Below are 288358 nucleotides of genomic sequence, written 5' to 3' on the forward strand. Positions count from 1 at the left end.
AGATCTTTTACGTTTTAGAAGTAGAAATCTCGGGGACGAAAGTTTGAGGTTTTTTGGCCGTACGTGTAGTCTGTAGATGAATGCAATCGAAATTCCAATCCCTGGCTTCGTTGAGAGCAAGCATATGTTCATGCATGACGTTAGTAAATGATTTTTACTCTCTAGAACAAAGTAGCTTCCTGGCTAAGGTACCGGTACCGGGCCCGCTCGTTGCCGGTGTACCGGCGGATCCTGCGCCTGGCAGATACTGTTCTAGGCACAAAATCCGCCGGCGGATCGTGTTCTACTCCGGCGGATTCAGTACCAAGAAAGGCCACTCTCTTCGGAAGATATCGTTCTTGCGCTATCGCGATATCCTTCATTCACATACGTCACGTGGTACGAGAAAACTAGTCAAAAAGCGGTAGATTTCATCAATTAAGCTTGTAGAAAAAGATATTTATGATATCTCTATGTGATAGAAGTGAAGAAATAAAATGCGTAATCTGAAAGGGGAAAATAACCCATTTTCTTGTTACAACTCTACGGGAATTACACCACTTCTAACACTACATGACGTCACAGTCTCGGTGCGAGGCCGGTGAAAGCATATTTACAAGAAAGTATATTTTCGAAACCCGATAATTGAAGTTATTCTTAAGCAAAATATTCAGCTGTAAGCGATGACTGCATAAAACTTGCATTTCTGTTTTTAGTTTGAATTAATAGCTTTCGATTTGACTGATTTGTCAACTTTTGGGGTCTGGTCTGGGTCTTTAAATAGTCCACATTTAGTCTCCATTCAACTTTGTCTACTGCACTACTAGTATACAAAGAATTTACCCCATGATATGATAATGCTTGTAGTCTAATAACATGCATTTGTTAATTTATTTTATACCTATTAATTTATTGCAGTATGAAAAGTCCTTCTTATCACAATTTTGGGGATAAATTGGGCGCAATATGCATCAATTATGATTAATACAGAGTATTAAATAAAGACAAACAATGGCAGTTTCGATGATTAAAATCAGTATTTGTATAAATTTGTATAAATAATGATCACTGCAAATGAAATTCTTGAATTACGAAATTCCAATGTATTACTATTATTTTCTCCACATTTTCTCGTATATTTTTTCTATTTTTCTCTCCCTCCCCTTCCTCTTTCTATTTCTCCTTTTTGGTGCTATATTACCCACGCGTATACGCCCCAGATATATTCATAATTTATTTATTTATTTATTTATTTCTGATATTTTGACAGGGTAGCCCATTCACCAATAAGTAGTGGTCTTCCATGGGGCCCTGAATAACAATAAACATATTTACAAAATGCATAACGTATGTACAGAATGTTACAGCATTAAGATTTACATTAGGATTTGAATGTAAAACGAAACATTAACAAACTTTGCGGTAAACAAAACGAAGACGGGCACTCGTTTGACGTATAATAAAATATCAATAAATCAAATTAATTAAGAAGGACATCTTCTTGAAAATACTGATAATATACACCAAATCATCAAGGTCATGCTAACACAAAATAAGCACAACAGTGGATGTTCCGCAAGTTATTCATAAATTACAAGTTCTTTTAAACATTCTCTTAAATGAAATGACAGAAGGAGCTGTTCTAATTGAATTATCAAGCTTATTCCATTCAAATATTGAAGATACGATTGGACTACACTTATAACAATCAGTGCGAAACTTGGGCACGCGTAAATATCCACTGTCTCTCTGTCTGGTATGATGTTCATGTACATCATTTGGATTGGTTAAGTTTACCTGAAGGTAAGAAGGTGCTAAATTATGAACACATTTAAATATCATCAAAACGCGACTGAGCTCAAATCGTTTGTCTAGTGTCATCCATTTAAGACTTGTGAACAAATCAGCCGACGGTGTGTCGTATGTCTTGTTCAATATAATTCTTGCAGCCCTCTTCTGAATTTTTTGCAGCTTAATTGTATGGGATTGAAATCTATTCGACCATACAGCAGAACAGTAATCAAATCTTGGCAACACTAAACTGTTATAAAGCAACTTTAAGGACTGCACAGGCAAAAAACTTTTCGCTCTCTTTATTATGCCAATGCTTTTCTGAGTAAGTTTACATACATTTTCAATTTGTTTTGACCATTTCAGTTCTTCATCTATCAAAACTCCTAAGCATTTGGTGAATTGAACTCTATTTATCAAATCACCGTTTAACGAAATCGTGAAAGAATCTATTTTCCTGAGATTAGCACGAGAACCTATTATCATGACACAAGTTTTTTCAGTGTTGAGGACGAGCTGATTATCTTTAATCCATGCCATGACCTTGTTTAATGCAACAGTTAATTTTTCTTCCAAACCTGTCGCATCATTCGCACTGACGGTAAGTGTCGTGTCGTCAGTGTACATATCTATAATACCTTCATGAATACATTTATTCAGGTAAACTATTAACATATATTGAAAATAAAAGGGGACCTAGAATTGACCCTTGTGGCACGCCTAATTTGACGATTGAAGGGTGCGATTTGGCTCCTTTGAATTGTGTCACTTGTTGTCGATCAAATAAATATGATTTGAACCAAGTGATAGTCCTCTTACTACAACCAATGCAAGTTAATTTCTTTAAAAGCAGCTCATGGTCCACGGTATCAAAGGCCTTCCGAAGATCTATGAACGCAACTCCAGAAATTAAATTGTTATCAATGTTTAACGACCACTGATTTACAAGTTTTGCAAGGGCAGTAGTTGTTGAATGCATAGGCCGAAAACCAGATTGATTTGGGTGTAATAAATCATTCACGTCCAAGAATTCACTTAGCTGTTGGTGAACAGCCCTTTCTAAAATTTTACTAACGATTGGTAATATAGAAATTGGGCGGTAATTATTCAACGAAGACATATCACCAGATTTAAATATTGGTACTACCCGAGCCTTTTTCCATTCACGAGGAACAACTCCAGTAGTAAGGGATTTGTTAATAATATCACAAAGGGACTCTGCGATAATATTTTTTGTCATCTTTAAAAGTTTGCAGCTGACATGATCTTCCCCAGTTGATTTATCTATACTCAGATTATCAATCTGTTTCAAAACAAAATCTCTAGTAATCAACTCTAGCTCAAATTGAGAGTGAATTGAACCAACATTTGTATCATCTTCTACTTGAACTCTCGTTTGAGACGTATCCCTTTGCAGGTCCTTAGTAATATTAGTAGCATTTGAAATGAAAAATTCATTAAATGCTTCAGCAATATTTGCATTGCCCGACACATCTGTTCCATCTACGTTTATGGTGTTGGGAGAAATAGGTAATGACTTGGGCACAAGTTCTCTCAAACATCTCCACATTTTCTTACTATTGTTTTGATTTTGTGAAATCTGGTTAGCATTATATTCTTTTTTACTTTTTCTCATGAGATGAATAACTTTATTTTTCAGAAATTTGTACGTGTCCCAAATATCATTATTTTTGTTAACTTTAGCTGTTTTTAGAACCTTATCACGTTCCTTCATTAGCTTGACGACCTCGTCAGATATCCAAGGACAAGCTTTTTTTCTTATCCGCTTTTTACAAAAGGGAATGTGCCTGTTGATTAATGTGCAAGAACGATATAGGAAACTGGAAAAGAGTCAAAAGGGGCGAAATGAGCAGGGACAGAAAGAAAGGCAAAACAAAATAAAGAGATGAAAACCAGGAGGGGGTAAAGTAAAAGAAACAAAAGATATAAAGGAGAAATTATATTTCACTAAAGATCCCATATTGATCTTAAAATTAGATGACTGAGAGGTAAATTAGGGAGCACCAAACAGTACGTGGCGTATCTAACTTTTGTCAGGGTGATCTTCCGGTCCCCTTCAATCATCATCATCATCATATCACCGTCACCCTCACCTTTATCATCTTCATCTTCATACTAAAAATATTGCATGAATTGATGTTTCGTATTTAAAAATATATATGCCCATTCTGCTTTATAAATGCATAAATTAATTTAATTAGTTTTAGTTTGGGATTGTCATTTTTCTTCAAGCAATCTGCTTATGATGACAATCCTTCTCCTGCAAATTGTGAATATCATATAATAATTTGGTAGTTAATCATTTTTGTCTGGAATAATTTTTTTAGTACACTTTATTTATGATTCATGCCAAAAATGCTAACATAATATTATGTTTATTATGTTATGGAAAATGTATTATACGAATGTTCCATGGATGCAGAAAAAACAATAAATCAAATCAAATCAAATAAATTAATTCAGATTCCTTAACATTGAAAAAAAAAAAGAATAAAAAAAAACAAATTTAAAAAAATACATGAAAATTCAAAAATAGGCCTTCAATAAACTACATAAGAAATTAATCATGTTCTGACATTCCTTTTTTATGTTTGTTAGAAATAAAAAATTTATGTTTTCACCAAAAATTAGCATTCTACAAGCAATAATATGAGTTAACAGCAAAAAAAATATTTTCATACACTAATTTGAATCATTTATTTGAAATATGAACATTTTAACTTGTTGAAATCTAAAAATGTGTAGTTTCAAAAACCTATATGCCTATATGGGGGTGCAAATTTTCGCCAAACAGTCTGGCAAACTGACACTAAACATGGTGTGAAAAAGCACAGTTAAAGAGATCGATGCATACTGCGGACTGAAAATAGTAAGCTTGTAACCGATTTTGCAATCGGCAACCGATTCCATTCGATTTCACCACAATCGGCAAACACCTTCCGATCTTCGATCATGCCCCTTGAAGGAAAAAATCGAAAATAAAAAATCGACGTAGATCTGGTTACAGTGCGCGATCGCTCAGAACATATTTCAAGATTGTTTTTGAGGTGCTAGCTATTTAGAGGTCGCATTTTTCAGGGAGAAAGACGCGGTATTATCTATGGCGATGTTTAAGAGGATAGATATCTTCTCTTCCAACTCATGGTGATAGCGGATGCCGCCGTGAACTTTGAAAGGTCGTATTACCGACGGAGCTCACTGCGTTACTCTCTTACATCGTTTATGATTATATACATTTTATTTTAAACCTCGTGGTGATAGCGGATGCCGCCGTGAACTTTGAAAGGTCGTATTACCGACGGAGCTCATTGTGTTACTCTCTTACATCGTTTATGATATAAATCTTCTCTTCAACCTCGTGGTGATAGCGGACCCCGCCATAAACTTTTAAAGACTGTACTATTGACGGAGCTTATTGCGTTACTCTCTTACATCGTTTATGATGATATACATTTTATTTTCAACCTCGTGGTGATAGCGGACCCCGCCGTGAACTTTTAAAGATCGTGCTACTGACGGAGCTCATTGCGTTACTCTCTTACATCGTTTATAATGATATAAATCTTCTCTTCAACCTCGTGGTGATAGCGGACCCCGCCATAAACTTTTAAAGACTGTACTTTTGACGGAGCTTATTGCGTTACTCTCTTACATCGTTTATGATGATATTCATTTTATTTTCAACCTCGTGGTGATAGCGGAAGCCGCCGTGAACTTTGAAAGGTCGTATTACCGACGGAGCTCACTGCGCTACTCTCTTACCTCCCTTATAGATATAAATCTTCTCTTCAACCTCGTGGTGATAGCGGACCCCGCCATAAACTTTTAAAGACTGTACTATTGACGGAGCTTATTGCGTTACTCTCTTACATCGTTTATGATGATATACATTTTATTTTCAATCTCGTGGTGATAGCGGATGCCGCCGTGAACTTTGAAAGGTCGTATTACCGACGGAGATCACTGCGCTACTCTCTTAACCCCTTTATGATGATAGACATCTTCTCTTCAACCTCGTGGTGATAGCGGACCCCGCCGTGAACTTCAAATTGATTTGAAAATGCTAGCTACCCAAAACATTTTAATAACATATTTCAAATCATCGTGCGTGCTTGCGTCTTCAACTTCATTTTAATTGCACTTGCGACTTTAAGATGATGCGTCGTAAGAGATCATTCCAATAATTCTAAATCGCTAGCACCTAAAAATACTTCTAAAAGATGTCCCGCCGATCGTTCATTAACCTGTGATCTATGAGAAATATTTTCATTTTATTTTCCTTTGCGCCTAATTTGCTCGGAAGATGCGTCTTTGGTTTATCTTTCTAATAAAAATCACTCGGTTTATTTTAAAGCAATAACACCTCAAAACCCCTGGCTTTAGAACATGTTCCAAACGATCGCGCATGTTGGCGACTTCCATTCCAATGCATTCGTCTTTGTGACTTTGTCAGGAAGATGCGCGCGACCGCGAACAACATTTTGATGTATTCCTTTGTTTTTAAACATCGCCGATTCGATTTTCGATTCGATTTCGATTTTAGAAGCTTAACTGCCGATCCGATTTTCGATCTGATTTTTGATCCGATTTACAACATTAGAAAATAGTATAAAAATTCATAAAACAAAATGATGAAAATTTCATCAAAATCTTATAATAATAAATAGCATAGTTTTGCGTATGTGTCAGCTAGGTCTACGTAATACATATCGTCTTATCGAGACATTATTTCTCCTATTAATCCTCACCCCCATCGAGCCCTTTGTCAAAAGCTGTATGGATCCGCCCCTGAATAAAAATTCACTAAAGGCGGACGAAAATCCCCCCCCCCCCATGCATTGCGATCGACATTGCCGAGCCGCGCATGCGCGCGCTGCCGAGGTTGTCTGTCCAAATCAATATTACACGTATAATCAATAGAACCAAATCCGCCGAGGAACCAAATCTGCAAACATCAAGCCGCGTCAACGTTCTCGCCAGGTTCATTCTGACGCTTGGCGGCGCGAAGCGACACAAGCCGCGCAGCGGCCTCGGTGCGTGCGAAGCACGCACGGGGGGAGGGTTCAGGAGGGGGGTGTCCCCCCTCCCTCGCGGAGCGCGGTAGCTATCGAAAACATCAATATCGACGAGCTTAGATTGCTGCTAAATGCACCACTTTTATGTCTATTTAATGCTCCGGCGCGGCCACACAGCCGTAACGGTTGCGTGAATTGCGATTGAAGCAGAAAGGCAAGTACTGATGAAAAAGGTCAAAGAAATGATTTAAATGATCTCATTTTATACTTACAGTTTAAAGATTTATTCACATCGATAACATCGATAAATGTACTCCATACTTTCCAATGTCTAGATCGCTACGTCCTCAGAAAGTGCGATTAATTTTGTGAATGTGTGTCAATGACCGACTTCATCTACGGATCGCATGCGTAGCCCTTTGAGCTTGCGCCGCGCCGCACCACGCCCTTGCTAAATCCAAAGATTGTTCCGACTTTATTTGGAAGCCTCGGAAGAAAACTTCCGAGTCTTCCAAATAATGGACATCGTTATTCATGAGACGGGGTCTCCAACTTATATAATTTGCATGTTTGTTTTATTTTCAGATACTCAATGAAACTATAACCCTCATAAGACTTCTGTTGATGATGTTTATACTAATAATATCCAATCAAGATTTGTTTATCACTGTCAATTATTGCTATGTTCATTTGTATCGTTCTATACTCACCTATAAAATAATGAATGTGCCCATCACTGCCCATCACTAGTGGGAGAAATATTTTTAGTCATTAATAATACATTGATATTACGATTTTGTTCTTATTATAATTAATTGCGATTTAAAATGTTTTGAAAGTAAAGTTTAATTGACAGGAAAGCAGATTTCTATTTTTAAATGATGTACTATGTAGGCCTACAAATACAGCGTGTTTGAAAGAGAGGAAGGGTGAGGGGTTGTAGCTAGGATGGTCGAAGGGAGAGAGCGAAAGGGGAGGGGTCGTGGCGTGCATGCACAATGACAAGGGGATGTTAATCGTACGTGTGCGGGGTTGCATGGTGAAGAAGTCAATATTCAAAGCGAATGCATATTTATAGACATGTCTATACTACTACTGATGATGACGGCTGAATAACCTTTCTTTAAATGTATATTTTGGCGATTTTGAATTTCAAAAATATTTTCTTGCGTCATGAGTGGGAAGATCGAGGTACGTGATTCAATAAATTGCATCAGTTTTTAAGTTACAGAAATTCACGAACAGATTATTAATAATGACAAAAAAGTCAGAAAGATCTTCTTAATTTTAAAGCCCCCATCCAGCGTAAACAACATGAAGAATATTTGAGGTCACGAAACCAGCTGATTCGCATTCAAACAACAGGTAAACAGGTCACGCACATGGCATACGTACATTCCAAGGGCGGGAATTTGGGGAACCCGTTTTCAAGCACAATGATTGGCTCAACCCAGAAAGTGAATACTAATTAGATCACGTGGCATCGGCTTTGGGGCGTCTCGTTCACATTCCAATTCTTTTCATAAATATCCACTCGCAGTAGGCCTAATTAGGCTAACGACGTTGTAAAGATAACCCAGATAACTCAATATGAAACACTATTCCGATATAAAACATATAAAGACATAAGTGAAATTGAAAAATTCATCCAACGATATTCAAATTGTACTAGCAACTCATGTGGGCGTGAACAAACGAAATACATAATCCTCTATTAAAAACGTTCACACATATCAACTTCAATAATTCGTACTTGAAATGCAGGGGCCGCGGAAAGGTCTTGAAAGGGGGGGGGGGCTGTCCATGCAAAAAACACAATCAGGTGGTCCACTTTATGTTTTTGTACACGGTTTTGGGAAAAAAAGTGGGGGGAGGGGGAAGGGGCTGAAACCCACCCAGCCCCCCCCCTGTTTCCGCGGCCCCTGAAATGAATATCTGTGAATGAATTGTCAATTCCACTTTATAAAGATTATGCAGCCACAATCACAGAAGACACATCCTTAAATGAATATTAATTTCATTCGCTCCGAACATTGACTTCTTTTCGCCAATCCCCTCCCCCACAAAGTCACAAACATCCCATCGTTTTCATTTACATTGCCCACGACCACCTCCCATTATTCTCTTTATCATTTACACAAATTAATTTCAAATAATATTTTATTTTAAATCGTAGTTGCTACCGGGAGTTGTTAAGCAATTGTACACAACAAATTCATGAAGCATTCACTGCAGTGGCGTACCTAGGATTTTCCACACGGGGGGGGGGGGGGGGGGGGGGGCAAATTCGTCCGCCAAAAAAATTGACAAGCAAAAAAAAGGTTTTCAACCACAAATAAAGGATTTCGTACCAGAAAAAACAAAGGAGCGGCCAGGGATCAGTTATGACTCGTCAGGGGGCGGGGGGGGGGGGGGGGGGGGGCAGTCTGCCGCCCCCCGTAGGTACGCTAGTGATTCACTGTGATGACTAAAAACATTTCTCAGGACCGTTCATTATTTAATTGGCAGGCAAAGAGTAATAAAGAACAATACAAATGAAAATACACTACGTATAACTCACATTCAAAAACGAGTCGTAATATGATAAAAAGTGTGAATAATATTAATAAGGATTATTACTTATGAAAATTATAACAGATTCAATGAATATCTGAAAATAAAAAAAAACATTCAAATTAAATCAGTTTTGGATCCCATCTAATTTTGGAAGACGCGGATCAAGGATTTTGATGCCATGTGCGATTTGTATTTATGTGGCCGTGGCGAGCGCGAGTACTGCAGTGACACAGAACTTGGTAGACACACCGTCGCGAAATTAATCAACACTTTCAAAAGATCGATGTAGAGATCAAGACTTTGGAAATTATGGAGTAAAATCGGAATATAAATGTGAATAAATAATTTTGCTGTGAGTAAATGAGTTGGACATTATTAACGTGATCTTTTAATAATTTTCTCAATTCGCTCTACGGCAGTGTCATCAGAAATGCATTCAATGAATTCATGTAGATGTAGCTATACAAGGCTGGGGCCTGGGACGAGATGAAACTAAGTTTCGATCGAATTTTTATGTTATTTTTGAGACACTTTACTTTTGACAAAATAAGTGACAATATCAACTGAAATTCGTAGCATCTAAATTACATTGCCCAACCCAGTAACCCACGGTACCCCTCTCCCCTCACTTTATTTTTGAGCGTACCGGTATTTACTACCATTCTAAACTTCTAAAGACGTACCGGTACCGTAAATAATGTGAGCAATGCAATACGCAAATCGAGGTAAACATCTTCGCGCTTCCTACGGGCCTCGAGTCGAGGTCGTATTGTATTACAGATTAGTAGCGAGTCAAAGAAATCCTGGGAAGAAATCGTGGACGAAATAATCGACAAGTTTATTTTAGGATCTGAAAAGCAGATTGTTTTTTTAAAATATATTATTCAGTTTTTTGTGTAGATCTAGGCCTGCTTTACAGTTGTCGGCCACGGTTGTCGGGGAAGTTCACGGTTGGCGGATTTGCTCTGAAAATTTTCAGGGTTGGTGGCGCCCGCCAACCGTGACGCGTGGTAGCGAGAACGTTGAGCCGCGTCAAACCCGGCGGATATGGTTCCGATTAAAAACGATATCGGCCATTTAGAACGATATCTGCCGGCGGATACGGTATCCGCCGGTGGAACCAAATCCGCCGCTACACCGGCCGGCTCAGCCGGTGTAGCGGCGGATTCGGTTCCACCGGCGGATACCGTATCCGCCGGCAGATATCGTTCTTAATGGCCGATATCGTTTTTAATCGGAACCATATCCGCCGGGTTTGACGCGGCTTGATGTTTGCAGATTTGGTTCCTCGGCGGATTTGGTTCTATTGACGATACGTGTAATATTTATTTGGACAGACGTCCAACCTCGGCAGCGCGCGCATGCGCGGCTCTGGCAATGTCGTTACCAATGGGGGGAGGGGATTTTCGTCCGCCTTTAGACTTTTAGTGAATTTTTATTCAGGGGCGGATCCATACAGCTTTTGACAAAGGGCTCGATGGGGGTGAGGGAATAGGAGAAACAATGACTCGATATATCATGTATACATAGACCTGGCACATGCGCCAAAACTTTGCTATTTATTATTATTAGATTTTGATGAAATTTTCAGTCCGCAGTATGCATCGATATCTTTAACTGTGCTTTTTCACACCATGATTAGTGTAAGTTTGCCAGACTGGCGAAAATTTGTACCCCCATATAGGCCTATGGTTTTTATAAAACTACAGATTTTCAACGAGTTAAAACTTCATAATTTCAAAATAAATGAGGCAAATTAGTTTATGAATATATATTGCTGTTAACTCATATTATTGCTTGTAGAGTGCTAATTTTTTGTGAAAACATTTTTCAAACAAACATTTAAAGAAAGAATTTCAAAACATGATTAATATCTTATGTAGTTTATTGTAGGCCTATTTTTAATTTGTCATGTATTTTTTTTTTTTTTTTTAAATTCCTTTTTTTTCAATATTTTTCTTAAGGAATCTGAATTAAAGGGATGGTCCGGGCTGAAAATATTTATATCTTAATACATAGAGTAGAATTCACTGAGCAAAATGCAGAAAATTTCATCAAAATCGGATAACAAATAATAAAGTTATTGAAGTTTAAAGTTAAGCAATATTTTGTGAAAACAGTCATAATGAATATTCATTAGTTGGGCTGATGATGTCACATCCCCATTTATCGTTTTCTTATGTTATCACACAAAACCATATTTTTTTCATTTATTTCATACTTGTGTGAATAATATGTCTCCCTTATAATGAAATAAGTTGCAGCAATAAATATCTAATGCACTAAATCAGTTGTCAATCCAAATTTTCTAGTTCTTGGAGGAAAAAATTTGAATAAACCTAATTTCATATAATAAATTACAAAAGAACAAGTGGAGATGTGACATCATCAGTCCACCTAATGGATATTCATGACGTAACAGGCGGGGGGGGGGGGGGGGGAGTTGCCCCCTGGCGGATTTAACCAGGAATAAAAGAAAAACGGGAAAGGAAAAAAAAAGGAGGGAGAAAGAAAGGGAAAGGGGAATGAGGGGAAAAGGAAAGGAAAAAGAGAAAAAGAAAACGAAGAAAAAAACCCTTTTTAATGGAAAAGGAAGGAAATCGGGAAAATGAACGAAAGAAGAACATTTGAGAAAGAACAAATCATTCCAAAACAGGCATATGTAATGTAATAGCACGGTGGGAAATAAATTAAAAGATGACAAAATGGCAAACAATAGCGCGAAACGAAGGTAAAATGCAATTAGTCAAAAGCTAATTTTTGGAAAACAAAGAAAAGGGTAGGCTGCCTTCCTCTTCAATGCCTTAATTGGAAATTATGTAATTAGAGTCCAAAAGGTAGCTCTCAATGAGAGCTACCTCTTCTTCGAACTTCATGATAACGTAATTATATCGCGCGGTCTCATACCACGTGACCAGGAAGACCACCTTACGGGGCCAACGTTGTGATAAGCTGGCGTCTCCACTAGAACTTAGTTCCAACCTAATGCAAACTTAATCTCTGATTAACGTCAGTCTGAGTCTGTCCCTAATCATCAGAATAAAGGCAAAATGTTGAGGCTTTCCTCTTCAAGGCCTAATGTAACTAGAATCCGAAAGGTAGCTGGCTCTCAATTAGACTAAGGCTAACCCACCTCTTCTTCGAACTTCATTTCGCAACGTTATTCACGCGCGGTGCGCGTGCATGCATGACGTGTGAACGTGATGAATGAAGGATATCGCGATAGCGCAAGAACGATATCTTCCGAATCTTCCGAAGGGAGTGGCCTTTTTTGGTACTGAATCCGCCGGAGGAGAACCATATCCGCCGGCGGATTTGGTGCCTAGAAGTAGAACGGTATCTGCCAGGCGCAGGATCCGCCGGTACACCGGCAGCCTTTAGCTTTGCCATGTGAATCGCATCACCAAGTCATGGGCTGCGCCGGAGCTCCGGGGAGGAGCCAACCCTCACCACCATCACCCACACAAACTGGCACTCGGCCGGTCCACAGACACAACTATAAAATGGTCAAAATACTGGAAATACAGATTCATATATCGATGCATCAAATGGGAGGATATTAGTTATATAGTTCAGTGTTATATGTTTCCCTTTACCTCTTAATGATGAGTATTTTGTCCACGAAATCGCTCGGAGAGCGCCTAAAGATCTCACAGAAGCCATGGCCAAATCCCTCAAGGTGCTCTTGTCAAATTTTCTTCGGAAACTGTTATTGCCAATCTAAGAAACTCCTAACTAGTAAATTACTGAAGTTAATATTTTAGGTTTTTAAAATTATTTTTAGTCTAAAAATTATAAAATAATTTTTATATTAAGTATCATGTATGTTTCTATTGATTTATATTCTTTTTTTATTGTAATTATTTTTATGAATATATAAAATAGCTTCCAAATTGGTTACAATTTTACATCACTTTTTCCTTAGTCTTTTTGTCAATCTTAATTTAGAATTTCTGCTTTGATTTTTCTTTTTAAAGAATATGTGATTCAAAAATAATTTTGTTTTATCCATTAAATTATTAAGAAATATTTTTTAAAATTAATATATTTCAATTATTATGAGCCTTGAAATATGAATAAAAGGAATATTTGTTATTCCATATAACAACAGACCTGATAAAGCCTATCTTATTGACTACTTTTGACGTAATAATATACCGGTATGATATACATGTGTACTGTACTGTGTAGGGATATTCGTGTGTACTGCGTCGACCAACAACAAGATCTCGAGTACGAATATCGAGTCATCATTACAAAATACAATTGTGAATTTGGGATAGCATAACTTATCAAAGCATGGCGTCCTTTATGCTGAATTCTGCTCGAGTTACAGGCTTCTTATCCAATGCTGGAAATCATTTTACTTTCAGTAAGTTCAAGCTCAGCTTTTGTCTTTAGTTTAAGCAGTTCAGTTTGTTTTTTGTCGTGAATCAGTCTCAGTGTAGTCTCAGTCATGTTAAAAACCAGGGGCAGGGCAGGGCCAGGGTGACCATTTCACAAAATGAAATACGGGACAATCGACAAAAAAAATCGGACAAACAAACATCAACGAAGAAGGCTTCATAGTCAGTGTTAGACTTGTGAAAAAATATAACGAATTGGAAAGGAGGGAGGGAGATCGATCGGAGAGAAATAAAAGACGGAATAAAGAGATGAATTGACATGATTGATGAGAAAGAAAGAAAAAATGAAAAAAATTAGAATAAAAGAAGGATGAAAGAAAGAATAAAAGAGAAAAAAAACATGTTTTTCCATTATTCTATTTCTTTTAAAGAATAGAGAAAGAAAGGAAGGGAAGATAGTAGAAGATAGTACTAGAAGATAGTACTACAGTAGACACCTTCAAAATCAGGCTAGACCGACACTGGAAAGATAAGCATTATGATTCCCACTATTAACTGGATATGAGAAGTCAATTTTCACCAACTTGCCCCACTGCCTCCTTAAACTTATTGAAACTTATTGAAGCATGAAGGAAGCTGACAAAATTAGAAGATAGACCTGGAAGCTCGACTGCTAATTCAGCATTCTTCCAGTATTTGCGGTAAGGTAAGGTAAGGTAAGAATTAAGATGAAAAAATGTGTTAAAGACAAAATAAAGGAGAGAAAGGAAAAAAGAAAGTAAGAAAGAAAGAGGAGGAATTAGGAAAGAAAGAATGAAGGAAAGGAAAATGTTTCCTTCATTCTTTGAAAGAAAGAAACAAAGAAGAAAAACAGGAAGGAGGGGAAAGAAAGAATAAGGGAAAAATAGAAGGAAAAAATAAAATAATGAATGAAAGAAAGAAGAAAAGAGTAGCCTGGAGGCTTCTGGGCCGGGGAGTAAAATGATTTCTACTATACCGTATACGTAGGCTTACTCCCCATGAAGCCTGGGACAGCATAGGCATAGGCCCACACACAGACGAGTATTTTGGAGACAACAAAATGCTCCAAAATACTTGATTTGTTTAACTTATCACACAATTTTGTAAATGGAAAAGTAGTTCATTTCCCCCCATTAGGCACTTATAACCTTATTTTTACACGAAAAATAATACAAAATTAAGATAAATCATGTAAGAAGATGAGCAGATACAGATGATCTTGTCGCCATATTTCCGTCTTTGTTCGTAGCCTAGTTACAAGACGCGTATAAGAGAGGGCAACGATATCATGAGCAGTGCCAATTTAAATTAAAAAATACTTCCATTGGCCGATGAATATCGTGAATTGTAAAATACTTTCATTAGCCAATAAATATCATAATATTTCATAATATTTATTGGCTAATCAAAGTCATTTAACACTATTTTTCAGGTCATTAAAGCCTCTGAAATGTCCCATACAAATAAAAATAAGGTTATAAGTGCCTAATGGGGGGAAATGAACTTCTTTTCCATTTACACAATTGTGTGATAAGTAAGTTAAACGAATCAAGTATTTTGGAGTATTTTGTTGTCTCCAAAATACTTGCCTGTGTGTTGGCCTATGCTATGCCGTCCAAAGCTTCATGGGGAGTAAACCTACGTATAGTAGAAATAATTTTACTCCCCAGTAGCCTCCAGGCTACTCTTTCCTTCTTTCTTTCATTCATTATTTTATTTTTTTCCTTCTATTTTTCCCTTATTCTTTCTTTCTTTGTGATTATTTTGGTGGAAAAACTATTTATCATTTGAGATGTTTGAACCATTGAGAATCTGCTCCGTTCCTTCATGCCTAGCTAGTAGTGTGCCACACACACAGGCAGGAGGCAGTTCGTTTGCAACATAATTGGGTTAGCAAGAAAATCACAGCAGAACTTGCAAAAGTTTACCGGATATCGATTTTATTGTTGTCTCTGCTTCGTCATCTGTTGGTTATTTGATGAAAATTTGTATTATTACATTTTGTTCAATATTCTGAAATACGGGACAAATAGGCGTCCCGGGAAGGGTTTGTCGGGATGCCGGGACAAAGGAGCAAAATTCGGGACAATGCTGGGAAATATGGGACGTTTGGTCACCCTGATAAAAACTTTAAAAAAAGTCAGATTAGTCTTCGTTCAGTTTCAAATTCAACTTATGAATTGCTGACTAGCTGATTAGTTATTACCTAGATTCTAACTTTTACATATAACTAAAAAAGTAACCCTGAATCATCTTCATCCCTCCCATCATCCTTGTCCCTTTCATCATCGCCATTCCTCTCATCATCGGCATTCATCATCGCCATCCCTCTCATCATCCTCACCCCTCCCGTCATCGCCATCCCTCTCATCATCACCATCCCTCGCATCATCGCCATCCCCCCTCGACATTTTCCGCAACCGTTCTGCTGTGCGAAATTTATCGACTGCGCCGCTCGCTGACCTTTTTACTTTGAAGTCTTGTGTATCTTTTGTGACCAAATTTACGATGCCCGGGTATGCGATTCGAAAATTGAAAGATATGATTATTTTTAAGACCATCAGCTGAAATTTTTTTATTTTAGCATGATTATGCTTCAATATGATTCCTGGGAAATTTGGCGAAGAAAAACAAAGAAATTCATAAAGCGATAAAATACACAAGACATTCATTTTCAAACCAGAATTTTTTTCATTTGTAATTGTTAGCAATGGTATAAAGAATAAAGACAAAGAAATTCATAAAGCGATAAAATACACAAGACATTCATTTTCAAACCAGAATTTTTTTCATTTGTAATTGTTAGCAATGGTATAAAGAATATTTACACGAAAAATTAGCATACTAACAGCTTTTTATAGTGAATTAGAGCAAAAAGTATGATTTACGCATAAATTAGCATAATATTTAAAATTCATATTTAAAAAATCTGATGATTTCGGAAAAAAATTAACCATGCAACCTTGTAGATTACATCCCACAATATTATCTCACCAATTTTCCCGCAATTGGCGGCCGAGATCTCAAGGGGGGTACGTGATTCAACCCCACCCCCCCTTTCCTCTGGCATATAACTCCCAAATAAGCCCGGTCTGGTAAGGGTCAAGGTGCGAATTTAAATCCGCCAATTTGAAGGAATTATCACTGGTGTTGTCAGTAAAGGTGTTGTCTGTTATTGTTTTGGGATCAATGGGTGTATTCAGACTGCCTCCAAGTTTGTTTACATTCCAGATATTCTTTGATCTTGAAATATACAATGATCCAACCCAATCAGAAAACACTAGGGTCCCGTTTCATAAACCTTGTTATAATAACAAAGTTGCAAGAACAATTTAAAGCTACTGAAATCCTGCAATTTGATTGGTTGATTCAAAATTTGTCATAGAAATTTTGCACTTGTTACCTTAATAAGTCTTTATGAAACGGGACCCAGGTATTTCTGCCTTTAGATGAAACCAAATTACTTGTAATATTTCCTAAAGAAAATACCCGCTTGATAGTACTTGCCAAAATTACAATAATTGCAGGGATTTTTCCAAGTATTGTGGCAGTATGCAGATATGAAATCAAATTTTGAGAACTTTAATACTCACCCGAGCAAGCAGTAGGGTGTGAATGCCCCCATGGCCTCACCAGCTAATTAGACCATACTGTGCATGTAAATAACTTTGAGTACTTATCCTGAAAGGGTCAGAATTCGGTCGGTGTGAATGTGAATATGATTATCTGGTATTTTGAGCCCTGAATAATAAAGTTCTTGTAAGTTAATGGATATTCTGGTGATCAAGGCGGTCTGAATACAACTGCATTATAAAAACAATGCATCCTGGTTGAGGTTTAGTCTACTAATGTAGACCCACATCTGCAGTGTGTGTACCACAGCTGATTCAACGAGTCTGCATTGCAGACTAGGTCTACTGTGGCTGCAGGTTCTGAAATGGCTCGCTTCGCGCGCTGAGATCCCAGACTAGTCGAGGATCCAGGGTCAACATTTAAACCTTGAGTTGGTGCTGTTCAGCATACTGTGTATTGGCCTTAAAACTCGTCTAGTCATCATCAGACAAATTGGGGGAAAATCAAAGGGCTGTCAAGTGTCAAGACAGAGCTACATGTATTGTCTCCCACCTCTACCAGACCATTTTATACATGTGCCTGATTTTCAGTCTTGAAAGCAACATGGCAAAGTTCAATCCTGGGAGTTCAATGAGATTCTAATTTAGTACAATATCTTTTCAATTATTACAAAGGTCAAGTCTTTGTAATTTTTTGAGTAATGATACATGTATATAAGTCTGTACACTATGTAAACAAGGAGCACTGATGTACATACTATATATAGGTGTATGTATACTAAGTACGTACTGTAGGCACATGGTTAAAGCACATCAATCAAATGATCAATTGTCATCTTCAGAATATATTCCTCAAGGTGATTCATAATGCTCTTTTTTCATAGTTGAGCGAGTATTGTACAACGCCTACTTAGCTTGTTGTACGCGAGCAAATGGGAGGCTGAATGTCGAACATTCGTACCGTTGCACAAAAGACGTACCATCCAAAATGTACCGTTCAAAATGTACCGTTGCACGGCTTAGGAGGTGACGTCACAATACGATTCAATTCATTGCGCTCAGTAAAAATGCAGGTGCAATACGCGTATAGCTAGCCTGCTGGCTAAATGCGCAATGCAAATGCTGCCCGAGGTTGAGGAGTTCGCTTTATGTGGGATTTTGCTTTTCGCTTTCCATATTTTTGCTCCCTTTTCATAGATTACTGCAGGAAAAACTCTTTGTTTTTACATATTTTCGCTAATTTCCGAGGCGTTGTACAACACAAATAGCGAATATTCTTATTCGTGCAATGGTGCGAGATTTCGCATTCGGTGAAAGAAAGAAACACTCTATTCAACTCGGCTAACGCCTCGTTGAATAGAGCATCTTTCTTTCACTTCATGCGAAATCTCGCACCATCGCACTCATGCCTATTCGCTATTTGTATACTGTTTACATGTATGTACATTGTATTAGGCTCATAGTCATAATCATCTTTATTTCCATCAGCCAAACTCTTAATCTGGTTGAGTTTTCTGCAGTTCTTAACACTGTACATCTGCCACACATACATTTACACACATGCCAAAAATGTGTACATGTAGAAGTGTTTAAAGGGGAAGTTAACCCTGAAAAAGTGTGTTGTAAAAATAGCAGAAAAAAAATATTGGTGAAGGTTTGAGGAAAATCCATTAAAGATAAAAAAGAAAGTTTAAGAAAGATTAAAAACAGCTGCCTCATATGTTATGTAATATAAAATGCATGAATTCACTTTTTGAATTATGGTTCCTGATTTTCTGATTTTTTTACTTATTTTTATTTTCTTTTCATGATCAGGTGGAAATTATTTGTCTATTCTAATTTTTCAATTCTTTGATGGATTTTTCTTAAACCTTCACTCAGCAATATTTTTCATTATTTTTTCCTGCTATTTTTACATTCAACTTTTTGTCAGGGTGAACTTCCCCTTTAAAATTATGGAGCAAGTTGTGATGCAATACCAGGAATGTTATACCCTGCCCTTGTTGACACCAGTCAGGGTACATTGGTAAATTGCCAGTTCGTCTACTGCCAACTCGTCCACTCACCACATGGTCTACTTTCATTTAGTCTAATGCCATTCCGTCTAACAACCATTTGGTCCAATAATCATTTGGTCCAATCATCACATCGTCTAATCATCATTTCGTCTATGACCAATTTGTCTCATTACCTGTAGGTCTAATATCCGTTTAATTTTCATTCATTTTGCACAATTAGCACAGACTATTGAGTCCAATTAGACCATATGCCATATGGACTAAATGGCTATTGGGCTAACTGGTTATTAGATGAAATGGTGAGTGGACGAATTGGCAATTAGACCATGTGGATACTGGACGAACTGATGGTAGACCAACGGTAGACGAGTTGGCAAGTGACAAATTAACATTAGACGAATTGGAAATAAACCCATGTACAGGTGTACATTTATGTACTAACAATAGTCGTGCAAGGTAATCTTAAAATAAGAACAAATGGTACTCAACCAATCGGCTACGTACATGCATGCAATTGATTGATCCATGTACTGTATGTAGGCCTACATGTACATGTACATGTAGCTGCTCACTTAGGGAGGGCTTTAAAATCTTCTACTTGTCACTAGAATAGGAATTAGAAAATATGATCTGTACTGCGCTCTGTAGCCTACAATACATGTTTGCTAAGTTCTATTCTTGCAATGGAGGATCTACTGCATTTTCCAAATTTTTTCCCAATTGTTATGCATGCAAATTCAACATTTAACGTGTGGTCAGTAGACATCCAACACAGACTTACAGACAAGCACGTTCATCAGTCTCTTCCTCAAGGTCACTTTCAGAGTACCTGTATTCCTTTAACATTTAGTTAACGACTTTAATGAGTACCAGTAATGACAGGAACTCAGGAAGTGCCCCTATTACTCTTCTGCATTGTGCGATGTGTCATACATGTACATGTACATGTAGCAGAAGGGGGCAAGTGTTTCTCTTGACTCCCCTCAATGTACAGGTCAGGTACAGGGTACATGCACATGTTTATATTACGGTATCTTGCTTGGAAAAAAGGGAGTTGGTCATATGACAGATTTTGCATGTGACTAGAGGGGGAATGTGGTTTTGATGATAAATGTTTCATGATAAAGATATTTTGTATGCCCAAAAGTGTATAAAACAGGGGAAAATTTTTTATATTGCGGGCTACAATTGTAAATTTTATTTGTTTTTTCATGCATGTAGGCCTATATCAACTGTGGTTTTCATATACATAACTTTCCTTTTCCTATCGATGTTTTAGAACATTTTTCAGAAAATTTGTTTGGGGGTGGGAGCTTCATGTACTTTTCAACGAACAGTTGTAGTGGGGCTGTTTTTTTTTCTTGTAAAGTGGAAATTTGCCTTTGGGCTAGTGTTGATTTTCTGAGGCAACATTAATAGTTAACCAGCGAATTATTGATCAGGCGCTTTGTTTTTAGTTTTCTAGAAAGCTTTGGGGTATTTTAACCCTTAACGTGCCATGAACACATACATGTATCTGTGCATCCACTGGAGTGCCACGAACATATTTTCGTACAATGGTCATACAGCTATTGTTATGCCTATTGCATTTTGAGGAGTGCATTGCATGCATGAGTGATTCCATTGTTCAGTTCAGCTTATGGTCAAGAGGTTTAACATTATTGTCTCAGGAGTGATTCCCTTTTTCTTTATAAATAAAACAATTAAATATAGACTCTCTAAAAAATTGGCACAGTGAACCCCCCCCCCCCCCCCAGGAACATCCCCTGTACACTCGTGAGTATGATGCACAGGCATGCTGTAATGAAAATCAATCGCATGAAAAAATTGCCCATCACTTTCGAATATCACTATCATAACAACGCTTTGTATCATTCTCTGTCTCTCTTCTTGTGCAGATGGTGTCCGAGCTCTCAGTACAAGCTGCAGACATGAAGCCGCCAAAACCAAGAAATCCCTTGCCAAACAGAATGTTAAAAACATTGTTCTGGTCGAGGGAGTTAGAACACCATTTCTTATGTCCGGGACTGAGTAAGTTTTCCTCGATTCCTTCAAAATGAAAATGTACATGTACAGCCTGAGCTACACTCCCTTCATGTAGTGTACACTGTAAAACAGTAATAAGGAGTATTAAGAAGAAAAAGACCTGGGGCGGTATTCTGAGGTCATTTTATCTTTAAAATATTTTATTTTATCTCTCAGATTAAATTTACAATTTTATCTTGCGTATAAATTTTATCTTGCGTATCTATGATGATACGCAACAGAGCAGTGGCTGCGTAGACATACCCATCGCGTATCTGGCCATTGCATGCAACGCGGGTGATGTGCTTGCGCCCAAGTTACTTTGAAGAAAAAATGAAATAAACTTAAAAGAGGGTAGGGGCTATTTTATCTCCGCGACGTTGATTTCGTTAATATTTTTAAGTGAATTAACTCCAAATGTTGGCATGAAAATTAAGAAAAATTATATATTCATTGAGAACAACACCTTAAAGTTATTCCTGTACAATCAGGAAGCATTTCATAAGACTTTTCTTGACTAATATTGTCTCTGAAATGATGCTTGAAAAGATGCGATATAGACTTCGAAAAAAAGATGAGAGTATTGCCATTTTTGTTAAAAAGAAATCTCTGTAAAGACGCGCAAGCGTATAGTGCAAGCGTATTGAAGTCAATAAATTGACGCAATCTCACCTCTTCGCCACACCTCCTAGCGGAATGGATTTCCATTGGTTGAGTGATATGAGAGAGCTTTAAAAGCGTGTTTCTTATTGGATATTGATTACAAAAAAGGTGTGTCTTACAGAGATAAAATGAAGATAAAATTGTTCTCAGAATACCAATTCGGAGAGATTTTAAGGGTATTTTATCTCACTGATTTTAACGGAGATAAAATATTTTATTTTATCTGAGATAAAATGGATCTCAGAATACCACCCCTGATTCTGTTTTTTCTTTAAAGGCGGGGGGTATTTTTATTTTTTATTTTTTTGTAAAAATCAAAAGGCCTGAAATCAATAGAAAGGGATATAGGGATTTAGACATTGAAATGAATTGTAATGAAAAAAGAAAGGTACTGGGGTATTTGAAAATACAGTCTATGAAACTTTGAAATCCTTATACATGTAGGTCAACTGTCAGTCCACCCCAGAAAATGTTGATTTGAATCAATAGAGAAAAATCCAATAAAGCATAATGCTGAAAATTTCATCAAAATCGGATGTAAAATAAAAACAATTATGACATTCTAAAGTTTCACTTATTTTTCACAAAAGAGTTATATATATGCACAACTAGAAAGCTCAATATTCTTTCTGTATGAATCCAATTTTAATATGTACTTCTCTTCTTTTTTTTCACTTGCAGATACAAAGATCTTATGCCACATGATTTACAAAGAGAAGCTATGAAGTAAGTTAATGAAATAAATACATGGTAAATTTTTATAATTTTGGTATAAGTTTATACTAGTAAATTCCTGTTAGGAATTACTTGTAATTGTATAGTTTGTTTTCTCTCTCTCTCTATTTCTCTTTGTGTGTAAACTTCAAAGTACTTTCAGAATTCAGATATTTCATGTACAGCCATACTTGGATTTGTCTGAATAAACTTTATCTCGCAATGTCAATTCTACAAACTTTTTTTTAATGATTAATTTTATGATTTTGAGATTATTTTCTACAAAGCTTTCTCTATAGCTGTACTGTACATTTAGCTAAATATTACAAATGCTGTGATATGTACATGTAGACATACTAGATGATCCTTTGAAATGTCATATTTCTTTTTTATCTGATTAAGATGTATATATTATTCTTTCTTTTTGTTTTAATTACAGAGGCCTTATAGAAAGAACTTCAATTCCAAAAGGTAAGATTTTTTTCCCAAAGAAGGACAAACATTACAAAGGCATATATTGAACATCTATGCATTTATTTTTTTTGTGTATATGTATCCATGATTTCACTTTCGAATTTTTTAGCTGATGACCAGATTTAAATTTTAAAAAAATCACTAATACTTATAATTATATCATTTTCTTCAACAGATTCTGTTGATCACATTGTAGTTGGTACAGTCATTCAAGAAGTCAAAACCAGTAACGTTGCTCGAGAGGTAATGTAACTTTGAAATCTGTATAGATTTATACGTTGTGATGGCATATTTACTTTAGAAGTTTACATATTTTAAAATTTTATTGACCAATTTTCTGAACAATAAAACATTCTTTTTTAATTCATATGTCCATATTGTGTAAATGTTTGCTGTCTGTTATTCATAAACACATGCACACACTTTGTAATGTAAGCCTAAATACTGCTCTGTTTTTTTTAGTATTCCAGAGAAATTTGGGGAGGGGGGCAGGGTGGTTTAGATCTCCTTCCTATGATCTTTGCATAATACATCTTACTCAGTCTATAATTTCTTTTGTTAGATGTTTTTTATTTCATTAATGGTAATGTATAAAATCAACATTTGAGCTACACATTATATTAATGATAATTTTGTTGTATTAGTTTGATTTTGTAGTGTTATATGCAAATCTTGAAAGTCACTTTTTAAAATTACAAATCAGGATTAAAATTGTTGGTGAACTTCCCCAACACCCCTCCATGTGTGTGTACAGTAGTAACATTTGTGTGTGTATACATTAAAGATAAATTTTATTTTTAGCATGCCAATTTTGAAATGTTTTTTTTTTTACACTTGACAGTATGCATTTTGGTATGCAGATAATGTTACTTATTGATTGTGCGATCTGTTCCTTCCTCTTCTTTATTCCTTTTATAACACATAGGCTGCTCTAGAAGCAGGGTTTTCAGATCGCGTCCCGGCCCACACGGTAACCATGGCATGCATCTCATCCAACCAAGCCATCACATCAGGTAGGCAATAGAAGGATGGTGATTGTAGTGATGATGATGATGATGATGATGAAATAGGTATGTAGCAGTGGTGATGTTGATGAATGATGGTAATGGTGATGAACATGATGATGGTGATGAGTTAAAGGGTTTTAATGATGATGATGATAATGATCGTGGTAGTGATTATGAAGAGGATGGCTATTGGGGTATATGATGATTGGATGAGATGGTGGTGGTGGCGGTGTTGGGGTGGTAATGATGGTGATGATGATAATGGTGATGATGGTGATGATGATTGATGATGATGGTGATGATGGTGTTGATGATGATGATGATAGTGATGATGATGATGATTAAAAAAGATACATGTAGCAGTGATTATGTTGGTGAATGATGGTAATGATGATGAACATGATGATGGTGGTGATGGCAATGATGATGGTGATGAGCTAAATGGTTTTAATGTTGATGATGATAATGATTGTGATAATGATTATGAAGAGGATGGCAATTGGGGTATATGATGATTGGATGAGATGGTGGTGGTGGCGGTGTTGGGGTGGTAATGATGGTGATGATTATGATGATGGTGGTTGTGATGATGATGATGATGATGGTGGTAATGTTGAATTATTTGGTCTAATGGTGGTGGTGGTGATTGTGGGTGACTGAATGATGATCATTTTATTGATCGTCTAAGTGATGTTTATGATAAAGATTGAAATATTAACTACGGTAACCGTACAATAATTATGATAACAGTGATATTAAGATACTTTGATTATTCATTATGAAAAAAGAGGAGGTAAAACAAAACTTTCAAAAGTGCAAACCCAACTAGGAGTTGCCATTGCATAAAACTTAATTTCTAGATTGAATTATCCATTATGATGTCAGCAGAGCCACATTTTAAATGCATCATATGCTTGCCTCCCACAGGTATGGGTATGTTAGCGTCAGGCCAAGCAGACACCATCATCGCTGGGGGCGTGGACTTCATGTCAGACGCACCAATCAGACACAGCCGTCAAATGAGGAAGTTCATGTTGAACCTTGGCAAGGTGAGGGTTCTGTTTGGTAAACTGCCACCCTGGGCCCCGTCGTACCAAGAGTTGCGATTGATCAGATCAACCACAACTATGGAAAGCCAGCAACATCAATTTGTTACAAATATTTTTTATGATGTACATGTATACTCAAACATTCATTGTTTTCTTGAAACTTCAGTGTGCATCTCTTCGTTTTCAAAGGACATTGTGTAAATTTCCTGTCGAAAAAGTTATGTTTTTTATGGATTTTCATAGAGTTGAGGTTGATTGGATCAATCGTAATTCTTTGTAAGACAGGACCCTGACTTTAACTAGTGGTATTTAAGGTTCATCATCATCATCATCATCATCATCATATCAGCCATGTTCAGCCCACTGCAAGGCGAAGGCCTCCTCAAGTTGGTGCCAAAGGTGCTTGTCTTGTGCTGAAGCAATCCAATTTATGCCAATGAATTTTGTGAGCTCGTCACTCCATCTCAATTTTTGTCTACCCCGATTTCGTGATCCTAGCCATGGTCTCCATTCTGTGATGCGTTTGGTCCACCTATTATCATGTGATCTTGCAAGGTGGCCAGCCCATCTCCATTTCGTTGATTTGATTGCTTTGATTATGTCTATTACTCTAGTCTGGCTCCTAATCCATTGTATGGTTCAATGATTATTAAAGATGAGAAAACATTTGCAATGGTGTGGGTATTTTTATTTTTTTGTTTATAAATAATCTCAAATTTAGAATTGCAGTTAGAAATTATTTTTCAAAATCGTATATTATGCTTGATTGAGAAAGCAGAAGTTGTTGTATGTGGTATTAAAGTTTTACATACACCTGTACATGTAATTACAAGGGGAATAGTCTGTAAGTAAATTATTATTATTTTTTTTCCTCAGGCAAAGACAGCTGGAGCCAAGATGAGCCTTGCTTCCAGACATCTCAGTATGGCTGCCCTGGCCCCAGAAGTAAGTAACTAAAGTACTCTATTTAACCCTTTTTTTTTGTTAATGGTGGAAAGTGAACTCCAATAAGCCATCTTTTTATACTATACGGTCACACATGTACATATATGCATTTAGGATAATCTTGGCACATCTACATGTACTTTTTTTCACAATGCAATATATTGTGAGTCTTGCTTTAAATTTCATGATGTTAATTTGATCTTTAGGAGGGAACAATTTTGCTTACCATATTGGGTTAGCATTTTAGGATATAAGATAAAAGCTCTTCTCTCCACTTACCTATGTAAAATGTGCTACAGTACATGAACGATTTTTGTGTTAACTCTGTTACAAATATGGAGCAAGATTGCAATGCGACATCAGGAAAATTATTCCATTTGGTGAAATTCAAGGAAGATTGGAAGCTTACTGTTAATATTTTCTGTTCATGGCAAATATTGCGATTAATGCTGAAACTACCGGCAAAAAAAAAAATTTCATTCTACTACTTGTAGGTACATGTATGAAACTACAGTAAAATATTGTCACAGTCTTCTATAAATTGCATTTAAAGCAGCACTGTCAAACCATTTATTATTTTCTGGCCACAAATTACAAACAAAATCAATTACAGGCGTTAATATTTACATCTGAATGGTACTCGCCTTAAAACACAAATAAACAACAACAACAACAACATGCTGGGAATGTATTTAGAAACTACAATGTATAAATAGGTCTGGGTCCATTAATCTTATACAATATTTTGTTGTGAATACAGAGCCCCACATGTACATATTATATATTTTCTTGAGCTATTGTCAAAATAACTGCTAACTGTATCACATTATTTGCACAGCTCCCTGCGGTAGCTGAATTCTCTTCCAACGAGTCTATGGGTCATTCCGCCGACCGACTGGCTGCTGCTTTTGGAGTCAGTCGTCAAGAACAGGTAACGTTCATGCAATTTGTAGATGTTTGCTTTTTTAGTCTTGCACCATTTTGTGGCATGCCACTCTGAAACCCACCAAGAAGCGTACAAATTATAAGTGGAAACTTGAAAGCTAAGGAGTGAAGCGACCAAGCTTTTCTGCATTTTGAAAAGTGAAATGAAAGGATTTGATGTATACTTTTGGTGAATTTTATGAAACAATTTAAGTAAAGAAAAGAAAATGTAGGTTTTCAAAGTTTTTTTTTTTTTTTGGGGGGGGGGGAATGCTGACCCCCTGCTGCGTACGGCCATGAAACCCACAATGATTTTTCATAAAATTTTATTGAGCTTGAAATAGCCAATCCTAAGCTTTATAATGATATACTTGTCATAATTGCTGACAATAAACCACTAGAGTACTTGCTTGAATGTGACCCCCCCCCCCCCAAAAAAAAAAAAAAAAATCACAGAGAGCCACAAAGAATAAGGAGAAAACAGTGTTTCATGTTCGGAGTTGACTCGGCCATGAGATGTGCCCACTGTGCAATCTCAGTAGAAATTTCCAGTAGTCCTGAAGCCTGGTGTCATTGAAACTCCTGAATCACGTCTTTTATTTGACTTTACAACTTATAATTTTGACAGTCTAAAGAAGAATTACTCTTTCAGATAAGCTAATTTCCTATTTATTGTTTTTTTAAAGACCATATGTGACCTATCACCCCAAAACCACCGATAACTTGCTAGGTAAGGTTCTGTGTCAATAGCCAACCTAGTAATTTAGTCTCCAAAATAAAAAAAATTAAAAAAATAGCTTATCTGAAAGAGCAATTCTTCTTCATACTGTGAAAATTTGAAGTCGTGAAGTTGAATAAAAGAAAAGATACAAGAGTTTCTTGGACACTGCTTTTTCGGACTGCTTGGAAGTTTCACTTAGATTACACAGTATGCACATTTCATGCTTGAGTGAACCCCAAATTTCAAACCTAGTTTTCTCCTTATTTTTCTTGCTGAATATCCTCTGCATTCAATCAAGTACTTGTAATGGTTATTGTTGGTAAATTTTAACATATTATATATCATTTTAAAGCTTAGGAAATTCATTTTCAAGCTCAATAAAAATCTCGATATTGATTTTGGTTGACTTATTGTTGGTCTCGGGGTGGCAGGTAACCTATTATTGTTTTAGATATTCACAGTGAACCTTTACTGGCAACTTAATGTTGGTTTTGGGTGGCTGGTCACATAAGGTGATAATATTGAAATGTCATGAAATTGTAACGTCAATGAACAGACAATATTGTGTCCATGATATATTGCTCATCACAATATTGTGAACAATTTAGATTTCAATGTGTTCTAAGCCAGAAAGCTACATGAACTGCTGTATAAAATAGATGCTCTTCCCAGTCCCCTAATCCGACTTAGGAGGGTGCCAGGGAAATGGTAAAGAAATTGCCATCTACAACCACTTTATTCCCAAAACTCCATTTTGGTTAATGGTCTTAGCTGAAAAAATATATATATTTAGATATTACTTGACAATGTTAGGCTTATATTTTAGATGACATTGCAGTGTGAATAAGTGGATAATTCAAGATTTATGATTCAAGATATCTTAAAACAAATGATTGCAGCTTGCAATTGCTGAATTGGCAAATGTTTTACAAAACAGATAAAAGAATACACATGAAATCAACATATAAGCAACATTACAAAAGAATCAAGAAATTACAAAAACAATTATATAAATTTGAAATATTATGGTATTATCACGATGATAATGCAAATTTGAATTACTCTTTGGAATACTAATACTTTCATTCCTGTAGGACGACTACAGCATCCGTTCCCACACCCTGGCAGACAAGGCAACCAAGGAAGGTCTCTTGACCGACCGACTGACCTACATCGTTCCCAAGACCGGCAAGGCCGTCGAGGCCGACAATGGCATCAGGCCGTCCAGTGAGGCCCAGATGGCAAGGCTAAAACCAGCGTTTATCAAACCTCATGGGACCATCACTGCAGCAAACGCTTCCTTCTTGGTAAGGGTTTCCCATTCACTTGGTCTACATGCAGTTGTTTTACTTTGTGGAAGCGCCATGGTGTAGCAGTTCTGACTCTCGCCTTGTAATCAGAGGGTCGTGTGTTCGTATCCCACCATGGCCTAGCGCCCTTTGGCAAGGCGTTAATCCACACTTTGCCACTCTCACCCAGGTGCTGATTGGGTACTGGTAGGAAACAACCGTCATTGTGGTTGGTTTAGCAAGTGTGCGCCTAACAGGCAGCTTGAAATGCTATGAATCCAGTAACCGGATAATAATAATTGTGAAGCGCTTTGAGCAGTCGTAGATTGATAAAGTGCTATATAAATGTCAATCATTATTATTATTATTACTTCTCAGATAGTCATCATAGTCCTATACCATATGGGCTAAACCCATTTGGTCTACTGCCAATTGGTTTAATTAGTGCGCACACAAAGTCTGATTTTCAAAGAAATTATGATAGCCTTTGATATAAACATTTCAACCTATAAAATCTTAACAATCAAAGTTCCGAAAAGTGGGATGAATGTCAAAATCGAAATACCAGTCTATTCCAAGCCTCCCTGTAGGAATAAAAGCAAATTCAGTTCCAAATCGTATTGGCGTCAACATCGGTTGCGACTTGAAGCTGATTTGGATTTTACTCCGACCACAAGACTTGCAGCAAAACAGAATTTGGATTTAGTATTCCTGGCATTATGCTGAACTTCAAATAAATGGTTTTACTTCCGTGGACTTTCAACTTAAATACAAAGTGTGATTTGTTTGAAAATAGCGTCAGAGTCGGATCGTTTAGTATTCCTGGTAATATGCCAAACTTCAAATAAATGATTTTACTTCATGGAAATTTGAAATTTAATACAAAGTAATATGTTCGAAAATTGTGTCGTAGTCGGATCGTTTAGTATTCCTGGCATTACGCTGAACTTTAAATAAATGATTTTACTTCTTCTAATTTGTAATTTAATACAAAGTACGATTTGTTCGAAAATTGTGTTGGAGTCGGATTGTTTATAATTTGCGATGGGCTTAACACGACAGTTGGCTCATGAAAATTTCATCTGATCATACATACATAATCAAGTAATGTATGCAAATTACTTTGTGAAAAATGTACATGTAGCTTACAAACATTATTTTCCTCTTTCTCCATAAGACTCTTGAACCACAAGTTTTCTCTTTTTTTTCTATCAGAGTGATGGGGCCTCCGCATGCTTGATTATGACCGAAGAGAAGGCTCTAGCCATGGGTTACAAACCAAAGGCTTACCTGAGGGACTATGTGTACGTGGCACAGGACCCCACAGATCAACTCTTACTGGGGTAGGTATCTGGACCGGTATTCAAATCAGATTATTTCTACTTGGCTGAACAAAATGCCTATACTCGTATTCAGATCACTTCTAACTATTTTACTTTATCAAGCTTACGTTGAGCAATATACTTTAAAATGACCATCGTGACATCGTAAAGTCTAAGCCATAATATGTAATATATGTATCCATCTGTGCGCAACATAGATGAATGCACTTAATGTACATGTGTAAGCTGCACAATTAAGCCAGGTATGGGACTGACTTAGATTTAGCAAAATATTTCGCAAAAATGGGCAATTAAATAGCAAAGATTGTTTAAAGAAAATGTTTTACGATGATTGCACAGCTTTTTGTTACGGGCCCCTGATATCAATATCAAACATTACATGTTTTCATATTGGTCTAAAAATGTCAATAAATAACAAACTGGAACCATTTGTTAAATGTAAATTGTATGAAAAATATTTGTTGCATGTGTGGGAGTGACCCTAACAGATATTTGCCCTCCCCCCCCCTCCCAAAGAAAAGAGAGATTTGTGTAGGAAAATGGGGATAAATTAAATTTGCCATTAAATGACCTCATGATTTGGAACTTGGCCTTCTGTTTCTCCTGTAGACCTGCCTACTCTATCCCCAAGGTCCTGGCCCGCTCTGGGCTGACCCTCGATGACATCGATGTGTTTGAGATTCACGAGGCCTTCGCTGGTCAGATCCTTGCAAACCTGAACGCTCTCGGCTCCGACTACTGGTGCCAGAATTTCCTAGGAGCCAAATCTAAGGTGAGGATGATCAAAAATCTCAATTTTTCCCATTCCATTTTTTTGTTTTTTAAATCTGTATGTCTCAGTATCGTGTTTCCTCACATTATCACGTCAAGGATGTATTCCAGGGCCCCGTCTTACAAAGAGTTACGATTGATCCAATCAATCGTAACTCTATGAAAATCCATCAGTGTCATAATTTTCTCTACGGGAAATTTGCAAAGTGTCCTTTGAAAACAAAGGAGATCACACCAAATTGTCAAGAAATCAATGAATTTATGGATATACATTCATATCTTGAAATCTTTTAAAAATAAACATTGCTGGCTTTCCATAGTTGGAATTGATTGGATCAATCGCAACTATTTGTAAGATGGGGCCCAGATCTTGTATATGCAGATGAGAAAACAGATACTGTAATACAGTTGAGTTTGCATTTAGCGAATCTCAAATATTCGCCCTAGTCAAAGTAATTCTTCAGACCAGATTTATATATTCATTTATTTATTATTTATTCAGCACTTCAAAATACAATATCAGATAAAGTAAAATATGTGATAATCACCTTTTTCAATTAACATTTTCCAAGTCAAACAGATTTCTCTGATTCTCGGCCGAGTCACTTGTGTTTTAAAAAACCAAAAAGAAAAAAGCCTTATTCTGATGATAATGATAATATGCCAAATTTATCTACCTGTATTTAGCATATATATTTATGTAAAGCACTTAGATCATTTTTGATAGGTGCTTTGTAGATACTGAATTATCATTATTATGAAGAGCTTCATACGTTTCTAAGCACTGCATATGACTACCCAGACTTGTGTAAGGTTTCCCTGACCACGTTCATGAGCATTCACGGAGTTCCTTCCCATTGGGTAGGTCATTTTCTACACCTGGGTCCCGTTGCATAATAGTTAACATTTTGGTAACTTTGCCATGCAATGGCAACTTGCATGGAATCCTTGATTCTGATTTGGCTATTGATCATAGTTACCATGGAAGTTACCATTTGATTGTAAAGTTACCATAATAGTAACTTTTATACAATGGGGCCCAGGGCGGAAAGAGATAAATGTAGAGGAATGTCCTTCGAAAGAACACCAGCGCTGCGCTGGGATTTGAACCCCAGACCTTCTGAAACATTTCCCCTTTTTTTAATACCCCACAGCTTGGAGCGATCCCGATGGACAAGATGAACCTCTGGGGCGGATCTCTTTCCATCGGTCATCCTTTTGGAGCCACGGGGGTCAGGCTGGCCACCACGTCGGCCAATCGTCTGGAGAAGGAGGATGGACAGTTTGCTGTGCTTGCTGCTTGTGCTGCTGGTGGACATGTGAGTTCAAACTGACCATACAATATGTATTACAGGGGAAGTTCACCCAGAGGAAAAGGTTGTAAAAATAGCAGAAAAATAATATATATTGGTGAAGGTTTGAAGAAAATCCATTAAAGATTGAGAAAGTAATAAGAATTTCAATTTGTGGATTTGTGACGTCATAAACGAGCAGCTGCCCCATATGTAATGTAATATAGAATGCATGAATTCATTTTTTAATGGTTCCTGATGACTTATTTTTGTTCTCTTTTCATGATTGGATGTGAAATGATTTGTCTGTTGACATACAAAATGTACAGTACCATTTTCAATTTTTGGAGAAATGACATTTCATTGATATTTTACCATTCGCTGTGTTGGAATGCTTCTCGACTATGACATCACAAATCAAATAATTAAAATTCTAATAACTGTTTAATTCTTTGATGGATTTTTCTCAAACCTTTGGCAATATTTTTTTTTTTCTGCTATTTTACAATAAACCTTTTGTCAGGGTGAACTTCCCCTTTAACCTTAGACTTATTGCCCTGTATTCTGAACTAGGGTTGAATTTAAACTCTGGTGCCAAGTTGTGGTTTAACTTTGGAAAGCCAGTAGTGACAGGTCTATCTAGCAGTACAAATTCAATTTTTTCAGCTCATCTGACATTCATATTACTGACTGGGAATAATTAATGACATGGTTCTCTTCATCATTAAAACATGAGGATAGAGCCAAGTTAAGATAGGAAATATGTGATGTAGATCAAAATGCAATTTTGGAATTTTGGGCTTCCCATAATTTTATCAATAAACTGCCAATTCGTCTACTGCCAACTTATCCACTCACCACATGGTCTACTTTCATTTAGCCCAATGCCATTCCATCCATCATTTCGTCTAACAACCATTTGGTACAATCATCACTTCATCTATTCACCATTTCATCTATGACCATTTCGGCTCATAACCAGTTGGTCTAATATCCATTTCATTTGCATTCATTTTGAAAAATGTAATACTTAGTCCAATTTAATAGACCAAGTGGTATATGGCCTAAATGGCTATTGGACCAACCTTTTTTTTAGACTAGATGAAAGTAGATCATGTGGCGAGTGGACCAGTTGGCAGTAGACGAATTGGCAATGAAAGAATCCAGATGGCATTGGTGCCAATAATCCTACATGAGTTAGTAAACATATTTGCAAACCCCATTTCAATGAAATTTACTTGAAAATTGATACTAAAAAGTGTTTATTAAACAATTATTATGTCAATTTATTGAAAAGGTGTTTTGAAATAGATGTTAATGCAACCGTTGGAGGATAATGACATCATGGACATCTGGATTCATTTATTGCAGGCATGCCTTACTTTGGCGCAAATCAAAATTTACCTCACTGCAAAATATACCTCCTGATTATATGAGGATGAAGACATACCACATAATATGGTATCAAATTATGTGGGAGAACATAACTTTTTCTGGCCATATATGATAATTATGTGTTCATGACATAATTTGTCCTTATATTGGGGATTTGTGTCAATTTTTTTCTTACTCACACGGTAGAATAAGACCCTGGGACCAAACTGAAGGTATACAAAACGGGGGTAGACCATGTGGCAAGTTACCAAATAAAGGCTGCTTTATTTCCAAAATCCATTTGTGTTTTCTTCATGTTCATTAATGTGTGAAAGAATCTAGGCGTCCTGATAATAAAATTATTATTATTTTTTCTTTTTTTCTTTTTTTTTCCTTTGACAGGGACACGCAATGGTAGTGGAGAGGTACCCATCTTCATAATGACAAAGAGACATCATTCTATGTTGTACATATCGATTATAAAACTAAATTACTTCACAGGAAACATTTAACTGAAAAGCAAACTGCTATGTGCCACAGAGCAATATGTATATTGTATAGAATTTGATGGAACGTCGGGTTTACATACAGAAGAGAGAAAGGAAAAATAAAAGGCATTCACTGCTGTTAAATTACATTGATGAAATCTTCTGTGCAGTAAAGTATTTTTCCTGTGGGTCATACAGGCCATCCATTTCCTATTCCTATTCCAGAATGAATGAAACAAAGTGAAAAAACTTTTAGAATGAACAGCTAACATGCAATTGTGCTCCATAATTTGAAGAAAAACTTTTTGTATGAGTTGTTACGGTGGGAGGTGAAAATGCGTGTTTATATCTTTCTAAGGATTGTTTTCACCAGGGTAGTATTTCATGAAACAAATATTTATAAAAAATGTTTTAACTATTTGTTACAAGCTACTGAAATCTTTGCATCTGATTGGCTCACAGCATATTTGTTACTGAAAATGAGTGAAAAGATGAGTGAAAAGTACATGAAACACTCCCAAGGCTCATATAATGTATTACAGTATTAAACATATCTTTTATGTGTGTTCCCGTTTTACAAATGCCTCACAGGTTTGATATATGTATTTTTGCTGGATAGCATAGTCTTATATTGCATTGAAAATAAATGTAGGTACATCCATTCCAAGGTGAATATCAAAACATCGGTTTTAGAAGTATGATAACGGAGCCAATATTTAGTTATTTATTTCAATGGTTTGTAGCCAGGCAGTGTTATACATTTTGGTCTAATACCAAAATCAACTTTTTCTCTTGTACCATGGTTGGTACCATTGGCTCTCAACTAATTATTGCAGTGGCACCAGGAATTTGTGAGTATTGGGGTAAAGGGAGGGCAAAAGAGAACATTTTTGTTTTTTATTGGGGGGGGGGGAAGCAGGGAGAAAACATTTTGCGTTTAATGATGCAAAAATTGTATTTAAAGATTTTTGGTGTTAGGGGGGGGGGGTGGAAGGGACAATTTCCCCCATGGTTCCCCCCTCCTGTTGGTGATGCAAGAAGTTAAGATGTGATATTTTGTCTAAAAGGTCCCTGGGGGAGCTTCGCAAACATTTAAGTGTGACTTATAGTTGTTGCATGCTGATGTACACATGATATCTACCATGCTTTCTTATTTGTACACAGTAATGCAGGGGCCCGTTGCAGAAAGAGTTGCGTTTAAACGCAAGCCAAAAAAATCAATCGCAAGTCCCAAATGCGCGCTGTTGATTGGTTGAAAATCAAGTTGCGCATGAGTTTTAGAGTTGCGATTGATTGCAACTCTTTCTGCAACTGGCCCCTGATCCTCTTGGCATGATTTGACCAATGCAGTGATGGCTTTTAAATCAGGGGCCCGTCTTACAAAGAGTTGCGATTGACCCAATCACTCGATGGACGGCCAACAACATCAACATCTATTATGCATCTTTTTTCAAAATATTTTTTGACTATGATTTATATTCATGCATTGTTTTCTTGAAAATTCACTGTGCTTCTCTTTGTTTACCAAGGACATTGTGCAAATTTCCTGTATAAAAAATTATGACCCTGGTGGATTTCCATAGAGTTACGATTGATTGGATCAGTCGTAGCTTTTTGTAAGACAGGGCCCTGGTCATTTTAAGGCCTTTGGGTTTTGAAGGGAAATCCTCAGGTCACATTTTGAAAGGTGAAGCCTTGCAGAATCTGTTTATTTGTATTGCTGGCCCTATTAAGATGAAGAAATTTGTGACATATATATGTTGTGTAGTATAATAAAGCTTTGTGAAAGCATGTTTGAATTGTACATGTCATGAAATTTAATAAATTCTCTAATAATAATCGCATCGCTGCATCTGTGTTTGTGTGTGTCAGAAATTATACAAATTGTGAGATATGATTATGAGAAAAATGGAGAGTGGTTTTAAAACTGGTTTCAGATTTATATTAAGAAAGTAGTGTTGATTGTCCTGAATTCTAATTAATAACAAACATCCTCTATTTCTGTCTCTCTTCTTTCTCTTACGTTTCACAAGTTCTTTTCTCCTTGTCTACAAATTCCTTCCTGGCTACATTTGCCGGTCTCTTTTTGCTTTCAAACATTGTAATTTTCTCCTCAGGAGTCTTCAATTCTCTTATCCTCTCATTTGGTCTCTTCCACTAATTTAAAGATAATTGCCAGTTGTAACAATTTTAAAATGAGTTTGTACAGAAACAAATAAAATGATCATCCAAGTAAGTGTCTGTATTTATGAATACAAAATATCTGCCAAAGGAATCTACAAGATATTGTTATTGCCAAGAAATTAGCAAAATAAGCATGACACCGGTGTGTTGGCTCAGTTGGTAGTGTCCGTCTCACAACCGGGAGGTCGGGGGTTCAAACCCCGGCCGCATCGGACCAAAAGACGTTAAAAGATGGGAGTTGCTGCAATCCCTGTTTGGTGTTCAACGACGAGGGATAGAGCCTCATCCATCTGGCGCTGCACGGGCCCACGATCAATTGGGCAAAGCAAATTTTCGGAGTATTTCCTTTCATGTCTATTTCGAACAATAAAATATGGATGGATATGGAAATAAGCATGACATTCTAGCCATTTGTTTGGTCTTTTTCCTGTTAATAATATTACACCCTCCCACATGTCTTTGTGATCTTTCAGCTTAGATTTCGTGATTTCACAAAGTTCTGTTTATGTATAAACTCTACCAGATCTCGATCTACAGTGATATAGTGACAGTTAACCTTGGTTTTACAGACTTTCTCATGAAATCAGTGTTTTACTGCAACTTCTTTCATTTATCTTTAATTTTCTCCTTCTCTCATCCCTCAACCTCTTTATCTTTCTCCTTTCTTTCATTATTTTCCTTTCACAGATTTTGCTCTGCCTCGTTTATGATCCCCCTCTCCATATCTCCATTAACTTCTCACACACTCAAAGCCCTGAATTCCCAAAAGAGGTTTCAGTGGTACCATGGACTATGCAGATTTTTGTGCATAATTATTAAGAAAAGTCCAATTATAAATGTGTTCTTTGGGATAGGGGCGCCTAATTGAGGTGCGATAACAAAACAATCTGCATACTGTAGTCCATGGTTTTGTACCATGCTAAAATTGAAACCTTTTTCGAGAATACAAGCCAAACAGTTCTCAAATATAATGACGCTGCGATGGAACCAGAAATACTTCTCACTTTTCCTATTTGATAAAAATATCAAGACATAATAAAGGCTCTTTCACACAAGGAAAGAACACAGCTCTGCATAATTTCTGTGTACAATCTAGTGGGATATGGAGGCTTGTTCAGACATGGCATGCCAGTGGGATAGGAGATGTTGAAGCTGGAAATGAGTGCGTTCAAAATGAACATTCTGGGGAGCGTTTCATGAAAGAACTTAATCCATCGGACAAAATCTGTTTTATCCGACAATTACCATAGAAACAGTATTTCTCAGTCGATGCAAATCAAGGAAAGTTGTCGGGTCTGACAATTTGTCTCACAAAAATGTAAACGGAATGCTCCCCTGTTGGGACTTCATCCAAAGATGATCCAAATTGCAAACACAAAACGATTCCTTGATCAAGAATACAAAGGTTCTCCAAATCATTCACTTAACTCTTTGACTTCTGCACATAGTTCACTCTTACTTCTGAATGCATTGCCCTTAGGCCTTGTACAGGGTACGTCTCCATCCAGTAAGCAACAGAGGAGTGTTTCATAAAACATAAAGTCAGTGATTTTCAATGACCAGTTTGCTCTGAGCCAATCGGATGCTAGGATATCGGTAGCTTATAACATAGGACAGTGAAAAGCATTGACTGTTTGGTTCATGAAACCCTCACCTGATCCTGATTAACTTCCATGAGGCTCAATTTCACCATAACGACCATTCTCCTTCCATTGGCTAACACAGAAAAAGCACACTGCGTTCAAAAAGCAGCTTCCACAGTTGCGTTTGAGAATGCTGAATGATGGCGGTAATACAGAAAGATGTTTCTCGAAGAAAGTTTCTCACCATTGCTATCATTCTGCTTCCAGTGGCTAGAACAGACAGCACACCTGTGTCTTGTAAGAAGTAGCTTCTGCAATAGCATTCAATCTTGCGGAACAATGGTGGTGATGCACGGTGTTTCTAAGAAGTTCTTAAATAAATAGAGTCTCTTGGCAGCCCTGGCTCGAGTGATGTTGGCTCCTCTTGTCAGAACTTTGGTTCCTGCCTGTTAATGACAAAATTAAGAATAAAATATTCAAGAATAAAAAGAAAAATACATAGCAAAGGAAAGACCTTTGTGTTGGCTCAGTTGGTAAAACGTCCGTCTCACAACCGGGAGGTCTTGGGTTCAAACCCCGTCAGACCAAAAGATGGGAGTTGCTGCTACTCTGTTTGGCATTCAACAATTAAAGGGATAGAGCCTCGTCGATCTGGCACTGCACAGCGGCTGTCGGGCCCACGATCAATTGGGCAAAACAAATTTTCGGAGTATTTTGTTTTTGGTGTCTATTTCGAACAATAAAATATGGATTTTCATTTTCCAAATGTGGAAACAGATGAGAGGACACTATATTTTGTCTTGTCTGCCAGAAAAACTTTCAGAGATTTGTGTGCCCCACCCATACCCCCCCTCCATCATGACTTCGTGGATCTGGTTGTTGTCTTATTTCAGGGTCCAGTATCGCAAAGGTTAGTAACCGATTGCATGGCAAGTTCCCCCAAGTCTGCGCAGTCCCCCTTGTCTGCGCACACGCGTATCTGCGCGATTCTAGTAAAAGAAGATACGCAAGAACACAAACTTTACACATGGAACACATAGACAGATATTCATTAAAAAATCCGACTCAAAATGGTGGAAAAATAATGAAATTTGGGCATTTCATGTGACGGCCTCAAAATGCAGCCTTTCTCATCAAAATACCCGAATCGTGTGCAAAGTGAATGGGTGCGCAGACATGGGGTACCAATTTTTTTTTCAATCTGAAAATGACTGCCCGAGGTTTTTTCAAAGAAAATCCTATATTTCTTTCAAATTTTAAGGAGATATTTGGTACACTTACTCATGATAATATAAGGAACATTATTAACAGAAAGATTTTGTGAAATAAAAAGAAGTTCATGTTAAATTTTAACTCAAATCGTTAGGTGCGCAGACTTGGGGACCACCATCGTACATTCCATTTTCAAGACTGATTGTACATTGTGGCCAATGCAATGAGTCACAAAAGTTTGATTTATGATTGATTCATAAGCTTTGGGTAACAAAGCCCATAAATACAGTGCAAAACTACAGGTGAGACAACTTACGGTAGCCATAACCTCGGAAAACTGTCCCGTTCTTCCTGCGTGTATTCTGTGAGAGCTTTGGGGAGTTCTCTGCTAGGTTTGATTTGCTCACTGATATTGGCAATAATGTCCTCTGGTACGTCCTGGAAGGGCAGATTGAGAGGTGAGAGAAACATCTGTAATAAGCACCTTGAAAATATTATATATTCATTATCACCATCAAGTAAGCTACCTGATTACAAAACTTATAAGTGACGTCGCCTTGGTGAATATAATGCCACAGTTACGTTTATTGATAAAAAACATCATTGTGACAAAGCCCAATTGCAATGAGTTTACAGAGGTACAGAGGCATTACATAAACATCATAATACAAAAAAGGATATTGAAATAATAGTTCACAATATATCACATTATCATATATTTGTAATTTCATAAAAAGGCAAAAGCGATTTTGTGTCTCGCCCACTTATGAAAATAACCAGAAATATCGTGATTTGCGAAGGCACGCAACAGAATGGTATCAAAACTTCATTGTAAAATGACTGGGATAATCATACGCTTGATTTTCACGATTGATTGAACATTGTAATAAATGGAATCAATCGTAGAAAAATGTTCTATGATCATTGGTAAGCTTTGTGTTATAAGCCCCAGGGGACTGTGTCATGAAAGGAATTGTCAGACGTTTTTTCTGACAAGTCCAATTTTATCTGACAGTTGCCATAGTAAGAGTGCCTCTCAGCCAATGAAAATCAAGTAAGTTGTCAGATCTGACTTGTCAGACAAAGATGTTTATGAAACGCTCCCCTGGTGGCGATATACCAAGACCAAGGCCAGCAAGCCATCGCCTGGAGTCTGTCGTCTAGTCATCCCTGCCAACACGCACAACAAAAAATCCTCATCGACAACCTCCTATGAATTCATTTGAAACCTTGACAAATCAACTTACATCATCAGCATACAGATGTAGCCTTCTCATCATCTCTCGTCTTCTTAGATCTTTGGGAAGCATGCCGTATACAGCTTTCTTTATAACCTGAAAATCATACAAAAGTGAAAAGATAATTTGTAGTATAATTCATGAATCTTTTATGCACTTTACATGTAGTAGATAGTTTTACTTAAATTTTTTAAAATCTTCTCGCTACAGCTATTTCTGAAAACTAAGTACACAGCAAAGGGCGAAGTCATCCATACCCCTTGTCATCGTCTTACCATATTGTTAATTCCTTATTCAAAAAACTTTGGTGATCTAAATTTTCAAACGGTCATGAATTTTGCATTCTTTGTCTGTTTTATTCAATCTTTGACCATTCTGTTTCCTTGTCTTTCTCTTTGTTTTAAAACCAAGATTAGATCTTCTTTTAATATGAACTAACACTGGACGGGTAGGCTAACAGACAGGAGGGGCCTACTGAAAAACAATATTAATAAACCAAGATAAAATAAAATCAAAAAGCAAATTTACTCTATAACACATTCACCTTTTACAATATCATAAAAACATGGTGTTTTTCACAGAGGTTCTAGTCTGACTAAAGTTATCATGCTAAATTCCTAGAAGAGACCATCCCATGAGTTTACAAGGTCTGACCAATTTGGAAATGTGTCATGCATGACATGCAACTGGGATTAAAAGTGCAAAATTTAGTCAGACTTGAATATTTGTGAATGCCCCCCCCCCCCATGCAGGAAAAAAATTGCACAGGGGCTTGGGACAATTTCACCTCCAAAACGCTCAGCAGCCCTGGAAAATTATGAAAGAGCCCCTGAAAAGTCCCATGTACTGCAATGTTAAAAGCTTATTTTAGTTGTGGGCTGTAAAAGGTAGCCCCGAAAGTTAAAAATTCATCTTTTTCCTGTTGACTCGGATGTAGTGAAAATGTAGAGTTAATTCCTCCCGGGAACTCCTGAGGGCGCTGTTTGATTATTTTCCTTTGTGTCCACGGCGCCCTCCTGAGTCCCGAGAGGGATTATGTCAACGTCCTTTACCTTGGTCGGATCCTTTTTATGCAGTTCATGGGCAGGCGTAGCACTGAAGCCCTTGGGATATCTGAAACAGGTGAGGAAACAAAGAGAAAGCATTCATGACAATTATCTGGAGAAAATGTTCCTTAAGCTTTTACTTGAAAATATCCAGGCCTTTTTCGCAATCGTTACATGTTTTTCTTCTTATAAATTTCCATTCCAGAGCATCATCACTTTAGAAAGCCATAGAAATTCCTATTTTCCCCTGTTCTGAAGATCCTCAAATTTGTGGTTTCTTGATCCAGTGCCCACCATTCCTCATTGCAGCACAGCGGCAAATTGCCATTCAACTCTGTTCAACGGGAGCTAAAGCTCTGCGCAGTGATTCGGAGGACGCTGATTCGCCTGATTGGTTCATCGGTCAGAAACGTCATGTGACCAATTTCATGCATATTCATGCAAAGCTCCGAAACACAAGAGTTTACGCCGTTCCAGAGCATTGTATTTTTTGCAATCGTTACTCAAAGAGCAGTTCTAGAGACCCCAATTTTAAGACCAAAGTTTAGTTCTAGAGCCCCCTATTTTCATTTTGGTGTGGCACATCACATTATAATTCGAGTAACCACCCCCCCCCCCCCCCCCCCCGGCTACTACTACTAATACTGCTACTACTACTATTACTACTACTACTATTACTACTACTACTACTACTACTACTACTACTACTACTACTACTACCACTACTACTACTGCCACTACTACTACTGCTACTACTACTACTACTACTACATCTACTACTACATCTACTACTACTACTACTACTAAAACTTCTACTACTAAACGCTACAGAATAAAATAATAGAAAAATCAAATACTTGCCCTGTATGATGATAGTAAATTTTTTCCTCCCATTTATCCTTGGAATATGCCACTTGACTTGTATTTATCACCACTACATGATCTCCAACATCACCTGTGTTTCAAAGAGCAACAAAAAATTTTACTATGTGATCTCAATTGTAAAGTTACAAGTATTAGTTTTTGTCAAAGGGCAGACTAGAACAGGCTGCCAAGTGCAATAGTCGAAGCTGAACAGGTAGATAGATTTTAATATGCTATATTGCAAAAGTACGGGGGGGGGGGGTAAACCACCAGACAAATTATCAATAGCTGAAGTGACGACTGAAAAACCTACAGGAGAAATAGTCCAATTCTGTGTGGCCCGTTCCACAAAGTGTTAGAACTGTTGTAACTTTGCCATTATGACAACTACCATGGTAACCTTGATTTTGAATTCTGGGGCATTTCCCCAAAACACCTCTTAATTTTGCAGCCGGAATAGGAAGGGATCCTAAAGCTACATGTAGGCACTTGAATTATCATGCACAGAAATTGTAATTCCTATGCCTCAATTTCTTAAATGTGTTTATAACATTGTAGGACTAGGAATATATGAAAATATCTACAGTGAATTTTAAATCTTCAATACTGCAAAGAATTGCATTTTTTTCTGCATTTTTTGATAATTTATGATTTATACACAGCCTCTGTAAAAAAATCTGAATTGGAATACTTCACTGCAGTCACAGTACCATACATAACACTGTAGAGTGCACATTTTGCCAATGAAATTAATGCCCAACGAGTGGTGCATAAAACCCCTTACCACATAGCTCTTGCTCCCACCCCACCTCTTTGGGTAAATTACCAATTCGTCTACTGCCAACTTGTCCACTCACCACATGGTCTACCTTCATTTATTCTAATGCCATTCTGTCCATCAACAATTCGTCTAACAACCACTTGGTCCAATAACCATTTGGTCCAATTATCACTTTGTCTAATCACCAGTTCGTCTCATAACCACTTGGTCTAATATTCATTTTATTTTCATTCATTTAGCTCAATCAACACACTGTCATATTAGACCAAATGGCATATGAACTAAATGGCTATTGGACCAACTGGTAATTAGACAAATGGTCAAAGGACGAAGTGGCAAGTAGTGGACGAACTGATGGTAAACCAAATGATAGTAGTTGGTAATTGGACGCATTGGCATTAGACCAATTGAAAATAAACCCCTCTTTGTCGGAACTTACTAAGCGGATGGTATATTGGCTTGTGTTTGCCCTGAAGAACTTTAGAGATGGCCACTGCTACCCTTCCAGGAGGCTGTCGATACGCATCAATGAGGTACCACAAGCGAGAAAAGGTCGCCCATTGCTAGAGGAGGGGAGGGGGAAAAATGAAAGATCATGTAAATTAAAGAAAAGAAGGCCAAGGAGCGTACTTAAAGAGAAATTCCAGTAGTTGCAGTAAACACTGATTTCATGAGAAAGTCTGTAAAACCAGGCTTAATTGTCAGTATATCATCGAGGATCTAGATCTGGTACAGTTACATAAACTGAACTTTGTGAAATCTTGAAATCTACGCTGAAAAATGTTCAGACTGAACTTCCCCAACACAGATAAGCGCACGTGGGACAGTGTATAATTATTGCTTTGAGCGTCGGGCCCGACGCTCTACCCGAATCCTGTGCTTATTTGCTGATTTCTCAGCAATTACACAATTTCTTCCAGAATCCTTTGGCACATGCGTTTTATTTATACAAACAGACACTTTGGTGGTCATTTCATTGGATTCTGTACGAACTCATTTTGATATCGTTACCAAAACTAGCATTTACCTTTAAGCTAAATGTAATAACATCATTCAATCACTGGGCTGATTTTTCATGATTTATAAAACTTAAAGGTCAAGTCCACCCCAGAAAAATGTTGACTTGAATAAATATAGTAAAATCAAACAAGCATAACACTGAAAATTTCATCAAAATCGGATGTCATGGATGTAAAATAAGAAAGTTATGACATTTCAAAGTTTCGCATATTTTCACAAAACAGTTATACATGTATATGCACAACTCAGTGACATGCAAATGAGAGTCGATTATGTCCATTACTCAATATTTCTTTTGGTTTTTATTGACGCGCGCGTCACCCGGGGGGGGGGGGGGCAGTCAAATATATTGCTGTACACACGCATGACCAAGTAATTACCCCCTAAACGAGTTTTTCTCTGTGTGCAAAATAACCCCCTAAACAAGTTTTTTGTGGGATTTATTTACACATTTTGGCCCCTAAACAAGTTGTCGCAAAAATATGACCTCAGGGAAAAAAAACATACCCTAAATACGTCAGACCTGGCGATTAACCATTGACCAGCCTTTCAAAACCACCCTTTTTCTTGAAAATCAGTGTTTTTGATACCCTTAACGAGTCCACGCGCGGACTGCGTCCAAAACTGACAAAATACCCCCCCCCCCCCCCCGGGGGCGCGTCAGTAACATTGGGGAAAAAACAATAGGAAACAAGATGGCGACGTAAACATCGGGCGAGTCTCCCCCGTATTTTCATAATATTTTTCTCATTTTTAAAATAAATTCTTGTTTAAAAATGAAATCGATAGCATAGAAATTTCGGAAATGGAGTTGTATCCCATTTAAATGGGATACAACTTCATCTAGATCTTTTAGAAGGAAAGTAGAAATCTCGGGGCGAAAGTTTGAGACTTTTTGGCGGTATGTGTAGATGAATGCAATAGAATCCCTGGCTCCTTGGAGAGTAGCATACGTTAGTAAATGATTTTTACTCTTGAGCATGGACCTATTACAAATGGATATTCAACGAGAGCATTTTATGGTCACTACCTGTTTTCAGCTGTCAAAATTGCTTTCACACAGTTAACTTTCTCTTTGCGCTTTTTTTACGACGAGCGCCCGGGGCGATTGTTTACTCAATCCCTTCTCGGACAATGACAGTCACTGCTCGATTTCTGGCCCTCTTTCGACCAGATGCGATATGTGGTCATGTAAGCTCGATAGCTGCGATCAGGGAAAGTCCCTGCATTACCTATAATGCAATGCGCAATTTATTTTTGGTTTTCTATACATTATTTCACGCTGTCAATACTGTGCAACTGTCGTCTGATCATCAGAAAAAATCCTATTAAATTTCGTCAATCCTCTGAAATTTTACGCCCAAATGAAATTCAACTTCTGACCGAAGGTAAGCGCGACTATCAACACCAATACTGTCTGAAAAAAATGCATTTTTAAAGTTTTTCTGCACATTTCTCCGTCGAATTATAACTGCTTTTTTGCTGTAGATAAACTGATCTGCACAAGATCGGTTTGACCTGCGATCGCATGCGATGTTTTTAAATCGGCCGTGAATAATACGTGTGAAGAAAAAGATACTGGCCCAGAATCACCAATTTTGAGGATAACCGGAGGATGGAAACGGAGTGAAATACGGGTGTCGAGTAAGATATTAAGTCAATCATCTTTTTCGTTATATTTTTTTTGTTTAATTTTTACAATTATCATGATTGCCATCCCACCTTTGTGACTCGGTATATCCGAAATGGTTCACGGTCCCGATGTTCGGGTAGGTGGAGCGGAGTGTAGCGGTAGTGAAGTGGAGTGGAGCCTGCACGAACATCGCCCGAGGTAATCTGCACGGTGATGTCAATGCATTTTGTGAGCGGTTAGCGATGTACGTAAAAAATAGGTTTATGCACGCCTGTTTTCTTGTTTCTGCAATCATTTTCATAGCGTTAACGTTCGCTGCTATGTGTTGCTTTTGAAAAGTGAATGAACAACATCGCAATGTGTAGAAGCAGCGCACAATTGATTTCCGCTGTCTATCACTTATCAGTGACACTGACACTGCACCGACTACGGACTAGTGACTGTGACAGCGTGCTTTACGACCGGCTTGATGGGCGTCAGCTGCCAGCGCTCTATTTATAAAAGGATTAGCGGTGACGGTCTTCGACCGAAAGGAGTGGATTCGTTGAACGTCCATTTGTAATAGGTCCATGCTCTGAGCCTCCTGGCTAAGCTTGCCGTGATTTCACATTTATCTGAAGCTGAACATGTACCACTTACTCAAAAGCGAACGAATGGGACCAGCGTAGAAAATAACATCAGCATCATTCAGTATTTCACGCGGTTAAAGGAAGATACATGCAGTAAATATCCTCCATCACTTTCCATCAAATTAAGAATAATTTAAAAAATATTTCTCACCTGCGTGATCCGACTAGACATGATCGAAATAGTCACTCAATTACAGAAAAAATGGTCAATGAAAACGGGTAATTCGAACCTTCCTTCGCGATCGTTCGCCTTAAAAAAAAATCAGCATAATATCGCACGGTATCTTTAATAAAGTAAAAAAGAAAGAAATAATTTTGTCACTTTTCCACAGACTAAGCATTTTCAAAGTTTCTAAAATTGTATTCACAAAAGGCGAATGCAAATAAGGGAGCCGCTGACGCCACTCCAATATTAGCCCATACTGAATAAATGTTAAAAAATGTATTTATTCTTCCCATGTCTATACACGGCGGCGCCACGATAATTTTGATATCTACCGGTATATCGAAATGGGGCCCGTTTCTCGACACCGTACCGTCATATAAGTCGAACTTCGATATTGACTAAATCGGAGAGTGACCTATACTTGTCCGCTAACCGTTTCACGAAGCCCTCTTTGTCAAGATCGGGGACAACAATATTTCTGACACCTCAGAACCTGTCATAACTTATTTCTTAATTAAGTTACAAATTGATGCAGAGGTTCGAGCCCTGGTCACATCTTTCGGATGGTGACGTTAAAGGTCGGTCCCAGACGTAAATAATCATATCTGATTGATACACGTCTGACAAAATTCAAATACACACACACTTAATGACGTATAGTGGTATCACGTGGCCTATGACATGCAAAAGTGCCTCGAAATTAAAAAAAATTATTACGTAATCAATCATAGAAGTTGAAATTACATTGCAAAACAAGTTGGATAATTCATTCAATAATAATTGTAATGCACAGAAACCATAGAAACTGTTGGTAAAACGCCACAAAACCATTCGTTTTGAAATAGTAAAATAATTGAATCAATAAAGATTCTACCACGTCATACCATTCATAATATGAGCTTGTACTCGTTGTTTTCAGACCCTTATCAACATTTTATAAATTTTATCTCTAATTCATGCATAGAATTTGTCAAATCGTATGCTTCGGTATCTAAAGATTTAAACAATTCAGGTTAAACTATATTTTGATGATGTTTGAAATCATAATAACCGTATTATTTTTATAATTTTACAAAGATACCCTTTATGGTTTTTTTCCTTAAACTATAAAACTTGCTCTCCCGTGGTACCCATCTGAACGTCCAAACGCATATGTGTGTGACGGTCATAAAATGACTGATTATTCACAATTTCATTTTCTCAGCGATTAAATGCTCCAATATTCACGGTTAAGTATGTATAATGCATTCTTTGCCTCTGCTATTATTCTGATAAAACGTATTTCCCAATTCATCACAATAATTGCAGTTTTATCATAATTTTGCTTTTTGAAAATGCTTATTTGTAAATAAGGCTACGTCTCGGCTACTCTTTTTACCGATAGTATCGATATCAAGGAGTTCTAGTAAATGAAGCCTTTCATGAAACAAGTTTAGTAAGATTGGAACTAACTCTGTGGTTGGTGCGCATGGATAAAGATATGACTAACTCAGGGGCGTCGATCCATTTTTCAGATTGGGGGGGCAAAATCATTAACGTTCCAAAGGCACTCGATCGTACAAAACACCCACCCACACACACAGACACACACACACACACACACATATATATATATATATATACATATATATTATATACACACACACACAAACATATTTTCGCTCGCACTTTGCACTCGCATATTTTGATATTTTGATCTGAAAAAATGAGTTTACTGGACGTTTTTGATAAAGAACAAGCTATATATATATATATATGACTCATGAGACACAGACACGTATCTCACTACACAGATAGTACGAGTGCCGAGAGTGAGCTCAAATTTCTTTATATTCTGAGCTGAAAACTTGATATTCTAAGCATTTTTGGTACCAATGATTAAGATTTGTATCTAAAAGAAGAATAGATGCGAGCGCGAAGCGCGAGCTGAAAATTTTGATATTTTGATCTGAAAAAATGAGTTTACTGGACGTTTTTGATAAAGAACAAGCTATATATCCAAGAAAAGATTATTGCAAATTGAAGCAGTTCTTTTGAGGCTTAGAACTGAAAACGGGACATTTACATTCACCAATTTAATCATGAAAAGTATGGGTTTTTGCTACAGAAATGATGCGAGCGCGAAGCGTGAGCTGAAATTTTTTATAGTCCAATCTGAAAAGCGGACATTTTGAGCACGATTTTAAATAAAGAACGAGTTGTGTATCTCAATCTCGCTTGCTGAACATTACAATCTTGTTTTTTTTTTATGCATATCCGGAATTATTGGGGGGGCAAAATGATATGTTTGCCCCCCCAATATTTTCATTGGTGGGGCGATCGCCCCCCTGCCCCCCCAGGATCGACGCCTCTGGACTCACTAACTTGTCCAGGTGTTGAGAAACGGGCCCCCTGAATAAATAGACGACGAACAAAATAATTTTAGGGGACGCGCCCTTCTTAATTGTTTCATTTGGAAATATAAAATAGCTCGGTCTCTTTTATGTGAATTTATTTTCTCCTTTATACGTTTTCCCCCTCTAGCTTCTTTCCCATTTCTCCTCCTTTTTCACTTTTTGAACCGTGAAAATGCCTGGAATAGGACTTTCTGACAAGGCAGTAAATGTGGATAGAGACTAGGCATACTATACACTGACTAAAAAGTCAGCCTTAGGAAACTAAATGAACCTGTAAAAAAATGTAGACACGCCTTAATTATTCAGAATTTGTAATCGAAAAGTGGGGAGGGGGTAAAAGGAAGAAATTCTATTTATGGTGATCCCGCAGGAAAGGGGTACGTGCCCCCCCCCCTCAATAAATTATAGCATGTCTAACCCGGACGGGGCCCCCAAAAATGAATCCCCGCGTATGTATTAATAAAGCATATAAAACAATTTCATCGACTATACTGCCAGTAGTATCTCTCTAATTCGTATCCAACAATTGCCTCCAAAGCTATAAGACTACAGTTCTTGTAGGCTAACTTAAAAATCAAGAGCTCGTATTGACCCACAGGCCAAATACCAGATAACTTCGACGATATTCAACTGGCCGTTTTATACCTAATAAGTTTACAGCTAGTGTAAAATAATGATTATGTTTTGATCTCCTTACAAGCATCACCCTCTGGATTTTATCACACTCACAAACAAAAAGAAAACTCTTTTTGACTATTTAAATAAAAGTATTGATCTATTCATTTAGTTCTCATTTCTCATTGTCCAAGGACATACAGACATGACAGAATGAACAAAACAATTTATGACAAAAATCGAAATTAAAAAGACTGTACTGTGTCTGTAATCATGATTACAGACACAGTACAGTAATACAATTGGTAGCATTAAACCGGACAGAGCTTGCGGCTTGGAAAAAAAAGGAAGCGAACCAATATAAGTTTACTGTAACCAACCCGCAGATCAGCATGCAAGAGTGAACATATTTGGAAGGGGGGGGGGGGGCACTGGCGTAAATCCGTGTTGATGGGTGGGGGGGATGACTGAAATATTTTGGCATTTTTTGCAATCATGTTTTTAGATATGCAAGGAATTGTCATTGATATGTCCACAGTGGCGTACCGTGGGTCACGGCATTGGGGGAGGGGGGCACCAGCAAAATTTTTGCATCACTGAGTGAGTGCGCTAGTGAGCGCGCGAAGCGCGCTTAGTTGCCAGTTATACTGACCTAATAGAGACATTTTAAGGACAATGTCATTAAACGGATATGTATCTCACTAATCAAATAATGCAAGCGCGAAGCGCGAGCTGAAATTTTGTTATATTCACACCTAAAAAGGGACATTATAATCAAATTTGTGTAATCATGATAGGTACCTGTCTCGCTAAACAATGCGAGCGCGAAGCGCGAGCTGAAAACTTAGATAATTCAGACCTGAAGTGGGGCATTCTAAGGTTTCTTTGTAGGAATTAACTAGGACCATACGTATTTCATTAACCAAATGATGCGAGCGCGAAGCGCGAGCTGAAATTTTTTGATATTCAGATCAGAAGAAGGGACATTTTAAGGACTGATTTTAGGAATTCATGAAGAGCAAACATATCTCACCAATCCACTAATGCGAACGTAATCACGGACAGGAAATGTTTCACATATACGAAGACCTTAACATGAGGCCATCAATTTTTGAGTCATGAAAAAGAAGCATATGTAACTACGTAAAACAACGATAACTCAAGTGCTAGGAAATATATTTGGTTTATATTGACTTGAAAACGGGATGTTTTAGTACAACAGGATTATATATCTCGTTAAACAGACAATGCGAGCACCAGGAACAATGAAGACGTAGGCCCTGGGCAAATTATGTTTCATAAAGTTATGATAAAAATGTTTCTTATGTATAATGTAACATAACATAATTATAATATAATATAACATTATAATGAATAATATTTTCTTCTTTCCCACTTCGCTTCTCTTCCTTTCTCCCTCTTTTCTCCTTTTCCCACTTTCCCCGTTTTTTTTTTGGTCAGCCGAAGGGGGGGGGGGTGTGCCCCTCATGCCCCCGTAGTTACGCCACTATATGTCCATATGGCAAATACCCTCCAATATTATTATCTTTTTTACCCCATGATGGTTAATGGTTTTATTAGAGATTACATTCAAAATGTATTGACATTCCATCTTAATCCCTTCCCAAAGACCCCAACATTGAAGAATTGGAAGAAACGGGGGTTTCTCTTCAATGTTATATTAAGGACATAAGTATTTCGTTTGGAAATGGTGAACTGGCTCTTTATTTGCATTTTATGATTCAATAATATTGTTTTATTTGTTAAGCGGTATTTTAGGAAGAATTTTCACCAATAAAACAATATGATCTCTTGTGATTTTTTTTCTTCATTTCTTTCGTAAAAACTGGGGGGATGTTTGTACAGGCCATCCCCCCCTCCTCGAAAAGTGGGGGGGATATATCCCCCCATCCCCCCGGGATTTACGCCAGTGGGGGGGGGGGGTCTCTTTCTTTTACTGACAAACAAAAAAAGTTATGGCCACTGACGATCATCCGTTGAAGTATCTTTTGACAAGCACAGCAAGAAGATACTAAAGAAAACAAGGGATGGGGCCTGCATGCCCCCTCTCTCCGCACCTGAAGACTCGTGAAATAAGAATATTTTAATCTACCCAGGGTAGCCACTTTAGTTTAATAGTAAACTGCTATATCAGTGGGCCCTGCATAACATAATACATTGTAATCTAAATACTGAGCGCCAGCAAATCAAAGCTGAAGATATAATTTTTATAAGCCTTTGGGTATAACTCGACCGGGGATCGAACCCTCGACCTCCCGTTCATGACCGGGCGGGCGCTCTACCACAGAGCAACCATGCATGGCCATGGGAAGCGAGGGGTGCTGAGGCTCCCCCAATATTTCCCTGGGCTGTTCAGCCTGTCCTGGGTGTGCTATTTTCTATTTGCAGCACACCTAGCTGGAACTCCAGTAGTGTTCCTTGATTCCACCCTTGTTCTGAAATCTTTATTTTCTTGTGCGCATATTACATTGTATGTATGTGCATATCTTAATTATGTAAATTTTCTATTGACTATCTGTTATTATGACCGAGAGTTTTTCTTTTGTACATTTCTTTTTATTAGAATCGAAAAAAAATAAATGAAATGATTGATTGAATTTCGACACTAAATTAATACGTTCTTTTATCATGCTTATATTCCGATATGTTTGCATTTAGATCTCTACAACGCACCTGTTTCTATGAAAATGCAAGTCAAATCACAATAAGGCTTTTGTCGAAAGTTGGTGGACCGGGGCAGCATCGGAATCTCTTGACTCTGGACAACGACATATTTACAATTGTTCGTCCGGTGCAAACCTTCGGATGATCTGCTGTCCCAGTCCACCAACTTTCGACAAAAGCCTCTCGGCTCTCCATTGTGATTTTAATTGCAATTTCAAAGAAATCGATGCGTTGTCGAGAGTGTCTCCGTAATAATTGCGGAAACCCTCTATTGTTAAGAATCAAGGAACAGCACTTGAACACAATGGATTGTAAAAAATAACCATGACAGAAAATGTAAGAAATTAAGTCATTGTTCATAAGCTGGTCGCTTATGTGATACAGAGAGAGGCCTAAGATGGTCATGTCCTTATGGAGATAATTATCGCTTCAAAACCATTGGACCTGCCGTAAGGTCCTCCATGAAATTCCATAAAAAACACTCGACTAGATGAAGGCACGTACATGGTCATCGGCCTGTCGTGATGGCTGAACACGGCGAAGATTGCCCCGTGGTCGTTGACGTCGCTGCCCGTTCCCAACGACAAGAATCCTTTCCAATCGACAAGGAAATGGTTGAAGGTAATAACAGCACGGTGTCCGACCGATACTGTGACGTAATAGAGTTGATATGAGCCAGGAGGGGCGTTTGAAGGGTAGTTCGGGGAACGAATGGTGAGTGTCTCAGCGTTAGTTAATTCATAATGATCTGCAAGATGAAAATAAAGGTATGGTGGATTGACATTAATCCGAAACAACAACTATGGCTATAAACGTCCTATTAGGTTTTGTTATTGAATTTTACCAAAATTAAAATTGAGTTGGATAATGATAATGAACATTGTAGCAGAATCAGCAGCGACAGTAGTAGTAATTACTGGTTTACAGATGAGGGGGGGGGGCATAGATCCCCCTCCACCGAAAAAAAATCAAAAGAGACATGGAAAGAAAAGGAAAGGGGTGGAATGTTTTGTATTTAAAAAGGTCAAACTTTTTACTGACTTGCATGATCATGTTGAAAAGTTTGCATCATATACAATTTATAGCCCCCTGAACATTGTTAACATACTACTGTAGGAGCAAGTATAACAGTATGATATAGCAACAGCAGCAGTAGTAGTAGTCGTATCAGTAGTATTATTATTAGTAGTAGTATAGTAGCAGAAGAAGTGGTAGTAGTAGTAGTAGTAGTAGTAGTAGTAGTAGTCGTAGTAGTAGTAGTAGTCCATGTCGTATATGAAAACGAAATTCAAATAGTTTATTTTTTGGTCCAAACAAAACGAAACATTCTCATTTTGACAATTAGTAACAAAAATCGATAAAAATAGGCTAAAGAATAAACTTTCAAGAATCAAAACAAAATATGCACATGCAATTAATGTGCACTGACTGGGAGGATATTGAACCAAAACAACGTTAAAGTGTTTCCACAGTCAAATTGATAATTAAGGATTTTCACATAATACTTAATTAAATAGATCGTATTAGTACTGCATTAGATCCAAACACAATTATAAGGAACATTTTCAATTTGAAAATAAGTAACATGGGTGAATTACAACACGAAACATTTATTAATATTACCGTAAGTGAAGCCATTGCACACCTTGTGACCCGACTGGTCTACGACTGGTCTGCGACTGATCGAGTGAGGGGAGGTGAATCGCAAGGCAGTCCAAGGCAGTCTGCGACTCACGCATGCGCTTTTTGCTTTTACGATTTTCTTTGCGATATGTCTATGACCGGTCTGCGACTCTCAAGCTGACAAGAGCTGTTACGTCATTTCCCCTCAATCAGTCTCAGACTGGTCGTAAACCAGAACGGGTCGTAAGATGTGCGGTGGCTTTTACGTGTATTGTTTGGAGTCGAGCAGTTCATTTCATCCTCGTATCCGCCGATGCAATCGTAATAGAAATCGCACACGAAGTAGTGTGGAATACATTTGCCCGAATTACACACGAAGTCCGTCTCTGCACAGGTACCTGCGGGATAGAAAGAACAATCCCTTCATAAGAAACCAGCTAGGCTGCAAAAGGGCGGTGTTAGATCTTACAAAATGGGGTTTTAACAAAGATTATATTGACTGTTGGTCCGAACACGGAGTATGTGGAAAAGTTGCGAGGGATCGAGCGAAGCAATTGAGCGAAAATGGAGACCGTTTAAGAGAAATAAAATTCTAATTTTGTTCAAAACTTTTTAGCATTACAATTGTCTATAGTATTTGTGATTATACATGTTATGATATAATGAATGATAATTTTCGCTTTCTATATTTTGTGCATGGGACACACTAGTCTACAACTGTAGACCCACAACTGCAGTGTGTGTATCACAGCTGATTCAAGGAGTCTGCATAGCAGACTAGGTCTACTGCAGCTCTGAAATGGCTCGCTTCGCTCGCCCTTTCAGGCTGGTTTGCTTCGCAACCAGCTGCAGATCCCACTTCACGAGCCATTCAGAGTCTGCATAGCAGACTAGGGACACACTGGGTATATGTGCATGCATATATATGTGTATATATATATATATATATATATATATATATATATATATATATATATATATATACACGTGTGCGTGCGTGTTTTAGGAGGTGTGTTGGAATGCGTGTGTGAGGCTTGTGGGTGTGTGTGTGTATTTCTATTTTCGCCAATTTCCCTTCCATTTTCTCCCTGTTATTTTTTCTCCTTGGTCATGGATATTTGGGGTGGACGGGGGGGGGGGGGGTGGATAAGCCTGCTGGAAAGAACGCAAGGGGTGTGACTTATCGTGTTCACTATGTGGAACACAATGTGAAATCACGTTCACAATGCTAACTCTCAACTTTTACATAAATAAAAAAAAAGCTCTAAGCGTTCCAAGTTTCGAGTGAATCGCATATTCACATATTAATAGTCGACCGGCGTTGGTCACACGCGGTGAACAGTCTTACTGTCGAGATGTCCACAGTGTGAAAAAACTGAACATATCTGCGCACTAGCTGTTGAATTTGAGCATTTTGACATTGCGAAAAATATTTTCACATAGTTTACTATGTGAACACACTGTGATCACACTGTGTGACATTGTGTTGTTTTCATCGGGGAAGTGCCCCGAGCCGACATCTACAAAGTTAGTATAATATATATATATAATATATATAAGTGCAAGATGTTTACACTTCCCATTTTGTCTTTTAAACGCAAACTCAGGGAACTGCTTTTTCTCCGTTATATTGATCTCCATGGCTAAGTCATACTTCGTCTTTTGCCCTTATCTGGCTTTAAACTTTATTTCTGTTACAGTATACCAGCTGAGCAATATGCCAGTAATTTGCTTTCTTTAACTATACATGCTTACTGCGACAGCAATAAATCAGACATTATTTACTCATTAATGAATTGGTGTACGTACATGCATCGTTATGGTAGGATGCATAGGCCTATATCTTTTAAACGCATGTTAATAATTTGTATTGCCTTCACTGGCAATACAAAACGGTTCGAGCAGTGGGGGGTGAAAGCAATATATTGACCTGAAAATTAAAAATTTGGGGGACACCCCCACACCTCTGTATACGGGGCAATATAACCGTGAACATAATCATTTTATCTTCAGTTAAAGGCCCCTAAGGATTTTTTTCAATGGCTATAATAATGAATTTGTTGTGTTATAAACTACTGAACTACTATATCCAAGATGTCTATCATAAATTGATGTCTATTATTTCATAGTTATGGATTGTTGTTGCTGCTTTTTATGTGAATCAAATGTCAATGAGAAATATGAAAATAAATGAAATGAAATCGATTTATATACTATGAAATGAAATGATGAAAATCCATATTTTATTGTTCGAAATAGACATGAAATGAAATACTCCGAAATTTTGCTTTGCCCAATTGATCGTGGGCCCGGCAGCCGCTGTGCAGCGCCAGATCGACGAGGCTCTATCCCTTTAATCGTTGAACGCCAAACAGGGTAGCAGCAACTCCCATCTTTTAACGTCTTTTGGTCTGACGCGGCCGGGGTTTGAACAAGGCAAGTTTCTTTTTAAATATTTAATTTATTAAGCATTGCATCAGTATGCAATTGATTTACATATACTCTTGTACTTGTTTTGTAAAATATTCTGCAATTCATCCTGTGGCTGCGAATGAATTTTAAATAAACTATACCATTACCATTAACCAATCAGAAGAGTGAGGAGCTTGGATTTTTACTTACAATTTATTTCATCATCCAGATTTGGACAGTCGATCATATAGTCACATCGTTTGAAGCTTGGAATGACTTTTGTTGACCCATCACACGCATAATTTTCTGCAGCTGTACAATTGTTAACTATAGTTTAAATAGAAAACCCCAAAGCAAATGAAATTTATATATTTATTTTATGTTTATGCTTAAAATGAATGATTTCAAAAAGTACGTGCTAAGGTGTATTTTTTGTCTTCTAAATGAAGAGATTTTCTTATAGTGGGTGCATTTTGTTTTCACTAAGATGACTCACATAATCACTATTTTTATTTTAATATCTGGAATACGTTTTCTGTTAATATGGATATATATATATATATATATATATGTGTGCATATATATATATATATACAGTATATATATAGGTAGGTAAGTATATAGTGATATACTGCAATATCTAATAGTGCTCGACTGTGTAGGAGCTGAGTATAAATAATATAAATAATTTATTGGTTGGATTGCTTAACTAAGCTAGTCGTACAGACTGTTTCACCCTAAGGCTAAAGATTCTAAAGATATATATATATATATATATATATATATATATATATATATATATATATATATATATATATATATATATATATATATATATATACATATATATAGATATATATATATATATATATATATATATATATATATACATATATATATATATATATAGCTTCAGGTTAACTCTTTTTGTCAAGTTTCACATCATTTCAAGTTCATAAAGATGCCTCATAATTGTGAATTAGATCTTACTATACAGGACCCTGAATTTCAAGGGCTGACTCTTATTTCAAGACTTTTTGGTAAACTAAAAAAAATATCAGAATTCTAAGTCTCTAGTATGTCTGGCCAATAGGTCAGGCGTAGGTCGGGGGTGGGGGAGGCAGCTGGCCCTGTCCCCTAGGATCTTTATTTTATTTTTTTATAAAAGAAACTTTTGAAGCTCTACTCCCTCTCTAGTGAACATTTGGTCTGCGCTGGTGTAGAACTACACAGTTTTTGTTGTACATTTACTAATCGGATAGCTACATCAGATAGGCTAGCTATAGCTAGATACCATACTGATTGTCGAAAATTAAATTAAGAAAAAAAATGTTGTAGTGATTTAAAAAAAAGCAAAGGATTAATGGAACCTACCTGTACAGTAGAAGTTTTCATCGCACACACGATCTGAGACAATGCAGTACTGTTCATCTGAAGTTACACATGGAAGATAGCCAGATGCACATTCTGGAAATGTGTCTGAAGATTCATCAATACGCAGTCCATGAGAGAGAGAGAGGGGGGAGTGTGTGTGTGTGTGTGTGTGTGTGTGTGGGTGTGTGTGTGAGAGAGAGAGAGAGAGAAAGAGAGAAAGAGGGAGAGAGATACCAGAAAGATACGGTTGCCGAGTTTGCTTTATTCCATAGGTATTTTCTACACGTGACATTAATTTTTCGAAAGACATTATTTGTTAAAACCTTATATTGTTTTACTTCTTTGTTAAGAAAGCATAGATGCCTGAAAGCAATCAACTACAGGACAGACAGTTTAATGTTCTTTCCGAGGGACCTGAGAATGAGATCAAATACCTAATAAGGGCAGCAGACCAAGTGAGAATCGAACCCGGGTCACCGGTCCCGAAGACAACCGCACGACCGAGTTATGCGGAAATTTGAACCTCATAATAATATAGGCCAATTCGGGGGCAGCGGAACGGTTTTGAAAGTGAGGAGGGGGCTGACCATGCAAAAATTACAATCAAATGGTAATTTTTACGTTTTTGTACATGGTTTTGGAAAAAAGTGGGAAGGGAGAGGGCTGAAGCCCACCTAGCCCACCCCGATTCCGCGGCCCCTGCAATGTTACATTATCCCGAACTCATGGCCTATATAACTTCACTAGTTTTGTATGTATTCTACTTATTCTGAATAGAAATCGGATTTTTGGTATTTTCACAAAATGCGTTTTGTTCCAAAGTGGGGTCGTAGTTATAGGTTGTGTGTGTGTGGAGGAGAGGGGGGGGGGGGCGGAGGCCGGGTTAGGCCTTTAATAAAAGGCATCCGCCATGACCCTGGGAAGCGGGTGCTTGAGGATGCTGCTTGTATTATTCTCCATAGGCAGTAACCCCAGGTCTTCTGGAAGATGTGTGAAAATGTAACCAAAATGACCTTCATTGTCCAGTGACCCCCTCTTATTATCTTTTTTCTTGCTTTTCAATTTTCTCGGCACCAATTTGATATCCATTTTGTAGTGAAAACCTTTTTTTTTTTTTTCAAATTTACGTCAGCACCCCCAGTAAAAAAAAAATCGTTCCAAGGGCCCTGGCACCCGCCATGTCTGATAACTCGGGGGGGGGGGGGGGGGAGGGGGGGATTTGATTAACAATAAATGATACGTTATTGCTTACCGCTTGGCTCAAAAACTTGCACGTTAAAAGAGAGATCGCGATTAGTAACGAAGATGCCAGCGCGATAGGTGACGGTAATTCGACTGGATTTCACGATCACGTATAATGGAACTTCTGCAACGGCGTGATCATGACCCCGGGAAAATATCTTTTGACTGCATGTCGACTCTGGATCCAAACATGGCTTAGGTTTAGAAACTGCCAGGCTACCTTGGAATCCTAAGTTAGCCTCCAGTATCTTTATGGAAAGAAGAGATTCCTTTGGGGCCGATATGATCCACTCCATAAACTGACCAGGAATCGGTGCATCTGGCCAGTTTGGTGTCGTAATGTTCACCGAGTCCCCGACGTCGAGTTGGTACAGATCTTTCCATGGCGCGTAACCATGGTGACAACGCAAAGAGGGAAAAAGGAAAGTTTGTTTTATTGTGGTTTCAATAAACCATCTCTAAAATGAGGGTTTATTGATTATGTAAAGGATTAATTGTAAGACCATTGATAGTTTGATTAATTTTTTTTTCCCAAATAAAAACATTTGAGAATTATTTATATGCATTAATAGAAATGACTGTATTTGAATAGACACCATGAACATAAATCATGTAAATATTAGTAAAAAGAATGAACACAACAAAGCCAGACAGTATGAAAACCAATTATTACATATCGATGAATTAAGAGTAAATAAGCCATATCTTACTTTTGTTGAAAAATAAGTAAAATACTTAATAACTAAGGCTTACATTTTCAGCTTAATTATTAACAGATGAGTATTTAAATCCCATGTCGTATTGGTTTATGAGGTAATTTTGTAGTAATCAGACATGTTATGTGTTTAGTTCTACATAAGGACTGTTTGTATATGATTAGTTCGTCTACACACTCCAGTGGCGCGCCATTTGTTCAACAATCATGAAATACTCGCCGATCAACAAGCGCCACGTGAGGGGGGGGGGGTAAGTACCCCTATAAACCTATGGATTTTATAACAGTGAAAATTGATAAAAGGATAATAAAAACGACAAAGGGACAGAAAAGGAAGAAAGAAGTGCATAAAAAGAGAAGTCTGTGCCCCTTTCATTAAATTGATAATAATGACGCCACATTGACCCCACCCGTATCATCATAAAAATACCCCCCCCCCCCGGCAGCCCCTGCCTGAAATGACAATGAGCATGTATATTGTTTATCACTATATCACCTAACCCATGACTCACCTGACCCATGTGTGCTGCCACAATTCAATTCATCTTCTTCATCCACGCAATCTGCAAAACCGTCACATCTCCAATACGAAGGAATACAATTGCCCTTCTTGCATCCGAACTCATTTTCCTCGTTACATGCTCCTGCCAAAAGAAAAGTGTAAAGAAACATTGAAAGTGCATAAAATATGGCGTAAGAAATGTCCCATTCATGCAGGAAAACAACACTGTAAAAACTGTGGTGTTAAAACTGACACCAGTTCGTGTTAATAGAGGACCACACCCTGAGGTGTTAAAATTACACCCTAGAGATTGAACATAACACCAAAGAGTGTGAATGTAACAACCAAAGGTGTTGTAATAACACCTATATGTGTTAAACTAACACTGTTAATTTAACACCGGTGTAAAATGACTGGTGTGGTCCTCTATGTACATCGGTTAACACCCCAGTTTTTGCTGTGAAATGATAAACGTTTTGTCACATTTCTTAAAGATATTAAACGTGTTAAACCTGATTTTAAAAGACTTGGCCTGTGAAATGGATCAACATTGGCGTATTTTAGCATCTACTTCGAAGACGCTTTTTGGAACGTTGATAATCTATTGAAAATGCCAGTCAAATCACAATGGACATGCAGAGTAGAGGCTATTTTCGAAAGTTGGTGGAACGGGACAGCATATCGTCTTAAAATTCGGTCAGGATTAAAAATATATGCCGTGTGCCCAGAGTCCATGACGACACTGCTGCCTTGAATCATCGATTTTCGACAAAGACTGCCTTGTACGTTATGAAGGGTTTTGACAAAAGATTATCAGCGTTATAAAAGGTATCTGCGAATAATTGTTGGAATGCCATATATTGTCACTTTTCCAAGGACCCCGGCCTCTCCGCCATATTCCAGGGAATCTGAACCCTAGGCCTATAGCAGATAAGATTACTTGTAAGGCACATGTGGGAATCTGAGTAGTGCTCCTTTTCTTCCATGAAGTCCGTCAGTTTGTAGAAAATTGGGAAATCGAACCATCAGCTTCGTCCATGCTGCACTCTTGTATCTGGACAAACTGACACATTTGCAATTGTTCGTCAGCTCCGAAACTTAGGACGAAACTCCTGTTCCGGTCAACCAATGTTCGACAAAGAACTCTCAGCTGTTCATTAATATATGACGGGTTCTTTTTCAATACATTTACTTTGTTCTTGAATCCGTCGTGTGTCCTGGAACGAAACTGCCGAATATAACTGATAAAACTCAGCCGCTCGATTACATCCATCCACGCCGATCAGCTCGGCGTAAAAAGACTTTGATGACACAGCGCTTCAATATTTCAATCTGGCAAATGGAATTCGTATTGTGTAAACGTAGGACCTGTGCTGCTTGTAGACTCAAAAGGAGCGACGCTGTCGTCAAGAGACACCTTTGGAAAAATGCCACAAGTCGATAAAATTTGCTAACGGTGAATGTATTTTATCTTAGTAATTCAAGATCATCTCATTATGATTGTTTTTTCACCAGCTGAAAAAGTAACTAAATAACCAATATTTCAATTTTTTCACCATTCGATACTTGGTCGAGCCATCCTAGCCAACATTATGCAATGCCACTGGAAAATAGTCTAGTACATTTATTCTCTCACTTTACCTGATCTGGCTTGGACAAAGGATATCTCGCTAGTCATGCTAGTAAAGAGAGTTGGCTGTTCCTAAAGATTCCTCTGCTACATGTATATGCAATGCTTTTCACTAAATCTGGGGTCAGTGAACAATAATGCTTTTATTCTAAGAAGGATGATAGCATAGTCACAGATTTTAAGATAAGTATTCGTACGATGATTTCGAACATTATACAGTAAGATATTCCAAGTCTCAATATTCTACTACGTTTCATTCCAAAAATTGAGTCGCAGACCAATCGTAAGGTGTGCGGTCGCCTTAAGGCTGACGTCCATCTGACATCAAACTCACCGCATAATGTAGGAGATTCATCGGATCCATCAGGACAATCGATGAAGTAATTACATTCCTGATGATCAGGAATACACGTCCCATCTTCACAGGTGAAGTGCTCAGGTAGGCAGACGCCTAAAAGAAAAGTAATGGGGCAATTCCATGAAATGTGTACGTCCGACCCCTATATGAGGGACCTTCATGAAATTTTCTGTCTCTGATTTCTTGTTCTTTTGACAGTCTGCAATGTTCTCAAAGGACCACAACTTGGTCAGTTTATGGAGTGAAGTAAAACTTGAGCAAAATGGGGGTCGGACGTACAAACAGGCTGATCATTTTATGGAATTGCCCAATGATATATTCAGATTCTCTTTAACAAAATGAATTGGGCTCTTTTATCAGACTCGACTGTAAATTGTTTTCGTTGTTAAGTACTTCTGAAACACCCCAAATTGATTCAGTTACACTTTTCATCAGGAAAATACGTACGAAGATTGTAAGTACATATCCTAAGTTTTCGGTCTATTCCATGCTGGAAAAGTGGTGTTGTATAAAAAGGAAAAGAAAATGGAATTCAACATTCAATAATAACTTTAAATACGATTTCATATTTCCAACAAATTATTATTCGACAACGAATTCAAAATTTGACAAGTAATTACATTTAACTTTACCGTAACTCAAGTCAGACTTAACCAAAATCGATAGAGTATTGTCCCCGCCTATAAACGCAATAAGTGAATACAGATTTGTAAATTATATGCACTGGCAGAATTAAAGACTTTACGCCAATGGTCTACATACCTTTACTAGTACAGTTGATTTCGTCCTGGCCATTGGGGCATTGCGTACCAAAAGAGCAATGGAAATGTAGGGCTATGCACATACCCTCCCCGCAATCAAAGTGGTAATCCCTACAAGTGGAACCTAAAAAAGGTGTCAGTTAAAAAGCTACAAAAATTAATGCATCAAATTTACCAGATTGGCTCAAAAATAATTCACTGACTATTTTCTTAATGAATTGCTGCCAAGACCTCTCTATTGTATATTCTTCATTTCTTTTCGATGATTAAAACTTTTTCTTCCTCCCCCCCCCCCCATTTTATGTGGCGCCTCCCTTTGAATATTTTGGCTTATTATTCGAACAATACAATAATAAACCTCACTGGTATATTTGTGTAACAAATATTATTCGAATAAAATCGATACGGGGGAGTAAAGTGGGGCAATGGGATGTATGCAAGTGTGTGTGGGTGTAAGTGTCTGTGAGTGCATGAAGAATTGGTGAAGATGTGTAAGAAGGAGTTTGTGCCAGGAGATGATATTGTTAGTGTGTGTGCGTGTATAGGGTGCTAGTGTATTTTCTTTTTCAATGGAGGGGTGTGTGTGTGGGTGCGTGTGTGTTTGTGTGTAAGAGAGAGGAGCGTGCGGGTAAAGAGATATGAATAGAGAGGATGAGAACAAAGAGAAAGTGTGCATACAGCTAATGGGGGTGTTGGTGTGCGTGTATAGGGGTTATTTTTTTTCTTCTAAGAGACAGAGATAGGGAGCGCTTGGAAGTATTGAATGTGGGGGTCATGACCAGGGGTCCGTTGCAGAAAGAGTTGCAATTAATCGCAACTCTAAAAATCATGCGCAACTTGATTTTCAACCAATCAACAGCGCGCATTTGGGACTTGCGATTGATTTTTTGACTTGCGTTTAAACGCAACTCTTTCTGCAACGGACCCCAGAACGAACGGAAGGGAAAATATCAACAGATGGAGAACAACCCAAAAAACAACAACAACAACAACAAACAAGAGGGATACTCACCACACCCTTGTTCATCTTCACCATTCATTGGACAATCTTTGTATCCATCACACCGTTGCCCACGATCCATACAAGTCACTCCATCAAGACAAGGCCATTCCGTTTCATTGCACACAACAGGCGTTGGCACTGCATGAACAGAAAATACCCTTTCAATATAATCGTCTATTCCTGCAGCATGTACAGTGTGTATCAATAAAAAAATATTTAAAAGGTGAAAAAGTCCTTCTAATTGAACCAATTTAACAGAAAAAAATCTTCTCAATGCTTCATATATTCTATATTGCCTATTAATAAATGGTACACACTTAAAAATAAAGTCATCACTAACATTCTGTTTATTTGTTTAAACCCCTGTAATAATGGCGAAGAAAAATATACCTGTACATTAAAAAAAAATGGAGATTTGATATTTAATTTGCCTTACGTATCTGTCTCTACAAATTTATACATACTTTAGTGCTGCTCTGTTTAATCATGTAAATAGCTTGTTGATTTGTTTGATTTATATTGTAATTTATATTTTGATCAATAAAGATTGAACGAATATTGTGATAAGATCAAGGAAGATACACGAACGCCATGACAACGAATATTATGTGCCACAATAAAAAAAAAAGGTTAATAAATGAATAAATATTACGCAAGGTGATCACGAATTTGTTTTTTTTTTCATGATCTTTCAGCACATCCAAACAAATTTTATAGGAATTTATTCATATGTAAATCAAATTGTTATATGTATTCTCATTTCTTTTGGGGCATTAAGAACGTTAACGTTTAAGCTAAAGAAGGAGGACTTTAAACCTCTTTTGTGAATGCTGGCCAATATGTTTGAATTACCTTCTGGTCTTACTGGAATTTGATTATCTGCAAAAAGAAAATTGTATCGACGTTAGTATTATAAAACAATCATAGTTGTAGTATTGCATGACTTTAAATGACTTGTGTTTGTAGATTAGGGTAACGGGAAAATGAAAATAATGGGGACGTCTAACAACATATTCCTTCGTTAAAACAGAAATAATACTAGCTTTAGACATTTCTATAATCTTATTAATCAAGCATACAAAATTCTAGCTGCCAATGCATCTTTTATCAGCCGTTAGCATTTATATTTGGCATTGTTTTGTATCATAAGATAAGACTCTTTGTACACTTATCACCATAATGCAGTGATTGGCTTTCATAAAACTCCAGACAAAGATTTAATTTGTTTATTTCCAGACCATTCTGTGTCATGTAGTACCTGTAATAATGGGAATGTTTTATGAAAGAAATCAAACACTCAGATAATTTATTTTGATCGGGCATGTAAAATAGCAAAATCTCTCCCATAGAACACATTTTTATTTCATATCCTCCTCATCATTATGTTATAAGGTAAACAGCATTCATACAGTAATGAAGTGAAATAGTGAAAAAGCTGATATGTTTTAATAAAATCAATTGCATTAATTTGCTTACTTAACATCATTTGCATAAATACGTACACAAATAAAACAATACAATATCTAGGAAATTGAATAAAAATGTAATTGATTTTGTAAAAATAAAAAGTAAATAAGAAAGTAATGAAATCAAGAATTATAAACAGAATAAATGTAAACGATTATGATAATTTGACGGTTGCTGGGGTGGGTATGTCTATTGATCTATGAGATTAATAAATAAAATACATGAACGATTGATAAAATAAATAAAATGTGAGAGATTAATAATAGCTCAATATTTCTTTGTAAATGATATATTATACTCCGACCAAAAAGCCAGGAGAAGACATTAAGCTAAGCAGGAAGGCTTTTACAAGGGCGGGCGCTCTCTATGATAGTTATAAAAAAAGAAGAAAAAAGGAAAGGGAAGGGGGAAACAGAGAAGGATGAAGCACATAAAAAGGAAGTTTTTGGTTGTTTAAATTTAATAATTAACACCCATATCAATTGAAAGAGAGAGAGAGAAAAAAAAAGACATCACCTGTAGGTGGCCCCTTCCTGTCAGTATGCCCTGGCACAGCCCTCTGGTCTACCTACCTAGAATCCCGAAAAGGAGTCCCAATGCGGTAGCAGTCACGACAATAATGAGTAGAGTAACCAGCATTATCTTAACCCTTGCGCTTGAGTGTGGGGAATCATTCCTAGGTTCAGTGTCCCTATTGATGACTGGAATATCTCCAAGAGTTTTGTCGGTAGCTGGAGTATTGTCATCTTGTAGTTCAATAAGCTCCAGTATTCCACCTTGATCGATGCTCATCTGTAGAGTATACATATATATATATATATATATATATATATATATATGTGGGTGTGTGTGAGTGGTTGTATGTGTGATGGGGTGTGTGTGAGTGGGTGTGTATGTGTGTGACCAGCCACCCCAAAACCAACAATAAGGTGCCCAACATAAATTTTAAGATTTTTATTTAGATTGAAAAAGCACAGCCACTGTAGTTTTTAAATGATATATAATTTGTCAAAATTGGAATTTCAAATACTGTCTTGATTAACTGAGAAGACACAAAGCGAGAGCTTCAGAAAATAGGAAGAAAACAACGTTTGAAGTTCGGGTTCATTTATTCATTTTATTCATTATTTATTTATTGAAGTTCTTAATCCAGAGTAGCCTGTTTAGCTTTATACAAACAAATATGTGAAATTACACAATAAAATTATACAATTAAAACATTCATTAAACAAAATCACTGGTCTTCCACAGGGCACTGCATTATTATCTACATACATAAAACACACAATTCATAACATAAAGAAAACTAGAACATGTCATTATAAGACTAGAGTCATCTCAACAAAACAAAAGAAAAGAAGACATTATGCACATCAAAATAAGACTCAGAATGAGAAAGTAACAGGAAATGGTAAGAGAGAGAGAGAGAGAGAGGGGAAGAGAAAGAGAAAAACTGTGAGAGAGAGAGAGAGAGAGAAACAGAGAGTTGGGGAACAAAGAAAATTTTGTTATATCTGACCAATCTGTAATATCTGACCAATCAAACATAATCTATTCTTACATAATAACATAAAAGGCAAAAGATCTGCACACTCTGCAATTTTCATGATCTAGTGAAAATTCCTAGCAGTCCACAAAAACCTGGCTCAAAAACAAACTCTTGTATCTTTTTTTTATCAACATTACAACTTATTTTTTTTACAGTGTAAAGAAGAAGAAATATTCCTTCAGATATATTTTTTTTTATAATTTTGGCTTTTGAAGACTAATTTACAATTCGGCTATTACAGAAATCCTTCCCGTACGACTTATTGGTGGTTGGGGGTGGCTGGGCACATATATATAAATATATAATCCAAACCCATACAAACAACAACAAAAACCGATGAATATGCGATTTGGTCTAAATTTCTCCTTAAGGTCCTACTGCCACACTGCTCTGCGACCTTGGTTATAATAATGAGCGCTTTGCATTCTAGTATTCTATTATATAAACATAGGCCTATACGTATTATCTTGTTATGGATTGAATATAAGTATTAAAATAGTAATATACAAATCTTAAGAACATCCTAGCCATTAGTTCGCAATGATAGCAAAATTGACTGAAAGTTCGTCGACCCTCCCTTCCTTCAAAATTGTTTTGAATTTTTATTTCATTTTTATTTACTTTATATTATTTTATAGTAGGTATTCATTCATTTCTTTATTTTGTTTATATATTCATTTTCATTTTTTATTCATTCATTTATCTATCTATTTATTTATTTATTCATTTAATATTTATTCATTTAGTTATCTTCTTTTTTTTTTGGGGGGGGGAGGTCGATAGCAAATAGAAAACTAGGAAAAATAACATTTTACTAGGCCTCGTGCAGCTTGATTTCGGTCGTGGTCCTGGCCTCAGATTCTCGGCATGCGTGCAACACTTATAGGGCTATACAGAGCCAAAAAGAGATAAAAACAAGCGATCCTACATGCGGTTATAAAATTGAAAGTATTTTGAATTTATAACAATTAATTCGGCCTACCTTCAAAGTAACTCCTTCCCCACTTGCCTGACCGCTTTTGATATAGTCGCGTAAGACGTAGCAGCTGGTAGAAAGGTCTATGTAAAATTATATTAAGCGGTTTTTCCAAAGCTCATTTCGAACAATGATCTAATTGTGAAACAAATGGTTTTACTAAAATTTTATGCATTTTGGTTATTTGTGTCATATAGGCCTGCAAGGAAGAAAAACAGTGGAAATAGTTTCCTGAACCGGTGGAAAGCAAGGTCACAGGTCATTCCGAAAGATATAAACCATATTCTAAAGGTTTGGTAATACATACAAGTTCCATATTAGTATCATCTAATATTCAAATTTTACCAGCGTATTACCATTCGATCTCCGTTGAAGGTCTTAATCGGTTGAGAGCGATGGGGACATTTTCATTTTCATATTTAGGCTGGTAATATATTTTCATGATTGCAACCACTATCTCTTGTTAATTATGTATAATCAAATGTATGTGTTCAACAAGAAAAATAGCTTAGATTAAAATATTTCATAACGGGGACGTCGATATCAATTACCTTATTTTTGTAATTCTCTACCTTCTCTCTTATATGTTTCTTCCTATTTTTTTCTTTCTTTTCACTACTCGGAAAATTGTGTATGCGGTTGCCGTTTCCTACCCCTCCCTATGGCTCTCTACCCATTCATTTATCTCTCTTTTTTGTCCTACTCCTCCTTTTCTCTTCATCTCCCCCTCTCTATTATGCATAGGAACAGTGGAACTGTTTTGAAAGCAGGATAAAAGAGCATTGTAGATTAAATGCCTTGCTCATGATCATAGGTGCCGCGGCCGGGAATTGAACCCCGGCCTTTACATGTATTGCCAGGCGCCTTAGACCACTCGGCCACGGCACCTCCCCTTTTTAAGGAAGGGGATCGATAGTGATCGAGTGTTAATATTGTCCACTGTAGACCATTAAACGGGATTTTACTATATTTTGTTTTATTTATTTATTAATTAATTAATTTATTTATCTAATTTATCTATTTATTTATCTATTTAATTATTTATTCATTATTATTATTTTTTTTTTTACGATTTTATTTCATTTTATTTATTTATTCATTTATTTATTTATTTATTTATGTATTATTATTAATATCATTTTATTTATTTTATTAGTATTATTATTATGTTTTGGGGGTAGAGGTTGGGATAAGTTTTCTGCGCATCCTCTCCCCATTTTGAAATCCTGGATCCGACTCTGGTCCATTGCATTCACCCCTGTGCATGCATGCGTATGGTTATTTCTTGTAGCCCCCAAATAAAAGGATAATTTTCTCCTCCTCGATCGATTTTTGCATTATCTACACTCAATGAGGAAGTGGGTTTAGTTAAAGGTCAAGTCCACCCCAGAAAAATGTTGATTTGAATAAATAGAGAAAAATCAAACTAGCAAAACGCTAAAAATTTCAACAAAATCGGATGTAAATTAAGAAAGTTGTCACTTTAAAGTTTTGCTTATTTTTCACAAAACAGTGATATGCACAACTTGTGTTGATGATGTCCCTCACTCACTATTTTTTTTTATAATTATACAATATTTCATATTTTTATAGATTTGATCATGAGGACCAACTTGACTAAATCATATAGTATTAAACAATGCTCATTCCACATGTTCAGGGAGGAATTAATCGTTGTTTCACTTGACAAGGAGGAGAAAAATAGAATATTCCCTAGATTCGGGCGCGACGACCCTGTGTACTTGACGTCACCAATTGAGACCTCAAATTTAACAAGAAGTCCGATTCGTCAACTAACTTCATCTAAAAAATAAGAATGAATATCAAATCCAATGTCATGATTGTGGACATGGCTAACACTTTCGTGAAATATAGGCTACATTCCGTTCTTCCATAACTCTTTCACCCGGTCGTTAGCTGCTAATTCATTCTCGACAAATGAGGACAGCGTGTCTCAAAATGTGTGTGATAAAGGGGTATTTTCCATAGGTTTCTGCCAAAAGGCAATGCGTTAGTCCCGAAATGAGAAAGATGAGTTGATTAGAAATTCCATTATATCATGAAAATCAGCGAAATATGGTTTCTCCTCTCTTCAATATATGACCCGTCCCGAGCCTGATACAATTACTATACAATACTATTTCCTCCTCCCCTTCAACTATACAGAAAAAGGTGCATATTTTCGTAAAGATTCTATAACGACCGACGCGCGTGCGTACGAGCGGGAGCAAACCAAATGTCTCTCATTTTTTTAATAACAACTTCAAAGAGGAACTAGTGCAGAAAATAAAGGTTAATTTAGCACTTGAAAATAGGGTAAGCAGCCCAGGGATGTTATTACACATCTCGGACGAAAAGTCCCGTATTTTGACTGTTCAAATCAAGTTACCCTGGAGATAAGATAAAAGGGAAAATAATACGGCTGTTTCGAAAGCTGTTGAACGTTCTATGTGCTAGTTTTTGATTATTTTATTCAGGGGAACCGAAGCGAAAAAAGTAGTTCGTAAAGGAACATAAAGGAATTTCATAAACTCTTTACTTACTGATACCAGAGGCTAAATCGTGGAACTGTTTAAACTTGAATGTATAATCACTGGCGGATCCAGGGGGGGGGGGGGGGCACAGCCGGCCCGCCCCCCCCCCTTTTGAGGGCCATGTATTTGTAATGTAAATATACCGCTTTTACCCAAGTGAGCCTCCCCCTTGAAAGGGAGGACCTTTGTTTTTGTTTTGATTTTCGAATTTTCATCGGAAAAATGTGCCCCCCTTTGGAAAATCCTGGTTCCCTCCTTGTGTATAATCACGTGATTGTGAGTCACTTCGAGGTCCATCTTGAAAGAGTTTTATATAGTATATAAGTAGAACATTATGTAAAAGAATTGGATCCGTTATTATTTTTTTTTATTTGTTATGAAATAAAAATTTCGTTCTCTGGAATTAAAAGCCCGAATTGTGTATTTAAGAAAGAAATGGGAAGGAGTGGGGGGGGGGGGGGTGGGCGAGGCTTCCAGTCTCTGTTTCTGCGGCCGCCCTGCAATACGCTTACATGCTTAAAATCACCACTCTATATCCGTGACAAACAGAAACTTGATTTTCCCAAACTTTCCCTAATGATAGACGTCATTTCCCATAAAAAATAAATTCACATCGTGCGTCAAAATTACATTAAAAAAAAGTTCATGCCATAGATCAAATTAACATGATTAAAGTCCGTTTTCAGCCATTTTCATTATGGAGGTTATGAAATGAAAGCGTCTTCTGTAATTATGATAAACTCTGCGAATGTACATGAAAATCCATTTTGATCGGGTGCCTGTTCAAAATACAATATCTGCATCTCAAGATGTAGTTGAGGACTGGGGGGATCATGCCCCCCCCCCCCGATCTCGGCAGCCGTTCGCGTGATCGCTGAAATTTGGCACGCACATTCTTTACCACATAAACGCAGATTTAAAAAAAAAATATATATATATATATATTTTTTTAATTCATTATGAATAAAATATGCAAATTTATTCGTAAAAAACATTATTTTCATATTTAACAACCCAGTTTCACTTCAAATATTATATTTTTTCCAGATGTCATCTTTGTAATCGGATTTGATGGTTTCCGCAAAGAAAATTGCGAAAGCCAATTTTTTCCCAATGTATTTCTTTCTTTCAGAATTTCTAATTTATTTCTTTGTTTTTTCATCTTTTGTTTTTTTCAATGGAAATGATTAGAACTAAAATAATCACCCTTTTAAGAATTTCATCTCTCATAGACTTTGTACACAAAGTACGAAAAGTATAAGAATGAGCCATTCTCGGCATGACATTGTCTCGTAAAAAATAATGTGGCGTGGCGATGCTATCCCGGGTGTCGTGAATTCGGTCTCAAAAGTTGAGCGAGACTTCAAAAATAAATATTGATAAAATTTTGCGGCTCTATCTTTTTGCGTTCCTGAAATATCGCGCGAAGCGTTGAGGGGGGGGGTGGGCATCATGGCCCCAGTCCTTTTGCGGTTAATGAAACACCCGCTTGCATTGGTAACTTTCAACGTCATGCCACCTCAGGTTTGAAAAGCATCTCAATTCCTTCACTTCTCAATTAGTTCTTGACTAATGCAATGGGAGGAATGATTTGTCCATGTGGTCTGGCTATATATTTTTAAAATTCAATTCAAATTTCCTATTGATTTTTTTAAATCATTATAATTACGATACATAACATTAATACAGAGGACAATTCAAAATGTGTGTGTTTGTAGGGGGGGGGGGTTGACAAGGGCCACGTTGAACGATTGAGGGGCCAACTCCCCAGGGAAAAACATGAATTATTGCAATTTTCATATGATCGTAAAAGGGTCTTTTCAAGTCAGTAAACATCCTCCGATCTAATATTTCGTCATAATCCCCTTACATTATCTATTCTAAAAAGGACAGGGATTAAAAAGAAATCCATTACGGCGGTGAATAGAGAACAGTGGATATAAATATTTAAAATCAATCCTTGAAGATTTAAATGTAAATCTTAAAGATTAAAAAAAATATTAGCATTTAATTCTGTATGGATATATCTGGTCACTATTCAAAGCCGTAATGGATTTATTTTAAATCCTTGTAATTTAGAGTGTAGGGATGAAAAGTACACACTTCAGTGGCGCGGATCTACGAGGGGGGGGGGGATAACCCCTTCCCCACCCTTAGGGCTGCCAAGAAAAAAAAGTAATGAGTGGAGACCTACATTTTGGAGCCAACCCCAAATTACCTTAATTTTGTAGTGAACCCCCCTTTCTTGCTTTCTTGCAAACAAATTTCTCGGTACCAATTAAGACCTTCATTTGGTAATGAACCGCCATTTTGGGGGGGCTTGTGAAATTCCCGGTATCAAAATATTAAACCTTCATTTTGCAGTGAAACCCTTTTTTTTTCTTGTCGAAATTCTTGGGCAAACCCCATCCTTGGAAAAAGCTAGATCCGCCCCTGCACTTTTTGTTGTTGCCTTTGGCAATTTAATACCCCCCGTATCCGATCACCCGTAGCTAGGTCCTACCCAAATTTCCTCGTCAATGGCAAACATGAAACGCGCAAGATGTAATAGAACCTAACTGTGAGTGCTGCTCGCTCTGTTCATAACAAACAGGAACGATAGGGGCTATCCCTAAACTTTTTGACAAGTTTATTGTTATCTCGTCATTCTTCTTTTAGTTGCACTTTGGATCTTTGATGGACAGAACGTGTACAGGACTGATCTGATCTTCAACTTCGTCGACCATTGCTTGTAAGTATAATCAGAAACATTACTTGAATCAACGGAGATGAATGTTGCAGGTAATATAAAGGGGATACCTTGGAAAGTTTATAGCGGTTCCTATTATGGAAGTATAATCTACCAATCTACCTCCATGTTCTACCTCATTGGGCTGCGTGATAATCGAGTGGTCAGTATGGTGTTTCGTGGTGGGTTGGACAATTTGGTTTTCTCTGGTGGTGGTGATGGAGGTGATGATCTAGTAGTGCAGTAGTACTTGGCTTACACAAGTTATGGTCAGTGGTGATGAATGGATTAGGATGGTGATAATATATATGAAGGGTATTTATGGTGGTGGTGGTGGTGTTGATGGTGGTATAGTACTTAGTAGTACGGGTAGTAAAGAAATAAAAAGTAACGATAAAACTACTTGTAGTGGTACACACTTAAAATAGTTGGGCAAAAATGTTCAACTTTTAACCAACCCTGGACAAAATACTGTCCACAAAACTATTGGTTAAAATATGCAAAAATTGGGTAATGAAAACTAATAATTGGGTAATACAAAATAATTGCCAAGAATATATACATATATTAATTGTACCAACATACATTACCCAATACAGTGGACAGAATGTTGCCCAACATTATAAGTGTGTAATATTACGGTAGTCGGTAGTAATAAGTTCCCCTCACTTTTTAACTTTTAAAACCCAAAGAGAATGGATACTCAAACCAGATACTAAATTTTTAACGACTGAACTAAAATTCACCGACACATTTACCATTTAATGCTCTGAAAGCTTGCACTTTCCGATCTTTATAAAGTAAATTAGTAAATATAGATTACAAATGTATAATATAAAAAATTGATGTTATGTTTCATGTATATTTGTAGCCTTTCTGAGTTTGAATTCTGAAAACACGAGAGGTTTTCGTCACAGATGAAGAATGTGATGTTGGGTCGTGTTCTTGACCCCATCATCTCAACGCCAGAGTAAACATCTCAAAAATTCGCTCTCTTCGTTTCTTGTTGACACTCCCTGAAAACTGATACCCTTTCTCGTGTTCTGTTTCCATAGCAACTTAACTTCTCAGCGGAGTTCAGGTGAATCACGGATCTTGTTGTTTGTGTGTGTATGAACCATGTTGTGTATCGTATGTGTTTTGTTGATGCGGGGACGTCCCCCCCCCCCCGCTTTTTCAGCAATGACTTGTAGAAATTCATTGTTTACAGGTGCATGGGTTTAAGAGTTTGAAAACGTAAAAACTAACTTGAATTTACAATTTTACATAAAAGTTTGGTTCAGATTATTATTGTTATCAAATCAGCAGTGACCTGGTTTTGTAATTTATCAAATCATGGACCCAAAAGACCATTTCAAACGTCAATGTTACAAAGGTAATGCAAATCGATAGGTAATAAGTCTGGACTACCTATGATTGTTGTCCTTTGATAGCTTGAATGGACTGTCCAAACCGCCCTAAAAAAATATTAATTGTCTGATTCGTCTCATATTATGTTTTCACCGCTACCATTTCTCTATATGCGCAGTTCGAAAGAGAAAAATGTCTGTCAAATAGTTCGAAATGTCATACCGTGTCTGTTCAATAAATAAGGTTACATGTTATTTGCTCCGGCGACAATAGCTCCGATGTTGAATCTGCACGGTAATTCAAACAAAACGAAATCTCCAAAACCAAATAAACCCTTATCCTAATCTTACTTTATTCTGAAATCTGAACCAAAAATTCTATTACAATCCTAACAGTTACTTTAACCCTATATATGCCCTCTGAGATATTAACAAGACCGCGGAGCAAATATCGCAGGAGCGTGTCTAAAACATCAACAACAACAACAACTAACAACAACAACTAATAACAACAACAACGCAAGACAACAATAATGGTTTGGTGAATATATTTATTCTACCAACAAAATGTATTAAACTCAAACCATTTATTGAATTTGATTGATATATATACCATAAATATGTGTTAATTCGGGCACATATTCATCTCCTGATTGGATAGATTGGTTGGCCTTCTCTAAAGAGCAATCGTTAACATATTAATGTCTGGTTCAGTATGTGTCCAGTCGGAAAAAATAAGAATGTCAAATTCAATCAACTTATCGTTTGATTTTTGCCCTTTTCTTTTTCATTTGGACTCAATTCATAATGCTGATCATGCCAGGGTTGTTTTCGATCAGCCCTTTTAGTGCTATTATCAGAGTGTATAGATAGACCATAGCTCCATGGATAGACCATTATAATAGGCTATATGATTGATGATTAATAGGCATAGTCGAATTTGAGTATTTCATTTCGATTCAAGGACTTTAACTCTGTTTCCTGTCTGAAAGTTCACTCATGGCTCATTTAATTTGAACTAACCGAACTCTCAATAGTCCAAACATATTAATAGGCCTCTTCCTGTGTTATCAATAACGTTTAGTTAAAAAAATACAGGTAAACCAGTGAAATTTAGAGAAAGATTAAAAATCATGTCAATTGTCATTCTTTTCTTGTCAGAGTTTCTGAAAACCTTGGATGACATATCTGTTGTGTTTACTCAGCTCACAGTACAGTCTGATGAGTGTGTGCGTGTGCGTGTGGGAGTGGAGCTCTTTATTTCCTAACAATTGAACGGATGTCATGATACGTAGCAGACGACACAAATGTGATGAGAAGAGTTTGTCACCATGTGTAACAATTCATTATTAGAAGTAAAACTCTGCTCTTTATACAATTGATGATGATGATGATGAATTTCGTCCTCCTTTGAAAATATATATTTTTCCCAATGGAAGACATGAAGATTCAACAGTCGTCAGTGAGGTCGGGTTGTATTGGAGATTATTTCGTTGAATTACACCCTTATTAATTATTTCCTTTCTTTTCATCATGGATTTTTATTTAAGGTGGTTTCCCTTCTCATTTATATAAAAGCCATATTATAGTTTTTATAGGTTTTCATCTATTTTTCATATTTGTAGATAAGGCCTTAAGGAGGAATGGCTTTGTATTTTCTTCCTTTACGAAGTGAATATAGTTACAAACTAAAATATTTATTTTCCATATCCATATTGTTAAAAACAATACAATACAAATGTATGTACAAAATAAAATCAAAGGTATTATGAAAATGATAATACCCAAAGATGGTGAAAATGAATAAATGTTATTTTTATGTGAAATACTAATAAAACATACGAAGCTACTTTGTTTATAATAATTTGTTCATGAAAATGATGAGAATATAAAAAAGTGAATGCTAATACACTAAAGGACGAGCAGGTTGCCAATTTACTTATTACTTCTCAGAACGTTTGTTCTCTTTACATTTGACAAATTAAAATTATTCTTATTCTTGTCCTCTTTTAAGTCTTTTTTATAAGATAATTCTCCAGAGCCATTAATGCCACCGGACAGGTTAAACATCAATTATTTTCATTCATTATTTTTATCATTTTTGTTGTTCAATATTCGTTTCGATTTCCTTAATCATTTTTCATACAATAAATCCATAAAAAGGCTAATAGGCTAAATAATATCAACGCATGTTTCGGAAACTATATATGTATTTGTCCATGTACATACAAATTTTGAGACGAAACAAACAGTTGGTACCTTCAGATCTTATTTACTCTGATTTACGAAATCAAATAATCTTTAATTGGAGGTCTTCTTTTATTTGTGTAAGGCTAAGGATGTTTGTATATCAGGGGAAATAGTGACCCCAACCCCGTACATGCCATCGCTAGGTTGTGTTTAATTAACATACAATGTCCGGAAACTATTGGAATGTAGACCATAAGGAATTACTTTGGAATCTTCAATGTTCACCTTTCCTTGTTCGTAACCAATACTGTACATTCCTTAAAAAGCGTCGTAATGATTATTTTGACGAGAATATTAGGATAGATGGATGAACTTACATTTGCGCTCAAAATTCTGTCAATGTAATTGGATATTTTAATTTCAGTTGGTTCCTGGTCCGCTAATTCTGTGTGTCCACTGGCTTACAAGTGTTTTGTAATTCTTTTTTTCCGGATTCATATACCATGTATACTAGTAGTTCACCATGTACGGTAAATATATTTCATACAAGAGCACAGGCAAAAAACATATTACAAACAAATATGATCTATGTACAGTAAATTTATTATGATATTCATACACTGTAAAAAAAATATTGGGTAAAATTTTAACCAGCACGAGGGTAATTATGTGTCCAACCAATTTGAGGCAGTATTTTACCCAATGCGGGAAGCATACTGTCCAGTAAGGTTAAAAAACAAGCAGCAATTACTTTAGAATAGACAAAATTATTCATCACACTTGGATAAATAAAAATGCCCAATATTGGTTGGAAACATAAGTACCCTCATGAAGCAATTTTACCCAATATTTTTTAGAGTGTATGTTCTAGTTGAAGTATACTCATAGTCATCATCTGAGAGTTCTTTAAAGAAATAACCCCAAACTAAAACTCATTAAATGAATTACGCTTTTTATGAAACAGAATGGGTGTATTTCTTAATTTAGAAGTAATGGAACAGTGGAATAGTTCGAATTCAAATTATTTTTTCACATCTCTAAGAACAAACAAGATACAGTACATCGAGCACATCGAGATCAAATCAATCACAATGATTACATAATAATGAAGCAAAATTACAATAAATGTCAGATTTGGACAAAATAACAAAAAATAATAAAATACATATTAAAGGTAATGAATGGCATATGAGTGAGTAGCAAAAAGCCAATAGGCCTATCTAAGCTACTTCCTGATTAACATTCATTACTGAACATCTTGCAATCAACTTGTTTTAGATAGCAAGAAACAAAGATTTCAAAGTCAACCGAATCAGCAAACTAGTAACGAATTTGAATAAAACAACTAAACTAATAAAAAAATTGAGAACATATCAATAAAACAGGAATAAGATAACTTCAAATCAACCCATGATTTCCACCGAATTAAATTGATTGCAAAATCTTAGATAGAAAGTATTTGAGGGGAAAAGAGGGAAAATATCCCCCTCCCACACTCTAATTTGAGCTCACTCGCTACACTCTCCTGTATTAGTTTTTAAAAGAATCATAGTATCTACATTCAGCTCATTTGTTTGGCCATATTACATCATGATCACTGATTATGTAATGTTGTCAGACTCATAATCTTATCAGTGTCATTGACCGGTATTCTGAATTCAGGTTTAACTAAGACCAAGGTCTAACTCTGTGCTAAAATTATGGGAGCCAAACATTCAAAAATTCTGTTTATATTGTATATGTCTTATGTGATGTGATTTTAAATTCATGATTAGAATGTCTTATACAAACTTTTGTTCATACAATACAGTTTGACAACTCAACGTGAAAACGTCATTTTCGTTCTTAAAACTAAAAGCTTTTAATGAACGAAATCTACAACTATCGAAAATGTTTGATAAGTCATATACGGAATCATCTCAATTCTCTAATTTGAGTTATATTCACGTTGTGCGTAGAAGTCTTTAAAATCTATTCACATCCAATATCTTGTTGAGAGTGACTCAACCTTAAAGGCCAAGTCCACTCCAACAAAAAGTTGATTTGAATAAAAAGAGAAAAATCTAAGAAGCAAAACGCTGAAAATTTGACCAAAATCGGTTGTAAAATAAGAAAGTTCTGGCATTTTAAAGTTTTGCTTAATTTCACAAAACAGTTGTATGCTCATCCTGGTTGGTATATGCAAATGAGGAGACTGATGACGTCATCCACTCAATATTTCTTTTGTATTTTATTATATGAAATATGAAATATTCCAATTTTCTCATCATTGTCAAGTGATACAACGATTAATTCCTCCCTAAACATGTGAAATTAACATTGTTTAATACTATAAGGTTCAGTCAAGTTGGTCCTTATCGTCAAATCTAAAAAAAAAAAGAAATATTGTATAATTCAAACAATAAAAAACAAAAGAAATAGTGAGTGATGGACATCATCGACTCCCTCCCCTAGTTGTGCATATCACTGTTTTGTGAAAAATAAGCGAAACTTGAAAAAGTCATAACTTTCTTATTTTACATCCGATTTTGGTGAAATTTTCAGTACTATGCTAGTTTGATTTTTCTCTATTTATTCAAGTCAGCATTTTCCTGGGGTGGACTTTTGACCTTTAAGGTCACACCGGCGAAAGCTAATGCAGACCTATCAAATCTTCTAATTCCATTTGGTTGGATCGAGGTGATATCTCCTTGGTTTGTCTCTTTGGTTGGATGCGGATTTGATGTTATGACGGTAGCATTGTGGGTGACATTGACATTGACTGCAGCATATATGTATATCCTCACTCGCACAATATCATGTTTAATGTGTTAATCTAGTCATTGTTGAGACCTTGGCCTTAACTGTGTACGTAGGTGTCAATGTCAGCTGTCAATAAGTCATGGTCCATTTTCATGGAAACGTAGACCCACTACGTCATAAAAAACATTCAAAATCACGAGTCTTCTGTGGAACGTCTATCAAATTAGGGCCAATGGTATTACTAGTTCGAGAATCTTTGATGCAAGTTCTTATTACCTGCTCAATTTTACCAGCTGTGTTGAGGGCTGTGTCATGTGACCTCTTATACAAATAGGGAAAACGATCATATCCTTCCGTGTCTCACCGCATCATTGTCTGAAGTGGTATGTATACTGGGTCTATTTGTCAGCTATTTCCTCCTCTACCTGACCTAGGGAATGTTTCATGAAACAAATAATCAGTGACTTTCACTGTCTGTCGTTATAAGCCACCGAAAATCCTTGTTCCTGATTGGCTGAGAGCAGATTTATCAGAGAAAATCACTGGCTATTTGTCTCATGAAATATTCCCCCTGACGTGATGCCAAGTAAAACAGCAAGGGACCAATTATTTGTGTATTCGCCGATTATCTCTTTATTTGTACGTATAATACTTTTTTTCGTAATGGTGTTTTCACTTTCAGTTCCTTTGTTGTTCTTTTTCTGAGATATATTGTATGTTTCCCCCTTCTTTCTTAGCGCTTTGTACCTTTTGTATAAAGCGCTCTATAAATTTTGTATATTATCATTATTATTATTATTAGCCTTTGCTGCCAGCCACACAAACGAAACCGATTCCTTTACCGATCAAAACTATTTGATGCTGGCGCGTCGTGGTCCCGGGGGGGGGGGGGGGGCACTCAGTATATAATGCATAGTGGGTATGTGCCGCGGAGGGGACCCCCATTTTTACACTCAAATTTCCGTTCCAAGGCATAGCATTTTTGTCTTTTTTAGAAAAAGAACAAAGAAAACCGCTCCAATGCATAGCATTTCCTTCTTATCGAGAAAAAAGAAGAAAGAAATCCGTTCCAAAGCTTCGCATATGTTTCATTACGCCGCTCCGGTCGTATTGATCTGCTACAAGGAGCTGCAATTTTGGTGAAAAGCGGCCGTAGAGCGCTTTTCGACCATCGCCTAAGCGCGAGCGCACCCGGCGGAGGCCGCGCTAGCTGCGTCATGCACGATTGCCCGTTCCATAGGGATGCATACGCACTCACAGAGATACGGAGATCCGTTCCGAGGACCCCCGTTTTCACAAACATTTGTAGTTCCGAAGCCCGTTCCGAGGACCCTCCTTTTTACAATAAGCCCGCTCCAAGGCCCCCGTTTTTTGCCTCGCCGCGGCACACCCTACCACTTTTTTGGTCGAGTGCCCCCCCCCCCCCCGGGGTCGTGGTCTAGTGGTTCTGACTCTCGCCTGTCAAACAGAGGGTCGTGGGGTCGAATCCTAACCATGGCGTGTTTTCCTTCAGCAAGAAATTTATCCGCACTGTGCTGCACTCGACCCAGGTGAGGTGAATGGGTACCCGGCAGGATTAATTCCTTGCATGCACTGAGCGCCGGTGATGGTAGCTCGAGCTAAAGCCGGGGTAATATTAGCAGCGCTTTGTATCCTCAGGCAAAAAGCAGCTATAAAAACAGCTATTATTATTATTATTTCATTGTTCCAAATGACATATCACCGGTCGGTTTAGAGAATCACGACCAAGAAAAAAATAAAAAACGAAGAAAAGGATAAGGGTCAAACATGGTATTATTTTTTTAAATATTATTTCAAAGTATATTACATACTTGGATTTTTGTAATAAAAATATCGAAATTTTGCTCGCTCGCAACTTTTTATTAATTTTACGCGATACACCATATCAAGCACCCTCAATTCTTGGGCTCATTGCGCCGCTATGTTATACTATGACTGTATGAATATATTTTTTAAACCAATATTTTACAGTATACACATGACGAGATAAGGCCTATGTCCAAAAGATACTAAGACAATTATGAGGTAAATTGTGTTATCGATGGGCCGATATCAGATATCCCCGATCAGGAGAAATTCTCTTTGAGCGGACGAATCAACAGGTTCATGACAAATTCGCCCTACAATATCGATGTAGAAAATCTTACATTCATATGTAGGTACGAAGGTCTGCAATTCCAATTGTGTATAAACATTCAGTCTCTGTTAAAAAATTCCCAAAGTTACCAAGTTTGATTTATCGCCCTTTTCGAGAAAACACAATTAAATCCCCTTCAACCTTTAATATCTGAGTGCATATCAAGCATGTCAAGCGTGTGAAACCAGAGCAGGCTCTGTTTCGGTATTTCATGTGGATGTCACCAATAGTTCATGATTCAAATCTATTCAGCAGGTATTTTGCTAATAATTATTGTTACCTCTCCTGTACCTCTCCAAAATCATAACTGGTTGTACTTTGATCGCCGGATCAATATTTTATCAAATCATTCTTTTGAAACATGGAGAATGCTATTCGTTGACTTTTTGGTCACAATGGTACATTAGATCATGGGAGAGATATCGCTGTATAAATCTGAATCCATGGCATTCATGACGGTCACACTTCACTGGACATTTTATTGCAACCGAATTCTTCTCCTTTGACATGCCTGATGAGAAAAATTGATATTGAAAAAAGGGGGAAGTTCACTCTGATAGCTAGATTTCATGAGATCCTAATATAAACGTATCGCGTTCGTTTACGGCAATCCGTCCCGAAATATAGAGTTGTATATTTTTAAAATATAAAATCTATGACAACACATTCGAGCTGCTCACACTACATCATGTTACATGCATTCCACAAAGGTTGAAGAACAAATAAAAAATAAACCTGTGTATTTTGTATCAGGCTCATTATTTCATACAAAATTCTGAGACAAATATATTTTCGGTCACCGTAAACCATTACATATGTTTATATTATATTACATAAAAATAATAAGAACTCTGAACATCCATAACTTTGTTTTTGTTACTTGTTGGATTTCGTTAATCTTTAAAGAACAGAGTTTTCTCTCACCCCCCACTTTTATTTCAATCAACTTGATGTCACGGTGGCTGATGGAGTACCTCTCTAAACCATGTGGCCCGTATTCTAGGTGAATTGAATAATTGTTAAACACTATATAGCCAATGTTTCATATGTTTGCTGTACTATGTATTTCAATTTTATTCTTTAGTGGTTAGGACAATTATCGTTCATTGCCCTACAATATATATGACCAGCCGACCCGGGGGGGGGGGGGCAGTCAAATGTATTGCTGTACACATGCGTGACCAAATTATTTTCAAACACCCCCTAAACGATTGTTTTCTCTGTGTGTGCAAAATAAGCCCCAATCAGTTTTTTTTGCGGGCTTCATTTACACATTTAGGCCCCTAAGTAAATTAGCGCTATATATGACCCCTAAACAAGTTTTGAACGATCGGGGAGAACCCGAACACTTATCAAAAATGAAGAGGAAAAAACCCCGGGGAAAGAGCTTGGGGGATGCCCTAAACACGTTTGGCTATATAGTCTTAAAAAGCTTGAAACAAAACATAATCTAAATACGTTTGACCATTGACCAGTCATTCAAAACCACCCTTTTTTTAAATCGGTGTTTTTGATACCCTTAACGAGTGCACGCGCGGCCCGCGTCCCAAACTGAAAAAAAAACAACCACTTTAAACGCGTTTTTTGGTCACGCATGCATGTGCACGAAATATATTTGACTCACCCTCGGGGCAGCCACCCCAAAACCACCAATTACTCGTCAGGAAATGTTATCTCTAATAGCCAAAATAATAAATAGGTCTTAAAAGAGCAAACATTTAACATTTAGCTTTTCAGAAGCTTGGAGTATTTCTTCTTCTTTATACTGTAAAAGTTCAAGTTGTTAAATTGATTCGAAAACAAGATGCAAGAGTGTCTTTGACACAACATTTTGGGGACTGCCTGAAAGTGTCATTGAAATTGCACAGTGTGCACATCTCATGCTTGAGTGAACCCAAAAGTCAAACTTACGGTTGTTTTCTCTTTTTTTTCTAAAAAATCTCGCTTTGTTCTGCATTCAGTCAAGTATTTGAGTAGGTTATTGGTAATCATCCTTTTTTTTTTACAAATTATACAGTGCGTCCCAGAAAAAACGAAACCGAGATTTAGCGATGATTTATCATAACTTAATCATAAATAAAATAGACAAATGACCTACCATTGTAAAGCTTAGAATCTCCTCTTTCACCTGGTATTACTTAGATTATTCCTCATTCACGCATGAGTGAGCAAAAACAATTCGAAGAAAGGATGCCAAAAACTCATTTGGCGGGGGGTATCTGAATTTCAAAAAGAAAATCACATGCCTAAAAAGATCAATATCTGCTCTTTTATTCGATACCTTAATCACAGAAAATGGTCAAGAAGTAAAAAAGTTACGATCTCTCGGAACAATGCTTGTATTTCCATAATTTCATTAAATAAACGTGTTTTCACTGGTTTCCCACAGAAGCTATCGCACGATAACAAAAGACTTAATATGCATGGCTGATCGTCAACAAAACGGAGTGTCGAGGAGTTTGAACGCTAGCATGTAAAACCTCTTCATTTTATGAAATTATTGAAATTCAAGCCTTATTTCAATTAACCAGAACTTTGCTATTTCCGGACCATTTTCTGTAATTGAGGTATCAAATTGAAGAGCAGATATTGAACGTTTTTAAAAATGTGGTTTTCTTTTTAAGCTCCAGATACGGCCCGCCAAGTGACTTTTTGGTATCCCCTTTTCAAATTGTTTGTTCTCACTCATGCGTGAATGTGAAATAATCTAAGCAATTTCAGATGAAAGAGGAGATTCTAAGCTTTAAAATGGTAGGTCATTTGTCTATTTTATTTGTGATTAAGTTGTGATAAATCATCGATAAATCTCGGTTTCGTTTTTTGTGGGACGCACTGTATAGCCTTTCAAAGCTAAGGATGATCTTTTTCAAACTAAATAAAATTCTCAAAATTAATTTTGGACGACTTATTGTTGGCTTTGAGATGGCTAGTCACATATGCCTTCTCAATATAATTGATGAATTGAACATCAACATTTCCTACATTTTAACACTTATGATAAGAATGGGCAGAGTAATACAGATATACTGATCAATTATTTCTTTTATTGTTTTTCGCACAGAAAGATATCCGACCCAATCAAAAAATAACGATGGCCCATAGACGGATGCTGACTGTGGCTGCCATTCTGTGGATGGGTTCCATTGCATTTGCACAGTGCCCAGGTAATGCAGATATTCCCGGGGATTGTGATTTCACCAACTTCGACAGTCGTAAGGAGATCCGATGCGGTTCGAGTAACCTTGCATCAATTCCAAACAACATTCCTGCAGATACACAGATTCTCCGACTTGAGCTCAACTGCATCACCTCCATCTCGGCAACAGACTTGTCACACATGGTGAACCTGAAGCAGCTCACTCTGTACAATAACTTGATATCTTCCATCGACGTCAATGCATTTGAGAATAACCGAGATCTGCAGGTTCTCAACCTCAAATACAACAGGATATCTTACATTGACGGTCGAACATTCCGAAACACTCAGAAGCTTACCGAGCTCGACTTGGACAATAACCTTTTACAGTCCCTGGAAAACAACACTTTTAGCAGTTTGCCAAAGTTGAATGAGTTGGAAGTTGATGGAAATCCATTGCAGTCCTTACCCGATGGTATTTTCGATGGCCTTACAAACTTGGCGCTCCTTGATATTTCAAATGTTCTTTTCGAAGCGTTCCCTTCCACTCTCTTTAACGGACTGACAAACCTTGCTACTCTCAAAATGAATAACGTTACGCAAAACGGAGATCAGCTCTTCGGACGCGATTTCATCTTTAGTTCTGTTCCAAATCTTGTAAGTCTGGCGCTTCGTCAGAATTCCTTGGACTGCCTCCCTGGATCTCTTGCCGTACTCCGGACTTTGAAAGTCCTTAAACTATCCATGAACCCGCTAACATGCAATAACCTCACTGTACTAAACTACCTCCAGGAACTGGAGGAGCTGCACTTGGATCACACAGGCCTCAAGAAGTTATCCACAGACATGTTTGCAAGTAATACGAATCTTGTCTTCTTGTTGATAGAGTATTCGAGTTTGTCTGAGGTAGAGGAAGGTGCGTTCACAGGACTTAGCCGTATGGTAGATCTGTACATCTCTTCGAATAACCTAACCACCTTGCCAGACAACGTGTTTGACCCTCTTCCAAATACTGTCAACTTAGAACTCGACAACAATCCTTGGCATTGTGACTGCCAGCTTAGATGGATCCATAACTGGTTAAGTGTTTCGTATGCTGGAATCACACCCGATGACCGCCAACCAGCGTGTGCAAGTCCTGACCGTCTGAATGGTCAACAGTTCTTAGAAATTCAGGAGATTGAGTACGCATGCATGCCTTACACTGACTTGAATGATACAATGAGCTACACGGTTAATGAAGGTCAAAATTTCGTCATGGAATGTGGCGTCACAGGTGATCCTTTGCCTTCTCTTCATTGGTTAACGCCGGATCACGTCGAGCTTCTTCCAAACACCAATCAGATCCCTTTTAGCATTGACGCAGAATGCACCTTGACCATCATACGAATAACCAAGGAAGACGCTGGAACATACAGCTGCACTGGAACCAATGCCGCTGGAGCGTTTAGCATCCGAAAAGTAGTTACTGTTTCAGGAACAGGGAATATGCCCAGCATATTAACAACGGTTTCGCCTGTTCAATCAACGGCCACTACGAACCAGAGTGCATCTCGCCAGGGGGGAAATGACTCGACATTAGTGATAAGTATCGCCATCGTGGCTTCCATTGTAATACTAGGTATAGTCATCGTGATAATCCTAGTCATCCGCCGAAGGAACATACGGAAGGATCGTTTACAACATATCCCTGGAGAGGTTCTGTTCCGCAACGGCAGAGAAACACTACCAAGTTTGCCTTCTTGCACCCTCCCCCGTGACATGACAATGCCTTATGCAACTGGCGATGCTAGATACGCGGACACCTTGCAGCGTCAACCTACAGGAACTTCGTTCGATCCCCCGCCACCTTATTCCACCATCTCACCCTCAGGAAACGACGACATCTACCAAGAGATCAGAGGTGATGATGATCTGTACGAGAAGCCCCGAGATCCTGGCGACATGTCTCCTGCATCATCGGTCAAACTCGGCCACACCTACATGCCAAACGTGATCCGTCAAGACTCGTGCATGTCAACCGGAAGTTGTGGCGCCCCTGCTGGGTACGAACGATCGATGATCCGGGATGTTGGAAAACCAAGAAGTTTAACCTCCTCGTCGAATTGTGGGCCAGCGGTTGGTTATGACCCATCGCCTAAAGGTGCACAGAGCAATCTTTATGTTGCGATGAATGATGACAAGGAGAAGTACGCACAGAAAGATGTAGAAGAAAACGAAGTCCAAGAAAGACTCCCCGATCTTACTCCACTTGCAAAAGCGATGTACGAAAATGCTAGACGAACGTAGCTCATTGGGTAATTGATATCTGTATCATATCTGACTCTAAAACAATAATCATGCAATAAAAATATTATTCGGTGTTATAGCGGGTCGCTCTTATTGTGGCCCTTCTTATTTTTATTTGGGATATATTCCAGGGTGAAAATAATATGACATGAATAAAGTAAATTTAAATGTACTAGTTAACATTTCAAAGGTCTAATTATGATGTGAGATGTATTTAATAATTATCGTTCATCGCAAAATGATACATTTATATAGCGCTAAATAGTTTGTGTTTTTAAGCGTTTTACATGAGCTTATTATCTGGGTTGTCGGATCATGGCATGCCCGCACACAATGTCTATATTTTCTCCACTCTTTGGGGAGAATTCCAACAACAGTTCCAAGATCCAATTGCTGCAAGGCATGCTACATACGGTATCTCATCCTACCGGGTACCCGTTTAACACCTGGGTGAAGAGTGGTAAAATGTGAATTGAAGCATTGCCAAATGACTCCAGATAGTCCGCTGTGGGATTCAAACACACAGTCATGTACCACCTTTTGATAACAAGGCGAGAGTCGGATGGTTTAGAACTTCTACACCTATGAAAAAAAAATGTGAAGACACTATAAGATATATGTAACTGATCAGCCATCATTTAACTAATCTCCTGAGTTGAATAATTCGAGAAATTATGTTATCTCATGAAAGTGTATGGAATGGAATTGTGAAGGAGTCACTTTATATATTTCTCTTTTGGAAACACCATTATGAATAATGCTTTTCGGATGCACTTTTTTCAGGGCTTTACTTTAAGACATTATCACAGACATGGGTGACAAATGGGACACTGCAGCTCAGATTTTCTAAAGTAAAATCGAGGAAAACGAAACTTAGCCCAAAACGTCAAAGTTATGGTAGATGTATAAAGGTTGTGCGTCTATGGTGAATGCATATTAAACGTATGAGAAAATAATTTGATGTTGCCAACTCCCATTTATCGATGCTATTATGGGAAATTAACTTTAGTTCAAGTTTGGATTAATGTATTTAAAATATCACGCTCATGGGCGGAAATCCCAGGGGGGACAGGGGGGACGTGTCCCCCCTACCAAAAATAGTAGGGGGGACACAATATCAAATGTCCCCCCTACTATTTTTGGTCTTTTATGATGGATAAAATTGCATCATTCACATTCGAAATAATACGTGTATTTTGGACTAAATGACCTTACATTTTGAGTGAAAACCTTTGTTTTTTTTTTGCTTGTCAAGTGTTCCAGAGTGAATAAAATAAGATTAGAGGAAGACTTGGAAAATAAAAGAATCTTTCATGTCACTATATAAAATTTTCGCTCACACTTCGCGCTCGCATTGCCTGTTAGATGATTTTTCAATATGGAGCTTAAATATCAAGTTTGGAAGTCAATATACATTAGACAGTTTACCTCGGAAATCGAACTTTCATTATTTTGTGTGATTTACAAACTGATTTTTCAAAGTGCTCTGTAAAAGAGACAGCTTTATGGTCTGATTATTGACATTTTCTACTCGCACTGAGCGCTTGCAAAATTCGATTTATTCAGAACCTATTATTTTTGTGTATTCCATTTAGTTTTGAAAAATATCCCTTTTCAAGTCTGATTGTCAAAACGTAGCAGATAGCGCTACTCGCATTTTGATTGGCGATTTATGTACGTCTCAATATTGATTTTCATGAGATTTGCGCTCGCATTAATGGTTAAAAAATATTCCAACTGATGCATTCTATTCATAATTACTAAAGTGCTTGAAATGTCCAGTTTTCAGGCCATAATATCATCAGATTTCTCGCCCTCATTAGGCATTAATAAATAAGATATTAATTTAATGATCCATATCCACCTCACAATTTTCCTACAAAGTGCTTGAAATATAAAGCTGAAATTGACTCTTTTTTCAGATCGGAATATCAAATAGTTTAAGCTCGCGCTTCGCGCTCGCTGATAAATGTGTAGAATGCCGAGATTCTAGGTCTAAATCTGAAACACGCGCATGTTTATTCAGATATTCAACTTGTTCTTTATTTAGATCAAAATCCAGTTTCAGATCACAATATCACAAATTTTCTGCTCGCATTATTAATGTAGAAAGATCCCCTATTACTCACCCTTTTCATGATTTACAAAACATGAGTAGAGTGTCCCGTTTTTAGGTCTAAATCTCGATTTTTTCTGCTCCCGCTTCGCTTGCATCAATTGTTTAGTTATATAGCTACCCTGTTCACGATTACAAAAATTGATTAAAATGTTTTATTCTTTTTGTAGAAATGTCAAAAATGTTCAGCTCGCATTTGTGCTAGCATTATTTGATTGTTGAAATATGTAACGTCTTCATGGCTAAGTGCAAGCAGTCCTTAACAAGTACCTTTTCGATCGATTCAAATTAAACGTATATGAATGTTTTCTGGCTGCATTTTGCACTCGCATTATTAATGTAAGGACCGGGTGTAAGGAAGACCCCCAATTACTCATCCTTTTCATGATTTACAAAACATGAATAGAGTGTCTCGTTCTTAGGTCTATAAATCTCAAAATTTTCCGCTCGCGCTTCGCAACAATTGTTTAGTTATGTACCTATTATATGTTTAAGTTACAAAAAGTGCTTAGAATTTCCAGTCTTTGGGTAAAATTTCAAAAAATTTCAGCTCGCGCTTCGCGCTCGCATTATTTTATTGTTGAAATATGGAACGTCTTCATGGCTAATTGCAAGCAGTCTTTAACAGGTACCTTTTACATCAGTTAACCTCTGCTCGCACTTTGCGTTCGTAGTAAATATTAAGTTGTATATACATCTTTTTCAGGATAACAAACATTGCCCAGAATGTTCAAATTTTAGGAAAAAATACATAAATTTGCCCAAAAAATTTTGCTCGCGCTTCGCGCTCGCATTATATAAATAAGGACGATGATATTATATATTTATGTTGATTTATAAGAATAAAGCTAAAAAGTGACAATGAGGACTACTCCTTCAATGAAACAGACAAAAATTACCTTTAAGCGGCCGATCGGGGATTAACATATGGCTGAAAACATTTTTCGCCCCCCCCCCTATTGGCGAAGGCTGGATCAGCCCCTGTTGTCCCCCTTACCTTTCGGGACAGATTTCCGCCTGTGATCACGCTTGGAGAAAAACGAGTCCCTTCAAGGATGACGTACTATACAATACAGGTAAAGTCAGTACTAGCTTAGTTACAAAATGCCACAACCTCCTTATTTTCCATCCGATTTTCATAATATTGTAAATGTTTTGAATTTTGCATGAATTAATGTTTAAGAAAAAAGTTGAAATTTGTGAAATGGAAGAAGATGAATGTTTATTTGAATTTAATTATTTCATTTCCCCCCATTTTATTCCAATCATATTATGTTGACTTGTAGTATCCGATATTTTCATAAAATTGTGAATGTTTTGATATTTTTATGAAGTGTTGACGAAAAAGTCTAGAAATTTGTGAAATGGAAGAAAATAAATGAGAACTAAAGATAATTTTTAACGATGGCCGATTATATTTTAAAATTCCGCTAAAAGATCTCTTATTGTACTGATTTTTAAATAATTTAGTTGATAGGAGATGGGCCAATCTTGGTTTATTTCATTCTGTTTTTTTTATAAAATGTTTGTTCGTATATTACTGTCAGGGGCCGCGGAACGGTTTTCAAAGTGGGGGGGGGGGGGGGGTGGGCTGACCATGCAAAAAATCACAATCATATGGTCATTTTTACGTTTTTGTACACGGTTTTGGAAAAAAGTGGGGGGGGGGGGGTGAAGCCCCCCCCCCCTGAGCCCCCCGCTTCCGCGGCCCCTGACTGTGTCTCTGCAATCGTCTTTCTTTTTTTTCTTCAATCACCCAAGTTTTCCCTTTTCTCTATTGCTTACATAAATAAGCACCATTTATTCATCATGGCACATTACTAGTATATTTAAAAGATCATTTCATTTCCTTTACAATGATACCATGCTTGTTATGATCATGCCATCACGAAAAGAGCAGGATTCAAAAGTGTTGGATGAAGTCTGAATTGAAAAGCTGCAAAACGAGCAAAAAAAGTTTGGAAATCTGAGTTTGGCCATTAATTTCTCCCAACTCCAAATTTTACACAATGAATATTTGATATCATTCAAAAGATCATTTAATTCTTTTTAAAATGATACCTTTCTTGTTATGATCATGCCATCACGAAAAGAGCAGGATTCAAAAGTGTTGGATGAGGTCTGAATTGAAAAGCTGCAAAACGAGCAGAAATAGTCTTGAAGGGTCAATACAGAACATGATTCTTTTGTCTGTGTCAATAGAGATGAAAATCCATTCAAATCAAGCCCCTGCTTCTTAATTTTTTAATGTTTTGTTGTGGTTTGTGAAGTGATGGTTTGTTTGTTATGTGATTGCTTATGCAAAGGTGTGTTTGATTCCATGTTAATGTTGATGTTAAGGTGCATGAAAACAATTAAAAGAAACCGCTGAGAAACTCAGTCATCACCACGGAAAAAAGAACAGTGACTTTCAATATTGTGTCATTTTGCAACTTTTGAATTTTGACCTTGCCCCACATTTCAAGGCACTGCAACTCCATGTAAACCATAATCATATCATGTACAGTATCATTTTAAAGATAATTAAACATTGATATTTACTAAAACCAAGGAGGGATTATCGATCAAAGTCAAAAGAAACCGCTGAGAAACTTACTCATCACCACGGAAAAAGAACAGTGACTTTCAATATTATGTCATTTGGCAACTTTTGACCTTGCCCCACATTTCAAGGCACTGCACCTCCATGTGAACCATAATCATATCATGTAGGGTATCATTTTAAAAAGAATTGAATGATCTATTTATTGATATTAATTACACATTGATATTTACTATAACCGAGGAGGGATTATCGATCAAAGACTGATTTCCAAACTTTTTTGAGTTGTTTATATATATATATATATATATATATATATATATATATATATATATATATATATATATATAAATAACCTTTTCTAAAAGTGTTAATGTACAAAAACTTCAGACAAAACAGAGAAAAGATATACTTAAAAAACTATTTCTTTCAAATAATTAGTCAAACAGACTTAATATACAATAGAAAAATTGTTACAGCAATTCAAAATGATCCCAATCGACATTTGATGAAACCATCAGGAATGTTCCGTTTTTGTAACTGTCAAAAAAGCCTAAGATCTACTTTGGTGTGTAGAGTTCAATATGGTTACTCATTTTTCATCAAGGAGAAGGTAAAATTGAACTACTTTCGGGTTAGAGTCCGTGAACGAAATTATTCAATCTTTGGCCAGAAGAGAATTTGGAAGATGAGACAATCATCCAAAACATGCGTTCTGAATAGGACGGTGGCATGAAGCCCTAAACTCCCCCCAAAAAACAATAATAAGTAAAACGAAAATGAAAATCACAATTATTGTTCAGATTTTTGATAAGTTATTGTAGAGGGATCTTTAATTTACTGACCGAATACTTTTTCATGGAATGTGTGAAAAATATGACAGTATTTGTTGAGGGTGCTAGATATATAACATTTGAATGTTTGAAATTCAGAGAGAGAGAGAGGGGGGCAGCGGTTGGAAGATGGTCCAAGGTACATTGGAAGGTGCATGATTCTTTTGTTATACTCATTCAGTTTTATTTGATTCGATTTCTTAGCTGCATGTTATATTCTGTATTTTTTCGATTCGGTATTTACCCATATAAACATTTTGAACGTTATATTCTGTAAATTTTGTAACTCATGGTCTAGTATGCTTTTGCTCAGTTGCTATTTGATATGTAATTTTGTATGATGTATGTAATTCAGATTATTCGTATGTTTCTTTAATATCTAAATGATCAATAAAAAAAAATCAGAACAGCACAATTATGCCTACATACTTTATTTGAATTTGGTTCATGTTGTCTATATTTGTAGATAGATAGATAGATAGGTAACTGGTTTATTGATAAAAACGTCATTGCGACAAAGTCGAATTGCGATGAGTTTACAAAGGTACAGAGGCATTACATAAACAAACAAAAAAACAAAAAAATAAATTGAAATATGAATTCAAAAATATATCACCCATAATCATACATTCGTAATTTCATAAAAAGGAAATACATTTTAAACACAATTTAGAAGTATAATACGAGTTCAGTTTGAAAACAAATATATGAATTCAGAGAAGGATAACAAAGAATATGCATGTAGATGGAGGAGAAAAGTAGGTGAAGAAGGAAAGGAGGGGAGAAGATAATGAAGTTAAGGAGAGGAGAATAAGAGAAAGGGTGAAAGGGAAAAGGATACAAAAGAAAGAGGAAGGTTTGAAGATGAATCACACAGACTGAAATGTTGATAATTTAATGCAAACATAAAATTGACCCACTATAACAATGGCACTCTATGTGATGAAATTATATTGGGTTACAGAGTGTGAACTATATTGGAAGATTACCCCCCCCCCCTCTTCCTGATCCGTACAAGGTACATGTACATTGGGTACTTATTTATTATCCCTGCCCTAAAGGAACAAATATACATCTCTCTCTCGCTCTCTCTCTCACACACACACAACACACACATACACCCTCACACACACCATCAATAGCATATTCCTACAATCCTCAGGGGGAGAGTGTTCCAACGACAGTGCTGTAACAGATTATCGAACATTTCCTCGCACAAAAATATCATGACACAAGAACTGGCTGAATTTTAAAATATATCAAAAAATAATTTTCTCTAAATATTTATTATCAAATGAATCATTAATGGAATTTACATATCAAACTATGCCTTGTAGACGAGGTAAAAAAAGGTAAGCATATTGGTTTCAATTACTTAGTTCATTCGGGGACTTGATGTTTTATGTTCGTTTTAGAGTTCGTTAAGCAATTTTACCGAGTATGGGATAGTGCTATCCCTGAGTCTGTTTGTTCTGAATTTTATTTGCGGAACTTGGGGTCTCTTTCTTAGCCTCATAGAGAAGGCAGTTTCCGGCGCCTCTGGCATCAAATGGTGACATGGTCATGTCGGCTTGTTCAGTTCCTTAGCAAATTGGAGACAAATCATTTGCCGTCGTTCAACAAGGGTACTCAAATTCAACAAAACGAGAGCATCATCATAGTGTGTGAATCGACGTCCAAGGATACTTTTCGTTGACCTTTTTTTGGATGTTTTCAAGTTTTCGGACATGATAATTGGAAAGTCCCGGGATTCTAGACTGGAACGGCGTATTCGACTGTTGGTCTGATGTAACAGTTGTAGACTGTCACGAGATCACGAATTGGGACTTTGTGGTGTTTAAGCAAACGAAGCATATATATTTTTGCATATGCTCAACATTTCGGTGACCTGTTTGTCCCACTTAAGATTCTGCTGAATGAATACACCAAGGAGTTTCACACATTGCTGCCTTGCTTTTTCTCTACCTCCTAGGACAACAGTTGTAGGAAGAGGGGCATTCCTCATGAAGAACACGTCCATAGATATGCATTTCTGAGGATTTAGTCTCATCTGGTTACGTTGAGCCCAATCTCTCAAAGATGATACGGCTTCCTTGATAATGGAATTATCCAGTTGGCTACGACACTCAAGGAGAGTGAGGTCATCAACGTATTTGTACCTTCGAATAGGGTCGACAATGTCTAAGGAAGCATCATTGATGATGGCCAAAAACACAATAGGGCCAAGTTTTGTGCCTTGGGGGACACCAGCAGAGACTGTGGACCATTCAGATACGGTTGTGTTGTACCTCACACACTGTCGTCTACCCTGTAGAAAGTTCGATATCCAAAGCACGAGGGATGGGTCCACACCGAGAGACAGAAGCTTTCTGACGGCTACGGTTTGATCGATGCGGTCAAATGCTTTGCTAAAGTCAGGTAATATCAATGTAGATACAGTTTTGGGTTTATCCGAGTTCAGACACAGATGGTGAAGGATGTCAACAAGACAATAGACCGTAGATGGACCTTCCAAATTGTTGAGGGTCAAGATACGGATTCATATATCCTGCATTGTCCATTTAGCAATGAAGCTCTCTGCTACCTTGGCGAATTGATCCGTCAGGGAGATTGGTCGGATCGCTTCAAGGGTAGCAGGGGTTAGTAGTATAAGGTTGTCTCCAGCGTCATGACGTAATGTTACGTAACCCCTCATGAATATTAATGAGGGTCATGAATATTAATGAGGGTCTTGAATACATAATGAGGGTGTCTTGGGCGTCATGACGTCACACGAGCCCTAGCCTTAACCCTAGCCATAACACTAACCGTTAGAGTACCAGCAACTGTAACCCTACCCGAAACCCTAACCCTACATGTACCAGCAACCCTAACCCTACCCCAAACCCTAATCTATCGATGTCACTGACGTCAGTCAGTGACATCGGAGCACGATGGAAGATGATGGTACTGACGTCAGTCAGTACCATCATGGATGACATCGATAAGGACATCGTTGGATTGCAACAGAGAAATGCAATGGTAGGGGTACGAACACGATGTGACATGAAATGGGTGGGGGTATAATAATATAATAAAATACAAGGGGAGTTCTATGACATCATACTCGATATAGTCATCCATGACATCGTTGGATTGCGACAGGGGTGTGTAGAACGTGATGGGACATGAAATGGAGGGGTAAAACAATAGGTTAAAAAACAAGGAAACCTCTATAAACAAAAGGGTGGAGGAAAACCGTCATTCGTCATTATTGCGACGAAGAAGGAGTAACACTAAAAAAAACTGGGACCGTCTACATACAACATGTGTAATACAACCGCAAAACGCCGACGATACCGACTGGTGTCAAGAATTTCAGAAACAAGTGGAAAAGGCGGACTTGCTCATGGTCATCGAATATCTGGCTATTATCGAGATTTTCAAAGACATGAACAAATATCCCACGACATGGGTGGAAGAATTGATCAAAGAAAATCCTCAGATGAAAGTACGGCAATCGGTGGAGTGCTTGGACCCTCAGAAGGTGGTCAAATTTTACCCCCACGTAGCGAGAGTGATATGGCTGAGACGAGAGCTGATGGACCCGTACCTCATCACAGAGTATGGGTTGTCTATAGCATCATAACTTTATTATTTGTTTTATGAATATGAATTATGAAATATGTAAATTCATAACGTGTATGAAACATGCACATGACATCATAATTATGCATAAATTATGAATAAATTAAGATTAAAGCTATCGTGACGTCATACCGATGATGTAGTGGTCCCAAACTTTGCTTGGTTTAGAGCCCTTGGTTGTTTGCTCTCTGTATTAAGCAGCTATAGGCTTGGATTTGATTCTCAATGTTTACCTCGTTGGGTTTCATGCGAATGCATATATGGCCAGTATCGTCGTAGTCATCAATGATCGATTTTCTGTATGATAGGACCAGTGTGGCGAAAAACAATGGGGGAAGTTTAAAGAGCGGAGAAAAATAACAATTTATTCGTCAGTTTCGTCATTTGGTTATTTTCATAATTTTGTCATTTCGTCATTATTTGTTGTTCTGTCATTTGTCAATCGGTCAATTATTCATTTTCTCGTGCTGCCATTTCGTCATTCTATCCTTTAGTGGGAATAGGGTGGGAAAGGGGAGGAACGATCGGCAAGGGAAGAGCCCTGAGGGACAAGTATCCATCTTTTCATCATTGTACAATTCGTCATTTTCATGCCATCGTTTTTCTAATTTTTTCTCTCGTTTTGTCATTTTGATAATTCGGCCATTCGGTAATTATTCTACCATTTGTCGATCAGTCAATTGTTCATTTTCTCCTTCTGTCATTCGGTCATTTCGTCGTTTTGTCATTTTCTTCCTTACGTTACGTCGTTGTTTCGTTACTAACAGTTTCCAAAAGAAATGGTATCATTGAAAATCAAGAAAGATATAAGAGACCAAACTAGCTGGTCATCGTACGTATAAACAATGATTGTACATCTTCTACTCCCTCCTTATAATCATATTCATACTTGTCAGTTGATTCATAACAATTATTAGTGTTATATTATTGGGAGAACTATATCCCCCACCCCACGATCGACACCCATGTCAACGATTCAACCAAAACAATATTGCTGCCCAAGTTCTTATACCCCCGAAATCTTTATTGATTATGGTCATGACACCTTTTCCTCATTATTTCATTTTAGTCATGTGGGCATTGTTATTTAATTCAATTTGTATTCCGTCCTTCAATTCTCTCATCATTTTACCACGTTCACCATTTTCTTTTCATTTTCTCGTATCACCAGTCATCCGTTATTAGGTAATCGGTCAATTTATCCTAAGATCAATCCGTAATCATGGTAATTTCGTTAATAACTCGGGTCGTTTCGTCATATTTCGATGTCACTGTTTTCCCATCTTCACCTTTCATAATTTTGTCACACTTTCATTTTTCTTTCCGTAATTTCGCAATCACATATTGTAAATTATTCCTATTGCCAATCGGAATTTAGGTTGTTCTCGTCATTTTGATAATTCTGTCGTTCAAATCGGCGTCAACGGCGTTTAGTATATGCCGCTCCTTGCGCCGGCAACGGCGTTATGCACTTCCGTATTGCAACGTTGTAACGTTACTTGCATGCAACATCATGGAAAAAATAGTACAGATTCAGCCATTTCTTTTCATTTTGCGAGCTAGGAGCCATCAAGTCAACAGGATGAATAACCTCGATATATCAAAACGCTACAGCTGTTCACTATGCAATAGAACGTATAGTCGTAAATATGACATGAAAAGGCATCAACAAAATGCACACCCTGAAATGGAAAATGCTTATGATTATGCTGAAAATGAATACGAGGATGAAGATTCCAAAAACAAGGACAGTCATAGTGATGACGAGGGAGTAGAAACGAGTCATTCAGAAAGAGATGATGATACAGAGGACGGCGAATCTTCTAATTCAGAGACACCTGACATGGACGACCCAGCAGACAACCTAGCTTATCAAGAATGGTACGAAGAGGCGATGGCAGCTACCGAGCAATTGAGGAATGAAAAGTACGACAAATACATCTCCAATGGAATGAGTGATGAAGAAGCCAAAGAAAAGGCTTATGTGAAAGTTCTGTGGGCCGTCAAACGGATCTTTTTCGACCGCTATTCTATTTTTTTGCGACAAACTTTGCACCTCGAAGAGGACGACACGAATCAGGAAATAATTTCTGATCTCTCGGAAAAAGTAGAAAGTGGCATGAACGTTCGAAAAGCAGTACAACGAGTCTTAGCAAGACAAGGAACCCAATTCGATGGATTATTCCAATATCAAGCTGAAGAGGATGATGATGATAATGATGATGATGAGATGGAAGGAACCGAATAAATTCATAATTAAAATACTGCATTGATTGAATTGGTACGGAATCTATATATCGAGTCCGTTCTTAGGGTGGATAGAAATAATGCATATCATTAAATGAACTGACACGAGTCTAAAACCCTTTAAAAATACCATTCTATATGTGATTACCCTGTGTTCTGTGTAATAAAAATAAATTAAAATAAGTTTATCCCAGATTTCTGTTTCTTAGTGTGTGTGCGTTGTATGTGTTTCATAATTTCTTCATTATATTTGGCCAGCTTTACCCATGGTGCTTTACCATAATAAAGAAACTTATATGGGATATCCTATATAGAGAGACAAATAATATACGTAGCAATTCATTATTGAACCATGTCTAGATGGAGTGGAAGGGAATACGATCTTGCGAATGATGACTGGTGATACGAGGAAATGAAAACAAAAATGGTGAAAGTGGTAAAATGATGAGAGGATTGAAGGACGGAATACAAATTGAATTAAATAACAATGCCCAAATGACTAAAATGTAATAATGAGGAAATGGTGTCATGGCCATAATCAATGAAGATTTCGGGGGTATAAGAACTTAGGCAGCAATATTGTTTTGGTTGAATCGTTGATATGGGTGTCGATCGTGGGGTGGGGGATATAGTTCTCCCAATAATATAACACTAATAATTGTTATGAATCAACTGACAGGTATGAATATGATTATAAGGAGGGAGTAGAAGATGTACAATCATTGTTTATACGTACGATGACCAGCTAGTTTGGTCTCTTATATCTTTCTTGATTTTCAATGATACCATTTCTTTTGGAAACTGTTAGTAACGAAACAACGACGTAACGTAAGGAAGAAAATGACAAAACGACGAAATGACCAAATGACAGAAGGAGTAAATGAACTATTGACTGATCGACAATATTATCAAAATGACGAAACGAGAGAAAAATAAAAACGATGGCATGGAAATAACACAAACAGGATGACATTAAAATGACGAATTGTACAACGATGATAGACAGATTAAACAAAGTAGAAAAAAAAAATGATGCATATGTTTTTTTATTTTCAATGAACAATTTCTTTAGGAAACTGTTAAAAAGCAGAACAACAGCGTATAACGTAAGGAAGAAAATGATAAATCGGCGAAATAACCGAATGGCTGAACGAGAAATAAATTATTGACCGATCGACAAATGGTAGAATAATTACCGAATTGCCGAATTATCAAAATGACAAAACGAGAGAAAAAATTAAAAAACGATGGCATGAAAATGACGAATTGTACAATGATGAAAAGATGGATACTTGTCCCTCAGGGCTCTTCCCTTGCCGATCGTTCCGGATCGTTCCTCCCCTTTCCCGCCCTATTCCCACTAAAGGATGGAATGACGAAATGGCAGCACGAGAAAATGAATAATTGACCGATTGACAAATGACAGAACAACAAATAATGACGAAATGACAAAATTATGAAAATAACCAAATGACGAAACTGACGAATAAATTGTTATTTTTCTCCGCTCTTTAAACTTCCCCCATTGTTTTTCGCCACACTGGTCCTATCATACAGAAAATCGATCATTGATGACTACGACGATACTGGCCATATATGCATTCGCATGAAACCCAACGAGGTAAACATTGAGAATCAAATCCAAGCCTATAGCTGCTTAATACAGAGAGCAAACAACCAAGGGCTCTAAACCAAGCAAAGTTTGGGACCACTACATCATCGGTATGACGTCACGATAGCTTTAATCTTAATTTATTCATAATTTATGCATAATTATGATGTCATGTGCATGTTTCATACACGTTATGAATTTACATATTTCATAATTCATATTCATAAAACAAATAATAAAGTTATGATGCTATAGACAACCCATACTCTGTGATGAGGTACGGGTCCATCAGCTCTCGTCTCAGCCATATCACTCTCGCTACGTGGGGGTAAAATTTGACCACCTTCTGAGGGTCCAAGCACTCCACCGATTGCCGTACTTTCATCTGAGGATTTTCTTTGATCAATTCTTCCACCCATGTCGTGGGATATTTGTTCATGTCTTTGAAAATCTCGATAATAGCCAGATATTCGATGACCATGAGCAAGTCCGCCTTTTCCACTTGTTTCTGAAATTCTTGACACCAGTCGGTATCGTCGGCGTTTTGCGGTTGTATTACACATGTTGTATGTAGACGGTCCCAGTTTTTTTTAGTGTTACTCCTTCTTCGTCGCAATAATGACGAATGACGGTTTTCCTCCACCCTTTTGTTTATAGAGGTTTCCTTGTTTTTTAACCTATTGTTTTACCCCTCCATTTCATGTCCCATCACGTTCTACACACCCCTGTCGCAATCCAACGATGTCATGGATGACTATATCGAGTATGATGTCATAGAACTCCCCTTGTATTTTATTATATTATTATACCCCCACCCATTTCATGTCACATCGTGTTCGTACCCCTACCATTGCATTTCCCTGTTGCAATCCAACGATGTCCTTATCGATGTCATCCATGATGGTACTGACTGACGTCAGTACCATCATCTTCCATCGTGCTCCGATGTCACTGACTGACGTCAGTGACATCGATAGATTAGGGTTTGGGGTAGGGTTAGGGTTGCTGGTACATGTAGGGTTAGGGTTTCGGGTAGGGTTACAGTTGCTGGTACTCTAACGGTTAGTGTTACGGCTAGGGTTAAGGCTAGGGCTCGTGTGACGTCATGACGCCCAAGACACCCTCATTATGTATTCAAGACCCTCATTAATATTCATGACCCTCATTAATATTCATGAGGGGTTACGTAACATTACGTCATGACGCTGGAGACAACCTTATACTACTGGGGTTGACTTCGGAACTGGCACGACAGTAGCTCGCTTCCACTGCCAAGGGACGCAGCCGCTTTGATATGTTGAGTTAAGAATCTTCGTCAACGGCACACACAGTTCCAGAGCAAACTGTTTTATCAGGCGCCCAGATATTCCATCTGGGCCACAAGCTTTAGAAGGGTTAACAGATTTGAGTTATCTGAAAACTTCCCATGGCTCTAGCAACGGGCATGGACGTGCAGGTAAGTATGAAGGTAACTTGGTTCTGTTGTATCATTGATTGACACTTTTTTAAGTATACCCCAATTCATGGTAAATGTTTTTTTTATTTATGAATAAAGTATGGATTTTATCAAATTTGCTCCAGCTTATCTGTCTAGTCGTAACGAGCTCTTAAAGGAATACTCCAGCCTGAAAAATAATATGATTGAAATAGATGAAGAAAAATCAGACGAACAAAACACTGAAAACTTGATCAAAATCGGACAATAACAAAGCTATATGTTTTTTTTTTTCGGTGAAACGATATTGTATGCATGCTTTCATGAATATTAAAGGAGCAAACTGATGATGTCATATCCCCACATGTTCTTTTATATCTTATTTTTCAATATTATGTTTATTCAAATTTTGTCCTCTAAAAATTGATTAACAACTGACGGAATGCCTTCACTGCTGTAATTTATTTTCCTATTATATAAGGAAGACGTATTATATACACACGTATGAAAATATGAAATAATTATGATTTCATTTAATAGCATAAAAAAGGGAAAGTGGGGTTGTGACCTCATCAGCCTATCTAATGAATATTCATGACGGTGTATTAATTTTCCATAACGTCAGGTTCAGTTTACCGGATGTTTTTGAAAATTTTAGGAAATTTCTCGAATGGTCGGGTATACGCGAATGCCCGACCCCGGCGACGCAACAACTTGATGTGATGACTAAAGCAGTTCAAACACACGTACATTCCTAATGGATTTTAAGACTTACGCCACTTACATAATTCACTTAATTCTTTTAAAAAACAATGCAAATCGATATCCCTCACACAAATATGTTTTCAAGATTTCCATGAATACTTTCTGTTATTATAAGTTTATTAGTGATTTTGATAATTTTTTTTTAACTTTTATGTATTACATTTTTCTTTCTCATTGATTATTATGTTCATTTGTTGACGATTTTTATGTGATATTGTTTTGTTATGTTTTTAATTTCTGTTGATACAGGGCCCCTTGGTCGAGCAGTTCTTGTAACTGAAAGGGCTACCCTGTTAAAATAAAACGACAAATAAATAAAAAAATAAATAATGATTCTGTAAAGCCGGCCCTCGATGCTACTTAAAACATCTCTCAGTGAGTCAACAAACGAGCATCACAAACACGACAAACATATATTGTATTCCACTTCAAATTCCATAGATATAATAACTTCAAGAATAAACAAATATAACAATTTGTAGAATGAACAATATTTCATACATGATTTAATAAAAGCAAAGATTATCCAGACGCATATATGAATTTATATATTTGAAGAAAAAAAAAGGTATTTGTCAAAGAATAAGTATTGAATGCCCAGGATAAAATGCCATTAAAACAATCTCAGCATATCCAAATAGTTTTAACCATCAAATGAGATCTAAAATACACATAAAATTAGAATTGTTCACACTGACATCATTTTGCAGCATACAGAAAACTTCCATCTAAAATCAAACCATCTAGCATGACTAGATTTAGGGTCAATTCGTGTAACTAAAAGACATAAGGTTAATGTGTAGGTTCTATCCTTCTGTATTCTAGTCAGAAAATGACTGAAAAAAATAGGACTCATCCTTCTACATGTATATTCTAGTCAGAAATAAATGGGTTAGTAGCCAAATGTGACTATAATAGTTTTTGAAAATGACTAAATAAATAGTAGCATACATCCTTCTTCATTCAAGTCAGATATGACTAGTTTAGTCAAGCATGACTATAAAAATCATTTTCGAATATGACTGAATAGATAGTAGCATACGATTGACCCTTATACTTATCGCTAGTCATTTTAATAGCTATTTTACAAATTGACTTACATAAAATGTTTGTGTACAAAGAACAAAGCCTATCGAAAATTAAGAAGGGCAATAGGCCAAATGTGAGTGATAAAATACATGTACATTGTTATCAAAATATCCCCCATGAAAATCTGTCATTATCTAATATGAGTCTATGACTACACATTCATTCCATCGAATTACTGCATGGAAGTGAATGTCTCAATTTGTTTCAATAAATAAGCAAAAATCATGAAATACACACATTAAAACCCAGTGAATGCTCACAAGATTATTTGCACATTTTTAAAATACTAAAAGCATCGTTAATACCTCGGTCACATTTGCTCTCCGGCGGCCGTACGGTGAGTCGAAAAACAGCCGTTTTAACATTTTTTGTACCAGCATATATGGGTGGTTTGAACAAAAATGAATAAAACGGCTGTTTTCCACTCGCCGTACGGCCGCCGTAGAGCAAATGTGACCGAGGTAAAAGCTGCCCTATCATCAGATGCTCAGTACTGTATGCACCACAGGAAGTTGTCACTAATGGAGTTTTGTAAGAACTTGCAATTGATTGCAAATCAAGTTTAGGTCCAAACATCAATTGCAAGTCATGTATTTCATTGCAAATTTGCAATTGATAGATGGTCTACTTCTTGCATCAACAAGTATGAATTTATTTGCTTTAGTTAGCGTTGATCCAGTGCTTCCACTTTTCAAAACGAAACCTGGAATTTACTCTGAAAGTTCCTGGAATTTAACAAAATATCTCAGAATTATCTCAGTCTTTCATATTAGATGTTATACTTCTCTTCTATACAAAAAAAAAGATGAAATATAGGGCCCAGTGCCGTGATGAGCCAACAATTTTGAGGGGCAAAATATGACCAAAGACATATCGGGTAAAAGAATTGAGAGCGAGCGAAGCAAGCGAGCAAAATTTTTGACATTTTCATTACAAAGATCCAATTTTGAGATAGCTTTTGATGTAAATGTTCAGAAAATAATATCATTCCTAGAAATAACTTCCCAGAATTTCTCACTCCCTGAAAATGATCTTGAAAAATAGCAAGACTTCCCGGAATTTCCTGGATTTCGGGAAGAGTGGAAGCACTGCATTGATCTATCAGTTGCATATTTGCATACAAAATTTGCGATTTATTGCATTTTTTTTTCTTGCAACACCCCTTGATGTACATAAACAAATATCAAGATAAAAGGGGGGAGGGGGGAATTCTTCAATTTTTTTTACTACCCACAGATCAAAACATTTCTTATCATGAAACTAATTTGCAAGTGTTGACCCCCCTTCCCCCGCCCCCCCCCCCACACATACATCGTCACCTCCCACACATAACACAAATAAAGGCAGTGAAAGCGCTATTAGTGGAAGACTAGAGATAAAAGAAACTACAGATACATAATCATATGTATATCATTCTGAAACTCACAACGTTGTACATGCACTATTTTGAATATTGTAATTTGTGGAATATACGGGGGGGGGGGGGGTGGCGGAATTAGGGTGCTCTTCCTCCCTATAAAGTTGTTTAACATAGCATGTGCCCCGCTGACCATGATCAGGGCCTAGTCCCAGATAGAGTTGCGATCAAAGACAACACTAAAAAACAAACACTGCAAGATTTCCAACCAATCAGAGGCATGAATTGGGGACTTGCATTTGATCCCGAGTTGCGTTTAATTACATGTAAATATAGTGAGACGATATTTGCTCCTGCAACAATTGCTCTGGGCTTTATTTCGTAAGATGCAGGGTTAGGGTTGCAACAGGGTATGTTTGGTTTTGGGTTAGGTTTAGGGTTAAACCCAGGGTTGAAGTTGGTCATTTTATTAGCAGGCGCAGAAAGGGGGGGGGGGCAGTGGTGTGCCCCCTGTTTTGAAGTTGAAGACCTTGTCAAATTTTTTGGGTACGAAATATTCTTGATTTGTGGTTGAAAACCTTTTTTTTTTGGCTTGTCAAAATTTTTCTCCGAAAATTTACCCCCCTTTGGGAAAATCCCTTGATCCGCCTCTGGATTAGTGTGGAATTTAGAGCGGAGCAATTGTCGCCGGAGCAAATGTCATGGATCCAATAAATGCACCAACTTTTCAAGTTTGAAGTTTCATCTCTTTCTTCTGACAAATCAGATAAAAATACATTCCATAAACAATGTAAAACGCTCTATAACAATGTACATCAAATCAGGGTTGGCTGATTTAAATCACATATATTCAAATCATGATTTAAATCGCGATTTAAAACACTATAATTTTTTTTAAATCATTGATTTAAATCACTTCCATTGAAATGTGTAAAAATGACCGACAATTTTTTTTATTTGTGACAGTTTTATTTTATTTTTTACTCAAAATAACCTAAATGTCATCAAAACATGAATAAATCCTTCATATCTACTCAAAACAATTGAACTGGTCAATAAATAATGCTAATCTTGCATGTAGCTTATAAGTGGTCAACACTTAGCCCCCTAGCTACTCCACTTTTATCAGTGGACTTTCCCTGCGAAATTCTTCTTTGTTGATAGAAAAATGACTTCCTTATTTTTTTAATGTCATCAAACTCATTACGTATCACACATACTTTTTGGAAATAAAGTATTGTTTAACTGAAAAAAATCATAACTTAAGACTCTAAAGTATGTCTCTTGTATATTGCTCTTTAAGACAAACAATTTGTTCATATCTATAGCAATGGTACTCCAGAACAAAAAATATGTATAAAAAAAAAGGAATAAAAAGAATAGACCCAGAAATTACACTATTATAAGCCTGGGGCCCGTTTCTCAACACCGGGACAAGATAGTCATATCTTTATCCACCAACCACGGAGTTAGTTCCAATCTTACTAAACCTGTTTCACGAAAGCCTTCCTAACTAGAATCCATTGATATCGATACTATCAGCAGAAAGAGTAGACGAGACGTAGCCTTAGTCACAAAATAGCATAATTTTTAAAACGCAAAAATATGATAAAACTGCAATTATTGTGATTAATTTGGAAATACATCATCAAAATAATAGCAGAGGCAAAATATTTACCATGCATACTGAAACCATGAAGACTGGAGCATATGCAATTGCTGAGAAAATTAAATTATGAATAATTCATTTCATGACTTGAAAAAACATGTGGACGTTGAGATGGGTACCCCCGGGATAGTTAATTTTAATAGTTTAGGGAAGTAAACCACAATGATTTTCGTTGTAAAATAATGATAATTATATGTTTATTCATGGTTCCAAACATCATCAAAAATAGTTTAACATAGATTTTAGAAATCTATAGATACCGAATCACACGATTTGATAAATTCTTTTCATAAATTAGAGATAGAAGTTATCAAGATGTTGATACGGGTCTGAAAACAACGAATATGAGTCCATTTATGGATGACCTGACGTGGTAGAATCTTTATCAATTCCATTATTTTACTATTTCAAAATGAATGGTTTTGTTGCGTTTTACCAACAGCTTTTATAGTTTCTGTGTATAACAATTATTATTAAATGATCTATCACACCTGTTTTGCAATGTAATTTCAACTTCTATGATTGATTACGTAAGATTATAAGTTTCAAATTTCGAGGCACTTTGGCATGTCATAGTCTACCCACGTGATGCCACTACGTCATTAAGAAAGAAGTTATGACAGTCTTTGGATTGAATATCAAGAATGTTTCTCTTTGGAGAATGCGAGTCTGTGAGTCATGGAATTCTTCCAAAGAAACTGATCCTCATTTTATGTTAAGAGTTTTAAATAGGAACATTAACTTTGCAGTATTAGCTGTACCAAGGCGGTTCCTCAACTTGGACCAAACCAGTCAGTAGGAGCTTAATACCCTACATTGTACACCAGCGGATGCAGAAAACAGCATCTTCATCAAGACTTACATATTATTTTGACTGCATTTTAATTATGAAATATAATAGAAGTTAAGAATAATTTTACATGTAGCGATGAAATGTATGATATTAACGATGATGGCAGTGTAAGGGATATTATATTTTTGGTGTTTGCACTTTGTTTTAAAAAAAATTTGTTTAAAACAATTCAAAAATATAAAAATCTGATTTAAATCTTAAAAATCTGATTTAAATCAAATAAACGTGAAATTGCCAACCCTGCATCAAATAAATTAAAAGTAAATGAGGAAGGAATGCCTGAAAAGGTAGATACCTTGTGTTAGGCCAACCTCATAACAAAGAGTACTGATAATAAAATACCATTAAACAATTTCAGGTTACCCCCCTCCCCCCCCCCAAAAAAAAAAAACCCTGCACTAAAACCTAAACCAGATGGGAGAGAGAGCCAGAAATAAGTCTAGGAATTTGATGATAAAAATTTTTGTATTTTATTTTAAAGACAGATACCGAAGGGCATAAATGAATATGAGAAGGGATTGAATTCCAAATAACTTGGTCTTTGATAAAGAATGCTGTTTTTTGGCAATGCATCCCTGACGAATGTAATCCACAGGATATTCCTAGGCCCGAATTCACAAAGGTGGTTTTGAAAACCCACCGTTGAGTCCATGGAATATGCACATTTCCTGTATAAATTATGCTCAATTTAGCGCGAATCGGGCTCGTGTATAAAAAATGTCCAATGCTGATGCGTGCTTTTGTCACAGTGCGCCAAAGTGACGCCTAATACCATGGTTAGATACGCTATTTTATTCATGAGTCAACTGTTTGAAGAGTGGACTCATTATTCAAAACAGTGGACTCATGAATAAAATAGCGTGGATAACCACGGCAACAGGCGTCAATTTGGCGCACTGTGACAAAAGCGGACATCAGCATTGGACATTTTTTAATATACACAGTAAATAAGCATAATTTATACAGGAAATCTGCATAAACCATGGACACAATCGTGGGTTTTCAAAACCACCTTTGTGAAATCGGGCCAATATATTTCAGTATAGTGTACATGTAGAACTGAAAAACATTGAATGCTGAATTTCCTATACCGGTAATAATCATTGATTGATGATTGATCTAATACTGATATATTCAGAGAAAGAACAATCTACTACAATCTGGTGGTGTATATTTCATTCAAAATATATAGATAATGTCTCTGCGGAGGATTCGATACAATTTAAAGGCATGATACGGCGTAATTAGAACAAATTTAATGATTTTAGATGACATTAATTCACAGGTGACTCACATCATCCACGATATGACCAAGAACTGCAACAGCTTCAATCTCTACTCGACCATCCTACAAGAAAGGGGAAATTCAAAGGGCAACTCCAAATGAGAATTTTTTTTCAAAAAGGGTCTTTACTAAAAATTTATCTACATAACATTATAATCAAGCACAAAATGCATGTTATACATTACACACAGAGTGTTATAGGCTGATATGTAAAGAATTCAACATTTCAAATAAGCTTGATCTGCCTCGATCCATCAAGACATACAATAAACTTATTTTGTTGCATTTCATAGTCCGTTTTAACTGATATTTTAATTTTTTTTAAATGATGAAAATGACAATTAAACTTCTACACATCAAGTTGAAAATATATAATATTTAGCAGATGAAATATAACAATTAAAAGACTAAAAATTTCCACCTGGTAGGCCAAATACAGAATTATCAAAATATAACCTAATTTGACTTTGAGAAAATGCCTCATTTCATGTTTATAGAAGAAAAATCAGTTGTATTTTTACAGGTGTGATGCCCGCCTGTGATTTTTTATGGCAGAGACCGGTGAACTGGAGAAATCAAGAAATGACTCAAGAAATTCAGTGTCACACCTACCTCTATCTATTCAAACTAAACAGATATTAATATATTAATTTGCAAGTAAATAATAAATTTGATCAACTGGCTGTTCAACTAGTCATTACTTACCAATGGGATCCGTGCTACTTGATACGCGGCCCTGGCAGGAAAGTTCTTTGGAAAATCTATCAAAGGAAGAAAGTAGGAAAAAACCATCTCAAAGACAAATTAAAGCAATATTCTGAGAGTCATTTACATGTATGATAAGGGGTCCTAAAGCTAGACACCTACATCAATATCAATGGCAAAATGCAAACTCTCTTTATGAACTTTAACTGCAGTGTATCAATCCCTATTCAGATTTTCTACAGAGGGTGCAATAAATAACAAATTGAATTTTCAACTAGCCATGCATTGTCTCATGCACTTATGTGAAGGGCTTGAATGAAGATTTAAAGGGCCATTTTTTTTCCATAGGGCACTTAAAGGTAATTTGCTGCTCACCTTACGAGCATGGAGCATCCAAGTATTTAAAAAAGGGCATGAATAGTAAAATGTACTTTACAATGGGACACATGCGCTGGATTACTACAGGGCACCACGGCCTCGGGAAAAAAAGGGCATATTATTTGTAAGGGCATCAAGGCCATTTTGGTGGCATCAGGGGCCATGGCCTTGGGTAGCCTTGAGTTAATTTGAGCCCCGTATGTGCATTGTATGATAATTTGTGATTACTTACATTTAGCATAAATGGCATTCATCTTCTGAAAATCATTCAGGTCAGCCATAAGAACGGTCGTCTTTACAACTGAAAAAAAAAAGAATGAAGTTTTACTACAATATGTAGCCTTGTAGAAAAACAGTGAAAAACAAATGTTGACAAAGAGATGGGGGAGGGGGGAATGAAATAGTGATAAGTGATGATTTCATTACCCTTTCCCTGGGGCCCTGTGGAAATGGAATGGGGGGGGGGGGGGTGGGGAATTATGTAAGGGGTTTTCTATTCAGTTTATGTATCACGGGCCAAGCTGTGAGACACATCTTTAAACTATACTATATTTCTGCAAACTTTTTTTGTTTTGTTCTAAAATCCAGATTTATCTATCGAGCATACTGACTGTATCCGAAAACAACACTGCTCTCACATACATGTATCTTATTTTAGACAGCTGGGTTCTATAATAATTACTTTCATACGAAAATACATACCATTATTGTAGGAGAGTCCTTGGCTTTTGAGAACTTCTCCCATATTTTTCATTGCCTGAAAATAAAGACATACAGTAAATAGTAGTATTGTATACCCCTATCAAATCTGGTTTGTGCACAGAATATTATGATAGTATTTTCAACAAATTTCACTCAAAAAAGAAAGAAAAAAAAACTCATAAACATATGAAACATATAACATAATGGAGACAGTCTCTCAATTTGCATATGTACAAACATTTAACGCATATTGTACACTGCAGAATGAAAAACTATTGAAATGTTTTCTCTTTACAGGAATTTTGATATCCTGTTTAATATACTGTTCAAATGTAACTATACACTCACAACTACTCCTCCATTTACTACAATACAAAAAAGGACAACTCACTCGTTTTCAAAATTTTTACACAAAACTACACTGTATTAACAAGTCAAGAAGTCATATTGGCATGCTAATTGTGGAACGAATTCCGGTATCAGATGATGTTTGAAGGTTTGTATGGTGGTATGAATATTAATAATAATCCGCTTTTATATAGCGCTTAATACATCGGAACGACATGTCTAAGCGCTTAACAGATATATTATTACCCCGGTCGTCGAATTCAATCAGTCATTAACACACACAATGTCTGCACATCCTCCACTCCCTCGGGAGTATTCCAGTCAGTCGCCGGTGAGGTGCACACAGTACTGGACAAGCTACAATGACTTTCACATCCTACCGGGGACACATTTAGCACCTGGGTCGAGAGTGGCAAAGTGTGGATTAACGCCTTGCCAAAGGACGCCAGACCACGGTGGGATTCGACCACACGACCCTCTGTTTACAAGGCGAGAGTCAGAACCACTACCCCCTGGCTCCTCCTATGAGTAATGGCGGAAGTGGTTTATGGTACACCATGTGTAAAGTCCTGAAGGGACTGAGATAAGTGGATGGAAATGGAGTAGAGATGGAAAGGCAAAAAAGTGAAAGTTGGAAAATAGAGTATTCCCTTCGAAATGGGTGTAGTCCTTAAAGGACAAGTCCACTCCGACAAAAAATTGATTTGAATAAAAAGAGGAAAATCCAACAAGCATAATACTGAAAATTTCATCAAAATCGGATGTAAAATGTTAAAGAAAGTTATGATTGCTTAATTTCACAAAACAGTTATATGCACATCCTGGTCGGTATGCAAATGAGGAGACTGATGATGTCATCCACTCACTATTTCTTTTGTATTTTATTATATGAAATATTCTAATTTTCTCCCCATTGTCAAGTGAAACAATGATTAATTCCTCCCTGAACATGTAGAATTAGCATTGTTTATTAAATACTATATGGTTCAGTCAAATTGGTACTTATTGTCAAATCTGTAAATGTAAAAAAAGAAAGTGTATAATAAAAAAAAAAAACAGAAGAAATAGCGAGTGATGGACATCAATGACAGACTCATTTGCATGAAACTGATTTGTGAATATCAATTTATCAGTTTTGTGAAAAATAAACAAAACTTCAAAATGCCATATCTTTCTTATTTTACATCCAATTTTGATGAAATTTTCAGCATTATGCTAGTTTGATTTATCTCTATTTATTCAAATCAACATTTTTCTGGAGTGGTTTTGACCTTTAAAAGGACTGTAAACCAGAAGGAGCGGAAAAGTAGGTGAGAGAAGGCTGGCTTGAGTGGGCGAATGGAGTAGTAGCAGGAGCAGGAGAGTAGACCCGACATTTAAAGCAGGTTGGCTGTCCGTCTTCGCTCCTGAAGACGGAGTCAACCTGCCTAATCAACTTTTCTTATCTCAGTCCCTCCAGGACTTTACATACAAGTCATGTGGTGTACCGTAAACCACTTCAACAAATTACAGTATACAGGAGACATTGGGGGATTAGTCCCCACTGTCTTGTCACAATCTTCTCATGAAACTGCTGTTTGCCTTGGGGTTTAATATGTTAGGGCAGGTGACTGCAGAGCAAGAGACCTTCTTCCACCCCCTTCCCCACATAAATAAATACCGTAAATAAATAATAAAACAAGAGTCGTAATACCTGTTCGGTCTCTGCTTCGATTCCTCCTTCAATCATTTTCTTGGTGTCTGGAATGAGACCAATCTGTCCAGAGAGATACATTGTGTTCCCAGCTATCACTGCCTGGCTGGAATGCAAAAAAAAAAGAAGGAAATTTGGTAAACTTTAAATCCAAGACAAAGCATACATCGGTATTTAATCAGTAACTTGGTGGTAGCTTGATAAAACCTGAGGAGCATTTCATGACGAGTTTTTTTCAGTGATTTTCACCGTCTAATTTGCTCTCCGCCAATCAGATGCAACGATTTGCAGTAGCTTATAACATCTGTCTGTAAAAATCACTTACAAAACTCTTCTAAAAGTCTTGAAGCACCGACTCCCCTGAGCAACATGGTATAGATGAACCCACGGGCACCGGCTACATGGGATTATGCATAGTATCTATGTTTATGAAGAAAAAAGAGGAAGAAAACAAAGAAAGGGGAAAAAAAGAAAAAGAGGAAGAAAGAAGACCCCTTAAACTATTATAAAAGAGAGAGCTGGTGTCATTCAATAGGGAAAAATATCTTATCACCTTAAGGTAGTCTTGGGCCCCATCTTACAAAGAGTTAAGATTAATCCAGTCAATCTCCATCAGTGTCATAATTTTTTCTACAGGAAATTTGCAAAATGTCCTTTGTAAACAAAGGAGAACACACCAAATTGTCAAGAAATCAATGAATTTATGTACATATATACATGTACACCCATATCTAGAATTTTTTTTGAACAATCATGCATTTAATATATGTTGACTTTGCTGGCATTCCATAGATGCAATTGATCAGATAAATCGCAACTCTTTAAAAGATGGGCTCCTGATGATGAACTGCCCCATAATTTTGAAGATCATAAGGGGCCCTTAACAAAATGCCACCAAACTGCCAATGGATGAAAACGAACAAACGAACTTTGAAAAAAAAATGCAATTTCTGATTGAATTATGAAGCCCATCTTTAGATCTGGTAAATCGCCCAAAATGATATGAATGTGAACATGCCCTAAAACAGTTATGATGTGAAGGATACAGAATGAAAATGTACTTTTAAAGGAAAAGTTTTGTAATTTTACATAGGTGCCGTGCCTGATCAAAATTAATTTCTATTTTGATCAGGCATCCATGTAAAATCACTGAATATATAATATATCTTGATGTTTTTTTTCTTGTTTTTTTTAAACCTTCCATATTCTTACGCGCGCGGAATAGTGTAAAAATGTCAGGATACAGTCCTTGCCTAGAGTTGTGATAGGCAAACATGCACTGTAAAGTGCTTGAGCCTTTTTAAAGCAACATAAAAATCAGTGTTGTTATCGATCATAACCTCTTTATTGCTAGTCTTGTTGATAATCACATGTTTTTTGCCACTTAACGATATCAATTTACCTTTCTCTCGTTGTCGATAACCTTATGCTATTAGCTATTATGTAGGGACATTAAAATGATTTTCCAAGATTGCTGTAAAATGGACGTGAAAGGCGAGGATGTATTTATGCTATTACATATTGTTATAAGGTGCTATTTAGTCGTTTACATCTGATGAATGCGGATTTTAAAGCGTTCTTGGTACAGTGGCAGATACAAATTTTGACCAACTCGAATATTGTGATATCGCTAACATTTGATGCATAAAAAATACGTATTGATTATTGTATGTTCTTTTGTCGATAGTTATCTATATCGGTAAGATACTTTCAGCGATATATCGACAGATAATTTTCTTACCGATAACATCACTAATTGAAATACCACTGAGAGAGTGCAGTACTAGATAATTTATCTAAGATTTGATTATTCAAATTTTCACCATGTATTTTATCCTCAAGTAAAAAGATTCAATGGCTTCTAAACTTCTCTACAATTGACATTTTAGATATGCCTACTTCAAGTATAATTCACATTATTGATTCTTTACCAAAAACCTGAATTGGAATTCATCAACAATTAAAACAAACAAACAGACCGACCACTGCAATTTACCTGGCCTTTTCTCCCCATACAGGTACATGTATATTGCAGTATCAGTATGTAAATCCTATTGAAAAGATGCCTAAAAACTACCCTAAAGACTTGATTATGCTCATAGCTAACCTGCATGTGCATTGTGTCTGGTTACAAGTACGAGACATTAAGCCGTTCAAATTAATTAGTACCTGATAGGGATTTTCATATTTGCGTTGAGTGAACTCATTGTAAATGCCTCCCTTGAGAGATAATTTCAGATCAGGATATAATAGAAAGGCCAGTTCTGAGTACGGTAACGAGTATGCTGATCACTAGCCAGCGGTTCCAACCTATTCCTTGACCTTGTCTTAAAATTGCTGGTTCCTACGAGATATTGACAAGAAAAGACAAGGAATCTGTCAGAAAGTACATGTAATTGCACACTTCTGTGAAGCAGATGATATAATTCAAGACAAGTTAGTCAGAATCTACTGTTTTTCGAGTTAGTTTAATTTCCTATCCCTCTCTCTAAACACACATGCACATTTAGTAGTATATAGAGTCAGACATCGTGCCTAAAAATAGCTGTTTTGTGAGAGAAGTACAGAATACCTCATTAAGATATGTTGCAAGTGTGGTGACACAACACACAAGTTCCATTAAAGATAGTGATGGTAATGATTAAAGAATTGATGATGATGCAGACATGCAAAATCTCACGCATTATGTGTGCTATTATGATTATCTCGTCTTTATGTTAATGCCCACAATCACTAGATCTACGGTATATTATAGTCATGCTCATCCCTGACCCTGCCCTGGCTGAAATCTAGACTCTAGCCTATCCCAAAGCCAGGCAAAGACATTAATAGTGCACAAACCCTGCGATCTCACGGCGAGTCACAGAAAATCTCACGCATAACCAGTCTTTGAACTTGGCCGGGGGGGGGGGGGGGGGGCAGTCAAATATATTGCTGTACAAATGCGTGACCAAAAAAAAACATGTTTAAAGGGGCGTTTTTTCAGTTTTGGACGCAATCTTCACGTGGACTCGTTAAGGGTATCAAAAACACAGATTTTCAGGAAAAGGGTGGTTTTGAAAGACTGGTCAATGGTAAATCGCTGGGTCAAACGTATTTAGGGTATGTTTTTTCCCCCCAAAGCTTATTTTTTTAAAGACTAGCCAAACGTGTTTAGGCCTTAGGGTACGTTTTTTCCCCAAGGTCATATTTTGATGAAAACTTGTTTAGGGGCCAAAATGTGTAAATAAAGCCCGCAAAAAACTTGTTTAGGGGGTTATTTTGCACACACAGAACAACTAGTTTAGGTGTTTGGAAATTCCTTGGTCACGCGTGTGTACAGAATATATATTTGACTGCTCACTCATGGCGGGCGCAATTACCTGGAAAATATTTGCGCCCGGTCATCAAAATTTTGATGATTTGGGGGCTTTATGGGCGCAATTGATGGCTTTAAGAGCGCGAATTTGCGCTCAGCGCCCGCTTATTTCAAGCCTTATCAAGGCTTGCACAGCTCAGGTCATACCGCACAGCATAACTTGAGTTGGATGCCAGATTCAGAATTTCAGGCAACAAGCTGTTCTTGCAACCTAATTAGATCTAGATTCTAGTATAATTATGTACTATCTAGCTCTTGCTCATAACCTCATTTGTTTCATTTTGATGATGCACACGCACGAATGCTCAGAGTAAACTACGGGACGGCACCAGCAGAGCCAAACTCAAAGTTCACCTCAGCCGCCGTCGAGGCGGCCAGACCGCTCCGCGCCAAGCGAGTCCCTCAGCTCTTGTCGTCCGCCGGCATGCCCGTCTTTAACTTCACGTTCATTATAATTATACGAATCATTATATCAGCGCTAATTTTTAAATCAAGTAATCAAGTTATTAATAATTAAATCCAGGGGAAGATACACATAATACCTGTAAGGGCCAATAGCTGAAGGAGCAGTTGAAACTTTCACAATTTTCCTGACTATTCCTGCCATTTTGAAAAGATATCCACGAGAAGGGGCGGGTCGAAGATTGCATAACTCTGAATTCAGTAGTACAGCGCATGCGCCAACAGAACTTTTTGGCAACAACTTCAATTCGATATTCGTACATAAAAATTAGGCCTACCGGTACATAATAACCAAAAAAAAAGAAGAAAAAAAAGAAAGGTTTTCACCCGGAATGTAAGGTCATTTAGTCCAAAATACATGTATTATTTCGATTGTGTTGTGAAGTGATGTATTTTTCTCCATCATAACATTAAGGACAAAACAGGGGCCGCGGAAGCGGGGGGGGGGGGGGGGGGGGGGGGGGGCTTCAAGTCCCCCCCCCCCCACTTTTTTCCAAAACCGTGTACAAAAACGTAAAAATGACCATATGATTGTGATTTTTAGCATGGTCAGCCCCCCCCCCCCCCCACTTTGAAAACCGTTCCGCGGCCCCTGCAAAAACAGTAGGGGCATTTGATATTGTGTCCCCTTACTATTTTGGGTGGGGGGGGGGGGGGGACGCGTCCCCCCTGGGATTGCATAATACCAAATAAAAGTCTCATCTCTTTACAAATTAACCTTGTCAACTCGTAAATTTAACACTATACATTTTTTGCCTATATAGTGTTACAGCCTAACGCAAGTTAAAGGCAATACATAATCATACATAGGCCTAATACTGATGCACAACAGTCATTAAAGTTCTTCAATAAACTCAACATACTCATTTTTTAGAGTGTCAAATACTAACAATACATTCAAAAGGGATTTTCCAAATACAAAAAAATAGATAATTAATAAAACCTAAACGAATTGAAGCCATTGGCATTTTTTTAATAAAAAAAAAACAATCGATCATCTCGGCCTCTTCACTCAGATATTTCATATCCTTACAACAAATCTCAGCCGTGACCCTACACCTACCACCCCCCCCCCTCCCCCGACCCTCCATCCAGAGCTGCCAAGTTGTATTTTTCCATTTTCAGTATTCTTATCCCCAAAATCAGCATTTTGACAAAAAATCAGTATTTTTACCGTGTGAGATAAATATTTTGTATTTTTCCCCAAAAAGTGTATTTCATAATATGGCGCACTCGCCCATCACAGCGCTCAAGCTGCATGCAAGCTGCTCTTGCAGATGAAAAAAAAAACCATTAAAACTTGTGTATATCTCACCCTGGTTTTTACAAAATGATTGAAAAGAAACCTTTTTTTTTTTTTTTTACAAAAAACTTATTTTTTTAAGAATAGTACTGCCGCATTTTGGTTGCAAAAACGTACTAAATACGGCTAAAACGTACTGGTTGGCAGGTCTGTCCATCCCATCCCATATCCGGTGGACGATAAACTGGCTGTGGGCTCAGTTTTTCCATTTAGAGAAAAAGTGTTGTCCCCTCTTTGTTGCCAATTTCTTTTCTTCTCTTTGATCCCCAGCTCTAATACTATTTTTTTGTTACATTTAATGAAGGTGCTTTTTCTTTAATTTCTCGGTTTTTGTAAAAAATATATTTAACTAACATCAAAACATGATTAATTAATCGATATTTACCTTTACACTTCTCCTAGCTGCTTCCCGAAAAGAATTTCCTGTCAACTAAGTTTATCTATTTCAAATTCAAACTTCTTGCACACATTTCCCAAAGTGATTTTGAAAATTCACAAGTATAAAATAGTTGTTCATACGTTTCTTCTTCCTTTTCACAAAAATGAACACGAATTCGTCATGACAAGACAAATCGGAAAAAAGTAGTGGTATGTGTACATATGATATTATACTAAAACTCCTTAATTAACTATCATTGCAAAGTCTTAATATTCTTTATATTTCCTTATTGGTAGATCAAAATCAGTCCGTTTTAATTCTTTCGAAATCAGAGGATTTAAATTCAATTTCTTTTAATAGCTGTTCGTATTATTTCTTTTGATTTACCCAATGTGAAATCGATTCCAGAGCTTTATTTTTGTTCATTTATTTTGATTATTGTTCTTCCAACTAACGGGTAAACAGGCATATAATTATACGCTTGACCTTTTCAATATCATTTACATTGTATTCCTGTTAATATTGTCTTTCTTTCCTTTCCATAAGAAATCAAAAGTTAATTCATCCAGTGATTCATAAACCCATTTACAGATCTGGAGTAAGAGACACTCTATAAAGGTCCTTATGCACCTTCAGTTGAATCTTACCTTTAAATGTTAAATCCCTTACCTGCGAAAAGTTCAAAAGTATTTTGATTTTGCTTAAAATTTCTTTATAATTTACATCTTCTTTCTTGTGTTCATCAAGGGTGAAAAATACTCCTAAATCTTTAAGTAAATCAACTATTTTGTCTAAGCAGAAATAATAATCCAAATGTCGACATGAACCTAACCTTATTTTAGTTTTGTCGTTATTGGTTTATACTCCAAAAAGTTTTTCAAAATCTGCAAATAAAACTTTAAGTCTCTAAACCGATTTTACTTTGCTAGCGAAAACTGTCATATCATCTGCATATATAAAGTTCTAATTTAATTTCTTTATCTCCAAATTTAATTCCACATATCAATTATCTGTTCGTAATTTATGAGCCATTGCTTCAATACACAATATTAAAAGGTAAGGTCTATTAAAGAGGACCCCCTTGCATCACCCCCTTTTTATTTCAAAATGACCGGTGGACCCTCCTTAATAAAACGCAACTTAAAGCGCCAGTATACAAAACTTTGACCCATCTCCGAAAAGATGCACCAAACCCGAAGCCATCAGAGCCTTTTGAAGAAAATAATGTGATATCGAGTCAAAGGCCTTCTCAAAGTCTATAGCTAACAAACAACCAGGTAGATTATAATGGGATGTATGAAAAATTATATCATCTATAGTACGAATGGCCTCACCAATATTTCTTCCTTGTATGATTATTATAACTGACCTGATCCCCCACAACGATTTCATTCAATATATTCTTGATTCGCTTAGCTAAATTTTTTGTTAAAATTTTATTTGATTTCATTTGATTTATTGATTTCCGTTTCACAGCATAATTATGAAAAACATAACAAGGTCGAAAATACTGCAAGACATAATAAAATATATATAACATAATCTTAGATTTAAGGAAAACAATTCAATAAATAAAATTACCTAAGATGACATTTGTGTTTAAAAGTAAAACGGAGGATCTTGTCGAAAAAAAGCAAAGCTTGTACAAAAGGCAAGCCCCTAACTAAGTTTCATTACAAAATTACAACAAAAAAACATTGGATCGTTATGATATATAGAACTTTTGTTTAGAAATAAATACAAACGATTTCAGTGGTGCAATTTACGAAAAAAGGGTAACTGATGGATCGTGTGAGAAACATTTTGTTTTATAACATTAGGGAGGTGAGGGGGAGAAGAGGGGGGAACAGAGAAGTAGAAAGAAAGCGGACAGCAGGAGCAGGTACTTTGGCTAATTGCAATTTTAAGAAAAAAAAGTAATAACAAATAACATACATGTATTATGTATATAATATGAGCGCATATAATACACATATACACAAAAGCCGAGTATAAATAAATCAGTTATTCAGCTTGACATGTTTGCAACGAGTATTGCAAAATTATTTTTTTTTTCAGTTTGCTATGAGGCGCCGAATGTACCAATATTATATAGAACAATTATTTGTTATATAATCATTATTTATTAAATAATTACTATTATTTATATATAATTTACATTTTATTTGTAAATAACTACTATTATATAAAATATCATTTCTAATTATTTATATATAATTCCAAGTAATACTTCATTATTTGTAAATAATAATAGTTCGACATTCCATTACCCAGGTAACAATACAGCATTGGACCAACGTTGGATCAACGTTGGGAAATTTTTTCCCAACGTTGCCTCAACGTTGGCAGACAAACGTTGCATCATCGATAGAAGTGCACGCGCATACATCGTCAGACCAACAACATTTCCAACGTCAGTTCAACGTTGTCCAGCAACAATGTTCCAACGTTGTCTGGCAACGTTGATCCAATGTTGGCTAAATAGTCAAATACAACATTGCTACAATGTTGGTAAGCAACGTTGCATCATCGATAGAAGTGCACGTCCATACATCGTCAGACCAACAACATTTCCAACGTCAGTTCAACGTTGTCCACCATCAATGCTCCAACGTTGGTATAATGTCGGCTGAGTCATCAATAACAGCGTTGCTGCAACGTTGATGGGCAACGTTGAAGCAGCGATGGACGTACACGTGCATACATCGTCAGTCCAACTATGTTTACAACGTTGGTTCAACGCTGTCCAGCAACAATGCTCCAACATTGCTCCAACGTTATTTCAACGTATGGCAGTAATTAACAAAACATTAATTGGTTTCAAGGTGAAGTCCACCATTACAACTCTACACTCTAATCTTTAACATCATGTCTTATCCTATCCTAAAATCCTACATCCTAATCCTATTCCTATCATCCTACACCTATTCACTGAATCCTGTCATTGACTCCTATATATAGAGCAACTTTGCTATACTTGGCAGAATACAGTTGATATCATTTTCCACACTTAACCTTGAAAATTTCACTTAGCATAATATGTTTTTATTATAAATGATATGGTAATGGAGCCACATACTTTTCTGAAACTTTTCATTGTGGAAATATTGAATAAACATAAATACTTTAATTATTATAGCAATATTACATAAAATTTTGTCATTTACTGATGTAATGAATATTCATGAGTGCATAATCATTATGTCCAGATGAGGCAGGTATGGCAGCGTTGGTCCAATGTTGGTCCAACGTTGGGTGACGTTGATCCAACGTTGGTCTAATGTTGGTCCAATGTTGGCGTAAACGTTGATTCAATGTTTGTCTAATATCGGTTAAATGTTATTGTAACGTTGATTCTTTGTTGGTCTAATTTTAAACAAATCCAACGATGCGCCATCTCCATCAAACAGTTTTCAACACTGTGCCATCATCATCTGTAACCTGTTCATGATTCTGTCAAAAAACATTACAACTATTATTACAGCTATTCATTTCTTTTCATTCTTTCTTTTACAAGTCTCTTCACATAATAAAGAGGAATCAAGCGAATTACGTGTGATATTTATTGAGGCCTTTGTAGCATTCAAACTTTTTTGACGTCCTCTTTTTCTCAAACAAGACTAATACCAAAAAAACATATGCATATGTAATAAGAATTAAGATGTATTACATTTTCTTGCGAGTTGCAATCTATGTTTCTGTCTACAACTGTTTAATGACTCGGTATGCAATGCCAATTGCAACGTCAGTAATCATCACAAAAAACTCACATGTGTAATTGCAGTCTCTCAGGAGGTCGCGTAACTTGGCCTCACTCAGAGTAACGTAGCTACTGCCTACTGTAACTAAAGAGCGCCTTTTTTTGATTAAGATAGAAGTCAACTGATATCTCAATATGCATGGCCATGGCCTAGTCTCGCTCATGCCATAACTCTTAAATGATATTTCAGCGTCAAGTGTAAGCATGCCTCACGTAGCAACTACAGGTTTGACTGCAGTTGGAAAACACTCGGTCCAGGCAGGACCGACCAGGTCAATTCAAGGCAGCGTACAATAAATAAGGCAGGAATGCCAGGTAGCAAGTCATTGGGTTATTTCACAAGTACGGTGTACGGTGTTGAGAACGCGAAATTGCTGAACTGAGCTCCAACACCAAGCGTAATATTATTTTTCATTGAAATGTATTAAAACTCTAATGATTTGCTCTCATCTTAAATGTAAAAGAAAATTTTATGGAGATGGTTCGTCGTGTTCGCCCCCTGTTCGTGAGCTACAGTTCATCAACACCAACACTGAACTTTAAATCACGATTCTCCCAATCGATCCCTGGGGGTCGGTGTCGCTGAATGGGGAAATTGCACGTAGATCATCAACACCTTGCAGCCGCTGTGCAGTGTTGGGTTCAGCAGATGACAATCAACACCAGCCTTCAACACAAACTGCCGGAAATACACAATATTTTCCTAGGTCAATCTCAACACCAGCCTGATTCAAGTACGGTGTTGTCACAACACCAACACCAGATTTCAACACTGTACTTGAAATTATTGAAATCACCCAATGACTGTTGTCTTGCCCTTGGTATCGCATACTCGTTTCCACTCACACGTATTGCGAGGTTAGTATTCGTCACTCACACAAGTACGAGGTATGTTATAATATATATACTGAGCAGTGGCTGTTAAGTACTTACACGAAAATCCTAGCGTCGGACAGTATGCGCACAGAAGATGACTCCGGGATCTTTCGGAGGGGATCAACGGTTGCAGTTACCGATTATCTGCAAGTGCAAAGAAAATTCCACTGTAGATTGTAGGTCCTAAATATGCAGCTTATAAGTACTGTTCCAGATCACTAGATATTCAGGAATTTAATTGTCTATATCCAACCAGATTCTGCCAGATTCTTCAAGTTCAAAATTGAAGGAAGCAGACTACACAGAAGGAGTCCGACGTCGCGACTAATTCTGCGCTGCGCATCAGAATAGTATGGTATTTTTAAATAGGCACATTTTGATGCTTGTATTTCCTTCTTCAATTTCTTCTAGTTATGTGACGGTAGGCCTATATATATCTCGTACTTAGTGTGAGAGGCCTAGCCAGCTGCAAAGGACGAGGGCGTTTCTGGAAATTCTGGTCTTGAACTACATTTATTTTCTTGTTTTTCTCCTTTATTTTCTATATTAAAGGACAAGTCCACCCCAACAAAAAATTGATTTGAATAAGCAGAGAAAAATCAAACTAGCATAACACTGAAAATTTCATCAAAATCGGATGTGAAATAAGAAAGTTATGGCATTTTAAAGTTTCGCTTATTTTTCACAAAACAGTGATATGCACAACTCAGTGACATGCAAATGAGTCAGTCGATGATGTCTATCAACACTCACTATTTCTTTTGTTTTTTATTATTTGAATTATAAAATATTTAATTTTTTACAGACTTGCATATAGGGACCGACTTGACTGAACCATAAAGTATTAAACAATGCTAATTCCACATGTTCAGGGAGGAATTAATCACTGTTTCACTTGACAATGAGAAGAAAATTAGAATGTTTCATATCTCATATAATAAAATACAAAAGAAATAGTGAGTGGATGACATCATCAGTCTCCTCATTTGCATACCGACCAGGATATGCATATAACTGTTTTGTGAAATTAAGCGAAACTTTAAAATGTCATAACTTCATTATTTTACATCCGATTTTGATGAAATTTTCAGTTTTTTGCCTGTTGGATTATTCTCTTTTTATTCAAATCAATTTTTGTTGGGGTGGACTTGTCCTTTAATCGACACATTTGCATCCCCCGGTGCATGCAGCCTCTCTATTCTACCCCATCTTTATTTTTGTTTTCTCCTTAGTTTTAGATCCTCTTTCCCTTCCCATTATTTTCCTTCTCTCTCGATTTCTTTTCCCCTTATTGCTAGGGGATACCAAGGGTGACAAGGATAGACAAGCAAACTTACTTGATCGACCCCCCCCCCTTGGCCCCATTGGAAATTATGCGAGTAGTCGTCTGTATATCAATTCTCCAATGAACCAGTTTCTCACGTTCTCAACACTGTGTATAATATGCCGGGATATTATGTTGACTGTCAAACAAATATCCAACAAACTATAGTTTCCAACATTGTGTCAATGTTAACTGTCAACAATTCTCCAATAAACTATTCCAATTACGCTGTCCACGTTGTGCCATTGTCCGTTGTTCAACAACTCTCCATCAAACTAGTTTCCAACTTTGTCAACGTTGTGCCATTGTCGACTGTCTAACAAATCTCTAAGAAAATAGTTTCCAACGTTGTTCCGTTGTCGGTTGTTCAGCAACTCTCCATCGCACTAGTTTCCGACGTAGTCAACGCTGTGCCTTTGTTGGCTGATGTTCAACAACTATCCAATCAAACACGTTTCCAACGTTGTGACGTTGTTGGCTGTCCAACAAATCTCCAACACACTAGTTTCCAATGTTGTGCCATTGTCTGTTGTTCAACAACTTTCCAACGTTGCCAACGTTGTGTCATCGTCGACTATCCTACTGATCTCCAACCTACCAGTTTCCAACGTTGTGCCAGTGTCAGTTGTTCAACAACTTTCCATCTAACTAGTTTCCAGCTTTATCAACGTTGTGTCATGGTCTACTATCTAACTAATCTCCAATCTACCAGTTTCCAACGTTGTGCCATCGTCGACTTTCCAACAAATCTCCATCGAACTAGTTTCTAGCTTTGACAACGTTGTGCCATAGTTGGTTGTTCAACAACTTTCCATCGAATTAGTTTCCAACGTTGCCAACCTTGTGTCATCGTCGACTATCCAACTAATCTCCAACCTACTAGTTTCCAACGTTTTGCCATTGTCGACCGTCCAACAAATCTCCAACAAACTAGTTTCCAACTTTGTCAACGTTGTCTCATTGTCGGTTGATCAACAACTTTCCATCGAACTGGTTTCCAACGTTGCCAACGTTGTGTAATTGTTGGCTGTTCAGCAACTATCCAATTAAACATGTTTCCATCGTTGTGCCATTGTCGACTGTCCAACAACTCTCCAACTAACAAGTTTCCAACGTTGCCAACGTCGTGTCATTGTTGATTGTTCAACAACTTTCCAGCGAACTAGTTTCCAACTTTGCCAACGTTGTGCCTTTGCTGGCTGTTCAACAACTATCCAATCAAACGGGTCTCCAACGTTGTGACATTGTCGACCGTCCAACAAATCTCCAACAAACTAGTTTCCAACTTTGTCAACGTTGTGCCATTGTCGGTTGTTCAACAACATTCCAGCGAACTAGTTTCCAACGTTGCCAACGTTGTGCCTTTGCTGGTTGTTCAACAACTATCCAATCAAACGTGTTTCCAACGTTGTGACATTGTCGACCGTCCAACAACTCTCCAACTAACAAGTTTCCAACGTTGCCAACGTCGTGTCATTGTTGATTGTCCATCATCTTTCCATCAAACTAGTTTCCAACGTCGATTCAACGTTAATCCATCAAGTTTTTCCAACGTCCAACGACTTTCAAGTTTCCAACGTGGAGCCAACGTTGGCTTGTTACCTGGGTATTTATAAATAATGATTATTTGTTTTTCATTATTTATAAATAATGATTATTTGTTTTTCATTATTTATAAATAATGATTATTTGTTTTTCATTATTTACAAATAATGATTATTTGTTTTTCATTATCTATAAATAATGATTATTTGTTTTTCATTATTTATGAATAATGATTATTTGTTTTTCATTATTTATAAATAATGATTATTTGTTTTTCATTATTTACAAATAATGATTATTTGTTTTTCATTATTTATAAATAATGATTATTTGTTTTTCATTATTTATAAATAATTTGTTGAGTTTTCCATTATTTATAAATAATGATTATTTGTTAAATAATGAAAACGTCTACTTCATTATTTATAAATAATTTTTTCGAGTGCACCATTATTCTCATTATTTATAAATAATCATTATTTAATGTTCGAGTTTTCCATTATTTATAAATAAAGATTATTTGTTAAATAATGAAATATCTACTTCATTATTTATAAATAATAATTTTGTTTCAATATCCCATTATCTATAAATAATCATTATTTATAAACAATTTTTACAGTTTGCCATTATATACAAATAATCATTATTTATATACAAATAACCATTATTTATTAAATAATTCCATTATTTATTAAATAATGGAAAACTCGCTATAACATGCAAATGTGGGACCGCCCATGATATGAATATTCATGATGCGATTTCCTTTTTCGTGATTTTTCTTCACAAATTTTTGTCCATTTCCTCTTCATAATGACATTTCTTGAAGCAAATTTCTAGGGATATGGTCTGATTGTAATATTCTTCATTTTCTATATAACTTCGTCTTCGTAGAAATATCAAAAAGTGTAATTTTATACGATTTTTCCTACAGTTCACAATCGAGGCGCGCGTGTATCGTAGGGACAACCGGTGAATCGACGGAGTGCTCCTCATCGAAATACTACGTTGTTTGGTCCCCGGAAGTGGCGGGCGGAATTTGGCCCGAATCCTCGATGGAAGTCGATCAAGTGCATATGAGCTGAGAGAGTGAAATATCAGTGTACTTGTACAGGCCCTTCTACTTTTTATAAATATTTTTTGTTGCTTTTTTGTTAAGTTAATTTTTCCTGGTGTAGAGATAAGTTTCGGTTCTAATAATGCACTTCAACTACATTTTGGAGTGTCTGTTTGAGGCATTTGGGGCGATTTCACCCTGGCCCCAAAATGCTCGCAACGACAATACGGGGGCATGATGACCCCTAAATTTTTAAAAACTTATTTTTCTATTGAAAATTATCACAAAATTCACCAAAAGTGTGCACGAAAGCCTTCGTATTTCACTTTTAAAACTCTAAAAAGTGCCCAAATGACAAGCTTGGTCGCTTCGCTGTGTCGCTTTCAACTTGAGAACTTTTACGCGCGTCTGCTTCCCCCCCCCCCCCCCCCCTCCTCCGAAAGAAATTCTGTATACGGCCATGCTAAGAGCCTGGCACATTGATTTATGTATACTTTATTTTCATTATTTTTATCTCATTATCATCATGGCCTTACGCAGAATTTTTTCCGGGGGGGGGGGGCCGGGTGGGGGGAGCAGGACGCGCGTAAACTTTCTCATAAAAATCTTGAAAAAGCGAAGCGACCAAGCTTGTCATTTGAGCTTGGTCGCGTCGCTGTCTCGCTTTCAAGATTTTTTTGAGAAACTTTACGCGCGTCCTAGCTGCTCCCCCCCCCCCCTCCCCCCGGTAAAAATTCTGTGTATAAGGCCATGATGATAATGTGATAAAAATAATGAAAATGAAAAGTACACATAAATCAATGTGCCATATGCTCTTTTGAGCATGGCCGTTCACAGAATTTCTTTCGGGGGGTGGGGGCAGACGCGCGTAAACGTTCTCAAGTTGAAAGCGAGACAGCGAAGCGACCAAGCTTGTCATTTGGGCTTGGTCCCGTGGCTGTCTCGCTTTCAAGAATTTTTTGAGAAAGTTTACGCACGTCATGCTCCGGCCCCGGCCCCCCTGGAAAAAATTCTGCGTAAGGCCATGTTGATAATGAGATAAAAATAATGAAAATGAAAGTATACATAAATCAATGTGCCAGGCTCTTTAGAGCATGGCCGTATACAGAATTTCTTTCGGAGGAGGGGGGGGGGGGGGGGGGGGGAAGCAGACGCGTAAGCGTTCTCAAGTTGAAAGCGACACAGCGAAGCGACCAAGCTTGTCATTTGGGCACTTTTTGGAGTTTTAAAAGTGAAATACGAAGGCTTTCGTGCACACTTTTGGTGAATTTTGTGACAATTTTCAATAGAAAAATAAGTTTTTAAAAATTTAGGGGTCATCATGCCCCCGTATTGTCGTTGCGAGCATTTTGGGGCCAGGGTGAAATCGCCCCAAACGCCTCAAACAGACACTCCAAAATGTATTTGAAGTGCATTATTAGACCTGAAACTTATCTCTACACCAGGAAAAATTAACTTAACAAAAAAAGCAACAAGAAATATTTATAAAAAGTAGAAGGGCCTGTACAAGTACACTGATATTTCACTCTCTCAGCTCATATGCACTTGATCGACTTCCATCGAGGATTCGGGCTAAATTCCGCCCGCCACTTCCGGGGACCAACCAACGTAGTATTTCGATGAAGAGCACTCCGTCGATTCACCGGTTGTCCCTACGATACACGCGCGCCTATGGGGATTGTGAACTGTAGGAAAAATCGTATAAAATTACACTTTTTGATATTTCTACGAAGACGAAGTTATAAAGAAAATGAAGAATATTACAATCAGACCATATCCCTAGAAAATTGCTTCAAGAAATGTCATTATGAAGAGGAAATGGACAAAAATTTGTGAAGAAAAATCACGAAAAAGGAAATCGCATCATGAATATTCATATCATGGGCGGTCCCACATTTGCATGTTATAGCGAGTTTTCCATTATTTAATAAATAATGGCATTATTTAATAAATAATGGTTATTTGTATATAAATAATGATCATTTGTATATAATGGCAAACTGTAAAAATTGTTTATAAATAATGATTATTTATAGATAATGGGATATTGATACAAAATTATTATTTATAAATAATGAAGTAGATATTTCATTATTTAACAAATAATCTTTATTTATAAATAATGGAAAACTCGAACATTAAATAATGATTATTTATAAATAATGAGAATAATGGTGCACTCGAAAAAATTATTTATAAATAATGAAGTAGACGTTTTCATTATTTAACAAATAATCATTATTTATAAATAATGGAAAACTCAACAAATTATTTATAAATAATGAAAAACAAATAATCTTTATTTATAAATAATGAAAAACAAATAATCATTATTTGTAAATAATGAAAAACAAATAATCATTATTTATAAATAATGAAAAACAAATAATCATTATTTATAAATAATGAAAAACAAATAATCATTATTTATAAATAATGAAAAACAAATAATCATTATTTGTAAATAATGAAAAACAAATAATCATTATTTATAAATAATGAAAAACAAATAATCATTATTTATAAATAATGAAAAACAAATAATCATTATTTATAAATAATGGAATGTCGAACTATTATTATTTACAAATAATGAAGTATTACTTGGAATTATATATAAATAATTAGAAATGATATTTTATATAATAGTAGTTATTTAAAAATAAAATGTAAATTATATATAAATAATAGTTATTATTTAATAAATAATGATTATATAACAAATAATTGTTCTATATAATATTGGTACATTCGGCGCCTCATAGTTTGCGTCTACAAATATTTATATTAGGGGATTCTTTTAAATCTAGAGGCAGAAAGTTCCAGTAGGCAGGCCCGGAGAAGACAAATGAATTCTTTGCAAATAAAGTTCTTGTTAAAGAAAGGTGATAATATTGTCGTTGCCTTGCTGGGTAGCAGTGTATGGATGCATTTTTACGCCGGAACATATTTGAGAAAATAGCGGGGAGATCGTCCTTGCTTAAAGTTCGAAAATACATATGTCACTTACTTTAAGAATGTTATTAAAAAAAAACAAGATATCAGTATGTGATCTAAAGTGTGTTTGAAAAAATATTCTTAGAGCTTTTTTTCTGGAGAAGTAATATTCTATTTAGTTGTGTTTGTATTGCACATCCCCAGGCAATTATTCCGTAATATTATGGTAGAATAAGAGTGTAGTATAATGTTAACAAAGTGCGAGAAGGGAGAAAATGTTTGAGTTTATTAATAATTCCAATGTTTCTAGAAATTGTTTTTCATATACTATCGATATGAGGCTTCCAGGATAATTTGTTGTCATTAAGGACACCCAAGAATCTGGCAGTGGAAACATTATTAAGAACAAAATTATCAAAGAAAATACTGTCTGGTAGAGTATTGATTTTATTACTATAAAGCATGTAGTTTGTCTTCTGGTGATTAAGCGAAAGTTTGTTGGCCTTGATCCAATCTGTAACATTTGTTAGTTCAGAATTTACGATTCTAACGAGTTGGTTAATATCATCATGCATGGGAAAAGAAAATATTGGAGTCGTCAGCAAAAAGTATAAATGAAAGTAAATCTGATGTATTTCTAATATCATTGATATAAGTATTAAAAAAAAGTGGGCCTAGTAGACTACCCTGGGGGACACCACAAGTAATTGGAAGAGTAGGTGAATGCTATTATTTACTGATACAAATTAGGTCCTATCAGTGAGGTAGCTCCTTAACCACTTCAAGTCCTTCCCTCTAACTTCATAATGACGTAGTTTATAAAGAAGAATTTCATGACTTATAGTGTCGAAGGCCTTGGAGAAGTCCAGGTAAATACCGACAGTATGACAACTATTATCGATGGAAGTGGTGACTTTATTAATAAATGACAAAAAAAATGGGAAGTACTATGGTTTTCACGAAATCCAAATTGGAAGTTTTAAAAATGCCTTTAACCTTCGGTAAAGATTTGGTGTTGACGCCGCCGCCGCCGCCGTCGGAAAAGCGGCGCCTATAGTCTCACTCTGCTTCGCAGGTGAGACAAAAAACCCGGAATATTGTGAATTCTGCTATTAGAAAAGCTAAAAAGGGTTATTATAAAACAAAGTTTGGTTCAGTTAAAAATGATTTAAAGGGAACGTGGAAGGTTATTAATAATGTTTAAAAAAAAAGAAACATGAATTTCCATCTCTGGTGGTTGACAACACTTGTTTAACAGAACCTATATTGATATATTGTTGCATTTTAATCAATATTTTGTTTCTATTGGAGAAAATATTCATGATACCATTCCTCCTTATAATAAGAATCCATCAGACTTTTTAATTACTGTTCATCCAAATTCATTTTTTGTACCGCCATATCAGAATTCGATGTTATAAATGCTGTATTGGGATTAAAATATGTCAAGAGCCCAGGGCATGATGAAATTGATAGTAAAGTTTTGGAAAAAGTCAATTCATTTAATACATTTAGCTCCAGTTCTGGCAGGTATATTTAATATTTCTATTGAAACTGGATGCTCTCAGAATCTTTAGAAATAGCCAAAGTCTTGCCTTTATTTAAAAAGGGAGAAAAACATTTGTGTACAAACTGTTCACCGAACAATCTATTTTTTCAAAGGTATTTGAAAAATTAGTATATATAACAAACTAATGTCCTTTATAAACAAACATAATATATTATACAGCAAACAATTTGGATTTCGCTCCGGACATTCTTCATGCATGGCTCTGCTGGAACTTATTGGAAATCCCAATATGGCATTTGAAAATAAAAACAAACATTTGGTTGGGTATATTTTTGGACTTGTCAAAAGCTTTTGACTATATATAAATCACAGAATTAAGATTACATAAACTTCATCATTATGGTACGTATTTTTAAGAATGGTTTAAGAGTTATTTGAGTAACAGACAGCAGTTTGTATCCATAGATGGTATAAATTCTCCATTACTAAAGATAAACAGAGGCGTGCCGCAAGGTTCAATCCTCGGCCCCTGCTATTTTTTTGTATTAATGATGTCCAATCTGTTAGTCACCAACTGCCCTATTATTTTGTGGATGATACAAGTTTCTTTTTGTTAGGTGAAAATCTGTTCGAATTAAATTCTATCCAAAATGTTGAAATGCCTAAGATTGAAGAGTTGTTTCTTTTAAATAAATTGGTTATTAATTCTTCAAAGACAAATTATATGATATTCAAAACAAAAATAGGAAAGAGTGAAATATTGTCTAAAACCATGGTTTCTAACGAAATAATGCTGCATTTTGAATTGAAAATGACCGCCATATGCCCTATTAATATCGTACTATGTACAATTTGAATGGGGGCTGATAATTTACACAAAGGGGGCATTTTGCAGCCATTTTGAATGTTAAAATATAGCATTTATCACCTTAATAACATAAGAAATGATATATTTCGTTAGAAATCATGTTTTCAGAAAATATTTCACTCATGCAACACCATTTAGTCAAGCAAAGCCAAATACTGTTAAATTTACTTATCCCCATTTACATCGTATATAATGCCGTTAGGGCATGTAGCGGCCATTTTGACTTTCGAAATACAGAAAGTTACCATCCTAACAGAAGAAATGATATATTTAGTAAGAAATTATGTTTTCAGACAATATTTTACTAATCATGCTTATTGGTTACAATTATATGCATTTATATGGTGCATATAATTCCTGTGAAAAATTGTTTCCCAGTTCGATTGTACATACAGAACAGTCAAAGTCTATGGCGGCCGATTTGAAAGTCAAAATACAGTATTTAACACAAACATGAAGGCTGAATAAAATATTTGTTAAACAATGTATTTCATGCAGTATTCCACTAATTTACCACAAATATATGTACCTGCATTTTAGTGTTCACTCGTGTAATTGTTTTTGTCCTCTCTTACATTGAACATAATACTGTTAGGGCCTTTGGCGGCCATTCAAGTTAAAATTTCGACCTTTTGAATAAATATATATATAATTTTCGTGAAAATGTTGACACATTACTCAGATAATGATGTCATATCTCACCCCTTTCCACTTCCCTTCTTTTCTTTCTTTGTCTCCTCTTTAAAGATCTTTTTTTTTTTTTTGGGGGGGGGGGTCCATCCCCCAATCGGTACGCCAGGGATCCTGGCTGGTTAATTAAAAATTATCGTGATGAAGTTTTTAAAAAATACAGGTTGCTCAACTTCCCGTTCGGCTGACCATTTAAAACAAAGCTTTAAGGTTATCACATATCTAGTTTATTCGCATCTTAAGACATAACCGAGTGTTGAAGAATTTTGCTGGTTGTTATAGCAAGGTTAAAATGACATGATATAAAAGTTATTACTGTCAACGTTATTGGTAGAGGATACGCAACGTTGTCTTCTATAACTCCCAATATCGTTATCATTATTCGAAGAGGGATACAAGATATCCTGTATGCAAGTTAACTGACTATATTTAAAAAAAAAAAATCCGTATTGTGGTGAGACATTCAAATATTGCAATGGATGCCGGTACGAACTACTCTTCGTATTACGAATGGACTTCCTCATGGAGTACATGGAATTTTTCTTCGTATGAATGGACGTCGTGGGCTGAACGTAATAACATATCCCAATACGAGTATGAGCATGACGATGAATCATGGAACTTGCCGGCCGGCGAGCACGACTTCAACTACGACAATGCTCTTAACTATATGGTCGGGATCACGGCCATTGTTGGCGTTGTTGTGACCAGCATCACCTCTCTTATGATCGCCTGTCATCGTCGAATTCGAAACAAACGATTCATTTTTGCCTTCAACATCATTCTGGCCGATTTTCTTGTTGATACCGTCGTCTCGCTCCACTATGTAGTCATCAAATTGCTTGCTGATGGGCGTTCGGTAAGTCAAAAGTAGGCATATAATTATGATATAGGGGCAAATCCAGGGGTTACATAGGAAAGCAGCGTTGTCATTTGGGGATTTCCATCTTCACATTTTCAAAATTTTAGGAATTTTTTAATCCTTCGGGGAAAAAAAAATTGGGGGATTAAGAACAATTTGGAAGTCCATCTTGGGGATTTTCTGAGGGTTTAATTTCGGCGAAAAGCAGTTAAATTCGCAAATTTTCCGTAATATAGCGCTAATCTACTTAAGATAGGCAACAGCGAGGGAAGGTGCGAGCGCACTCCGTAAAATTAAAGAAAAAAAATAGTGAGCATGATGTTGAATGCCATCATAATTGCGCATCGGCTTTTGGTTTAGAATCGGCAATTGCGAGTTCTTTTTCTGGCTTGCTTCTTTGTCATTTTTTTGTGTGGCAAATTCGCACCCCGTAAATGTGTCTATTTTCGCGACGGATGCTGAAGTGGATAGTATACGAGGTAAACCGGCCCTGTCGTCGGGATTAATGCTTGAACGGACAAAAGAAAGATGAGAGAAGCAAATAAATTTATCATTGTTCGGCCCTCAATCCATTTAAGAATATCAGAGCTATAATTATGTACTTTTTACAGTTTTGATTTGTGAGCAGGTCGCCAATTGTTTTTTTTTCATATTGGAAATGAATTTACGAGTGTAATAAATGCATTTCATTGATTGTTTATATCATAAGTATACGTTCAAAGAAATGAAAAAAAGGGAAATTTTTAGTCGTTATACATGCTATATACCATAAAAAGCCTTGTGAGATATAAAAGTATGAAAATATTGTTGAGATGGAACTAAAGTATAAGCATAAAAATAATGATATTTGCAACAATTAAAGGGGGTCTGTCAGTCAAAGAGCCTCCAGGAATGCTTCCGACTTTAAAGGATTTTACAAAGTTTTGTGTTTTTTTTTCCATTGATCCCAAGCCCCCTGTATATAAGAATCACAGCCCCCCTTATCTCAAGCTTAGATACAACTTCCCATTGCCTCCATCCTGTGTTCGAAAAGGGGGTTAGAATCTCAGTTCAGTGTCATATAAAAGACCGATTTCAGAATGTGAAATTTGATAAGAGTAAATGACAATTGTGAGTTTTGGAGCATCTTATTTAATTAATTCAATTATTAAACTGGGGAATTGATTTAAAAATAATTTTAGTCTCACCATTTGTGTGCCTATATACCCTTCCCACCACGACTCATATCTCTCTCTCTCTCTCTCCCTCCACTTCCGGCCCTTCCTCTCTCTTTCTGACTGCAGGATGGCTTGTTTCGTGCAGTGAAGTTCTTAATGCCTGTCCTCTTCCAGAGTTCTAATTTGGTGTCTACTGCTAATGTTCTTCTTGTGGCCGTGGATCAATTCATTGCCTTCAAAATCGATCCATTTGGCACGAAGAACCTCCTCACCACCTCCCGACGTGTCGTCATATCTTTCTCAGTTTGGGCAGTAATGATCGGGCTGTCTGTTTTAAGTCATCGGATGCTACAAACTAGGATGGATCTCGTGCGAATTTGCTCATGCAATTTTTTCATAATTGTCACCGGTGTGTGCTATGCCCTGGTATACAGAACAATTGCAAAAACGCCTCTTACGTCGGGCGGGAGTCAGCTTCAGGAACGAAAGAAGAAGACAAAACGAGTCATGCGCATCTACAGTCTAATACTGCTCGCTAGTCTGATTCTTTATACTATTCCAGATGTCATAATGGTCATCATGTACAATGTTGGAGTTTCTTACAACACGATACTATGGATTCAGTTCAGCCGGCTTATTCCGCTCACTGTAAACACGCTCGTGAACGCGTCTATTTACTGGTGGCGGATGATTGACATTCGTGACATATTCACGTGTACATCCACCAATCACGTGTAAATAAGCGTGAATAAGCCAGTTTCGTTGTTCCACTCTGCGCATGATCAGAAGATTCTGCGCATAATCAGAGGAAGGCCACTGGCACTAAAGTGACATGATGGAATACAATTTAATGAGATAACAACCAACTTTGATGTCTTGATTATTTATATATTCTTTTGAATTGTGTTTTTCATTTACATCCACAAAAAACAACAATGCGTCCACGAACGACTGGTATTTCACAGTTTGCCAAGTGCATTGTACAGAGTGCTATAATAATGCAATATTGACTGGCCTCGGGGCGATACGACTTATATTGCCCAAACTAGATTTATATCGTCCGAGTCGTAGACGAGGGTGATATCAATTTAGTGAGGGCGATATTTTTCATAGTGCATTTACCATTGTTTTCGGATCTAGCGCAGCAAGAAAAGAAAAACATCGCGCATTTTGCTCTACATGATCAGATCCTATGAAGCGACGAACATCCTAACGAATAGGGAGTATTCACTTCCACAAAGGAGTCATGAACACGGTTAATGTAAAGAAAATGACCGTTAAATGACAGCGCACAGCTCGGAGGTCTTTGTCTTAATCTAAATTCCTTTCATGTGCTGACGATAGTGTCTTGCTATATTCAGATACAAATTATAAGACAATTGAAGAAAATCTAAAGCACAACTGGCAAATGCATCGAATGGGTGACAGACAACGAGCTCAGTTTACATGTTGGGAAAACAGAAAGCCTTTTATTTTGTTCAAAAGCAAGGTGAAAATATACACACGATTTCAGGTTTTCATATAATAATTAAGTAATTGCGAAAAAAGATATTTTGTGCCTTGCTTAGATTCAATGTCTATTCGACTATGCTAATGCGACTTGGTACGGTAGTATGGGTGTGATGGATAAGAAAAAGGTAAAAAGAATAATTCAGAATAATATTTTAAAATTCATAGAAACGTTTTAGACCCAAGAACACCCCTGTCTCGATTATCCATTAAGTACGGTACTAGAAAAAAATGTATTACCAAAACGTGAAGGTCATATAGGGAACACTTTTTATTACAATGGTATCCGATTTTGGAATTATTTTCCTAATCAAGTTAAAGCTGTTAACAATTTTCCTCACTTAAAAGTTGACGAAAGAAATATTATACCTGAAACTGGAATCTACATAATTGGAGAACAGCATTTACCAGTGAAAAACACACATTTTGTACATTTGGTTTTCAGTATTATATACACAACAAAAAAAGTAAGTCCCCCCTAGATCAAATTGCTGTAACCTTTGAACGGAATTATTTTGAGATATGATATTCCGTAGGTGGTTTTCTACACTCATTAAGCAACTCCTGGAGAAAAATAGGATTGATCGGTTGAGTCATGCATTAGTAATTAAAGATTGAATTAAAAATGACCATTTTCGAAAGTCACAAGAGTCGTTTTTCAGATTGTGCGAATACAAAGTTGGGCAAATGTTGTCTTTAGGTGAATTTTATGGTGTTATGGTGTTTTACTATCGATCATTTAGCAACTCCACACACAATTTTGATATCATATGTTCATGGTTGAGTGAGCACAATGTATTGCAGGGGCCGCGGGGGGGGGGGCTGGGCAGGGAGCTTCAGTCCCCCCCCCCCCACTTTTTTCCAAAAGCATGTACAAAAATGTAAAAATGACCATACGATTGTGATTTTTTGCATGGTCAGCCCCCCCCCCCCCACTTTGAAAACCCCTTCCCCGGCCCCTGTATTGTGACGTATCATCATAGGGGTTTATGGTAGTATCCTCTACAACTTGTTAGATCATGTTAAAATTTGAAAATGTTGGTGGCTCCCCCGATTATAGGCCCCTCCCCCATTTTAAAATTCTGGACCCACCACTGATTTGTCCATGAATTAAACTGATCATGAGAAATTGTTAGGAAAATATTACATTTATGCAGTATAAAGAGTCTTCATTCCTAAGTTTTCGAATGTGCTCGCTCAACCATGAAAATGATTAAAGTTCGGAAAATGTGTGGTGATAGAAATGATGGATGATAAAAACAATAGCAATTAAAGTCTTATTTGAAACCGAATTTGCCCCCAATATTCACTTTATTACCCTTTAAAATGAGTCTGTGACATTGAAAATACAAATTTTCCCACTTTGATGCGCGCTCACTCATCCATAAATAAACAAATTGATTTCATTTTTGCACAGAATTCTGCCCATAGGTTGATAAACATTACTGCCAAATGACATTGCTAAAGACAGCCGTGAAAAAAGTTCCACCATATTGAATAAGGGGTTACTTATTCTTAAACATGTGCACCCATAATGTACACAAGTCTATGAGAGATAAAGTCAAAATTTTAACAAATATGAAATGAGGGTTTGTTTCATGGACGGTTTTTGTTACTTCTGCCAATAGTTATTTCATGAAACTTCGTACATGGCTTCAGAGTAACACTATCCAAAAGGCGCGCACACCAATATAACCATTCGATACGACACAGAGTGGGGCCAAGGCCTTGAACTTTTTTCATTTGCATAATTTTCGAATATTGTGTGCTCACTGATGCATTAAACATCGGGATTTTCATAAAAATCAAATCGAATGAACTATGCAAGGAGGTTTGTGACAGATATCCATAGTAACAAATTGCATTTTTTCCAATAACGTAAAAAAGAGCTAATCGCATTCCACATGTTCATTCAAGCGTGGATATTTAATTAAACGCCTTTGAATCATTGAAGCATGTTAATTGGTCATGAACATAACGAAAAAGTTGAGAAAAGATCATTTTCAGCTCCCAAAATGAACCAATACTTGCCTATGATATTTAAAAAACGTATTTTTTGTTTTCAATAAATGTTCATTGAACCATGAAACGATGAATATTGTTGAAGAAACTCTTCCAAAAATAACTGTCATCATATTCTATCATTTTTATTGATATAAATGTGTAAAAAATCCAATTATAGCAAATTTAGCCAAAAAAGTTGTATTGTCTTTTAGAGAGTACCTTTTACAAGCCTTCTGACTATTTTTTATGATGAGAATGTGGAATAAGTTCCAATAAAATGGAATCAAAGTCATGATATTTGGCTTGTGACTTTTGAAAAGTGAAATTTTTGCCTTCTGACGGTGCTCACTGAAGCATGAAGTGAAATACGTCCATAACGTTTACTCAGAGGGTAGCTTACAAAGATAAACTGAACTGTTTCTGAGATTTAATTAAAGGACAAGTCCACCCCACCAAAAGTTAATTTTAATGAAATTAGAAAAATCCAACCAGCAAAACACTGAAAATTTCATCAAAATCGGATGTAAAATAAAAGTTATAACATTTTAAAGTTTTGCTTAATTTCACAACAGTGATATACACATCCTGGATAGTATGCGAATTGACAGACTGATAACGTCACCCACTCACTATTTCTTTTGTATTTTATCATATGAAATATGAAAAATTCTAATTTTCTCCCCATTGTCTTGTGAAATTAAATTTTATTACTCCCTGAACATGTGGAATTACCATTATTTTAACAGTTTATGGTTAAGTCAAGTTGGTCCTTATTGTCAAATCTTTAAAAATTGAAATATTGTATAGTTCAAACAATAAAAAAAAAGAAATAGTGAGTGATGGACATCATCGACTATCTCATTTGCATATCGCCGAGTTGTGCGTTTAACTGTTTTGTGAAAAATAAGCGAAACTTAAAAACGTCATAACTTTCTTATTTTACATCCGATTTTGATGAAATTTGCAGCGTTATGTTTGTTTTATTTGTCTCTATCGATTCAAATCAACAATTTTCTGTGGTGGACTTGGCCTTTAATTGCATGTATGTGGGGGTATATTAAACAGTTATCAGTATTGACGGGCCTTGAAAAGGGTAACTAAAAACGTCCCGTTATCCATTCATGATTAAAGTAATACTACTGTATAATAAAGCTGTATAGATTTCCGTTCTTATCGATTTTGTCAGCATTGATAATAGTATATTAGTGGTGGCGTATTTTTTCCACTTCATCCAATTGTGTATTGGCCTACGCTTTTTATAATATTTGTATTAAATTGGCAGACGACCATGGACTCGGGAAGCGGGTGTGCCGAGATTTTATGGGATGCTGCTCTGTGTTATTTACCATAGCAGCACCCCCTTGAAAAAATCTGGTGGGTCTGGTAGGTATGTTAAAGGTCAAGTCCACCCCAGAAGACCAGAAAAATGTTGATTTGAATAAATATAGAAAAATCAAACAAGCACAACTGACACTGAAAATTTCATCAAAATCCGATGTAAAATAAGAAAGTTATGATATTTTAAAGGACAAGTCCACCCCAACAAAAAGTTTATTTGAATAAAAAGGGAAAAATCCAGCAAGCATAACACTGAAAATTTCATCAAAATCGGATTAAAATAAGAAAGTTATCGCATTTTTAAATTCCGCTTGTTTTTCACAAAACAGTGATATGCACAACTCAGTGACATGCAAATGGGTTAGTCGATGATGTCCATCACTCACTATTTCTTTTGTTTTTTATTGTTTGAATTATGCAATATTTCATTTTTGACATATTTGACAATAAGGACCAACTTGTCTGAACCACATAGTATTAAACAGTGCTAATTCCACATATTCAGGGAGGAATTTTCGTTGTTTCCCTTGACAATGAGAAAAATAGAATATTTCATATAATAAAATACAAAATAAATAGTGAGTGGATGACGTCATCAGTCTCATTTGCATACCGACCATGATGTGCATATAACTGTTTTGTGAAATTATTAAAAAACTTTCTTATTTTACATCCGATTTTGATGAAATTTTTAGTGTTTTGCTTGTTTAATTTTTCTCTTTTTATTCAAATCAACTTTTTGTTTTGGTGGACTTGTTCTTTAAATAGCGAAACTTTAACCAAAATTACCCTCATTTTTGGAGTGAAATCCTCTCTCTCTCTCTTTCCTTTTTTTTGCTTGTCAAATTTAAACCATGCAGCACCTCATGTTTAAAGAATCGTTCCAAGGGCCCTGCACACGACTACAAAAGCAAAATATTACACACGGATGTGTATGACCAAACTCGGCTTCTTAAGTTCTTATTGGAACATCTTTTTAATGAAATCAAAATATGATTTGATACCTGTAAAATATGAGATACAAGTGCACAATTGACTAAAAATGAATAAACTTACGGATCAATAATGATGTCGAAAGTAATTATGATAATACTCATACTATCATTGATAAAAAGAGTGTATAAACGAAAATTTAATGATCCTCGTTATATTAAAAAGGTCTTTTATGTCGATGAACAGTTGCGGTTTAATATAACGCCAATGTGTGGCACGATTGGCTTTACGTTGAAAGGATTCTCGAGGCTGAAATTAGGTGATTTGAACAGATAGAGTAAAGTCAAACAAACAAAATGATGAAAGCTTCATCAAAAGTAGGATGAGGAATAACAAAATTATTACATCTCAATATTCTGCACTATTTCGGTAAAAAATAATCTATGCTTGTCCTCTTAAATATGCATTTAGTGGGCTGATGATGTGTTCACCCTTACTTATTCCTTTATATTTTATTACTTGGATTTATGATTATTCCAATTTTTATCTTGTCCAAGATTAGTAAAAAGAAGATTTGCAGCTGATTTACTGTCACAGGTCATTGCTGATGTGTCGTCGAAATTAAAAGAGACATGTGTTTTCAAACATGAATGACAGAATGAAGCAATAGTAATTTCATATTATAAAATACAAAAATATAAAAAGGGAATAATATGCAGTACGTAAAATAAAACAAAACACAGATTTGGTCTTGACTTCATCAGCCCACTTATGCCTTATTCGTGTTATGCATATAGCTGTTTAAAAAAAATCTTGCAGATTTTTTTAATTTCAAAATGCCATTACTTAAAGCAGTCTCTCTGTCATTGGCTTTTTATTAGCATTTATGAAAGAAATGTCGTGATTGGATATAAAATATCCAAGTCCTTTGGAACGCATAAGGACGTTATGACATAACGTGATATGCGCTATACAAGAACTGCGTTATTATTATTTAAAAAATGACGGATAAAAATCATATCCAGACACACTTGGCCTATAAATAGTAACAGGTATTATTGATCGCAAAAATTATACATGCGTCTTTATTTAACATCCTTCATAATCATTACCATAGACATAATATTAAGGAATTATCACAAATACGCTTGGGGCTTTGTCAATCAACCTGACAACAGGTTAAAGACAACTTCCAATAGTTCTTAGAGGATTTCAATCTAAGAAAATCGTTTGTGTTTGGAAAGTGATAACAAATTAATAAATAGGCCTGCCGAAATAAAAAATAGGACGACACAACTATATTTCATCCAAAATAAAAATATTAGCTTGTACGCATATTATGCTAAAAGGTAGCCAACAAACATCACTTTTCCTTCGAGAGATTCTATCGAAATTACATTGCGTAGAGAAATCTCGTCACCCAGATTCAGAGGATAGGCGATAGTGATAGCGCCGTTCTGTGCCGGCACAAAAGGGATCCATCGAAACTGCACTATACCGACTGTAACACGGGCAGTTACCTGCGCTATGGTATCTCCGTTCACTTGAAGTGCGACGACACCGCGCCCACCTCCACCGCCTAGAGGGATGAACGTGACCGCCAGGTGGAATACGTAGAGACCTGGAAGAAAGAGAACATTTCTGGGTAATTATTCCAACCAAAAGTAACGATTGAATAATACATGTACGGTTTCGAGTCAGTGTCCCAAACAGTGGCGTACCGTGGGTCACGGGGGGGGGGGGGGGGGGGTTAGTTACGCCATTGGTCCCAAAATAGGGGCGGTCAAAGAACATTTCATGGAGAGTGGGGTAAGAAAAAGATACCTCTTTTATTTGGATAGAGTTTCACTATCCGCATGGATGTATCGTCAGGAAACTAATCGCTGTTCACACACATATTCCACGCGATCCACAAACTTAAAGGGGAATCCAGCCTTGGCCATTAAATGTTGTGTTGGGAAGGAGAAAAATAAATTAAACAGAATGGTGAAAATTTGAAAGAAATCGGACAAGCAATAAGAAAGTTATAGCTGCTTTAAAATTGAGATCACTAATACTATGTAGATTTCAAATTGGCAACTGGATAAGTAAATTATGACAAGGGGCAAGGACAACTTCCCCATAGGCCATGTACTTTATTATCAGGGATTAGTGGTTTTCTCCCAAGTACCCATTCCCCTGGGGCAGTAATCTAAATATAACCCAGGTAGTATATTGTTTTATGTCCTCATGAAAGAAAAATATTAATTTGAAATAAAACTTTTGGGAAAAAATCACATTTTCGCCATAATATGAATTGGAGTACATGGAAAAGTAGTCCTTGCCTTACATCACTATGACATCCCATATGCAGCCAATTTGAAGTCTCCATGGGTACAGTGATTACCAATATTTACAACTTTTACAAATTCATAACTTTCTTGTTGTTTGTCCAATATTGTTCAAACTTTCACCTATCAACTTGTCTGATTTTTCTTTTCCTTATAAAAACAATTTTTTTATTTGGGTTGGATTCCCCTTTAAGTAAAAAAAAGAAGATTGATCATGGCTTTAGACGTAATCCATGTGATACCACTTTGTCGAATTTGTAACCCTATCTTGGATATTTCACGCATTCCCTTTACAAAAAAATAAATAACTGTATTAGATTTAGAATGATTAAAATCTGCATTTTCACTCCCCAACTATTCTCGAGGATTGGATATAAATAAACATACGCCGAATCGAGATGATAAACACATTTTTTTTAAGGGGGAACAAATTAACCCCAACCCGCCCCCCCCAAAAAAAAAGGGGGGGGGGTGAAATATCATACCTTCCTCTTGATATGTCAAAACAACCAACATTTGATGGTATGGATTTTTTCTCGAAAATTGTCAAAGCATTATTGTCAGCACTATAATGAAAACATTGATACACAAAGGTTTTAGAGCCCCCCCCCCCCCGTCGAAATATGAGCGACGCCCGATAAATGCATGATCAGTAGCGTAATGAACCAAACATGAAGAGGAGGTCAGACATGGCGTTTATGGCGTATGAGGCACAATTTTGCAAAGTTTTGAGCGAGCGAAGAGAGCGAGCAAAAACTTTAACAACCTTTATAATGCCAAAATTGGAGTTTGGGAGAGATTTCGATATAGTATCCCAAAAAGATACTGTAATTCAACCTGCTTCCTTTTGTCTTAATCTTTATTTTAATCTTGGAGGAAGGAGGGGTATCAAGAAAGTCTTTTTGGGCCGGAAAGGGCTAAGGTCCACACCTTAAGCCCCCGCCCTCCCCCACCTGCATGTACGCCAGGACTTTCTTTAATCTTGTCCATAGCACCAAAATCAAAATTTTCTCCGGATGGGGGTGGCATGACCCGGCCCCCCGGGGGAGGGGGTCACGTCACTGGTCGATCCAGGGAGGGGGGGATGGGGCTGGATCAACCACTGACGTCTTATGCCTTACCTTCAAAGGGGGCAGTGAAAACACCCGTCTGCTCGTCGAACCCATTTCCGATGTTCACTGTAGGATCTCCCAGGTCATTAATGATCGAATCGGCGAACGAAAGGTTGGCGGACCCAGTGACAGAAAACGCGGCCTGGCGAGCTCGTGGAAACGAGACGAGCGTTTTGTCTGCGCAAGAAAATCAAATATTTTTTTTTGAAGAAGCGTTAAACTCTTTGAATATTATGAACAATCGCAAAATAAAAAGAGATAATCGAGATGTCCTAACGCACAAATGCTCATGATTTTGGCATCCTAAAACGAAAACGAAAAAAATAAAAGAATTAAAGGAAGAAAAAAGAAAGGAAGAATGAAAAAGATTAAAAAATAAGAAAAGGAAGGAAGGAAGGGAGAAAAATTATAAATAAAAAAAATGTAAGAAGGAAATAGCGAAAGAAAAATATAGGCCTATATATATTTTTTGAATTTATTTACGCCTTGAAATATATCTAAAGGCATAAGGGACCTAGATCACTCTGCTTTTACATACATTTACATTCGTTTTATTTAGTTACCAGTAACTGAACTCTTAAAAACGTTTTAAATCCTAGAAATATTTGAATAACTGGAACTATCCTTTAACACCTAATGAAAAAAACCTCCTATAATCTCCTGAAAATCAGGATAGGCCAAAGCATATATGTATGACCATTTAGGGGCGGCTCCAGCTTTTGCAATAAAAGGGGGCGGAAAATTATAAATAATAAAAATTATACAGAAACACACTAAATTCGCACTTACGATATAGGAGAAACATGGAGAAAATGAAAGGCCGATCTTCATTCCCGATGACGTTTTCGCCTTGGGTATGAATGAAAACGCTATCGTTCCGTTTCAACTCGGCCAACACATGTGCGGTCAAAATCGTCCCTTCTCGGCTGTCCACTAGTTCAGCAACCGTAACATAGTCGTCGGTTCCATTCTTAACTTCCAAGAGAAGTGGGAGAGATGAGACCGTGGTTGCCAGCCCAGCCCGATGGATAATGAACACGTAAGTGCCGTCGTCATTGACCTCGATCTCACCGAGGGCTGCATTGTAGCTTGCTGACGTACCCCTCTCGAACACGGGATCGGTTGTGAAGATCAAGTCTTGATGAGGCGGGACACCAGTCCTAAACATAGCCATTCCTTCCAAATCATGCGTTTTAATGGAGAGAAATAGATATAATTCGATTAGTTAATATGATGTAGGGATTGATTTTGTACTTATATTTCTTTCCACTCTTATTCATGAATCATCCCCTTTTTTCTAATAGAACATCCCTCATTTATATGCGCGATAGCTCAGTCGGTTAAGCGGGGGTTTCGGATTCCGTTATCCGGTGACCCGGGTTCGATTCCCAATTGGTGCGCTAGTGCCCTTTGGTAAGGCATTTATCCTAAGTACCAGGTCCCTCGGAGAGGACCTTAAGCCGTTGGTCCCCTGGTTGCTTGCTCACAGGCATTCGTGCTTTCTTAGCAGTCAGGTAAAAAACCTCGGTATAACATATTCACCCTTTTCATCCTAACTTTGTATTCTTTATGTACAGCTCTCTATACACTAACTGCTGTACACTCCTCACACAAGGTTCTTTTGTATTAAATCACTCCACCATCCTTCATACAGCTTTCTTCACTCCTCTCTCTCTCTTACTCTCCCTCTCCTTCCACCCCTCTCCTTCTCTGATTGGTTATAATGTTAAGTTGATGCACTCAAGCTTAGATAATAATTTGCATATAGTTTGAATATCTTTTGTTTGTATATTTGAATATTCAGTTATACTTTGTTCTATTGATTTACATTTATATGAATATTGATATGCCTTAACTAATTTGCATGGAATGTAACCAAGAATGCAACAAGTCTCTGAGTAATCAAAAACTGGGAGTTGGCCAGTAAGTTCTCAACCTGATAACATGTCTGCTGGGCTGTATCTGTTGAAGAGTACTAGGAATGGATATTCTTTGTACCGGACCTGTTCACTGTGTATGCCTATTATAGCTCATTTTAACTGAATATTAATTTGTCTTCTTTATTTTTAGTGTGACGTATACTGGTATATCATCGTGTTGAAATACCTTCGGACTTCAATTATATTTCATAGACGTGAAAAGAGGCGGCACTTTGATTTTTTCGATGGGGGGGGGGGGGGGGCAAGATTAACCGATTTTTTTTCAGTTCAAGAAAAGGTGCAATATAGATTTAAACGCTCCAAATTTGATGAGGCCGCCATCAATTTCAAGCTTAACCGCGCACGATGGCGGTCTCCTGCGTTCATCAATTAATGTTTTTTTTTATTATTATTAAAAAGTGAAGTATAATGCTCACATCGTGTTTTGTATTATGATTATATTGTATATATTATGGAAAATTTTATATATTGCAAACAATTTGAATACATTTGATAATGTATCACTTTGAATGCAGTAATGCAAGAGAACAAAAATAAAACTAAACAAAACGTATTGTTTTTCTATCCTAATTATTTTCGTTTCGTTTCCCGTTTTCTTCCCTTTCCCCGTTTTCTCCTCCCTATCCCCCGGTTACCCTACTTTAAAATAAGCATAGAGGATAATGATAATTATCCTCTACAGTATGAAATACATATTATAAAAATAATGATTGCTTATGAGTGCAATGGACAGTACCCTGATGAATAATGAATGCTTACACCATAGAGCTATTAGCTCCATGCTTACACTCTTAAAAATGTTGGGCAACATACTGTCCACACAACAGTTGGTTAAAACTTTTTCAAATTCTTGGTCATTTTAACCAATAATGTGTGCTTTGAATGAAAACTATACAGTATTGATTGAAAACTACCCAGAGTTGGAATTAAAAAAAAACAAATTGTTGTGTGGACAGTATGTTGCCCAACAAGAGTGTATGAGTGCAATGAAAAGAATACTTCATTAGGTGAAAGATGATTCTTTCACCTCATGAAGTTTTCTGTCCATAACAATATAACAATATTGACTGGCCTGGAGGAGAAGGGACATATATCGCCCTCACTTAATTGATATCACCCTCGTCTACGACTCGGGAGATATAAATCTAGTTTGGGCGATATTATGTCGTATCGCCCCAAGGCCAGTCAATATTGCTTAATTATTACCAGTCAATATATGTTTACCATAAGAATAACAATATTCACGCCTTACTTTTTTAAAAAAATGTTATGTATAGCCGAATTATTGTTGTTTGGTGTAAATTTATGTATTAAATCGTTTTATTCTTGGATGTCACATTACCAGTCCAGGGGTCCGTTGCAGAAAGAGTTGCGATCAAACGCAACTAAAAAAATCTTGCGTAACTTAATTTTCAGCCAATGAAGCACCCGTATTCGGGACTTGCGCTTGATAATTATTTTGACTTGCGTTACAATGTTAAACGCAACTCTTTCTGCAACAGGCCCCAGGTCGGGGTGCCTGCGGGCTACAGTAATTTGTTTTACTTTGTTTCCCTTCCAAGGCAACCTGGACTGTACTGTACACGTACATCCTTGTTTCTTCCCTCTTTGTACATGTACTTACCTTATAAGGTGATCTTTGCTGAATTGCCGAATAAAATGATTATAATGATGACAATGATAATAATGACAATAATAATAATAATTGTGATGGCGATGACACCATTAATAACTAAGGTGATCAGAAGATCCAGGCTAGGATATGAGTTCTAGAGCAAGGCAAAAATCAACCATCTATCATACATGGACGATTTGAAGCTGTTTGGTAAAACACAAAGTGACTTGGAGTCTCTCATCAACACTGTGCGGATCTTCAGCGAAGACATCGGTATGCAGTTCGGGTTGGATAAATGTGCAATGATTACTCTCAAGAGAGGTAAGCCAGCCAATGACAACAGCTTCCAAATGCAGAACGGAGAAGAGATCAGATCAATCGAAGACGGTGGTAGCTATAAATATCTCGGACTACTAGAGGCAGATCAGTTGAAACATCAAGAAATGAAGAAGAAGATTGAGGCAGAATATATCAGGAGAAATTCGGAAGGTGCTCAAATCCAAACTAAATGCTGGAAACATGGTGAAGGCTGTTAACACCTGGGCAGTAGCCCAGTGAGATATGCTGCTGGCATAGTTGAATCGAACAAGCTTGAACTCGAACACTTGGACAGGAAGACAAGGAAGTTGCTAACTATGCATGGGATGTTTCACCCAAAGTCTAATGTAGATAGACTTTATGTGTCAAGAGAGAAGGGAGGACGTGGTCTGGCTGGAATAGAGGAGACTGTAAGATATGAGGAACAAAGCCTATATACTGCTATATTGAAGGCCAGATGGATACTATCATAAAGCAGTCAAAGAGTCGATGAGGAAAGGAAAGGATATGCCAGCGAAACAGCTGAAGGCTGATCAATGGAAAATGAGATTGGAAGGATGGAAAGAGAAGGTGATGCACGGACAGCATTTAAGACAGACAGATGAGTTTGCTGGACCAGAGAGTTGGCAGTGGCTGAAACGAGGAAGGTTAAAGGAGACGGAAAGTATGCTAGTTGCTGCTCAGGACCAAACAATTAGAACAAATTACCGAAGAGCCAAAGTTGAAAAGGAGCATACATCTCCCTCATGTGAATGTGTCATGACAAAGACGAAACGGTGTCTCATCTCGTGAGTGAATGCAGCAAAATGGCAAAGACTGAATACAAAGGAAGGCACGACAGAGTAGCAGCTGCAGTTCAGATCATTGGGGTCTGGCCAAGAAGTACCATTTACCCCATGCAGAAAAATGGTACGAACATCGGGCAGATCCTGTAGTAGAGAACGACGATGTAAAACTCTTATGGGATTTTAATATCCAGACAGACAAGGTCATTGAAGCTAGACGACCAGACATCGTTCTCTTAAAGAAGAAGGATAAGGAATGTCTCATCATAGATATTGCGATTCCAGGAGACTGCAGAGCTTGGCGTAAAGAGGAGGAAAAGATACAGAAGTATAACGATCTGACATGGGAGCTGAGAAGGATATGGAAGGTGAAGAAGAAGGTGGTACCACTAGTCATCGGAGCCTTAGGAACTGTCACAACAAGACACAGAAGCTTTCTGGCTGTTCTAGGAGTCGAGGTGTCCTTTGAAACGATACAGAAGGCAAGCTTGCTTGGAACAGCTCATATCCTACGGAAGGTCTTGAATTAGAAAGAGAAGTGAACAATGAGAAGAGGACCCATTTGATAGAAAATAGAACAATAACCCTAGATTTCTGGAAGAAGTCTGGTTGCTGTTTAATATACAAACAGAACATCAAGTTGTGGACAATGGAAATAATAATGATAATCACTAGCGTACCTACGGGGGGGGGGGGGCAGGGGGGCACTTTGCCCCCCCCCCTGACGAGCCACAACCCATACAAAAGACATATACCTGCCCCCCCTGACGAGCTTAAAATACCTCTTTTGCCCCCCGGCCCCCTGACGAGCTTGAAGACCTTTATTGGCCCCCCCCCCCGATGAGATTGAAGACCTTTTTTTTTTTTTTTTTGCTTGTCAATTTTTATCTGGTGCGAAAACGTTCATTTTTTTATTGAAGACCTTTTTTTTTTTTTGCTTGTCAAATTTTTTGGCGGCCGATTTTGCCCCCCCCCCTGTGGAAAATCCTAGGTACGCCACTGATGATAATGATAATACAAATTCATTCCTACCTGTAGGAAAGGTAGAGTTCAGGTCTTTGTCGACGATGCACAGCCCGAAATCACTCAGAAATTGCGAGACACTCAGGCTTTCTCTGACTCTCATAACCATCAAGATGCATAATAGCATAAATGCCCGTCCGCCTGTCATTCTGGATCTAAAAATCAATGGTGGAATTCAATAATAAAATCCATCATTATCAAAGTTAATATCATGCACATTTTTAGCATATTTTTATGAAGGTGATTGTCAAGTATTCATGCTTAAATAGTTAGTCTCTTCAATTTTTTAATTAATTACTAAAATACCTTGTACTTGCAATAGTTCACGTGTCCAGTGTCATGTAATAACGGGGAGGGGGCACGCCCCCCCCCCCCATTGGCTGGCAAAAAAATAAAAATAAACGGGGGAAAAGGAGAAAAAGAGGAAGAAAGATAGAAACGTAGTGGGGGAAGAAAAAATCATTCATTGTATATTATGATTATGTTACATATTGCATGAGAAATATTTTTCTCATAACTTTATGAAACATAATCTGCTGAGGGCCTATTGTGTTTCAGACTACTTAATGTGAATGCCCCCTGAATATAAAACATTTCCAGTCCGTGCTTACGTTAGCATTTTGATTGGTGAGATATGTCTGCTCTTCATGAATTCTGAAAAGTAGTCCTAAAGATTCCCCTTTTCTGGTCTGATTTTCCAAAAAAAATTCAGCTCGCTCTTCGCGCTCGCATCATTTGGTTGGTGGAATACTTAATGAATTCCTACAAACAAGCCTTATAATGCCCCTCTTCTGATTATGGTGAAATATGTATGGTCGTCATGAATCCCTTAAAATGTCCGTTTAGGGTCAATATATACACAAATTTCGTTTACGAAACGTAAACCTAATTACTGTAAACGTCATTAACAGTGGTCAACATTGTATCGAGCTAAATTTTCGAAGCATGTATATATTCCAGAAACTTGAAGGCCTTACAATGATTAGGAATTGTTCTCCCGACCCTTCTTCTTATTGCTAGACAGTGACCCAGGTCACCTCAACAAGAAGTAGCTGGGAAATTATAAAAAGAAAGATTTTGAAATATTCTTGCTTACCTTCAATCAAGGGTACACCTAAAAGACAAGCTGCATGATCTATGGAGAATCTGATCTGAGGTTTCTCCTTGATGGCCGGCCGTCGAAATCAATTGCAATCACTGGGATCACGTGAGCAGCTAGCTATGGGTCGCAAGAAGACATCGGATAGACCCGCTTTCATGGTCAAGCAAAATCTTTGAAGGGAATATTTACTTGTATTACAATGCAAAGTGAATGTATGCTTTAAATTCCAGAGATACCCAAACAACCAATTCTTTATTATCTCTGACGTATTTAATTCTTTCTCTTTATAGGCCCTTCATGATTGGCCGAGTGACTTTATTCATTCACACTTGTCAGCGTATTTCAATCATACTTAAATTGTATGCATGTACCAGTAAGAAATACATTAAAAAATTCCTGAGCAGCTTAGCTTTAGAATTGCCAGACTTAGGGCCTTTTCACATGTGAATCTTGAATCATCATTGGGTAATGATGATTGCAATTCGTCTTCAGAATCATCGGACTTTTCACACGGAAAATTCGTACCGTAATTTGAGTGAAACTTGATAACTGGAACTCACCTCAGGAGTTGAATTTGAATTCGTTATTGTGATTAGCGTTCGTGATTCTAGTTCCTGATTCTAGTTTCACACTTGCTAAAAATTCGTCAATAGCCTTATTTTCACTGGAATCATTCAAATTACGATTTTTTTACCGTGTGAAAAAGGGCGGATAGTATCAAACAATTCTATTCATACAGCTTCGCAAAGCTCCTTATTTTTACCCCCCCCCCCCTTCAACTAATAGAGAGTTTTCGTAATTGCAGCGGTGACAGATTCAAGAACATAGTAAATGCATTAAAAATGCTCGTCAAATCACAATGAACAGATGAGAGGTCTTTGTCGAAAATTGGTGAACCGGGAGAGCAGATCGTCCTAAGATTCGGATCTGGCGTAAAATCGCATATAAATTATTATGTCGTATGTCGAGAGTCACAGGGGAAACTGTTGTTTTTATTCACCGAATTTCGACAAGACTGTTTTGTCATGAAGGGCTTTTGAAAGTAGATTCTCTGCCTCCAGAAGGCGTCTGCGCAGTGTTTGTGAAAACTTCCTCTTCAGACGATATCAACAGCGATGGATGGCTAGGTAGCTTCCTCATGACGTGATCACATGCCAGAATACCCCCTTTTTTATTTGCTGGTGATGACTGATCCCACTCGTGATCATTACCATTCATGACAAAGTCTTCATTTTCTATGGATGAAACTTCCGATTGCGTCTGAATGGCGTCACTGATAGATCGCGTCTGAATATGAATGGCGCAGTTATAGATCGCATTTGCGTTGTGGACAAAGTAAAATGTGCGATTTGCCGCACAAGCTGACGCCAAAACAACGAGAAACTATCACATTAACCGGATGGGTGATTGTCGCCGGAGCAAATGCCATGGGAGCAATGTCTGGATGACCTGCTACTGATAGCTTTCGCAATCAGAGCCTTGGGAATGATTTTTTTTAAGAGAGGATGCTGGTTTGCAAAATAAGAATTTGACAAGTCCCCCCCCCCAAAAAAAAAAAAAAAAAAAGTAATCAAATAAAGTTTTTCGCTCCCACAATAATCGCTAATTTGGTCAGACAAAATTGACAAGCAAGGAGAAAAAAAAAGAAAGAAAGAAAGAAAAAAAAATTCATGCTACCAAATGAAGGTTATTTTGATCGATTTTTTTCTTTTTAGCGTACCAAACTCATTTCAAAGGGGTGCTTCCTATGGTGTATAACATACTCAGCACCCCTAGATATATATTTTTGGAGGGAGGGGGGGCGCTTTGGCACCCCCACAGCTCCCCTACAAAAGGGGCCATGTTCGCAATATATATATATCTCAAATGAAAATTAAGTGTGGATGTTTGGCGTGCCAATTGGTGAATGGTCGTGGTATCGCGAGTGGCTATAGCTGCATGTAGAAGGACTATGGTCTATACAGATGTAACATCCATAAAATCGATAAATTGCGTTGCAAAGCGAAACTTGATTGTGTCTTTTTAAAATTATTCATTTAGTTTTCTTCTTCATAACAATAAAATAAGATGGCATAGATAATACAAAGACATTTTGACAATATATCAGAAATATACATGATTAAACATAATCACTTGCAGTCTTTGTAGAAGACGGATCGTCATTTTTATACAGTCATGTTAAATAAAAAAAAATGTAAGAAAAGAAATGATATAAACATATATCAAATATTCAATCACGTTGAATGGACAGAATGGATACCAAAGAATGGTCAAAATTTTAACTTTGAAAATAGAAGATACATCAGTTTATGAAGACAATCATGTTGACAAACTACGACTACGACGATGATGAGGTTAAGTTGTTGAATAGGTGCCGTTTCTAAAATGACATTTTTATTAATGACTAAAAATCATTTCCAGGGAACGTCCCAATGATATATTCATGTTATCATGTTAATCATGACAATATTTTTTCGAGCACTGGTGAGCGAAAGTACGCAAATCAGAAAATATTTCGGCTGTGCTTATATGAATACTCAGAAAAGGCCAAATAAATCCTTTGATTAGAAATTTTTTTTTTGCAATTATTACCGAAAAATAAATGTTTCAGCAGCATTACGTCATAATATCAAGATGAACACAATCGGGAGGAAAAGTTCAAACCGATCACACCAACCCTTAGCTGGATTAACAAGTACAATTATGTGTTTGATTTATTTTCCCCCATGCATAACAACAAATAAATAATTGACAAAGTATAATGTTACATGTACAATAAGTACACATGGTAGAAACTAAGAATAAACAATGCAAGATTTCTCTTTAAGAAATTTTGTCAAAAATGTCATGCTTTTGGGAGGTAATTTTTCCATTTCAGAAACAAAATAAAAAATGGGCTAACTTTCTAGGTGCCCCTTTCCTAGCCATGATGATCCGACTGGGTTTTTCATCATAATTTGAATTACACCTTAACAAAGTTAAAACAAACAAAAAGACATAACAATATTTATATAAAGTTTATTTTCAAACGTATATTTCCATAGCATTTTGTGATAAAGGCGATGCAATATTAAGTAATGTTCAAAGCTTTAAATGGAAAAGCAGTTTGCATCCATTTTTTTAAATATTAATATGAAACATGAGTTTACTGGGTACGAAGCATGGATTGCTTTAAAGGAGAATGAAACCCTTGAAACCAGCTGAATCCATATCAAAGAGAAAAATCAAAGAAACATATTGTTGAAAATTTTAGGAAGATTGAATGAATAATTAGAAAGTTATGGGCATTTGAATATTGAGATCACTAATGCCATGTAGATCCTCCCATTGGCAATGCGACCAAGATCTGTGATGTCACACACGTACAACTCCCTCATTACTTTAGTACTTATTTCACTTATATTCTCACTTTTATAGAGTCTATCACAAGGTGAGGTGTTCTCTTTATGAGAGGACAAGTACAGAGGTTTCACAACATGATATCATTGATGAATCATTTTGTCATATGATTAGAATGAGCAAAAAGAGATGTTTTGGGGTATATTTTCAGTGTCCAAAAGGGGAGAGTTGTTCATCTGTGACATCATAGATCTTGGTCGCATTGCCAAAAGGAGGATCTCCATAGCATTAATGATCTCCACATTCAAATGCTCATAACTCTTCTATTACTAGTCCTATTTTACTCAAACTTTTGTTGATCTTATTCTTTGATTTTTCTGCTTTCACAAAAGCTAACTTGCTCCAAGAGTTTCATTCTCCTTTAAGCACTGTCCTGACTTTAGACAGAGAACCCCTGCAGGTAGCAAGTCAATGTCTTGGACAAACGTTGGAAATTCGAAACTTGTAATTACAGCATGGGAGCAACGTTGGACATCGGTTTTAGAGAAATGTTGGAAAAGCAATGATGGTGCAACGTTAATTTATATTGGGGCGGATCCAGGATTTTTCGAGGAAAAATTTGACAAGCAAAAAAAAGGGGGAGGGGGTTTAACCAAACATTAAGGGTATTTCGGCGACGAAAAAAATTGACAAGCAAAAAAATAAATAGGTCTTTACTGTAAAGGGGGAGGGGCACACTTCTATTTTAACACCATTTTTACATTACAAATTTTAATTGTTTAATTGTGCCTCTCAAAGAGGGGGGGGGGCAAGGGCCGGCTGTGCCCCCCCCCCCCCGGATCCGCCAGTGACAAACTGGTTAACTAAAGATGATGGACAATATTGACAATGACATTCATCATAATTGGCAAACGTTGGAAAAATTGTTTGATGGAGAGCAGACGTTAGACAACCAACAATGATGCGATTTTCGCATCGTTGGAAACGGTTAGGTTGGAATGCAGATGACGGCGCTACTCTAATGGAAACTGGATGAATAAGAGTGGGATAAAAAGAAAAATAGTAAAAATGTTCGGTACGTTGGGTAATAACTGGATTGGAGAGTTAATGGACATAGGCGACAATGCCATACCGTTGGTAATACGACGTTGGTTCGTAATACGACGTTGGACCAATACAGTGCGTCCCACCCCCCCCCCAAAAAAAAAAAAAAAAAAACTATACACTTTTGAAATGGCTGCCAAATAAAAAAATATTTCACTTTTGGGGAAAGACTTATATTTATGTAAAGCAAATAAAGTCAACTTTCAAATGACACCAAAAAGCTGGAAATCTTTTCATGCTTGAGCGAGCACTGCCCACTGAAACGAAGTTTTTTTTTGTTGAATTAATGATCAATTTTGATCAGTTTGTTGTTTGAGAAAATTTCATGCGCTATTAAATTGAAATTTAATGCATGAGTGATCATGAATTGCAATTTTTAGTTCAGCATTTAGACTTTATCATGTGGAACTCAGCAATGTGGTCATGAGAGTCGGGAGAATAGGGGGTAAGATAGGACTTAAGTAGGTGAAGTAATTTGATGGGATAAAGGTCAACAGAACATTTAGCGACCTCTCCCTCCATCTCTACCCCCACTCCTCTCCTCCTGAGAAGCTCGGCTAGGCTGGGCAGGAATTAGCCTTACAGTTTTGTGAGTGGTTAGTCATTTGGAACTTGCAAAGCTAAGGGTGTTATGCTAAATTAATGAATGAGATAAGTTTCGGTTTTTTAGGCAAATTTAATTGAAAATTGAAATTTAATGCAAGCCATGAGTAAACAGGAATGTAATTTTAGTGTAGCATATTCATCTTGTGGACCTCAGCAGTGTGTTCGTGAGAGTCAGAGTAATGTGATGGTACCTGATACAAGCAAGAGGGTGAGATATGGTAAGACTTGGTTAAAAGGGCATTCCTCTTCTTTTTGTCATTTTACAAATTAAAAGTCATATGTATCCCCCCTCCACCTCCATTTCCCAGGGCCCCCCTCCCCCCTCTCTCTCTCTGTCTCACTTCCAGGATTGTAGCCTATACAAAACTTAACTGCCACTGAAGTGACCGGTGGCTGATGATTTATGAAATAATTTATTGAAAAACTGAATGTTTGATTGATCACAATGCACATTGAAATGGTTGATTTATTGATAAATTGTTGATTTATGATCGAAAGGAAAAAGTTGATGCCCCAATTCAGAATTTATCATTAAATCAACATTCTGCTCTGGACTTAACGCGTACATGACAATAGCAATCAGTCACTCAACAGGAGGGGAGGGCGGGAGAGACGGAGGGAGGGGGGGGGGGGGGGCTAAATGTTCTGTTGACCCTTATTCCATCAACCTACTTCTCCAACTTAAGTCCTTTCTCAACCCCTATTCTCCCGACTCCAATGAACACATTGCTGAGATCCACATGATAATGTTGAAATGCTGCCAAAAAAAGTGTAATTTGTGTTCACTCATGATATTAAAGTTCAATTTAATAATTTATGAAACTTGCTTAAACAACCAAAACTGGTCATGGTTGATCATTAATTTATCACAACGCCCTTAACTTTGCAAGTTCCAAAGCATTTGCCTCTCAAAAACTGACAGAAATTGGAAGGCTAATTTCAGTCCAGCCTAATTTTCATACCCTTTGTTTCAGAGGGCAGTGCTCGCTCAAGCATGAATAGTTTTCCAACTTTTTGTTTTCATTTGAAAGTTGACGTTATTGGCTTCCATAATATGTAAGTATTTTTCCCCAAAGTGATATATTTCTTATTTGGCAGCCATTTCATAATTGTATAGTTTTTTTTGGGACGCACTGTATAGCCATGGACCTATTAGCCATAACCATGATAACGCTGGATCTGGACAAAGAACCAAGGGAATGAGACGTTGGACCAACAATGACGTAGCGTTTCTAAGTTTAGTGTAGACTGACCTTGTCATCCTTTATAAATATGTTTAATGAATATTCATGTGTTCTTAATAGGCCTACTGCTAGAGGATACTGCTACGTCTTTTCTTCCATACTATGCATGCAGTGATTTCTCAAGTAAAAGTTCCAATTTCTTTTGAATGGTTGTCCATTTTTATAGATGTGGATGGAGCATGTTGTCTTTTCCTTAGATTATTTCAATTCGGCGGTGCCGCTAAGTCTTCATCAATGACTGGTTCCAGAATAGCGGACGATTCTTCTGCAACGAAATCGGAGAATATAACATCATATTCACTATCTAGCGTGAATGATGGGAGGGGTGGGGGGGGGGAAGGGGTGCCCTTGTATTCTTTTGATTTTCCCTTTTTGCTTGCTTATCAGCAAAAGTGAGACGGTAAAATGCATATTCGTAAATATATGGGGATGACTGTTGTGTTGAAGATACGATGATTTAATCAATCAATGATCGACTTTATTGAGCCCTAACCATGTCTTTTTCTTGGATTAAAACTATTTCATTTAATAATTCAACCATATAGAGATGAAGTAAATTTGACTACAATACCAGAAACAATGATTCCCAGATTTAACGATTTATCGTTAAATAAACAGACATTTGGATTATGATTAATCACATTACTAGACCCTACATAATTTTATTTAGTTATATTTACCCATCGAAGAAAAATAAAGCGCTACACCAAAGGCAACGAATGCAGCCACAGTAAACACCAAAGCGACAGCGACAAGCCTCACTCTCAATCGGTGTCGACTACTCCTAAGTTCTTCGTCATCGTCATTGCCATCGTCCTCTTCTTTGATGATGTATTGCCGTTTCGATGATCTGGCTGACTTTGACGACGAGGCACGGTTCTTCTTCGTCCGAGTGTCCTTCTGATGATAGTCAAGAAATCCCTCCGGAAGCTGCGATCAATAAAATGTTTGGCAAGTGGACGCTAATTTGCATGTAATGATGATGATGGTGTTGGTGGTGGTCGTGATTTTCTTTACCTAATTGTTAAAAAAAGCATGAATGCTTGTACGCAAGCAGCCAGAGGACCGACCGCTGTAGGTCCTATCTGAGGGACCTGGTAATGCCTTACCAAAGGGCACTAGCGCACCAAGTGGGAATCGAACCCGGATCACCGAAATCCGAAACCCCCTCTCTTCTGACTGAGCTTTCGCGCCTCCACAATGATGATGATGATGGGAATAAAGATCAAATTTATTAAGCGCGAAATCAGGGAAATGTCTCTCTCTGCGTTGACTGGACCTAAACAATTACACTCTTAAAAATGTTGGGCAACATATTGTCCACACAACAAGTTAAAACTTTATCCAATTCTGGGTAGTTTAAACCAATATTGTGTGATTTTGGGTGGAAACTACACAGTATTGGTTAAAAACTACCCAGAGTTGTATAATTTTTCAACCAATTGTTGCGAGGACAGTATGTTGTCCAAAATTTTAAGTATGTAATCGTACTTCAATTTCAGGGCTCCCTAAAAGTATCATCATGATTCCATTATCATATTTTGCCATTTCACAGGGCGCAAATTGGGAAATGTATAATAGGTTACAACTCTTTACTGTAAAACGGCGCAAAAACTCAGTGACTAACTGCACCATGGAAGGAGGGGGGGGGGCGTCTTTACACCCAAACCAGATCTCCAAATGTTGAAGGTATCGGGTAAAGTTGCATGTTCATCTACATTAATATGCATCATATATGTTGTTATCACAATAGACCGAACAAAGAAAATGTAATAGACGCACTATAGTCTACGTAGGAAATTAACTTTCTTACCTCGTCATTTACACTGTACATGACTCAAAGAAATCCTTCCACTCTTGAACCGAATATCTAACAAACCTTCCAGAAATATAATATAATACAACGATAACGAGTTATCGAAACATTAACCAAACAAAATGGCGGTATATGCAGTTGTGGTCTGAATAATCTCGAAATGAACTTCGAGACTTCTATATGAATTTTGAGTGCGTTTTCGAATTAGCATTCCATTGACATTCTCTGGCCTTGTCCAAATATATATTTCGCAGTATGTTTGTACATTACAAGAGGTGATGATCGTGTCAACAAAAAGCGGGGGAAAGCCATCAAATTTACACGGTTCCCTCCAAAAGAGGCGGACTGTACAAAACCCCTTTTTAGTAGGAATGTTGTCATTTTACTCATGCTCAACTAGATGAAAACTATCCAATTATATTCGAAGGGTCTTCTTACTGTATTTAAAAGAAGGATTTCACGATTAGGAAGGGGGACACAAGAAAAATGTTTCATTTTATTCAGCAATAATTGCAGAGAATAAAACAAGTGAAACAGAAAGAAAAGAGTATTCTCTTTTGATAGCGAGAATAAACGTTATTAACAAGTCATAGAAAACAAAAACTTCTTTTGTGTAAGACCTATAATGATACGCACCTTTATTAAGTTTTTATTCATTATCTTGTTGACTCATTTATTTGTTGATATTATGTTTAACATTTAAAGTGCATTTATTTATGAATTCCTCATTCATCTTTTGGAGACAAGAGTTAGGGTGCTCCTGACTAAAAACAACAACAACATCAAACTCACTGAATACTCGGTATCAATAATCCAATGTTGTGGGCTTTTCACTGAATTGATATCCCTTTTTATTTCTAATCTATTTCTGTTTGGTTTTCAGTCATAATTTGACTACTTTTGCCAATCACTGTATATAAGTATGATAAATATTCTTCATTTCTTATATTTTTGCTTTCTTCCTCATCAGTATGATCATCAGTATAATAGGACAAATCAAATCCCAAAACCAATAACAAACATTTCAAACGATTTCAAAATCAACGCCTTTTAGGAATGTTGATTTTTTTGTGCTGATTTCAAATGAGGACAGGGCATTTGAAAAATGTAGACGAGGTTTAAAGGACAAGTCCACCCAAACAAAGAGGTGATTTGAATTTTAAACAAAATCCAACAAGCATAACACTAAATTTTGTTATCAAAATCGGATGTAAAGTAAGAAAGTTATGACATCCTGGTCGGTATGCAATTGAGGAGTCTGATGACGTCATCCACTCATAATTTCTTTTGTTTTTTTTTTATTATATGAGATATGAAATATTCTAATTTTCTCCTAATTGCCAAGTTAATCAACAATTAATTCCTCCCTGAATATGTGAGATTAGCATTGCTTCATACTATATTGTTTAGTCAAGTTGGTCCTTATTGTCAAATCTGTAAAAATTGAAATATTGTATATTCCAAACAAAAGAAATAGTGAGTGAGGTACACCATCGTCTGTCTCATTTGCATCCGATTTTGATGAAATTTTCAGCGTTATGCTAGCTTGATTTTGCTCTATTTAATCAAATCAACATTTTTTTATGGGGTGGACTTGACCTTTAAGGAAGCGAGCTCTTAACGTCAATAGCTCGGTATACATTGCTGTGGGAAATCAAACAGCACTCGCTCAAAGTTTGGAACCTTTTTGTAACTGCCTCTGGAATAGTTACAGTCCTGACGTACAAATGAAGTATTCATTCTCCATGTCATTCCGATTAAGTCCAATATTCTTGTTTGCCCAACTCTCTTTTTTGAAATATGTTTGTATCATGAAGCACCTAGACTCTATAATAATTAGCATACCTGCGTCTCTCTTTCTCTCTCAACACATACACACACATTTTCCTTCGCCTAACTTATTACCCCTCCCCCTCTATATCTCCATTGCTTTTTAAAAGATTCGATACACAAAATAAACCTATAAACAATTTCGATGCATTATTTAATTTCTGAAATATTCTGCATCCTCTATACGTTCCTGTGCGTGGGATACGAATGATTTAAAGCATGCATTTTAGAAAGCACATCAGTAATTTTACTCCAGTGTTGAATTTACTGTGTTAGTTCAACATCATTGGGCGTTTGTTACACATTTGGTTTTTACCTTAATACTAGATGATGTTACGCTCCATCTCTAGGGTGTAATTGTAACACGTCAGGGCCTGGTGTCCTATAAACACAAACTGGAGTCAGTTTTAACACTCCATTTTTTACAGTCTGCAGACGATTCTCTGCGTGGTGCGTAACTGGATGTGCTAAAATACACCAAACATGCTTGAACATGATGCTATAACACAAAATGACTGTATTTAGCACAGTCATAAATGGTGTAATAAAAAAAGTAGGAGAGGTCTTCTCGTCTGCTGGTGTTGTTCAACAATGTGAAAATAGGCCTACCTCATTTCATAAACTAAATAAGGATCGTTTAGGTTTTCTGGTTTCAGAAATTTCCAGCTGAATTATAAAGTTGAAGAAAGACCAATCGAGATGTAAGACAATCTTTATATTTCTTTTTTTTTCCTTCAAATTAAACAGTCATGGTGGGGTATATGTAACACATCATCATGTCATACCTAGTTCGCGATTCATTGAATTTACGTCATTCCCCTCGCGAACTTTCTATACCCATACGCCATGTACGCATAACGAAGTACAGGAAGAACGTCACAGAGACAACATCTGTCGGCTAATGTAAACCTAAGCTTCTCTGGCACCTATCCCAATCGATCGAGATGGTTTCAAGGAACTCAAAGACTGTTCCATTTTTAGAGTGGGCCTTCTCTGGCTCATATTGTCGTTCAAAGAATGCCAAGACAACCGAACTGGCAACATCACGGTGGCAACTGATACATCGATTACAACGATGGGGACAGATGTGTTTAATTCGACATCTAATTCGTCTCCCGCGACGACGTCTGATTGGTCTCCGGTACCTACAGCTCACTATACCAAACGGAAAGAAAGATCAGCACCTTCTTATAAATATGCTATATAGTTCTTGGTGTTCTTGCCGTCTTAATAGGCATCCTTAAAACTGTTTTCATTTTCAGTGGAGAATGACGGCAAACCGAGAGATAAGATCACCAAAAGAGATTCGACCATTCCAATCAGTTAACTTAATAATCGGAAATACATTAGGTTTAAAGACTTAAAAATATTGTATAATTCATGGTAGACGCCTAGTAATTTTAGTAATGACATTTTTCACAATCTGAGCCTGGCCCATATTTGGCGATATGAAAGTCGTGGAAAACGCTGGACTGTCGAGGAAAATATTGGTATATACACGGAAACTTTAAAATTCGGGATGAATGACGTTTCGGCAAAAGGAAGGATCATGAATTTAGAATTCTCTGCCCAGGACAATGGCATACACAGGCCAGAAGGTGTTGGCCCTTCACTTTTTGCACTGTATGACCATGGACCTATTACGAATAGGTACGTAATAGGTCCATGGTATGACCGAGGGGCACGATGTATGCAGAGAGCTATAATCATGGGAGCTTTATATAACTGCTGCAGCTGATGCCGAGAAATCCATTTCATGAAGAGCGACTAATAAGTCCATGGTCTACCAAAGATCCCGCTAATAGTATATACGATTGCAACGGAGTGTACCGAAGATGAGACGCTATCTAAAGTTGGCCAACATAAAAAAAGGACCAAACCTTATTAAAAAGGAATTCAATAAAGAAAAATGTCTTCACATGATGATCAGAGAATTTGTACATGCAGTCACTAGTTGACAAAGTGCTGCATGATAGAAAACCTATTAGAAATTGGACTATATTTGCACCGGTCCAGGACTAGTTAACAATTAAACTTAGTGGTTATTACTGAGTGGTTAGGAGTGTAAGGTATACCAAACGGCAATTTATCTAAATTAAGCAGACCTGTTACATAAGACTGCGGACCAACTGTATGTAGACCAAGTTAGTATAAAGTGTCAGTCAACTAGGTAGTTCCTCAACTCTTTGCCCGCTGAATAATTTTTTTTTTTTTGGGGGGGGGGGGGGGATGATAATGACATTGTTCCGATATTATTTTCTTTGATTCAAGATTTCCATATTCATGATATTGCACCATTGATACTTATAATCATTATCATATAGATGTTATCCAAGAACTATTGCCTTTTATCAGCTTATCTAATTTGAAGGTAGGGGAGAAAACTAATTATTACAATTGTTGAATTCTATTGTGCAAGATTGCAACATCAGCGCGCAAAGGGTTAACTGATGCGAAGTGATAGACCCTGTCTTAATACAATGAGCCATGGTGATGAGAATCGTTCGGTATTTTAGCAAGTTTTTGTACAATTTATAAAATTTAGTGCTTGCAATAATTGGAAAAGGTTGTTTTAGTTTGTAATGTATATTCAATTTTCGGTGTTTCTTTTCTTTGTCGTAAAGAGCAGTTATGTTATGTTATGTTTTATTTTTACTTTTCAAATGAACTTTGAATGTGAAACACTGCGTATATTTTAAGGCGAATTCGTACTCTTTTTGTTTCAAATGCTGGCCAAAATGGCCAAAAAATGTGGTTGTATTACTCGTATCGCTTAACAAAATTATCATACAAATGTAACAATTACAATAGGCTTGCAGTGCGACATCACCGGCAGTTTAGGGTAGAGCTTTGATTATGATCAGTATAATTTGTAAATACATTACTGAAATATTGAAGACGCGGGAGTATATATGACGTTGCTTGAATAGGTATATTTATTTTTATTAGCCATTATTAAAATAAAAATAATGTCTGTACGTTCTATTATTATACATTGATCTTGAAGGTTGTACTTGATACATATATATTTGCAATTGATCATAACTTCCTTGATAGAACAAAACATTTTGAAAAAAAAAGAATGATATGAAACTAAATCCCATGACGAATCTTAATCTGAAGCACGGGAATTTCCTCTCTGATAGTTTTGAACCACAAGCAAAAGAGTTTTTATGCAGTAAAAATGGAGGGAATGTCTAGAGGGAAACTTCGTCATGTTCCTCAGGCTTATTTTGTAATAAAAACAACATAAAATTTTAACTTAGGTTTGGGGGTAATTACGTTAAAGAATAACACAGCAGAATTTTCTACATCAAAGCAAAAACAGAGACGCTTTACAAGTATACACTCTATAAATTCCGACTTTTATTTAAAAAAAATGAGAAATCTGAAATAAGATAACATAGGGTATTTATATTGCGCACATATCCACCGTGATAGGTGCTCAAGGCGCTCCTATATTAAGATGACGTGTTTCGAATATTTATTTATCAAATACACAAGTACTATTATCATTATCATCATTATGTTATTGTCAGAAACCTGATTTAAAAAATATATAGATCACATGAACATTCTGGATAGCTTGCATGTGACGTCACATTAACAAGACTGTAAACATCAATTACAGAACCTATATAATATATCAGTGATAGGGCAGAAAGACATCGGGTGGCTAAAGCTGCAAAGATCGCATTCGTTTATTCTAGATTTTTAACTCACCTGAGTTTATCATGTAAATAGAATATTAATAAATACCTAGTCATGATGTTGAAAGTGGCAATAATGTGTTTTAAATGGAATAACATCTATGAGTAGGATTTTGGCTTCGGTTTCTTATTATTATTATTATTTTTTTTTTTTTTGGGGGGGGTGTTGCTTATTTTTATTTTATTTAATTATCCGTTTTTTTTATTTACTATTTGGCTTATTTTATGTTAATTAATATGTACTAGTTTATTTCTTTATTTTCATTCGTCTATCTGATTTTTGTCATGTATTCATTTTGATTTTATTTCATGCATTTATCTTTTACAACAATTTTCTTTATTTCTATCTTTTTATGTATTTATTTATTTTCATTTTATTTGTTTATTTATTTATAAATATTAATTTTTGGGGAGGTGGAGGGGCTCCTTTATCCCTACCCACTAGCGTACCTAAGGGGGGGGGGGGGCAGACGGCCCCCTGACGAGTCACAACTGATACAGGGGACGTGCCCTTCCCCCTTTTGAGAAGCCAAATTAATAATTTGTAATGTAAAAATGCAATAAAAACAGACGTGTACCCCCTTTTTTGAACCTGAAGACCTTTTTTTTTGGCTTGTCATTTTTTTTCGCGGACGAAATATCCTCCAAAAAATTTGCCCCCCTTCTGGAAAATCCTAGGTACGCCAGTGTCTCTACCACTTAAGCCATTGTAGATTCTTAGGGAGTATGAACATGATGAAGTGGAGGATAATTATTGTTCAACACCACGGTTATATCATGTAGAAAAAGGCGCCACTACTTTTGCAAAATCAAGTTCCTGTCATCGGTCATCATATTCAGATTATCCGCACTTTCGGAAAACGTTTGGTCAAGTAGTCGACTCAGGTTATACAGTTGAGGAAGTGTGTTGCCTAAGGGTGTTATTAGTGAGAAAATTTCACTGTATGATAGTCGATGAACAGCTTTTTTATAAAACAAAATAGTCAGGAAATACATTTTTACTGACAAATGGTTGAGTTGATCGAAATGGCTTCAAGTAGCTCGACGATAGTTCTTTTTATCACGATTTATATTTTTGGATTGCTTTCGTACGCAAAGGGTGACGTCCATCGTGAAATCATTGCAGTAAATGCTGGAGAAAATATAACGTTACGTTGCAATACGGAATACAAAACGAATATCCGATTTGTTGATAAAACTCGGGATGATCTTTTGATTGCTAAAATAAAGGATCAGCGGGTACTTAGATTATATAATGAGAAAAACATCTTTTCAAATTTTCAAGACATGGACATATCGACCGGGATGTTTCAATTGAACATTTATATAGCAAGAGCAGAAAAGGCTGTATATGTTTGCCAGTTCAATAATGTTCCTCTTTGTCAATTCGACATTCGTGTGATCGGATGCCCAAAGTGCTTCGTATCAGCGTCGCATCGTTCAGACCGGAGCATGGTGAATTGTCACCTTAACAATTTTCAAACAAAGGAACAAATAACACTAAATGTTACAATAAACGGAAATAAAGAAATCGCAGCTTTAATCAATGATTCTACTTTATCCTTTGACATTGACACGATTGCTGATCCGGTCATGGTTGAATTCAATCCGTTTACTGATACCAGATCAAACATCGTATGTTACATACCTGCCCAGGCATCATCAACAGAAAGTCACACTTCGGCTGTCCTTTCCCGAAGTAGTACATCGAAAGCAACATCGACAACTAATAACATGAAGGAAAAGCTGACAACGGTGGCGTCAATGATGGAGAAGAACACAGCAGTGGACCCGTCAACGACACCTGTAATCAAACCAGAAACATATACCCAGACAGTATCAGCAGTGGTCACAACAGAGAGGGATCAGCAATACGACATGAAGACAACGCCTGTTTTGTCACCGAAGATTAGCGCGTCTGACTTGACTTTGGGGCCTACTATCCCTAACCAGATGGGGAATGGACCAAAAGAAGACACTGACCTTAAAACGATGTTAATGATTATCATTCCCGGGTCTACCGTGATATTTATTCTTGCTGTGGCCATTGTTGCGATCAGGCACATACGAAACAGAAAACAAGTTCGAGGCAACGAGGGTGATATCAATGATCCAGATGGTGAAGTTGGTGAGGAAACTGCAACCGGTGAATGTGACCATTATTATGCGACAATTGATGATGTTGATAGGTCGTCAGGAATTCAACACGGCGAAATGATTGACAATGTTTTGTATCAGTCCAGTGATGATTTTATTCATAATCAGAATTCGCCATCGGACGACCAACCCGACACGGTTCTGTATACAATACCGGACAAGACAGGGGCCATTATTCGTGTGGCCATGACAAAGATCAGATCTGCAAAGAAACTCAAATAACTGTTAATCATCAGCAATAGGGGATGAAGGGGGTAAAGAAAGAGAACAAGCGCCAGAATGGTGACATGCAAAACATGAAGTCACAAAAGACATACGTTCCCCACCGAATCCCACAAGGAATGGCCCAGAAGCATCTGCGGGAAAGAGTTGCGAGGGTACTATCCTCACCTATGCCAGACCTGAAAAGTCCCTACCGAATCCCATAAGGAATGGTCTAGAAGCTTCTGCGGAAAAGAATCGCGAGGGTACTATCCTCACCTATGCCAGACCTGAAAAGTCCCCACCGAATCCCACAAGGAATGGTCCAGAAGCATCTGCGGAAAAGAGTCGCGAGGGTACTATCCTCACCTATACCAGACCTGAAAAGTCCCTACCGAATCCCACAAGGAATGGTCCAGAAGCATCTGCAGAAAAGAGTCGCGAGGGTACTATCCTCACCTATACCAGACCTGAAAAGTCCCCACCGAATCCCACAATGAATGGTCCAGAAGCATCTGTGGAAAAGAGTCGCGAGGGTACTATTCTCACCTATGCCAGACCTGAAAAGGAATCACGATAAGCAACGAAACCGTTGAAGACGCGCAGCACATAGGACAAGGAGACGTCTGCGGCAGGTGGATGCTTCTGACTTCCCGCTCTATGCAATGCTATTATAAACGAAAATGATTCAAACGAATGTTTAAGAAAACCTAAAAGATCGTAGAAAGTCCTATAAAACTGTGTTGTTGACAGTTATCATTATGATAAAGTTTACCAACGTGGAAGTTTGTTATATAGGGAGTCTCAACGTTTGGTTTTAGAGTTATTGGGCACACTAAACTGATATAGCTTTTAAACATCTCAGGGTGCAAAAAATGCACAACCCGGATCGCCTTTTAAGATGTTCACAGAGCAAATTTGTGATGAATGTATATATTTTTATCGGATTATTTAGAAATTTGTTGTCATTTGGATAAAGTGCAAAAAAATTGTGAAACAGATTTATCAACATTTTTTTTAAAATGATACTTTGTAAGCATGTAATCATGGTTATGAGTTAGGAATTAGCGATACACATATTAAGCATGTTAAGTGTTCATAAAAATCCTAAATCAAAAGATGCTTTTGCGAATAAACTGTATACACAGCAAAAACTGTGGTGTTAACCGGTGTACATAGAGAACCACACCAGTTATTTTACACCGGTGTTAAATTTACAGTGTTAGTTTAACACCTATAGGTGTTATTACAACACCTTTGGTAGTTACATTTACATTCTTTGGTGCCATGTTCAATCTCTAGGGTGTAATCTTAACACCTCAGGGTGTGGTCCTCTATTAACACCAACTGGTGTCAGTTTTAACACCACAGTTTTTACAGTCACACTATAGTGTGACTGTAAGATAAAGTGTATTATTGTTATTGTAAAGAAAAGGCTCCATGGACGGAACTAGAAAATGATTCCTTGATTTAATTAATTTGTTGGTATTTATGTTTGCACCCCACCGAGAAGCCAACGAGATGAACTGAAGTCCACAGTCATATAGTTATTCAAGAATGTTTTCTAAATGAATTGTACATTAACTTTGCTGTATACCTACTTCTATATACTAAGCGTTGCCAATCGAATACGGTATAATTAAGATTCACGTCATTAGGCAAATGTTAGAATTGTGTAATGACTACTAATTGTAAAGCGTTAACCTTGTTCTTATAGTTATACACTATAATGCATATTGTTATTACATAACATTCATGTTAAAGAAAGTAGAGGCTTTACTGTAACCGATATCAAGCATGACATGGGGTTCGATTGAATAAAAAACCACATGTTTATAAAACATGAAAATATTACAAAATATAAAAGCGACGTAAAATGTAAAGATTATAACCACAACGGAGTTTCCTCTTAATCGAAACATATATGTTAAATTATATTGAAATAAATTTCAATATAATATGAATATTCGATCCACCTGAAATAAAAATTTCTAAGTAAAAATAGTAACATTAATAATATTGTTGTTATGATTATGGAGAATAAATACATGTCATCTCATGACATAAGATACAAAATATTACTGCTGTGGTCAGATGGAATAACATGAGTTGATTAATCTTGGAAGAATTAAATATGTTTGTCTTATTTATTCAAGATAACCACTCTTTCCTGGAGGATCCACCGCTATTACCTTGCTCATTATATACGATTGATGGAATATTTATACTATTGTTTTTAATTTGAAAATATATTGCGCATACTATAAAAAATATGTGCTCTGTAAAATTGAACCTGAACGCATTTCTGCACACTCACAATATTATACAAACTAACTAGTTCCAACTTTTTGTATATACGGTGCATGTGCCGATGCAATCATAATATTAAAGTGTTACACACTGACCGTGCATCATGCTAATGCTTTCAAAAGTGGACAATATTATCATGGTTATCATGATTATTTTTCAAGTTATATTTATGGCATTAAAATGGGATTAGCATGTCTTACTTAATGGAAGTGGAAAAGTGATTATTTCAATGAATTATCCAACATAGTTCCTGCCTACAGTTCGTCCTGTTCTTTGGCAATAGTTCCTCATATTATTTTGTTATGTATATCGTACAAATTTGGTCGCCGTTTCCTTAAAAAGACACGTAAATTTGAAAAAACTGAACGAAACAGAAACTATGATTTTTATCAAGCCAGGTGACCCACTTTGAACAGAAAACATTTCGACTTAAAGAGAGAGAGAGAGAGAGAGGGAGAGAGAGAGAGGGGGGGGGGTAAGAAGTGAGAAAAGGGAATAGTGAGTGGTTAGGCCACATTTCTATGAAAGGCTTAATTTCAATTTCCCCTGTTAATTAATGCCATATACATGTTAAACACATGTAAAAATACTCGCATTGCCCTTCTTACTTGATGAATATTATAGGGCTTTTTTTCACTAAAGGGTGAGGTTCTCAATGATTCTGAAGTTCTTAAATAGATACAAAACTTTTAACATTTTAGCTCGCGGTTCTAAAGTTATGTTACAATGCAGCATTTTCTTTATAAAAATGAAAATGAATGAATCCATCAAAAATTGTGTTTCGGGATAAAATGTATAGATTGTATATATATATATATATATATATAATAATAATAATATAGGGTATTTATATTGCGGACATATCCACCTTGTTAGGTGCTCAAGGCGCTCCTATATTACCCGGCTAAGCTAGGCGTTCATAGCGCACACAGCTTTTTAAGGAATTACTTCCTACCGGTACCCATTTACCTCACCTGGGTTGAGTGCAGCACACTGTGGATCAGTTTCTTGCTGAATATATATATATATATATATATATGATTATTTTACTTTTAATAATACTAATTAATTATTTTCATGCTAGTTTTGATTACAAACATGACAGATATGTTCATCGAAAATGGAAGGACTATAATACAAACAAAGATATCAATATGACTTATGTATATTAATCAATACGTTTGTAGAAAAACAAGGTTTTTTTTCAAAGTAAATTTGTTTGTTTTATTTTTCACTATGCATGACAAAAAAGAAATTTACCCAATATAATGTTACATTGATAATAATTATACATTGTAGGAACTAGGAGATAACAGGAACTTAGAAGCATAAAAAATGTTTGAATCATTTAAATAGCATCGTAAGTATACGTACAAGTAACTTGTTTGACTAAAACATGGCTCGAAATAAGCATTTATAAAACAAAAACAGAACAAAAATAGATTAAAACCAAAAATATAATAATTAAGACGTCGTTTGGATCTAAGATAAAATATAAAACACCATTATGCACTTCATGTGAAGAGTATACATCATTTACAGTATTTTGGAGATAAATAAATCCTTCATATTATTCTTGAATGATGAAATATTGTTACAAACTCGTATATTTAAAGGAAGTGAATTTTAAATGTTAGGCCCTGCGTATTTTATTGATTTATGGGCTAAGGCACTTCTCGGAGTAAATACCTCATTCACCTTGTATTCAGCAAATTTTATCAACAATCATATTTGGCAAATTTTATCAACAATCATATAGAGAATTAGGTTGAACATGGAAATTTGGGGAAACAAGCTGATTTCTCAGTATAGGCCCGGAATTATGTCTATAATAACATACTAAAAGTCCTTATAAATTCTCCTTGAGGGTTTGCAGTAATCCAAGATGGCGTCCAAAATGGCGGCCATTCACACAAAATGGACATAACTCATTATCCACCCTAGACATCCAATTTCGGTGCATATTTCCTGCATGGTTTAAAGAGGTAAAAATATCAATTTATACAGGTAAGAGTGATCATAAGCAGACCAGGTTTTTTAAAATCCAAGATGGTTTCCAAAAATCGCTGCCAAAGCCTACAAATCGACCATTCATATATACTAGCTTGAATGTCTTTAATTTTGTTTTTACCCAGTGGTTTCAAGGGTCAAGTAGTACATTGGGACAAGTTACAAGGATAGTCAATGGTCAAGCATGTCCTAAAATCCTAGATGGCTTCCAAAAAATGAGTCTAAAATGACTACTGTTGCATACAGATGGGCATAGTTCATTTAATATCTGCCTAGAAGATGCAGAATTTTGCATTTTAGCCATGGTTTAAAGAGCCAAATGATTGATTTGAACGAGTTACAAAGACAGTAAGTCGTGTAATATGTAAAACAAAATCCAAGATGGCTTCCCAAAATGGAGTCTAAATTGAATAATGTTATTGAAAAAATTGACATAGTCCGTTATCAACCTGAGAGATATGATTGTTTTGTCTAAACTATGGTTTAGATTGTCAAATAATACATATGGACAAATGTAATTGACGGACATTGATCCGGTATGTCCAAAAATCGAAGATGGCTTCTATAGATGGAGTCTAAAATGGCTTCTGTTTCATACAAATGGAAATAGTTCATTTAATATCTACCTGCGAGTTATAATTTTGGTATTCAAACCATGATTTAAAGAGCCAAATGATAAATTGGGACAAGTTACAAGGACAGCGAGAAGTCCAGTTTATCAAAAAATCCAAATGGCTTCCAAAAATGGAGTCTACATTGACTGTTGTTACTGAAAAATTGACATAGCTCATCTTTCTGGAAGGTAAGATTTTGGTGACTGCTTGGATTTAAACCATGGTTTAAGGGTCAAATAATACATATGGACAAGTTAAAAGGACAGTCAGTGGTTCAATATCTCCAAAATCCTAGAGGGCTTTCAAAATGGTGTCTAAATTTACTGCTGTTACCGAAAAATTGACATAGTTCATTTAATATCTGCCTGGGAGGTATAATTTTTGTGTGTATACCATGGTACTTTATATCAGCCAAATAAAACATTAGGAAAATATAACATGACAATCAGTGATCCAGTATGTCCAAAAATCGAAAACAGCTTCTAAAAATTGAGATGTTAAATTAATTATGTCCATTTGTAAGTAATAACTGCCATTTTAGACTCCATTTTGAAGCCATCTTGGATTTTTGGACATACTTGTCCATCGACTGTCCTTGTAACTTGTCCTAATGTAGCACTTGACCCTCAAAACCATTGAATAGAGACAAAAATAAGGATATCAAAGTAAGCAATGGATGGATTGTGGATTTTCAGGCCTTCGCAGCCATTTTTGGATGCAACTGAGGCTCCCTGGTCTGCGTATGTTCACGCTAACTGTATCAATACATCTTTTCACCAAAACTGTATGTCTAGTGTGGATAATGAGCGAGTTATGTCCATTTTGAGTGAATTGTGGCCATTTTGAACGCCATCTTGGAATATGGAAACCCCTCAAAAAAGAGTTATGACGACTTTTAGTATATTATTACAGACATAATCCCGGACCTATCCTAAAAAAACCAGCTTGTTACCTGAAATTTCCTTTCTTAACCCTATCCAGGCCGGGGGGGGGGGGCTCCGAGGCCCTCCCCCCTCAACGATTCGCGCAATATTTTTGCCGCAAGAAATTCTTTTACCGCGCCACTCGCTGACTTTTTACTTTCAAGTCTTGCGCAACTTTTGAGACCAGTTTCGCGTCACCCGGGTATGCGGTTCCGAAATTACGCAACATTATATAAGTGCATGTCAGACCAAAAATTGCTCAAAAACATGATTTCGTGTACAAAGTCGATGCAAATTGTGTTTTCAACCAAAAATCATAAATGTATGATCATTTTTAGTTTTGCTGGTCCAAATGTATTTATTTTATGATTTTTATGATCTCAGAAGAGTCCCGAACAAATTTCATTGAAAAAACAATGAAAAAAAAAGGTCCAAAAAACAGAGAAATACATAAGAAATTGCAAAAAAACAATATAATACATAAGAAATTGATCTGATATCGCAATTTTTTTCATGTAAACTTGCTAAGAACACCACAAAAAGTTTCTAAACCAAAAATTAGAACATTTGGAGCTTTATTTAGGGAGTTAGAGGGAAAAGTATGATTTCGCATACTAATTACGCATAAATTAGCATAATCACTTAATAGCAATTTGCATGAAATTTGCATGAGATTATGTCCAAGACAACCTGCGTGCCAATTTTCGGCGTGATCGCGCGGCCAATGGCCGAGATCTCAAGGGGGAGGGGGGCCTGGGAGGCCCCCCCGGCCATATTAACTCCCAAAATACCCCGGCCTAGATTAGGGTTAAGCCTATTTTTAATTAGCCTTATACAGGGAGGTCTCGGCCTGTGCATCCCGGCGGCGAAATTATTTTTCCCACATGAGTTCCAGACCCCAATGTGAATATTCATGACTTGCGTCTTCGGAATATAGCATGCGCGTGGACAATATATATATATATATATATATATATATATATATATATATACACTGTATATATATATACAATTACAGTGATTAAAATGAAGGGGCCAGCTATCGTAAGGCGTAAGCAAAATGATTTGTTGTCCGCCCCTCCTGCATTGATCGCGCTGTTATACATGTACATAATTATGTTATATGCAAGTGTAAAAGGGTATTCAAGTATGTAAATAATGGTGGTGAGATTCCCTTGATATATCATACATTATATCGTGCACTCATTGAACGGTGAAATATCTTACTATAAGAAATCAAAAGAAATATGGCCTCTTCTCGCAATGACACAAAATTAGGTATATATATATACAGGTATATCTATATATATATATATATATATATATATATATATATATACGGGGAGCCGACATCTTTTTTATTTTGAAGATTAACAGTACTTCAAAACAGAGCTCATGGTATTAAGAATGGTTTGATTACAGATCCTTTTCCAGAACGCTGCTTTTTTCGTTGATTTATTTATATATAATGAATAACAAAATACAATAAATGTATGTATATCTCTTTATTTATCTGTTTTATTTATCAATAACTCTATCTTGCTCTTTTTGTACGTTATAATCATAAATACAACTAAATTATTATCAACTAAGTTCAACATTCATCGCAATGGCTTGTGTCGATACTCGTGTGAGATTCCATACTGAATGTACGGCCTTGACGTCCTATACCAAGGACGCGGAGTATACGATCCAGTGGAACCGAGTCAGTGGGTGTCTCTTGCTTGAATTCTAAAAGAACTTTGCCACCTATCAAAATAAATGAACAAATAATAATTTCCCTAAGTAGTATTAGAGGTAGTGTTGTTAAGAGTAGTAGCGGTATAGTAGTAGGAGCAGTAGACGTAGAAGAATTAGAAGTAGTAGTTGTAGTAGTAGTAGTAGTAGTAACAGCAGTAGAAACAGTAGAAGTAGTAGTAGTAGTAGTAGTAGTAGTAGTAGTAGTAGTAGTAGTAGTAGTAGCAACAATAGTAGTAGTAGTAGTAGTAGTAGTGGTTGTAGTTGTAGAATCGGTCTAGGTAGTAGTGGTGGTGGAGGTGTGGTAGTAGGAGGAGGAGGAGTAGTAGTAGTAGTAGTAGTAGTAGCAGTAGTAGTACCTCGACTACTACTACTTCTACTACTACTACTACTACTACTACTACTACTACTACTACTACTACTACTACTACTACTACCACTACTACTACTACTACTACTACTACTACTACTCCTACCACTCCTCTTCCTCCTCCTACTACTACTACTACTTCAACTACTGCTGCTGCTGCTACTACTACAACAACAACTACTACTACTACTCCTACTACTACTACTACTATTGTTGATGCGGCTGCTGCTATTAGTGATTGTAGTAATGATTACAGTAGTATACATTCGTAGTGGTTCATAGATTTTCATAACCTAAATTGGTTATCGTTTGTCCTTCTTTTTATATCAGCGAGTTTTCGCATTGTCACGCAGAACGCTTTCAAGAACATAGAAAATATATTTGTCAAATTCTCTTCATGACAATGGGCAACCAAGAAGTCTTTGTCGAAAATCGGTGAATTAAAACAGTAGTTTCGTCTTGAGCAAACTACATACTTGCAATTTTTCGTCATCTCCGAAGTTATAACGAAGTTATTGGATTTTAAAATTTGTCTATATTTTGAGAAAACATTTATATGCACATCGTCATGAATATTGGTAGGTGGGCTGAAGATGTCACATCCACAATTTCCTTTTTCTTATGTTATTACATGAAATAATAAATGTTTAATTTTTCATACATGTGTAAGTGATGTGTCTCCATTATGATGAAATAAGTTGTGCCAATAAATAACTATGTACTTCACCAGTTGTCAATCCAATTGTTTTAGTTCATGGTAGAAACTTTTTGAATAAACCTAATTTCATATAATAAAATACAAAAGAACAAGTGGGGATTTGAAATCATCAGCCCACCTACATGTAATGAATATTTATAAAGACATGACTAGAACTGTTTCACCGGAATAATGCAAATCTTTAAAATTCAATAACTTTGTTATTTGTTATCCGATTTTGATCAAATTTTCAGTATTTTGCTTTGCGAATTCTACTCTATTTATTGAGATATGGATATCTCCAGCCTAGACCATCTCTTTAACTGGACAGCACAAGCCTGGGGTTGGATACACAGCCACAACACTAAATGCCCTTTGGCCAAGGTATTTTATGCAACGATGCTACTTTATTCTTCATTTCAAATGGATAAATCATATATTCGTATCAATGTGTGCAAGCATAAAAAAAAAATCCAGGTACAAGCATTAAAAAAAAAATGTTGCAGCTTACCTTTATCAATGACTAAAGTACCGCCCATCTGAAGGGTATCACCACTCATGTTCCCGCTGATACCCTGACTTTTTGCCTTCGAAAATATTCATTAAATCAATGAGGGAGAGGGGACAGAGAAAAAGAAGGGGAGGTGGTAAATAAATTAAATTTAATTATGTAGATAGGCCTTATATCAATATAACGAAAACTTAAAATGCTTGGTTTTATGGTGATAATAAAAATGCTTCTTTTTGTTTATTTGCATGCTGATGTTGTTATTAGCTATAGAACTGTATTTTATTTAAATGAAATAATAGTACATGTCAATCATGATATTGACATGGGCTGACATCGGCTTATGTCTAGTATCGAGCATGAAAAATGATTTTTAAATTAATAATGGTCATGCGTGGTTATATGATAATTGAAATTAAATTATTTATATTTAGAAACAAAACTGTGAGCAGAAATGCTCCCCCTGGAAAATTGTGGATAGACTCCGGGGGGGGGGGGGGGGGGGGGTGTTTCACAAGGATATAAGTATGATTAAGAGCCGCACTTGAATACCGAGTTGCGTATGGTATGAAAGGCTTGACCGCATTGGTCAGATCGTCTCATGTAGTGCGCGTCCTCATGAGACGACCGTATAAGATCTTATAAGATCGCGCGTTGGATATCATGTACACGTCGGCATTTTTAAAGTGCGACTTAAGTATACTTAAATGTTTGTGAAACACCCCTGGACTAATAAAAAAGAATGAGATAAAAAAAATCAAAGAGTAAGTACCTTACTAATTGCTTCCCTCGATCTCTTGGTGAATAAACAGGCAATTATTGTCATAAAGGTATACCGCTCGAAATTCAGCACTCCGTATATCTTCTTTTGTCGGTCAATGTATAATTCTGGTATCAATTATAATAATGATGATATTAATGGAAAGACGTTCATAAAAATAAAACAGAAAATTGGTATCAAACATGAATTCAAGCTATTGAGATCACCGTTTGCCAACAGAAATGCAAAAAGCAAGCAGCCCCTCCCCTTCCCTAAACATGCTAAACGGGATTTATCCCAATGTCCACAATACAAACACACACGAGCTCACACAATGAATATTGATAACAATCATATAATATAAAAAATTTAAAAAATAGATATAAATAGGTAGAAATAATGAATAAATAGAAAAATAAAAAGATCATTGAAAAAAAATAAAAACAAGCACATATCTGATTCAGGTAAAAAAAAAAAGAAGTAATTTCACAATCTGAAAGCACATAGGGGAGGGGTGCGTGGCACAGCCTCAATCCGGGACCAGAGGGGGGGGGGAGGAGTGGATATTCTCTCTATAGATCTGCACCTACCTCCTTTCCAAAATCCCGATTCGAGGAATTCCTTCGCACCCGTCTCTTCCATTCCAATAGCTACCATTCGAACGTTGGCGGCGTCAAGCCTCGGTTTCAAATGAGTCAGGTCACGTGATCCCATCCGACAAACCGGACAACCGAAACGCCTCAGGAACTGAATCACGCATGCGCTCTCACTCCAAAGGGACGATAATTTAGTCGTCTGAAGATAACATGAATATAGTCATTACAAAAAATAAATAACAAATACATAAAATGGTAATGCATGTACATACACGAACCTATCAAAGCTCATATTGAAAATGAAATAAAAGTTTCTCTTTTTTTTGCAATTTGCTACTAAATGCAGATATCACAGTTTTGTGATTGGGGCATTCCAGATTATTTGTGTACATCACCAAACAAAATCGTAAAAAAAAAAAAAAAAAAACGAAAATATAGGCTAAGCTGTGCATGACTTTTAAAAAAATTACTATGTCGAGAGACATGATGAAAAAACTTCGTTTGATAAACCTTTCTTATTTGTTACACCATTTCGGGCAAAAAGTGATGGTGTTTTTGTTCAAAGGAATCTTATAATGAAACTTGAAATGTGTATTTTTGTGCCGCATTTTTTTTTTCTTTTTTGGATAAAAAAAAAAAAAAATGGTAAAAGAATTGAAAGATTAAAATATTGTTAATGCTTATGTATGTACATACACGAACCTATCAAAGCTCATTATTGAAAATGAAATAAAAGTTTCTCATTTTTGCAATTTGCTACAAAATACAGATATCACAGTTTTGTGACTATGGCATTCTAAATCAGTTTGTACATCACCAAACAGAATCGTTAACAATTGAAAAATAACGAAAATATAGGCTTAGCTGTGCATGACTTGAAAAAAAAATTACTATGTCGAGATATTAAAAAACGTCGTTTGATAATTTTTTCTTATTTGTTACACCATTTCTGGCAAAAAGTGATGGTGATTTTTTTCAAAGGAATCTTATAATGAAACTTAAAATGTGTATTTTTGTGCCGCATTTTTAAATTTTTTGTTGGATTATAAAAAAAATAAATGGTAAAAGAATTGAAAGATTAAAAGATTGTTATCGCTACAAATAGTTGCTCTCCTCCCCCTAACTATATACATTATGACATGTACTTCGATATTTAAATGTCATAATTTTACGCTTATACCATTTTGATAATTATAATAGATATTTTTATCATAAAAGGAAAAAAAGCAGAATAAAAGCAAAAGAAGAAAGAAATAGAAAAGTCTTACCTCGCCTGTCTCCACATTTTCAATGATATTATCTCCAATGTTACGGGAATCCATCTTAACGGACAATTTTTTTTTTTTTTTGGGAAAGAAGCCTTTTTTACGAACACCCTCACTGCTGCATTTTAACACGTCTTCTGAATCTGAAATGGAAGATATTTACTGGCGCCTGAGAATAAATCCCATCATCTCATCAACAGGCATCCGCACGCACAATGTCACAGGCATTCTTGATTAACGAGGTTTCGTAATCCATGTAATTAATAAAAGATAATAAGTCCGAGCACTTAGCAGTCAGGTCCATTATTTGCTGACCATCAAAAGGATGAGTTCACACTTTCATGTTTTAGAAAACAGGCTCGGCCTCCAAGCTTTCCGAAGTAAATGTTCATTGACATGTTGATAGGTTTTTTTTACGTTTCGAGTAAAGACCGCGTTCAGGTTTTCATATAAATTCTCGAAAGTAAGATATGTGTATGAAAAGGCAAAATTATGAAATGCCAAATGTTTGTTTGTAAGCGTTGTATAAAGCATATGATACAATTTCCCAATATCCGAACACCTTTTAAACGCTATATAAAAAAAAAATATATACATTTTGCAAAAAACTACTTTATTGCGAACTTGGGCCATGGAATATAATTCTGGATGTGTTCATGTCCTCTCGTAACCCATGTGAACCATGTGGACTGTCAGATGTTTCGAATGAGAAAAGGGGGAAGGGTTCATTATGTGTCTATATTTAATCATGATATTGGTGAATTTTAAACAAAATAATGGCACCCTCATATCAACCATCCCCTCAAAAAATAAATCAATCAATAGATGATAGAAATAATAAATAAAAGAATAATGGAATGAATAAGAATTGTAGGCCTAAATCATTGAAAAATTAATTAAAAAAATAAATCATCGAATAACAAGTAAAGAAATACATAAAATAATGATTAAAAAATGGGTTCATCCCTCGCTATGATGTAAGCTGCCAATCATTAGAAATCGAAGGACATTCATTCCTCTGTTCGTGTTGCTCAAATTAATTTTTTCCCGATGCATTGCATTTATGTCTGCGTTCAAGGAAAAAAGGCCAAGTTATTCAACCATCTCCTCATTATGTGCGTGTGGGTGCACGTGTGTATGTGCGTGTCTCTCTCCCCTCTCTGCTACTTTTTCTTCATTATGTACACTATTTTTAAGGCACCTGTTTATCGACATCCAGTTGACACAATGTAAGTTTGAATATGTTAATTTCTAAAAGAGCATGCAGGACAATTAGGTGAACATATTTACTTTTATTTGCAAGCACGCTTTGTCAAACAAAGACTTATTACAGGCAGATGGGTTTAAACAATTGAATCTGAAACAATCTAAGCCCTGTGGCAGATACTGTGGAAGTTTTGGAAGAGAAAGTAATTATAATCATTAGAGATTTCCACTTAAAGGTAAAGTCCACCCCAGGATAGTGTTGATTTCGATCAATATTTATCTATTTATTTATTTCGTTTTGTTTACTCAGGGTAACCCCATCAGTGGACTAAGCACTGTTTTCTTGGGGGCCCTGCATAATAGAGCAAAATCAAACAAGCATAACGCTGAAAATTCCATCAAAATCGGATGTAAAATAAGAATTAAGACAATTTAAAGTTTCGCTTATTTTTCACAGAACATTTCTATGCACAACTCAGTCACATGCAAATGAGAGAGTCGATGATGTCCCTCACTCACTATTTCTTTTGTTTTTTATTGTTTGAATTATACAATGTTTCAATTTCTACAGATTTGACAATGAGGACCAACATGAATGAACCATAAAATGTTAAACGACGGTAATACCACCTGTTCAGGAAGAAATAAAACTTTGTTTCACAGGACAAAATATTTCATATTTCATATAATGAAATACAAAAGACATAGTGAGTGACTGATGTCATTAGTCCCCTCATGCATACAGACCAGGGTGTGAATGTAACTCTTATGTGAAATTAAGCAACAAATTTAAAATGTCATAGCTTTCTTATTTTACATTCGATTTTGATGAAATTTTCAGTGTTATGCTTGTTGGATTTTTCTCTATTTATTCAAATCAACTTTTTCTTGGGGGTGGACTTGTCCTTTAATACTCAATCTTTATACTTCTCAATTCTCCTCCTCCTCAACATCACCTTCGTCTTACAAAATTAGGCTATTACCATCTATTATAGCATCATCATCATGGGCGACATCATTGTATTTCGATGAGGAAGGGCTCTTTTCCTTCCTTTCCTTTCTTTCTACTTGTTCTCCTCTCCCCTACCTTGAAAAATTTCCATGAGAGGGGGGGGGGGGGATTCCCCTGACCCTGGCTTATGGCGTCTCCCCTGATCATCATCATTACCATCACCATAACATCGTCATCATCATCCTCCTCCTCCGCCAACACCCCCTCCTCCTCTCATCTTCGTCAACATCACCTGCACAAGTGACGGATCCAGGGGGAGGGGGACATCCAGAACGTGCCTCCCTTTTGACAGCCATAATGAAAAAAAATCAAGGTAAATTTGCTGTTTTTACTAAAGTATGCCCAACTTGGAAAATCCTGGATCCGCCGTTGACCTGCACCTATATAATGTCATGACCATCACCACCATCTGCTTAATAATCATCATCTTTTTATTAAATATAATTAAAGGATACGATCTTATACTTTTTGGTGAAGATAATTCTATGAGCGGATCATCGATGACATATTTTCTTTGTTATGAAGACCTATATAGGCCAAAATCTTTCATTTGAAAGGAAAACGATTGAAAAATAAATCTTTCCATATTGCTCTAAAATGAAGGGTATTAGTGACTCTGTCCTTTTACAAAACGTGCAGTTTAAATAAACATTTTTTTTAAGGCTAAAGCTTTAATTTTACGACTACCGTCGAAATACATGTATTCCTTTGAATTAAGAATGAATTAAAGATAAAATAGGTAGACCCACCCCACCCGTGCACGATTATTCAACGTGGGCGAAAGACGGTGGGGCCTGGGGAGTGTTTTATCAAAAATTTTGTCTGACAAGTTGTCAGATCTGACAAATTTCCTTGAATCTGATTGGCTGAGAGACACTGTTACAATGGTAACTGTCGAATAAATTAGGATTCGTTAAATGAGAAGTCCGACAAGTCCTTTCGCTCCACTCATCCACTGGACCAAAGATTTATTTATTCATTTTATTTATTTATCTATTTTAATTTTTCGGGGGGCTCTAAACATTAATATGAAATCTAATTTGATAATCATTTCCACGTTCTTGTACACGCGTTAATTTACTATAAAAAGTGTGCAATATCCCAAGAGCCCTTGGCATTCCACGGCCCCTTCTATACCCACGTAGATGAAAAGAAAAGAACATGATCCTGACCGTACCCCTCGCGGAGGCAAAGCTGCCTTACAAAAGATAAGAATTACGTCATAATGAATGCGCGCAAGTAGAGCGCGTTTCCCAAGAGACTTGACTCGTCAACATGGGAATAGTGCCGAGTATACAGTTAAAGCAAGGGGAATGATGTTGTTATATTTAAACTTACTGAATCATGTGTAACGATCGAGAAATAATACTTCTTGTTACCAATCCCAGATAGATCCAAATAGACTCAATAATTAAAAAGAAAATGAAGAAACCAAGTTCAAAACTGCAGAAAGCCGTGTCAAACTCGAAAAGACAACGGCCGAAGAAATTATCAAAGAAACGTCAAAATCACCAAGGCTCAATATTGTGTTCTTGCTTTGGTAAGTTATTTACATTACATGATGTTTGGCACTAATTTTTAGGAAAGTATCTAGGATTCCATGTAATCCCTCTTCTCCCCCAAAACGATTATAATCAATATTTTGGGTCTACGTCTTTTTACCCGCAGCTTGCAAGAAATAAAAGAGAGAGAGAGAGAGAGATAGACAGATGAAAAACAGGAGGGGTGGGAAGGGGCAGAAAGGGGAGGGGGAAGTTTATGACAGGGAAAACTGTACGAATTGGGCCAGTTCAGTGGGGGGGGGGGGGGGGCGGGATGCCCCCGTGCATGACCTGTACGACCCTTCACCCATAAGAATCCAATCTTGGTAAACAGGCTAGACCTAACCTTATCCCATTATTCATTAGGATTATAAAAAAAATGAATAAACCTCAAATCCCTAATCATTAAGCGGAGGGAGTAAATATTATAAACAAGTTGTCCTACTTTAGATTACAGGGCTTGGCCTACATTTTCCAATGCATGCTGGAATTAGGAAACCATATTAGGCATACTAGGCCTATAAACACTTCAAGCACGACCAATCAAAAGACGATAAATCGGCAATACAAATTAGATGTTAACTATAGGAAAATGAAAGACGGTCATAACCCAACGGATAAAAACTAAACACCCTTCTAAACTCTGTTATTCACAACCCCGGCTCCGTTCCGACTTTGGGTTTCCGGTATTGGAAAAATTTAGAAGACTAAAGTGAGGTGTATACAAGTCGAATACTTATCCTCCTCATATCATGGTTTGTAAATTTAATCATTTAACGAATTAAATTTTATATCCATTTAACAGATCAGCAACCGAGTCCCGACTCAAGCTGTGAGAACATTACCGTTGATAGTGCATCTCGTATCGATTGTGCAAAATCCAGTCAAATCAATTTGTAAGTATGGATCACAATCAATCTTTGTTAAAATGACTAAAGGTAGCTTATTAAGGGAGGGGGGGGGGGTATATATAGATGGGAGAGAGAGAGAGAGATGGAGGGGGTAGAAGGGTGGGCCGAAGGGGGAAAGTATATGTTTGATAAAGGTGAGACAATTTATTTTTGCGATCAACGATATCGTTCAAGCATTATGTGGGGCCTTCATGAAATTATCTGTCTCTGAATTCTGGTTCTGTAAGAATTGAGAAAAATGGGGGTCGGACGTACAAAAAAGTTGATTATTTTACGAAATTACCCCTGAATAAAAAACCCAAATCACATGTGTTTTTAAAGACAAAAAAAAACAACAATTAGAGAAGCAATAACCATAGGAGGGAGTTTGAATATAATCGGAATAAAAATATTAGAATTGGAAAATTTCAAGTTGCAATAAAAAAACTATATTCACGATATAGGGATGTTTCAAATTAGTCGCATTTGCGTCACTCTGACGTAGAGATGAGATTCGTTTTTCCTTATTTGCTCATTATATTATACACAAAACGGCCAATGCAATCGTTGCAAAATGTGATCTCTCCGTGTAATTTTGATCCCCATACCTTTAATTTGGTTCATTCTTTCATTGATAAAATGTGTTATTTCGTCCATTTCATCTTGGGAATCCCATATTTCAATCTTTAGACCAGTACCTGCGTATATGAAACAATGGACCTCGGAAGAGGAGTTTATGCAAACAGACGTTACCATGGTTACCGGCAGGAGCAATCATCAAGACTTAACGGAGCTGTAAGTATCATGACGATGGTGATAATATCTGAAGATAAATTGTTCCTTGGGCACTATCATTATTACTAACAGCAGAATGAAAAAAAAAAAACCGCTCGACCATAATTCTTTTGGCAATTTCAAAGTGATATGATTTGTGAAAGATTTTCACATGATTTATATAAAAGTATAAATCATGGTATACTTTTATCTTTGGTTGTGGATTTTTTAAATATTTTATTCCATATTTTCGGGGGGGGGGGGGGGGGGCATGGACCAAAAGCCATCTTTATGTAGGTCAGTGATTATTACCACAGCTCAGAGTCCCTGCCCCTTTTATTATCAGTACATATAAAATCCCATACAGAAAAAAGGAAATATAAACGATAGTGGCCCAAACACTCCACATCCATGAGTTTCAATTTATGAAAATGTATGCCAACTTTAGCTCGTCCCCCCCCCTCTCGAAATATCCTTGCGCCCCACCTGCCGCGGTTTATGGTTTGGGAAATTTTGTCATGAGAGATAATTAAATACCTCTTTTCTCATAGTTAGTGTAGGAAGCATTGTATGAGAGGGAGGTGGAGTCATAAAAGGGATTTTTCGCTTTGCGACGCATTTAGGAACACAGTAAATTTATTAAAATTCCCGTCAAAAGGACTATAGCTAGCGGGACTAAGTCGAAAATTGGTAAACCGGAGAAGCAATTTCGTCCAAAGTTTCGGAGCTGATGCAAATAATGATGTCGTCTGTCCAGAGTCCAGGACAAACCTGCTGTTGTGATTCACTAAGGGGCAAGGGCCCACAAACATGACAAAGACGTCTTGTTTCTTCATCGTCATGAAGGGCATTTGACAATACATTTTCTATGTTCTTGAATCCGTCGTGCGCCTTGGAGTGAATTAACAATTAACATGTCATACTTTATTGTTTTGCAAAGTTCACAGCGACCCCATCTAAATTTTTGTTTTTGCATTTCGTTTATCCCTCATCCTAAAAGATCAAAAGGAACAGGTGCTACGAGAGGAGTTCCAAATTCTCAAAACACAACATCGGTAAGAAATTGTTGCCAGTATACATGGTATATTCCATCTCAAAGGTATACGAACTTAAAAAAACCAGACTAGTTTTCAATTTTATTAAGTGGGATTGGTGTGGGGGGGGGGGGGCAATCACCCCCTCCCGTTATCACACTAATTAAAATGAACATGATTAATATTCTGCTGGCTAAAGGTGATTAATTAATACTTGGTAGAGTTGTTTTTATCACAAACATGCTCAGAAAATAATCACGTTTGTAAGAATACTCGAGGGTATGATATTGAAAGAGAACAAGAAGAAGAATAGTACATCAGATGAAGGGTGAAAAATTGAATTGAGATTGAAGTTAATATGCCTTTATAGCATGAGCAATAAAAAGATGAAAGTGACATGCACCGTGGCATGCATCGATAAGTAAAAAAATAAAATAGAAATAAAGTAGAATAAAGAAGACATTTGGACAGTTAGTGTAATCATGTTTTATCTCAACAGGGTAGATCGAGTTTAGCTTTATGTATGAAAAAGGAAGATGATTTTTAGAAAACGCGATCATCAGAAAAGGGATGTGGGGCAATAATCATAAACCCCAACCCACCCCACCCTTCCCCGTGACCATGCCACTGATCAAAGTGTATTAAATTGAAATCCTGCTCGAAAAAATAATGATTAACTAATTTGATATTTGGTCGAGTTTCCTTAGTCTTTTAAATGAAACATATGCCCGGAATGATCAAATTAATTATTTTGATTGAAGATAGTGTAATGAGGGGGGGGGGGGGGAGGGGGGATAACCGAGTTACATAGAAATATTCCTTTTTAGAATACTGAGGATAACGAGACAAAACCTCTTCAATGGTGAACAAAGTCATTCACTTTGACACAAAAGTTGCTTTTCATTCATTCCCCAGGAGGCAAGGAATCAAACAAATCGCCGTCCATCCCAAACAAACTCATGCGATCTCGTTGGCCTATTCTACACAATAGTAGCCGATGACTGCCTTCTATCTCAGCCGAGTGATAGCGAAGATTCCAATGCTTCGGACATCATCTTGAAACAGGAAATTGAAGCCGATGTCCATTATGGCTCCAATGCGTCCTGCACGCTTAGCGATGTCGAGGAGGGGAATGAACCACGCCACCATTCCGACATTGCAATCCAACTTCACAACAAAGACGACAGCGCTGAAGCAGACACGTGGTTTGCCCATGAAAACGAACCATCGTCAAACGTTGATCTACGAAGTGAAGAGGTCACAAGTTTAAAAAAGGCAGTAAGTGAAACACTTAACTTGAATCAAAATCTAAACGATGAGTCTGGCACCACTGAAATTGCCTGCATAAGTGACACTCATCGATCAATGGAAAATTTGTGTGCCACTTTTTCCTGTCAACAAAGCCATGACAATCTTTTCCAGGAAGAAGAAGCAGCTGCCACCAACGAAGACTGCGACAGCAGTAGCAACATCAGTGTGGAAACTGTCAATGACGCAACTCTTTCTTGCCACTCAGTTAACGGAGATACGTCTTCATGTGTCTCTGGAACATACTCGGTAGAATTCCATGATTCCAATCGTACTGCATCTGCTAATATTCCTAAGAAAAGTGGTAATGATCTCGATGATTGTTCTGCTGTCGACAATACTGTTGATCCCAACACAATTACCCTCTACGACCAAACGACACCTCCGCAGTCATTTACCGATACGAATGCCAATGCGCAAGAAAGAAGCAATGTTTTCTCTGAAGATCAAGCCGTGACTGAGATCATTGCCAGGGGTCGGAGGATGGCTGATGAGGTGAAGCAATTGATATCCGAATTACTGGATGTCTGTATGCAATCCAGAGGGAGCGACGCCAAATCAGTTACAGGACATGGGGACTTTGGAGAAACGCCCGCAGCAGCTTCCTTGGCAGCATGTGAACTTGCGGCCGATTCCTCAGCAAAGGAGGATGTGGCCCACAGAGAGGATTTGCCACAATCAGAATTCAGCCAGGGATGTGATCGATCTGCAACAGATATCAACACAGACGAAATGGGTGATTTTGGAGCGCATGGGAGAGAAAGTTGGCCATTCTCTGCAGAAACATCATCTAAATTTGACATACATGAAGTTGGGGATAATGACGAGTGCGAAAATAGTGAGCGGTCAATCGATATTGAAGTGATATCTACCCCGGATGATCGTAATGGAAACGGGGAAATTCTTCACCAATCAGAGTCAGATTCTAATGGACCGGAAATTCTTATAAGTCCTTGTGAAGGTTTCAATCAACCAGAGCACCTAGAAGATGGAGCCAGAGATAGAGATAAACATCGCAAATCAATTTCACCACCGGATCACTCCAATATTAAAAGGGAGACATTGATGGAGACTGACATCGGTGATGATCATTGTGATATCACTGGACATGGTGAAGACGCTGAAAGAAATCCGACCAATCTATCAAGGAACAATAGTAAGCACAATATCTCAGATTCTCAAAAAGACAACGAGACGTCTTCACACACACCTGGCAAAGTTGAGCCTGAAACTGGCACCATGCCCCAACGCACAGATATGGTGTGGCCAGTCGAGAAAATAATTGGCTATGATCTCATTGATGAAAAGCAAATACAGGAAGGCGACCACGATAGTTCTGATATGGGATCACCCCATGTCGTGGAGGTCATAGGTGTAGACGTACATCCAGATTCACAGAGTAGGAAGGCCAACTCATCAGAAGAACTAGACATTCAAGAAGGCGAACATACATGCACATCGTTTAAAAGTCACAAGATCAAGTTAATTGGGATAGATGTAGAAAATCCAAATCGTATGAACCTGTGTGATATTAAAATCATAGGGTTGGATGTAGAAGCCCCTTTTCCAGATGAGGATATCTCCGAGCTTAGTCCAGGTGGTGTGCAAGTGAACGAGGAAGGAGATTCTGCGAGAATAGATACAAACGTTCTTGGTAAAGTCAAAAGTCAACCCAACAAAAGAGTGGAAAGCTCAGAACTTGGTCAAGAGGTCATAAAAGATCAATTACAGGCTGATGGGGACACATCACATGATGAAAAAATCACTCAGGAAGTAAGACATTGTGGAATTACTGAACTCGATCAATTCAGTGTAGGTCCGGCTGAATCTCACCTGGATTCACATCCTGGCCAGGATACTGCAGATGATCCTGCAACGGAATTATTGAAGCATGGAGGGAGCAATCCTTGTCAGGATGTCCTCGGAACAGAACAACAACAGGAAGCCAGAAGCCCAGCAGACTATTGCTCCTCACCTAGCGACAGTAGCTCACTGTCCCCTGGATATCCTTCTTCACCGTGTAGCTCCTTCGAGATCATACAACATCAGGATGTATTAGAGGGTGACTTACCAATGGTTCCTTATTCACCATCAATCCGTATACCCCTTCCTCAACAGGAGTACAATGAAGGACTCATGTCCCCAGAATATGAAGCTGATGATATCATCGTCAACTTTGCAGCAGTATCCGCAATGGGTGATATTGTGCCTATGCAACACCGGTCGGGTGTTTCCCCATCGCCACCTGAACCCGTTCAATTTGAAGATGTGAATAGTAGGTCCCCTTCACCACTTCCTCAAAGTGACCTTACACTTCTGGACTGTCTTTTCGACATCTGTGAAGAAAGTCTTCAGCGATTTCCTCTAAAATGGCCTCCTTCGGGAGAGATTTCTGTCAAGCACAGGTCACCATGCAAGCTGTCACTGGACTGCATTGAAGACCGTGGAGACAGAATTAAGAGTATGGATAGTGAGCAGTCTTCTGATATAAGGAAGGAATTGCTTGGCAACAAGAGTGGACAAGACGAAGGGTTCTTCTGTTGTGAAACAGCCAGCATCGATTCACACTGCTCATTGACAAGTGCAGAAACTGCACCCGAGAGCTCACTGACAGACGATTCATCCGATTACCTCTCCTGCGATAAATCCGTTGAGGTCGAAGAAGAATCACGCTATGAGAATACAGCCACTAGCCTTGAAATCGTTCCAGGCTTTGGTTGCCGGGCTAGCAATCAAGGAATCTTCAATGGTATATTACATCCCAATATCTCACCGGGACATACTGACCAAATTCTCTCATCACAAGGACTAAAAGATCAAAAATTTGACACACAGGCAGACCTGGGGAATACTTTAGTAGCATTCAATACAGCTGATCTGGACAAAGGTGTAGAAGAGGATAACTTTGTATTCTTTCTTGCACTCCTTACCTTTTCCTTGTTCGTGTACTGCAAGTATGGTACACGTGTCCTACAGACAATCATTCATTGGGTTTGGATCTGCCAACTGATAATTCAACTCATAACAGACTCTTAAGAATTCAAAAGAATAAGAAGTCAAAGTTAAAGCCAAACATGTATTCATTGGCTCCAGAATACCACTGAAGGAATAAACATTCTCAATCCCGTCTTGTGTTAAATCATGATATAAGGAAAATAAGAAGATACTGCCCAGAGTAATTACGATTTAAGCGGATGGAATCACAGGTTGGCAATTGAAGCAATAGACATCAATGTTTTCATATTTGCGTTTGTCAAATTTCATAGCAAATGCTAAAAATGATTCCAAATAATTTAGATTTAAAATGGCAAAGTAAGAATCACGGCGATAACATTTACTACCTAATATGAATTATCAGCATGCAAATACAACTGTAACTTTAAACTTTGTTTCATCAGTCTGCCTGTATGGCTCTCATGGAATGTAAAGAAACCGAAGAAACAATAAAAAAAGTACTGTGGTCTTCAGCAGTACCAATTCAAAGATGGATTCCTGTATTGAGTGTGATTCATTTCAAGATGGAATTTCAAAGTACAATAATTGAGGAAGCTTAAATCATAATGATCAGATAGCAGTGCACCGTCGTATAAAATGTTATTAATTTTGCCGTAGGTGGGCCTGTGTATCATATCATAGGCAGATCCTGAATTCAATAGAATAAGGGTTGGCTCAATATCCCCACATTCCAATGGATCCACTCCTGGGGGCATTTCATGAAAGTTGTCAGCACTGACTGTCAAATTGTCAGCGTTGACAATTTCAGCGAAATCCTTGGTTTTGATTGGTTCAGAAGCTCTGGTGGGTGTTTCATGAAAGTTGTCAGCACTGACTAAATTGTCAGTGTTGACTATTTTAGTGAAATCCTTGGTTTTGATTGGCTGAGAGACACTGGCCTCTGACTGTTACTATGGTAACTGTCGAAGAAAGGCAACTTTTCAGTGCTGACAACTTTCATGAAACGGTCCCCTGGTCTCTGTTACTTTGGTAACTGTCAGAGAAAGACAACTAGTCAATGCTGACAACTTTCATGAAACGTTCCCCTGTTCAACAGTCGGTCGTAACAAAGGCTCATGTCTTAACAATGGTAAATTTCAAATCCAATATCGGGATTGGTGTTAGTAAAACAATTCTGATTGCATTCCCTATAGCCCTCAAACTAAAGGTTACATACTAGTACCTGGAATATTTACAAGGATAATAAAACATCACATACTGATAGCTCAGCATTCAACAACATTCATCCCGGTCCAAGGGCCCGTTTCATAAAGGACTTGCAACTGTTGTAACTTTGCCATAATGGCAACTACCATGGCAACAGGGCTCAGCATCCAATCATAATCAAGGTTTCCATGGTAGCTGCCATAATGGCAGAGATACAACAGTTGCAAGTCCTTTATGAAACGAGCCCCTGGTCCAAGCAATAAAGATGTTAAAACATGGCCCAACACTATAACTCCAACACCAAAAGGTCACAACACCAAACTTGAAATTGCCCAATGGCATAACAAAACAAATATATTGCCAATAAGTGCCAAAATATGATGCAATATTTCTGGCAATATTTGACTAGCCACAGCATGGGAATATATTGTCCAATATTCTGTCAAAGGCCCATATTCTGAAATAGGTTATATCTTAGACCATGCATGGTCTGACTGTGATAAAATTAAAGGACAAGTCCACCTCAACAAAACAGCTGATTTGAATAAAAAGAGAAAAATCCAACAAGCCTAACACTGAAAATCTCATCAAAATCGGAGGTAAAATGAGAAATTTATGACATTTCAAAGTTTCACTTAATTGACAAAACTGTTATAATTATGTAGATCCTTGTGGGTATGCAAATGAGGAGACTGATGACATCATCCACTCACTATTTCTTTTGTATTTTATTATATGAAATATGATATATTTTCATTTTCTCCTCATTGACAAGTGAAACTACAATAAATTACTCCCTGAACATGTGGAATTAGCATTGTTTAATACTACATGGTTCAGTCAAGCTGGTCCTCATTGTCAATTTGTAAAAAATGAAATATTGTATAATTCCAAAAAAATAACAATATTGAGTGGGGACATCATCGACTGTCTCATTTGCATGCCACTGAGTTGGGCATATCACTGTTTGTGAAAAATAAAGGAAACTTTGACATGTCATAACTTTCATGTTTTACATCCAATTTTGATGAAATTTTCAGCTTTCTGCTAGTTTAATTTCTCTCTATTTATTCAAATCAACCTATTTATTCAAATCAACAATATTCTGGGGTGGACTTGACCTTTAAAGGTCAAGTCCACCCCAGAATAATGTTGATTTAAATAAATAGAGAAAAATCAAACTAGCATAACGCAGAAAATTTCATCAAAATCGGATGTAAAATAAGAAAGTTATGACATTTTTAAGTTCCACTTATTTTTCACAGAACAGTGATATGCACAACTCAGTTGCACGCAAATGAGACAGTCGATGATGTCCATCACTCACTATTTCTTTTGTTTTTTATTGTTTGAATTATACAATATTTCATTTTTTACGGATTTGACAATAAGGACCAACTTGACTGAGCCATAATAGTATTAAACAATGTTAGTCCCACATGTTCTGGGCGGAATTGATCGTTGTTTCACTTAAAAATGAGGAGAAAATTATAATATTTCATATTTCACATAATAAAATACAAAAGAAATAGTGAGTGGATGACGTCATCAGTCTCCTTATTTGCATACCGATCAGGATGTGCATATAACTGTTTTGTGAAATTAAGCGAAGCTTTAAAATATCATAACTTTCTTATTTTACATCCGATTTTGATGAAATTTTCAGTGTTATGTTTGTTGGATTTTTCTCTTTTTATTCAAATCAACTTTTTGTTGGGGTGGACTTCTCCTTTAAAGGAAGCCCTGCATGTTAAAATTCTGTTGATACTGTATGTTTCTCATACTCACTGTCCCCTTCCTAATTCTTTGAAAGTGAAGACAGTTATCTTATTCTTTCCGGACAGTTAGGAATGATTCGAGATATGAGAGTGAATAAATTCTTTGAACCTGTACCATTAGAGATATATACGACATAAATAGTTGGCCTATTCATCAACTTTATACCAGAGTTTAAACCCCGACTCCAGGTTTATTTCCAATTCGTCTAATGCCAATACGTCCAATTGCCAACTCGTCTAGTACCATTTGGTCTATCATCAGTTCGTCTACTCACCACATAGTCTACTTTCATTTAGTCTAATGCCATTCCTTCTAATAACCAGTTGGTCCAATAGCCATTTAGTCCATATACCGTTTGGTCTAATCAAATTAAAGTGTCAATTGTGCAAAATGAATTTAAAGAAATAGGTATTAGACCAAGTGGTTATTAGATGAAATGGTAATAGACGAAATGGTGAGTAGATGATTGGACCAAACGGTTGCTAGACGAAAATGTTGATGGACGGAATGACATTAGACTAAATGAAGGTAGACCATGTGGTGAGTGGACGAATTGGCAATTTACCCTTCAGAATACGGGTCAAGGAGTTGGGATTGAAATCATTCACAAAGCAGCCCCCAGGGCCCCCGCCAGTATAGTAGAGCTCCTAAAGCATGATCAGAGCCTAGTACTTAGACAGGGTGGTCCCAACTAGGTGTCGACCTACAAGGTTTGAGGGGCCGACTATTGTGCAAAATCAATATACACGGGCAGATCCAGGATTTTCCAAGGGGGAGGCACATTTTCCAAATGAAAATTTGACAAGCAAAAAAAAATAAAATGAAGGTTTTCACGTAAAATGGAAGGTCCTCACTTTCAAAATAGGGCACACTTGTGTATAAATGGCATATTACATATTTTTTTATTATGGCTCTCAAGGGGGGGGGGGGGGGGGCACGAGCCAGATGTGCCCTCCTGGATCCACCACTGCCCCCCCCCCCCTGGAAATGGTATTGTGTTCAACCTGGCTAGAGCTGCCACTGCAACAAATACGATTGTAAAACACAAGTAGAAGAAATAAACAAACTTTACGGATCATGTGGTTTATTAATTCCTGTCACAGGTTAGTTTATTTTCATGATACATGTACGCAGTAAATCGTATTAAAATCAACACACCATGAATATTCTATCCACTCAAAGGGTGCTTCATAATTGTTGTATGTACAACATATGCCTTCATGAATGCCAAGACTATGACAAGCCAATTGCATCAATTAGTAATTTTGCAAAAACTAAAACTAATTTGAAATGGGGAAATTTGTGAACAAATACAGTTAGATTTGCAAAAATTGATCTTCCGTAGGGCAAATATTTGGCCTATGGAAGATCAATTTTTGCGAAGTCAAAGATGTTTTTTTTAGACCTGGGGAAGCAAAACCTGGTATTTCTCTTCTAAATCAAAGTTGAACAGATTTCTAAGGTCAGGGAAGGTACGAACTGGGCAAGGTAACCTTTACTTTTCACAAAGATCTCTGTGCAACGCATAGTTGCGATAAATCAGATGAAATTATTCCAGATAAAATCCTACTCGGTTAACCCATCGACTTCTGAATTATGTGATTTCCATTGGCTTTGTACAGGAATTGCCAAATTCCAGCAGACAACTACAACTAGTTAATTATTAACTGAAACTTGAGCTCAGCAAAGTGAAAATGAAAAGTACAAAAAGCTTCATGAAACCAAACCTTGATACATGTACATAAAACAGAGAATGCAATTGGGTAGATTTAACTCATTATTATTTCTATCATTATTTATTTATTTAAATTTTATATTCATTTTCATTTATTATTATTATTATTATCATTATTATTGGTTTTTTTTTTTTTTTTGGGGGGGGCACACACACTCCTGTGATAGTGGCAAGTTATATATATGTATATTATTTTTCAATCAGAATGCTAAACCAAGAACATAAAACCCATATATACATACAACAGAATAAATAGAGCAAATAAAGACAATGCAAATGTGCTGATACATGTATAATAACTTTGAATATATTACTATAATTAGCAAAACAAGAGAAGAATTCATAAAACACAAATAATGTTCACAAATTAACTATAAATTCAAATTTGTAACACTATACTTGCTTTGTGAATACAATCCATGTTGTTGTGGTGATTAATAACAAGTATAGTACAATGGATAAATCAGATAACACAATGTGTTGGAAAAGTGCACGACTTTATAATTAAATTCAATTAATATTGCCATAAGCTACATTATACCTAGTCCTTAACACAAAATTCTGTCTTCTTAAATGACAAGCATTCAACATATGAAAAAGCCATTGCATATTAGTCTGCAGGTACAGACCCTTGGCTTTCACAATTCGCATAGTGCATAATGCAGAGTCTGAAGTAGTGAGACTAGATTCACTATGTTCTGTGGCTGTCTCTCATTTGCCGAGCACAGAGCCTTTGGCGTCTAGTCTTAACTCTAGACCTGTTATGGGTTAAAGTGACAAATATGAGTCTGTGTTTGCAGACTAATTGTAGATAGCAACAGCTCATTCGGCAGGTAGAGTGGGGGTTTCGGATTCATGTGACCTGGTTTTGATACCCACTTGGTACTTCAAAGGGCCCTTTGAAATTCATCCCCATCATCGAGTCCCTCGGAGAGGACCTTCAGCCTTCAGTCCTCTGGTTGCGTGCTTTCAAGCATTTGACAGGCTTTCTGTATCGCAATCAGGTAATACAACGCCACCACAAATATTTTAGAAAAAACAAAAACATTTTCACTTTTATACATGCAATGCAGCATATAGATGATGATTGGCCAACATAATAATGCTAATCTGTGTATGATGAAATTCAATGGATGCCATGAAACTTCTCTGTCTTTTGTGTCATGAAATTAGTGTAAGTACCAAAAGTCTTTAATAGGTACAGCTCCACATGTACGCATCTGCTGTGAAATTATTTGTGCTAATGATTACGAATCATCAACCATTCATCTTTTTCATGCTTTTAACCATTAAAAAATCCCATTAAACATCTCAATATCATATCTCATTAAATACAAATAGATGTATGATACATCCGTAAAAGAGTATACATGTCATGTTGCAATACTACTTCAGTGAGTGCTCTCAAGTGATTAGAAAGAATATCACAAACTAATGCATACAAAATGACATTTGTGTTTTACTAAACAAACATGAATGCTAAATAGATTTACATGTATATTAATCCAAACACCTATGCACTTGAAGAGGATTAAAATGTGAAATGAAAAAAAAAAAAAAAAAAAAAAAAAAGTAAATTCTAAATAGATAAACACATACCTGGCATTGATTGCTCAATGACGAATCGCGAGCATAAAGGCAAAGAAAAAGACCCCCCCCCAAAAAAAACCAAACAATGATAATACATATTTAAAATGAAATAAATAAAAATAAAAAAAGCCTGCCAAAGCACTTAAACTGGTTCTGCACATAATACAACGTGGGACTCCCTCCGAAGAACACTTATTGAAATATTACAGATAAATGATAAACACCCTTACACATGCTTTCAAACACCACAAACATACACACACAGAAAGATTTGTTCACACAAATGTATTTGTTTATTTATCAGTGGATATTGAGTGTTGAACTCAATAAAATCTCCAACACCTAGAAACACATTTTTTTCCCAATAGGCCTACAAATGGTAGAAGGGGTAGTCCTCATAAATATTCATGAACAGGCCTTCAGACACAAACTTATTCATCATGATGTCATGAATGGGCATATGAATTATGAATATTCATGATAGGCCTATAAATTTTTGTTATTCATATTCTGTTTTGTTCCTACTAACTTTGTCAATTTGGTTGAAATGAAGAAAATAAATTCAATCAATCAATCAATTGTAGCCTTAGGACTAATAAAGAATGGGTTGAAATTACAATCCTCATGAATATTGGAGGAATACATAAATTCCCAAAGAAATGGCACAGCGATGTACAAGTGATGTCAAATAACTCTTTTGCATACCACTTTATCATAGGTTTTGAGTTCTCAACAGCAACAGCCACATTTTTAATCCGATTTTGACAGGGAAATATTGCTTCAATTTTCTTGCGATAGAAAGGGAAAAAGAGAGCACTCTTTTATCCACTTGAAAATGTTGTCTTATTCACCTCCTTCTTGATGAAAAAAAACCCCATTCTGCCTAGTGTCTTCACTGTTTAAAAACAATTTATTTTACACCTGTACATGTAAAACTGTACAGGACAATTGTCTGAACTCAAAACCTGTTATATTTGGTAATTATGTGCATTATGCCAAGAAAGTTCATGATAAAGTGACACTCAGTGAAGTTCAATTTGAGGAACAAGGCTAACGTCTTCAGCCCAATAAACATACAACATTCCAGATTTCATCTGCCTTTGAACTGTTACAGCCATTCAATCATCATAATTGTTGTTGAACATAAAACAAGGGTGCCAGCCCTTTGCAAAACAACATTTTATAACATCACTTTGTATAAGTCCAACAAAGTTCCTACACTAATACACAAATTACCATGGAGATTAGGGAATAATCATCATATTTGCAACTTACAGCTGCACTAAAAATCAAAATATATTCACCTCTCTTTGCAAAGGTTCCATGTCTCCAATACAAATATAGTGACATTGAATAAATATCCAAGTGCACTTTATATTAATTATCAACCACACCAGACAAAAGAAAACGTATATACAAAATTTATATTTGCTCAAGGTATAAAACATGACTTGTACTGATTAACATTCCATTATTGTTTGCGCTTAATAGTACTTCAGCAATGCTGCAAAAAAAAAAACTTCTAAATACTACCATTTCCTTACACCTGTGAAGAATAACTACTTAGAAGCCCTGTCTCTGATGAATAAAATGAATGAGCATTAAATTCTCCACAAGTAACGAATTGAACATGTCTGTATTATAAAAGACCTTGTCTATGTAGGTGCTTCGCATTCTAAAGTAGTTTGGATTTCAAACTTACGGATGTCAAACAAGGATTTAGGAGTGACTTTATAGTCGCACTTAAATTCCCAGTTGCGTGCGTTATAAGAGGCATAACCGCATTGGTCAACTCAAGTCACACTAAGAGGTCATGCGCTACTGCGTATTAAGATTGCATTACTCCAAGTCACACTTCACTCCTTGTGACCCCCCCTCCCCCCAAAAAAATACTGTCTACAAGTACAAAATTATCTAATTTTATCTTCTTATCACCACAGAACAACCATACCTCATTCTTTGGTTTCCTAGGCCTCCAATTTTAATATTTTTGGGGCTAGGCCACTTTTTATATGGCACATTCCTATACCATAGCACAAAAATTTAAACATGTAAAGGCCACACAAAATATCCAACACCAATGGGATGAACATGGGGAAGGGGGGGGGGGGGGTATGGCAGTCGATTGCGCACCTTGGATTAATTCAATCCATGGTTTCCCTTTATACAACTTACATTTTTCTGAAATTATAATATGAAGTTTCATGTGCAGCGAGCAGACCTGCTAACCTTAAAAAAGAAAAGTATTCTTAGAAGGAAAAAAAAGTATTCTCAGGAGGAAAAAAAAGTATTTTTTGACAAAAAGAGTATTTTTAGAAATTTGTCTCAACGTAACAATCGCCAGCCTGTTGTCGTGAGATCGGTGAATAAACTGGAAATGACTCTACTTGAAAACTTGATAATTCACCCTTTTAAGCATGTGCTCGAAGGCAAGAATGTCCCTGTTTTTTTCCGGTCTGGGACTGATGGAACGGCGCTGGTGTCACGCGCAGTGTATAAAACATACTCCATGATCGGAAATACAAAAAAAGTAACAAACCATACAAAAAAGTATTAGTTGATTCATAGCAAAAAAGAGGAACAAATACTCTCAAAAGGGAACGGTTGGCATGCCTGAGCGAGGGGACCAATTGTGCGTGAATCCATGTGCAGAGTAATATAACAGAATGCAAATGCCAACATAGTATGCCTAGCATACAAGCTTGGAAGCTCTTCATAGAATGCTCCCCAGGGAGTGGTGAAAGTGCATGAATTCTGTGTTGCTATTAAAGCCATAATCAAATGAACAGTGTACATGTAGTAATGTATCTATACAGCACTCTGCTTGTTATTTTCCCTAAGTAAGTGGTGGCATGGGCATTTATCTTGTCAATGAAAATTTTGTCTCTGGTATAAATGCCCTTTGTTCAGTCAATAAAATGTGTACCAGCCAAAGATAATGTGTCCTATTGTGTCCGTGAAGGAAGTACTGACAAAAAAGAAAGGGAGAGAAAACACCCAAAACACTACCTGGGCCCGTTGCATAAAAGTAACTATTATGGTAACTTTGCCATCCAATGGTAACTACCATGGTAACAATGCTCATCAGCCAATCAAAATCAAGGATTCCGGGTAAGATACCGTTGCAATGCAAAGTTATTACATAACAGTAACTTTAATGCAACAGGGCCCTGGTAAGGGATTGGTAAGTGTTTTGCAGGGGTGTCTGTAAAGTAATGCACAATATCACGCACAACTCGTACAAGTCAGCTAAAGGATTTTGGCACAAGAGAAGGTCACCAGTCATGGGTAAAGTCATTCATAACTTACCAACGGTTTTAGGAAACACAATAGATTCATTATTCATGTAACAGAGATGTATCATTTTAACCCAAGAAAGGGGCAGAAGTCGCATGTTAAGTCACTCGTAACTTATGAACAGATTTCTGAAACGCAATACATTCATTATTCGGGTACTTCGTCAATGTCATCGCACATATGGCCCCATTTGCTCTTACAGCAGAGGATACACGGAGCGACGAGGAGGAGGAACGGTGACGCGATGAGCAGGAGGAATCCAAAGCCAGCAAACACACACACAATCTGTAGGAAAGATACAAAGTATTGTAAAGCATGTTTATGTCAAAGAGCTGGTTTGGTAATTCCTACAAATGTATGTCTAATTTGATGGAATTTTAAGTGTTTTTTTATGTTCCTTTCACTTCCCATTGAACTTGGCCTTTCATTTGGTTCACATTCACATAGCCTGCAAACTGTCTACTTCAAGGATAGTCTAATGCCACTTGGCCTACACTTATTTGGTGATATTCTGATAATTAAACTTAGGTTTAACCCTAGTCTAAGCTGGAATTTTAAACCAAACTTCTATGAAATGCTGGGCACCATATTTTTCCATAATCGATGCAATTGTAATGTACCAATGCATTCATTAAATGTCATTACATTTGAGTACTTTCCTATTGATTCTCTTTCATGACTCAATTAATTTATTAACAATATCTTTCACAATTTTCTGCGGCAGAATTAGAATAATTTGTAATTGGTGAATAAGTTGACAACTGGGACTCCAACAAAGTGCGGTCTAAGTTAACCCAGGTTTAGCTAAACCGTGGCTAGCAGAGTACCATTTTATTTAGTCTACTCTCAATTTGATCTAATTGCTAGTTGTTCTATACTTGTTCTTATATCTACTTAGTCCAATACTCATTTAGTCTAATATCAAGTTGGGTTACTTTCAAATTCATCTACCTATTACATTTTACTTTGTCATACGAACGTTTCGTTTGATAAAAAGTTCACCTAATCATATTGGCTAAGTGACAGTAAACAGAGTAGTATAAACAGACAAATGGTTTAACCCTAAGGGCAATATTCTGATAATCAAGCCTTGGTTTAACCCTAGTCTAAGCTGGAATCTTAAACCACATTTCTATGGAATGCTGAGCTTTACAATATTTTTTCCCCATATTCGTGGCAATTATAATGCATCAATGAATTCATTACAATTCATTATACTTTTATATTTCCCTATTCTTCCCATTTCATAGCTCAATCAGTTTTTAAAAACTTTTCTGCAACAGGATAAGAATAATTTTTAATTGGTTTAATTGGTGATTTAGTTGGCAACCGGCACAATCTGCTCCATGAAACAAGGAGTGTAATCTGATTTGCTACAGCTAAAATTGATCAATCCATTGTAAAATTGCAACAGAATATTTGCAATTGATTGCAAATATTTTCTTGCAACACCCCCAAGTCATGGTCATTTGACAGCATCAGAGACTGTCATAAGAACCATAAATCAAAGACAGAAAATTTCATAAAGGACCTAAATAAAGGGGGTCGGACTACATATTTTAAGGAATTGCCCAATAGATAAAGCAGGTATTGACAAGGAGGCAATTTACATTTCATTGAGCCTGATATTGCATTTTTCACGAGTGAGTATTAAGGTAGTCTAATGGAGATAACTTACCTGAGCTCGATGAAAGATGACCGTTGTCCTGGAATGTCCTAATTTATTCTTGCATGGACCTTTGTCGTAATGACGCAGGAGAAAGTCATTCTGAAAAAAAATGAGAAAAAAAATGAATGTATAAATTGTGAAGTATTGGAATTACTAAAAGCTTCTATTTTGTGGAAACTCGTCTTTGTGTAGTAAAATGTCAATCCCTTCTTAAATCAAAGGCAGGGAGAGATCAAAAAATGTTTTTTACCTCCTCAAACATTCCTTGGCAATTCATACCACCTCTGTATCTCTTTTATTCAATTATTGTCCAAACTCCTTGGGATATTTTTACCTGATTCATTTTGCTCCCAATAATCTCTGGTAATCACACTTTATTCTTCATCTCCATGTTCTCTATTCAATACATCCTTTATTCTATTTGTAAAACATCTAATGATTTAGTTACATGTTCATTCTACCAACCACCCCCACCACCACCACCATCACCAGCCCCACCTAATGCGCCGGCATTCATCATAAAAAGATGCTCATGGCACAATAAAATAAAGAAAAGAAAAAGAAAAGAAGGATAGAAATCCTACTAAAAAGAGGTGGGAAAATAACAATTACCTATTTAAAAAAAGCTTGTGTGAATAGCCAGGTTTTTAGAGAACTTTTGAAAGTGGTGAGACAAGAAACATTGAAGATTTCTTTTGGAAGTTTCTGTTTCTGTTTGTGGTAACTCCCGTAGGAACTCGGCAGGACAGCATTTTTTGCTGGTAAAAAGTTTATTCCATAGGAATGGCCAAGCATGTTGAAATGATCGATCCCCCCATGAATTATGAGATTGTGGTACAGCAAATAACATAGATCAATTGATTCAATTAACATCTCTTTTCTCCCCTTCTACGAAGATTTTTTTCATAATCTTGCAGGCTTCCTTATCTGCAGCTTCCATAAAACCCTTCAGATTATCCTCATGAATCTCTCGCACTGTGGCTCATTTCGCTCCCCCCATCGACATGCAAAATGTACTTTGTAAACAAAGGAGAACACACCAAGCTGTCAAGATATCATTGAATTTACGGATATACATTCATAACTAGAATATTTTTTTGGAACAAACATGCATTTTATATGTTGACTTTGCTGGCTTTCCATAGTTGTGATTGATCGGATCAATCACAACTCTTTGTAAGACGGGCCCCCGATCTATACTCACATCAAGGTTGGTGAGACAGTACACTTTATTTTTCATCTCCATGTTCTCTATTCAATACATCCTCTATTCTATTGTAAAACATCTAATAAATTAGTTACATTTTCATTCTACCACCCCCACACCACCACCCCTGCCCCCTTAGCTTGACTTAGATCAAATGATTTAATTAACATCTTTCTCCTCCCCTTCTACGAAGATTTTTTTTATAATCTTGCAGGCTTCCTTATCTGCAGCTTCCATAAAACCCTTCAGATTATCCTCATGAATCTCTCGCACCGTGGCTCATTTCGCTCCCCCCATCGACATGCAAAATGTACTTTGTAAACAAAGGAGAACACACCAAGCTGTCAAGATATCATTGAATTTACGGATATACATTCATAACTAGAATATTTTTTTGGAACAAACATGCATTTTATATGTTGACTTTGCTGGCTTTCCATAGTTGTGATTGATCGGATCAATCACAACTCTTTGTAAGACGGGCCCCAGGTAGACTATCGGTTGGTTTTGGTACAGCAAATAACATAGATCAATTGATTCAATTAACATCTCTTTTCTCCCCTTCTACGAAGATTTTTTTAATAATCTTGCAGGCTTCCTTATCTGCAGCTTCCATACAACCCTTCAGATTATCCTCATGAATCTCTCGCACCGTGGCTCATTTCATTGTGGCCCAGTGGATTAGTCTTCGGACTTTGAAACAGAGGGTCGTGGGTTCGAATCCCAGCCATGGCGTAATTTCCTTCAGCAAGAAACTGATCCACAGTGTGCTGCACTCGACCCAGGTGAGGTAAATGGGTACCGGTAGGAAGTAATTCCTTAAAAAGCTGTGTGCGCTATGAACGCCTAGCTTAGCCGGGTAATATAGGAGCGCCTTGAGCACCTAACAAGGTGGATATGTGCGCAATATAAATACCCTATATTTCGCTCCCCCCATCGACGCCCCCGATCTATACTCACATCAAGATTGGTGAGACAGTACCAGCAGAAGACGTGCTGACAGTTCTTACACATCATCTGGGCACAGCCTGCATCCCTTTCAATGGGTATGTGACAGAATGGACAACGTTTGATGGCCACTTCATCCGAATCCTCTTTCTGAATACTACAACAAAATAATAACAAGACAAAGTATAATTATGTATCATCAGAACTTTTGATAACAATAAGTAAAGATGAACTTGCAAAGTGTAGCAATCTTCTGTAAATAGAAGTAATAGTCAAACCATATTATATAATTAAATATTATATCATTAAATATTATATCATTAAATATTAAATGACTTGTTTAGTACATGTAGAGCTAGCTATTAAAAGAAATACTAATGATATATCCCAAAATCAACAAGAATAATTAAAGATGAACTTGTACAGTGTAGCGAGCTAATAAGAGGATCATAATAAGTATTACTAAAAATAAATAGCGATGAATTTAAATAGTGTAACCACTAAATAAATAATACCCCGCCAAGTTTTGATGAGAACATGTTATGCCTTAATATATAACACCAAAACAATCTTAAAATAGCTTACCTACACAGGTGAGTTTAAAACATTTACTTAAAAACAGGAACTGGGCCTTTCTTATTGCAATGAGAATTTGGTTCCACAGTTTAGGAGCTGCAAAGTAAAGTGTGCGTTCTTCAAGACTTGCTTTAACCTTCTCCAGGCCGGGGTACTTTGGGGGAGATCATATGGCCAGAGGGGGGGGGGGGGGGGGGCTCAGGCTCGGATGAAACAAATCAATATTAAGCCCAATGACCTCTCACTATAACCCATGTTACAGGGGAGTGGAATAATAGCGCACAACATACATGTATGCTCACCCTAACATATCAAGAATATGGGAGGTTCCTCTGGACTTCCCTGAAACGCTTCCGGTTCCTTTGGCTAATTTACTACATGGTCTTGCCCCATGCCAAGGTGCTTTGCAGATTGAACAGAATGTAAGCCCACACTGCAGAAGAGATAAAACAAGATGATGAATATTGGAAGGTATTCTGATAGCTACGGTTTAAAGGTTCAAGTCCACCCCAGAAAAATGCTGATTTGAATAGAGAAAAATCAAACTAGCACAACACTAAAAATTCAAAATCGGATGTAAAATAGGAAAGTTACATGTATGACATTTTAACCCTATATCAATTTTGCCGCTACACCGTTGCACAAATTTTTTTGACCGCGCCGCTCACTGACCTTTTACTTTCAAGTCTTGCACATCTTTTGAGACCAAATTTGTGATGCCCGGGTACGCAGTTCAGAATTGTACGCAATATTTGGTAAGGGCATGTCGGTCCCAAAATTGCTCAAAAACGTGATTTCATGTACAGAGCCAATGCAAATTCTGTTTTCAACCAAAAATCAGAGATGTACATGTATGATTATTTTCACTTTTGTTGGTTTAGATGGATTTATTTAATGTTATTTAAGATCTCTAAAGGATCCCTGACAAAGTTCAAACAAGGAAAAACATAAGAATTAAAAAACAATAAGATACATAGGAAATTAATTATTTTTGGGCAATTTTTTTGAAGATTTTTGTTAGAAATGTAAAAATTTATGTTTGCCAAAAATTAGCATTCTACTAGCTATATAAAATGAGTCTATAGCAAAACCATCAAAAAAAAATAAGGCAAATTTCATATGCTTATTTGCATAATTAATCAATACTACAACCCTGCATGCTACCTTTGAACAGCTGAATTTCTTTCCAGTGAGGCGGAGGAGTTTCTTTCCTTTGCTCTTCCCTTGTTCCCCTTCTTGCTTCTTCTCCTTCTCCGTCTGCCTACAGACTGTGTTACATCCCACCCTCGGGCACCAGGCACGGCTTGGGTCTAATTCCACTTCTATAAAAAATCAAGAATACCATATATATACCCTGTTGTTGTGTGTCCGGACAATCGATTTTCAAACAGCCATTTGGAAAAAGTGACAAGCAAATCTTATCAGTTTTCAGTACAAAATGTTAAAAACAATTGACAAAGATGGTATTCTGATATGAACAGTAAGGATGTTCCATATCTTAATATTTGCATTAAATTTCACTTCGTTTTATTACAAAATCTGGTCCCAGAGCTATCATTAGGTAGTCTGCTGTGCAAACCCTTCACTCGAGTAAAGGGTCTGAATTGCAGCCTACTCATGCCTTGTGTACTGAAGGCCCTCTCGCTCCTGAATTGAAACAAGTTTTGTATGTGCTAGTCTTTGTGTGGAGACACACTTGTTGATCAAAGCTTCAACCAGGGTCTGTTCAGGAACTGCAGAATAATCGTTAGGTGTACAGAGGCCCTTAGATTGATACACATATGCCAAACATTCATCACGAAGAAATTACATTAATTGTGCTGTAAAATTTTCAAAATGTTGATATTGTACGTTTTGTGGGGTTCTCTGGGCTGAAGATAATTGTATCTTTAGTCTAGAGTAAAATTCACCGAGCAAACTGCTGAAAACTGCATGAAAATCTGTTGACAAAATAACAAAGTTATTATTTAATTTTACATTTTAGCAATCCATGATTGTATGTATGACTTCACCTGTTAGGAAGATTATTTCCTGAAAGATCATAGACAAGAACCTTTCTATAAATGTACATGTATGCACAAAACAACTGTTGTAGGATTTCATAGAAGGTCATGTGATCACCTACTTACTTGGTGATTTTTGCATAACTTTGCGAATACCACTTCAACTTGTCTTTATCTCACTGTATACGCTCTATTATTATAATATATTTTCTGAAAGAAAATTGCACAATGAACCAAAATATGCACTCAGAAATAGCAAAAAATATAAGGCATATTTAAGATCTCATATAAGCCCCCCCTCCTTCTGATCTCTGCCACCGATCGCGACAAAAACTGGCAAGCGCGTTACCCATGGCATAATCTACAAAGACTATAAGATAAAATTCTGTGAAAAATATCATTGCTCATTAATTGTACTAATTTATGCGTAAAATAAAGTTTGCTCTTATTAACTAAATAATACCCCTAGAATGCTAATTTTTTATACACAGGCTATTCATAGAGATTTAATCAAATGTACTTTAAAATAATTTCAACATCGCATTCACTTTTTAATATGTATTTTATTGTTTTCTAAATTTCCTATGTAATTCTTTGTTTTTTACTGTATTTTCAATGGAAAGTTACAGGGATTTCAGTTATTGCAAGCGAGACATGTAAAACAAACAAAAAACTCCACAAAACATCTCAATTTATTGGAGCGGATTGAATAACACAACAATCAAATCACATTTAACCTACATGTAGTTTATCTTTATTTCAATTTTTTTTCTTTCAGACAAAAATTGTCATCTTACCTTTCATGAACTTAACTTTCTTGAATTTTTCAAAAGAAGCATCATCCACCAGCAACCGAATCTTCAGATGAAAAAAAATTAAAAAAGCGATAGAATTATAAAACTCAATACCTTGCTGGATTAGACAAAAAGAAGACATTCTTTAAAAAAATAAAAACAATCAAATAATCATTTGAGAAATTGATGTTTAGAATTTTCCCAAGCAAATTTATGTGTACAGTACAAATCCACATGTACACCAGTCGATGTACGTTTATATGCAAATGACATGCTCAGAATATATGAACGCGGCTTGGACAGGAAGAGTGCGTAGCCTCACGGCACGTCGCGTTAACCCCCATCCTCTATTCAAGGCTATCCACATTATTCCCCATCTCCCGTTTTGTACATTGAAAGTGTGCGTTGGGGCTTAAAAAAAACCCCACATGTATGGGCCATTCGGATTAGTTTCACCAAGTTTTGAATTCATATTTATACCTTCAAACAGCCATTTTAAAGAGGCTATCGTCTGGATTGGTTTATTACCACAAGCCAATCAATGCCCCTGCCACCTCCGAAATCCCATTCTGAGGCCTGTGAAAAGATGAAGGTGTATCACGACCTCCATCTTCACGTTCAACAAAGTCAGGTAAGTTGTGGAAAATATTGTCTTGCCTTCCTGCTGAATCCCACAACCATAGAGGTTGATTATCATGGTGAATCGAATAATGAAGATAAGTTAAAGGACAAGTCAACCCCGACAAAAAGTTGATTTGAATAAAAAGAGAAAAATCCAACAATCATAACACTGAAAATTTCATCAAAATCGGATGTAAAATAAGAAAAGTTATGACATTTTAAAATTTCACACAACAGTATATGCACAGCCTTGCCAGTATGCAAATGAGGGGACTGATGACATCACGCACTCACTATTTCTTTTGTACTTTATTATCTGAAATAAGAAATATTCTTATTTTCTCACCCATGTCACTTGAAATCGAGCTTTATTCCTCCCTGAACTTGTGGAATTAACATTGTTTAACATTATGTAGTTCAGTCAAGTTTTACATTATTGTCAATTCTGTATAAATTGAAATATTGTATAATTCAAGCAATAAAAAACAAAAGAAATAGTGAGTGATGGACATCATACTTCATAGACTCTCGCATTTGCATATCACTGAGTTGTGCATATAACTGTTTTGAGAAAAATATGCGAAACTGTCATAACTTTCTTATTTTAAATCCGATTTTGATGAAGTTTTCAGTGTTGTGCTTGTTAGATTTTTCTCTATTTATTCAAATCAACATTTTTCTGGGGTGGACTTGACCTTTCAAGAAGACAGCTGTCTTGCAATGTCTCAAGCCAGAGATCTAGTATTAACCACCTAAGTTTCTATTTTATTTTCTCCTTTATTAATTTGGCTAATAATTAATTTGCAGGAAGGATTCCCTTACAAATTTGTTTCTGATCTCACCTCTTCATCGGATATCTTGCCATGCTCCTTGCAGGCAGCATCTGGACATGTTACAACAGAGACAGCGCCCTCTTCTGTTAAGACTCCCAAGTACTGTTGAAGACACTGATAATGAATGCAAAGTGTTAAAAGTGAGGCATGGGAATAAAGATCACATGAAAAAGAAGAAGAAACAACCCCTTATTCAGACACGGAGCTTATACCGGGTATATATACATGTACATTTATGTGTAGCATTCAGTACTAAAAAGTGGCAAATCATGTCACATACATGTACATACTATAAAAAAATGAAGAAAAAAAATGTTTGAACTGTTACTACTTGTAAAACACCTCTGATACAGGGCACTAGTAATAATCACCCAACACCACAAGTCATAATCATAATACATGTACATGTATCTTGAATCCATTTGCACAAACTTGGACAAAGATAATTTTGGGACAACTTTTTAAGAATTTGAATAGTGCACACTGTAGTCAAGCCCAAATATATTATTATTATACTTTGCCACTTGGAGCCACTTGCAAATAGGTGAGCCTTTTACACAAGCCAACAAAATCCAGGGCAAGCCCTGAATGCACACTCTTGATTGGATGATAATGAAGTTGCGTGTAATTCATGATGTTGCAATTGATTGTACATGTAGCTCTTTCTGCATCGGGCCCCAGATCCTATTGACTTTACCTGTAGCAAAAATATTGAATAGAGTTGAAAGTCTACAGAAATAATATTCCGATCAGAATACCACAGATGGTTTGAATTGTAGTGCAACAGAGCGAAAAAAAAACGACGAGACAAATCAAATCCCAGTCTTGATCATCAGATTCATGACAGTAAACAACTGCAGCATCCTCTTATTCCTCTACCTACATGTATTTATAGGATAGATTGGCAGCTTCTTACATGTACATGTATCTGATCTGCAGGTTTCCTTGTGGATAGCACTACCATCAAAAGTTAACTTACCTTTTTACAGTAAAGACAGGAACACATGTGCATTTGATGCATCTCTTGTAGTTTACATTCACATAGGCAAAGCTTACAGGTGATCATAGGGTCGAGGGCGAGGTTTCCGCTGATGGTATGACACGACGATACCCTCCGACAGTATTGTTCATGAGTGGACGGACGGCGGGAGGACCCGCTTCCCCGCCCCCGTAGGAGCTTCTCGTCCAACGACAGCGTACGCCACGATGACGAGGGAAGGGACTCTTGTGGAAAGGAGTTTTCTGAGGTTGTACTGGTACTGCAGCAGCCTTGATCCGATAGTGATTTAGTCTCGTCCAGAGATAGGGTTCGAAGGGATGTCAAAGATGGACGGATGGCATCTGGACTACTTTCTGGTTGTAATGGATTTGACATACAGAAGGCTTCCTTTCCAGCCATCTTCAGTCTCAATGAATGGTGTAACTACAGAAACACAACCATGGTCACTTGAAATCTTGAATTCAGGTATATCTAAAAGAAAAGGAACAAGAAGTCTCAATTCAGTCACATACATTAAACATGGACAATTGAATACATGATCCTTTTAATATAAAATAATGCATTTTATACATAATGTTGCTTAATTTCTGAACCGCGTACCCGGGTGACCCAAAACTGGTCTAAAAAATTGCGCAAGACTTGAAAATAAAAATTCAGCGAGCGACGCGGTTAAAAATTTCGCGCGGCGAAAATATTGCGCGAATCGTTGAGGTGGGGGGGGGGGGGCCTCCGAGGCCCTCCCCCCGGCCTGGAGTGTAGGTGAATATTCTAGATTGACCCATTAGAAGGTGCTATTTCAAATTATGCAAATGAGGGCATCCATTTTTGCATATAAATTTGCATAATTTACATGTAGCAATTTTTTTTTACATGAAGTCAAAATAAATTTTAGGGATATTTGAGGGGATATTCCCTTGGACTATTCATCCAATGTACATAGTTATGATATACCTTGTCCTCTATTAGGACTCCCAGTGTGGTGAAATAAGGTTGGCAATATTTCACTTATTTTCTGTCGTTCTTGGGGATAAATGCTTGATTTTTCTGACACTGTCAGTTTCCATTATCAGCTATTCATCATAAAACTTGGCTTTATACAAATTGAATTCTGTTAATTTTTTCTAAATTAAAAAAAGGGGTTTGGTGACAAATCAGACCAAAGTTCTTATTAAACTTTCCAACAAAAGAGGGCCCACACAAAAATATGCTCAAAATAATTTTTTTTTAGCACTCTGGAGAATAAACAAAAATGATCCCTATTGGTTAATACAAATACATAATGAAAAATAAAATCACAACTGCACGGAACCAAGTATTTTTAGTTTATACAATAGTATCTATAGTGACATTTTAAAAGATTTTTCAAAACGTATGTTGTATGCTGCATACACTGTACATGTAGATTCACCACAGACAGGCCACAGGGTGGTTGCAGAGAGCAAGTGCCTTGAACCTGACCATACATGTACACGAGATACAAACAATAAAAATGAACAATAAAAAATGAAATAATTCATTTAACAATTAATAGCCATGTACCTCTGGAATAATTGGAGGAAAACTTGAAAATATGGGATTATAAATAATAGACAATCACAATATTGCCTCTATCTTAAAATATGCATACATTTTCCCCACATGACACTAAGATTGCCAAAGCCTCAGGTAAACTAGAACTGCACATCGATTTTCCAAGATTTCATTTAAGTCATTTGTTAAAATAATCAGAACTGTGCATACATGTACTGTACATGTAGTCAATGTCTAATCACGAACTGCTTCTCTCAAACAAAACTAGCAGTGCGAGCCTACATTGTATGTTTGTTTGTCGACAAACGTTCCACCAAAGTCTTAACAATAAAAAGATTGGACACTTTGCTAACTTCGCGTAACGCTTTGCATCGATTTACGTGTAAAATAGTTTTTGTGCCTTGTCTTTCCCTTGTAGTATCTAAACATGCTGGAACAGCCTTTCCTAACTTTCACCTGAATTAAGTGCCTATTATTCATAACAAAAATGGCCTATCGAGACGGGGGTAGAAGGAGATAACTTTCGTTTTTTGAGGTTCCAGTCTGTGTAGGGTGTCTGAAGCCACACTGAAAAGTGTCAGCATAAACAGGCTAATTTAGGGGAAAATATGGCACATTTTTTCGGGGAAGTTCAGGATACTAGAAAAATGTGATCTGAATTGATTATTAACTTGTGTTTGGCATGTATGGAAAGAGAAAATTCAGGGGCTTCTTTTGACAGTAAGGACAAGTTTATATGATCATTTTAAATAAGGATTTAGAGATAAATTGCAAACCCTTATTTTTGTGTGTGTTGAGATTGCCATTTCTCCATGCGTTTTCTATGGGAAAATGAAATTTCTGTTTTGCACAATTTTTTTCACTTTGTCGCAATTTTTCATTGTGATCTGGTTTCCGAATCTTTATAAAAATCATACCATCAGATAGAGCATAAAAAATCCTATTGGACTCTTTATGGACAAGTTTTTGGCATTAATAATAAATTTATAACAGCTCTCGGAAGCAAAAAATTTGGATTTGTGTGTGTCCATTTCTTAACTACACAGTCTATGGCAGAGAAATGCTGAAAATTTACCTAATTTCATTCTTCTTTTTTGCAGCCAATAATTGGATCTTTTTCAAAAATGTTACATTTCTGTCAGTCTGAAGGTCATTTCTCTTCAAATTCACAAAGAAAATGTGATATTTTCTTGAAATAAGAAAAATAATTTTTTTCTCCAGACACCCTAGTCTGTGCCCAGATGTCAGGAAACTGCCACTCGTTAGACCTTCATCCATATAATCGTTGTAAGTGCATAATTTCTGTTTTCACAATTCATTTAGAGAAATATTTATACCATAAATCACCCTAGTCCCGTGACTGAGTATGGTAAAATACACGGTAAGCCCCTGGGCTCATATCATCTCGCGTGCGAAGGAATATCATTCATAATAACGCGACACACACGACACATCCATATACTACTGGGCTTTCGCCCACATAAAACATCACACATCATTAGGGATTTCTACGAAGCCCCAAACCGGACATTTTTGACAACCAAAAAAAAAAAGTTATCACGTACGTACGTAGTATTATTACGTACGTACGTGATAATTATTACGTACGTACGCAGTATTATTGCGTACGTACGTGATAATTATTACGTACGTACGTGATAATTATTACGTACGTACGTGATAATTATTACGTACGTACGTGATAATTATTACGTACGTACGCAGTATTATTGCGTACGTACGTGATAATTATTACGTACGTACGTGATAATTATTACGTACGTACGCAGTATTATCACGTACGTACGCAGTATTATTACGTACGTACGTGATAATTATTACGTACGTACGCAGTATTATTACGTACGTACGCAGTATTATTACGTACGTACGTAGTATTCTAATTTTCATTGGTCTATGGAATCCGATATTCGCCGAATGTGGCCGACATCGGCACCCCGCATTGGCCCAACCAACGTCAGCTTGCTAGCTGGGACCATGGTTGGACCATAGTCATGCTGGTGATGATCATGACTTTTCATCGAATATAGGGCCTATATAACAGGGACCTGGGAACGATTTTTTCAGTGGGGGTGCTGAAATCTCTCCTCAAAGGTGGGGGGGGGGACACAATAATTGAATTTTCCATAATTACACACACACACACACCTCTAAGGGCACCACACACACACCAACCAATCCTCCCCCCACACACATATATATATATATATATACATATATATGACAGTCACTTCTTAGCTTTCTTCTTATAAAAGAACATAGATATATAATGAGATAAGTCGAGCGCGATCGAAACGCGAGCTATTTTTTGGGGGGGAAATTCATGTATTTTGTCCTGAAAAATTGAATATTTTGAGCAATGTTTGTGGTCCTGAACAAGATGCGTATGTAACAAATAATAACTGCGAACGTGATCAGTGCGAGCAGATATTTTTTATATACGCTCTGGTCTGATCGAAAGGAAAGTGTTATAAGGAATGTTTGCAGTTACTCATTAAGACGATTCATATATCACCAATCAAATAATGCGAGCGCGAAGCGCGAGCTGAAAAAATTGACATTCCGATCTAAATACTGGACATTCTAAGCACTTTTTGCAATCATGAACAGGATAAGATGCGAGCGCGAAGCGCGAGCGGAAACAAAATTGAGATTTCAGACAAAAAAACGAGACATTCTAAGCACTTTTCTAATCAAGAACAGGATAGGTATATAAATATACAATTGATGCGAGCGCGAAGCGCGAGCGGAATTAAAAATGAGATTTCAGACCTAAAAACAGGACATCTTAAGCACTTTTCTAATCATGAACAGGATAGGTATATAACTATACAATTGATGCGAGCGCAAAGAGCGAGCGGAAACAAAATTGAGATTTCAGACCGATAATTGGGACATTCTATTCATGTTTTGAAAATCAAGAAAATGATGGGTAATTGGATATATTCTTACATTAATAATGTGAGCGCAAAGCGCGAGTAGAAAATTTTTGATATTCTGATCTGAAACTCCACACTGAATGCAATATGGTTTGAACAGATAAAGAGAAATCAGGCGAACATAAGAATAAAGATTTGATCAAAATCCGACAAGGAATATCAAAGTTATTGCATTTTAAAGATTAGCATTATTCCGGTGAAACAGTTTTAAGCATGTCTTCATTAATATTCAGTGAGCAAACTGATGATGTCATATCCCCAATTGTTATTTTGTATTTTATTATATAAAATTAGGTTTATTTGATATTTTCCCTTCAAGAACCAAAAAACAGTTGAATTGACAACTGATTTAGTCTATTAGATATTCTTTGCTGCAACTTATTTCATTATAAGGGAGACATATCATTCACACTGGTATGAAAAAATTAAACAATTTTGATTCCCATGTTATAACACAAGAAACAGGATAGTGGGGATGTGATATCTTCAACCCGCAAGGGCGGAAATCCCAGAGGGGACAGGGGGACGTGTCCCCCCTACCAAAAATAGTAGGGGGACACAATATCAAATGCCCCCCTACTATTTTTGGTCTTTCATGGAGAAAAATACATCACTTCACAATCGAAATAATAGCTTTTGGACTAAATGACCTTACATTTTGGGTGAAAAACTTTTTTTTCTTTTTTTTATGCTTGTCAAATTTTCCATGCAGGCCCTGGTCCCTCTACCTTTGGGAAGAGATTTCCGCACATGTCAACCCACCTATTTAATATTCATGACGACATGCATATCACCATTTTCATAAACTATTGCTAAACTTTAGAATTAAATAACTTAACTATTTGTTATCAGATTTTCATAAAATTGTATTTGATATAAATATTTTCAGCCCGGAGTAGCCCCAAAACAAGCTGCGTATCTGAATAAACATGCGTGCGCGTGTTTAGAGTTAGCCCTTTAGTATCTGGGCGTTGTATATAAATACTTTGTTTTTATTATAAAAATCAATAATGCGAGTGCGAAGCACGAGCAGAAAATATTTGATATTCCGATTTGAAAAAGGGTGAATTTAAACACTATTTTAAGTACTGTGTCGGAAAATTCTTAAGGGGGTGGGGGTCTACAAAACGTCGTTCATTTTCATTACATTTCTGTCATTCATCAACTTACCACTAGATTTCCAGGAGGTGTTGCCTATGGAAAATAACACATGCAGCACCCCCACATTTTGGGGTGCTTCACCCCCAGCACCCCCGCTTCCCAGGGCCATGGGGCAGGGTGAAAAAGACTGAAATTTGATTTTTATTGTCTGAATTGTAATTCTTTATACAAAACACGGGCGGTCGGGCTCGCCCACACTTGATTCGACATAAAACCCTCTAAGTTTCAAGTCCAACCACACCCTTGTCCCTCCCTGCTATCGAGTAGTCATGCAGTGTGTAAACTATAATGGTTATCACGTATCGCGCGCGACTACGTCTGTATGGTATCGGCGTGCCGGAGCTTGATTGAGTCGCGTTACTGGAATATGTGAAAGACGTTGTATGATTTGCGATTGTCGGATGTGATAATATGTACATTATAACATATATAAAAAATACAAAGGGAACCTGATTTCGTGGGGGTGCTGCCTATGGAAAATAATACACGCAGCACCCCCAGGAAAAATTTTGGGGGTGCTTCAGCGAGTTCCCATGCAGGTCCCTGCTATATAACCCACAATATTCATATGATAACCATTTCATTTGTTCTCGTCATCAGGCTGTGTTTTCAATTAAACCATTCCTTTCAGAAACTGCTAGAAACACATTGGGGAAAGGACAATTAAAGGCCTGTTATGTTAGTGTTTTGGCGAGACAGTTTTTTTCAAAAATGTACCCACACGCGACACTGGGATGAGCCCCTATTATTTTACCACCCTTTTGAAATTGCTTCGTTCTCTGCTTAAATTTGAATATGATATGGTATTAATTGATGTAAATTAAGTGAAGATGTATAGGTGTTTAAAAAAAGAAAAACTATTTGAAGAGGCTGGTATTTAAAGGGAAATTCTATGCGGGAACAATCAAAGCAGAAGGCCTATTGTAGGCCCACATAAAAATTTAAAGCCTGCGGGCTTCGCGCTAGCGCGCGTGATCAGATTTCATGTATGACCTTTTGGGAGATAACATTACGTACGTACGTAATAAATACTGCGTACGTACGTGATAATACTGCGTACGTACGTAATAATTATCACGTACGTACGTAATAATACTGCGTACGTACGTGATAATACTGCGTACGTACGTAATAATTATCACGTACGTACGTAATAATACTGCGTACGTACGTAATAATACTGCGTACGTACGTAATAATTATCACGTACGTACGTAATAATACTGCGTACGTACGTGATAATACTGCGTACGTACGTAATAATTATCACGTACGTACGTAATAATACTGCGTACGTACGTAATAATACTGCGTACGTACGTAATAATTATCACGTACGTACGTAATAATTATCACGTACGTACGTAATAATACTGCGTACGTACGTAATAATATTACGTACGTACGTAATAATACTGCGTACGTACGTGATAATTTTTTTTTTTTTTGGATGTCAAAAATGTCCGGTTTGGGGCTTCGTAGATTTCACATTCTGCTATGACACTTACCCAATCATTTAGATCCTTCCGTTACTTCTCCTTGAAGTTTCTTCTAAAAAATATGTATATTTTCTTGATCTTTAGTGAAGATTTCACGGAGATAAAATTTGGTCAGCGCCGATATCAATTTTCGTCTAAAGAGGGCAAAATTTACTACTACCTAACCTCGTACTACTACTAGTGTGAGTGGTATATATCATGTAGGCCCTATAAGGCTATATACTATATGGGCATGATGGGAGGCGGTTAACTTCAAGGCTCCATGATTATGATCAAATGACAATATCATAATCATAAAAAAATATGATCACGTAGTCCTCAAGGCTAGGCTAGTGCACATATATTGATGGACACCTTTTCAATTCCCATATTTGGCATGCACAGCTAGCGCGTCCATTGGCAAACTGGGAGTTTTGGCTCCTGTACAATCACAATCGTACATCACAAAAACGTGTCGGCCCTGTACAAAGATGTATGATATAGATTTCGCACTAGCCAGTATCGATATTGTCTTCAGAGTCTTCGAGGTTGTCAAGAAAAAACAAACCTACGACGCTCTCCGATTTTAGCAGTGCCTAATCTTACCTGTGGTACCGTATTACACGAAATGATACAAAAATAAAATAAGCAAAACACAAACTCAACCAAATAGATATGCAAACTGTTATTGAACTTACGGGTACATTACAAGTATTCTGAAGCCAGGAGAAGATCGGTGACATCGCGATAAGCACTGCATGCACGTACTACTAGTTTTACTAAGCAAAGTCGTCATTTGTTATGATAAGGGCGCGCGGCCGACGCGCGCCGCTCACGCGCAAAAACAAAAAACAAAAAAAAGATTGCGTACGATTTTTTTTTTTTTTTTTTTTGTTGGGGGGGGGGGGGGGTGCGTTATGCCTATAACATGTAGGCCTATACCTTTTTAATTCTTCTTCTTCATCATGTACTTTCATGACAAAAAAAATGATGGGTACTGCAACGGCTTGACAATAAAAACAAATTCTGAGTGCATGTGAGCCCCCCAAAAGGCTTGAATTCTCCTTCAGTGTCGCGACTTCTTTATATCTAGCCTTATTGCCTGTAAATAGTTCAGCGTTTCGAGTAGAGTGGAAGCTGTTAATTGTTCAAATTTCAAGTCAACAATAAGAATTTTTATTACGTACGCATGCAATTTCACCACATGGACCAGAAGGTCGATGATTTCACAAAACAGCAGTTCTATATAGGACATCCTGGTTATTGGTATACATGTACATGGAGCGGGGAGGGGGGGGGGGGGGGGGGGGCTTATTTCGCCCACTCACTATTAATTATTTTTTATTATATGAAATATTTTGATTTTGTCCCCGATCATATGTGAAATATAAAGTTTTATTCCTCCCTCTTACATGTGGAATTATATTATTTTTTATGTGGTTCAATCAAGAGGTTCTTTAATTGGAACAAATGTGTAAAAATTGAAATACTGTATATAACAACAAAACAAGAGTGACATCTCTCGTTTGCAGATCACCGAGTGCGTAAGATAAGTAATGGTTCAAAAGGTGTGTAACTTTTTTTGTTATTTACATCCAATTTTGATGAAATTTTCAGTATTATATGCTTAAACTATTTATCACCTTTTTTTTTTTGGGGGGGGGGGGAGGTGGACTTGACCTTAAATGATATTTACAGATTCCAATAGAAAAAAAATTGTCACATGTTGCTTCATCTGTGCAGAATATATATACGCAGACGGTGAATTTTCTTAAAATCTTGGAAATAAAATAGGTTTGAATGCAGTTTTACACCATTTCCCAGATTAAAATGATTTTAATCTAGATCCTGCCATGGATAAATAAGTTTTGCATTATGCAAATTATTATGATAGCTTTAAAAAAGCTTTCAACACATGTCCATGCCACCATTAGCCTTGTACAGTTTATGAAATTCAGTTTTTGTCTTCTTTTTTAGCAAGAGTGAATGAAAGTGATTATGGGAGAACCCAACAATCAAGACTGTGAAACATGGGGTATGAAATTCTTCAATGTTTTAACGTTTCCCCCTGCATCATGAGTGTCCTCAACTAGGAAAATTATATTGCAAAGGCATTTTTAAAATGCTTTTCTGCTTATCAGAGTTTTGCCCAGGAAATCATTACAAGGCCATTTTATCATGGCCGAGATCCCATTTCTTCCTTGTCAAGCAACTCTGTTAAGTAAAGATCAACTTGTTGACCCCCCCCCCACTTATAAAATATTGATTCTACCCTTGACATGCAGGTAAAACGCCAATTCGTCTATTGCCAACTTGTCCACTCATCACAATGTCTACCTTCATTTAGTCTAATGCCATTCCATTTCGTCCTACAACCATTTGGTCCAATAACCATTTGATCCAATCATCACTTTATCTAATCAGCAGTTCATTTATGACCATTTCGTCTCATAACCAGTTGGTCTAATATCCATTTCATTTTTATTCATTCCGTCCAATTAGCACCCTTAGTCCAATTAAAAGAAATGGTATAAGGACTAAATGGCTCTTGGACAATGTGGATAGTGGACGAACTGATGGTAGACCGAATGATAGGAGACAAGTTGGTAATTGGACGAATTGGCATTAGACCAATTGAAAATAAACTGACATGCATAACATAAATACAAGGAAAAACACATACATACAACTCAGTTATTTTCTTTACATTTGTTGTATTTACAACTTAATTGAAGCACAATAATATTCATATACCCAATTAATGACTTAAAATAATGTAAACAGGGAGTTAGTCTCTAACATGGCAAAATCCAATTTATCCATCAGATTTTCTTTAGTTCTCCAATATATAAACTAAAACTAATTTAGCAGTGTGTAATCTAACATAATATAGAAATCTTAACATATTCAAGAGGGGTGAAATATGAAATGTATAGAATATCAACATTAATAGGAGTCCCTTTTATGGTTTCTTTATGCACATACACAGGCATAGGGAACAACCTTATTATAGGAAGGGTAAAATAGGCAGACCTACTTCATTTAAGAATCAATTAAAGGAAAAAATGCAAAAAGTCGAACTAGACAAATTCTTTGGTCAAAGTAATATGTGACCCCATTTTCCCATGCCTAGCGGTGTCAATATAAATATATTTGTTTGTGGTCATGTTTCAATTTGAGATTGTCGGTTGCAATTTCAGACAGCAAATCCCTAATGAAGCAAAACTTGGGTGATTAAAATCTATCAGTACCACAAAATGTGGAAGAGAAAGTAACAGAAAGACTTTGGTGAAGGAATTTAGCGTAAATAATATTTGGCAAATTATGTCCCTGACCAAAAAAGAAAAGAAAAATACAGCTAAAATTCCAAAGGTACCTGCATGCACTTCTCTTCCTGATGGTTCAAAGTGCTGCATAAATTTAATATTTTGTAATGAAAACATCAAAACAATTTCATATTCAATATTAGTTTTCTTTCGTTTTCTAAAAACATATTCTCGCTCCACCTGGACTATTTTACAGAAACAGTTGCATTCAAACCGAACGCCAAAAATCAATTGTGACTTGATTTTCAATCAATCAGAGAGCACACGTTTGGGACTTTGGCTTTATCCTCTGCTTGCGTTCAAATGCAACTCTTTCTGAAAAGAACACAGAATGGCCCTTTGTACTATCATAACCACTTTCTCCCCAAACTGCCCGAAGATTTAAAAACAAAATGTATTCAAATCTAATTCAAATACTTTCAAACAAAGATTTAATCCACAACCTAAGTCGAACATCTTTAAGATATCTCAAGAAATAAACATATGCAAACTCGATTATAAGTTTGTAATTTATTAATAACTTTTTAGTTTAAGAAAAGAAACACACATGACAATAAACGGACCACCCTATTGATATCAATAATTTTCAAGTAAATTAATCCGAAGAGAGTATTTTTTTTGCAGCAGTTACATTTGTTTCATTTCCCCATGTCTTACCAAATGAATGAAACTCTTTGGATTTTGTCACAGCTACATGTACAGAATAAATAAAGTACAAGAATTTTCTCTCACCACTTTTAACAAGTTCCACAACACAGGTAAAAAAAGTCTCACAACTTTAATAAGTTACTTTTACATAAATTTGTGACCATGAAACATTCAATTTGGTGGGCATTTATATTATATTATTTAGTACATATTCTGCTGCTTTACGATCCACTCGTTCTAAAGTATGTTCCTACAAAATACCCAGGGGTGCCACTTACATTGACGAGTGGATACAATGCGCGACCAAAAAAACACGTAAAAAGGATGTCCTTTTCATGATAGGGCACGTTACGTACGTAACGAGATAAGGGTGTCAAAAACACAAAAATAATGAAAAAAGGGTGTCTATTTCGCTAGGAAAATTACGTGTTTAGGGTCGAATTTGCGGGAATGATAAAACAAAATTAAAATGTTTTATAAAGGATGTCCATTTTGCCCCAACACTTCGTGTTTAGAGTCCGATTTGCGCGAGGTGTAGAAGGTGGGGTCGTACTAAACCAAATAAGGTAAAGCCGACGACCGAAGGACCCGTAACAATAAAACATTCCTGTACTTGTTTAGGGGTTCATTTCAGGGAATATTTGCCAAGAGTATCGTTTTGTTTCCAATACTTGTTAAGGGTAGGGTTTCACACGCCAATACTTGTTAAGGGGTGCATTTCCAGAATATGGAAATTACGTGTTTAGGGTGCTTTTCGAGACCCCATGGTCGCGCATGGTATCCACTCGTGAATGGAAGTGGCCCCCCCGGGACAAAATATCCTCGCTAAATGACTATACCCATTCACAATACGGTCAGGAAAAATGCTTTGTACAGTACATGTACATAACAGACAGGTTAAAATGTACACATGGCACAGAAGAGACTGCATTTAAAACACATTGACATTAATCAGATGCTACTTCAGAAACATTATGGGCAACCATTGAGATGTTAAATCATAAAAAGAAAAAATGATTCACAAGAACATGATTTTTATAAGATATCCATAATGGCATTTAAATCGGTAAACTGCCGATTCGTCTATTGCCAACTCGTCCACTCATCACATGGTCCACCTTCATTTAGTCTAATGCCATTCCGTCCATAAAGTGTGGTCTAACAACCATTTGGTCAAATAACCATTTGGTCCAATAATCACTTCATCTATGACCAATTTATCTCCTAACCAGTTGGTCTAATACCCATTTTCTTTTCATTCATTTCCCCCAATTAACACTTAATCCAATTAGACCACATGGTATATGGACTAAATGGCTATTGGACCAACTGGTTATAAGACGAAATGGTGGGTGGACGAAATGGCAATGAGACCATGTGGATAGTGGAAAAACTGATGGTAGACCAAATGAAAGTAGACGAGTTGGTAATTGGACAAGTTGGCATTATAGCAAATGGAAATAAACCTTTAAATCAACCTCAGACAAATATAATAGATACAGTTGTATGGACACTGCTGCAACATGTACACACTACAAACTGGTTCAACGTCCATTTGTGAGTGCCGAGCCCCAAATACCCGAAACTCAAAACAAGTTTAAGTTATATGGTTTGAAAAAGAGAGCCTAACCCGTAAGTTGATATTGAACGAGTAAAAAAAAACAAAAAAAAACAGACTAGATGGATGAAATAAATGTGGTGGTGTTTATGATTATGGCAGTGGTGGATCCAGCCGAATTCCACCCAATACTGTGGTCAGACTCGCAATTGTTCGTTAAAAATATGCTCTGTGAAATAGCACTGGGCTGTGAAATGGTATTGTGCCAAATCCTGCTGGATACGCCACTGTTATAAAGAATGGGTAAGGGGATGAGATACATTCCATCTCAATATATATATATATATTAAAATCTCTAGCAAACATGTACGTATATACACAAAAAAAAGTTAGTAAGGAAAATACTATATAAACTAAACTACAGATTGTTTCCTTGGTAAACACATTAGGAAATTTACAAGAAATGAATATATCAATTATCTAAATAGGTCCTTTACATCTAGTTTTATTTTCTGAAGCATTGGCATCCCCCTACTTGAAAATGAATAAATGCTTTATCTTGTTAAATATGATGTTAACTTGCTCTAAATATACTAGAATAAAAATTGAAAATAAAACAAAACAAATTATATAACATAAAACAAGAGTACATTGTAAATAAATGCATTATTTTCTTTTGACAATCCAAAGTACATATGATAGACTTGAGAGTCGTAACAGCGATTGCAAAAAATGTATCTAGATTTCTTGTGCTGGATTGAAGAATAAATTCAATAATAAAATCAATACCTGAGACCTTCATATGATCACAAGGAATTGAGAGCTGCTGTTTGACAATAATGACTTAATGAGTCAGTAAAAGCTCTCATGCAGAAGCTTCATTCCATGTATACCGAAAATTGAAATTAGTTAGTGCTTGGAAACAAAGGCACAAGGCAAACAATGAATAAGCAAAGGGTCTGTTTATAAGCAAAATGTGACTGCTGGAAAAGATAACTTTAAAATGCTTGCTAATAGAAAGGTAGCAAATGCTTGGTAGTAGCTACCTCCCACATACAACAATGGGCCCGTTTCATAAAGAGTTACAGTTACAGTAACTTTGCCATTATGGCAAATACCATGGCAACAGGGCTCAGCAGCCAATCAAAATCAAGGTTAGTTGCCATAATGGCAAAGTTACAACTCTTTATGAAACAGGCCCCATATGGAGAGTATTTCATGAAGAGATTTCTTGTTTGATTATTTCACTGACAACTGTTTACAAGCTACTGAAAGTTCCTGCATATGATTGGCCGAGAGTAATTTAGCGACTGAAATCACGGACAAGACTGTTTGTGAAATGACCCCAAGCCTTTTCTATGCACGTGCTTCATATCCAAAGGAAGACATGCTGCTGTGAGTTTTCTAAAACATGTATGCTATTCATGCTTTATTCCATAACTTTTACTATTTTGAGTCTGAAAGTACAAATAGTTCCTTCATTCATTTATCTATATTTTACCAATATTAGCTATCAACTCAAGGTCTGAGGGGGTATTTCATAAAACAAAATAGCCAATGATTTTCCACGATTATTGTTAACTACTGAAATTCATGCAACTGATTGGCCCACATTTCTCAGAGAACATCACAAACAAGATGCCCTGTGCAGCTATATCCTGTACGTACAATAAACCTCTGAACAAAAATAGATGGCTTGAACCACTGTTCCGAACATTCTGGAACAGAATAGATTTTCAAATCTCTGCTCAGTCTAATCTACATATGTGCATGTACATTTAATACATAGTATATTGGAATGTTACTGAGCATTATATTGAAAGCATTACTGTTATACATCAGAATGGGGGGAGGGGGGGGGGGGGGGTGGGTACGTCTAATTGAGGCCTGTACATCACCTGTTTCATCATATTCTAGGAGGGGGGGGGGGGGGGTTAGGGCTGAAATACTTCCCGAAAGAGAGGGGGAGGAAATGGAAAGACCAGTTGGCCTCTGTGCAGCTGAGGAACAGAAATATCACCTGACAAACATTTGTTTCGTATTTCATCTACATAACCCACCTGCACTTTCAATGATTTATTAAAATAAGCTTTTGTCTCAATACACCTTGCTTTCTATAAAAACTGTCAGTAACGCAAGGGTTCTGCCTACGAAGAAACATGTATTCGCAATCGGATGTCCATTCTATTATCAAGAAAGGGCATGTATATGCACATACATACATGTAGTAATCTAACCAAGCAAATTTTTAAATAGATAACATATTGCCTATCCACAGATACATGTACAATCAAAATTCAACGGGTTGACTCTGTACTCTATTATAAACATCTCAATGCACAAAAACATTGCCCTCTCCCACTCACGCACACACTGTGACACACACACATAAAAGACACTCTCTCCCTCTCATTCTCTCTCTCTCTCTTTCCCACTCTATCTGACACGCTTGTCTTTAATATGCTGTACAATATATAATAGATTCTCATAGTATGTATATGGGGGGGGGGGGAGAGGTGGAAGGCTCTGCACTTTTGGAAAATTGAGTAGAGCTATTACATACAGTTTACTGCATGAAAGACAAGATACACACTTCTGCACACCCATGTCCAATGGCATGCGTTTGTCAAGTCTCGCATTTGGCAGAAAGAACACGGTGTCCCACAGCGTATCTACAGTGTGTATCACGGGCCGCTGAATGGTTTTGAAAGTGGGGGTGGGGGGCTCAGACGAGAGTACAGGGGCTGACCATGCAAAAAATTATTACTAGATGGTCATTTTTACGTTTTTGTACACAGTTTGGGAAAAAAGTGTGGCCAACCACCTGTTTCCGCAGCCCCTGTGTATCATATCTTCACATAGGCCCAAGATACACATGCATCGGGTCTGAAGCCGCCTCCGACGCCGGCCTCAAGCTTGCAATTTGGTGTGTATACACATTCACACCAGAAGTAGACTGAAACTGCTTTGAGATTCTTTATCCATGACGAATGTTCAAGTGACACATGAGCCTGTCTTTTCAAATCAACATTTTCTATTGTTTGTTTTAATAGCAATAGCTATTGTTTGCCATTATACCGATTTCTAGTTCAGTGGTCAAGCTGCCATTTTTTACTCAGTCCGGTCCGACAATAAAAAATAGTGAGCATATGCACATTCGTCGAGCCGCCTTCTGGCCGGCCTTAGTCCACCTTTTGACGCAGTGGCGGACCGTGACCCGGAGGAGACAAAGCATTGGAGGGGCACAGCATTGTTCACAAACAATTCAGTGCCCCTCCAATGCTTTGTCTCCTCCGGGTCACCGTCCGCCACTATTTTGACGTATGTGTATCTTGGGCCACAGTGCACTTTACGAACACACTGTTCTTTCCAGCAGTTATAATACTCATATAATATTCATTTTAATGGCCTGAAGTGTCCTGGTGTTCATCCAAACATGCAAAGCTTTCCACCTTACTCAAACATGACAAGGTAAACTGCATTAAAAAAGCTACATGTAGGTCATGGCAAACCTAATTATTTGCCCTAGACTGTAATTCAGGATTATACAAATGCACATTAAATTTGCTTTGGATAGCTGCAGATGACTGACTTCTGAGTAGGAATAAAAACAAATTATGCTGTTTGTCATGGCATTTGGTATTTTAAAGTAGTTTACTATTTAAGGAATGTGTAATCATGTTTTCTCTACCACATCGCAATCAAACCTGCCCAAGAACATGCGACTATGAGGATTTATTGACCTATTGTCTTCTGGAACCAGGTGGTTCCCTGTACAAGGTTTATAGGAAATGCAGGAATCAGTCGTCAAAAGGTCAACCCGTTTTCTACTGGACCAGGCGATTCCCTGTCCAAAGCTTATAGGAAACGCAGGATTCAGTAGTCAGCAAGTCAACCCGTTTTCTACTGGAACCAGATGGTTCCCCGTACAAAGCTTATAGGAAACACAGGATTCAGTAGTCAGCAAGTCAACCTGTTTTTTACTGGAATCGGATGGTACCTGAACAAAGCTTACAGAAAATGTAGGAATCAGTAGTCAAAAAGGTCAACCCGTTTTCTACTGGTCGGAAGGTCCCTGCAGGAAAGTTCTAAGAAATGCAGGATTCAGTAGTCAACCAGTTAACCTGTTTTCTACCAGAACAGGATGGTCCCTCTGCAAAGCTTATAAAAATGCAGGATAAAGTAGTAAACAGGTTAACTCATTAATTTGCTGCCTACTGTATCCGTATAGGGCAAGTTTATTTTGATGGTCACAAGGGCGATGGTAGATGGAGTTTCCACTCTCAACATGCTCATACAACAGAGCAGCAGGGGGCGTATCCAAGCTCTATCGTAAAATCTACAAACATACACACACTACGTCGCTGACCCAGCGCACACCCGCTATCATCATTTCCATAAGTTACTGCTCAGCGTCTGTCCTGATGACATGCCGGCGGCGCCCCATCCAGCCCCAGCTCCGCCCGCTCCGACCATGGGTTGCTGTGCACCGGCGAAGCTACCGTGCATTCCTCCCGTAGCTGGCTGGGGAGGGTTATTGCTGGGCATGCCCCATCCACTGGGCTGCTGCTGCTGCTGCTGAGGCATTGTTCCTGGAGCCCCGCCCACCCTCATGTTCTGCATTTGTGCTTGGACCTACAGAAAAAGTAAGAGGAAAGGAGAGAATTATGATCTACATTGTCATAGCATCTTATAATTCAGGAAACTCTGCTGAAGTCAATTTTTTATAAGTCTAATAATTGCTTGTTAAAGTCAAACGTCTTTCAGACCCAGTGGGTGTTTCATAAAGCTGTTCATAAGTCAAGAGCGACTTTTAGAACGACTGCTGATCCTTTATTGTGGTAAATGGTATATTCATTGGCAATGGCTTAGCGCATAAGAAAGGATTACTAGTCGCTCTTAAAGTGGCTCTTAACTTACAAAGAACTTTATGAAAAAGCCCCCAGAATAAGCAAACATATGTTCAATACATACATAGAGTCGCATTTTGCCAAAGTCAAACAAAGTTCTGTGGTCCAAAGAGATTAGATTTTCAGCATGATCATTCTAAAAAAAAGGCCAGTAGAGCACCTGTCTAGTGTGTGCACTTATAATCTACACTATTTCAATTCAATTCATTTCAATTCAATTCAATTCAATTTTCAATTCATTATCATTATTATACTCATTTTCAAAAAAAAAAATCTGGGACCCTTAACACAAAGATCAGCAATCATCTTAGAAGAATATCTCTACGATTGATTGCATTGACTACAATGTACAATCTATCGTGAAAGTCAAGCATACAATGAATCAATTGCTAGCATTTGTGTTACGAGACCCTGATTACGGTTTCCACGGATTCAGGATCATCAGACTGGTCACTCACTTATGAATGCCATAATACTGAATATCTATTCCTGAAAATCATGCTGTATATGGAAACTTGTGTTTCACCACCACCATGAAAATATCACATCAAGGTATAAACATGAAATGGTAGATGCTACATGATGAGAATGGAGGAGAGAAGCAGTAGACAGCCTCAAAAATCCCACGAAAGTATTGCACAGACAACAAGCACATATATTTTCAGTAATAAGGAACTGGTTCCATTACATTTGCTCCGGGGACAATTGCTGCACTTCAAATTCCACACATTAATGGAATGACCAACTTCAACCCTGGATTTAACACTATACCAAAAGCTGTGTGCACCTGTAGGTAGCCTAGCTTAGCCGGGTAATAATAATAGCAGGGCCTGCTGGGAGAACAGTTTTCAGAACTGACGTGGCTACCCTGGGTAAATATACCGTTATTATTATTATTATTGTTATAATTACCCTATCCTATCCTAAACCTAACCCTAGGGCCTAAACCTAACATAAAACCCTAGCACAACCTGAACCCTAACCATATTAGACAAAATAAAGCCCGGAGCAATTGTCTCCAAAACAAATGTCGTGTCACCAAAAACTATTAAAATATACTACATGTATTTGTAATGCTATTTTCAAAAGGCTGTATCTACACGTGTGAATTCATATAAGATCCATAAACATCTTCATGAATATCTCCATAAATACTTGATGATCATTCCGGAACACCAACTGAATTTTGTTTTTAAGAAATGAGTTTTGCAATACGTCATAGAGGGTACAATGAAAATTGCAAGTACATTGGGGTCATGGATATCATAAAGCTGTTCAATGAAAAAATGGTGACTCTATATTGTGCTTCATGACATATCCCTTAGCCCACTGCGAGGAGAGGTTTAATAAAAAAGCTCTTCAAGCTTATCTGGAATACTTGGATTTGCTTCCTTTATTTTCAGCAGCTTTTCGGTAAATTAAAAATAGTTGGATTCCTGTTTCTGAAGCTTAAGACAAGGCTTTTCTGGGCCCTGTCTTACAAAGAGTTACGATTGATCCAATCAACCTCAAATGTATGGAAATCCATCAATATCATAATTTTTTTCTTCCTTTGAAAACAAAGAGAAGCATGCTGAATTGTCAAGAAAACAGTGAATGTATGAATATCAAGAAAATATTTTGAACAAACATGTACTAGAATTTTAGATGTTGATGTTACTGGCTTTCCATAGTTGTGGTTGATTGGATCAATCGTGACTCTTCAGAATGAACTCAGGTACTTTGCAAGACTTAAAATTAGTACTTAAACTGCAGATCGAACAGCTGATAAAGTGTAAACCATGATGCTTAACCCTATCTAGGCCGGGGGGGGGGGGGGGGGGGCCTCCCAGGCCCCCCCTTGAGATCTCGGCCGTCGACCGCGCGATCGCACCGAAAATTGGCACGCGGGTTGCCTAGGACATAATCTACAAAATCGTATAGTAATTCATTTCATGCGAATTGCGGTTAATTGATTATGCTAATTTATGCGTAATTAGTATGCAAAATCATACTTTTTGCTTTAACTCCCTAAATAAAGCTCCAAATGCTCTACTTTTTGGTATAGAAACACTTTTTGGTGTTCTTAGCAAGGGTACATGAAAAAATTGCGACATCAAATCATTTTCTAATGTATTATATTGTTTTTTGCAATTTCTTATGTATTTCGTTGTTTTTTTTACCTTTTGTTTTTCATTGTTTTTTCAATGAATTTGTTGGGGACTCTTCTGAGATCATAAAAAGCATAAAATAAATACATTTAGACCAGTAAAACTAATAATAATCATACATTTTTGAATTTTGGTTGAAAACACAATTTGCATTGACTTTGTACACAAAACCACGTTTTTGAGCAATTTTTGGTCTGACATGCACTTACATAATGTTGCGTAATTTCGGAACCATGTACCCGGGTGACGCAAAATTGGTCTCAAAAGTTGCGCAAGACTTGAAAGTAAAAAGTCAGCGAGCGGCTAGGTCAAAAAAATTCGCGCGTTGAAAATATCGCGTGATTCGTTGAGGGGGGGGGGCCTCCGAGGCCCCCCCCCCCCCCCGTCCTAGATAGGGTTAAGTGTGAAGGGAGGGGGAGAAATGGATGGTACAATTTAATATTGACTCTCAAATGTTTTATCTATACAAACAATATTAAAACATTTCTATCAGATTTCATGTCCATCAGATGATTTACAAAATTTTGGTATATAAAAAATATAATAAAACCAATGACAACAATACATAATAATAATTTCTAAATAGAATATCAAAATATTGAAAGTTAAAAGAATAGACAAAAAACAAATATAATCACATGTATGTGCCAATTAAACAATTATAAACATGAAACAATGAATATTAATTCACGTGAAAGAATCAAGAATTATCCACATTATTCACTATAAAAAAAATAATAAAAAATCAAAACATCCCAAAGAACCACAAAGCAGGACAAAGTTGACACTATTCAGCTACAATACAAGAAAGAGGTTCCAAGAAATGTGACAAGCAAAACTGTAACATGCAACACACAGTCATATACTCTCACGGTGAGACGACATTTGCTCCTATGACAATTGCCCCAGGCTTTATTTTATCGATATACGGTTATGGTTACAATATAGGGTTTTAATGTTAGTTTAGGATAGGGTAAAGTGTTAAATCCAGGGTTGAAGTTGGTCATTCCATTAGTGTGTGGAATTTACAATGGAGTAATTGTCGCCAGAGCAAATGTCGTGGAACCAATCTCACAATTAAACACAGGCTAATGCTGAAGTCACTCCAATGAAAAACTACTCCAATCAACAGTGGTACGCCATTAGAAATGGCACCATAGCTTTTATCGGGTGGGACTTTTTGGCCCGAATTCACAAAGGTGGTTTTGAAAACCCACGATTGAGTCCATGGTTTATGCAGATTTTCGGTATAAATTACGCTTATTTACTGCGTATATTAAAAAAATGTCCAATGCTGATGTGCGCTTTTGTTACAGAGCGCCAAATCGACGCCCGTTGCCTTGGTTATCCACGCTATTTTATTCATGAGTCCACTGTTTTGAATGAGTCCACTCTTCAAACAGTGGACTCATGAATAAAATAGCGTTATCTTACCATGGTAACAGGCGTCAATTTGGCGCACCGTGACAAAAGCGCGCATTAGCGTTGGACATGTTTTATACACGCGCCCGATACGCGCTAATAAGCGTAATTTATACAGGAAATCTGCATAAACCGTGGATTCAACTGTGGGTTTTCAAAACCACCTTTGTGAATTCAGGCCTTTTAGTTTTATCGATGTGACTGTGGCAGAAACTGTAATGAACAAGAACATGAAGAGCAATAACGTTCATTTTAATACATAAAAAACAATCAACAGAACAATAACAATAGACAGAAGGGAAATCTCCAATCAATTTCGGTGTTGACTGGCACTAGCTGGTGTGTTGGGGGGGGGGGCACCTTAACAGAACAATAACAATAGACAGAAGGGAAATCTCCAATCAATTTCGGTGTTGAGCAATAACTGGTGTGTTGGGGGGGACACCTTAACAGAACAATAACAATAGACAGAAGGGAAATCTCCAATCAATTTCGGTGTTGCGCAATAGCTGGTGTGTGGGGGGGGCACCTTAACAGAATAACAATAGACAGAAGGGAAATCTCCAATCAATTTCCGTGTTGACTGGCACTAGCTGGTGTGTTGGGAGGGGGGGGGCACCTCAACTTTAAACAAGGTTGGTATTGGGATTCACTTATCTGTACACCCTGCGAAGGTTTATCCGTTCTCTGATCATTTGGTTAATTAAAGTTCAGTGTTGACACCTTTTGGTGTTGGTGTTCGGTTCATTTTTAAATCAGCACACCACCCCAATTGTATAAGCCAGTCTGAAGAGGATAGAAGTAAAGCTTTCGATACGATTTAGATCAAGTTCATAAGTTCAGTGTTCAGGTGTTAGAGTCGTATTATTGCTAACAGCACTAATACCACACTTGAAATAACCAAGTGATGCTGATATTAAGAGCTTCTTTTCTTTCCCTTTTTTTTTTTGGGGGGGGGGGGTATTCAATGTAAAACGCGTTTTTTATAAACTGAACCTAAAAAAAGTATTACTCTTCTTAAACCTTCTTGTATACATGCATGTTGATTGTTCGATAATATCAATCGTCAATCTCGCTAGACTGCAACGGAGCTTGAAAATTAATCAAAATATAATGGGAAAGATTGATTCACTGAGTAAACATGCTTGATTTTATATAAGGGTAACATTTTACATTTGTTTCTGAACTAAAATTTAAAGCTAATGTACATTTATGTAGACGCAATGGGCGATGATTTCAAGAGATTTTTTAAAAATTTCCAGTGAATAGTGAGCATGCATATCATTGCAGATTGTGACCTAATTATATTCTGACGTAGTAGAAGCAAGCCTGCAAGTACCTTACAAACGATTCCCCTGAATATTGCCAACACACAAGGGCGCATGCATTAATATCAGCTTGGAAAGGACCTCCCCACAGACAGTGCGATTCTATTTGATGATTTATATTGAAACGTTATTTTCTACAAGAATATAGAAAAAAAACTTTTCCATGATGCAGTCATTTAATTTCATTTATTAGAATTCACTGCTGATTATTACATGCACAACTCTGTGTCCATGCATTTTTACAACAAAAAATGTGTATCCAAACATTTAAAAATATATATATTGATAGTGTGCAATACCATTCCAAACTTGCCAAAAACTAACAGAAATTTGAATTTTCCTTGACAAGGAAAACATATAACCTATACAAATTCATATTTGATGTATGGTTTGGCATGTGACAGATTATGGAAATATTTTGACTTCAAAATATGATTGTACCATGATACATGTAGGAGTTGAAATGTTTTCTCATACTAAGGTTTTGCAATCAACCATGCTCATAAATGGTACTATTAAATGCCATAAAGTGTAAATGTTAGTGAAATAATGCACAGGTCACTGATTGATGCATACTATGCAAGAATTTTAGAGAGAATGCAATAAATTGGAACTATCCCAAACATCAAGCACGATTTCATAATAAGCAGAAAAATGACAGAAAGATATAATAACTTAACAGAATTATCAATTTCTGAAGATTCAATTTTCTTTTATTCGACGCAAGCAGCTCTCCCATCTCATGTGTATGAATTCCATAAATTGCCATTTTTCAAAGGCTCATGATTGAGTATATTTTCTAACAAGTTTGGCAGCAAATCATAATGTACCCCTTCATCATAGATCGCACATGTGAAATTCTTTCCAATGTTTTGAAAAAATATATCACATAATCTTTGTGCATGTAAGCTTACAATGAGAAAGTTTTTGATAAACCATAAAAAAATGTTTGTCTTCATCTTTCTGCATTTCATAAACTCTGTCTTGATGTCAGGGTGGAATTCCAATATAATGCATGCATGAAAATGCATGGTTGCAAAATGAATATGCATGAGAAAGAGAATTATGTAAATTAACATCTTGCATTATGCATAAGCCAACCTGGTGCATCATATCGTACTGCTGCTGCATTTGCATCTGTTGCATATGCATAAGCTGCATCTGCTCCCATTGATACTGCTGCTGCTGCTGCATTATGGGTAATTCAGAGGAAACCAGGTGCATTATGGGATTGGGAAAAAGTAGCAAGATCGTGTTGTTGGGTTACTTGTGAGTAGAATTCCAAATACACATTGGACAGAACAAATAACAAGTGAGAAACAAAAGGAACCAAAAGTTTATAAAACAGTGATAAAACAAATATGGCGTTGTTAGTAATCAAACAATATTGAAAATACAAGTACTGTACAAGAGCAACAACAGGGTTAAAACTATTAAAAAATACTAAATTGGGCAAAGCATTCATGACTTCAGTCCTGAAAGATCTAGGCCTGTAACATTTATCCATCATAAGTCATTAAATACCAGACTTTATTATGATCATGTACCTGTTTGCATGTGGTTGAATTATCAAAATTTGAAGGAAAATTTGCAAGAAAGTTCCCCCTTTGATATTAAGCTTGTACTTAGGATAAGGAATGGAACACACATGCATTCATTTTTTATTTGTTATTGTAATATATTGTTAGTTTGACATCTAATAATAATAGTAAGCATTTATTTGATGCCATCTATCTTAAATACTCTATTTCAAGGCTAATCTCATATAGTGTACACAAAGAGGAACAAACAATTAACTGTTACAGAAGCCAGACAGATTAATACTAAAAAAAAACAGTGAAGATTTGTTAGAAAACAAGCCAAACCTGTTGTAGAGCTTGAGCCTGTGCTTGCTGATGTTGTTGCTGCTGTTGCTGCAATGAGTTGTGACAAGTTTCAGTTGTAGGTGAAAACATGGGTTATGGTGCAAGGGTTATAGCGAATGACACATGAACATTGTTAATATCAAATTTGAAAAATATCAATAAACCACTGTGTTTCGGGTATAATATGTCGAAGCCTGCATTGGTGAGTTTGCAGACATGTCGAGACATATTTGTCTCAACGGTCTAGATGAAATCTTGACAATATGCAATAATCGATAAAGACAATCAACTAATCACAAAACATCCGAAGGTAAGGTGGGCAAACCCTAGACATAATCATTGCATTGCAATGTCATTAGTCGTGTAATTATTTGTACATGATGTCATGATGATGAATTTATAGTAATGTCATAGGTCGATATGAATGAAGCAACTCAAACCAATTATTTAGCGCTATTAAAGGTTTTTTTGGTTTGCCTTGCAATAACAATAAAATATATTGTCTGAGCGGCATGATTTTTCTAATGGGGAGTTGCAAAAAATTAACATTCTATTCCAAAATCAAGTGCACGTATGTAAGTCAAAAAAATCAAGCATTACAAGCCTTTAAACACAAATTTGAAGTTGATTTGCTTAATATTGCAACTTTCTTGAAACATCCCACTACACTCAATTTTGGGACCCGCCCTTGATGAGTAATTGAACATAAGTTTCCTCAAGTTCCCCATTAGGCTGTGTGACATAGAAATTTGTAGTCCAATACATGGATTTCAATGAAATTCAAAATGCAGCTGCTTGCAGGTGATTTTCTGTAAAAAAATAAGTTATGCAGGACCATGAAAATATGTAAGAGCAAACGTGAGATCCCAATCTTGCTTGGGTTTGGATATGAAATACTAAAAAAAAAGCAATATTGTATTGTTCAAATGGAGGCCAAAACCGGGATCAATGTCGCATATGTGCTTTAAAAAAAGGAGATTCAGGTGATGAATATCTCTTTGGGCATGATATATGTATGATGTAGGAAGTATCAGTACACAGCAATACAGGCAGCGAGAAAAGCCATTTTCATTTTTATTTGGTTAATTGTGTAGAATTAATTGCACAGCAAACATGTTAGCTTTTAAAACCATTCATATTATCCAGGCTAGTAATATGACTGATGAATAACGGAATTTCACTCCATCCAAACAAATGAATGCTTGAATATAGTCAGTTATAATCATATTGTTTTCTCCGGACCTTTAATGGATTAATGATGGCCATGAAATTGCAATAAGAGTACCACAAGGGATGATGTCAGTTGCCATGGTGTCATGGCGGCCTGGTTCTAAACAAATTAACCCAGGTGCCATTTCACACAGCCGTTCTTAAGTTAGGAGTGACTTAAAGAACGACTGGTGATCCTTTCTCACGTGCTAAAGCATCGCCAATTTATTATACCATGCATTTACCACAAAAAAGGATCACCAGTGGTTCTTAAAGTCGCTCTTAACTTACGAACAGCTTTATGAAACGGCGCCCTGTTATGACTCTCAGAAAGATGGTAAAACCAGGGACAAAACCCCATCACCATTTTTGCAAATACAAATGTGTATAGACGATCCTGCAGCTGCGACTCAGATTAGAACCAGCCGGCTCATTGAACATCATGACGTCACACCTTGTTACTCTATATACATTGAATAAAAAAAAATTATCAGTGATATGACGATGTGTGAAAAGGCAATGGAAGTCAAGACTTACTTGCTGTAAAAACATCGCTTGGTGCTGGTGTTGCTGTTGTAAATGGGCTTGCTGTGGGTTGTACATCCCCATCACGTTTTGCCCTGGCATCGGCTGAACACCACCCATCATGCCCATGTTGTAGCTGCTCTGTGGCGGGAACCCTGCATTGGGTTGCTGCTGTGGTATACCGCCCTGAGTTGTTGGCATACCACCGTTCATCACTTGGTTTGGTTGTTGCGATGGAATGTACACACCGCCTGAGGCGAAAAAAAAAGGCAGGAATGGTTTCATAGCATAGTGACAAAAGCTTCCACAGAAAGACAAGGGCCCTGTATCATAAAGAGTTACAACTGTTGTAACTTTGCCCTTATGACAACTACCACGGTAACCTTGATTTTGATTGGCTGCTGAGCCCTGTTGCCATGGTAGTTGCCATAATGGCAAAGTTACAACAGTTGTAACTCTTTATGAAATGGGCCCCAGAAGGTTCTATAAAAATTGCTCCTGTGATGGTCACTCTACTGGAAAAGAGAATATAACGCCAACATAATATAAACAATGCCCATATAAACCAAAATCCTGCATGCATCGCAACCCTAAGCATGTGTCATGTTATTTGAACACTAAAATGATAACCTTGCATTAAATATGTCTAAACAATCCTTTCCAATAAAGGCAATGCACATTTATCATTTTACATGTAAGGAAATCACTTCAGCAGGGTCGGAATTACACAGGGGCGACGGGCGATTTTGCCCCCATGACAGCCCAAATCGCCCCTGAAAATTATCAAAACCCAATAAAATACCATCGACAATGTAAAAAATACTTCACATAATTACGTTCTCCGGCGGCATAGCAAGCGCATCTTTTATATCGCCCTTGCCAGCTTTAAGTTGAACGGTCGATGCAATATCCGAACCTTCCGTAACACCGGAAGCTTCGCGATTGTAAATAAACGCGCAATGCAATATGGGATGCGGAGTACGCATAGTCTTTAGCACGGGGTTTTTAGAATTGTTGACGCACTTGCCGCATGGCTTATGTACATGTACGCGTGCACGATTAAACTGCACAGCTGGTAACGAGACCACGTGCATCGTACGGTATATTATGTGTACTTAGGCATGCACAGAATTGTATGCGATCAGCTGGTGATTGTGACAGCGCTGATTATCGACATCGTCGAGTCGGAGTGCGAGATGGATAAGTTTCTATTTCGAGTTCAACCTGGCTCTGCCAAAAGGTCAGAGCCAGCGCCAGAAGCCTCTCCAAATTGAGATACTTTTGAGAAGGATAAGCCAAAAAAGAAACAGTACTGTACAGAGACAATCGACAATAAAGTCTTGGGGCCTCGATTGGCTTGAATCTGAAGTGTGTGAAGCTGAAGGCGACTCTGGTGCACTAGCGTACCTACGGGGGGGCGGGGGGCAGTCTGCCCCCCCTGACGAGTCACAACCCATGCACTTTTTTTTTTTTTTTTTTTGCTTTTTGGTACGAAATCCTATATTTGTGGTTGAAGACTTTTTTTTTTCCTTGTCACATTTTGGGCGGACGAATTTGCCCCCCTGTGAAAAATCCTAGCTAGGTACGCCACTGCTCTGGTGGGATCACTGTTGTTTATTGTAAGGCCTGTAGCCTACAGTAATTACAGTTAAAAATGTTCTGAGCTTTTAGGCATCACATTGAGTCTCGGAATGTCAAAAGGTAATTGCTGATATGCGATAAAAAAAAGTAGCCCCATGAATTAGAAAATAGCCCCAAGATATTCAGTGGTAGCCCAAATGTAAAAAAAAAAGTAGCCCCTAAAAAAAAATAATTCCTACCCTGCACTTCAGTGTTGGCTGGCAAACATATCAGCCAATTTCTTAAATGTTAGTTTCGGGCAATTATATTTTAAAGATGTTTAAGTGTGACCTACCTGAAAATATTTGTCTCAATTTTCTAGTTTATAAGAATGGTTGTAATGCTCTAATATTGGTGTGGCTTGCTGATCAATTCATGAAGCAAATGTAAAATGTGGGTTAGACCTCCAAAAGGTTAACTTTTTTTACGGAATTGCCTTGTATGAAGCCCAAAGGACCCGCTTTGCTATAGTGAGATACATGTAACCTTGCTCACTGACGTGGGAGGTTACATATTTTGTTTGAGACACTATTGGAGCTTTACAAGAAACTTGCAAACAACATGGGGCCCAAAACCAATCACATGTCTTTTAATTGTTTGCTATTGTGAGATTCATGTAACCTTGCTCACTGAGCTGGGAGGTTATATATTTTGTTTGAGACACTATTGGAGCTTTACAAGAAACTTGCGAACAATATGGGGCCCAAAAATCAATCAAAAATGTCTTTTAATTGATTGCAAATTCCCAATTGATTGTTTATCTGCTTCTTTCAACAAAGAGTTTAAACTGATTAACTATGGAAGCTAAAAATGCGACGAAAATTTGGAATTTATTGCAAACATTTTCTTGCAACACTTCGTGAGTGCTTCATATTCACTCAAATTCTTGCTACCTGGAACACCATAATTCTGTTGGCTCTGACTTGATGACCCGTAGAGTGCCAGGATCGATTCTTTGGACGTTTTGGACGACGCTGACTTGGAGGTGTCTTCTGTGCCGAAGAGGGACTCCTCGATGACTGGTTCTGGTGCCGGGGCGTTCGCACTGTGCGCAGGGGAGATCTGGCTCTGGATTGGTTTCTCGGGTGTGTTCAGACCAAGAAGATCACCATTACCCATCTGTACTGTAGGAGTATCTGATATGATGGAAGGGAAAACGTTACAATAGCAATTTTAGGAGTTACTTCATTGTTTAGTCATTCATTTGGGCGTTTCAGAGAGTACATGGAGATCTTGCTTTGGACTGGTTTGGGGGGGGGGGTATGTGAAGACCAAGAAGATCACCATTACCCATCGGTACTGTATGAGTATCTGATATGTAAAAGGGAAAACGTTATAATAGCAATTTTAGGAGCTACTACAATGTTTAGAGATTCCTTTGGACGTTTCAGAGAGTACATGGAGACCTTGCTGTGGATTGGTTTTGGGGCATGTAAAGACCAAGAAGATCACCATTACCCATCGGTACTGTAATTATTTCAGGAGATACTTCTTTGTTTGAACATTCAAATGAGTGCTTTTAGAGTGTTTGGATCAAGTACGGAGGAAATCTGGGGAGCTTTCAAGAAAGACTTTGTTGGATGTTTTATCCGACAAGTCCTGTTCTATCCGATAGTTCCCGTAGTAAGAGTACATCTCAACCAATGAAATTCCAGGAAATTTGTCAGATGACAACTTGTCGGAAAATTCATATTGATGACACCCCCCCCCCCACTCCACAGATCTAGATGGGTTTCTCTCGTGTGTTAAGAGGAGTATCTGATATGATGGGGGGGGGGGGAGGTACAATTACATGTACGTTCCATTCTCAGCAGGGATGTTATTAAAGTGTGATTCTTCGTCATATTCAAAATATCCCATTTCAACAACAATTACTCATCCTTCTTCCTGACATGGAATTAATTGAAAAACAATCCTGCAGTCTTCCCTTCCCTGGATACCTTTAAAGTTATACTTCAAATTATATTTTTCTTTTATGAGGACATAAATAATATACTACCTGGGATATATTTAGATTACTGCACCAGGGGAATGGGTACTTAGGAGAAAATCCCTGATAATGACGTACATGGCCTATGGTAGAGTTGTCCTTGCACCTTGTCATAATTTACTTACCCAGTTGCCAATTTGAAATCTACATATTAGGGATCTCAATTTTAAAGCAGCCATAACTTTCTTATCGCTTTTCCGATTTCTTTCAAATTTTCACCAATTTGTTTTCTTTATTTTTCCCCTTTCCAACGCAACAGTTATGACCAAGGCTGAGTTCCCCTTTAACAGGCTAGAGCGTTGAGGAAAGGCTTCAGTTTATCATGCAGTCATATCTACAAACATTTTTTTTCATCTGCACTTCACATATATTACCACATGACACCTTATTCACATGCAAGTCTGTTTCAGCCTTATGTACTGCATGCACACCAGTCTGCAGTGTGATGATCTTCAAATATGAAGGATACACTATTGCAGAAGAACAACAAAATGGAGAGAAATGATAACATAAACATGTTTTACCTAGTCCAAAGAGATCAACAGCACTTGAAGACTTGGCAGCAGGAGCTACTGTCGTACTAGCAGGGGCAGCAGAGAGTGTGGGGGCGCTCTGCACTGCTGTGATGGTAGCTGCCTGAGCAGCGAGGGTTTGTGCCGGTGGAGCTTGTTGCTTCTTGACTGCTGGAGTATTCTGATGGAAGTAAAGAGAAAAGCAAGTGGACATCTAAAAGACGTATTTAAAAAAAGAAGTAATGGGGATAGAGCATATCTATTTTTGAACTGAGATTAATCTAATGGCTAAGGTAGGTACAAGAGTAACCTGTGACACATAGTCATTGCCCAATATTTCTAATTTCTTGCTATGACAAATCAATCAAATAGCTGATCCCATGGAAAGCAATTACAAGGAATACCTGTTCTAATTGATATGCAAATGATGGAAACCTCTGACCTCTTCTTTTTGTTATTTTTTTAATTAGAAAATGTTTGCCCCTTGTGACAAGATTTTCCCAGTATGCCACTGAGTGATAGCCAGGTTTTAGGATATTTTTTCCCCTATTTACAACTCTTTTGTAGTTTGTAGTTTCAGCATGATATAATTCCTTTTAATTATTTTCATTGTAAGCACTTTGGGCCTTATGCGAAAAGCGCCCTATAAGTAATAAGCATTATTATTGTTCTTTTGTTTTGGTAGTGTTTTTACTGTAGATTGTAAAAATAAGTCCTAGGAACACAGTATATATGCTTGAGGAGATGTCATGAAAAAATCACTTTACTCTAAAAATAAATGAATCGCAAACTTACATTGTACATTTCATATTGCAGGTATTACATTTCACTCAGTTAAAACCACAGAGCAATTACAAGGAATAATTTTCCTGGTATCAGATTGCAGTTTGAATTGCCAAATGCCTATTGTGTAACACGCTTCATACATAGGACTGTACGCAACTTGGTTGAATTCTTTTCTCCAATGACCAAACTGCCATTACATAAAGTAGAACCGTTCCTTAAATCGCCATACATCGCCATACAAGGAATTCATTCCATGAAATGCGTGTGCGCTGTAATCTGAGTAATTACGGCTGCCAAGCTACAGCTGGGGTAATAATATCCAAGTCCTTTGGAAGCACATAGAGACATTATTCATAATGTGATATGCGCTATAGAAGAACTGTAAATTATTATTATTATTACATGTAGGCCTACATACCCATTGGGATGGTGAAAACAAGTGTTGCAATGATTGGATCTTGAAATAACCATATATTCCTTTTTTTTTCTTTTTATTTGAAACCATTACTCAGGAAAGGGAAGGAAGTTCAGCAAGAGAACACTCTAAAGTTGTCCATGTGTTTCCTGGATTGAGCAGGGTCCTTACCTTAGTTTTTGGATACATGGAGCTTAGAATGTGACACCAGAAAATTATGCAAGATGAGACAGGCCGTGTCGTATTGCCAGCTACATGTAGCTAGCTCTAAGCTGTTTTCAAGGCTCACGCAAACAGGTGCGCTTGAGAATCTGCATTCCCGCGAGCGAACGGATATGCTTCATAATGGTGGCCACGAGCGGGCTAATCTGCATCTGAGCGACTTTTGGACAGAACCTTTAAATCTAGACAACGTAAATCGGGTCCATAAGCCCTGAACCTACATGAGGGCCAGAATTGTGTGAACTTTCTCCAACTAACTACGTTTAATAATTCTTTGTGGCCCTTGAACATTTTTTTTTTTGCAATGCAGTTAATTATGGGCTGGGCAAAGAGACCTTTACAGCAAAAGCGCAATGGGAAAGGAGTCTGAAGGCACAGACCCCAAATTGAAATTTTGATCAACAAGTACCACATATAAAACTTGCTGTTTCATTTTCCCGAGCGAGAGGGCCAACATTGCACATGCCGTTGCATTCAGACCAATATTTCGAGTGAAGGGTTTGCACAGTGCTACCGGGAAAATATCTATATGGGCAATTCCATAGGTTGGTGGACATGAGCTCAATGTGTCTTTGTACATATAGCCCGTACGTGAGTAACCACTTTATCTGCACCCCTAGTAAAAACCATGTGTTCTTTATTTTTTGAATTATATACAAATTTGTCTCCCTAATATACTTCTTCGAAATGGATATAATCAACTTTCATAAAAGCCTTGCATGAGGACACTTTTCACTTGGCTTATGTCCACTTTTCATTTTATGCATGTCCAAATCATGTAACATGAGTAACCGACACATTTCAAAGATTTGCCAGGAGCATAATGAAATTTCCCAAGTTTTGTTTTTATACAAAGGATAGTCAGACTGCGTACTATGTTGTGATAAAGATATGTTTAGTTCCTATCAATCATAATGGAGTTACAGCTCCAAGTATGAGTCAAGGTGTCTTCAAATGTAACGTGAGTAACCGTGGAATATATGGGGTATGAGCTACGTTTGTAAAGCTTACATCTGATGGTCTTGGAAGGGCAATGTTATTCTTCTCTTGCTTCTTCGCTCTCCTTTTCTCCTTGTCCCCATCTCGATTCTCCTTGTTGCTTTCCTTCTTCACCTGTAGAGGATTGAGAATTGAATAAACCCAGAGAAGACTTGGTATTGGAATAGGACTTGTCAAACAAATGGGAGCTACAAAAGAATCCGCAAATTCACAATCCTTTTCATGTAGCATGTATAGTGTTGATAAAGACTAGGAATTAATTTATATTCCATAATCAGTATGCAATCAGTATTACATTTTAAATGAACAGTACAAAACTTAATCACTCTATTTAAATGAAACTCTGTATTGCCTACTGTATTATAAATTAAAGCATCTAAAGAAAAGTGTCTTCCATCAATAATCACTCTCAAGCACATATACAAGTACATGTATGTACTGCTTGCTTTCATGATGATGACTGTATGACAATTCAGGAATAGCCAAGTTTGTACAGTCAAAGCAATGTAACTGACTCCAAACCGCGATGGTACGCCATTATACAAACAGTGCTGTGTATGTACACATGTCGTCATTGTGAAACTGTAGAGGACACATTCTTGATCATGCACACTCACCCTAGATGTAGATGGTTTGGGCTGTTGCATGGTCTTGTCGACATACTTCTTGTGCTCGTACTTGTTCCTGATAAACTGTTCTACTGGGCTGTCAAAAGATGGCGATGATGGTCAAGAAAAACAAGGACTTTCACACTCAAAGAACACCTGCAGTGCACACGGACACAGGATTACATTGCATTGAATACTGTGCATGTTTAGTCAAACCAGTGTTAGTGGTCACCTCTTGATAGCAACCACCTGCCTACATGTATAATTATAGTGACCACTAAAAATGATTCCCATGAAGGCAGATTATGTGTATAAGAACCTGTCTATAGCAGCCACCTGCCTATAGTGACCACTAAAAATGATTCACATGAAGGCAGATTATGTGTATAAGAACCTGTCTATAGCATCAACCTGCCTATAGTGACCAATAAAACTGATTCCCATGAAGGCAGATTATGTGTATAAGAACCTGTCTATAGCAGCCACCTGCCTATAGTGACCACTAAAAATGATTCACATGAAGGCAGATTATGTGTATAAGAACCTGTCTATAGCATCAACCTGCCTATAGTGACCAATAAAACTGATTCCCATGAAGGCAGATTATGTGTATAAGAATCTGTCTATAGTGACCACTAAAACTGATTCCCATGAAGGCAGATTATGTGTATAAGAACCTGTCTATAGCAGCCACCTGTTTATAGCAGCCACCTGCCTATAGTGACCACTAAAAATGATTCCCATGAAGGCAGATTATGTGTATAAGAACCCGTCCATAGCATCCACCTGCCTATAGTGACCACTAAAAATGATTCCCATGAAGGCAGATTATGTGTATAAGAACCTGTCTATAGCAGCCACCTGCCTATAGTGACCAATAAAACTGATTCCCATGAAGGCAGATTATGTGTATAAGAACCCGTATATAGCATCAACCTGCCTATAGTGACCAATAAAACAGATTCCCATGAAGACAGATTATGTGTCTAAGAACCCGTCTATAGCATCCACCTGCCTATAGTGACCACTAAAACTGATTCCCATGAAGGCAGATTATGTGTATAAGAACCTGTATATAGCATCAACCTGCCTATAGTGACCAATAAAACTGATTCCCATGAAGGCAGATTATGTGTCAGCGTTTTTTATACCATATTTTGGTAGAGCATGATGAAATACCCCCACTACCAAAATTTGGTGGATATCGGTCCATGGGGGCCTTAGATATGACCTCATGAATACATAATTAGCCCCATTAAAGTCAGTGTATTATTGACCTGGTTCTAAATGTTAGGACTCAGGCCAATAATACACTGACTTCAATGGGGCTAATTATGTATTCATGAGGTCATATCTTGAGGCCCCATGGACCGATTCCTACAAAAATTTGGGTTGTGGGGGTTTTTCATCATGCTCTACCAAAATATGGTATAAAATAACGCTGATACATATGCAAAAAGTGAAAACTGATGGCATCACGCTTAATTGGTACTCTATAGCGGATGATGATGAAAACTACAATACCAAAAAAGATAGATATGCTTCAACTTGTGGCAATGCAATATGGACTAGAAGAATTGAAGGTGATGAGGAGTATGAGGACGATAGTGACACCAAAGATAAAATGCATCTCCATGACGATGAACATACCAATACTGAAATTGTTGGAGACATAACAATGACACTATGAAGATACAAATAATTGAAATAATAAAATGATAATAAAGGCACAGAATTAAGGAATAAATTGATGAATCATGATAGTAAAAGTCATGTTTTTATCAATTTGATGATAATGATACTGATGATTCTTGAATTGATAATGATACTGATAACAATGATGATAATAACAACATCAGTAATGATCACACCAGATGATGACACTCAAAATGAGCATAATCAATATTCTCTTAAAAATCACTAAAATGTAGTTAAAAATAAATAATCAGGAAAGGATACGAGTCTGTCTGTGGTCTTCTGAATTCTGCAGGGAGATTGCATTCATAGTATTTCTTGGCAAGTGCGTTTCCAATAGTCTCCATGTACTGAAAAGAAAAACGACAATTTAACAGATTATGAAGCAACAACAAAATACATCTTTTTTTAAATTTCAAAGTCTATTTGTACAGTATGTATGTGGAATCAATCTGGTAAACCACAAAGTGAAAATATCTGTATTATGGAAATAGGCATGTTCTATCTTTTTCCTTATAATTTGCATGTACAGGATGGTACTGTACATGGGCATGCTGCCTGGGTCTGAGCCATTCTATTTTGGATTTTATTGTCACAAAAATCATACTTTATCTGTCCCCTTTCAACCAAATAATAATTCCCCCATAGAAATAACATGAAGAGGAATAGGAAACAGTTGGGATATTGATGATCTGCATGCATACCAATGATATTACCATTCACTATTTTTTTGTTCTACATTTTTGTAACTGGTACAAAATCTATCTAATCTTTTCTTAATACTATAATCAAAGTCTGACCCTGCAAAGAACTTGTGGACATACAATTAGTATTTTAAGCCAACATGTACATGTATTGCGATTGACTGAATCACTTCTTTACAGTTTAAATTCTAAAATTGAAATAATCTGTATTTTAAACAAGCTAAAAAATAAATAGTGTGTGACATCTTAAAAAACTATGGGCCTTTTCACACGTGAATCTTGAATCATCATTGTAATGAACTATGATTGCAATTCGTCTTTAGACTCATCGGACCTTTCACATGCTCACTCGAAAACTGTGATTTGACTTTGAATTCCCGAGTGAAGGCGGTATTTGTCCTTGGGTTACTTGTCAATCAAAGCACTGTATCGCAAATACAAACTACGATGAGTGCATGACAATTGTACAGTGTATCATCTACAGAAGTGCTTGAATGGTCATGTACACAGCTCCGCCCCCAAAAGATGTTTTTGAGGTCAAGCCTATAACATGAAAAATTTGTCCCATAATTTGAGTGAAACTTAACTGGAATTCACCTCCGGAGTAGAATTTGAATTCGTGATTTTGATTACCATTCGTGATTTTAATCATGTTCTAGTTTGGTTTTACAAGTGCTACAAATTTGTCATTAGCCTTATTTTTCATTGGAATCATCATTCAAATTACGATTATTTTACCGTGTGAAAAGGGGGTAACTCATACATGTTTGAAAAGGTATTGAGCGATAATTTCGTCATGACTTTCTATTTCTGCATCCCATTTTGATGAAATACTCAGCATTGGGCTGGTTAAATTTTCAATCATACTTTTGGTTAGGGTGGTCTTTCCCTTGAACCCTATTATTACCAGTATTTGTTCCTCCGTCCAAGAATCTAGATTGACTGATTTGACTTTGGATATGTGTACGCCAAGGTTGCGATGGATGCCAGCACATCGTATGCACAGGAACAGACCAAGGTTCCACGATGCCCATCTTGGCCCTATAATGGATTGAAAAGTGAACATGGGTGAAATTAGTTTTCAATTGTTGGGGTAATGCATTATAAATGTAGGGAAAAAAAACAGGGAAAAATGAGAGAGAGAGCGAGAGAACAAAAAAAGGAAAAAGCGAAGAAAGAGAGAAAGGAGCGAAATAATGAAGGGAGGAAGGAAAGGGAGGAGGAAGCCAAGAAAGAAAGAAAGGAAGGAAGGAAGGAAGGAAGGAAGGAAAGAAAGAAAAAGGAAGGAAGGAATAACTTTAGGAAAAAAGAAAGAACAAAAGAAAGAACGAACAAAAAAAGAAAGAAAGAAAAAACATGACAGAATAAAACATCAAATGAAAGAACAAAAGAAAGAATGTATGTTAAACATAAATATTCTAAAAGCAATAAAAAGAATAAATGAAATATGAATGAATCATAAATTCACTAATAATTTCAATAATCCAAATCACCTTTCAGGCCTACATGAAATCCAAGTCAATAATTAAAGTTGAAGGCTGCCAAGTTACCTTTAAATTTCTCTGATTACAAAACAAAGTGTATTTATCAACTAGACTACATGTATATATGTACAGTATCTACATGTATGTAGATGACTGTACAGTGCAGTGCCTCTTTAATAGGGACAGTCCTCAATAACCCTTTCATGAAAATCTAATAAAATGCCTGCCAACATTTATTACCAATTTTTCCATCAAATAAAACATGAAACAATGAAAGAATTGGAAAGGACTTTGGGTGCATTCTTGTAAAAAAAAAATAACTTCACAGAACTTTAAGGGGCAGATGATAATCTAAAACTATTTGATCTGATCGAAATTCAGAGTTCATGTAAATGCAAGTAGGTGATGAATATGAATTATTTTTTAAAAGAAACACTGCATACAACAATAAAAAAGTACCGTTTAAGGGATGGTCCAAGCTGGAGATATTTATACCTCTAGAGAGTAAAATTCACAAAGTAAAATGCTGAAAATTTGATCACAATGGGATAACAAATTAAGTTACCGGTATTGAATTTTAAAGATTTGCACTATTCTGGTGAAACAGTTTTAGGCATGTCTTTAAGAATATTCATTAGATGGGCTGATGTCATATCCCCACTTGTTCTTTTGTATTTTATCATATGAAATCAGGTTTATTCAAAAATTTTCTACCAAGAACTAAAATCAATTGGATTTACAACTGATTAAGTGCATTAGTTATTTATTGCCGCAACTTATTTCATCATAATGATATTGGAGACACATACACATGAAAAAAGAATGATTTCAGGTAATAACATACGCAACAGGAAAGTGGGGATGTGGCATCATCAGCCCACCTAATGAATATTCATGATGATGTGCATATTCACAAAATATTGATAAACTTTAAAATTCAATAACTTTGTTTTAATTTGTTATCCGATTTTGATGACATTTTCAGCATTTTGCTCTGTGAAATTTACTCTATTTATACTTAAAGGGGAATGAAAACTTTGGAACAAGTAGGCTTGTGTCGAAACAGAAAAATCAAAGAAGAACAAAGAAAGTTTTGAGAAAAATCGGACAAAAAATGAGAAAGTTATGAGCATTTGAATATTGCAATCACTAATGCTATGGAGATCCTCCCATTGGCAATGCGACAAGGATGTATGATGTCACATGTGAACAACTTTCCCTTTGATGGACTATAAAATACCCTCAAAATGTCTCTTTTTGCTTTTTCTTTTTCTATGGTGATACAAACTCTTTATCGATGATGTATTCTTTAAAAATCTGTATTACATGCCCTCCTATAGAACGAACATATGATTTACTGATAGATGTGATAAAAGAGGCAATTTAAGTGAAATATATACTAAAGTAATGGGGAGAGTTGTTCACAAGTGACATCACACATCTTTGTCGCATTGCCAATTTGAGGATCCCCATAGCATTAGTGATCGCAATATTCAAATGCTCATAAATTTCTCATTATTTGCCCGATTTTTCTCAAACTTTCCTTGATCTGGTTCTTTGATTTTTCTGTTTTCACACAAATGTTTCATTCTCCTTCAAATATAAATATTTTCAGCGCAGACCATCCCTTTAAATAAGTGAAAACTGTATTTAACTATGTTTATTTTTCCATGATTTTTTGTTTTCATCATGTAAATCAGTTTTATATATTGTGATCCCTGATGATACCCCACAAAAAGTGGATACGGTATTAGAAACACTTATGCCCTGGGGACTAGGGGAAAAACAGAAACGTTATACATGTATGTACAAGGTAACTTTAATTTAATCCCGAAAAAGCAGACACAATAACTGTAAGACCGGTGTTTATCCTTAAACCCCTACATGTATGTCACCTTAGTTTAAGGCCATTAAAGGGGAATCCAACCTTGGTCACAAATTGTTGCATTGGAAAGGAGAAATTTAAGTTAGGGGTAAGTCAAAGAAAAGGTCACCCTAGAAGTCAAAATTTCATCTCTATTTTAAGAAGTTATCCCTGGTTGGAAAAGAAAGGCCAAATGTGGAATTTTTATTTGATAAATATAATATGCAAATTCAAGCAAATTTGGAGCACTTACTTTGCATAATTGTTTGGTAAAATGGGCATTAGATTACGTATCCATGGGACAATAATAAAAACTTAGTATGTTGTAGACAATCAAAACAAAACTTGTCCCATCTCCCACGTTCATTTTGAGGACTTTAAAAAAAAGTTAATATTTGCCAGAATACAATACTTGTATTGTTGCATCTCTAGGAAGTTCTAATAGATTGAGTATGAAAGTGATACCAGTAACCACAAAAAGTTTCAGATAAATATTTTACTTTTTAATAAAAAGAAGTTTAATTATTAAATGTTACGTATGGGACATTTGTACACAATGTCAATGGGGAAATGAATCAAATTTGTGTACAAAGTCAATGGAGATAAATACATGTACATTTCAACAGTGCTCCAAAATGTAACTTATTCACCTTTTCTTTAGTTTCTAAAGACCGTCTTTAGTTTCTAAAGACCAAACATTTTGTTTTAATTGATTCATGAAAATAATTGAAGAAAAAATAGTGAAAATTGAAAAATATGAAAAATAGAAAGTCTTGAAACCATAAAAAAATAAAGGGATATGTTGAAACGTCCTTTTTATTCATCAAATATGTCTCTGATTGTCTCAACAAGAATATTTGAAAAAAAAAAATCTTTCATTATTTCCATCTTTGAAATTTGAATTTGTAAAATCATGGGGAATATTGTTTAGGCCCCAGGTTCTCCATGGCCCCATGGGGACAATACTACGTAACTGCCTCAAACGTATTAAACAGTGATTGTTTTTTTCTGTAATTAGAGGATTTTGCCTTTTGATATGAAACTTGCCTTTATAGATACATATTATGTTGTGACTTTTATCACATGGTCACACCCGAGTAACATGTCAAGTTAAAATGAAATACTTTCAGAGAATTCTCAAATTGAAAAAAGAATGTTTTAAAAATTGTCCTTTTTCTGCATCCCATTTGTAACAGCACATGTCTTCTCTCTAAAAGCTCATGGTCAAGGTCATACATGTATGTCACCATTTTTTTCCTTCAAGATATCAACCTTACCATCATGATGGTATCGAACGTTAGATCTAGATTTTAATGTTAGATCTAGATCTAAATTCATGATTAGAGGTCTAATCATTCAATCAAAGTCATAATAGAATCAATTTTTTTTTATTTGTTTTATTAATTTTTAAAGCCAAAAGGTTCAGCTCAGTATACTTGTTACAAAAGAAAAATAAGCAGCAAAAATAAATAAAAATAATGAAAAAAAAAACCTATAAAAGATTGAAAACATAAATACTGCAGCATTAGATATTATTATTATATTAAGCATTACACAAAAAATTACAATACATGTAGAGTAGATCTACATGTAGATCAATATGAGAATAATAACATGTTGAACATTTAATAGCATGTTATCAACTTTGATTGGACATAGGTGGTCAATTCCAGCTTAACGGACATGACGTTCAGACAAATTTTTGTAATTCAAAGCTTTATACAGTAGAATTAGCAGTCTTTTGAAAATTGTTACTGAGCTTTAATCAGACACATTTAAGTATCAGTTACATACACAAGAAATTTCAAATCATTTCGTTGAACAGTTGCGGAGAAATCGCACTCTTTGTGAGCGTAACGGACATGACACGAAATGGACGAAGCATTTTTACCTCCTATCGCTTATCGATATTCCTGTGAATTCTTAGATTGCATGCACCTGATGTTGGTGTTAATTCAACCTTAAAGGAGAAATATATTGATTATGAATATGGCCTTATTATATCAGTGGAAAGGTAATGATGTGGGGATTATCATTTGGTCATTCGAAAATAACGAAAGTAATACATAAGGTGGAAATCGCCAATTAAAAAGCGCTAAAATGCCTCTCGGAAATACGCCTCCCATCGGTCTCTGAATTGACTCGAATTTGATGACGTGTACTGTACGAGTGTACGAGAGACGTGATTGGCTCTCCCACGTCAAGCTCCACTTGCATGCAAAACCTGTTGCGAGGGTACGTTTTCTCCACACTGTCACTGAATACTTCGATCACGAAATGAAAGAAAACCCAGAAGTTTATCTAGATTTTGGATTTTCAAATTGATGATTTTGAAGATGAAGAGAATGATGATGAAGTTTCTAGCTCTATAGTGACGTGGATGGTGGTAAATTAGGGGAATTACGCCTATGATGATGAGTCGGACAATTCAACTTGCATGCCGATTCGCTACCAACTCATGCAGCTGCTAGTGCTAGCTGCACGTACCGCGGGCCAAAATAAATCCATGAAAATGAATTCCAGCCTGACCATCCAGACAGTCTCTTCCCTCTGTCAATATACTCTAAAGAAGGAAAAAAAAAAAAAAATTCGCGGACGTAGTTGTGCGTGTTTGAAGCATTCAGAGAGAGAACTTTAACTATCAATTAAGTGAGTTTCATCGGTCTCCATGATAAATGATGTACACCATCGTGTTCCTCTTATTTTCCCCTTTAATTTGATATATAATTCTTCATTTTTATGATTTTCAATATATTTCTACTTTAAGATCATGCTCTGTCCATAAAGTGTTATTTAACAACAGTTTTGCAGTGCATTCTGTATTCATACATGTAGCTCAAAATGTAGCGTAACGGACATGACACATGAAGCGTAACGGACATGACAGTTTCGTCCACTTTTTGTAAGCGGATATAATTATGTTATTACAAGATATGGTACAAGTCTAATTGTTTTCATGTTAAGGCTAGAGGTTAGAGACACACATCATAACTGGTCTGGTAATCTGTAATATTTTCCTATTATTTTGCAATTTGAGAGAGGGGCTTTTCGTACAATATTCATAAAACAAAAAAAATATTTAGAAAAATTTCTTTTCCACCAGTTAACAACAGTTAATGAGTATTTTCCAGTTACTACCATCTGCCACACCTAATTAAAAGAGAAAAAGTTGATAGTAAAGATTATTTTTTATTCATGGCTTAGTATTTGACAATATACACTAGCGTAACGGACATGACACCCTTACGAAGTGAACTTCATCAGCACTTCTTACATGTAGTTCCAAAATGAAAGAAATATGAATGAATATAATTATGTAATGTTCAGCAAAGAACCTTTACTAACATTCTTATCAAAAACATGTAGATATTATTGGCAAGTATTATTAATTCAATAGCTATAGCCTATAAGATAATTTTATATATAATACAATGCTTATAATACCACTACGGCACACTGAGAAGACCAAATCTCATTTTTTGAGAGAAGAAAACAAAATGTACCAGACCTGTATAAATCCAAGATGAACATATTATGAAATGTATTTTAAGATAAAGAATATGTACTAGTATTAATGTCAGTTTTAAGATTTAAAAAAATGATATTAAAAAGTATTTAAAAATTTAATAGCAGTACCTGGAAACCAGTCTTTCATTATCGATTATTATGAGTTGAAAGGTAATCGGTATGTTTGTAAATTGATTTTTTTTTTTTATTCAAAATGAATATCATCCTGAGTATAATCATCCTTTCATCAAATCTTGGATACTAAATCTTACGATCTTGCTTGCTGACAAAAGTGGCTGTATCTAATTTTGTTGCATACTTTGAAGCAATATCATCAATGATCTCATGAATTCATAAGTTGGAATTTTATCATGCTCCAAACTGTCAGTGCAAACACCCTAAGATAATAAATTGTATTGTTCAAACACAAATGATGCAGATTGTGATCTGAGTATGTTGCCTGATATAGCTGCGTCTTAATTCTTATCCTAATATTATGTAGCATACCGTTAATTCTCAGAAAAATATACCAGAACAAGAGCTGAACTTTCATTGACCAACTACTAAAAATAGCTTGAATGACATGCAGATTCTAGGAGTTATTACATGTACATCCAGCTATCCTCAAGCAATTGAGACTGATCTCAGTCTGTGACACCGAGCCTAATATTTTGTTTTTGTGAATGCTGCCTTTTGTCATATAAGGCGTTATGTCCGTTACGCAAGGTGTCACGTCCGTTACGCCATTTTTATGAAAATGAGAAGTGGTAAGGGAAAATGATTGCTACACATGGTAGGGGGTTTAATTTAACATAGAACCTGAATCTGCAGTACCTTCAGACAAATTTCCTGTAAGCTGTGAAAACTTTAAGTTAAAAAAGTTACGGACATGAAACAGAGCTGCCAACCACACTTGACCAAAAATTCTATTATTTCACCCAAAAAAAATCATATTTTTGGACAAAAAAATCCTATTCATACCCGTTGTGTACTTTCCTACTATAATACATCTCATTATTTTGTTGTGCTCACTGTAATTTTTACATCCGACAGGCAAGGTTCCACATTAACTTTTTTTGTGGTGGCCCGTTCGGGCCACCAAAACAATCAAATTATTTTTTAAGTTATATCTGGAAAAAGTGTGAGAAAAGTCCTTCACTTTGTTTGCCAAAATGTTTGAAAAATTCACATTTCATATCAATGAAATGCCTTCCCAAAGTATTTTCTTTCTGAAGAGTGGTTTAAAAGGTCATTTATAAACAAGAAAGAAAGAAACTGTCTGCTTATTTTTGGCTAGAAAAGACACAGCTTCGAAAGAAACCAAGTATCAACATACATACAAATGCACACATTAGACTGTGATGTACTCACCTATGTGTTTTCATGTGTATTAATGCATTTGGAAATCGGTCTTTTTCAGTCAAAAGAGAGGTCATAATTCCTCTTTTTAATGCTTGCAAATAATCAGTTTACACCAGATTTTAGTAATATGGACTGTAGAAGGGCATTTCATTGGTGTAAAATGTGACTTTGACATAGATTTTCAAAGTTCTGTGGAAGATTTCTTAGCAGCAACATTTCGTATCGTAGCTCCCTGAGTCTGCACAGATAGCTAGCTACATGTATAGTATCGCTCGAAATAAAGTTGACAGATAACGCACGTGAAACGCGCTAACCGATGTGGGTCTGACTATCGCAATATTAACGCGCGTGAACGTCAGGCCAGTCTGTGGCAGATATCGCCGTGTTCTTGCCGGTGATTCGGCGCACGGCCACGGCCGGCCGCGAACTACTGTCTCGAGCTGCGATAATTATCGCGATAGGACTCCAATCAGCGAACCTTTTCTATATCATTCGCAAAGATTATGGGCATAGATTATTTCTTTGAATTACATTTTCGATAACTGATTGGCTTGGAAAACAACTCACATGTACGTAGCGATCAGTGGAATCGCTCTGCTTGAGAATAAGAATCTAGAATCTACTCGGCCGCGCATCACATGCGCTAGGCCAGCAAACAATCTTGGTTCCTGGCCTCAGTTAGTTCTCCGCCGTACGTACGCGCGCGCGTGCGAAATGAAATGGGTTGATAGATGCTGACTACGAGTTTGTATACATGCCAGCGCAGCTGTCCCAAGCAAAGTACTTAAATTGTTAACGTTGAAATAAATTACTCACAATCGTCCCTCAGACCATGGACCTATTACATGCTCAGACCCAACCAATAATTATCCATTTTGTTTCTTCCTTCTCCAGCTCTAGCTAGGGTCCGAGTATCTGCCTGATGTTGACTCTTTGCTGGCTGAGCCAAATCTCAAGGCCCGTATTTAGAGTCACATAGCTTTTTGCATCATTATTATTACTACTACTACTATTGTTTCTATTATCATTATTATCATAATCATCGATGTTATCATTAATTCTACCACTATACCGGGTTTTTTTTTTCTAATGAGACCCGAGCCCTATAATGGATTGATTTAACTTGCGTGCAATTACACGAATGTAAGCTAAGAATTACCAAAATATGGACCTCTTAAGTGTTAAAAAATAGATTTAGTGATTTTGTTTCAAGCATGATAATTGTTTTGAGGGAATATCACATTATTTACCTCCCTATAATTCTCTCTTTTCTTCCTATTTCTCCACCTACTATGATCCCCGTTATGATAATTTGGTGTTCATTCATTAATAGAGAGTATACTGAAAGAAAGAATAGAAAAACACAATTACAATTATTATTATTTGCAGCTCATCAGTACGATGCAGCATTAACTTAAGTTTACGTTTGAAACAATAATTGAGTGAATAATTCGTCGAATTAGGCAGTCTTTAAATCAGTTTTCTGAGTAACTTACGTGATGACAGTGATGGTTATTATGATCGTGATGACAGTGATGGGTATTATGATCGTGATGATGATATCGAAAAGAAAGGTAATGACGGTGATCATGATGGTGATGATTGTGATTGTAATCCTAACGATGATGGCAATGACAAGAATGGTGATGATGATAATTATAATGTTGAGATTATGATGATGGTAATAATGATCTTAATAATTGATCATTAGAATTATGAAATAATCCCGAGAATAGCAATAATAGTGATGATCATGGGCGGCGGATCAGAAGATAATATTTTGCGATGGGGGACAAATATTGATGCACCCTATGAACATAGGATATATCCCCTGCTTCGGCCCCCTCGGTGATGATTAATTAATGTTTTATGATGTTGACGGTGATAATGATAGTGATGAAGGTGCCGAGAATAATTATGATAATAATCCTAAAAGTTTGATGATTACAATAATTATATGTCAATGATGATTATGGCGATGGTGATGACATGGCAGTGGGGAGGGGGCATGTATGCATTTTTTTTTTTTTAGATTCCATTTGAAAATTAAAGGTAAGTCCTATACTGAACAGTTTCACCGCGTGTTTCTCACCAAGGCGAACTTCTACTTCAAGCTATCGGTAATTACAGAGCTGAAACTCTCCAGTTGGTTCGGGATTCCACCCATGAACCTCAAACAGTGAACGAATGAACAATAACCAGGTAACATAATGGCATACGATGTCAATGGACAAAATTTTCTCCTTATGTCTATTTATCGTAAGGTTTCCATTACAGTGAGGCAAACATTATTTTGATTACATGGTGACTTCTTAAAAGTTGCCTAAGACTAAGTGTGGGATTTTTAAGGGGAAGGAAACACGCTACATGGATTTTCTCCAAGAAACGTGAATTTTGAAACTTGTAAGAATGATGGTTTTTGGTATAGGACTACATTTTTCAAAATTTTAAAGAAAAATTGAATTTTAGGCTTGAAAGAAGGTTAAAAAGAAGAGGATTTGTTTTCACAATTAGGTAATTGGCTGATCTACTTTTCCACTCCTGTCCTTCGGCCTTCCGAGCTAGCATGTACACCCTTTACATGATGTCCTGATCCTTACTCTTAACCTAACAATATATATCGATTGACCTATATATCTTTATAAACCACATCCGGTATAACGTATGCATCCACACATTTGCTAAGATTTTGATGTCCGACTTTGTACTCGACCCCCCCCCCCCCCCCCCCCCCATAAACAGAAAATTCCGCGATTTACCCCCAAGTTTAATCCTGGCCAGGCATTACTTTTTAGTACCAGAAAGTACTAATTAGTTCAAATGCCCGTAAAAGAATAACAATAAAATAAGCAGAGAACGAAATAAACGAAAATCCCTACTCCACAACCTGAGCCTATATAGAAATAGAAAGGCTCTGCCAAAGATCAGGCAAAAGCAGAACTTGTTCTTGTTCTTTGTAGTTGTACAAGTGACTAGACCCTTTCACTCCAGTCGAGACGACGGTGGATCTACCGGTACCGGTAGGCGGTACATTACAGTCAACGGGCTCAACGCGTGTGCAGCCGTCCGGACTTGGAAGTTGTGTTAAACAATTCCACGGCACGCACAAAATTTACAATTTGAAGCCAGCCCTAGGAGAAATATACCAAAATCGCAAACAAATACATATTTCTAATACCGGTATAAATAAAACTTCAATGCAGGACCGATTGCGGCCCTTTATGTGATAGTCGTTTCTCTCCAAGCGGTAGTTGGATCTAATTTTAACAGATACACACGAGTCTTAATATGGTATCTGCAAAATGCAAATAAAAAATCAATGCAGTCGAGCCATAATTTGAAAATTACGAGGAAATTAATTACGAGCAATTAAGTCAAATATATTAGCGTTCAGAAAATTTTGAATACCTTCAGAGCCCGGGGGGGGGGGGGGTGTTCTCACAAAATAAGGCATACGGGATGTGCCGCTGGAATGGGTCGCTTTTTTTTGTCCCTAATCCCTAAACGTGGGGTTTGGTTTTATGCTGGAAATTCCCTAAACATGGCCCTAATTTTTAGATACTGGCCTTAAACATGGGTCCATCTTCTCCATTTTTTTTTTTGGGGGGGGGGGAGGGGTTCAAATTTTAATAAATCCCTAATAATGGGTACCTTTTAGCCGAAATGACCCTGAGTGGGTATTGGTTTTGAACCTTCAGCCGCACACCCCCGTCCCCCGATGTAGAGGCAGAGGAAACGTTGAAACGAATAGAAAGGAAGAGAGTAGTTGGAGCCCAGGTTGGGCACAACGAATGGTGAAAATAAAATACAATAGAATATAATAAAAGACATTTTGTCAGGATTAAAACATGTTCTACGCAACCTTATAATAATTATAAATGTGGACAGTGCATGGGGCCTTAGATCAGCTTGCATAATAGGTTATACCCCCTGGTTATTTTTCCCGTATTTTATATCCCGCCCGGGGAAGGGGGTCTGATCAGGCCAATATAAATTGTTATTACCCAACTGTTGGACCAGCTAGATTTGCACCACGGGGGGGGGGGGGGGGGGGGGCTTTAATTAACCAATTTGTCTATACTATAATTTTTTAGTATTTATGTTTTATTAATAAATCATCACATACCAATCCTTTACATCAAAGTGTTCACAATAAATTTAATGATAAATCATAATTACGAAAGATTGAAGTGATCAGGAAAATAAAGAGGGGAAAAAAGAGATAGAAGGCAGAGTACATACATATCATTTCATTTAAACAAAATTATACTATTACTGTAGTCACTTGCATCGCATGTAGGCCTTTTTTTTATTATAACGTGATTTTTTATATAAAATTTTGAATAAATAAACTTGAACTTGCTTTAGATACAGTGACCTAAATGTTTTTATAATTGGTTATTTGGCCAACCTCTCCTTCCGCCCCCCCCCCCGTTCTGTTTATGTTTCTTTCATTTTTTTTTAATATTCTTTAACAGATCCTTACCTTCCTCTTGCTCTTTCTCCCCTCCATCTCCGACTTCTTCTCCGAGTAATCACTTTCTTCATTTCCGCTGACAATGGGGAAGGGGTGCAGCTCCTTTGTCTCCTTACAAGAGGAGTTGCACCCTGATAGGGCAAAATGTTTTCCTTTTAAGGGAGACCACCCTGATGTGCAAGTTTAATGAAGTGCATACTTTCAAAGTAATGACATTTCAGAAACTTTTTTAATTTTGCTGAGATTTGATATAAACGAGACGACACTCAAAACTTCTTTTTCTGAAATCTTGTACCATTATTTGAGAACTCAGATGGCGTATTATCAATAAATCATGTCATCGACCTTGGCACTCTTCATCAATACAGCAAATCAGATGATCGATTGATACACGCTTGTAAAAAGTAAAACACATACATTAATTATTTAATTGATTTATCCTTTTTTTCTCATAACTGTCTTGAAGATAAAATAGGCGTAATGTTTTTTTATCATGAAGACCATTCAGGGTTAATTCACATTCAAACCGCTACGTTTGAGATCTGAGTATAACTTCAATTGAAACGGATTCTTCCTATTGTTGGCTGCTTTGTGATTTTCACACCTTCGTCCATTGTTCTCAAAACGTGCTAGACGGCGTAATTGACGAATATTGATCCCAGTCAGGTTCAACAGGTCGTAGTAGCTATATAGGGTCATTAACTTCAACCATACGCCAACGCTTCTATAACACAGTACGTGCAGGCACACTAGCTGGTTTTCGCCCAGCGTCGTACGACGTAGAACGTAAGGGTCGTGTGCAAAAATTGCCAACTTCCATGGAAACAGAGGCCCAAGCGATCTTGAGCTCAAATCACGGACGGTTCTTCCGCAAATTAGCGGGCGTCCGCATTAGAACGTAGGATTTGTCAACAGCCGTCAACAGCCAATCAGATCGCTTGTAGAGTGAGCAAGCTGAGCCGATGTAAACATTCGCCCATCGCGTGCATATGCACATGTTGTACTCTACTCTGACTACACTGCACTGATAGCTGAAAGCTTCAAAACGATCCGGCCGCGATCAGCGATTTGCGAAACTGCTTACAAGCGAGAGTTGAGCGCGACGGACGCACGAACCAAGAGATCGTTCTACGTCGTTGATAGCGTCGTACGACGCTGGGCGAAAACACACTACTATGGCCCACTCTAGACCGTTGCATGAAATCCCCCGAAATCACTCATTATGCAGTGACTATATTTCTTAGTTCTAAAGGATCAAGGTATATGAAATATATTTTAATTCCTTTATTAGCACCTCAAAACAATTTTAAAACATGTCCTGATCATTCGTTCATTAATCTGAGATGTTTGTGACATCTCTTTTATTTTATTTCCTTTTCGCCGTTGACGGAATATGATTGCTTCTTCTATATTTCTTAGAGAATTTATAACGAAAGGTATATACAATATATTTTAACTCTTAAGCACCTCTCGGCTAAAATAAAAGAGAAGTCACAAACATCTCAGATTAAGGAACGAATGATCAGGACATGTTTCAAAATTGATTTGAGGTGCAAGGAGTTAAAATATATTTTATATACCTTTTGTTATATAAACTCTCTAAGAAATATAAAGAAACATTCCGACAACGGCAAAAGGAAATAAAATTGAAGTCACAAACATCTCAGATTAAGGAACGAATGATCAGGAGATGTTTCAAAATTGATTTGTGGTGCAAGGAGTTAAAATATATTTTATATACCTTTCTTTATGAGCCCTCTATTGGGGTGTTGCAAGAAACTTGCGATCAATTGCAAGTCTATTCTTGGTCCCTAAATCAATCATAAGTCTTGTAATTAATTGCAAATTAGTGATTGATTGTTAATCTGCTCCTTGAAACAAGTAGTTTAATCTGATTTGCTACAGCTAACGTTGTAAAAATCAGTTGTGAAATTGCAACAGAATATTTGCAATTGAATTGCAAATATTTTCTTGCAACACCCCCTAAGAAATATATATATAAATATGAAACATTATTCCGAAAACGGCAAAAGGAAATTAAATAGAAGTCACAAACATCTCAGATTAATGAACGATTGTTTTGAGATGCTAAGGAGTTAAAATATATTTTATATACCTTTCGATGTGAACTCTCTAAGAACGATAAATGAAGCACTATTCCGAGAACGGCAAATAAGAAACAAAATAAAAGAGAATTCACAAACATCTCAGATTAATGAACGAATGACCAGGATATGTTTCAAAATTGTTTTGAGGTGCTAAGGAGTTAAAATGTATTTTATATACCTTTTGTTATAAACTCTCTACGAAATATAAAGAAACATTCCGACAACGGCAAAAGGAAATAAAATAGAAGTCACAAACATCTCAGATTTAATGAACGAATGATCAGGACATGTTTCAAAATTGTTTTGAGATGCTATAAGGAGTTAACATATATTTTATATACCTTTTGTTATGAACTCTCTAAGAAATATAAAAGAAGCATTATTCTGACAATGGCGAAAAGGAAATGAAATAAAAGAGAAGTCACCATGATGTTCCCCCTCTTTTTGTGTTTAAATATCACGCATTGAGCTAATAATGCCCGAGCACAATTATTAAAAAAATCCTGTTCGTGTTACCATGATATGACCGGGAATTTTTTTGCTCTTGCCCCCCCCCCCCGACCCTGGCTGTACGCTGATACGCCCCTGATGGGTAGATCTAGACTATCAGAAATAAAACTATTAGAATTTAACCAATTATTATTTTTTTCAATACAAGTGGCCTAACGTTTGAGCGAAATTGACATTTTCCCCCAAAAAAATAAATCATAGAGGTTTCCGTTCTTCGCGTGCATAGGAAAGGAAAATGCTTTATTTTGTAGCTTACATCTTGCCTTTCACACTTTGAGCTCTTCTTCGAAATTTCAGAGCATCTATGTCATTTGCGGGTAGTAGTCCAGGATAGGCCCCATAGACAAGGGGTCGAACCTTGTTTTTTTAGATATACAATGTTTTTTGATGGTTTCTTGTCAATTCGAGGGTGCTGATTCCGAATCTGAATGATGCCACTCTTGTAACCTTGAGCATTTTCCGCAAATTGGCAAAATCCAATATGGCCGCCAAAATATGCAAATTACCCATGAAAATCATAAAATTGCCCACACATTAGCTATAAAATGCATGTAGTTGTTGTGCAGAAGTGAAATACCAATTGGAAAAGCGATATTTGACAAAATATTTATTTTATTGATATTCAAAATGGCCGCCATAACCCCTGTATACTTTATTATGTAGAATATGAATGGGGAAAAATATTTTTTCAAACAAGAGCACTATTATCGCATGTGATTGTGACCTGCGAGTGGACTACTGTCTGAAAACATGACTATTAACAAAACTATGTCATTTGTATACTATCTAATGTGATAAATGCTGTATTATGATATTCAAAATGGCTGTCATAGACCCCTTATACTGTGTACAATATATAAAAGGGGACAAATAATTTTCACAACCTTTGAATTTGTTTGACTTTAAAATGCCAATAACTGCGAAATATTGGTGTAACACTGTCTGACAACAAGGATTTCTAACGAAACATATCATTTCCCTTGCAATTTCGGTAATTATGCTGCATGTTTACATTCAAAATGGCTGCCATAGGCCCTATCTGTATTATGAACAAAGCGAATGAAGAAACTAATTTTCACAAGAGTAAAAACAATAAAATGAATGTCATTGTAATCTACGAGTGAAATATTGTCTAAAAACATGTTTTCTGGCGAAACATATTATTTCCTTTTTCATGCATGAGATAAATTATGAATTGTAAAATTCAAAATGGCCCCTATGGGCCCTTACAGTATTATCTACAATGTAAATGGGGACAAATACTTTTGAAAGAATTAGGATCTGCCTGACGATGAAATCCATATAATTCTGTTGTATAAGGAAAATATTGTTTGAAAACGTGATTTTTTTAATGAAATATAACATTTCCTCTCCCATGTAGGTGATAAATACTGTATTTTGACTTTCAAAACGGCCGCACAAGCCCCTACAAATTCTGTAACATGCGTATAGGGACACTAATCATCACCAGAATGAGAACCAAAAACGCACGTAACTATGTGATGTATAGGTAAAATTTGGTCTTGAACATGATTTCTGACTAAATACATCACATGATGGTTGAGAAGGTAATAAAGGCCTTACTTTGAAATTCAAAATTGCTGCCATAGCCCAAAGTAGTATGTACATTGTAACTGGGGACAGATAATTTTGACAAAATTTTTACTATGAAAATGGCTTAATTTTGATGTAAGTGTTAAGTATTGTCTAAACCCAATGATTTCTAACGAAATATATCATAGCTAATGATAGCTTGTGTCATAAAGGTGATGAATGCAGCCTTTTAAAAATGGAAAATGGCCGCCATAGTCCCTTATCTTAATATGTAAAATTTGAATGGGGAAAGATAATTTCCACAAAGAAACATATTGCAGCCATTTTGAAATTTAAATATAGCATTTATCACCTAAATAACATAAGAAATGATCTATTTGGTTAGAAATCATATTTCAGACGCTATTTCACTCATACATGCAACACCATTTAGTCAAGCAAAGCCAAATTCTGTTAAAATTATATGTTCCCATTCACAAAGTACATAATAGGCCTACCGTTAGGGCCTGTAGCGGCCATTTTGACTTTCAAAATACATTATTTATCACCTACCTGGCAGAATGAATGATATATCTTGTTAGAAATCGTGTTTTCAGACAATATTTTACTCTTAAATCACAATTATATGCATGTTATGGTGCTGACTCCTGTGAAAATTGGTTTCCCAGATCGATTGTACATAATACAGTCAATGTCTTTTGGCGGCCATTTTGAAAGTCAAAATACAATATTTAACACAAATATGAAACCCGAATAATATATTTCGTTGCAAATTATATTTGAAGACAGTATTCCACTAATTTACCACAAAAAATACGTTTTAGTGCTCACCTTGTGATTGTTTTGTCCTCTCTCACATCGTAGATCATAATTTTAGGGCCTTTGGCGGCCATATTAAATATCAAAATACAGGGTTTATCACATACATGGCATGTTAAATAATAAATTTCGTTAACAATAATGTTTTTAGTCAGTATTCCACTCGTTTATCTTAACAAAATGCATTTTAGTGCTCACTCTTGTGATTTTTTGTGTGTCACCATTCACATTGTACATAATAGTGTTAGGGCTTTTGGAGGCCATTTTGAATATCAAAATACAGGATTTATCACATAACTGACATAACAAATGATATATATAGTTAGCAATCATGTTTTCAGACATTGCTTCACTCATAGATCATAATTACTTGCATTTCAGTGCTCAATTTTGTAAAAATTAATTTTCCCCATTCATATTGTACAGGGGTCTATGATGGCGGCCATTTTGATATCAAGAAAATAAATATTTTGACAAAAATCATTTTTTCAGATATTATTTCACTCCGGCAGCACAATTGCATGTACTTTATAGCCAATGTGTGGACAATTTTATGATTTTCATTGGTAATTTTGAATATTTGGGCGGCCATATTGGATTTTGCCAATTTGCAGAAAATGCTCAAGGTTACACGAGTGGCATCATTCAGATTCGGAATCAGCACCCTCGAATTGACAAGAAACCATCAAAAAACATTGTATATATAAAAAAACAAGGTTCGACCCCTTCTATCCTGGACTATAGTATTTACTTCTCCCTTGCTGCATAGCATACTTGTCTTCTACTCCGGGCTTCTACTCTGTTTTTAGTGCTACTGAATATTTTTCTATCAAATCTGATTATACTAAAGTAGGCATTTGTTATCATTTTTTCATAATACAATTAAGCATCCGCGCTTAGTACTACACCATCAAAGGGATCTTGAAGACTTGACAGAAACAGGGGCGGGATCCAGCTTCCGCAAATAAGGGGGGGGGGGGTTTAACCAGTTCCCTGAACTGCAGGTAAAAGCTGATTTTTGGTGGTTTCTTTAAACAGTTGAAGATGTAGCCGTGATAGTTACTTTAATTGCTTTACTCTTACATGCAACAAGTTCATGGTTGATACTCACAACACAGGGGTACAACACCCGCGTATTATCTTGTATCCACTGGCGGATCCAGACGGCCCTTCCCCCCCCCCCCCCCACTTTCGAGAAGCACCATGACTATTTGTAAATGTAAAAATGCTGTGAAAACAAAAGTGTGGCCTCTTTTGAAAGTGAAGACATTTATTTTATTTTCTAAAAATTTATTTCTGCTTGTCAACAACTTTCTTAGACGAAATGTCATAATTTTGGGTTGAAAAACTTTTTTTTTTTTGCTCATGGACGAAATGTCTTTAAGTTGAAACTTTTTTTTTCCTGTCATTTTTTTCCTCGGGGGAAATGTGCCCCCCCCCCCCCTGAAAAATCCTGGATCCTACCTCAAATGATGTTCATGCAGGCTCCACTTCACTACCGCTACACTACGCTCCACCTACCCGACTACTATATATGGAACGTCGTGTAGCGGTAGTGAAGTGGAGTGGAGCCTGCACGAACATCACTTGAGGTAGGATCCGCCCCTGCTTGTATCCGTGGGTTGGTCTCGCTTGCACAAACTACACGCATTTAAAGAGAGTGAAACAAGATAAGAAAATGAGAATTCTTAAAAAGTGACACTAGTTAAAACGAGTATATTAATGAATCATGGGGAAAACAACTGAACTCCAAATCAGAACGGATCGAGCTTCATGATGGCACGAGACGAGTGTTCTGGCATCTCCGAGGTCTGGCCAAACCAAGTCACCTCCTCCGAGACGGCTTGAGTTTGTTGACTTGTCAACTAGCGCACCGTTAATCAACCCAAATCGACATCCTTGGATTTCCTGGATTTCGATCTCCGTGAGGGTAGTAAATTTCAAGATATTTACACGAGGTTTTAGTAAAACATCGGCGCGCCGATTCATCTTATTATGACAATCTTCCTGTTTATTGCGCTATTATCGCGTTCATTATCGCGATAATAATGCGACGTACGTCTACGAGGTACTTTTTTTTGGTTTTTGTTTGATATCCTTCCGCGCTGGCAATAACGCGCGTGAACGTTAATGAAAAAATAAACGCAGTACGGGCCGGCGGGGCGTTACGTCCGTTAATGGTGTCAACTTTATTTTGAGCGATACTGTAGCTGCAGTGGTTTCATGCAAAGCTCACGCCAGCCGGCCAGCTGAATATGTACTGCCATGTGTGTAGATCAACAAAAAGGGCGCATGACGAATTGGCTTGCAATTAGAACTGTATAAAGTTGATAAATGCATGCAAAATCAGAGAAAAATTGCGCTACTTTGAAAATTATTGGTTGCCCGATTCGGGCCACCAAAACTTAACATTTTTCAATAATGGTTGCCCGAGGTGGATTTCTGTAATGTCGAGCCTTGCCATAGCTATATTTTCGTAAAATCGTATTTTATTTATAAAAGTCCTAGTGTCGTATTTTAAGTGAAAAATCGTACGGAATACGACAAAATCGTACTATTTGGCAGCTCTGATGACACTGATAATGATAAAGAAATCACACAAATCTGAAGATCGATTTGTCTAAAATTGATGAATGGCATAAGATTTAACGATGATTTTCTGTTGATGTAAACATTAATCAGCTATTCAAAAGTTAAAAGAGACCTCTGGGACCTTATTTGCTTTTAGTAGACAGGAAAGATGAATTGTTTAAAAATAGCCACATTTTTTAGATTTTGCAATTTACCATTCTATTTTTTTGATGATGGAAAAAACTACAAAATTTTGTCAATATTGTGATTTTTCTATTGGAAATTGAAACTTTATAGATTACTTTTTAAGAAAATTTGACTGCTTAAGTGAAATCTGAAACTTCATTTTTTCTCTAAAGTGAACATTTTCCATGGAATTGCCCAGATCTAGATCTAACGTTACAATTCCTAGAATCAAGATCTTAAGACTTGTCGAATGCTTTCAGATTAGCCAGGCTTCTGAAATGTCCCATACGATACCGTACGTAATGTCCGCAAATTCTTGGACTTGCCCTGAACCTAAGACAGGCCCAATGACACGTTTGATGATTCAAATAAAAATATTGGAGCTCGGACATCGCGACCAGCCAAGATTCCATGAATTTTATTTTTGATCACGGTCATCACAAAGACATGGACAAAGAGAAGATCTGGGGCGGTATTCTGAGATCATTTTATCTATAAAATATTTGATTTTATCTCTTAAAATGAAATTGGTATTCTGAGATGACATTTTATCTCTCAGATAAAATTTACAATTTTATCTTGCGGATGATGTGCTTGCGCCCATGTTAGTTGTTACTTTGAAGAAAAAATAAAATAAACTGAAGAGGGTAGGGGCTATTTTATCTCCGCGGCGTTGATTTCACCAATATTTGTGGGTGAATTAACTAACCCCAAATGTTGACATGAAAATGAGGAAAAATTATATTTATTGAGAATAACACCTTAACGTTATTCCTGTACAATCAGGAAATATTTCATAAGACTTTTCTTGACTAATAATTGTCTTTGAAATGATGCTTGAAAAGATGCGATATAGACTTCGAAAAAAGATGAGAGCATTGACTATTGTCATTTTTATTTAAAAGAAATCTCTGTAAAAACGCGCTGCAAGCGTATTGGTATAGTGCAAGTGTATTTGAAGTAAATAAACTGACGCAATCTCACCCCTTTGCCACACCTCCTGGCGGAATGGATTTGCATTGGTTGAGTGACGTGAGAGAGCTATATAAAAAAGCGCGTTTCTAATTGGATATATTAAAAAGTAGGCCTAGGTGTGTCTTTACAGAGATAATTTAATGAAGATAAAAATTTTCTCAGAATACCGATTCGGAGAGATTTTAAGGGTATTTTTTATCTCACTGATTTTAATTTTATTTTATGACATTAAAATGGATCTCGAATACCACCAGGACCACCCCTGATTCCTGAACTGCTAGTAAGGGAAGACAGGGTCGGGAAATCAATTCTAAAAAAAGGACAAAAATAGAAATAAAAAGCTTAGATTCGGATGGCATTCATTCATGTATCAAATTCAACACATTCATACAGACACACCATGCACACAGTCATTCAAAATCAAATGCACATGACACGGTGCAGTGTAACCTCTGTCTGGCGCTGGCTTTGCTCAATCAATGACATGAATGAAAATTACCAGTGCAATACAAATGGCATGCAAAACCGTTCACCATACCTTTCGCATCACAGTCAACGCAGTATTTATTGTCTTCTTCTCGTAGCAACCTTGCCAATACTGCCTGGTATTTCTCCTGAGATTTCTTGTCTTTCTCGGTGTGAGATCTCGACATTTCGCTTCCGATTTCTCTTCAAATTCCTTCAAAAAATAAATACAGCCGGTGTTTCTTTCTGTCTTAGTACACGGAACACCATGGGCCATCGATCATCGCATAGCGTTAATATTTTGTACACCCACTATTGTAAACCGGAAGTGTTATGTGTCAATGTGTGAAAGGTTATAGAGAGAGAAAGGGAAAGAGATGGAGGGAGAGAGAGAGAGGGGGGGGGGGGGGGGCTCAGCTGCGTCATGCTCCGCTCCCATCTGCCCCCCCCCCCTTTGCTAGCTTCTTGGGATCTCTAAACAGAGTAATGACACTACAGATTCAAATTCATCGATACATGAAATTCCATGCAAGCCTAGAAAACATAATAGGCAGGGAGGCAGGGTCTTTAAATTAGCTAGGGTGGATATTAATTAGAGTTACACGAGCGCCCGATGCGTCCCCCTCCCCCTACACTCTACAGTTCAATCATCACTAACTGCATGAAGCCTTTGGGGTTCTCCTCCCTTTCTTTTTTTTTACAATCATGACCAATTTGCATGTTTTCACCAACTTGATGTTAAGAAAGTTTATATAATATTTGACATCCATCTGTCTTAATTGCATGTTTCCCAAACTACTGTACGTGCTCCCCGGACCGTATTTTTGCTGTATGAATGCCCTCCCCACACACTCTCTCGCATGCACACTTTTTATTTCTAATTCTCTGTATCCCTCCCCCTCTCAAACTTGATTTCTCTTTGGTAACCCTTTTCTCTTTCTATCCCCCCTCAACCTTTCAACAAAAAAGTGACAACTTCAAATGGCTAGGAATTAATATTCAAACAAATTAATACAAAATGCAGAAATTATTTTATTCATCTAATTTCCAATTTATACATCAATCATAAGAATATATATCTCTTTTCTACTAAACATACATGCACCAAACACGATGACCTCTCTCGTATGAATATAAAGTCAATATACCAGTACAATTTTTAAAATTTGTGTTTTTCAATAAAAACAAACTTAACGTTTAGAATATACAATACTATGCAATCGTACATACATTATAAACTTCGTACGTATACAGAATGTACCCTTCAAAAAGTTGCCTTTCATAAAAAGAAATGATTAAGGAAAATGATGAGAACTGTATCATATTGGATTGAATGAGAAAGTTGTTTGATTAAACAGTACAACATTGAATATCTTATTTTCGCAGAACTGACAATAAGGCAGTTTAAGCTAGACCCTTCTTGATTGGATCACAGTATCATTAAAAGTATGTTTAGAGAAATGGCAATTCCACATTTATATCACGGAGGAATCAAATTTAGTTTCCATATATTTCATGTATTAATATACAAATAAATGGCTGTGTTACATCATTGGTTCTTTCTCACTTGCACTGGGCTTCTTGAGAATACGCAAAACTTAAAAATGTCTGGACTTTCGTATTTTATAGGTACCTCCAATTTTGAAAGAATATTCAGCATAATGATTGCTGTTTTTTTTTCTTTATTTTAATCAAAATCAATTTTTGGAGGGGTGAACTTCTCCTTTAATTGATAAAGCCTGGGGATAAATTGTCATTTTATATTCATAAGTGTCACTATGACTGCTCCACATAATATGGCATGAAAAGGGCATACCTGAGCTTCTACTCAAAATTGGGAAAAAAAAGGTGTTTTTGAGCATGTACTTGGACAGAAAAAGGGTGATTTTTCCCCCTCCTGATGCTTCTTAGTAATTTTCTGTTTTAGACCTGGAAAACGTTTACTTGATATCGCAAAAAAATATGGCTCTGGTTTAGTTAAAGGTCAAGTCCGCCCCAGAAAAATCAGACAAGCATAATGCTGAAAATTTCATCAAAATCTGATGTAACTAGAAAGTTATGACATTTTTAAAGTTTCGCTTATTTTTCACAAACTAGTTATATGCACAATTTAGTCACTTGCAAATGAGAGAATCGACGATGTCCCTCACTCACTATTTCTTTTGTTTTTTATTGTTTAGATTATACAATATTTCAATTTTTATAAATTTGACAAGAAGGACCAACTTGACTGAACCATACAATGTTGAACGAGGGTAATTCCACATGTTCAGGGAGAAATAAAACTTTGTTTCACAGGACAATGAGGAGAAAATTAGAATATTTCAAATTTCATATAATAGAATACAAAAGAAATAGTGAGTGAGTGATGTCATCAGTTCCCTCATTTGCATACCGGCCAGGATGTGTATATAACTATTTTCTGAAATCAAGCAAAACTTTAAAATGTCATAACTTCCTTATTTTTCATCCGATTTTGATGAAATTTTCAGTGTTATGCTAGTTGGATTTTTCTCTTTTTATTCAAATCGACTTTTGTTGGGGTGGACTTGTCCTTTAAATGTATGCTGTCATGTACTTGAAATGTGTGAAAAATTAGGTAAAGTAAACTTTACCTATGTCACGTAGAATACGACTAAATATTGCTGAAAATGCACATGAAGCACAACTGGTTTATGTCCAGTCCCAGACCTGCCAACCTTATACAACAAAAAAAGGTATTCTTAGAAGGAAAAAAAAAAAATTTGACAAAAAAGAGTATCTTTAAAAAGTTGTCTTAACTTAACAATCGCCAGCCTGTTGTAGTGAGATTGGTGAAAAAACGTGAAATGACTCTACTTGAAAACCTGATAATTCACCAAATAAACATGTGCTCGTAGGCAAGAATACTTGTTCTTTTTTCAGGCAACAAGTTACTGGCCTGACAGCGATTTTCACCGGTCTGGGACCGTCGGACCGGCACTAGTGTTGCCCGCTGTGTATAATACATACTCCATGATTGAAAATTTTAAAAAAGTAACCGATCATACAAAAAATGTATTCGGGTATTCATAGCAAAAAAGAGGAACAAATACTCTAAAAAGGGAACGGTTGGCATGTCTGCAGTCCTGCGTTACAGAAGGGATATGGTTACACTTTCAATATAGAATAACAACTCTAGGAATAAAAATTATTTCAGTTATGTCATAAGTACAAGAATATATCAAAAGGTAATTCTCGAAAGTAAAAATGTTATTAGATAAATATAAAAAAAAACTTTATAATTCTGATACTTGAAAATGATATACTCTTCATTATGAGTTGAGTTTCACAATCACATCGGCAGTCTCATCTGGTTCTGGAAAGAAGTCTGAATAAGTGATATATCTAGGGGGGGTCGTTTCACAAAGATTTAAGTATGAATTAGAGTTGCACTTATTACATGTATGTGCGATATAAAATGCATGACGGCATTGATCAGATCATGCCAAGAGGATGTGCACTACTGCGTATTGATGAATAAGATTCGGCGATACATATGATGTATGCGTCAGCATTTAATTAAGACTCTTAAGTCATAGTCAGCTAAAAAGGGATATGTATGTCATGTAGTACAATATAGAGTCACCATTTTTGTAATGAACAGCTTTATGAAATCCATGACCCCAATGTACTTGCAATTTTCATTGTACCCTCTATGACTTATTGCTAAACTCATTTCTTCAAAAAACAAAAATCAGTTGGTGTTCCGGATTGATCATTAACCCTAAAAGGACTGGGCTATTTGAGATGTATTGAGGACTGAGAGGGGGGCATGATGAACAGCTTTATGAAATCCATGACCCCAATGGACATGCAATTTTCATTGTACCCTCTGACTTATTGCTAAACTCATTTCTTAAAAACAAAAATCAGTTGGTTTTCCAGATTGATCATTAACCCTAAAAGGACTGGGCTATTTGAGATGTACTGAGGACTGAGGGGGGGGGGGGGCATATGATGGCTGATCTCGGCCGCCGTTTGCGCGATCGCGCAAAATTTGGCACGCACATTCCTTACCACATAAACTACAAGATAATGTAAAAATATTCTGAAAATAATTATTTTCTATTTATTATGATTAAAATATGGAAATTTATCAATGAAAAACATTATTTGCATATTTAACACCCAATTTCACTTCAAATTTTCTTCTTTTTTTTTTACAGATCTCAACTAATCTAATCTGTAATCTACATGTAATTTAAAGGTTTCCACAAAAAAAAATTGCAAAAGCCAATTTTTTCCTCATGTTATGTATTTCTTTGTTTTTAGAATTTCTTATGCATTTCTTTGTTTTTTCATCTTTTGTTTTTCACTGTTTTTTTCAATCGAAATTAAAACAGACCATTTAGCAACTAAATTAAGCAGACCAATTAGAACGAAAAATAATCACCCTTTTATGAATTTCATCTCCCATAGACTTTGTGCACAAAGTAAAAAATTTGCCATTTTCGGCATGACATTGTGTCGTAAAAAGTCATGTGTCGTCGCGATGCTATACCCGTATGTCGCGAATTTGGTCTATAAAGTTGCGCAATACTTCAAAGAAAAAAGTCATAAAATTTTGCAGCGCTATCTTTTTGCGTTTCAGAATTATTGCGCGAAGCATGGGGGGGCCCCATCATGCCCCCCAGTCCTTTTTAGGGTTAAATGATGACAATCTCCTGTTATAATTTGGTAGTTGATCATACATGTATTTGTTTAGAATTATATTGTGTTATCCAAATTTTTTTCTCTCTATGATTCATACCCCCAAAAAAATTGTTAATATATTGTTTGTTATGTTATGGGAAAATGTATCATACGAATGATGTGAATGCAACAGAAAACAATTTTAAAAATAAAATAAAATCAAGCTAATATTTCTGATTAACTCTGCTTCATCTACCTTGACAAGATTCTGAGAATATTTAAAACAATTTCTGTAACCTAACTTTTTTTTTCTTTTGCTAACATTCCATTTTGTAAATGAATTTTATGAAAAGATCTTTATTACCCTCATCAGGTGTGGAGGGAAGGCCTGTGGGTTATGGCCATTAAATTGACCTACATGCACGGTATTCCTTAATACCATTAGGTCCATGTTAATACCCTGCCTACCTGCTGTTGGGTACACAAACTAAGGTGTACAAAAAATTTATATTACATAGGTTATGTAGATTCGAATCAGTGATAGGTCAATATGCCATCACGTGACCATAGCTGCGAGGATCGCATTTGTTATATTCTAGGTTTTGACGTCACCTCAGTGAATATAACTGCGTTGTATTGTCAATTGCGGCGTTATATTCACTAAGGGGACGTCACTCCCTGCTTAGTTGTGTAATCAGGTAGTTTATTAGATGTACGCGCTAGTGTTAACATGTCGATTGCATGAAGAATGCGCTTTATGTATTTTCAAAAATTTGTCTAATATGACGTAAATGGATCAGAGTTGCAGCAAGAATTTTGGGTAATCAGAGAGCCAGATGATGAATGCAATCTCTGATGGCGATTCTACATAGACTATATAATATAACAGATATTGCCTGGTCTATCTTTTTTTAATAAATAACATTTCAACTCCCCTCTGAAGCTATATTGTTCGCTCGGAAGAATATTTTTCCTCGTCGCTGCGCGCTTCGGGAAAAATATAACTCCAGCGGGGAGAGGAAATGTTATATTCAAACTCTAGGTAGGCAATATCTGTATAATATTCATTGTACTCTCATTTTTATTGCACTGTACATGCCATCTTAATTGTTCTCGATTTCTGAATGTTCCAAAATAAAATATTAATAATAACATAGAGTAAAATACAAGCACATGGTGGAGAAAGTGCTGGCAGTGAGACTTTTCATTCTTTGATGCCGATAGCCCTTGCTGTGGAAATTGCACTGGAGTTGCCTTCGTAGAAGCGCTAGCAATTCTGCTTTCTACTCTTACACTGAATCTCCAAAGTCATCAGAGTTTACCTTGTGTTTCAGGTACCGGTATTTCAGTCTGGCTCTCATCAGGACTGTCTTTTTTCTTCTCTAAATAGTTGAGGGCCCATTCATACTGCGGAAGAAATAAAACAAACATCATGATATGGAAATTAGTAACACAGCGTACAAAACTCAAAGAGATAAAGGTACATGTGAAGGGTAAGAGGAACACAAGATATTTCAATATGTCTGCCTCTAATTAAAACTCTCTCTAACCAGTCAATACTTTGAAGACAAAATATGCATACCATAATAATCATGGACATTAGTGAAAACGCTGGCAAAATTAAAAGAGATATTTCGGTATATGTTACATTTGACGGAAAAAGGGGTGAAGAAATGGGATGGAATTGTATTATACTTTACCACATGACCTGTTTGTTATCAGAACATGATAGGCATAAAGACAAAACTTGGAAGGCTCCCCAAATACATTGAAATTAACGACATTTCTGTCTGAATCTCAATGGGACTCTGTTCTCTAACCAGCTGAATGAAATTTACCATCATAATATTATATAATAGAAATTTGATAAAAGAGGAAGAGACCCTAATAGATACGGAAGGAGGAAGGAGACCAAGAAGTATGATAAACTGGTGATACTATCCAACATTCTGAACAGAAATAACACCAATCAATCTTATTTTCTCGTTTACTAATGCTATTTTCATTCCTTTTATTTTTCATAATTAATTACCATGATTAACTGTTTGACTGATTTGTTTTATCATAGTAGTACAATTGTTAAAAATCAATACATTAATATGAACAACACAAATGGAGAAGAAAGGGGGGGGGTCAACCTGACATTGAGGGTGTAATGAACAGGAGCTGCATGAGTAGAAGTCATTAAACAAAAAACAAATATAAAACCAAGAAAGAAGAAAAAAGTGGAGTCAGCAAAAGAAGGAGATAGAGAAGAGTGAGAGATAGAGAGAGAGAGAGGAAAAAAAGAGGATTAGGGAAAAGAAGGGGTGAGGAGAGAAAGAAGGAAGGAAGCAATGATACCAGAAGAAAAGGAACAGAAAGAAGAAAAGCAACTTCAAATTTAAAAACAAGAATTTGGGAATAATGAGGAAAGGAAATGAAGTGAAAGAAAATAGGAGGAGAAGAGACTCAAGTCAGAATCCTGACAATAACTTACTGTTACAAACCAGAAAGAGTTTGGTCTATTTATGACTTTTCCAAGAAAGCTCATTTCATTGGCTGGGTAGACCACATGAAGGTGGAGATGATCTATTGTGTTGAAAGGAGGCCAGTGAAATCCCACTCTTTGAAGAAAAACAAAAAATAGAAGATGAACATCTGTCGAGGGGGGGGGGGGGGGGGGAGGAGGGAACTTCTGGGTAAATAATATTTTTTAATTATTATTGTACATTTTATTGCTTCAAAATCAAAACACAATATACATAAATAATAGCAGCAATATAATAAACCATATACATAAGTAAAAAAAAAAAAAGTTACAATTCAGCAAGAACATCTTGATACTTGTTTAATGAATTCCATTTATCAAAGTGAACTGAAAATTTGCCTAGTTTATTAAACTGCGATTGCTCACTCTACTTTTTCTAAAAAAATCATTTCATTTTTAAAGTGTTTGAAGACATTTTCTCATTGTATTTTTGTTTAGAAATAAAAAAATTTGCATAAAATATAATGGTATTGATAAGACTATTTTATATTTTGACTCCAAAACAAATATACAAAACTGAAAAAGGCAAAGTAAGAATGTTTAAATTAACTAACCATTTGCACACTACATTCCAAAATAATTCAACAACTGGGTAAATAATCTTGGGACTTTCCTGAATATGTACATGTATATTTTATTTTCCTGGATGGAAAGTTAATAATCTTATAAAATATTGTTGGAACTTTTTATAATATTTTTTTTCTTTTTTTTCTTCATTTCGTCATGCTTTGCTTGAACATAAATTTAAACAGCAGCATTTATACCACATTCCATCATAATAATTTTCAATGCAGAATCACATGTAAAACATATTTTTAATTCATTATCCTGTCCTCCACATTTTAGGGTAACCTGTGACATGCAATCGAGTCATGAATTGGAAAAGTGATAGACAAACTTGGGATTCACAAAATCTAAAGGAACAGTGCTATGGTGGTGGTGGGTCATAAGCCACACACACAACAGTACAGACTTCAATCTTTGTGACATCCCCTCCCCCCACATTGGTTCGGGAACTTGTCAACAATCTGTGCTGCGTCTCTTACCAGGAATGCCCCAAAAAACACACTATGCCTCTTTCCAGCATTCCCCACTATTCTGTCCACTGTCCATGTTGAAATCTGAGGACGGGTAAATGTAAAGAAGATTGCAAGATTCTTGCAGGAGAGAGGCAGCTCTGACTAGTCCAGATTGGACCTTACTGTTTGGAAGATGAGTGGACTGGTTTTGATTAGAGATTGGGAGACATGTGCCCTCTACGTTAGCTTTGGGAAAGGGAACTTCCACACACCAAGGTCCAATCTGGACCACTCTGACTGTTAACAGGGAGCCTTTATAAACTACCTACCTTGCGTCGGCTATATTTCCTCCTCGAGACTCCAAGACCACCTCTCCAACTTGATATAGATATTGAACTGCAGTATAAAGCAAGTACAAGTCATCAGAAAAAAATAATCAATTAACCGCAGTCTATGATAATGGAAATCCATTTTTAAATACAGTATACATGTATGTAAGTGAAAGGACATTCCAGCAAATTAAAATCATCATAAACCACCCTGTACATGAACTTCTACAGTGTCTCCTTGTGAGTGTCACAATATGCAAGGGAAATCTGACACCATAAAATGTGTTGCAAACGGTACATATGTGTTATAAAGGGTGAGGGGGGGGGGGGGGTTCAAAGGAGGAAAAGGTGTACCGGTACCGGATTATACAAGGTTTATACATGTATTAATCCAAGTCCACCATTGCTGCTGGTCTCAATTGCTCTATAATTAATATTAGCCTTGTACATTTTTGTGCACTTTTTCCCCATCCATTCTGCCCTCTAGAAAAGTAGTCTTGACCACTTGATAATATTGAAATGTCATGTTTGTGGAGGCTTCATGATTGGCAATGATTCTCAAAGTTGTTTTCATTTTAAAAGTTTTTGCAAATAATTTTTTTCTCTTTAAATATACATGTACATGCTAAAAATGATTCCAACCTGGACAGGTCAACAGGACAATTGATCAAACACAATCATACCTATTACCTCCACCACTGACGTAAAGTTACAAACAAGTTCTGAAGAGTGAAGATTATGTATGCGCTCTTACCAAGAGGTATCTTGCATTTTTCAAGTGATTTGACGTTGCCATGGTGTGACTTTGGGATGATGAGAAGGTGCTCCTTGGTTGACGGTCTGATGTCATGGAACACGCAAGCAGCTTCATTCTGGATAGGAAACAAGTGACAAAGCAATTGAAGATGAAAACCAAAGAAATTAATTTTAAAAAGTATACAGGTAATTCTGCCCATTGTCAAATAGGAGCACTGAAATCTGTTCAACTTGCGAGAAATTTCACAGACTAACAGAAAGTTGACTTCTGCAATACCTGTACGCTGTGCTGTATAGTCTAATATTGCAACAACAAACATTCAGCACACATAACTCAAAACCTTCAACAGATTACTTTTATGTACAGGAATGAGGATGTGACCTTTGACCTTGTGAATCATTGTGACTCAGCTCTGATCAAATCAGATCATCCTCACTCAAACAAGATCCAAGTTTGAAAGTGATCATTCAATCAGTACAGTAATCATCACAAGAAAGTTCCAGTGTCTCTCCATTGAAACTTTAAAAACTACTGTAGACCTACAATAGATGAAACAAATTAATTAAATATATAAATTGAGCAATGAAACAGATGGCATGAATAAATGAAGGAATTGAAAGGAGATACATAATGGTATGGTTACAATGAGCAGAGATCTATAGCAGAACACAACCTCTTTTCTGTCATTACAAATTCAGCTTAACATTCTAATCTAAACCAAACCAAGACTTGCTTTTTTACTTCATGTATTTTATGCCATTGGTTTCGTTCTCTTCTACGAAGAATAACAACTTGAACATTCTGTACCAAAATTACCCGAGATGTTTGCTCAAAAAGTAAAATATTGTGGAGAATAGTACATGTTCATGCAATTAGGCTCATGTAAGGACCTTGCTACAATTTGCATTCACATCATTTACATGTAGATAAACCAATATACGTTGGTTATGATCTCACATGTATCTCCTATGCATGACCGAGTCATGGCAGACTCCTTAGTCCTCACAGCATAGAAAAAAATCACTTGTCAGAGATCTTGTTCAGGTTGTTGATTTGTCACTACAGATTGTAATCCATGATTTTTGTGAAATACCTAAATTGAGTAATAATATAAATTTGTAAATAAACACTTTTTGTTTCAGGATACAAAGCCCAACTATAATTAGCCCAGCTGTATCTAGGGCTTGATAGGCCCTCAGTGAATTCAAGAATTGATCCTATCCTACAAATATTGAGTAGCCATTCACCTCACCTGGGTGGAGTGCAGCTAGTGCATATATATGGCACAAACATATCATTTTTTTTGCCGTCATGTGCATGGCTTGGATTTGAACTCACAACGCTTAGTTTTTAAGTCCAGGTGGGTGTTTCATAAAGCTGTTTGTAAGTTAATAGCGACTTTAAGAATGACTGATGATCCTTTCTTGTGGTAAATGGTATACACCATTGGCGGTGGCTTAGCGCTAAGAAAGGTTCACCAGTCATTCTTAAAGTAGCTCTTAACTTACGAACAGCTCTATGAAACGGCCCCCAGAGACTAATCATGCTATTAATCAATCCATTGCACTGTGCCATACATGTAAATGCAATGCTCCATAATTTCACAAGTTTCACCTATTAATACATGTAAAAAAAAATTAAATCATTTTGTCATCTGAATTGCCAGTAGAGGCGCTGGTCCAAAAATTGGTATTGTCCCAGAAAACAAGGATAGACAAAGGATAAATCATGTATTGATAAATTGAGATTGTCCTCGTTTGAGGGGAAATTTTTTTTCACTTACCCCTGCGGGACTAAGGTAATTACGGGATTGAGAGTGCTAACAGATTCAGTGACATCAACTCAATCCCCCCAGTTCACCATCTATTTTTAATGCCATAACGTCTCTTGCCTTCTTCCAATAATCTTGTTATGAAACCCGATACCTTAGCGCATTGGTGTCGGGCCGAGCTGCCAACCTTGTGCAAGCAAAAAAAGGAATCATTATGGCCAAAAAAAGGAATTTCCAACAAAAAAAAGGAATGTGTTAAAACGAACCTTAAAACCACACGCGACAAACATCCAATGCAAAAAGTATGTATGCAGTGAACAATTAAAAAAAAGTTAATCTCTAGGCCTAGTCTGGGCTAAGTAACGGAGTGTTACAAATTTGACCCTTAGTCTTGGGCCGTTTGATATAATCTACCAACTTTAATTAAATCAGTAGCAAGGCTTGAATTAAGAATTGAGAGGGGCAAGGCCATTTTTAAATGGGCACTTTCAGCTTGGGGCAACCGGCAAAGTGGCCTTGGATGCCCCAAAATTTCAAGGGGTATCAAGGCCATTCTAAAGGGCATGAAGGCCACTTTTATTCTAGTCAAATGGGCACCTAGGCAAATTTTTCTAAAAATGACAAGTAGCCTAGGCCTTTCATTTTGTAGTGCAACCTACTCCGGCACTTATCAAAGTGAAGATCTGTCGAGAAAAAAATCTTTCAGGGGCACCAAAATCAGTTCTGGTGAACATTTTTAGGGCTCCATTTTCTGGGGCTTCCTTTCCACTTCTAAAATAATTCATTGTTTTATGTTGAGTTTCCTGACAAAACTACCAAATTGTAGACTAAGAGAAAAAAAAAAAAAAAGTTGACATCAATTCAGACTTCTCTTCCCAAGTAACATTGTTTTTGCCAAACAGTACCCTTTAAAATTAAAATGTCATAAAATGGAAGTGTACATGTAACATTCCACAAATATAGAAAAATTATTCATAAATCAATCTAATCTAAAATTCAAATAGATCTATAGATAAGAGGTTGAAATCATTCCACAAAAGTCCCATCGTAAATCACTTCACGATGTGCACAGCTCAGCCTCAATCACACTGCACGCACACTCAATCATCCCCAGCAGTGACAGCACTATAGAGCAGACATCTAGGCCGCCAGAACCGGGGAAGAAATCTTCCCATTCCTGCTAAACTGAATGCTAAAGTGCCGACTTTTTTAATGAATTCCAAAGGCAGTAGGACATCTCTCTAGTATAAATCATGTGAAACTATCAATAAATGTTGAATATCACCCAGAATTATTACTTCAGGGGACAATGAAGAGTTTTCCAGGTCTTTTCAAAGCCGAATTCATCGTATTTGTTTGATACGAGTTGATGAAAATTAACCAGACAGTACCGTTATCCGAAGGGAATTGATATTAATCAATTCAAGAAAATAGCCTCAAAATTTCATTTCTTTATCACTACAATTAATTTAAAGTATATGAAAAATATCTTTTGATGATTCAATCTTTAATATATATGATGAGTATTTTTGTAAAATTTTGCAAATGGAATAATAATTTCCCTCAAACCTCCAAATCCCCCTCCATTACAAATGGACTTTTCTCTTACTACATTTGGGGAATTACCCTACCCAATTCATCGTACTCCTCGCTCTGCGCTGCAGGAACAAAGTTGGCTCCACTCACCTGAAGAGTGTTGGCCCGTGCGTAAAGACAACGTATTAGCAGTAACGTTAGATCTAACATTCGGCGGAAATCTGATTTTCGGATCGTTTTTTTGTACATAAAACATCACTTTATAGGAAAGAAATTACATGCAAATTTAAGATAAAATATATAAATTCAGAAATATCGTACCTTAGACCGCAGTTACTGTTATTTCCTTTCAAATGATGATCAAAACATAATCATCCTTGATCCTTTCGTTTGTCATCGTAAGTTGCCATCTTGGATGACGTCATCATCCTTACAGACGTATTTACCAGTCGCTATACATCGCGATTCGTACCATGCATGCCGCTCGCATATTCAACTAACGTATATGTACGTGCACGCAATCAAATTATTAAAGTGTGTTGGAAAACCGGCCGGCGGGCGTCTACGCACGCGCAAGTACCAGGCTCATCTCGGGCTCAACACGCACTCCACATACATACAATTTATTATGTACACACATTATCAAAATTGTCAAAAAACGTAATTGAAAAGAAAAACCATAATGCCGTAATTTGAATGAAAAAACGTAATGATTACGGCAAAAACGTAATGGTAACAGTCGGCACATGGCACCTGACAGGTGAATGAACTTTCCTATATTTCTTGCATGGAGAAATCTTTGGAAACCGAGCCGAGTCCCTAAGACAATCCCTAAAACTGGGACGATCCCAATTTTCCGACCAGAGTCTCTACTGATTGTCACGATTGAAGAAAGTTGTAAACATGGTAACAGACTAAACACTGAAATGCAAGAACTAGAAGAAAATCAGACCTACCTGAAACAAAATTTTTGTTTTTGGCTCCTTTCCCTGTGCAATCTTGCAGAAGATACACCCATCTTTAAAATGTGGATCCTCGATGGTTGACAAAAAGTCATTTCTCAATCTGCTTTCCACTTCATTCATTGACATCGACATTGTTTCTCGAGACTTGATTCAGCTCAGCTATTAAAGCAAAATGAAGAAAAAATAATATTCTAAAAATAGACCTCTAGAATTTTTAATAATTAGGCCTAGGGCTAGGGCCTTCAGCAAAGCGAATCAATCCTTACCTCACACTCAGTCTCACGTAGCCAGGAGGCTCCTAGAGTGTAAAAATCATTCTACTAACAACGTATGCTTACTCTCCATAGAGTCAGGGATTGATTGCATCCCATTCATGTGCGTGTACCGCGAAAAAACCTGAAACTTTCACCCCCGACATTTCTACTTCTATTTATTTTTTCTAAAAGATCTAGCCCTAAATCATGTAAATGGGATACAACTTCATTTCCCACATTTCTACGATATTGATTTCATTTTTAAACAGGAATTCATAAAAAAAAACAGGACAAATTATATGAAGAGAGGGGATAACTTGCCACCCACCCACACGTATTGCGAGGTTAGTATTAGTATACTAACCTCGCACCGTGAATCACGTTTGGCAGTGGATTTCTAACTAGTGGATCACGCGTGCTGCGACCCCACTTCTGGTGTCTACAACACACGACTTCTATGGCTTGATTTTTCTGTGCACGGCGGCATGTAATAAAGCCTTGAGTGTTTGCCACCATGTTTACGTCGCCATCTTGATTTCTAAATGTATTTCACCAAGACGACAGCACGCATACATGTATATGACTGAGGTATTGCGATATATCGCAATACCTCAGTCATGTACATATATGTATGCGTGCTGTCGTCTTGGTGAAATACAAATAAATCAAGATGGCGACGCATATATGTGCATATATGCGCGCGTGCCGGTCGTCTTGGCTAAATACAAAGAAATCAAAACACGGTGGCAAGCTATCCCCATCTTGTCATATTTTTTCTCGTTTTTTAATGAACTCTTGTTCAAAAATGAAATCAATATCTTAGAAATGTCGGAAATGAAGTTGTATCCCATTTACATGCATGACATTGATAATGATTTTACTTTTTAGGGCTATAATATTTTAGTAGAAATCTCGGGGGCGAGCTGAAACTCTGAAACTTTGAAAGTTCATTTTTTTCGTGGTACAAACTACAAGTAGGGTGTCTGGAGAAAAAAATTATTTTTCTTATTTCAAGAAAATATCACATTTTCTTTGTGAATTTGAAGTGAAATGACCTTCAGACTGACAGAAATGTAACATTTTTGAAAAAAATCCAATTATTGGCTGCAAAAAAGAAGAATGAAATTAGGTAAATTTTCAGCATTTCTCTGCCATAGACTGTGTAGTTAAGAAATGGACACACACAAATCCAAATTTTTAGCTTCCGAGAGCTGTTATAAATTTATTATTAATGCCAAAAACTTGTCCATAAAGAGTACGTCCAATAGGATTTTTTATGCTCTATCTGATGGTATGATTTTTATAAAGATTTGGAAACCAGATCACAATGAAAAATTGCGACAAAGACAAAGTGAAAAAAATTGTGCAAAACAGAATTTTCATTTTCCCATAGAAAACGCATGGAGAAATGGCAATCTCAACACACACAAAAATAAGGGTTTGCCATTTATCTGTAAATCCTTATTTAAAATGATATAAACTTGTCCTTACTGTCAAAAGAAGCCCCTGAATTTTCTCTTTCCATACATGCCAAACACAAATTAATAATCAATTCAGATCACATTTTTCTAGTAGCCTGAACTTCCCCGAAAAAATGTGCCATATTTTCCCCTAAATTAGCCTGTTTTATGCTGACACTTTTCAGTGTGGCTTCAGACACCCTACAGTACTTAAAGTTAAACTACATAGTACAAGTACAACTAAAATTACTATAGTAAAGGACATGAACGAATGGGCATGGGACGCAAACTGGCTCCATGGAGAGTAAGCATACATTAGTAGATTGATTTTATACTCTCCAGGAGCCTCCTGGCTAGGCTCACGTTGCCACAAAAATTTACACTCACAATATCCTAGTAAAGTAGTAATATGTATGATCGCGTAGGCTAGACCCCAGACCAGTGTAAGACACGGACAGACAGCCGATGATGACCTCGCCCAGAGTTTGGGCGACAATGAGCATCGAACACCGCTGGCGCTGTTCACGGTCGCAGGTGCCAACAAATCCGTCCTGGCAATTTGGAAAATGCTTGGTGATATCAATCTCACTTTCAAGACAACAAATCAGCATGTCCTGACTATCCTTTCAGATCTAAATGAAATTACAGATCATTATCGATACTTTATTGTGATTTGAGAAGAGAGATTTACGGCCTAACGTAAAATTATTTCCGTGGTTGGCCGTCGGTTATGGCGGTGAAAATAAGAAGACGAATTATAAATGAAAATATTATTTCCTTTACACCAGCCATTCTCAATTACTTTTTTGGAAGCGCCACATTTCTTGTCGAGAATCTGTAATGCTCCACTATCCATTACGCAATCCAGCAATTTATCAGCGGAGGGGGTCCAGAGGCCCCTGGTGGGGGTCGAAGGGGCAGAGCCCCCAGAAGTTTTGGAATATGAGGCCTTTTAAATTGCCCAGATGGGCTCTAATTAATATCAACGGACGAAATACAAATGCCAACAAACTACACAATATTAATATTAAAAGAAAAATGACCAGTGACTTTTTCACAACATACCAATGATACCACTAGTTCAGACTGTTCTGCACCAGATCTATTGGCTGAAGCAAGTGGCATAATGAGTAAAAAAAAATGAGGGGGCTAGATATGGCAGCTGAAGCAAAACTATTGAACTTTTCAATATAAAAATCTATATTTTGACATATTAAGATAATAATACAATATTCCACTCTTTCCCTTTCCTTTTCTTTCCTTTTCTCCTTTTTTTCTTGGCCGTGAAACATTTGGCCCCCCAATTCCCACCCCCATCTGTACGCCAGTGGCTGAAGTTACATTCCCCGATTTGCAAGGGCTGGAAATTAGGCGTTGCACTGCACTATATAGCGCTCCAAACTGCCCCCCCCCCCCTCTAGATCACGTGCAGTATCATTCGTGTGCATGTAGGTAATCACGGCAGGCAATACATCTGAGCATACATGTTTTTCACTTTTACAACTTCGGATTTTAATAATAATAATACATAGGATTTATATAGCGTTTTTTCCATTTTGATTTGCTCAAGGCGCTTTAGGAGAGCAAAACATCGGCTCCGGAAACAAAGTTTCTGCTTGTTATGTCTCAAATTCATAATCTTATTAATGCCAAAAACTTGTCCATAAAGAGTCCAATAGGATTTTTTATGCTCTATCTGATGGTATGATTTTTATAAAGATTTGGAAACCAGATCACAATGAAAAATTGCGACAAAGACAAAGTGAAAAAAATTGTGCAAAACAGAATTTTCATTTTCCCATAGAAAACGCATGGAGAAATGGCAATCTCAACACACACAAAAATAAGGGTTTGCCATTTATCTGTAAATCCTTATTTAAAATGATATAAACTTGTCCTTACTGTCAAAAGAAGCCCCTGAATTTTCTCTTTCCATACATGCCAAACACAAATTAATAATCAATTCAGATCACATTTTTCTAGTAGCCTGAACTTCCCCGAAAAAATGTGCCATATTTTCCCCTAAATTAGCCTGTTTTATGCTGACACTTTTCAGTGTGGCTTCAGACACCCTACAGTACTTAAAGTTAAACTACATAGGCCCTGGCCTAGTACAAGTACAACTAAAATTACTATACTAGTAAAGGACATGAACGAATGGGCATGGGACGCAAACTGGCTCCATGGAGAGTAAGCATACATTAGTAGATTGATTTTATACTCTCCAGGAGCCTCCTGGCTAGGCTCACGTTGCCACAAAAATTTACACTCACAATATCCTAGTAAAGTAGTAATATGTATGATCGCGTAGGCTAGACCCCAGACCAGTGTAAGACACGGACAGACAGCCGATGATGACCTCGCCCAGAGTTTGGGCGACAATGAGCATCGAACACCGCTGGCGCTGTTCACGGTCGCAGGTGCCAACAAATCCGTCCTGGCAATTTGGAAAATGCTTGGTGATATCAATCTCACTTTCAAGACAACAAATCAGCATGTCCTGACTATCCTTTCAGATCTAAATGAAATTACAGATCATTATCGATACTTTATTGTGATTTGAGAAGAGAGATTTACGGCCTAACGTAAAATTATTTCCGTGGTTGGCCGTCGGTTATGGCGGTGAAAATAAGAAGACGAATTATAAATGAAAATATTATTTCCTTTACACCAGCCATTCTCAATTACTTTTTTGGAAGCGCCACATTTCTTGTCGAGAATCTGTAATGCTCCACTATCCATTACGCAATCCAGCAATTTATCAGCGGAGGGGGTCCAGAGGCCCCTGGTGGGGGTCGAAGGGGCAGAGCCCCCAGAAGTTTTGGAATATGAGGCCTTTTAAATTGCCCAGATGGGCTCTAATTAATATCAACGGACGAAATACAAATGCCAACAAACTACACAATATTAATATTAAAAGAAAAATGACCAGTGACTTTTTCACAACATACCAATGATACCACTAGTTCAGACTGTTCTGCACCAGATCTATTGGCTGAAGCAAGTGGCATAATGAGTAAAAAAAAATGAGGGGGCTAGATATGGCAGCTGAAGCAAAACTATTGAACTTTTCAATATAAAAATCTATATTTTGACATATTAAGATAATAATACAATATTCCACTCTTTCCCTTTCCTTTTCTTTCCTTTTCTCCTTTTTTCTTGGCCGTGAAACATTTGGCCCCCCAATTCCCACCCCCATCTGTACGCCAGTGGCTGAAGTTACATTCCCCGATTTGCAAGGGCTGGAAATTAGGCGTTGCACTGCACTATATAGCGCTCCAAACTGCCCCCCCCCCCCCCTCTAGATCACGTGCAGTATCATTCGTGTGCATGTAGGTAATCACGGCAGGCAATACATCTGAGCATACATGTTTTTCACTTTTACAACTTCGGATTTTAATAATAATAATACATAGGATTTATATAGCGTTTTTTCCATTTTGATTTGCTCAAGGCGCTTTAGGAGAGCAAAACATCGGCTCCGGAAACAAAGTTTCTGCTTGTTATGTCTCAAATTCATAATCTTTTATGATCAGGATGTTCTTTGAATATCACGTTATTTGATGTTTAACTCTTAACCAAAACGTATACTCTGGAAATGCAAAATTTATCGCCGTTGAAATAGAAATCCTACAAACGGGGTTTTCAGATCACTTGTGTGGCATATAAACTTTGTACAGCATAGAATGAATAAAAAGGAGAACACCATCGATCCTCCATAATAGGCCGGGTTATCGAGTGCTAAATTTGAAGAAAAAAAAATGAGGATATAAATTAGCAATTAAGTGTCAAGTAAAGAGTTTTTGTTTTTTCTTTGTATCAAAATGATCACCAAATCCTTATTTCCAGGTTACTGGTAGATACATTTTTTCTCCCCAATGTTTCTTTATTTTTACTATTTTTAATACCAGCTCCCAAGCGCCACTCCGCAAGGCTCGGTGCGCCACAAGTGGCGCGCGCGCCACCATTTGAGAATCCCTGCTTTACACGTTATACATGTTCTACGATAGAATAAAAAAAAATCACGGTGAATTCCAACCCATAAATAAGCGATCCCGTGGTCATACACTATAGCATATATCCCCCTATCAGCTGAGATCAGAGATCCCAGGACAAAATAACAATTAAAACCCAATGAACACCCATTGAATTTTTCAATTGCATGGTTTAAATCGGTTTCAATCATTGGCGGCGGAAGCCAACAAATTTAGGGGGGGGGGCGTCCACCTGAATTTTTTTGGATGGACACAGGTAAAAAAATTTGACAGGCAAAAAAAAAAGTTATCAAACCTACATTTTAGGGGGGGGGGGACACCAGAATTTTTCGACAAGCAAAAAAAAAAGAAAAAAAAAGGTCATCAACCATGCAAAATTTTAGGGGGGGAGCAGGAAACAAAATTGACAAAAACAAAAACATAACAGAAAAAATGGTTAAAATGCAACCAAAATTTTAGGGGGGACCACCATAATTTTTTGACAAGCAAAAAAAAAGGGGGGTATCAAAAAAAAAAATTAGGGGGGGGACCGCCCCACCTCAAATTTAGGGGGCAGGACCCCCCCCCCCCCCACCCGCTTCCGCCGCCTATGGTTTCAATTTGGATTCAGCTGGTATCAATGGGTTTTAATAGGTCCAATGAGTCCGAATTAGATACCAATTGAGGTCCTATTGTAGGGTTAATTGGTCTCAATTCGGCCAACTGGCCGCATTAGAATTCAATGTGGGGATCAATTGAAGACCAATGCCCATTGATTTTTCAATTGGTTTCAATTTGGATTCAATTGGTATTAATGGGTTTCAATAGGTCCAAATTAGATACCAATTGAGGTCCTATTGTAGGGTTAATTGGTCTCAATTCGGCAAACTGGCCGCATTAGAATTCAATGTGGGAACCAATTGAAGACCAATACCCATTGGATTTTCAATTGGTGTCAACTGGATTTAGTATGGATTCACTTTGTATCAATAGGTTTCAAATGGTCCAATGTCATTACGAAAATACCCCATTTGAGGCGTCACCGTAGTTCGGATCACAAACTGCGGTTTTAGACCCCATTTATCATTTGAAACTCATTTTTCATTTGAACATTTCCAAGCCCCGATAAACCCATCTTGGCCGGGTAATCCCCGTTGTCTCAATAGGCGGTTTCAAACCGCCTCGATCACAAGAATGCCCGTTAAATTACGAGAATTTTTTTAGGCTGAAAAATACCCATTAATTATTTCTGCATTCACACCGCCCTTAAACATAACCTTCGGGGTTAGTTCCTGAAGTTACGAGCATGCGCAGTATGGTCTGATAAGCAGGCAAGGCGCGAGATTCAAAATCACCAGCCCAGCAGCCACCCACGGCGCCGCGCCCAACGACATGCACGATGGGCTAAAAGTTCCCGTAATTTGCTTTCACATCGCCAAAATACCTGCGACCTTGGAAAAATCCCCGCGAAAGTTCTCGTAATTTCGCCAAGTACCTACTATTTAGCGGGTATTTTCTTTCGGGGAAATTACGCGTAGTTTGCTTTCACATTACCAAAATACCTGGTATTTTCTGATCGGAGTAAATTTCCCGATCAGAGAATACCTGGAACTGACGAACTTCGAGGCGATCTGAAACCACCTAATTTCACCTCCACAGGCCAGTAAAGCCAAGGACGAAATGATAAACAACAGCTGTGCTAATACGTAAGACTTCTCTGCCTGTAGAAGGACCTTCGGAATGAAATTATTGTATTCGATATTTAATCACGTTTCCAAAGGCATATTGTATTCAGACATCCAATATTAGTCCTTTTTCAATTTCGAACGAAGAAAATCGACCTCGAAATAAGGAAAATAAGCGAATAAAAATTACGGTATGCTTTGCATGCAGGGACCGCCCTCAGCGCTGCGATGCATCCCATAGTTTCTGTCCGTCCAGCAAGAAAATATGGGATGCATGCCGTTCACTCGCGCATTGATACAGTCCTAACGTTCGAAAAAAAAAAAAACAGCCAGACAGAAAGAAAGAAGGAAAGAAAGAAAGAAAGAAAGAAAGAAAGAAAGAAAGAAAGAAAGAAAGAAAGAAAGAAAGAAAGAAAGAAAGAAAGAAAGAAAGAAAGAAAGAAAGAAAGAAAGAAAGAAAGAAAGAAAGAAAGAAAGAAAGGAAGGAAGGAAGAAAGAAAAGAAGAAAGAAGACAAAAGTTGCACTTCACCGCGTGTATACACGGAACTCCATAGCAGGCTCTTAGGGTGTGTTTATGCTTCCATTGCGAGGACAGAATCAGCGTTTTCAAACGTCGATCCAAAACGCAGATCGTATACGTGGTTCTGGGAGTGCTGTTTATGCTTAACTTTTCAGAGGCGAAATCACGATCTCCAGTTGGCTTCGCATCGTAATTTTCGTTGAGCAAGAAAGCGAGGTCAAATTGGGCGCGCCCTTTTTCGAAAGTTTTTTTTTTCCGAGTGTTGTTATGGGGAAGGTACGTCGACTGTTATATAAACATCGACCAATTTCCGATATTTTAGTCATTGCATGGAGCTTCTTGATATAGCCATATAATTTCCACCATGGTGAGGATAATAGTAAGAAAAAATAAAGAATATTAAGTACACAAAATAATAAAATAGAAAGTCAAAAAGGGGCCTAAAAAAAGGGGCCTAAAAATAATAAAATATCTATTTGCTTATGCTGTACTGGGGCATCTGGCGATGTCTCCTCATTATAACTCATGTTCCAGGGTGTTTTTTTTTTTTTTTTTGGATGTAAATCCCTCAACGTTCATCGTGATGATCGACAAATTAAGTAATACTAGTAATAGTATAGTACTACACATGCAAAACAAGGGAGATGAGAGGTAATTCCGTGGAGGAAACATGCGACCATGGAGCAATGCGACTGTATTTGTCCGCGGATTTTCATCTCACCGGAAGCATGTATCAAATGACGTCATTTAAACACGTTTACGATCGTGGTTCTGTTTATACTTCCCCAGAAAGCCTGTTTCTGGTCAAACGATGGTTTACAAACGCACCTTTTTGTGAGTTTACGATCGGCGTTTTGAAACAGCGTTTAAATGAAAGTAAGCATGGACGCAACCGTGTTTTGGACTATAATCACGTTTGGAAACGCTGATTCTGGTCTGAAAAGTGGAAGCATAAACTCCATCGTGTGTGGCCCCCTGCTGTGACTGTATATGCTGGGCTGTCGTGTTATCTTCGGACCGATGTCAAGAAACAGGTGTTTTGATACTTAAATTGCTGCTTGGGGCAGTTCGGGCTTATA

General features: G+C 36.8%; 12 protein-coding genes across 22 annotated transcripts; 4 read left to right on the forward strand and 8 right to left on the reverse strand.

The window, feature by feature from the left end:
* The first annotated feature begins 13524 nt into the window (after positions 1 to 13524).
* Positions 13525 to 36237, forward strand: LOC129280098 (trifunctional enzyme subunit beta, mitochondrial-like). The gene is made up of 14 exons (XM_064111756.1): positions 13525 to 13734; positions 21218 to 21350; positions 22689 to 22733; positions 23161 to 23192; positions 23371 to 23438; positions 24121 to 24208; positions 25130 to 25251; positions 26128 to 26196; positions 27035 to 27127; positions 28936 to 29148; positions 30346 to 30473; positions 31083 to 31245; positions 32399 to 32563; positions 34313 to 36237. The coding sequence occupies exons 1-14, from the start codon at positions 13662 to 13664 to the stop codon at positions 34349 to 34351; spliced, it is 1431 nt and encodes a 476-aa protein (XP_063967826.1). The 5' UTR covers positions 13525 to 13661; the 3' UTR covers positions 34352 to 36237.
* LOC129280821 (large ribosomal subunit protein uL13m-like) lies at positions 34649 to 47092 on the reverse strand. Its single transcript, XM_054916828.2, has 7 exons — positions 46740 to 47092; positions 43746 to 43869; positions 42523 to 42616; positions 41668 to 41728; positions 40625 to 40711; positions 39694 to 39815; positions 34649 to 38611 (listed from the first exon to the last, which is right to left on the reverse strand). Exons 1-7 carry the CDS (start codon positions 46758 to 46760, stop codon positions 38593 to 38595), a joined length of 528 nt encoding a protein of 175 aa, XP_054772803.2. The 5' UTR covers positions 46761 to 47092; the 3' UTR covers positions 34649 to 38592.
* Positions 47093 to 51220: 4128 nt separating this feature from the next.
* LOC129280097 (low-density lipoprotein receptor-related protein-like) lies at positions 51221 to 68235 on the reverse strand. Its single transcript, XM_064111999.1, has 12 exons — positions 68069 to 68235; positions 66110 to 66329; positions 64923 to 64949; positions 64080 to 64208; positions 63069 to 63191; positions 62283 to 62399; positions 60329 to 60460; positions 59112 to 59477; positions 57860 to 57964; positions 56696 to 56812; positions 54340 to 54471; positions 51221 to 53198 (listed from the first exon to the last, which is right to left on the reverse strand). Exons 2-12 carry the CDS (start codon positions 66327 to 66329, stop codon positions 52852 to 52854), a joined length of 1815 nt encoding a protein of 604 aa, XP_063968069.1. The 5' UTR covers positions 68069 to 68235; the 3' UTR covers positions 51221 to 52851.
* Positions 68236 to 73126: 4891 nt separating this feature from the next.
* Positions 73127 to 91529, forward strand: LOC129280981 (carboxypeptidase N subunit 2-like). Of its 2 annotated transcripts, none has more exons than XM_064112180.1 (2): positions 73127 to 73327; positions 84825 to 91529. In XM_064112180.1, the coding sequence occupies exon 2, from the start codon at positions 84855 to 84857 to the stop codon at positions 87186 to 87188; it is 2334 nt and encodes a 777-aa protein (XP_063968250.1). In that variant the 5' UTR covers positions 73127 to 73327; positions 84825 to 84854; the 3' UTR covers positions 87189 to 91529. The 2 variants fall into 2 exon arrangements, with proteins under 2 accessions (XP_063968250.1, XP_063968252.1); XM_064112182.1 differs by lacking the exon at positions 73127 to 73327 and adding an exon at positions 79899 to 79988.
* An 11311-nt stretch (positions 91530 to 102840) lies between these two features.
* On the reverse strand, positions 102841 to 116464 carry LOC129281050 (2-iminobutanoate/2-iminopropanoate deaminase-like). Of its 2 annotated transcripts, XM_054917039.2 has the most exons (7): positions 116345 to 116464; positions 114614 to 114788; positions 112445 to 112550; positions 110404 to 110458; positions 109934 to 110002; positions 109324 to 109379; positions 106387 to 108681 (listed from the first exon to the last, which is right to left on the reverse strand). In XM_054917039.2, exons 2-7 carry the CDS (start codon positions 114649 to 114651, stop codon positions 108613 to 108615), a joined length of 393 nt encoding a protein of 130 aa, XP_054773014.1. In that variant the 5' UTR covers positions 114652 to 114788; positions 116345 to 116464; the 3' UTR covers positions 106387 to 108612. The 2 variants fall into 2 exon arrangements, with proteins under 2 accessions (XP_054773013.1, XP_054773014.1); XM_054917038.2 differs by lacking the exon at positions 114614 to 114788 and having other exon boundaries at positions 102841 to 108681; positions 116345 to 116454.
* Positions 116465 to 132815: 16351 nt separating this feature from the next.
* On the forward strand, positions 132816 to 139220 carry LOC129280096 (uncharacterized). The gene is made up of 2 exons (XM_054916150.2): positions 132816 to 133375; positions 134662 to 139220. Exons 1-2 carry the CDS (start codon positions 132992 to 132994, stop codon positions 135271 to 135273), a joined length of 996 nt encoding a protein of 331 aa, XP_054772125.2. The 5' UTR covers positions 132816 to 132991; the 3' UTR covers positions 135274 to 139220.
* Positions 139221 to 140317: 1097 nt separating this feature from the next.
* On the reverse strand, positions 140318 to 151837 carry LOC129279836 (uncharacterized). Of its 2 annotated transcripts, XM_064112204.1 has the most exons (6): positions 151403 to 151837; positions 150539 to 150714; positions 149452 to 149597; positions 144551 to 144937; positions 143771 to 143938; positions 140318 to 141940 (listed from the first exon to the last, which is right to left on the reverse strand). In XM_064112204.1, exons 3-6 carry the CDS (start codon positions 149588 to 149590, stop codon positions 141657 to 141659), a joined length of 978 nt encoding a protein of 325 aa, XP_063968274.1. In that variant the 5' UTR covers positions 149591 to 149597; positions 150539 to 150714; positions 151403 to 151837; the 3' UTR covers positions 140318 to 141656. The 2 variants fall into 2 exon arrangements, with proteins under 2 accessions (XP_063968274.1, XP_063968273.1); XM_064112203.1 differs by lacking the exon at positions 151403 to 151837 and having other exon boundaries at positions 150539 to 150898.
* Positions 151838 to 173919: 22082 nt separating this feature from the next.
* Positions 173920 to 178462, reverse strand: LOC129280092 (prostamide/prostaglandin F synthase-like). Its single transcript, XM_054916145.2, has 5 exons — positions 178345 to 178462; positions 177071 to 177275; positions 176493 to 176608; positions 175724 to 175799; positions 173920 to 174157 (listed from the first exon to the last, which is right to left on the reverse strand). Exons 1-5 carry the CDS (start codon positions 178396 to 178398, stop codon positions 174003 to 174005), a joined length of 606 nt encoding a protein of 201 aa, XP_054772120.1. The 5' UTR covers positions 178399 to 178462; the 3' UTR covers positions 173920 to 174002.
* A 3519-nt stretch (positions 178463 to 181981) lies between these two features.
* On the forward strand, positions 181982 to 189586 carry LOC135157359 (uncharacterized). Its single transcript, XM_064112601.1, has 5 exons — positions 181982 to 182099; positions 182906 to 182996; positions 183681 to 183785; positions 184765 to 184819; positions 185714 to 189586. Exons 1-5 carry the CDS (start codon positions 181982 to 181984, stop codon positions 189140 to 189142), a joined length of 3798 nt encoding a protein of 1265 aa, XP_063968671.1. The 3' UTR covers positions 189143 to 189586.
* A 4280-nt stretch (positions 189587 to 193866) lies between these two features.
* Positions 193867 to 216251, reverse strand: LOC129281027 (probable E3 ubiquitin-protein ligase RNF144A-A). Of its 3 annotated transcripts, none has more exons than XR_010296180.1 (10): positions 216147 to 216238; positions 208299 to 208790; positions 207329 to 207433; positions 205869 to 205929; positions 204233 to 204390; positions 203371 to 203501; positions 202505 to 202649; positions 200347 to 200436; positions 197999 to 198953; positions 193867 to 197592 (listed from the first exon to the last, which is right to left on the reverse strand). XR_010296180.1 is itself a non-coding variant. In XM_064111749.1 (9 exons), the coding sequence occupies exons 2-9, from the start codon at positions 208716 to 208718 to the stop codon at positions 198816 to 198818; spliced, it is 1248 nt and encodes a 415-aa protein (XP_063967819.1). In that variant the 5' UTR covers positions 208719 to 208790; positions 216147 to 216251; the 3' UTR covers positions 193867 to 198815. The 3 variants fall into 3 exon arrangements, 1 of the variants encoding a protein (XP_063967819.1); XR_010296181.1 differs by having other exon boundaries at positions 196994 to 197592; positions 197991 to 198953; XM_064111749.1 differs by having other exon boundaries at positions 193867 to 198953; positions 216147 to 216251.
* An 8013-nt stretch (positions 216252 to 224264) lies between these two features.
* On the reverse strand, positions 224265 to 252803 carry LOC129279806 (stromal membrane-associated protein 1-like). Of its 2 annotated transcripts, XM_064111752.1 has the most exons (10): positions 252725 to 252802; positions 244848 to 244981; positions 243501 to 243586; positions 241551 to 241638; positions 240946 to 241047; positions 238524 to 238692; positions 236903 to 237145; positions 234402 to 234640; positions 232656 to 232703; positions 224266 to 225615 (listed from the first exon to the last, which is right to left on the reverse strand). In XM_064111752.1, exons 3-10 carry the CDS (start codon positions 243581 to 243583, stop codon positions 225370 to 225372), a joined length of 1218 nt encoding a protein of 405 aa, XP_063967822.1. In that variant the 5' UTR covers positions 243584 to 243586; positions 244848 to 244981; positions 252725 to 252802; the 3' UTR covers positions 224266 to 225369. The 2 variants fall into 2 exon arrangements, with proteins under 2 accessions (XP_063967824.1, XP_063967822.1); XM_064111754.1 differs by lacking the exon at positions 232656 to 232703 and having other exon boundaries at positions 224265 to 225615; positions 252725 to 252803.
* Positions 252804 to 266834: 14031 nt separating this feature from the next.
* On the reverse strand, positions 266835 to 281933 carry LOC129264766 (adenosine 5'-monophosphoramidase HINT3-like). Of its 5 annotated transcripts, none has more exons than XM_064111957.1 (6): positions 281484 to 281933; positions 279374 to 279541; positions 275108 to 275225; positions 274354 to 274420; positions 272955 to 273081; positions 266835 to 271882 (listed from the first exon to the last, which is right to left on the reverse strand). In XM_064111957.1, exons 2-6 carry the CDS (start codon positions 279512 to 279514, stop codon positions 271787 to 271789), a joined length of 549 nt encoding a protein of 182 aa, XP_063968027.1. In that variant the 5' UTR covers positions 279515 to 279541; positions 281484 to 281933; the 3' UTR covers positions 266835 to 271786. The 5 variants fall into 5 exon arrangements, with proteins under 5 accessions (XP_063968027.1, XP_063968031.1, XP_063968028.1 ...); XM_064111958.1 differs by lacking the exon at positions 281484 to 281933 and adding an exon at positions 280001 to 280279 and having other exon boundaries at positions 271439 to 271882; XM_064111960.1 differs by lacking the exon at positions 281484 to 281933 and adding an exon at positions 279965 to 280269 and having other exon boundaries at positions 271439 to 271882.
* Positions 281934 to 288358: the final 6425 nt, after the last annotated feature.

Source organism: Lytechinus pictus, chromosome 17 (assembly GCF_037042905.1).
Source record: "Lytechinus pictus isolate F3 Inbred chromosome 17, Lp3.0, whole genome shotgun sequence".
NCBI classification, from domain to species: Eukaryota; Metazoa; Echinodermata; class Echinoidea; order Temnopleuroida; family Toxopneustidae; genus Lytechinus; species Lytechinus pictus.

Excerpts from the sequence above, each read along its gene's own strand:
- LOC129280097 (XM_064111999.1), bottom strand. The coding sequence starts at position 66,329 with ATGAGCATCGATCAAGGTGGAATACTGGAGCTTATTGAACTACAAGAT. Across the intron at positions 64,950-66,109 it reads ACTCCTTTTCGGGATTCTAG|ATAATCAAATTCCAGTAAGA; the intron begins GTAGGTAGACCA and ends TTCTTTTTGCAG. Across the intron at positions 53,199-54,339 it reads CTCGACTCCAAACAATACAC|ATCATTATGAATTAACTAAC; the intron begins GTAAAAGCCACC and ends TTCATCTTGCAG.
- LOC129281027 (XM_064111749.1), bottom strand. The coding sequence starts at position 208,718 with ATGGCTGGAAAGGAAGCCTTCTGTATGTCAAATCCATTACAACCAGAA. Across the intron at positions 202,650-203,370 it reads CATATTCTTGATATGTTAGG|TATTCAGAAAGAGGATTCGG; the intron begins GTGAGCATACAT and ends ATTTTGTTGTAG. Across the intron at positions 200,437-202,504 it reads ACTGTCTCACCAATCTTGAT|AATGACTTTCTCCTGCGTCA; the intron begins GTGAGTATAGAT and ends ATTTTTTTTCAG.
- LOC129280098 (XM_064111756.1), top strand. The coding sequence starts at position 13,662 with ATGGCGTCCTTTATGCTGAATTCTGCTCGAGTTACAGGCTTCTTATCC. Across the intron at positions 27,128-28,935 it reads GAGTCAGTCGTCAAGAACAG|GACGACTACAGCATCCGTTC; the intron begins GTAACGTTCATG and ends TCATTCCTGTAG. Across the intron at positions 31,246-32,398 it reads TCCTAGGAGCCAAATCTAAG|CTTGGAGCGATCCCGATGGA; the intron begins GTGAGGATGATC and ends AATACCCCACAG.
- LOC129280981 (XM_064112180.1), top strand. The coding sequence starts at position 84,855 with ATGGCCCATAGACGGATGCTGACTGTGGCTGCCATTCTGTGGATGGGT.
- LOC129280092 (XM_054916145.2), bottom strand. The coding sequence starts at position 178,398 with ATGGATTCCCGTAACATTGGAGATAATATCATTGAAAATGTGGAGACA. Across the intron at positions 177,276-178,344 it reads AAAATGTGGAGACAGGCGAG|ACGACTAAATTATCGTCCCT; the intron begins GTAAGACTTTTC and ends TGTTATCTTCAG. Across the intron at positions 176,609-177,070 it reads ATCGGGATTTTGGAAAGGAG|AATTATACATTGACCGACAA; the intron begins GTAGGTGCAGAT and ends AATTGATACCAG.
- LOC129279836 (XM_064112204.1), bottom strand. The coding sequence starts at position 149,590 with ATGACAGGCGGACGGGCATTTATGCTATTATGCATCTTGATGGTTATG. Across the intron at positions 144,938-149,451 it reads GAACTCTACCTTTCCTACAG|GAATGGCTATGTTTAGGACT; the intron begins GTAGGAATGAAT and ends ATGATTTGGAAG. Across the intron at positions 143,939-144,550 it reads CTCCATGTTTCTCCTATATC|ACAAAACGCTCGTCTCGTTT; the intron begins GTAAGTGCGAAT and ends TTTCTTGCGCAG.
- LOC135157359 (XM_064112601.1), top strand. The coding sequence starts at position 181,982 with ATGAAGAAACCAAGTTCAAAACTGCAGAAAGCCGTGTCAAACTCGAAA. Across the intron at positions 182,100-182,905 it reads AATATTGTGTTCTTGCTTTG|ATCAGCAACCGAGTCCCGAC; the intron begins GTAAGTTATTTA and ends TCCATTTAACAG. Across the intron at positions 183,786-184,764 it reads CATCAAGACTTAACGGAGCT|ATCAAAAGGAACAGGTGCTA; the intron begins GTAAGTATCATG and ends TCATCCTAAAAG.
- LOC129280096 (XM_054916150.2), top strand. The coding sequence starts at position 132,992 with ATGGATGCCGGTACGAACTACTCTTCGTATTACGAATGGACTTCCTCA. Across the intron at positions 133,376-134,661 it reads TGCTTGCTGATGGGCGTTCG|GATGGCTTGTTTCGTGCAGT; the intron begins GTAAGTCAAAAG and ends TTCTGACTGCAG.
- LOC129280821 (XM_054916828.2), bottom strand. The coding sequence starts at position 46,760 with ATGTCTAGTCGGATCACGCAG. Across the intron at positions 43,870-46,739 it reads TGTCTAGTCGGATCACGCAG|CAATGGGCGACCTTTTCTCG; the intron begins GTGAGAAATATT and ends CCCCTCCTCTAG. Across the intron at positions 40,712-41,667 it reads ATAAAAAGGATCCGACCAAG|GTTATAAAGAAAGCTGTATA; the intron begins GTAAAGGACGTT and ends TATGATTTTCAG.
- LOC129281050 (XM_054917038.2), bottom strand. The coding sequence starts at position 116,409 with ATGGCAGGAATAGTCAGGAAAATTGTGAAAGTTTCAACTGCTCCTTCA. Across the intron at positions 110,003-110,403 it reads AGGACTCTCCTACAATAATG|TTGTAAAGACGACCGTTCTT; the intron begins GTATGTATTTTC and ends TTTTTTTTTCAG. Across the intron at positions 108,682-109,323 it reads AAGTAGCACGGATCCCATTG|GATGGTCGAGTAGAGATTGA; the intron begins GTAAGTAATGAC and ends CCTTTCTTGTAG.
- LOC129279806 (XM_064111752.1), bottom strand. The coding sequence starts at position 243,583 with ATGGAGACTATTGGAAACGCACTTGCCAAGAAATACTATGAATGCAAT. Across the intron at positions 241,639-243,500 it reads AGAAGACCACAGACAGACTC|CCCAGTAGAACAGTTTATCA; the intron begins GTATCCTTTCCT and ends ATCTTTTGACAG. Across the intron at positions 241,048-241,550 it reads CCAAACCATCTACATCTAGG|GTGAAGAAGGAAAGCAACAA; the intron begins GTGAGTGTGCAT and ends AATCCTCTACAG.
- LOC129264766 (XM_064111957.1), bottom strand. The coding sequence starts at position 279,514 with ATGTCGATGTCAATGAATGAAGTGGAAAGCAGATTGAGAAATGACTTT. Across the intron at positions 275,226-279,373 it reads AAACAAAAATTTTGTTTCAG|AATGAAGCTGCTTGCGTGTT; the intron begins GTAGGTCTGATT and ends TTTCCTATCCAG. Across the intron at positions 274,421-275,107 it reads AAAATGCAAGATACCTCTTG|TTCAATATCTATATCAAGTT; the intron begins GTAAGAGCGCAT and ends TTTATACTGCAG.